The 288,358-nt window shown below is 42.0% G+C and overlaps 1 protein-coding gene and 1 pseudogene across 5 annotated transcripts; one reads left to right on the top strand and one right to left on the bottom strand.

The window, feature by feature from the left end:
* Positions 1 to 50,054: 50,054 nt before the first annotated feature.
* LOC127696802 (40S ribosomal protein S6-like) lies at positions 50,055 to 50,826 on the bottom strand (annotated as a pseudogene).
* Positions 50,827 to 133,761: 82,935 nt separating this feature from the next.
* Positions 133,762 to 274,228, top strand: Meis1 (Meis homeobox 1). Of its 5 annotated transcripts, none has more exons than XM_052198551.1 (13): positions 133,762 to 134,633; positions 136,477 to 136,703; positions 138,522 to 138,663; positions 139,215 to 139,265; positions 140,070 to 140,120; positions 141,502 to 141,648; positions 164,882 to 164,993; positions 212,143 to 212,288; positions 249,293 to 249,369; positions 269,302 to 269,360; positions 270,448 to 270,537; positions 270,838 to 270,932; positions 273,034 to 273,130. In XM_052198551.1, exons 1-12 carry the CDS (start codon positions 134,622 to 134,624, stop codon positions 270,894 to 270,896), a joined length of 1,173 nt encoding a protein of 390 aa, XP_052054511.1. In that variant the 5' UTR covers positions 133,762 to 134,621; the 3' UTR covers positions 270,897 to 270,932; positions 273,034 to 273,130. The 5 variants fall into 5 exon arrangements, with proteins under 5 accessions (XP_052054511.1, XP_052054512.1, XP_052054508.1 ...); XM_052198552.1 differs by having other exon boundaries at positions 269,302 to 269,364; positions 270,452 to 270,537; XM_052198548.1 differs by lacking the exon at positions 270,838 to 270,932 and having other exon boundaries at positions 273,034 to 274,228.
* Positions 274,229 to 288,358: the final 14,130 nt, after the last annotated feature.

Here is a 288,358-nt window from a genome sequence, read left to right as displayed (position 1 = left end):
AATAAAAATACATAATAAAAAAGATGCAAAAAAAACTAAATGGAGAGAAACTTGAAGCAATCCCACTAAAATCAGGGACTAGACATATCTCCATATCTTTTCAATATAGTACTTGAAGTTCTAGCTAGAGCAATTAGACAACATAAGGAGGTCAAGGGGATACAAATTGGAAAGGAAGAAGTCAAATTATCACTATTTGCAGATGACACGATAGTCTACTTAAGTGACCCGAAAACCTCCACCAGAGAACTCCGACAGGTGATAAACAACTTCAGCAAAGTGGCTGGTTATAAAATCGACTCAAGCAAATCAGTGGCCTTCCTATACTCAAAGGATAAGCAGGCTGAGAAAGAAGTTAGGGAAATGACACCCTTCAAAATAGCCACAAACAATATAAATATCTTGGTGTGACTCTAACCAAACAAGTGAAAGATCTATATGACAAGAACTTCAGGTCTCTGAAGAAGGAAATCGAAGAAGACCTCAGAAAATGGAAAAATCTGCCATGCTCGTGGATTGGCAGGATTAATATAGTTAAAATGGCCATCTTGCCAAAAGTGATCTACAGAGTCAACGCAATCCCCATCAAAATCCCAACTCAGTTCTTCACAGAGTTAGAAAAAGCAATTCTCAAATGCATCTGGAATAACAAAAAACCCAGGATAGCTAAAACTATTCTCAACAACAAAAGAAATTCTGGGGGAATCAGTATCCCTGACTTCAAGCAATACTACAGAGCAATAGTTTTAAAAACTGCATGGTATGGGCACAGTGACAGACAAGTGGACCAATGGAATAGAATTGAAGATCCAGAAATGAATCCACACACCTATGGTCACTTGATCTTCGACAAAGGAGCCGAAAACATGCAGTGGAAAAAAGATAGCCTTTTCAACAAATGGTGCTGGTTCAATTGGAGGTCAGCATGCAGAAGAATGCGAATTGATCCATTCTTATCTCCATGTACTAAACTTCACTCCAAGTGGATCAAGGACCTCCATGTAAAACCAGACACACTGAAACTAATAGAAAAGAAACTGGGGAAGACCCTTGAGGAAATGGGCACAGGGGAAAAGTTCCTGAACGGATCACCAATAGTTTATGCTCTAAGATCAAGAATTGACAAATGGGACCTCATAAAATTACAAAGTTTCTGTAAGGCAAAGGACACTGTTAAAAGGACAAAATGGCAACCATCAAATTGGGAAAGGATCTTCACCAACCCTACATCTGATAGAGGGCTCATATCCAACATATACAAAGAACTCAAGAAGTTAGACCCTAGGGAACCAAATAACCCTATTAAAAATGGGGTACAGATCTAAACAAAGAATTTTACCTGAAGAAATTTGGATGGCCGAGAGGCACCTTAAGAAGTGCTCAACATCATTAGTCATTAGAGAAATGCAAATCAAAACAACCCTGAGATTCTACCTTACACCAGTCAGAATGACTAAGGCCAAAAACTCAGGAGACAGTAGGTGTTGGCGAGGATGTGGAGAAAGAGGAACACTCTTCCACTGCTGGTGGGGCTGTAAGATGGTACAACCACTTTGGAAATCAGGCTGGCGGTTCCTCAGAAAACTGGACATGACACTTCCAGAGGACCCTGCTATACCTCTCCTGGGTATATACCCAAAGTATTCCCCAGCATGCAATAAAGACACATGCTCCATTATGTTCATAGCAGCCTTATTTATAATAGCCAGAAGCTGGAAAGAACCCAGATGTCCCTCAAAGGAGGAATGGATAGAGAAAATGTGGTATATTTACACAATGGAATACTACTCAGTAATTAGAAACAATGAATTCACAAGATTTTTAGGCAAATGGTTTGATCTGGAAAATACCATCCTAAGTGAGGTAACCCAATCACAAAAGAATACACATGGAATGCAATCTCTGATAAGTGGATATTAATTAGCCCAGAAGCCCTGAATACCCAAGGCACAAATCGCATAACAAATGACTCCCCTGAAGAAGTATGGAGAGGGTCCTGATCCTGGAAAGGATTGATCTAGCATTGGAGGGAAATATAAGGACAGAGAAAAAGGAGGGAGGAGATTGGAAAATGGGTGGAGAGAAGAAGGTTCATGGGACATATGGGGACGGGGGATCTGGGAAAGGGGAAATCATTTGGAATGTAAACAAATAATATAGAAAATAAAAATATTAAAAAAAAAGAAAAAAATGTTCAGTAAAGTGAAGTAAAAGGGACTCTTCCTTTGAGGCAGGCAGAGTGCACACATCCTTAGCAGGGACGAAGGGTATGAGTGTATGGGTCCCTAGTCGATCTGATGATTCAGAGAACATGTCTCAGGGTCCCAAACCCCATTCTCCATTATGGAACAGAGCTATGCATTTGTTAAAATATGACAGACTGACCTAAGAGAATAACTTTTGTATGCCAATAACTTTTGTAGGGCAAAATAGTAGAGAAATAAAGGCAAAGTTCTAACACCAAACCAACTCTGTTAGATTCTCAAGTCTTCCCCTTTCCGGAAGAATAACCTGCCAGTATGGATTCATGCATACCCTATCTTGGCTCATCTAGAAAACAGAATGGTGTCTGCTTAAAGGGGGCTTTTGGGAGGATTGAGTGATTTTCAATAGCAACTATATTCTTACAATTGTTATCATCTCAAGTCACGTGTATAATAACTTCTTGTTATGGATTTCTGTCTGCTCTTTCTGCTCCCTCAAAAGAGGTGCTTGTACTTGGGTGAAATCTTAATTGGTCAGATAAGGCTAGAGCCTGTTATTGGGCAGTGGAAGGAGGCGATGGAACTGAAAGTCTAGGGGAAAGAGGAGGAAGAGAGTCAGACAAGTTGGAGGATGAGAGAGACAAGATGGAACCAGAAGGAGAAGATGGAGCTGACCCACATCGTCTGGAGAAGCCAGTACCTAAGTAGCCAAGTACCTAGAGATTTCATAGGGCAAAATAGTGTAGTGTGCAATTGTCCAACGTAGGTGTATAGCTTGTGCTTGTATCAATTTAGTTTTGTGTTCTTTTTGTGGGCATTTTGAGGTTGGTGATTTTCCATTATATTACAAGTCTCTAGTGTTATCATTTTATGGGGCTAAGGGGATCTGAGTCAGTGAGAGCTGGCTTTCTGCAGGCTGGCTGCAGGGGGAGGATGGCCTGGGAAGTGTGAGCAGCTTGGCAGCAGCTGGCTGCAGACGCAGGGCAAGACCACCGCCACTGGGGACAGGTGAGACTGCCAATGCCAGTGCACAGTCGGTTTCTAGTGGATCAGTTAAAAAAACAAAAAACAAAAACTACATGCTACAACTTCTTAGGAAAACAGCATAATGACTGGCAATCTACATTTCCAGTGAAGATGCTCAAAGCCTCATCCCACCAGCCCAATCTCAGGGGGAGGATCACAAGAGATGCACCTTGACCTCCATTCTCCTTGTTTGGTTTGGCTTCTGGCTGTCTGCTCTCTACAGACTTGCTTCTCCATCTCTCCGCCCATCTTTATCTCCACCAAGTCTCTCTTGGCAGCTTTAGGCAGCCTTCTACCTCTATCCTTAGTCTGTGTCAGACTAATATGAGGACTCTACCTGGGTCGCGGGACATCATGGCGTCTTTACTCTTCCCAACATCTTTGCAGTGTGTATCTCTTGAGGGTGCCATTCCTCAGCCCAGAGAAGCTTTATATGGCAGAGCACTTTGTCAGTGGTTCTTCAGTTCCAAGGACTGAGGCCAAGGCTCAGGGTGCATTTCCCTGATGCTCCAGTTCCAGACCCTTTGGAATCTATTTCTCATCAGGCTTACCTCTAAGTAGTCCGTGTGATCTATTTATAATTGTTCCCTAATTGTGCCTGTTACTTTTGATGCTCATGTTTCATTCTCTCCTCATTAAATTCTGACTATGTTACATACATAAATTCTTATCATATGAATAGTGTTCCTTTCCTATTTATTCATTCCTAGGACTTCAAATTCTAGTGCTAACTCTGTAAGTGCTACATCAGCTCTCCTCCATGAGATAAGTCTTCCTTTCAGCCTCCCTGTTTCTTAGAAACAGGACACTACCAGCTATTGTCTGTCTGTCTGTCTGTCTTCCTGTCTGTCTGTCTGACAGCAGCTGCAGTGGCTTCCCCATTAATTACATTAACCCTCCCTCCCCTTTATTCTCTCATCTGTCTTCTTACTAAGCTGGGGCCCAGTGCTCAGTGTAGCTTCCTGGCTTCCTCTCCTATTTATCCATCTTTGCTTTTGCCGTGGCACTTAACAAACATTTGTTTAATTGACCTGAATGAAATGAACTTGGAAAAAGAAATCCAATAATAGGTACAGTAAGCGGGATACCAAGTCGCTACATTGCAGTTAGTGGTTCTCTGAGGTATTTCAAGACCTACTTCTTTTGCCCATTATTCAGTTTCATATTTTAAGAGATGCATTGATCCAGTTGGAGTGACTAATTTCATTCTCTTTCTCTCCTTTTTTCTCCCTTTCCCTCCTTTCCTCTTCCTTTCTGTTCATAGAGATTGAAGGTCAGAGATTTGTGAGTGTTGCTTTTTCCTTCGCTTAAGATCGTGTTCCAAACACTTTACTTAAGTTGTTAGATATTCATTTACAATATGATTTTAATAATCTCAGGAAGTTCTAGGACAGATGTTGTATTGGTTTAATTTCTGTTGCTGTGATAAAATGCCTCAATAAAAAGCAACTTAAGAAAAGGTTTATTTGAGTCATAGCCCATCACTGTGGGAAGTTAAAGCAGGAGCTGGAAGTGGCTGATCACATTGCATATACAGTCAGGGGCAGAGAGAGAGAAATGTGTGTGAACATAACACTCAACCGGTTTTCTCAACTTTTATACGGTTCAAGGCACAAGACCAGAAAATGATGCTGTCCCCTTTCAAACTGAGTCCTTCTCATATCAACCAAGGCCATTAACGCAAACAATCACAGAAATGCCTATACAACAACCTGGTCTAGTATATCCCTCACTGAGACTCTCTGTCCAGGTAATTGTAGGTTTTATCTAATTATCAATTAAAACTAGTCATCACACAGCTATACAAAAATATGCTTAACCAATTGACTCTGCAAAAAACATACCAATTATATCTATATTTTAAAAATGAACACACCAATACACAGTTTGCTTAGGAGGGCATTTGCTATGTTAATGTAAAATATAAAGCTAAGTGAAAGACACCAATATTTTCAACACTTGTTTTGTTGTTGCATATGGAAAAATACTCAGTAGAACTCCAAAGAGACATGTAAGAAGGGTGGTCAACAATGGCTATCATTATGTTTGGGCTGGGTTGGTGCTGCTTAGGTGAGTGTTCTGTCACTGAGCCACAGCTCCAACCCCAGTGATAACATTATCTTCCCTGTTTAAAACTGCCAACCTCATTCATGAAAGCAAAGTTTCTCATAGGACCATTTTTAAATACCAACTTTACTGAAACAAAATTCATACAATAAAACTTCAACCCTTTCAAATGTGCTATTGGACACATTTTAGTAACTTTATAGAGAGATGAGAAACTCTTACCACAGATTTCAGAACAGTTTCATAATTACTGGAAAGTACAGCCTGTGACCATTGGAGGTCACTTCCTTGACTTCTTAGGTAATGAGCTGTTCCTATATTGACAGACCTAGACTAATCTTAGGAAATCAAAACTTTGAAGTAACTAGTAAACTATCACATAGATATAGTTCACAATTCCACTTATTATTATTCCTTTATGGCGTAGTCTTGGCAGCTACTCTACCCAAACAGTTACAAGTTACTTTGTAAAATTATCCATATGTAATTGCTAGTCCCATGAATATAATTTTGCTTTATTCTTTCTCAGCATTTTCCATTATAGTTATAACTTCTTTAGGAAATTCAATGCTACTATGAATGCAATATTACTTCATATGTATGTTTTGACTTGCATTTTTGTTTTCAGCAGACACTTCAATGATCCAAAAGTAATGATGCCTTTCAGACTCATTTTCAATAAATAAATTCTCTTTATTATCAGTTTTATCTGTCAGAGTTTCCAGAACAATATTGAACCTCAGCATGACAGAGGGCTTCTTCCCTTGTGACTTTGACAAGAATGGCTTTCCCATTTTACCTCACTAACAGCATTGTCTATTGGTTAGTGTTTAATTTTCTACCTCAAATTAAGGAAATTGACTTCTATTTATAATTTCTAAGAAATTGTTAATGGGTGTTCAATTTTAGCAACTTCATTCAGGATCTATAGGGTTTGTCATTTTTATTAATCTTTGAACAATTATATTCATAGACTTCCTATGGTGAAACAATTTTAAATCTGTCTGGCATATCGTATTTATTCATAGTAAGCCACTCTTCAAAACATTACTAGGTTCAATTTACTTATTTTGTTCTAATGATTACTTCTTATTTCATGAGTGACGTTTATTTGTGGCTTTCTTTTTATGCCATTTTTATGTTAGGTTTTGGTACTGGAAGCTAGGTGCTAGAACTGAAAAAAATCAATGGCAATAGATTTTTTTCTCTGCTTTAGTAAAGTTTATATATAATGAATATTTTCATTAATTTTTTTTGAAAAAATTTACTTGGAATAATAATCTGAAATCTTTGGAAAGCAATGATTTGACAGCATTTTTTAACTTATACCTTGGTACTATTATTTATTATTTTTATCAATTAACTTTTGTATATTCGTAGGTTTTAAAGATCAGAGGAATCATGATATAATCTCGTTCCAGTAATAAAATCAGTTTACCAAATAATATCTCTCCTTCTGATAGACTTGAACACACATGAATCAATTGAACTCTTTCTCCCTCATGTTTTATTTTTTATTTCATGTATAAGGTTATTATGCATTCATGTACATCTGTGCACCATGTACTTGCATGTGCTCTCAGAGGCAATAAAGGATTTCAGATTCCTTGGGACTAGAGTTATGAACAGTCCTAAGATGCCATGTCAGTTCCAGGAATCAAACCTGGATCCTCTAAAAAAGCAGCCAGTACTCTTAACCACCAAGCCATCTTTCCAGCCTGTAGAGTCTTCTTCAATATAGATTTAATCAGCTTAAATTCTGTGTGAAGTATGACAAGTCTTTGGGCAGCTGTGCAATTTCCCACTATCTCTGTGCCACTTTCAACATTCTTCATGGTGACTTGATAAAACAATGAGACTTGGAGCATTTTGTATGTACACTGAACTGAACAAGTGCCACTCATTAACTAATCCATGGCTGACCAGGAGCACAACTATCCTCTGTTCAGAAGAACTTATTGACACGACAAAAGAGTGAATCTACGGGTGAAGGAGAAGGGATGTGTGTCTTACTTAATCAGATTGGCTTTGACACATCCTAGCTCAACTCCCAGTTTCCCACAGAGTCACCAAATGAAATATTACAGTTCTATTGAACTTCTGGAAAATATAAGTGTCTCACAGTTAACATGGCTCCTGGCAAGAGGAAAAAAAAAAGCAACAAACAGTGAAAAACTATGCTTTCCTATATATCGTAGTGTTCATCAGAGCCTCAGTCAGACTTTCCTTCGAGGTCCAGGCACTCAGCCATCTGAGCACTTTGCTTTGCCCAAAAACTTGTTTTGTGTGGTCCAGAAAATAATCAATGATAGCCATGTTTTCTGTTTTAAATGAGTGAGTTTATAATATATAACAAGCCAGAACTAGAAGAATAATGATAGATAGATAGATAGATAGATAGATAGATAGATAGATAGACAGACAGACAGACAGACAGATAGATAGATAGATAGATAGACAGACAGACAGATAGATAGATAGATAGATTATAGATAAATGGATGGATGGATAGGCAGCCAGGCAGCCAGCAGATGGACAGATGGAGAGAAATAGTGCACATCATCAAATTGGCTGCTCACGCATCCAGCAGAAGTTAACTGTGGCTGGACTTCCCAGCTGAGTTTTTCTCTATAGATGAGTTTCCTAAGGCAGAACTTGCCATGTCAGAGTTTCCCAACTTCTCTTTCCTACTGCAGGTACTTCTATCCCATGAGATTAAACCACAGTAACCTGTGTTGGAAATGGTTCCCCTTTTATCTCAGGGATACAGTGGTTGACTCGTGGACTGCTCTGCTGTTCTCTTCTCTCCCTGACGTGGGGGGTGTGGTCAGAGGCCGCCCATCTGCGGACAAGTGGCTTTGGAGGATACTTGATGCCTGAGACAAGAGCAGTATGAGAAGAGGATGGGGAGGGCAGCCCTGCTTTCAGACCAGTTCTCAGTGAACTCAGTGAACCACACAATTTACCAACGTGATGTACATCACACTTGTCCCTTCTCCCTGCTTCACAAACTCAGTGTTTAGAAGGTTACACCTTTAGTGGGTATCGATCAGTTAAGAATGAAACGCCATTCAGCCTCCTGATGTTTCTTAGACATACTGTGAGGTCTGTTAGCAGCTGAAAGAACATGAAGGAAAGGCTGAGATTCCTATCATCTCGGGTCAACAACAACAGCAAGGGCAGTTTGCATATATGGTTTAGACTCTGCCAGACTCAGTTGTCATGTTTTTGAAATGGAGAGTCTGTGTTTCACGGGGGTTTGAAGTGTTCTTTGTGTTGAGTGTTGGTGGATTCAGTGTGATGTTTGAAAGAAAGAATTTGACAAAAGCCTCTTTCTGTGCATGATTACCGGGTCCTGACTTCGCCCTAACCTTCTTTAGGAGTTATATTGACTAGGGGAAAAACTCACCCATTTGAGTTCACCAACAAGTGAAAACTTGCATTTAAGTATTTCTGCAAACTCCTCTGGAAGCCTTTCTTCCTTTCTTGGGAGGTTTGATTGCTGTAAGCAGCCCCAGGGTTCAGGAGAGGATAGTGAACATTTGACATAGCAGACTCCTAGGCGGGCTCCTGAGGGGACAGGTGGAAGATGTAGGTGATGCTAGAGACAGCAGTGCCCCCCTTCTCACCCCTCCTCCCAGTGACCTGCGGTGCAGTTCACATTTTTACTTGTGGGAGACTTTTTTTTTCAAATTTTCTCTGACTTGCAGTCAATCAGAAGAAGAAAATGAGGCATACCAGCCACTAGGCAGTCAACAGGAAAGGTCTCCATGAAGCCAACCCTTTCCCTGGATACCCCTAGGCATATACTGTGTTGTTAGCCTTAGGACCTAGAGTTTTTTGTTTTGTTCTTTTCTTTATCCAGTTTCTATTAATTATCTTTTCTAAAGAAAACTCTGTTGGGGGAGGAGAACATAGTTAACTTTATTATATATTCAATGAAAGCATACAATGTACAATGAATATATGCTAGTTACAAAAGAAAACTAGATAGCTAAAACCTGGACAGGATGGAGACTTTAGGGATAAATCTTTGCAAAGGTCCTAAGATGCCTGTATCCATTATTCAACGCTTTCCTCCAGGCACTGTGAGGTGTTGAGGGCACAGAAGGTATGCACAGGGCAGACAGGAATTCTGTCAGCACAGTGCTACCCTACAGGACATAGTAACAGTGATTTTAGCTCTTCATTCATCTACCTTGGAACTAGGCAGTAGACTCAGAGGGGAGACAAAGTGAGTGGATATTAAAGACTTCTTTTAATATAGTAGCAACCATTCATGAACACATGATATCCTTATCAGGTCACATTTCTTATTTCATTTCACCTTTGCAGCAGCTCTCTGTGGTGCAAAGTATTCTCCCCTCTTACAGATTGAGAAATCTAGATCCAAGATCCACAGCTGATAGGCAATCCGAATCAAGATGTACCTAATGGCAAACCCTGGTGCCCACCTTAACCTTTTTCAGACAGGAGCCCAGTGTTTGCTGTGACAGTGACTTTCTCTGCTTGTTGGTCTAGAACAGCAGTTCTCAACCTGTGGATTGCAACCGTTGGAAAACACATGTTTCTGATGGTCTTAGGAACTGAGACGTCCCTCAGTAGCGAAAGTACAGTTATGAAGTAGCACCAAAAAATACATTTATGGTTGGGGACCATTAGAAATGTGTGATGGTCGAGACCCATAGGCTGAGAACCACTAATGTAGAAGATGGCTGCTGCTGGACCAGACCTTAGCAGCACTCACTTAATTGGTCTGAAAGGAAACCTAGACCTTTTCATAATTAGAGGTGGCCCTGAGGGGCTGAGCTGAGAACTCAGTTCACCCACAAGTGACAGAGTCTCTCTCAGGCTCCATGAATGTGTTGTGTGGCCTGTGTTGTTTCTGCTCCTCCCTCAGGAAAGCCAGTATGACAGAAAGGTGACTGGGATTTAGGTGCAGAGCATCTTTCACAAGAGGCTAAATCCTCTCTGTCAGTTGAATGCTGGTGACCGTCCCTTCGAACAATGAGGAAACTCTAGCACAGACAGATTAAGTAAGAGCCTCAAGGTTGCTCTGATCCCTGGAAAGTGGCTAAACAGAACAAATACAGTTCCATTTTCTTACACTCTTGACAACTCTTCTCCTGGGCTTCTGCTCAGTCCTGTGCTTTAAATTTGGGATAAGAACATACAAAGAAACATCAACTAGAGAATCTACATTGTCTGCACTAGAATTCTACAAAACAGAACTGTGTCTTCACCTTTCCTCAGAGGAGACTCCTAGGCTCCAACTACCACCAGGGCTGCTTAATGTCCTAAATTTTTTCTCTTTGCATCCCAGCCCTCTTTGCTTCCAAACTCACAGTTGCATGTTGAGAATAATCACTCTGTACCTTTAATTTTTGTGACAAGTACTCATTCAGATGACAACTGTCATTTGTGCTGAAGATGAGGTCTCAGTTCCCCTTCACATTTGGCAAATCACAGAACACAGAGTATTTTCCATATATTGTTTCATGTCTAACCCCCCCAGACACTGCGGATGAACATGATATTGTGGTTCTTGTTTTACAGACAAACAAGCTAAAATTCATAAAGGCAAGTAGGTCATTAAGTGAGTCCAGACCCTGTGTTGACTTCTCAAACATAGGATTAGTTCCCATGCCAAAAAAAAAAAAAAATCTGGAAAAAAATGTTTGATTTTCAAGAGACTGTCACATTCTGCTAAATAAAACAAAACCCAAGAGTTTGGCACTTCCATTTTTCTTCTCCAATTATTTGCCTTCATTCTCAGGGAAGGCAGGAGCCAGGCTCTCAGATGCTTTGCACTTTCCAATAAAACTCTGGGACTTGGTGTGGTGAATCCATCTGTCCACAGATTACTCTTTCAATATGTAAGCCACCGTTACAGGGTGTATCTTTCTGTCTCTAGCTCTTATGAGAATAAAGACTAAAGATTCACAATGAAATTGTTTAAAGTAATAAACTGTCACTATGTTCCTCAAAATTATGTAAACAAGCAAGCTCCAACCCCTGGCTTATGCATAAAGTGACTGTTTGGTCTGGTGCCTCCTTCTGTTGGGCAGTAGCTATCCACTCCCTGAAGCCTCCCTCGCCTCAGTGTCCAGCCCTGTAACTTGATTTGACCTTAAGACAGATGGAATTATAAGCACTTAACTTTGGGCATTATCGGAAGTGGCTCAGATCAGAGACATGGGATGGGCTCTGACCACTGAACTTGGTCTTTAGGTCCCTTGGGTAATACTAGACCAAAGTAAATCAAAGAGTGTGGACAATTCTCAGAGCTCCTGGACCTTTATTGGCCTGGGCGCTTTCTGGAAGGCAGAAGATTCTCTTAACACAGGTAAGACCTTAATGGACACAAAATCCAGGCGTGGTTGCTTCTCCAGAGAAACTTCAAATTAAAAATTGAAATTCATCCCAGTTCTAAGGAGCATACTAACAGCCATCTTTTAGGAAAATCAGATGAGATTTACAGACAGGAAAAAAAATGTTTGGGATATACTAATGTAATTCAGAGTCTTGGTCACCTATTTTCCTATGCTGTTCATTTTCAACAATGACTGAGTAATTTTTAGTTACTCCCAAGCAAAATTTCTGACTTGGAAAGAAACATGTAGCATCTACTATTAAGTAGAGAACATTTGACATCGTTGTGGCAGAGAATCCACGGCTTTTGTAGGTGTTTTGACATCTTAGCTGTACAGCTTATCTCAGAAAGTCACCCTGCATGAGGTGCAATTTTCTCAATGATGTAAAGTCTGAGCAGGCGGCCCGTAAGAGTCAGTACGGACCTCTAACCCTCTAACTCCAAGCTCTGGTTTATTTACATCCTTTCCAAGAAGAAAATGGCTTTATATACCTGCCACCCAAGGCTCTGCTAAACTGAGCTGAGCTGACAAACATATTCCTAGTCTAAAAATCCAAGCAACACGACATACATCAGAATCATTGTGTTCTCTAGAGGAGTCAGGAAGGAAGAACAAAAACTTCAGCTACTTGGAACCTCAAGTTTGATGACCTAAAAAGAGGGGAGACCTAGAAGAATTTCAAGGGCTTCCATCCTGCTCTCTAAAACTCTGAAAAAAGTAAAAAGCCAGTTTCTGTCCTGGAAGTCCTGGAATCATAGCATGAGTGCAGTTGACTCTTCCATGGGAAGGAAAAGAAAAGCTCATCCTATTGGAATATTAAACAAAATTATGCAAATATAATTACATTAACTCCTATAATTAATTGCATTAAATTGAATAGTACAGTGAAAACATACCGAAAAGATAGATCTTTAGGTTACTCTTCTGTTAAGTAACAAAAGTCAGATTCCCAAGTATTGCTTCTTTCTAAGAAGAAATGCCAGCCAGAGTGGGGTGAAGGTTCTTGTATACTAATAAGTGCAGAGGGTTGGACGGGAGTGGGCCACCTTTTTGCCTCCCAATTGCTGATGTTTAAACTTTTCATTTGCATATTGTATGTTAGGAGATGCATGTGCAAGCCACAGTGAGCATGTGGTGGTCTAGGGATACCCCGAGGGAGTCAGCCCTCTCCTTCTCCTGTGTGGCTTCTGCAGATCCAGCACAGCTTTCCTTTCCTAATCATGACAGGTAACACATTGTATTTGGGCCATTCGTTACAGAGTGGGGCGTGAAGGAAGCCCATCAGCTCTGGAGTGTGTCAGATGTGGCTAATGGACTGCAGAGCTGTTGGGGTTGCCAGCGATGGGGCAACCCATCTGAGATGTAGCTTCATATCAAGGGCCATGGGGTCTGCATGTGGTGCTGCGTTCTACTACCAGGCCTCGGGAAGCAGCAGCAGAAGGTTCATCACAAGCTCCAGGACATGGTGAATTCTTAGCTAGCTGGTGCTGCATCGTAGACCCTCCCTCAAAATACTAAAAGCATGCAGACAAACACCAAAGTTGATTACAATGGAATACTGAAGGCGCTAGAGAGGAAAGGATGACTTTTGCTTTCCTGTCTCAAATGGGAGGTTGATGTCACTTGTTCAAGAAGTGTTAAAAAAAAACAGGAAGGGTGTACATGATGTTAGAAATACCCCAACCCGAGGTTGTGAGCTAAAGGATGCTTTCAGGGAAAGTGTCACCCACAGCTGAGTCAACTAGACTAGGAGAGGTACATGAATGCACCCGAGACAGGCACGAGAACCATCTTCCAACCTTTCATTTGTTTTTAGTATCCAGAATTTTCATCATGCAATTAGTAAGGGAATATGTGTTACCTAGAACCCCTTACACAGGAATTAGGACACAGATTGACACAACAGTTGTCACAGTGATCTGTGCTAGATGCCTACTTCCTCTGTCCACCATCTTTAAAGGCTTTCCCACAGGTCATGTCAAGCTTCATCTGTCGAATCAACCCACGCAGAAGAAAGAACCTCAACGGAAGAACTGCCTCCTTCAGATTGGCAGGTGGGCGTGTCTGAGGGGCGCTTTCTTGATTAAAGATTGATGGAGGAGGGCGAGCCCACTGTGGGCGGTACTATCCCTAGGCACGTGGGTATGGACAGTACAGAGCCACTGAGCCAGTCAGTAAATGGTGCTCCTCCATTCTCTCTGCTTCAGTTCCTGCCTCTGGTTCCTGTTTCTGCCTCCTGTTGTAACTTCTCTCAATGATGGATTGTGACTGGCGTGTTGGAAAACGAAATAAGCCCTTCTTCCCCAAGTTGCTTTTGATCATGGTGAAACAGAAACACGTGCTCTTATGCAAAGGAGGCTTCATCTCTGAGAAAGAGCCACTAGTGTGTTGGGACAGATTACATGTGGCTTGCACATACCAATAAAAGGTATTCTGAGGGTTAAAAAAAGGACTTTCTGACTCACAAAGGTATATGCATAATTTATCAGCTAAATGGAGAATAACATTTGGGAGTCAGTTCCCCACAAACAAATGTTCTGTGTCTCAGTGAATCAGGCACTGAGAACCTTTTCTTAGATGCTATGGGCATATTTTCACTAACGAAGAGTGTATATACATGTGTACATTCAAGTAAGAGAAAATGAGACACTGTGGGATTCAAGTCCACCAGTGAGTCAATATCTTAGGGTAAGAATTTTGCCCGAGAAATTAAAATGATATTTGAAACATAAATCCTGGGCGCTAACAAGTCTCTTTATAAGTACACGCCAGAGTCAACAGTCAGTTTGTTTGCAAGGAGGCTGTTTCTAAAAGGCCATTTCTAGAGTTCTGAAAAAAAAAATCTGCAAATGCAGGGGAAGCCCACAGCAATAGAAACCATCAGTGCTTAGGTGTGTTACAGATACCGTATTGCTTCATTATAATAGCATACAGGCCCTGGCAAGGCCAAAGCATGATCTCACAGGACAAACCTAACCCAAGAGCTCCTTTCCTAGAACCAGCATTCAGGGTAAACAGTGGTAATCCTGAAAAGGAACCAGGCGAAGGAGCAGGAGCCCTGGCCAAAACCAGACAGACTGGGGGATTCTTCTGTCACACAAGACACCATTCAGGGCAGCCTTGTAGGGCCTTTTTCATGAAACTTTCAAGCCAACAGTCCCTTGGGCTTTCTCATTCTGTCTTCTCCTTCCGAAAGGAGCCTTTGGGGTCCAAAAGAAGCAAGCTGCTTTCCAATTTTTTTCTTTTTTATCCAGTAGTGGAAACTCGGAAATGCAGGCTGTGGCGGGATGGCAGCGGCCGCAAGCAGCTGGGTCCTTGGCACAGGTTGCAGGGTAGAGAGAACCGAGAACTTTAGTCCGGGGTAGGCTTGCCTCTGCAAGCGCATAAAAACGCTTTGAAGATAAGAAGACTGCCCGCAACCAAATGGAAAGTGATGGGTGGCCAAGAAGTGTCAGGAGCTGTGGCAATGAGGAGCACCTGGAGGCGGGCTGTCTTCACTTAGCTCATGTTTCCACAGGGCTCCGCTTGGCCTGCTGGTGGCTGAAGCAATTTAGATGTTGGCTGGAGACAGCTCAGTGTGTGTGTGTGTGTGTGTGTGTGTGTGTGTGTGTGTGTGTGAGAGAGAGAGAGAGAGAGAGAGAGAAAGAGCATGCGCGCAGATGTTTTCACAGGCCTGGGAACCAGGTCTGATATGTGTTGGCAATCCTTCCATAACAGTTTCCCAGAGACATTCCCCCTTCTCTTCAGAGGTTTCTTGTTGGCACCCACAGGGAAGGGAAGATTGGTTTCAAATAAATAAATTAATTAAGGCTCACGGCAAGACTGGTAGGAAGGCTACTAAACAGCACATTTGTTAAATTGTGGGCAATGTGGGACAGGCTGGACTGACTCCTAAGCCAGGCAAATTCAAGAATATTCCATGACAATAGGAGGAGGAGGAAGAGGAGGAGGAGGAGGAGGAGGAAGAGGAGGAGGAGGAGGAGGAGGAGGAGGAGGACAGGAGAGGAACAAGGAAAGAAGGGGGGAGGGAGATATATCTATTTGAGGGAGGGAGAAAAGGAGGGAGGGGAATAGGGAGTGTGGGTGGGAGGCCGGGGGTGAGGGGTGTCAATTAAAGAAGTTTCATGGCTGTGTTCTGTTAACAGCATTTCTAAAAGGTCAGGTGAGAATGGAGGGGAGGGTATCCAAATGGGAGTCTCTCTCTCTCTCTCTCTCTCTCTCTCTCTCTCTCTCTCTCTCATTTTTATTGTCAGAAGTTTCATGATCGTTTGTCTAAAACAAGTCTGGGAGAGGCTCTGTAATCAAAAACCCAGACATTTTATCATAGTCGTAGTCAGTATTCTGAAGCTGAAACCAGACTGCCCAGTGGAAATCTCAGCACATGCAGTTCAAGGTGTGTAGATATGACAGACAGAGAGGCCGATGGAAAGATGACCACGACATCTGGCTTAAGGAAGGTGTCACACTTTTCCAGTACAACCTGTAACAGCCAGTCCTGTGGCCCAGCCTGTTAAAATCCAGGCACAGTGATGCCAAGATAAATCTGTTAGAGTTGTAACCACCTGGAGAAAACAAGCAATTCAGTGACAACTTTGCTCTCAACTCCATGATTTGGGAAATAGAGAGTTAAAAATAATTTCTATTATATATATATATATATATATATATATATATATATATATATATCTATATCCACTCACATAAGAAATATTTCATGCTACATGAAATAATTGAAAACAAAGAAACATTCCTTGGAAGAGTCACACACACACACACACACACACACACGCACACACACACACCACCCTTCTTAAGGCAGGAACCGGCCTACAATTCCACAGTGCCCATCACTTTTGATTTTTGTGCTAGGATATGGAAAAGAGAGGAAGGACAAGACCTCCTCCCCATGTGGAGAAACCCTCCGGTGTTGGCCTCTTTCTCCTCTGCTTCCTTTCATTAGCATCCCGGTTTTGCTGTTATGAGCCACGTTTATGTTGTGTATGTGGCTATAATCTGGAACTGCAGCATCCTCCAGAGATCTCTGTGCTGAGGGCTTGGTGCAGGCGCTGTTGGAAGGGGTAGACTAGCAGCAGTCCTTTCTGCCCTTTTTCCTTCCCAGATTTCATCAGGGCAGCAGGATCTTCTAACCCATGACCTTCACTATGAGGTCCTGTGCTACCAGAGGCAGCAAGCCTACAGGAACATGTCCCAAAGTCTCTGCATGCTGTGGGACAGGATAGGTCTTTTCTGATAACAAACCGCTTCCCTCTGGCATCTTCCCCAGCAAAGGCAGTCTAGAGTATCCGTGCAAACCTCCTCTGGTCAGATACACTTTCTTGCCATGATTTCAGCTCTTCTTCACAAACACCCTGTGAGGACATTCCCATAGATTTCTACTCCCATTTTACAGGAGGTGAAAAGCACCGCAGAGTGGTTAGAGAGTCACACAGCGGTGCAGTTAACACGTGGAGAGGAGCCAGTGAATTCCTGCTCCAGTCCTCTTCCCGTAGAATAACTGTTGTATTTCTCTAGCACTCTTTCAGGGACCTGTTGGTGAGGTCAGGGGGTGAAACCCAGTGCTCAGTCTGAATGACTGGTCAAGTGTGCGGCACTGTGTCAAAGCATTACCCTTAGGCTTGTGAGTCTGAAATGAACGAAGATCACAGGCTTGAGAGTGGCTCACAGATTTGCAGTACTCACTGCTTTTGCAGGGGACCTGGATGGTGTACCGGCACCAACAGGGTGGCTCATAGTCGCCCATAACTCCAGTTACAGGAGATCCAATGGCCTCTCCTGACCTCTGAGAGCACAAGGTACACATGTGGTACACATACGTCCATGCAGGCAAAGCATTGACATGTGAAATATAAATAAATCTTTGTTTTAAAAGAGAAAGTAGTAATAGGTATCCAAAGATTGCCACTTTTATTAGCAGAACTCCTGGCAAGTCTTTAATGGTATGAACTCTTAACTATGAACAAAGGTCTGGGTTCATGAGCTGTGACAGAGGGCTGAGTGGTCGGGACCTGCTGACATTCTATTTGGCTAGTGCATTTGAACATGAAGAGTAAGCAGTTTTCCTGTCTTCCTACATCCATACACAGTGCTGTGCTGGGATGCTTAGTGTCCCATGGGTGGTGTCCGACCATGAAGTCACTTCACCAGCCCAGCACCCGTCAAGCACTGTGCTGCTGTAGCCGGTAATCTTGGCTTTCCAGGCAAGCCTGGAATGCATACTCACTCGCACAGCCACTGCAAGAAAGCTCATAACTTACACAGAATACCCGGTAGAAAGAACCGGAGAATCCAAGTAGTTATTCTGCTTGTGGTTTCAGGGATGATGATGTTTATTGCGGAGTAGGAGGCATGGTCATAGGAGTGGGCCAGCTGCAAATGATCTACCATCTCACAAAAGAGCGCCACCAGCTGGAGACCAAGTGTTCCAACATGTGACCTGTGGGGAACAGTTCACATTCAAACAACAGGAGTGACCATATATATGTTGATGGCTACTGATGCTTTTATGTCCCTTGAAGACCTTCAGAGACAATAAGGGAGACTGCTGTGTTTAAAATCACACCAGATTTTAAAACCTGTCCTGTGACTGGTTGGTTGAGCAGTGCACACAGAACTAAAAAAAAAATTATTGATTATTAGAATTTCAGCTACTTTTAGAGCTTCTTAATCTAAGGTATACTGTCCTTAATCTATGAAGACATTACACCTCCTGTCTATTTTAAACTCAGAAAACTGGATGGAGACAGCATGGCAGACTATCTCATCTCCATGTTGTAGTTGAATTGAGAAAGTTGACTGGAAAGCTGGAGCCTCCATGGCCTCAAACAGGACACTTGACATCTTGTTCCATTAAGACATTCCTCTGTGGCACTGGCTGCAGAGTGCCTAGGCATGCTCAAAGCTCCCCTTGCTCAAAGTCTGGCCAAGAAAAGTCTTCAGGAGCCACACATAGCAGCTAAGCACTTGAAATGTGGCTTGTCCAGAATGGGATGTGTTGGAGTCCAAGTTACACAGGAGCCTTGCAGACTTAGTACAGATTAAAAATAGCAAAACAAAGGGCTGGAGAGATGGCTCAGCGATTAAGAGCACTGACAGCTCTTCCAGAGGTCCTGAGTTCAATTCCCAGCAACCACACGGTGGCTCACAACCATATATAATGAGATCCTATGCGCTCTACTGGTATGTCTGACGACACCTACGGTGTACTCATATAAGTAAAAAAAACAAAGCAAAACAAAAAAACTCGCCAAACCAGGCTATTTCATAATAATTGTGTTGGGTCTGGGAGTGTAGCTCAGTGGTCCAAGGTTTTGAGTTTAGTTTTCAGGGCCATAAAACAAAACAAACCCGACTGTGTGGAGTATATGCTGAAATGATGATACCTTAAACACATAAGATTAAGTAAAGCATATCAAAACTAAGTTCACCTGTCTCTCTCTCTCTCCTTCATTGAGGGTGGATATTAGAAAACAAAGTTGCACGTGTGGTCTGCATTACATGTCTGTGGGGTGGGGCTTTCTTTGGAAGTGTGTTAAGGATATAACCACTCACTTCCTAATGCATTGAAACTTTCCTAACAGACAGCTCTGTGCCTGCCATTCTTTTTATTACAATGGAAAGAGAGAGAACTTCATGTTAGCACACGCTCTTGCGCTTCCCATGACCTTGTCTTCTGGCAGCCATGGAGGGCAGGAGGCTGGGCTTACCCTTTGCTTTAACAAATTGGGTAAAAATTACCAGAGCAATTGCACTTTTTTAAAAAATTCAGTCCATTGCTGGGATTTGCTCCAAAATATGCTCGTATTAAATTGATTTTTTTCTTCCAGCATGAAGGTGAATCCTTGTTTCCTGTCTCTCAGCCATCGGGAGACTCTCAAGGTAGCATCATGGAAGTTGTCTATGTTGGGGCCAAGAGATGATAGATGATGAGGCAGAGCACTGGGTGCCCAGATGTTAACATCTGACTTCAGACAGCAATGGGCGATGGTCTAAGATGGTATTTACAGCTCCAAGAGGAAAAAAACTTTTCTTTCCTTTTATTTACTTATTTTATTATATTTTAAGCATATTGCTTCCAGAAACTGCATCTGTTGCCCAGGAAGCCTGTTGGTATGACACACTCAGCAAAATGCATGAAGAACTCTTGAACGTCACAGTGTTTTGGTTAATTGGGTTAAAGATAAGGGTTTCTGAATAGCAGAGTCATTTTGCCATATTGGCCTGGTACCCAGGGACGTGTGATTGAAAAAAAGCCCGGCTGTCTGGATGCATCTGAATGCTTGGTTATTTCATAAAGCCTGCACTGTGTATTTGGAATGCACATTTGCTCTTATGAATAACAGTAATTGTTTGGCTTGGCCTGCCTTTGTGTGACCGCCAGCTGGCAATGACTAGAACCGTGACACATGACACTCCAGCTGTGTCCACATGTTTCTGCCTCGCAGTATCCACTTATATAATTTGCTTTTTTGATCAACAGTTGAGCCATGGAAGGGAACTCATCATGCTATGCATGCCAGCTCACTTCCCTGCAAATCCCCCTATCACAGTTTCAAAAAGAGATTTTCATTATTCCTTGCTTATTACAGTGGTGCTGAGACTTCGTTAAACATAGTGAAGTAAAAGATATATTCCTAATTGAACTGGAGTATTTTTCCCTTGAATACACATAATTACAAGACAATAGCTTAGCATTTAATCAAATGAACCATTAAAATAGTAACTAATGATGGTCTTACGATGACTGACAGACATGACCCAACTATCTTTAACTTTCTTCCCTATTTTATTAGGCTTGCTATATTAGTCGTTGTAATTAGGTTCTTATCAGGATGTGATAACTACCTGGGTTAGAATAAAGAATCTTATCTGCTTGGGTCTTAAAGATTCTGTCTGTTGTGCGCCAATTTATTTTCTTCATAGAGATTTGTAAGAGGCAAGCAGAAGTTGAACTTGACCCAAAATATACTTGTATTTTTATTACCTTTTCCTGTGAAACTGAAAACATTCACTTAATCCCTCCTTCCTGATACGGAAGAGAGGAGAGCACACACAACCCTTTCAGCTCTTGGGAAAATTCTAAGTTATGCAACCTTGGTACCTTATGGCCATCCAGTTAAATTGGACCATTGTGGTTGCTAAAGTGCCTTGTCCCGTTTCTTCCTGCCCTATGTTTGGGCTGACCTATAGCTGAAGTGGTTAAGAAATACCAGTACAGCTGGCCAAAGAACCACATACTGACAGAGAACAGTCCTCTGCAGAGTCATTCAAGCTAGCTAGGGATAATGGTTTACCTGGGGAGCGAGAATTTCCTTTACTCGTTTCTGTCCTGACTCATGTAAGCAGGCGGAGATATGGCCATGTTAACAGCATTGGGTTCAGTAGTTTCAAAAATGCCGCATGTAATAAGGGAATGGAGACAAACCCAAATCCATGTACTCAGTTCTCAGAAGACATGAGACTTTAGCTCAGGATGCACCACTAATTACCACCCTGGCTCTGGAAGACAAATCCCTTGCTTTTACTTATAACTCATTTTTAAATTGACAAATGATCTGTATGTTGCAAAATTATAGAGTTTCTAAGTGAGTTTCAGATGAAACATCTCTATAGTATAAAGATAACTTCTGGTAAAAAGGTTAAATCGTATTGTAGCAATTTTGAAATGAATAATACTTCATTGTCATTAACTGTGGCTACCATGCAACCCAGTGGTTTTACTGAAACTGTTACTCTAATCTAGAGAAACTTGGTATCTTTCTTTTCCTCCTAGCCCCTTACATATAACCTCTGGAAATAACCAGCATACCTGGTCTCTAGAAAATTTACTTCTTTAGAGTTGATATTAGTTAGACTCTTGTTGATACTAACAATCTATTAACTAGAATCTTATTGATTCTAGTTGAAACTAGTTAGAAGAATACTAGCTGACACTAGTATTGTTCCTTCTGTGGCTGGCTAAGTTCACTGAGCACAATGGAATCCACTTTTAATTATGTGATTGGCAATGAAAGATTTTCCTTTTTTAAGGTAACGTAGTATTCTGTTACATTTATCCATCTTATTTTATTTATCAATTTATTCATTAATACGCTGTCTTGTTTCTGTGGATGGAATTGCTGCCGTGAGAACTGATTGACAGGTGGCGCTTCTGCATACCGATTTTGATCCTTTTGCACATATACACAAGAGTAGTATTGGCTTTCTGCAGTGACTCTGGTGTTAGCGTGTTGAAAAATCTCTATTATTTTCTGCCATGGCTGTGTTAGTTTACATCTCTGTCCTCAGCACATAAGTATTCCCCTTCCTTCATGTCTTCACCAAAGTTGTTTTCCATGTTTTTAAAAGAAGCCATCCCAACAGACATGAAATGGTATCTCCTTGGGCCTTCAGCTTGCACCTCTGTAGTACTTCTCTGCATATCTGATGATTTTTCTGATGGACATTTGAGATAGACAGTCTACTTCAAAATTTGACACCCAGCCAATTTGCCAATAAAGTTGTGAATGCAAAAGTATCATAAATCTTATAGTTGACCCCTTCATCTTGCTGATTAGGAAATGAAACCATGACAAAAGGCATTGATGACAAAGCCACACAAAGCCGTAAGAAGACCCAGGCTTCCCATGTGCGCTGACTTTGCTCTCTGTTGGACCTAGAAGGAAACAGCAAAGGTAACGGCTAAACAAGGAATAAGTACTGTCCTGGGGCATCCTGTTGCTGTGGGAAAATAGGAAGAGGTGAATAGATGAAGTCTCAGACACGGGACCATGAGCTCACAGGACAATAAAAACCAGGATTAATAACCAGAAACAAATGGTTGTCACATTTCTGGAGGGCTTTGATGGTAAGCATGGCGGGACTTAGCAACTGGTTGTTGGGGACCAAGCAGCCGTAGAAAAAGACAGAAAAGAGTTGGGCTGGAATTATTACCCAATCTGAGTCAGCAGTCCCATGGGAACAGTGGCCACCAGCGTAAAGAATATAGGAAGCACAGTCTGTCGTCAGCACTTGCGAATATTTAAAGGGATTTGGAGCTAGAGGACACGGAACTGCAATGGAATCCAGACGGTGGAGATGCCTGGAGTCAGAAAGCTGACATTGTCATGGTTCTAGGTGGTCCATCTGTTTTGGAATAAGACGCCAGCCAGCAGCTGGAGTTACCAAAACCAGGAACCAGCTCTTAGTGGAAGAAGCTTGCAAGAGTTAGACCCGTCACAGCCATACACTGAGCACAGTAATGAAGAACAAGGTTCAGATACCCATCTCTCAGCCAAGTGAGCTGGGATTCAGGGAACACTCTGATCTCAATAGGATGGTTGGCCTGAGGTTTCTGGGAACTAGACCACCCCGTCTTAGAAGGAAGAAGGCACAGAGGACAGATATTTCCCCAGGTCCACTCTAGATTAATGATTATAGATATTTCTGCTTCTAGTAGCTCAGTCTCCGCAACTCTTAGCACTCTTGTCCAGACTGGATGTCTGAAAGACTTCAAGTTGGAAGTCCATAATCATTCCTATTGAGATTAGAAGAAATTGGGGCCTAAAATAACCAAAATCATTAGTTGTAGATACTGAAAGTTCTTACCTATGATCATTCTCTAGGTTTTATGCATTATAGATCAGATACATTCATATATGTCTGTGAGTGTATAAATGTGTGTGTAAGTGTGTGTATTCTGCATGTATGTATACATATGTATATATATGTGTGTGTGTGTATATATGTATGTGTATAGAGAGACATATAGATAGACTGGGTAGAGACCCTGTCTATTTCCCATACATGCCCACATGAGATCATGTACATAATCATTGAGAAAAATGGATGGGGAGAAGGTATCAAATATACAGACCCCCTGTGCTCTATTGAACAGCTATTATAACATGTCTCATGACATCAAGACCTTGCACTGTCTGCTTTATAGAACTGAACAGATCTGACTAGTAACTCTAGAAGATTCATCACTGTGATTATAAAGGAAATACTTAAGTCGAAGACCTAACCTGTAGAAGAGAGTTTGCCTGACCTGTAAAAGAGCCTGAATCCAATGAAGAAGACCAAGGGAGAGGGGCAGTGGAGATAGAGATCAAGATCACAGCCGATTCAATTTTCAATTATATGAAGTTATTCAGAAATAAGTTCAGTAAGAAGTGTAGGTCTTGGTTTTGGTAATTTTGCACGCTGCTAAAAGATTGTTAAGCAACTGAAGATCTGAGAAAGTAGCCGAAAGGGGTCAAAACCAAACCCTAAAAAATTAAACAAAGAGAGGAGTGGATAAATACATTATATTTGTACTGTGCTTAATGTAAGATTAAACAGCAGTGGGAAATAATGAATCTCCACTCTGAGTCATAGTAACAGGCCTGATTTAAAACTAAGAAGATACAAAATAAAGAGTGCATGTGTAAATGCTCATTCAGAATGTTTAAAAGAAGAAAAATGACGCTCCACTGGTAGGCAGCATCCGAATGACTACTCCGGAGCTGCTGACTGGGATGGAGGCCTGCAGGCAGCTTCTGTTGTTGGTAGACGTGTTTGCTTTCACCTCAGAAACGTCCGCATCACTCTGGCTCTCGGTGAAATGCTGCCTAGCTGTGTGCACCTGAAGTACGAATGTCGAATGCCATACTTCCACTAACGCACTTTGCAGGGCGCTCTCTGCACAGTGAGCACTGCAGAGCAAGCTCATGGAGAGGCTGATGGCGACATCCTAACCAACCCGACAGGCTTGTGAAGGAAGGTGTCAACACAGGGCCCCCGGCTCCCGTTCAGAGAACCGGAAGGCCAGCCATGTGGCTGTTCTGTGCCCAAATTCGTTACCCACAGAAACCAGGGGACACAATAAAAAAAAGTTGTTGCAAGGCTATTTGTTTGGCTACAAGACCACCAATTTTCAGTCCTCTGACAATGTGAAAGCCCACATCGTGGCCTTGGTGGAGTGTCGTGGTGTTTAATTATGGAAGAAAACAGTGATCTGGTTCATTCTACTTTTGTCTCTGATCATCGGTGTCTTTGTCTATGATCATCCATCTCTTCTTTCTGAAAAACAAAGAAGGCATTTATCTTGTGAGGAGTTGGGGGCAGCATAAGTATTGGAGATAACATGTATAATAACTCTTGGCCCACGGTAGACTCGTCGTATGTAGAGCTAGTATTATTGCTACATGTGACCCCCACCTGAGCTGGGATTGCTGAGTTACAGCCACAAAGTTCGAATACAGAGAGATATTTGTAGGACAATGGCTGCTGTTACCAGAGTGGAGAAGATTTACATAAATAATGTATTTACCTTTTCTGAAAGTAGATACCCTGTACTTTGAGGATTTGCCATCTGATTGGCCTTTTGGACCCTGAAAAAGGTCTCGTGTGTCACTTATGTCCCCAGAAACGTCTTTCAGTCCTTTTGGAGTGAACAGTGCATGAGAAAATGCTTTCCAAACCACAAAGTAGAGTCTCACAGAGTTTGTTTTCTGCATTTAAACCCATGGGTCCCCAGGATCTTTTCTGTCATGTCTCTGTTTCCTTCTCTAGTCCTCTTTTCTTTGGCAAGAAAGAAAATTGAGAGCCTTTCACACCCAGTTTGTCTCAACAGGATTTCTGCAACTCCACAAATGGAAGGGTTGAAGTAATGCTTCGTGTTCACACAAGGGAGAAAACAGCTCAGATGAGAGGAAGCAGAAGAGATATAAGCTAACAGTTAGGGTGCAGGACAGGCACTGACTCCTCCTGGCCCCCTCACCCGAGCAAACACTGGTTCTTACAGTGTGTGTGATTGGAGTGTCAGCCTATAGCTTTGTGCTGCAAGCACTCTCTGGAGTTGTCCCACCCTGACATGGCCAAGCCACTGTGTGATCATGACTTCATTTCTCCAAGGCTTATGTGCTTTGGGATAATTTAGTGAAAACTAAAGATTAGGAGAGACCAAGTAAAGACATTTCCAAGCTCCAGCATATTTAACCTTTTGATGACACAATATGGCTTTTGCCCAAATCTTGAATCTTAGACAAGCACAGTTTAGTAATGCAACCGCTTTATGACAGTCACGAAACATGAGCGGCCACCTTTGTTTCTGAGCACAAAGTCCCTTTATAAGGCAATGTCTGAAGAAGATTCTTTACAAAAGCAGTGTCATATAGTTGCTCACACATGAGGCTCTTGTCCCGCAACCACTGTTACTCCCTTCTTGTAGCACAGTGGTTCTCAACCTGTCTAACCTGTGACCCTTAAATACAGGTCCTCATGCTGTGGTGATCCCCCCAAGCAAAATATCAATTTTTTTTGCTACTTCATAACTGTCATTTTACTGGTGTTATTTGTAATGATAATGTAAATATCTGATATGGGATACCTGTGAAAGGATCATTCAAACCCCAAATGGGTTGGAAACAACAGGTTGAAAACCATTTCTCTAGTACATGCACCCGTTTCTCCTTTCTTGTCTTCTTTTTCCTCTTTAAAATTTGGGGTTTTTTCCTGCATTTTAATTAAAATATAATTACATCACTTTTCCCTTTCTTGGCTCTAGCCCCTCCCATGACGACCTAACTGATAGCATCTTTTACTTTGATTATAATTGTTTTGCACATGCACGTGCGCACGGACACACACACACACACACACACACACACAGAGAGAGAGAGAGAGAGAGAGAGAGAGAGAGAGAGAGAGAATCTGATGAGTGATGAGTCCGTTTTTATTGTTTATGCATATATGGTTTCAAGGCTGATCACTTTGTATTAAACAACCAACTGCGGAGTTTATCCTTGAGAGGCTAAGTCTTTCTTTTTCAGTAGATTGGTTTTCTGTTGTTCTGTCTGGGGGGTGGAATACCTGAGATTTTCTTCCTTCAGTGTTAGCATGTCTATTAATATTGTCACTGCTCAGGTCTTATTTATGCAGCCATTTCTAAAAAGAGGCTGCACAGAACAGACTTCCTGGCACTCTGGCTCCTGTATTCATCCTACCATCTCTTCCATGAAGTTCTTTGAGCCACAGATGCAGGAGCTGAAAATGTGGTGTGTATGTGGCACATGTGTGTGCATTGTGTAAGTGTGTGTATATATATTCATACGTATGTGCATGTGTGTATGCACATATTTGTGTGTGTATTTGCATGTGTGTGCATATATATGGTATATATATATGTATATATATATGAAATTATTAAATTTGCAGGTAAACAAATGGACCTAGAAAAGATAATGAGTGCAGTAACCCAGACCCAGAAAGACAAACATCCCATTCTCTCTCATCTGCAGTTTCTACTTCCAGTCTTCAGGTATGACTATATATCATGGAGTAACTGCAGAAACCTGGAAAATATAAAGGAACCATAGGAGTGGCTTGGGGGGAATAGCACAAACAGGTGATATGAAGGGGAGTTGGGAAAACTGGGAGGAGCTATAACTGGGAAGAGGGGACAGAAATCAATACAGAAAGGGAAGGGAGGAGGGAGGGGCAAGTGGCCCCAGGGCTGTTTAATAAACCCTGCAGGAACCCTGCCTCATATTACTTTATAATTACTAAAAATTATGAATGTAATATGTATGTGTACAAAAATCAACTTTGTCTTTGATCTTCCTTTTTTTATTGGATATATTATGTATTTCCATTTCAAATGTTATCCACTTTCCCGGTTCCCGCCCCCAACCCTCCATCCCATCCCTCTCGCCCCACTTCTATGAGGGTGCTCCCCCTCTCACCCACCCACTCCCACCTCACCACCTTGACTTTCCCCTACACTGGTGAATCAAGCCTTCATGGAACCAAGGGCCTCTCCTTCTGTTGATGCCAGACCATGCCATCCCCTGCTACAAATGTGACTAAAGCCGTGGGTCCCTCCATGTGTACTCTCTGGTTGGTGGTTTAGTCCAACCTGGGAGCTCTGGGTAGAGGGCATCTAGTTGGTTGATATTGTTATTCTTCCTATGAGTTTGCAAACTCCTTCAGTTCCTTCAGCCCTTTCTCTAACTTCTCCACTAGGGCCATAAAGCCAGGCAGAGGCGGGGAGCCTGGGCCTGAGCCGACTCTTCTCTGCTTCCAACCCTCCATGAAGCCTTCATCTCATTTACTTGGGCATCAAAAGGGAAACAAGATTCATCTTGACATGTTTGTCATTGGTATCTAGACTCAGAATGCCCAATGTCTTCTGCTTCCAACCTTACATGAAGATCTAGGGTCGGATGTTTTCGAGTCTTCTTTCGGGTCATTTATTTTCTATGGAAGCCAGGAGCTGACTGTCACATTGCCCCTGCTGCCCTGAAAATGGAGGTTTTCCAAAACTTCCCAGCCCTCTCCAATTGCCCGGGATCTTTGTAGGCCACTGGAGGACTGAAGGATGACAGAGAAAAGCCTGTGGTATCCCTGTTGATGAAGAAATCTCCCAGATCATAAGGCCAGCTGTTAACAGGAATGACAGTCAACAAGGAAGAATCACAGAAACAGATGCCCGATCTCTCTGCTGTGTGATTTCTGAAAGGGATCAGGTGCCAGGGTACACAATTCACCCTTTGCTTTCCTGAGAAGTCCAACAGACTGAAGACTTAATGGAAACTGACAAGAGTGGGAATCTTCACATCCCTAAAGTGCTAAAGACCCAAAAGATCCCTTGAGAAGAGGAGGATCTCAAACTAAGAGAAGGAGAGAAGAGGGTTGGGGGATAAAAGCCATCTCATTGCTGGGTTCTCACTAGACAAGCTGGTTTTTATTTAAAATATAAAAGAGGAGAAACATGGGTATGACAACAATGTCTGTTGTGACTGTTTTAATTAGAGAAAAATCAATAATACGCGTTATGGATGAAAGATGGCTTGGCCATGTTTACTCCCACCGTCTGTTGCTCGTAAACACGCATGCACGGAGCTGTCAGTTCATCTTGTACAGGCTACGTGTCATTTATCAGTAGGCCAACTAGGGAGGGGGAGGAAGGGTGGGAGGGGATCTGAAGAGCTCGGAGTCTGGGAGAAGCCAAATGTCTTTCCTGCCACCCACTGGGAACCCTCCTTTCATTTCCTTTTGCCCCCACTTTAAAGAGGCAACAGAAAGAGAAGGGTGTCTGAGAGCGAGGGTTGGACGTGCAGACAGAAGAAGAAATGAGAACAGAAAATAACAGGAGTAAAAAGAACAAAACCAATAGAGACACATAGACATGACAGTGATGTCACCACACATGGCAGCTAGCTACCGCCTAGACATTTTGGAGCTCAAAGCAACCAATTTTCAGTCAAAAGAGCCTATTTGTTTATTCATGCAAAGTGATATTGTTGATTTTTATTTCTGGTTTTGTACTTTTTTTGTTTCCTCTCCCCCTTTTTTTTTCTACAGCAAACCCTTGCTGTGTCAGGGAGAAGGGTTCTGAGGTATATAAACTGCTTTCCTGGGTAGTTCTCAGAACTTCTGTACCTTTGTTGTCTAGCCAGTGGAATAGGGCTAACTATGCCAAGAGGCTAAGGCAGGAAGATTACAAGTTCCAGGTAGCCTAGATTACAAAGTGAGTTAATGACTCACCTGAAAACTTCAGTGAGCCCTTGTCTAAAAATAAAAAGTGAAGAGGGGGCTGAGGAAATATTTTAGAGTAGAGAATTTAGCCTCCATTCTTGAAGAACTGGGCAAATCTCCCAGAAAAAGCTCATGGATGAAGGGTTGGGACATAATAGTATTGGTCAGTGGTTTTCAACCTGTAGTTCGTGACACCTTTAAAAATCAAATGACCCTTTTTCAGTGGTCCCCTAAGACCATCAGAAAATGTAGACATTTATATTATAATTCATAACATTAGCAAAATTACAATTATGAAGTAGCAATGAAAATAATGTTATGGTTGGGGGTTACCATAAGATGAGAACTGTATTAAAGCATCTTAACGTTAGGAAGGTTGGGAAACACTGCTATAGATAGCATGCTTGAAGATGTATTCAGGTTTTAGGCCTAAAGACTTAGCAGGGAATAGAACTTAGAATTTTATCAAGAAAACTGGTGGGAAGTTGAGAGACTCATTCTTCCTGACTAAAAAACTTAATACAAAATCTACTATGATTTTAATAACTATGGTAAGGCTGGAGTTTTAAAAGTCTGTGTCTCTATGGTCAATTGATATTCAACAAAGACATCATTCAATAAAGGCAAAGATGGAATGCTTATCAAAGATTGTTGGGACAGCCAGATAACCACATGCACCAGAATGAAGCTGGACTCCACCTGATAGCATGAGAAATTTTCAATTCTAAGTTGATCAAAGATAAATGTCAGAGCAAGACTTATAAAACCTCTTGGATTTGGCAATTTATTCTTAGCTACACTCTAAAACCAGAAGCAAAAATATACACATAAGAGCTGGGTGGTGGTGGCCCAGGCCTTTAATCCCAGCACTTGGGAGGCAGAGTTCAAGGTCAGTCTGGTCTATAAAGGTCAAGGATAGCTAGGGCTACACAGAGGAACCATGTCTTGAAAAACCAAGAGAGAGAGAGAGAGAGAGAGAGAGAGAGAGAGAGAGAGAGAGAAAGCAGCAGACTGCACCAGAACTAAGTTTTTGTGTGTCACAGGACATCCTCAAAAAAGTATAAACACATACTGCAAGGAACTCAAAACTACATGCCTGAGAAGAGTTCCGGCTCCAGGATGCGTGGGAACTGCTACAACTCAACTCAAAATGGCGTAGCAGAGAATCAAATGCAAAACTATGACTTGACAAAATATTTCCCTTCAAAATCATGCACGATATTCAATCAGCTCATGAGAAGATCGCCAGGCATTTGGGAAATGAAACTGAAAGCTGCTGTTTCACACCTACTAATGCCACTAGAGGAACTGCTTTTCATGAAAAGATAACAAAGGCCACTGTCGCTTACAGAGAAATGGAAACTCTCTCAAATGCACTGGTAATGGGAATATCAAATGCTTTAAACATGAAGTTTGGCAGCTCCTCAAAAAGAGACACAGAGAATCATAACATGACCCAGCAACTCCATTCCTAGAACTTTTATCAGGCACTCACACAGACATGTTCTCAGATGTCTCATGAACATCCACAATAGCTAACCCAAATGTCCATGGGTGGGTGTGTGGATAGCAGATGATAGCACAACTATGCAATGGAATTGGTTGAGCTATTCAAAGGAGCAAAACACTCATTAATGCTCTAGTATAGCCTCAGACGCAATAGGACATGACTTTACTTCTATTATCTATGAAGTGGGTAACAAAATAGGAGAGTCCTCAGGAGCTGGGAGTAGGTTAGTCTTGACATGGGATATGGGGAAGGACACGTGAGGTGAACTGCTTCATGGTATATAGTCTTCCTCTAGAGTCATGAAAATGTTTGGGATAAGATACAAGTTGTGGTTGCTATGAGATTTAATTTAATCATTTTTAAATGAATAATTCCAGCAGTTAACGATGGTGGATACCTATAATTCCAGCAATTGATGGTGGTACATATCTATAATTCTAGAGATCAGCAGGCCAATGTAGGAGGATCAGAAAACAGACAAGTCAAATCAACCAAACAACCAAATTAGGTCACCAGGGCTACAGCTAACTCAGCAGAGAGCTCGCCTAACATCCTTGAAGCCCTGGGTTTAATTTCTAGCATTACACAAAATGGTTAATGTCATCCAAGTTTTGTTTCAATAAAAACATAATTTAGAATCAACATGAAAAGCCACTAGAGAGAGAGAAGAGAGAGAGAGAGAGAGAGAGAGAGAGAGAGAGAGAGAGAGAGAGAGAGAAGCAAATGGGGGGGTGGCAGAGAGAGGAAAGCAGCATCCGGGGGCAGGAGGACACAAGGTCTCAGATCTCAGTTCTTACAGGCAAGAGTTCCTCTCTGGTCTTTTCTTGATATCCTGGCACGAGCCAGGGGCAGTGCCCACAGGACTTCCTCTCTAGGTCACCACCTCCTTGACAATGGCAGTCTTGAAAATGAGAGATACAGGGGATCATATACTAACAATCATCTTAACCCACCAGAGCCTGCAGGACTGAGAAAAAGCACCAAAGTTTCAGACTACAGAGCTGAGTGCTGGGTTTTCATCAATGTAATTTCAACATTGCTATATTAAAACAATCTTTTTTGTTACAAGCAAAGACACACCCCTAACACTCCATTTCTGTTATTACAGTGTCCCATCACCCCTCTTCTCAGCTATAGAAAGAGTTCTATATAGAACTTGGGACTGTAGAAATAGTTCTGATTGGTAATGTGTGCCTTAAGCAATACACAGACATAGCTGGCTCCAGACCTCGAAGTTCACAACCATTTCCACAGCTGCGCCAGTACCCAGCATGTTAAGGATGCCGGCTAGGCAGCCTTCCCACTGTTCAGAAAATTTCACTCCTGCGGCTTCTTGGCTGGTTTTGAAGAATCACTGTATGAGGTGAGTGAACTCCTTGGTGTGTTGGTATTTAAACTGTGGTCAGATGGTTAAAAATGAAATGAAAGAGGGTTTAGTTCATAAAGGAAAGTCATGAACAATTGTCTTTTTTCTAGTCTTCCCTGGTAGGACACAAACACAGACCTGCTACTTCCCACAATAAAGATGGAGGGCTGAGGATTGTTATGTTAAGGCTGCTGTCTTGGGGAAAACAAAACACAGTAAATGGGAAAGATGCTTAAGACAATGTGGTGACTTTGTTCCAAAAAACCATTTGGGTCCTTTTTCTGGAAACAAGGGTTAAAGGGTTGTCGGGGCCTTCTCTGGAGCTCTGGCTGACAGGGAACATGTGTTTCCCCCCTCTAACTGACTTGCCAGTAGCCAGAATGCTGCTTGCTTTCTGTAGAGGTTGTCAGAAATGATTTCAGTCTGAAGATGATGAATAAGAAAAGAGATTTTCAAACGGTTTTTCACTGTAGTACCCAAAGTCCCAGACAGGAAAGATTGTGTTACAATCTGGGTGCAAAGGTCTGTGCTACCTCGGAAGAACACAGACTCTTCCTTCAACCTGCCTGGTGCTTCCCGTGTTCCAGGGATCCGGATGACACGGGGCGATAGACTCAATTAAGTGGATGTTCCAGCAAAGTGAGGCGGGGCAGGCACAGCATGTCGAGGGGAACATCCCAAAGCCTCTCCAGAAGCTCTTTTCTCCCCCACTGGCTACATGTCTGGTTTTGTTTTAGGGGCATTTTCGGGGCCAAGGGCAGGACAGGCCTCAGAGCCTTGTGTAGCAGGCACAGCATCAGTCACAGCCAACAATTTCTCACTGACCACTCTGCTGCACGTGGACTATGCCATTCCCAGAGCAGCACAGGATCGTGGAATGTTGGCTCTATGTTCTCGCTCTACATTCATGAGCATCCCAAGACATTCTTGGGGCTTATGGATAGAAAACTCTAAAAGTAGATTAGACACAGTGGCAAACACCTCTAAGACTAGTACTTAGAAGGCTGAAATAGAAAATAAGAAACAGAAGTTCAAGACCATTCTCGGCTACACAGCAAGTTCGAGGCCAGCTACTGAGATCCTGTCAGAAGCACGGCTAGAGGTAGGAGTAACGGAGGAGAGAAGGAGGGAGAGAAGCCGGGTGGAAGTGTTGGAACATGCCTTTAATTGCAAAACTTGGAAGTAGAGGCAGGTGGATCTCTGAGTTCGAGGCCAGCCTGGTCTACAGAGCAAGTTAAGACAGCCAGGGCTCCACAAAAAAAAAAAAAAAAACTGTCTGGGGGTAGGGGATGGGGGTGGGGTGCAGGGGGAAAGGTGGGGAAGGGAAGGAAGAAAAGAAAGTGACAGCTTTAGTATACCTTTCCATGACATCACTTGAGTGTGCAGAGAAAAAAGAGACTCACTGCTCTCTGACAGTCCCATTTTCTCAAGAGAAGGAATGGGAAGGGCCAGGCAGTTCAGCTCTGGGGCTCCCCTCCTTCCTAAAGGGAAAGGCCAGGCATGTCAGCTCTGGGGCTCCCCCCATCCTTCCCCTCCTGCCTCCTTAGTTCATCCATCCACTTCTGGGAAGCCTCCTAAGGAAAACTTCGATAGTATCAGCTCAGTATAAACTAAAGAATTGCTTGCATTTTGGGCACAAAATTATACCCTTCACTGTACACACATACCCGGGAGAATTCCGCGCAGGTATACACATACCCGGAAGAATTCCGCACAGGGTTACCTTGGCCAAAGGAAGAGCCCAGGAGCAATTTAGTTCACAAGACCAAAGTATGATTTATCTTCAGCTTTTTAGGAACACATCATTGACATAAATCAAGATGCTGGGTAGAGCCTCCCATAAGAACTTTGTGTTACAGTTCTAAGCTGAGAAAGAAACGCCCAGACAAATAGTTTCCTAGAACCTAAGGCTGAAAACATGTTTCCACAGAAGGTTTTTATTATTATCTTCTTAATGATATACATGGATGGATTTAAATCTCTTCCCTCTGCCTGCACAGCCAGATTCCATAAAATTTCCCAAGCAGTCACTTGCATTTCTTTCTTTATTATTTCTGACAATACTTAAAATATTTTTAGCTTCGAGTCTTAGCTCTGTGGCAAACACGTCTGCCCCTGAAGGAAGATGAAGCTGACTACTGAGTCCAGTAACCCCAAGACCAAGGTGAGGAGACTTGGGCAAGCTGAACTGGTGTTTGCATCTGATTCTAACTTCTTTCCTACCTATGTAGTGTTATCACCCACAGTTCATTTTCTGACTGTAAGAAGGAAGAAAGTATGGCCAGGGAACGCCAGGCCCTGCCCAGCAGGTGTACAGGATGAGTGGGGCTTGTTTCAAACAACGATCCCAGACCCAGTCCTTAGATATGCTTCTGTTTCTAGTGTTCACTGTCTAAACCAATGACACGTGTCATGGCCTGGTGATTATGACAGCACCAGGGAAGGACAAACTTCCAACCACTAATGTCCTCTTTAATGTCTGAGCTGATGATCCCATGCCAACATATTTGGCCAGTGTCAGAGCATTTTGGCTAAGTGGGCTCAAAGACTGTTTTCCTCCAATTCTAGTTCATAATCCCTATTCAGGATAGAGTGTGCTGCAACCTAATGAATGTGGTAATGGAATCCTTGTGTGTGTTTTTCCACAGCAGGGCGCAGATTAGCATAAGTGTCACATTCTGTAGGCTTGCCCGCTCATTTCCCAGGCATTACTATGCTGGGGATTTCTCAACTGGATAATAATGAGTGGGGTATGGCCTGCACACGCAGAGCGGGCACAGTGTTTGCTGCAGGCAGGGTGGAATAAATCTCACCTGGAGGTACGCTATGATAGATTAGCTTTGCACCTTTGCTTTAAAATGCAATATTTCATCCCGAGGACCCTGTAATCTGAGAAAAGAATTGGATTAAATTTCATGCAGAGTTTTGGGAAACACTGTCAACTCTGACCACAGGGCTGAGGAATTCTGCGCCATTCTCTCAGCTTTTCACACTCATGATGAGTTCAAAGCTCTGGTTGCCAACCAAGAGTAGAAATAATCAAGGTTTTGTTCTCAGAGATGCAAATGGAGAGAGGTAGGAGGCTGAAGAATTTAGGCCTGTTTCCCCTTTGCCTTCAGAATCTGCACATAGATGCAAAATGGAGAAGGGTCCTACAGAGAAAATGCTCCCCCACCACTGTCTTCCTGTGGTCCTTAGGAATGCACACCTTGACTAAATTCTAAGGGTAACATTTAGAAGTTTCCTCAAAATACAGCCACTGAGCATTCACAAGACTTTTTATTTCTAGAAAACTATTATTTACTTTCAGATTCTAGGTTTTACAGTACCCAAGCTATTTGGAATAAATTTGTGTCCATCTAAAGATCCGGTACATAATCAAAATGGAATAACAGTTTTACTTCATGTTTGTTTCCTATTTTCTGCTGTGTTCAATAAATTGTGTCTCTGCCCGAAATAACATTTAGAAATAAAGCTGTTTGCCAGAAGTATGTGACAATCAAACTGGCCATTTAGAGTTGGGGATTAAATATTAATCCTATTTTACCTTTATTAATCATCATAGCTCAATGCTAAAACTTCATTGAAAAATGAATCCTAGCAATGGAATACCATGAGTTTGTTTGAACTGGTTCCAGCCTGGTCTAAGAAGGTTTTAAAAAGCTAGCCCCTCTCCTTTGGTGTTGGGACAGAGGAGACATACACAAGGCTTTGCAAAAGAAACACAAATACACCAGGCCCTGCCTCCTTATTGAGCTGTCTTGATGAGTCAGCTCTTGAGCAGCAGAAGTCACTGAGCTGGTTAACTGACAGCACGCCTGCAGAGCAGGACCATGCCACAAATTCCCCAAGGCTGAAGTGTGGCCCCCACCATCTCCAGACCCCTTCTGTGTCATCATCCGAGCCTTCTTACATGACAGAAGGACACTGGGTGGCAAATGTATGTAAGACTGAAGAAAGGGGCTGTTAAGTTGACCTTGGTAACTGAAACACTATATGTGTAAATCCATCGAAAATCCCTGGCCTTCTACAACCCCTGCCCCAATGGAAATCAGATCATAGGCCTGTTTACAAGAGACCACAATCATTTGGATAAAGACCCATGACAGTGCAGGCCAGGATTATTTGAAATTTTAGTAACCTAAGCTTTAAAGATATTCTAAAAGCAAAATAACAAGGGAGAGGTAATTGCCAAGAGCTAATTACTTATGATATTTCATATATATAATCGGGGAACAATCTCTGTAAATGTCAGCCCATGCCACTTTGGCAATCACTTGTAATTTTTATTGTTTAAAGAAATGTCAACATTTCCATTTCCCCCAACTTCATTTAACCTGGGCCCGGCACATGGTTGCTCGGGCCACCAGATGAGAATACTTTGTGCTGTTGTATCAGAATGCCTCGTTGTTTGGTGGATGAGCAAGTCTTGATCTCAATTCAGCTGCAACCGAGCTGCTTTTAAAAGAAAAAAAAAAGCATTAGGTGTGCACAAAAGAATTTGAAGGTTAAAACGACGTTACCCATGTTCAAGACTTTGTGAACACATAGGTTTCTGTTCACATTTCAGTTAACCCTTCCATAGACTTGGCTGAAGCATTTAAGATATTTAGACATTTGTTTTGTTGGTTTGTTGCCTTTTCTATTTCTCCTAACCACTTATCAGTAGTGCCTGTGAAGAAGCCAGCACCACAGAAGACAGCTTAACTAACTGTGCAGAAGGCGGCCAAGAACTGCGAACACCAGCTACCCTTCACAGGCAGTGACAACCCCAGGAAGGAGCTCCCACCAGGTGAATTATCCTTCCTCTCTGCTCCCTATGAGGGCACACCTAAGCAGGATACTTTCCAATACCCAAGAAGCTTAGACAGATAGACTCCCAGAGGCAAGGCTTTCAGTGCCCTGCTCTGAGCAGAGGCTGAGCAAGGCTGAGGGAGACCAGGGAGACTTGGGAAGCAAGGGCTGGGGAGCAAAGGCGCTCAGAACAACAGCTCTGCACCAAAGCCTCCTTCCTGGCTGTCCTGGGATTCTTCTTGTAGACCAAGGCTGGGCTAGAACTCACAGAGATCTGTCTGCCTCTTCTCCTAAATGCTGGGATTAAAGGCTTGTGCCACCATACCCAGCTGTGATTATTTTGTCTAAAGTGCTTTTTCAGGGTTTATTTTTTAATCTTACAGATGTTTTGTTTATATATTATGGCTTCCAATTTTCTTTTTATAGGTTAAATTCTTTGTGTAAAAATATCTGTCTTGATTATCTCTAAGTGTTTCTTGTGCGTTTTCTTTGGCTTTTTCCCCTGATTTTATTTTATCTTTAATAAAATAAAATATTGGAAGAGTATTCTAATAAGAGAGAGAAAGAAAGAGTGTGGATTTGGGTGGGTGTCAGTGGGGGAAGAGAGGAGAAGCTGGGAGGGGGGAAACCAAAGTCAGAAAAAATGCATAAAAATCTATTTCCAATAAAAAAAAGCTTTTAAAAAATTAGAAGTAAAAGACAAAAATGTAAACAAACTGTAACAAGGCTGATTAGAATACAGGCAAGAAGGAAGCCTTGTACACTACTGGAGGGAATACAAGAGGCTTCAGCCTCAATGAAAACCAGTAGAGAGGCTCTCAAAAAAATGAAAACAATCCATGGTATGGGTCAGCCATAAAACATTTACCCCAAAGACTCCAAATCAATAGGTAGCAGACATAGCTGCACCTACGTCCTTCGATAGCACTATTCACAACAGCTAAAGTGTGGAATCACCCCAAGTCTCCAACAACAGAGACAATAGGTAGCAGACATAGCTGCACCTACATCCTTACGATAGCACTATTCACAATAGCTAAATTGTGGAATCACCCCAAGTCTCCAACAACAGAGAACAGGATAAATGAGATATCACACGCCCGCGCGCGCGTGCGTGTACACACACACACACACACACACACAGCTATTTTCTTTCCACCATTACAAAGAATGAAGTTATGTCATTTTCAGCAAAATGGATGCAGCTGAAGGCAACACCACCAAGCTAAATAAGGCAGTTTCAGAACCACAGATATCGTGTTTTTTCTCATTTGTATTTCTCAGATTTTCTATAGATATAAAATATTACGTATGCTTATACGACATAAAGGCAGAAGTGAAACTGTCTTGGGGGTTGGGCGTTGATGAATGTGCGATGTGTACTTGTACACGTTTTTATGTACCACTATGAGCAATGAATATAAAAAATGAAACGTGTTGTGTTCAATGAATATAAAGGATGAAACGTGTTGTGTTTCTTTTAAGGCTAAAAAGTAGCGTGCCAATGAGGATAGGGAACTCTCTCTCATTTGCTGTTGGTGGGAATGTAAGTTAGCACACCTATTCTAGAAAACAGAATGCGCATTTTTTTCAAACAAAACAAAACAAAACAAAAAACTGCTGAAGATACAAAAGGACCCATTGATACCACTGCTGGGTGTGTTTCTTAAGAAATGGAAGTTAATACATTGAAGACATCTGCATACCAATTTGCAGCAGCAGTCACAAGGCTAAGCTATGGGGTCAATCTAGGTCTCCAGTGACCAACGAGTGAAGAGCAAGGCCACATAGGCAGACTGGAAGATGAAAGCCTGACCTTTCCAGCAACACAGCTGAGTCAGAGCATGCCAAGCTACACTGGTAACTGCAGAAAATCAAATACTGTGTGCACTCACTCATATGGGGTGGGGGACAACTGGTCTTAATGGGGAGAGCTTCAGGGTTGTGGGAACTGAGGAGGAGAGAGAAAGGGATAGTTAATGGGCACAAAACCAGACCTAAATAGAAAGAAGAATGGATTCCAGGGTTCTACAGCAAGGTAGAGTGGCTATTGCTTATTATTTTTATTGTATTTCAAATGGTGACTGACTATAAAGAATTTTCAATTGTTCCTGACACAAGAAAAGATAAATATTTGACATGATGTATATGCTGATGATATAGGAAACCTCATAAACTGTTAGTAGGAATATAAGTTAGTGCATCCACTATAGAAAGAGTGGAGATTCCTATAAATAAATAAATAAATAAATAAATAAATAAATAAATAAATAAAACCTACCAAGTGACTCAACATTTGATTTAGTTATCATACACTATATACAATTATCACAATATTATACTGTGATTATACTATCACAATATTGTACATATTTCTCATAAATATGTACAATTAATATATGCTAACTCTTTGTGGGAAAAAAAAGACATTTTATCCTCTGAGTAATGGAAACTGTAGGTATTTTATGATTTCAGAAGACAAGAACCTTACCCAGCACGGTAGGCAGGTGGGAGAGTCAAGAGTTTTCCTTCAAAGAATGAAGAGGGCAGGAAGGACAGACTGCACAGAGGCAGTGCCTACGCCTCATCCATTGCCATCTCCAGTTAGGCAGAAGCAGACTTGAAAGTCACTTCTTCACCCTACCTTTCCAACGAATCTCACTGGTTAGTGTACGTAGCCGCTTTCTGAGGAAAGGATACCACTGTCAGATTTCTGCTCTTAACCAAACGCCTCACATTTGGGTGCCACGTGTCCTACTTTCTCTGTTCTGGAGTGGGGCCACAAGCAGTCCTTACAACCCTGAGGAAACGTCCTTCAAAGTCTGTAGAGCCTTCGTAAGTGTTCCTCACAGCACACAAAGGAGTTTTTACCTCATCTTATGGTAAAGAAAAAGATAGTTGAGCCACTGAGCTAACTAAAAACTAAACGAAGACAAAGAAAGATCCCTGACTGACTACCGGATAGATGCACCTTAAAGGGGAGGAACGTTATTTTGGGATTTAATGACAGAGGATTCCAGTCCATGCTACAAGGGAAGGCAAGGCAAAGTCACGGTGATCAGAGTTTGCCTAGGCTAACACTAACTCTGACCTTGCATCGGGAAGTTTAGACTCTGCCTAAATCCAGGGGCAGATATAAACTTCAAAGACCTGACCCTGTTGACTTACTATTCTCTGGTAGCTCTCACTGTAATGGTTCTCCTATAGTCTGCAAAGCTATACTACAAGATGGGGAACACGTGTTCCCCACAAACCTTTGTGGACATTTTAGATCCAATACTTTCCAACATGTGAATAGAATCTCCTTCTTCACCAACTCTGGGCCCTGCTCCACAGCGACTCACTGAGCTGTAGTTGTGAAAGATTCATTCTAAAAACGTTCACCTGGAATTGTCCTTAATATAACATCCCCCTTTTACCTACTTTCATGAAAAACTCTTTTTTTTTATTTAATTTGCATGACACTAGCAGGTTATTGACAAAAAAGTCTTGGTTTGTGTTTATTTTTAAAGTAGATACTCAAATTTGGCAACTGGCCCAATCCACCAAATGATTGTTACTTCTTGGCTGTGTCCATGCCAGGGGAGGAAACTGCTGGCAGAGGATGGAAAGGGCGCCATGAGTCACTCTCTGAATGGCTTTCCTTTGAAGACAGCTCTGTCACACGCAGAAGTACCTTCAAGTCTGGGGTGGGGTGGGGGGGGGACAAAAAAACAAAAATCAAAAACTTTGGAGCATATTAAGGGAGAGCCTGGCTCTTCTTAGCACCTCTTGACCATACTTAGTTAACCAGGCTTAATGTCTCGGTTAGCGGGAAATTTGAAGGAAAAAATAAAAAAGACAAGGCATGTTCATTGCTGTCTGTTTAACAGAAGTTCTTTTAGCTTGATGCAATCGATTCCAGCAACTTGGATTGCACTTTTCTTAAATTCCAGGTTAAAGAGCCGTGATCGTAATTGTGAGCCACCTCTGACATTCTGTTTACACAAATACAAGGAAATCTTCTGATGACCAACCTGCCGGGACCAGATAGGGCGCACCATCACAGTATCCCTGCAAAGCCTGTCGGAGCCACAGTGACACAAGCAGCTCAGAGTCCTCCAGAGTCTTCCTCACTTGTCCTTCCCCTCGTCTATCATGAGACTCCTTGAAGGCTGTGGCCTCAGGCCACTCAACTCTCCTGCTGAGCCAATAGGAACCCATGAGGTGTCTTCATATGGACAGTTCAGATTTTAAGGTATATATCACCAACATCAGCATATGCAAGCCAAATAAAATATGTACACCTCAAAAATGCAGTGAAACACTTGCACCTTTCTGTTTGCCATCATGTACCAAAAATACCATGAAGAACCCCAAGAATATTTTCCCCTTAGAGGTTCACTGTCACAACTTCATGTCCTTTCTCTTTACTGTCTTCTTTAAGCCACTAGTTAGTGTGTATCTCTTGGCTTTGGTCATAATTATTCTCTGGTCATTTACTTGCATTAAGTGAGATGACATATTAAAATGCTATATAATCTGTATTTTTAACAGCATATTACTTTTGCCTCTTCAACAACAAGTACAGGCCCTCTGTTTCCTGTTTCTCCATGAACAGTAAACTGTGGTTATAGTAAACACTTCCAGATTAGCAAAGTGATTATGGATTGCAGCACCAAGCCTACTGATGGCCCAAGGACCTGGGAAGCTCACCTGGAGGCAACCACAAGGAGGTTGGAATGTAATCTCTGCGGTTAATCAGCCTGAATAAAAAATTCTGGACCTGCTTCCTCCTACTTGTGAATTCAGGTCAGTTATTTAACATTGCTTTAGCCTCAGGTTTCTGATTTATAAATGAGACTAACATGTCTACATTTAATGAAAAAGTAACTGTAGACATAGGAAGCTTTTTGAGGGACAAATTATCTAACCTGTGGATGTGAGGTCCAACCTCTAACCAAAAAACAATTTGCAATTGATTTGCAATTAGTACCAGCTGAGACAGGGAAAATCAGTATTCACCAATAGAATGTCATTGAGTATATAAACCAGGCTCCAGAGAAGGCCCGTGCCCAGGAGTAGATGCCTAACACTGTTCTGTTTTGTTTGAGCCTTGGGTCTTATTGGGTTTTGTTTGCTTTGTTTTTCATTTCTGTGGTTTTTTACTTTAAAAGAAAGAAAGAGAAGCATAAGTTTGGGTAGGTAAGAAGGTGGAGAATCGGAGAGGAATTGATGGAGGAAAGAAGCTTGATCAAATATATTATGTGAAAATTAATAAAAATAGAAACTACCAACTAATAATTATCTGTGTAATCAATAGAAGACCTGGTAAATGGTAGGCACACAAAATAAACCGTGAAGATTCTTCTTCTTATTAAAGACAAACATCAGTTGTCTGCTGCCTCCTGCCTGTTCTTGGTGTGTTCATTTCACCAGCTGCTGCTCCCAGTAGCCAAAGGCAATTACAATGTGAGTGCGCACCTCTGAGAGAAGTGGGAAGTGAACCTCTCTATAAAAACTCTGGAGGTAACTCTCCCCCACTACACTACTTTCAGTCATGTTTCAAGACTCTGTCCTGACCCTGGTGAATACTCCACTACAAAAGGCTCAGAATGCTGCTGTGTGTTAAAATCTTGAGAGTGGGTGTCTCTAAGGGAGGGCACAGCAGGAGAGCCCATGCGGGTTCCATGGCTCCAGCAACAGAACCCTTCCCAGCCCAATTTCAGCAGAAAAGGGAATGTACTAAGTAGATCTTAGAGAATGCACCTGGAAAACAAAGTAGGAGACAGGTAGTCACAGAGTACACTACTCCACAGGCAAGACCACAACCAAAATCATACCACAGGGTCCAGGGTGAAATCCTGCCTCTGCAGCCTGACACTGCTGGCCCCAGACAGTGTGGCACATAGCCTTACCAGCCCTAAGCCAGACACTGCCTCCCTTCATTATGGGGATTGGAGAAGACAAGTGTCTGCTCCCTTCCTCTCTGCTTCTTGTATTACTCAGTGCGTGTTCAAACACTGGACCAGTGCTGAATGCCTGCTGGCAGCAAGGATGCATGTCACACCCTCTCCTGATTCTTGGAAACTCTAACACTGAAGGGAACACCCCCAAGTGCGGGAGCTTCAAAAACTAAACAGACCAAAGAATGTCAGTGTTCCAAAGTTCAAGTAATTTTTTTAGACTGTGTAGCCTATCTAGAATATGTGTATGTATGTACATACATATATGTATATATGTGTGTGTACATTTATTCACATATATGTATTATTTTATGATCATATTAAATAACAAATGTCTATTGTTTTAAGTTACAATCTGTATTTTAAGGTATTTTTTAAGTCTTCCCGCACATCATTCAAAATGCTTGGAGTCTTCAGAGAGTAAGTACAAGAGAAACAGGCAAGGAAGCCCGTGAGACCACTGAGCATGACACACGTGTATATTTGGATTTTAAGTTGTAGTGAGAAAGAAATGATCAAGAGACAAATTGAAAAGCTATGTTCGACACCTTCTTTCCTTCCCCTGAGCTGAAAGCAGGGGGTATCTAATTGCTCCTGTTTCCTCCAATAGTAATCTCATAAATAACACAAAGGCCTAGTGTGGCTGTCTTCCCTTGGTATCAGATAACTGTCTCCGCCGTGTATGCAGCCCATGCATTAATTTTAGTGCCAGACTGGCTTTTTACGCCTTTGAAAGGAGCCTTGGACAAATCCTCTTTGAGCTTTGCAGTGAGTTTGGCTTTGCAGCCAAAATAAATGAGCAAAAGTCTAGAACTTTGTTTTCAGAGTTTGTCAAGTTCTTTCCAGTGAACTCTTTCCTCCTGTTCCAGATGTTGTGGTTTTCGTGACTTCAGCCTTGTGAAAATGGCAGCGGCTCATTTAGGAGATTTCATGGGGATGCAGAGGGCCGGCCACCGCTCATCTGCCGCAGATGGCCTCGAGGGGTGATTTCGATAAGGGCTGCTTTGGCTCTTTAAGATGAATCATTAAGTAGACGAATTAACTTTTCTTCCTATTCTCCTTTTGGTAATGGCACTTCTGTAAATTCGATTTATTTTATGTTCTGCTCGGACGGAGTGAGGTGAAAAGTGGGATAAATTGGAAATTATCGTTTCAATCAAAATATTCAGATTATTCGGCAAATGTTAATTGAAACTTCAGCAATTCATGGGAATTGTTCTAATTTTCTGTTTCTCTGTGTTAGTCAAACAGTAAAGACAAAGAGCACAGCCATAAGACTGCATCTAAGCCACCCAGAGCCTCCTTACTACTGGGGGTGGGAGCCATAGTTCGGTAATGAGGGTCATGAGTTCACTACACTCAGATATGAGCACTGTATTCTTACATCGCTATGGTCAGATGAGAGAGTTTGCAAAAACATTCAGTTTCCACTGTACCCTCTTAAGGTTTCAGAGGCCCCAGAACACACATATTTAACAGGAGAAGATCTATTTACTGAAAGAGGATTGTTGAGTTGCTTCGACGAGCACACTTCCTTGAAGCCTGACTTTTTGCAGTTTAGTATTTCTTAGCTTTTAAGTGCAATTTACAGTCCACGTATTTTTATAAATGCATATTTACACCCTGGAAAGAACCCAAGAGTGAAGCTCTTGCTACCAAGCCTAATCGGACCTGAGTTCAATCCTAGCAACACACTTAACAGAAGAGAACTGACTCCAGCAAGTTGCCCTCTGACACGATCACACTCACAAAGTAAAACGTTTTCAGTATAGTTTTCTGTATACACATTTGCTTTGACATTCACAGAGTTCATACTGGATGGTCCCTAGGTTTCACTGTGGGTGATTTATTCTCATCGTTGAACTGTGAATAGAGGGATTCTCATCATCGGCTTTGGAAGAACACAGCCTTCAAGTATGGTGTCTTCTCTGCTCATGCTGACTTCTGAATAGACATGGAAATGTGTGCTATCCACCAATGTATGTACTGGGAGCACTTACGTGGTATAAAATGAGGGCATGTCTACAGATCTTAAGTGTCCCACCAACTTCTCTTTCTCAACAGGCTTTAATCTCAAGATTTGCTCACTTCACGTCTGGATGACTCAGTTTCCTCTCTGCTAGTTGAGGAGTGTGGACAGAAACCATGAAATAGATCACTTGAGCCACATCATAGTGGGATTCTCAAGTGCTCAGAGGAGGGTCAGGATGGCCACTGCGTAGAGATGAGCCTTGTAGCAGTGCGGGGCTTTCTGAGTTAAATGGAAAAGGTTGGGGTCTATGAGGAAGAACCAACTAGCCCAGGGTTAGCAGAAGATGCCACTCAGTCATTTACATCTGTCCTCGGCCCTCAACACATTTCTGTAAATGCCAGTCAACACTCAATTATCCACATGAGGATTACCCATGTCAGAATTGTCTCCAACTAATTTTTAATCCCCAAATGAATTTCTCCTGTCGCCTAGGGTGTCCTTTCCTGCCAACCATGAGTATCTGTTTAGAAAGTCAAGCTAATATTGACAATAATATGCATAGGATCTAATTAAAGGAATCTGTTGCCAAAAGAAGAAGAAAGAAAGGAGCACATGGTACCTCCTGAGGCCAAACAGCCGTGATTTGGGGATTATCTGCTGCTGGGGACTCAGCTCAGCCACTCCCTCCCATTGGCACGTACAATTGAGAACTGGCTGCCTAACATGTTTTTCAATGACTGATGTTGATCAGCAAAGGACTGTTGTCCTAGCACATGTCTAACTTGGTAATTATAGTATTTTCTTACAACACACTCTACAGCTGCTATTCTATGGTTCATTTGTCTTCAAAACTCAGGAAATAATTGCTTTCGGTGAGGAATTCATAAAGAGGAGGGGAAGCTAGCTAGTCCAAGCTATTAGACACTGTACATTTCCAGAAAAAAATTAAATCATGACCAAAGGGGGAATTTAGATCTTCGGAAACTGTACCCAGAAACCCTTTTATGAACATACTGCTTAACTCATGGAATCGGAACCTTCAATGCCAAGTTGCCCCAACCGTCAGTAAAGCAACATTCTGGTTAATAATCAGAAATTGTCAGCATCAGCTAGCAGACACACCTTAGCTTCTCAGTACGTGGGATCTTGGATTTTCGTGGTGCTTGAACAAGGAACTTTTCTAGCTATCATAGGGTATCTGGGGTGCTAACATGTGAGAAGCCTGCTAGATCCACAAGAAAAAAACACCTTATGTACCATGCAGAAATGCCAGGCTTCCCCAACTAAACAAGAGAGGCCTGTTCAAATAGCCAAGGGCAACCAGATAGTGCCAGGTTTCATTCGTATCTGCTCTGCAATCTTTAGAACCCATTCAAGGTTCATATTCTATTCTGTGGTGTTTGCGTTAACTTAAAATTGCTTTTCGCCTCTTAGAATCTTGAGTCTAATGGATGCCCCGAGGTGATGAACCACAGTTCCCCATCCCACCTAGTGGCCAAGCTCATCTACCACCTAAGGGTCTGAGGACAAGCAGCCATAAAGCAGAGCTCTTCAAACTTCCCTTTCCAATGATGCAGTTTCAGGTATCAATTGGGGAGGCTAGGGAGACATCAGCAGCCCTCAAGATGCACATAGGCACAATGCCAGTATCATGATTGCCTGGCTTTAGCTGTCGCTCCTGTTCCTGAAGACTGTCTGGGGAATGAGGGAGCCCTGGATGCAGCTGCACCTGGTCTAAAGCTCTTCTTCTTTGTTTCTGAAGATGAATCTGTTCTAAATCTACCCTCTCCTTCCTCTTTTTCTATCTGACAGCTCAACGATCATGAAGCTGAGGTGAAGTTTCAACACAGAATTATGGACAAGTAGATTCCCTCTAATAGCCATAGACTCTCCTCAGTTTCTCTAAGTTCTACCCACAGACGTTGTTTTAAACTTTAAAGGTCACCTCATAAACATTGTTGAGTTTTTACATTTTATTTGGCACATGACTATTGTTACTAAACCCCTTTCTCCTAATCACATTAAAAATAAATAGTGGATGGATAGATAGATAGAGAGATAGATAAACTAAATAAATGGATGAGTAAATAAAAATCACTAGACTAATGGTTCAAATTGGCATCTCCAGACAAATGCCTCTTAGAGACAAGTCCAGCCCAATTCCCACTTTCTTGGAGAATCCCTGTTCCTGTTACCAGCTGGCACCTCCTTCATATTCCAAACACAAGACACCTGTACCTGGTCCCTCTGCCCGATCCATCACATCTGCTAACTGGCTTTATAAACTTTCTCAGCCACCCAGGGGAAAGGACACTAGGATTTGTGACATCACCAGAGCCAGCACAATATCTAATGCATAGTAAGTACCCAGTAAATATTAACTGAATGAATGCATGTATATTTACACGTGCATATATATATATATATATATATATATGTGCAGATATATAATACATATATAATATATACGTATATATACACACATTTATATAACACATATACATATACATCATATACACATACACATACATACATGCATACACACACACATATATATATATCAGGCCAGAAATAATATGTAAAATGTAGGAGTTAAAGCTATTTTAAAAGCTTTAACCAGCAACCAATCTGTCAGCTTAATTGAATCCTTCCTACTCTGTGGAGTGTCGTAGAGGGTCTCCTATGCTTCTTAGACCTGCTGTGGCCCCATTAAACAGAAGTTAGGTAAGATGTAACTTATAGATAGGGATGAAAAACTATGTATTTGAAGCAAATATGATCTGTATAACCCACGATACTGCAAAGGGCTAAATCTAAGGATAACTTATGAACTTGAGAAATGGAGCCGGGAGGCAGAATGCTTCATGGTTCTTGTAAGAATTTGAAAAACAGAAATAAGACAACTACAAAAGGAAGTGGGAAAGGAGTGTATCCAAAGGGAAATGGTGAAGAACTCAACATGCAGACAGGAGCAATGGGTGTGGACATGTTCCATATGAGAGGCTGTCACGACTAAAGGGACCAGTTTAACAAGTCCGTTTTTGCTCTCAGGCATCTTCATTGAATCACAAGATGAACCTCCTCAGAAAAGATGACCAGTCTGTTTGAGGACATTTGCAAAACTCTCCATAACAAGTAGATATTGTTTTTAAAAAGAACCTAGCTAAACCTCATCCTAGTCTCTTTATAATAGCTAAGATGTACCTGTTAAGAGAAAACATTAACTACAGAAATCCAAATTTCTCGGCTAATATCAAGAATTATTTGGATACCTTAAAGTGTATAATATGCCATCCTGCAAATCTTGCAGCAATGGGTCAAAGGATTCCATGATTATCTAAATGTTAAACATCTAGTAGTAGTTTTCCTTTCAAAATTAAGACAATATAATTTCAAAATTAAATAATACAGCAGAAAAGACCGGATACTGATCCACCAAATCAAGTAGAATCATCCAAACCATGGCAGCCTTGATATGTGCACAGCAGGAGTCTGTCTTCCCTTGAAAGCATATAACATGGAGAATAACCAAATGAATGGCTTACATCTATGGGAAGGGTTATGTTGCTGTGTTCAGTTGCATATTCTCCTTGAGCGTATTTTTCCATATCAGATATGCCTGAACTACAATTTGATATTAGAAGCAATTACTCGCCTGGCAGTGGTGGCACACACCTGTAACCCCAGCACTCTGGGAGGCAGAGGCAGGCAGATTTCTGAGTTTGAGGCCAGCCTGGTCTACAGAGTGAGTTCCAGGACAGCCAGGGCTATACAGAGAAACCCTGTCTCAAAAAAACCAAAAAAGAAGGAGGAGGAGGAGGAGGAGGAGGAGGAGGAGGAGGAGCAGGAGAAGAAGAAGAAGAAGAAGAAGAAGAAGAAGAAGAAGAAGAAGAAGAAGAAGAAGAAGAAGAAGAAGAAGAAGAAGAAGAAGAAGAAATTACTCCTCCACTTTTTTGTTTATCGTTTTGAAGTGTTTTCTGTGTTTCCCAGTCACTTCCTCTTTCACTCAGGTATCTTGACTACAACTCAATTATTTAATGTATGAAAGAAGCCCACCACCAGCACCTCTACTGAGTGGTTCCCTGGCAAACAGAAACAGAGCTGAACTAGCCCCAATATTTGACTTCAGAGGTAGACTTCAGTGACTTAGACAAGAGGGAACTGTTGTGTTCCATCACAAGAAACCCAGGGCTGCCTGTTATAAGCACACTGTTGAGGTCTCCAGTACCCTCTGAGGGAGCATTCCCTTCTTCTTCATTAGGACTTGGAGGCCTAGTCGTAGCTATCATGATGGGATGAGGGGAATATGCACATTTGAGTATCATTTTTAAGCATGAACCAAAGACTATTTCCATCTATCTATGCAACTTATAGCTAATGTAGGGGAAGAAGCTAAGCCATACCCTTCTCCAAGATATGATTGAGAAGTGATACATATCAAAGGTGCTCATATCCAATTGGTAAGGGTGTCTCACCTAGCTGCAAGAGACTGGAAAATGTAGGGCTTAGCTAGATAGTCACGCATTCCTTAAACCTCTAGCCATCATAAAAGTAAATATCAGATAAGATAGCTTTCATGGAAGCTATGGAAAAATTTATAAGATATAATCAAATGAAGACAGTAAATAAGCCAAACTTTTAAAAATATTTAAAACATGAGCAATATGTTCAGTATACCATGGCCTTTTTGAAGTAAATATGAGGCTGACATTTAGGGATTTGTAGAGTCTTAAAAGAGGAGGTGATCTGGGTCACATGGCTGAGGATAGAGAGAACACCTAGTGGGGAGAGACTTCCTGTGAAGGGCCTTAGGCAAGTGGCTTTAAGGAGCCTGAGATCTAGACTACTTCTTCTAAGGCTAGGCCTATTCATTAACCTGGTGTCTTAGCTAGGGTTCCCTCTGCTGGGAAGGGACACACAGCCAAGGCAACTCCTCTAATGGCAAACATTGAATTGGGAGGTTGAGTCCATTGTTATCATCACAGTTTCCTGCAGACTTGGTGCAGGAGGAACTGAGAATTCTGTATCTTGATCAGAGGGCAGCCAGGAGGAGGCTGTCTTCCACCCTGGAGAGAGCTTAAGTATCGGACCTCAAAGCCCACCCCCACAGTGATATATATCCAACAATAGTGTTAGGTCACACCTCCTAATAGTGCCACTCCTGTGGTCAAAGCATATTCAGAAGACATCTGGTATCCAAATGGTTGATTCTTTCTTGTGATTCTTTCTTTTTTTTTTCAAGGTCTGATTATTTATTTGTTACTCTTAAAGACTTATTTTTAACTGGACATAGATTTAGAAGTTAGAAGCTCCCAGCAAGGACAGCCTACATCTCTTGACAATCTGTTCCTGGTATTTTTCTTTGGCTTCCTTCATTCTCTTGGCCAAAAGTTTAGCGTATTCTGAGGCCTCCTCCTTGTTTTTCTTAGTGCATTGTTTCTTCAGAGCAATACATCAGCATTTGTGCTGCAGGACACGAGGAGTAACGAGACGACGCTGGATCTTGTGTGCTTTGGTCCTGGGCTTCTCACCATCTTTCTTTGTTTAAGGGCTTTCTGACAATTATTGGCAGACATCATCTTTGGAGAGATTAAAAAGCTTTTGGGTTCTACTAGCTCTTTTAGGTCCCAACTGACGGGGCACAGTAATGTCTGTCAGTTCTAGAGTACCCTTCTCTCCTTTTTTTTGCAATAACCAAGTTGAGAACACTTAGATTGGCATCTACAAATGCAACCACAAACAGACTTGTGCTTCCTCACTACAACTCTCCTTGGTCTACAACAGGAATGCCCTTACTCAACAACAGGCACACTCTGCGATGGGTCAAAATGCTTTGCTTCATGGAAAAGCCTTGTTTGTCATTCCCACAGTTGATCCGGACCACACCCTTCCACCCTTCACCAAGAGCAGCAGCAGCTGCCTCTGTGGCCATGCGCTTCTCATAGAACAGACGCAGCGGTTGGTCGTCATCCACTTCAATGAGTTCTGACAGCCAGTGGCAGGGAAGGAGACACTCAGCTTCACCTTGACAGCTGGCCGCCTAGGAGGCATCACGAAAAAGAGTTCTTTCTTCTTTTTTAATGCCTTAACATCATTTCAACTTGTTCTTTGAACTTAGAAAATGGGTTCTTAGAGGTGGGAAGGGGCATATTTATGAAATGACCAAGGAAAATAATTATTACTAGAGAAGATAAGAACAGGAACAAGTCTAAGGTATTGGCTCTGAAGGAATGACAGTTCAAAGGCCAGGAGAATGGGATGCTCTTTGGAAAAGTCCAGACTATTAGAAGAGACCTTATTTCAAGTTATGTAGGACTGAATGTCAGAATTTTATTGCTTGCTACAAAATGGACAGAGGGGCTTGAGCGATGGCTCAGAGGTTAAAAGCATGTATTACTCTCACATAGGATATAGGTTTAGTTCCCAGCGCTCCAACTGTGTGGCTGGTGACTACTCCAACCCCAAAGGATCAAACAGACTCCTTTTGGCTTCTGAAAGCATCTAAACTCATATGCACACACTCACGTGCAAACACCCATCCGTGTGCATCATTTCAAAGTTACATCTGTTTTTAATTTGATAGAATTTAGGAGTAAGTTGTATTCTGCTATTCTTTATAAGAATAAAGAGAGAAAACACATCTGTATGCTTACTAAAACTGTGCACACTTAACATGCCTGGAAAGCAGAGCTGGGGCCTTTTCCTCTTGGTCAGCATCCTGTATCCCATTTTCTTTGTTTTCAGCTATGGCAGACCTAAAGCCACTGAAGTACCTTCTCTGTGAGTTCCTTGTATAGCGGGGACCACGACATTTTTCCTGGTCCTTCTTCAGAAGGAGGCACTACCTCCAGCAATGAGTGAGTGCTGCCTCCCTGGGACACTGTCCTCCTCTCTCAGCCAGGAACTCCTCTCTTATATGGCTGCCACAGAGTTGTAAAAACATTAGACTCCCGGGTGTAGAGTTGCTCATGGGATCAGGGTGAAGCTAACCCCAGCAGAGCCCCTGCTCTGGCTGATCTTGATTTCTCTAGTTGTCTGGCTTTTCGCTCCTCCTCACTAAACAATATATAACCAGGACACAGCATGGAGAGAATGGATTCCAGGTAGGTTCTGAAGTGTACAAGAGAGGGCCAGGCAACGTGGAAAAGTTAGGGGTCAGAAAGAGATAACTATAGTTGGTGGGCAAGACTGTGAGTGGAGGCAGAGGACCTGTGATGTCAGCAAAGCTGTGTCCCCTGTGACCCAGCATCCATGGGACACGCTCCGCCCCATGCCCGGTAGTGCTGTGCTCTTAGCTTCCAGCAGAACCAGACCTTTTCTTTTGAGGACTATTCCTGCTTCAACTTGTCTCTCCTTTCACAGTAAGAGGAGGTCTTCTGTAGATCCATTTGTTAATCCCTGGATTAGGCTCACATAAAGAGTGAAAGCAGTGCAGGGGGAGAATTCCTACAGCTTCCTGCTTTGCAAACAAGATTTGCCTGCAGCTAATGGGCATGCCTAGCTCTGACCAAGTGCAGTTAGGGAAACAAGAAAAGGGGAGGAGAAAGGAAGACTCTGAGAGGGAGTGAGGGAGGTGGGGGAGGTGGGGGTGGGGTGGGGTGCATCTCCTTGTCTCCTAGCAGTGTCAAGATTTCTTTCTCTGCACTGCTTCAGTCTTTGTCTTTTAGCACCTCTGATGATAAGATAATACTTTCAGCAGAAGGGGTTTAAGAAACAGTGTGCAGGGTTCTTGCCATTTGAAAAAGAAACAACAGGAGTATGAGAGTGATTGTGCATGCATGGAAACAAAGAGTCTCCTCATTTTAATTACAAATAATGTTTCAACTTTTCAAAGAAATGGTAAGAAAAAACAAGAACTCAAGTAAACACTCTATCAAACTTGCTTTTTCTTTAAATGGAGGTATTTGTTCATGAACTTTCCAGAAGGGCCTGGACATGCCCCTCTGGGTTTCTGCGGAACCGCCTTTACTGTTTGTGGGAAGGAGTTTAGTGTGTCACAGCATATCAGAGACGGCTATGACGTTGAGTTTGTTTTGTGTTTGTTTATTTTTTAAACAGAATCAGTGCAGCTGAGATCCTTGTGTGGCTAATGCTGGCTCTGTTGCTTAGCAGGCATTTCTGGAACTCCTCCCCAGGAGCAGGTGTCCAGGTCTCCTCTTCCAAGAATCTGCAACAAAATGCATGGGCAAGAGATTGCACTGTGCCCTGCTGACGCCTCTGCAGTATTGACGAACTGGAATCTGTCCACGTGCTTGCGTGCCTTTCCAGTGTCCTGGGTGGGACAATGGGGAGACCCTGGAGTGCCTCTGCCAGAAGAAGCCAGCCTGTCATGGCCTAGGGGAAATGTGTCTCTAAACTGCTCTGGGAGCAGCATCTGAGTCATCTCAGCCTGAGTTTCTGCCCCCTCCGCAGGGAAGTATTGCCACAGAAGGATTTGACAAAAGAAGGTCAGACTAGAGAACCCAGTTCATCCACCTTTTCCTTGAAGTCCTCAAATATATTCTTAATTCCTTCTATAAAAATCTGTCTTCTAAATCATCACGAGCCCTTCAGTCTTCTCTTCCGGTTGTCTCTCACTCCTTGGATGTGGATCTGATTTTTCCCTTACGTGTCTGTGCATGTGCCATTGCGTGTTAGAGATTGTGAGAGAAACTCTACAGGATATCTGAACGACATCAGCTTCCTTTATCAGGGAATGAGTCTTTCCTGTCAAACATCTATTCATTGGTAGGGTTGGGTTTGCTTGTTTGTTTTTAACTTTCTTATGTTTTGGGTTTATTCTTAACAAAACAGTCTTGTTTTTTTGTTCTACTTACTCTTAAGGCAGGTGTCCAAGTTCACTTTCTAAGGCCAGGGTGAAAACCATAACTATAAGCAACTTGGGAAGGAAAGGGTTTATTTCAGTTCCACAGCTTGCAGTCCATCATGAAGGAGCGCGGAACAGAAGCCATGGCCAAGGAACACTCCTTACCTGGTCACTCTCCAGGCTTGCTCGGTTTTGTAAACCACCCTTGTCACCCGCACAGGGATGCCATCACCCACAATGTACGTTAATCAAAAATTGCTTTTCCAGAGTTATTTATAGACCAATCTAGTGGAGGCATGTCTCAATTGAAGTTCCTTCTTCCCAGATGACCCTGGCTTTTATGAAGTGGACAAGCCCTGCCCAGGACAGCAGCATACTTACTCCAGGACATAGCTCTGGGTCTTCCATAAGGTCTGTGCTTATGGTTTCTATTATTGGGGAAAGAATCATAGAACCATTTAAAAAAGAAACTCCATAGCAGTCTCTCTAGGCCATGTCTTGCAGAGCCTCAACCCTCATCCTTACAGTCCATCCCACAACCAAGAAGGTTTTCAACGTGGTTTTCAAGGTTTTCAGACTTCTGGACCTCACAAGAACAACTTCAACAACTGTGTAACTAGTCCCTTATTCAGGAAATTCTAACTATGATGGAGCCCGAAACTCTGTTCACTGCTTCCTCAGCTCAGCAATACCATTTCCTGCTTGAGATTTACTTCCTTGTTCTGCAGCAAGGAAGTTCCTCTGTGGGGCTAGAGTGGTGTCCCAGAAGGTTAGAGCACATCTTTGTCTTATAGAGGACCAGAGTTTAGTTCCCAGTATCCATGGAGTAGCTCACAGTGGCCTTGAACTCCAGTTCCAAGGTATCTGACCCCCTTTTCTGGCATCATCTGGTACTGCATTCATCTGCACAAAACCATACACAGACACATACATATGATTTAAATAAATACATAAATAATCTTTTAGAGTGCCTCGTTCTGGGAAAAATGCTTAGCTTGTTTCATATGCTTCCCATCCCCCAAGGCCCAGGGCGATCTCATGTCCTTTACCCAATGCTAGAAAATAACTGCCCCAGGTCTCTGTTCAGATCCACGCTGTGTAATTTAAAACAGAGAGCACATTTGGTAGCCATTGATCCGTGTTAGTTAAAGGCAAGAATCCCCAATGTGAGGTAGTTTGAATGGCTTATATACCTGAATGCTTGTTCCTTAACTATGCCATGGAACTGTGTGGCTTTGTTAGAAGATGTGTATCAGTGGGGGTTGGCTTTGAGGTTTCAAAAGATCTCTCTCTCTCTCTCTCTCTCTCTCTCTCTCTCTCTCCCTCTCCCTCTCTCTCTCTCTCTCCCCTCCCTCCCTTCTACTTATGGACTAAGGTGTAAGCTCTCAGATATTACTGCCAATATGCCTTTGCTCTGCAATCATGAACTCTTGGCTTTTGAAACCGTAAGCCCCAAATAAACTCTTTATTCTAAAGTTGCCTTGGGGGAACTTGTGAGATGGCTCAGCGGTTAAGAACACTGAGTATTCTTCCTATGGTTCTGAGTTCAAATCCCAGCAACCACAAGGTGGCTCACAACCATCTGTAATGATGCCCTCTTCTGGTGTGTCTGAAGACAGCAACAGTATACGTACATATAATAAATAAATAAATCTTTAAAAAAAAATAAAATAAAGTTGCCTTGGTTATTGTTTCTTATCACACCAATAGAAATATACCCAAGACACCAAGCTGTCTTTAAAATAGCATTGATGATCTTTCCTGTATAACCTGTCAAGCTCACTGTTGAGTTGTGCACATTTTAGAATGGTGTTAAAACAAGCTAACACTCCAGTCAACCAGAACAAGTGGAGGAGTCCAATTCTGAAGGATTTATCAATCCTGTAACCATTTGCTTCCAACCTTATTCTGGCATAAAATTGTTGACACTGCTTTTAACTAGTTTTCAGCTATTCGCAGCCATTGACCCTTGGGATCATGACTGAGTACTCTTCTTCTCAATTCTGAACAGTTCCAGCTTGTTTAATCATTCCTTATGCTCCATTTTGTGGACTCAAGTCCTCTTGAATTTATCTCAGTGATGATAGTGTGCTATAAGCTAAGGAATAGGGAATGTAATTAAACTTAACACTTACAGTTGTGGGGGAGGGATTGTGGTGACTAATTAAAGCAAATTGACCCCATAATGGAATCGTCCCAAACTTCTTTTTAGAGCCACTAAACTGAAAAATAATATAACTTAGACTTCTAATATTGGAATATAATTGACATCTCTGGATGAGCTTGAGACGGAACTGGGGAAAGCATTTTACAGAGATCCAACGTTCTGAGGGAATGGCCTTTGGGAATGGCTCCATGATTTTATCCAGAATGATGAGAAACTATAGCTTTATCCTTGAAATTTTATTCAGATAAACCTTGAAGGTAGGAACTAAAGTGTGGGATTAGTCTCCAGTCTTACTTGGGGAATTCTTTATTTCTTTTCCTTTTTTTTTTTTTTTTTTTTTTTTTTTTTTTGTATTTTCATTTTCGTTATTAGTTTTGTTTTGGGGGTTTTTTTGTTGTTGTTTTCTTGGTTTTTTTTTTTTTTGCTTGTTTGTTTTTGGTTTTTGGTTTTTGTTGGTTTGTGTTTTTATTTTTATTTTTTTTTTTGTGTTTCAAGACAGAGTTTCTGGATGTTCTGGAACTCATTCTGTAGACCAGGCTAGCCTCAAACTCAGAGGTCCATATACCTCTGCACCCAAGTGCAGGTGGGAATAAATCCTTAACTTCCCTGCTGTATCTGTTTTTTATTAACAACTTAAAGTCTAGCCAGGTACCACTGCTTGGCCAAGTATAGATCATGTTTCCACATTCTAGGAGAAGCAGCTAGATTATCCTGAGTATCAGGGCTTTTTTTTTCACCCAAACTCTCATTGTAATACAATATATTCTCATATATTGGAAACCAATTCAAGGGATAAACAACTCTCCAAAGAACACAGACATAGATCTATGGGTCCACTCCTTAGAGTTTATGTGAGAATTAAATGGTATATACTCTTGTCTAGACAAGAGTAAGAACAAAGTTCTTGTTTTCATTTTTGTCATGATATTATAAGAATCAAGCACAAGTGTTCTCTTCACAGAGCTAGTTCTGACTGTGTAGTTGAGAACAAGTAAATAGTGACTGCAAGTATTCTCCATTCAAAGAATGAGAAAATATACTTGATACGTATGTAGCTGGGTTGCATCATGATTTATGAGGACTTGCAAAGCCATGAGTCTAATCCCCAGCCCTAAACAAGAAGAAGGAAGAGGAGGAAGAAGAGGAAGAAGAAGAGGAGGAAGAAGAGGAGGAGGAGGAATGCATAGAGATGGAAGGGACTGAAAGGGAGTGACAGAAAAGATGGAAGTAAAAAGTTTGAGATGCACACATACACAGAGCAGAGGACAATAAATAACATAAATCGGTAGCTCAGGTGTCAAGTTCTGGCATTTGGGAGTCTGAGGCAGGAGAATAGCCAGTATAAAGTCAAAAAAGGTTATAAGGTAAGAATTTACAAAAGAAAAAGGCCTCAAGCAGAAACTGACCACCTAATTACAGATTCCTGCATGGCACCCGATGGTTTGGACAGAAGAAGGAAGAGAGTCAAACTATTGAGCACTGTACTCCTAAGGTGGCTTTTCTTATCCAGGGTGCCCAGGCCAAAACTGTAATAATTAAAGACACAGAAACTTAGAAATGTCCCTGAGCTTTGAGGAATTAAGTCCTTGGAGCATGTGGCTGTTTGGTGATGAGCTTATGAGTTTATGGACTTATGGGTTTAGTTTTTGTTTTGTTTCAAATTTGCAAAGGAAAATTGAGGTTTGGATTTTAATTTTGATTCTGGCAGATCCTCTTCTGACATTCAGTCTTTTTACACACGCACAGACATAAAAACCACAATTGGGATTGGCTGCAAAAATAGCATCTCTGAGCTCTTTCCAATGAATTTATCTGAGCTCAGATGACTGTGACTATGTGTAAAGAGTCCCAATTAAAACCCAAGAAGTAACACTACTGCTTCCAGAACAGTGTCCCCAAGGCGTCCACGTATGATGTGACAAGAGGAACCCTTCTCTCTGTGAAAAGGCAACTATTCTTCATCCATTTTATGTGGGACTCGTCCTGTCCTTCCTCCATGAGACTGTGGTAATATTGTAATCAGGGCCCTCCACTAACTTTCACCAGACAAGCTTTTATGTGCAGTTTGCACTGATTAACCAGGTAGAGTTCTTTGACATGAGGTTTATGGTTAGTCCAGCAAGAGACGTGTGAAACAGCATAGGCCTTGACGACTCTGCTCTGTAGCTTGATGTGGGTGTTCAAGTCTCTCTTATCCTTCAGAGGCATAAAGCAATGTAGCAAGAACCTCCTGGTTACCCATGGACAAAACCTGCCTTCAAGCGAGGCCAAGCAATACCATACAAACCAGTGGGAGACAATCGTTTACCTCTATTTTCCCCTTAACTAGTTTGAGTTGATTTTTTGACTTCAAAGGTCGTAGAGTTCCACACAAAGTTCTAAACTCCCTCCAAAGAAAAGTTACAGAGCCTAACTGATAAGAGCTGAACTTTTAATACAGCTTGAGAACACAGACAATAACAAAGCAATTACAAACACCGCAGACTCCAGAAAACAATTCAAGTGGTTAGTTGACTTGAAGCTGTAAAATCTTCAGGCTCCTTCATCTAAGACTGGAAGTCAGTGCTTTTTTGTTTTTTGTTTTTTGGGTTGTTTTTTTTTCTAAATTCTTTGTTTACATTCCAAAACGCTTTCCTCTTTCCCAGTTCCCCCCCTCCCCATATGTCCCATAAGCCTTCTCTACACCCATACTCCAATCACCTCCCTCCTTTTTCTCTGTCCTGGTATTCCACTACAATGCTGGATCAAGCCTTTCCAGGATCAGGGCCCTCTCCTTACTTCTTCATGGGAGTCGTTTGATATGCTAGTTGTGTCTTGAGTATTCAGAGCTTCTGAGCTAATTAATATCCACTTATCAGAGATTGCATTCCATGTGTATTCTTTGGTGATTGGGTTACCTCACTTAGGATGATATTTTCCATTTCCAAACATTTGCCTACAAATTTCATGAATTCATTGTTTTTAATTGCTGAGTAGTATTCCATTGTGTAAATATACCACATTTTCTGTATCTATTCCTCCATTGAGGGACATCTGGGTTCTTTCCAGCTTCTGGCTATTATAAATAAAGCTGCTATGAACATAATGGAGCATGTGTCCTTATTATATGCCGGGAAATCCTCTGGGTATATGCCCAGGAGTGGTATAGCAGGGTTCTTTGGTAGTGTCATGTTCAGTTTTCTGAGGAACCTCCAGACTTATTTCCAGAGTGGTTGTACCTTCTTGCAATCCCACCAGCAGTGGAGCAATGTTCTTCTTTCTCCACATCCTCGCCAACACCTGCTGTCTCCTGAGTTTTTAAACTTAACCATTCTGACTAGAGTGAGGTGAACTCTCAGGGTTGTTTTGATTTGCATTTCCCTAATGACTAATGATGATGAGCATTTCTTAAGGTGCTTCTTGGGCATCCAAATTTCTTCAGGTGAAAATTCGTTGTTTAGATCTGCACCCCATTTTTAATAGGGTTATTTGGTTCCCTGGGGTCTAACTTCTTGAGTTCCTTGTATATATTGGATATTAGCCCTCTATCAGATGTAGGGTTGGTGAAGATCTTTGCCCAGTTTGTTGGTTGCCGTTTTGTCCTTTTGACAGAGTCCTTTGCCTTACAGAAACTTTGTAATTTTATGAGGTCCCATTTGTCAATTCTTGATCTTAGCGCATAAGTTATTGGTGTTCTGTTCAGGATCTTTTCCCCTGTGCCAATGTCCTCAAGGGTTTTCCCCAGTTTCTTTTCTATTAGTTTCAGTGTGTCTGGTTTTACATGGAGGTCTTTGATCCACTTGGAGTTGAGCTTAGTACAAGGAGATAATGGATCAATTCGCATTCTTCTGCATGCTGACCTCCAGTTGAACCAGCAAGTCAGTGTTTTCAAGCTCATAGACTGTTCACACTGAATAAAAGAGAAATCCCCCTCCCCAAAACATTTGTGAGTATGGGTATTTTGCATGTATGTATGTATGTATGCATGTATGTATGTATATATGTATTCATGCATGTGTATCATGTGTGTGTTGCTCCTCCCCTTAGGGGCCAGAAAGGGGTCTTGGCTCTGTTGGAACTGAAGTTATAGATGATCCTATAGGTGGTGGGAATTGAATCTAGGTCCTCTGGGAAAGAAACTAGTACTCTTAACCTCTGGGTCATTCTTCAAACCCCTCTAACTGCATTTTAAAGAACTACATACCCTTTGTCTTCCATAGAAAAAGACACCATCAAGTGAGCCTTTGATTAGTGTTCATCTCCAGTGCAGTATAGTTGCAAAGGACCCACCAGGAGCATGGACAATTTGGAACCTGCTGGAGAGCCATGTGCAGACTGAGTCACTGGGAGCCATGCAGCTATTCAGTGCTTTCAAGTCACACGTGCAAGACAAAGGTTCTCCTTCAGTTTTGACTCTGATGCTGAGGATGTTATTGCTATAGTGACAGTGATGTCCTACCTGAAAATGTCACCAGAGCTTCTTTCCTCTAAGAGCAACTCAGAAAGCCAATGGTGGATGTCCCCACGATTAAAGCAACATCTTAGGATAGGAAGATGGCTCAGTCGGTGAGGAGCTTACTACACAGTATAAGGTCCTGCATTTGGATGACTAGAACCATGTAAAAGCCAGGATCCCGTGGCTCGCAGTCTTTCACTCCAACCCTGGAAGGGCAGAGACACACACATCCTAGAGGGCTGCCAGCAAGTCACTCTAGCCATAACTGTGAGGTCCAGGTTCAAGTGAAAGACCCTTTCTGTAGAGTACTGTGGGGAGTGGTTGAGGAAGCAGGAAACATCAACCTCACATCTGCATGTAAGCATGCACCGGTGTACCTACACACACACACACACACACACACACACACACACACACACACAGAGAGAGAGAGAGAGAGAGAGAGAGAGAGACAGACAGACAGACAGACAGACAGACAGACAGAGACAGAGGGAGACACAGAGGGAGACACAAAGAGAGAAAGAGTGGAGAGGGAAGGAGGGAGAGAGGAGAAAGAGAAGAGAGAGGGGAGAGGGAGGGAGGGAAGGAAGGGAGGGAGAGAGACTTGAGACTTGCACGCGGGCGCGCGCGCACACACACACACACACACACACATAATCATTTGTGAGGAAGACTGGTCTAGCACCCCAGAAAGCTGCCTGGATGATATGAAACTCACTAGCTGTTCAATTTCCTTTTGATTCTTTTTAAAAGTTGGGACAATTTTCAAAGCTTTCATGTGCCCGAAAATCTCCATAAAAGTTCTTGCACATAAAGCACAGACTGCTAGACCACATTGGAGTCAGGGGTACTGAGGGAGGCCAGGGACGGGCAGTATGCCTTTCTTTGATTTTGCCACAAGAAAAAAATAAAACAGTTCTGTAGCACTGGAGAGGTGGATCCTGCCATCGAAATGTTAGCAGAAAAGGCAACAGGCAATAAACGCAGGTCCAAAGCCTGAAGCTACTTGTTTAAGAGTGGCTGGGCCTTTGGCATCAGAGTAGTTCAACAGGGCTCGGATAGTTGCAAATGGCTCCTGGCAGGCCACTGTTCTTTCTCTGAATTCTGGGCTCTACCCCTTTAGTCTAGTTCCTGACGCCTCTGGCGTGAGGGCACGCTGCTCTTCCTGTTGCGGTATCAAATCCTAGGATTTTAAAAGCTGCAGTTTGATGTGGATGAACAACTGCCTATAAAAACGCATTACATTCGTTCCCTGTCATGTATTTAATTTCACACTGACTGCTGGATTGCCTGAATGGATTACGGCAGGGGGCTGCCCTTGTCTTACTAAACTACTCCGTTAAACAATACCTTGGTGTCTAGAACTGCACCAGGACCATTTCGTACAGCTAATACATGAAATGAATACTCAGCTTTTCTGCAAGTAATTTAGTTTGGGTGAAAATAAGGACACGCTGAGCTGGTTTAAATCGGGCCCGTTTGCAGCGCCGTTTGTACTGTGGGCTGCGCAGTAACCGCACCTGCGCTTGGGTTGCAGTGGAATCACAGCCTTGGTTCCCAAGCATTCGCTCTTCCGGGGCTATTGACTTAGCAACTCCGGGAATACTACTCCACCTCAGGGTCAGCCACTTACACTTGCCTTGTGTTTAGATAATGATACTGTATTCTTATCCAAGCAGGGGGAGATGCTAGAGATAAACTCCACACTACTCCCAAGTTGACTTGACTCCTTTTCAAGAGCACTTTCAAACGTGAAGCACCTTTGCCTCACACAGTCAGGATAATCGCCTCTTTAGTGAAGCACTCTTGGCTGGAATCTGTGAGCTGGAGCCAGATGGGGCCAGGCAGAGACTTTGATGAAGCCAGCTTTTCTTGGTCCCTCCTGTTGCACCTGTAGCATAAACAGCCCAGAAGAGGAAAGCACTTCCATCGCAGTGTTGGTAAGCTAGCAGAGGCTTCTGCTCCTGTGTCCACATCTGGGTGTGACTTACCCTGGTCCCAGGAAGCAGAGAGGCAGCTGCACATGGGCTAATTATACAACTAGAGAGAGACACTTATTTTTTTTAAGAGATGGCTCAAGGGGTGAGTGGTGGAAGAGAGTTCTTTTATTTCCTCTTTATTTTTGTTGCAAATAAAAGTTAGCAAAGTATTAGCGCTTTGCTCGTCCCCCCCCCCCCTGCCCCTTGGCTTTTGAGTCTGCAGAGTGCTGGGAGTCATCGGAGGCCTGGCTGGAACAGAGAGTGTTAATTCTTCCATATCTAAGCCTCTTTGTAGAAATTCCTTTGTCTCCTGCCCCAAGTCATTAAACACTAATCCCATCACTCTTCCTAATCCGCCCACTGGAGCTGGAGTTCAGTTTCTGAAACAGTCTTTGTGGCACTTCTAATAGACAGGTCCTCTAGATCTCCGACGGTTCAGGCACATTTAGAGTCTCCCATTTCAGCCCCTTAATGAAGTACCCTTAATGAATCTCTTCCTCCTTCATGCGGTGAACACAGACACCAATTGCTTTAGTGTTAAGTAGGGGAAGGTGCCCAGTCATCTCAGGGGCCTTTGCAAAATATGACTGTCAAAGGCAAAACCTAGGAAACAGACCATTGAAGGCTACAGCCACTGAAGTGCTCATTTAATTACTACGGATTTACAAAAGAAAATCTGCTCTTTGTAGCTAACAAAGGACAGGGGACTAAGAAAAGATAGTCAAAGGTTTTGCCAATAAATGAGACACGAGGACGCAAGGCCCAGGGAAGCCAGGGCTCAGGGATCTCTTTCCAGTCTGCTCGCTGTGAGGGTCTTTCTTCACACTAGCTGTGCACAGGGCTATTCAAAGATGGCAGCATGGAAGCTGATAAACTCTTCACTGGCAGAAAGCCACAACAATGACAATTCATTCTGCTAAATTTAAGGCAGTGTATTGCATTGCCATTACTGATGATATGATAGCGATCTGAGGACAGGGAAAGGGGAAAACAATGGAGAAAAGCAGTGTGCAGGGTGATGCTGCTTATCATGCCCTCTTCATATGCTCTGAATACATATTCAGAGTGCTTACAGCCTCAGCAGTTAACCTCAGTGTGGGCTTAATGTCCCTCCAACATTCCAGATGTGACAGATGTAACTGAAAACCCTGGATGCTACTTGTTTGTTTTGATTTCAAAATAGGTCGAGCTGCGTCATAGACAGTTTACCACTAATCTGATTTTGTTGTTCTTTTTGAATTTTTTTTTGCACACAGTATGGCCTTAAATTAAAAAATAAGAAGAAAGTAAGTTAATAGAGCCAATACCATTGTCATGCCCATAATTTATTGGCTACCAAAAACAGAGAAAAATAATTGACCACAATTAATACCAGTGTGGTCAATGAAGATTTTTCTTACTGGTGTTTATGTAGCATTTAAGTCAAAGCACCAACTGAGCCCTAAAAACACCTACAAGTAGCAGACATTCACTTAACCTGCCTCATGAAATTGATGGCTTAACTATTTGGACCGGTGACCCATTACTAAAGAACAGAAGTAGACAAACTTCAAGTCGGTTAGTAAGCAAGTAAGTATCCCCAGACCTTGCCATGATCCAGCCAAAACACTGGGCAAAATCAAGAGCACACAGCAGTACAAAGGACTGGGTATTGCTGATTCAGCAAATGGGGTCAACCTCGTAAAGACACTATTGACAATGACAGCGAAATCCTGGGCTGCTTAAGTTCTATGCTTCCCTCTTAGTGCCAAGACCTTAGTTTTTCTTCATTGTAATGGCAGATAGCATGTTAGCTCTATCTTTATAGAGCCTTTCAATAAAATTTCGTTTTATCACATTCAGACTAGACCTGATGTTTTTTTCTCTTTTAAGAAGATATAGCCCTGCACACATATACACAACAAACAAACAAACAAACAAAAAACTTTTAGCTTCCTAATGGAGACAAATCGGATACATCGACTGAATAAATAGAAACAAAGTGATTCATCTCAGAATGAAGCCACAGTGTTCTGCTCTTCGATAAAAACAACCACAGTTAGCATTTGGGCTGTGTTTTAAATTCCAGTGCAGGTCTACTGTTGGCAATAAAAGTTACACTTGGATATTGTTAAATGCGCTCATGTGTTCCGGCTTTTACTCTGCTCCTAACTGACTTGCCAAGTCTTTCTCTTTGGGGAATCAAACAGCCCTTACATGCATCGAGGAAAAATTTCCTGCTCTACAAGTTAAAAAAAAATCTCAAAAGCCTCAGTTGTGTTTATGAGAGCCACTGAGGCAGCTAGTAAGAGAACCAGCTGAGTGCCAGCTGTGCCTGGGAGCTTCAGCCCCTGAAATCCTGCACGGCCAAGCCTGGCTGCCAGTGGTGCATTAGACCAGGATGGCTACATCCTAGCAGAACTCTGTGTCTAATCCTTCTCTTCCTTTCCAGACGCTACTTTTTTTTATTCTCATTTTCACATGAGCAAGCTGCATGAATGTTGTTACAAATGAAAAGTGCAAATAAAAACGGAACGAGGATGGTGCTTTGGCAAGATTTCCAGAAGGTTCTACACTGGCGATTTTTCACATCCCTCTAAACTTTGTTCCCTAGACTACAAAATGGGAAGGGGTGGATTTGATTACATGGGTTTCTCATTCCCTTGTGAGAATATATAGTGGGAAATGGGAAAACATTTGGGAATTTGCAGGATGCTGCTGCTGCTACTGCCTCCTCCTCCACCACCTCCACTTCCTCCTCTTCTTCCTCCTCCTCCTCCTCCACTTCTTCTTCTTCCTTCTTTTATGTTTGTTTTGTTTATTTGTTCTGTTGCTTTGCTTCTTTGAGACAGCTTTTCTCTGTATAGCCTGGCTATACTGGAACTAGCTGGCCTCAAACTCATAGACATCTGTCTGCCTCTGCCTCCTGGGTGCTAGGACAAAGGTGCGCACCCCTACTGTCTGGCCCAGTTTTCTTATCAAGGAAAGATGCTTTCACTTACCAGAAACACTGCAAATTCAAGAAAAGGGAAGAAAGAAGAATATTTGTGACGTTCACAGTTACTCTACAGAGACAATGTGTCATTATCCTAGAGTAAATGGGATACCTGAAACAATCCAGCGAGGAAGGACATGCTGGATCATAGGAAGCCTGCAGCAATTTCTAGGAAGTTTAAGTAGGATATTATACGAAGCTAAAATGTCTTTTTATTCATCCTAAGAGATTTTTCTGTATGAATTATGAAGAAAGGAAAGCTATGCTTCCATATTTTGCTATTTTTAAAAAATTAGGTATATTCTTTATTTACATTTCACATCTCTCTTTTCCTGGTTCCCCCCTCCCTGGAAAATCCAATGAGCCATCTCTCCTTCCCCAAACAACCCACCCCTGCTTCCCTGTCCTGGTATTCTTCTACAATAAGATATCAAGTCATTCCAGGACCAAAGGCCTCTCCCCCATTTAGTGCCCAACAAGATCATCCTCTGCTGCTGATGTGTCTGGGGCCATGGGTGACTCCATGCATACTCTTTAGTTGATGGTTTTGTCCCTGTGAGCTCTGGGAGTACTGGGTGGCTCATATCATTGTTCCTCCTTTGGCGCTGCAAACCCCTTCAGCTCCTTGGGTCCTTTCTCTAGCTCCCCCACTGGGGACCCTGTGCTCAGTTCAATGGCTGGCTGAGAGTGACCATGCATTTGTCATGCATTAGGAGAACCTCCCAGGTGATAGCTATATCCAACTCTAGTCAGCGAGCTCTTGTGGGCCCCCATAATAGTGCCTGGGTTTTGTAACTGTATATAGGATGCATTCCTTGGTGGGGTAGTCTCTGGATGGTCTTTTCCTGAGACTCTGCTCAACCTTTTGTCTTTGTATCTCCTTCTGTGGGTATTTTTTTCCCTTTTCTACAAAGGATCCAAGGATCCATAGTTTATTCTTCCTCCTTATTGGGCATTATTTGATATGTGAATTGTGTCTTGGGTATTCCAAGCTTCTAGGCTAATATCCACTTATCAGTGAGTGCATACCATGAGTGTTCTTTTGTGATTGGGTTACCTCACTCAGGATGATATTCTCCAGTTCCACCCATTTGTCTAAGAATTTCATGAATTCATTCTTTTTAATGGCTGAATAATACTCCATTGTGTATATATACTACATTTTCTGTATTCATTCCTTCATTGAGGGACATCTGGGTTCTTTCCAGATTCTGGCTACAAGTTTCTCTCCATTTTGTTTGATGTTGGCTACTGGTTTGCTGTATATTGGTTTTATTATGTTTAGGTAAGGGCCTTGAATTCCTGTCCTTTCCAAGACCTTTAACATGAAAGAATGATGAATTTTGTCAAATGCTTTTTTAGCATTTAATGAAATAACCATGTGGGTTTTTCCTTTGAGTTTGTTTATGTAGTGGATTACATTGATGGATTTCCATATATTGAACCATCCCGGTGTCCCTGGGATGAAGCCTACTTGATCATGGTGAATGATCATTTTGGTGTGTTCTTGGATTCAGTTGGCAAGAATGTTATTGAGTATTTTTGCATCGAAATTCATAAGGGAAATTGGTCTAAAGTTCTCTTTTTTTGTTGGATCTTTGTGTGGTTTTGGTATCAGCATAATTGTGGCTTCATAGAACAAGTTGGGCAGTGTTCCTTCTGTTTCTATTTTGTGGAATAGTTTGAAGAGTATTGGTGTTAGGTCTTCTTTCATGGTCTGATAGAATTCTGCACTAAAGCCATCTATCTGGTCCTGTGCTTTTTTTGGTTGGGAGACTGTCAATGACCACTTCTATTTCTTTAGAGGTTATGTGACGGTTTAGATGGTCTATCTGATCCTGATTAAACTTTGGTAGTTTCTATCTGTCTAGGAAATTGTCTATTTCGTCCAGATTTTCCAGTTGTGTTGAGTATAGGCTTTTGTAGTAGGACATGATAATTTTTTGAATTTCCTCATATTCTGTTGTTATTTCTCCCTTTTTATTTCTGATTTTGTTAATTTGGATACTGTCTCTGTGCCCTCTGGTTAATCTGGCTAAAGGTTTATCTATCTTGTGGATTTTCTCAAAGAACCAGCTCCTGGTTTTGTTGATTCTTTGTATAGTTCTTTTTGTTTCAACTTGGTTGATGTCAGCCCTGAGTTTGATGATTTCCTGCCTTCTACTCCTCTTAGGTGTATTAGCTTCTTTCTGTTCTAAATCTTTTAAGTGTGCGGTTAACCTGCCAATGCATGCTCTCTCCAGCTTCTTTTTGGAGACACTCAGAGCTATGAGTTTTCCTCTTAGCACTGCTTTCATTGTGTCCCATAAATTTGGGTATGCTGTGCCTTCATTTTCATTAAATTCTAAAAATGTTTTGATTTCTTTCCTTATTTCTTCCTTCACCAAGGTATCTTTGAGTAAAGCATTGTTCAGTTTCCATGTATATGTGGGCTTTCTGTTGTTTTTGTTGCTATTGAAGACCACCCTTACTCCATAGTGACCTGATAGGAGGCATGGAATTAGTTTGATCTTCTTATATCTGTTGAGGTCTCTTTTGTGACCAATTATATGGTCAGTTTTGGAGAAGGTTCCATGAGGTGCTGAGAAGGAGGTATATTCTTTTAATTTCGGATGAAATGTTCCATAGATATCTATTAAATCCATTTGGTCCAAAATGTCTGTTAGTTTCACTGTGTCTCTGTTTAGTTTGTATTTCCCTGATCTGTCCATTGAGGAGAGTGAGGTGTTTAAGTCACCATTATTGTGTGGGCTGTGATGTGTGCATTAAGCTTTAGTAAAGTCTCATTTACCAATGAGGGTGCCCTTGTATTTGGAGCATAGATGTGCAGAATTGAGAGTTCTTCCTAATAGAGTTTTCCTTTGATGAGTATAAAGTATCCTTCTGTGTCTTTTTTGATGACTTTTGGTTGAAAGCCTAGATTATTAGATATAAGAATGGCTGCTCCAGCTTGTTTCCTGGGACCATATGCTTGGAAAACTGTTTTCCAGCCTTTTACTCTGAGGTAGTGTTTGTTTTTGACACTGAGATTTGTTCCCTGTATGCAGCAAAATGTTGGGTTTTGGTTATGTATCCAGTCTGTTAGTCTATGTCTTTTTATTGGGGAATTGAGTCCATTGATGTTAAGAGACATTAAGGAATATTGATTGTTGCTTCCTGCTATTTTTGATGTAATTTTTATGTTTATGTGGTTATCTTTTTTGGTGTTTGTTGAAAGAAGTTTAATTTCTTGCTTTTTCTAGTGTGTAGTTTCCCTCCTTTTGTTGGTGTTTTACATTCATTATCCTTTGAAGGGCTGGATTTTTGGAAAGATATTGTGTAAATTAGTTTTTGTCATAGAATACCTTGATTTCTTCATTGATGGTAATTGAGAAGTTTGCTGGATATAGCAGTCTGGGTTGGCATTGGTGTTCCCTTAGGGTCTGTATGACATCTGCCCAGGCTCTTCTGGCTTTCATAGTCTCTGGTGAGAAGTTTGGTGCAATTCTGATAGGTGTACCTTTATATATGTTATTGACCTTTTTCCCTTACTTTTTTTTCCATTGTCTGTTCCTCTTCAGTGCCAGCATCCTACAGGCACAGAGGCCAGGCAATGGTTAGGAGCCACATTCTGCTCTAGTATGCCTTACTTCTTTTAATATTCTTTCTTTGTTTAGTACATTTGGTGTTTTAATTATTATCTGACAGGAGGAATTTCCTTTCTGGTCATATATATTTGGAGTTCTGTAGGCTTCTTGTATGTTCACGAGCATCTTTTTCTTTAGGCTAGGGAGGTTTTCTTCTATAATTTTGTTGAAGACATTTTCTGCCCTTTAAGTTGGAAACTTCACTTTCTTCTATACCTATAATCTTTAGGTTTGGTCTTCTCCTTTTGTTCTGGATTTCCTGGATGTTTTGGGTCGGGAGCTTTCTGCATATTGCATTTTCTTTGACTGTTGTACCAATGCTTTCTATGGTATCTTCTGCAGCTGAGATTCTCTTTTCCATCTCTTGTATTCTGTTGTTGATGCTTGGATCCATGACTCCTGACTTCTTTCCTAGGTTTTCTATGTCCTGAGTTGTTTCCCTTTGTGATTTCATTATTGTTTCTAACTCCATCTTTAGATATCCTGCATGGCTTTGTTCAATTCCTTCACCTGTTTTGTTGTGTTTTCCCTTAGATCTTCAAGGGCTTCTCCATGTTTACTTGTGTTCTCTTGTATTTCTTTAAGGGAGTTATTTATGTCATTCTTGAAGCCATCCATGAAACCCTCCATCAGCATCATGACCTATGATTTTTAAATCCAAATCTTGCTTTCCTGGTGTGTTGGGGTATCCAGGACTTGTTGTTGTGGGAGAATTGGATTTGGATGGTGCCATATTGCCTTGATTCCTGTTAGCAACGTTCTTATGTTTGCCTTTTGCCATCTGGTTATCTCTGGTGTTAGTTGGTCCTGCTGTCACTGGCTGGTGCTTGCCCCTCCTGTGTGCCTGCAAGCCTATCTCAGCAACCCTGGGTGACCTGCTTTCCCCTGGCACAGATTGCTGTGATGCTGCTGAGATCCTGGGTGCAGGTGGAGTCATGGCGGGGTGTGTCCCAAGCGATCTTCTACTCTGGTGATCCCTGCCGACCAGTCTGCCCCTCTACACAGACACAGGAACACAGATGGCAGTGCCTTACCTCTAAGTGGGGGACTCCCTCTAACTGTCTCCCTGCAGGGCAGATGACCTCTGGGCAGGGTAGGTTCCTAGATGGATGGCTGTGGAGCTGCTGAGCTCCTGGCTGCAGGTGGAGTCCTGGTGGGGTGTGTCCTAAGTGATCTTCTACTCTAGTAATCCCTGCCTACCCTATAGTTTGCCTTTCAAACACAGGAAATTTATAGAAGGGGTAACTCAAGTGTCTCCATTGTTACTTAAGAGATGGTATTCATTATTTATTAGAAACCTATGAAATACATCAAATTTCATTCACCACCTACCAAAGTGGGAAATGTTTGGAAAAGATGCCAAAGTTGATTAGTAAAGAGTCTGGGGAACCCCTTACACTGAGTGTGCACAGGTCCAAGGACCCCATGACCCACTATCTCAGCATGGTTCTCAGACAGCCTCATAAAAGGGCATGTGCCATCCATCCTACATTGTTTTTTAGAGTAATGATTGATAGGCAATCTGGAAATCAGCTCAAAGGAGGGGAGAGAATATTTTATATTGTAGGTATAGGGTTATATTGTGGGTATAGGGCTAACAAATTATAGCTAAGTATGCCATGTAGGTAGATATTGGATACTTCAGAATGTGTGTCTACTAGATATTGGATACTTCAGAATGTGTGTCTACTAGATAAAAGGCGATAGGTACATTAGAAAAAGATAACAAGTGAAGATTCTTCACACCAGTATTAGTACTGTGCCAGAAACTGAAGAGAATGATAAACTTACCTTTATATCCTTGCCATACCAATAAAGTAATACAATGAATAAACGAATGAGTGAATGAATGAGAGGGGAAAGACTACTAGATTTTCCTTTTACTCTTGCACAAGAAAATGCCATCTCACTGAGTGGCATTGGATTGGCAGTGCTATTTTAAGTGCACATCAGTAAGAGGACATCAGATTTGAATAGTTTTCAAACTGGGTAAAGCAGGAGTCTTCTCAGTGGTTAGGACAATGTCAGCTGCTGAAACAAGTAATACTCACACGTTCAGTGGGTAGGCATTACCCAGTCTTGTTTTTCTTATTCATGTCCCAGTTGCAGGGCTTGTGTAACTGCATTGGCACAGGAAATGCAGAATAAGACAGCAAGCATGTTTAAGTGCTTTTGCATGTCCCTGGAACAAAACTCCAGCTTCTTCAGACTTTCAATGAAGACTCAACACCACAACCCGTTAGCTTCCAGTTCTGGAGTAGCATCCAACTGAGGTTGCATTTTTGGTTCCCTCATGTGGAGACTTCCAGATTCTTGGGCTGAGAAGCTTCTAGATTCTTGACTCTGAGTATATAGATGACTACTGCTGAACTATGTAACCTTCATTAGTGCAAACTAACGGATCACTTCCGATAGCTATGTGAGTATTGTCCTAATGGCTCCATTGTTCAGGGAACCCCAGTGATTTGGTGCTGTGAAATGGGGTCCTTCTTGTGATGACTCCTGACAGTGAGATTTAGAAGCCTCTAGAACTGGGCATTTGTAAAAATTTGGAGGTATAGGCTAGAGAACCCCATGACTGCTGTAAGCAAAGTTTAATGGATGATTTTGGTGGGAGCTCAGAAGACCAAAATGCTGATAGGTACATGGACAGCAAAGCCTGTGCTTATAACATTTCAGGTGACAGTGAAAGTCTGCTGGCCATCTGACTACACACACTAATGACACAGTGAGGGTTAGGCAGAAAGAATAAGAAACAAAAAAGCAGAAAAGAAAGCTTTAAAAGATTTTGCTCAGAAATTGCAAGATAAGTTGAGGCTATGGAATCCATGATATCTGAAGAGATTAGAACCCTTAAATAGCAGCCAAGTATTTAGACTTGAAATATTAGAAAGATTGTTATGATCATTGTTCATTTCCTGATCCTGGAAGACCCCACCTTACTTAGGACAAGATTATAAAAATCTATGTTCATTTGAAATAGTTCCCTTTATGAAAAGCACCTCCCTGCAACTCACTCTCACAGAAATGCCTAGGAAATAGTTTTCTCAAGATTTGTTTTACCATGCTCAGTCACAAAGGCAATGAGTAGACACTGTGGCTATTGTCCTTGTGAGTTCAGTTGGTGCCAGATTGGTGTCTGGCAGTGACCTACCTTAGTGTCATCTATTTGGTTTTATAAGCATCTACAAGAGAAGATTTTGGGAATCTGGAAAACCTACTGTTGTTATTTTGCTAAATACAGGTTGCCAAACTGCGTCAATATTTAGAATCCTGGTGATCTGAATTGTATCCACAGACCCACATGATGGAAAGAAAGAACTGACTTCAGTAACCTGTCCTCTGACCTCCAAAAGCATCCCACAACTCTGTCCTCTGACCTCCAAAAGCACCCCACAACTCTGTCTTTTGTGTGTGTGTCTCTGCCTCTGCCTCTCTGTGCATCTCTCTCTGCCATTAATTAATTAATTAATTAACTTTTAAATTTAAGATGAAAAGTTCCAGATTTCTGGAAGGTTCATGAAACCATCAGTGGAGGGACTTGGTGTCTCAAGAATCTCACACTGTGGACCTTGGGACTTAAGCCTGCATGCTTGCTTCTCAGCTTTCCTGTCAGCTATTAAAAACTCACTGTCCTCATGTGGTAGGAAATTAAATAAAATAATGTATGAAAGTCCTTTCTGGCTTCAATGCCTGTCATGTTATATATGTATATATGCAAGCCTCTGAGGAAATAATAATGTTAGTTCTCAAAGCCTGGATAGTTTGGATGCTAGAGGATTGTCAACAAAGCTTTGACTCTTCAAATTGTTAAGTTCTAACTTAACAGGGAAAAAAGCTGCAGAATCCTCATCTTACAAAAGCTACTAACCCATAAACTGTACAGTCTGTTATGTAATTCATTTATAGAGACAAGTTTTACTTTAGCTTCCTGTATGTGTTTTCAAGGTTAACCGCAAAACAAGTAAAATCAAGTAAAGGTTTTTTAACTCATGTATACTCAATAGATTATGGTCCTTAAACTCTTCAGAGGTCTGGGGAATATGGTTTTTAAAATGTTTAATGGAAAAAACCTTCCTGTGATAGACAGAAGTATCAGGTCCTAGCGGCAGCCCTTAGCTCTCCAAGATGCAAGATGCAGCACAGACCTGAATTGTGGTAACACTGGGCAAAAAAAGGTCCCCATGCCTCACGTGACCCAAGGGTCCTGTCAAAACTATGGATGTTTTTGGGTTGGTTATCATTTTTTGCCTCTTGACAACAGGTTTGTTTCCCTAGGTTCCCCCTCCACAGGAAAACCTTCCAAGTCTAACACATGAAGGCAACTGCTGCCCTGTGCAACATCTAAAGACTTAATGCTGTCCCGTGTGACAGCCCAGGACTGACCACTCCCCCAACAAAGCCATGGAGACCATGGGGGCCTGTGGGAACTGTCCAGGTGTAGGTAAGTCTGTCATTCTGATTGATACATAGGTCATTTAGACTATACTTACTCTTGTGAATCATCTTTCCCATGTCTCTGATGGCACTGGTGGCTAAGCTAGTTGCACCTTTGTCAATTTAACAAGTATACCAGCTCATTCCCCAAAGCCACAGCTGCTTTCCTGCTTGATTTCATATGTAAAATCAAGCCATGTTGCTTCTAGAGCTGCCAGGTCTCCAGCCAGAAAGGCAGACACAGGTTGCCTTACTGACAGGCTTCAGTCTACAAGAGATAAACTCATAGACAGATTTAAAGGTGGTTCAGTTTTCTTCTCCTCTCTATGCTATTGTTATTATCAAGACTTCAAAAGTTCAGTTTTAGCATCAGTCAATGGAGTTCTGATAAGCTGGTAAAGTACTGACTACCATGATCAGTCACAAACTCAAGATTTTAAATATTCTTTGGTTGTCTTCTACATATAAACTTCATAGTGCTTCCCTATCATGCTAAAAAAAAAAAAACTTTGTCCACTGGAAAGTGTATTAATGCTTTCAACCCAGAATCATTTTTGGGTTCACAAACTTCTACTATCACTATCTTGTCTACAAAGTGGATTTCAGTACAGATTATAAAAACTGGTAATGCTAATATAGCTCAAACTTGTATGTGCATCTGTGTGTGTGTCTGTGTGTGTCTATGTGTGTATGTGTCTGTGTATGTGTCTGTTTGCGTGTCTGTGTGTGTGTGTGTGTCTGTGTCTGTGTGTGTATGTCTGTGTGTGTGCCTGTGTGTATATATCTGTATGTGTGTCTGTGTGTGTGTGATTATGTGTCTGTATGTGTGTTTGTGTGTCTATGTGTATGTGTCTGTGTGTGTCTGTGTATGTGTCTGTGTGTGTGTCTGTGTGTGTGTGTCTGTCTGTGTGTCTGTCTGCGTTGTATGTGTCTCTGTGTGTGTGTCTGTGTGGATGTGTCTGTCTGTGTGGATGTGTCTGTGTGTGTGTCTGTGTGTCTGTCTGTGTGTGGGTATGTGTCTGTCTGTGTTGTATGTGTCTCTGTGTGTGTGTAGTATGTACTGTAGATAAGCACTCCTGTCAGCCAGCAGTCTAAGCTTCCCTGCCTGCCTATTCCCAAGTATGGGAACCCTGTTTCCCTGGTCCTGGGACTCCCCAGGGCCATGGGCTTGGAGCTTAAAGTATACACACAGAATAAAACAAATTTCCCCAAAGTTCTTAATATTACATGTTCTCCTGAGCCCATCCTTTCCATTAGATTTTTAATCAACTGCAGACAGCTTCAAAACTGCCCGCAAAGTACCAGTCCTAGGTGTTCCTTGGAACCTACATCCCGAACGCTCCAAAGCAGGCCACACTTTTCTAGCCCCAGATGATTTCACAGAAATTGGACAGCAAGCAAAACAAGGTCCACCAGCCTGCCCTCCTCTGTCTTCCCATCCTTTGAGCATCATCCAGCCTCCCTGGGCCCCTGACAACGACGCTGATGCCCTGAGTTCAGCAGGAAGTAGTTAGGAAAGAGATTACTTAGCCCTTTATCTTCAACAAAAGTCCAGGAATAAAACCTAGGAATAGTCTCCCTGAGGAAGTCTCACCCTGTTCCCTGCCCTAAACCCTCCCTCCCAGGCCTGGGCTGCCTTTCCCCCCTCAGCCTGGTCCTCTATAACTCAGACATTTTCAACTCTTGGCCTCCTGGCCCTGGCTGCCTCTTTTGCTCTCCCTTCCCCTCTCATGGTCCGGTTTAGTCTTCCTACCATGTTCAGCCTGGGCCTTCTCAGCTCTCCCCCTTATCTACAGTCAAGCCTTCTCCACAGGTTAGGAATAGGCAGGCCTTCCTCCTTTTACTTCATTGTTTCATTCAAACAACAGATGGGTGTAGCTTATGCTTGAAGAATCCTCCCAAAGGATTTGTTGCTGATCAATACATGTTGGGGAAAATCTCCCAGGATCTTAAACTGGGAGATTGGATCAACAAATAATGACAGATCAATACTTACCTTTGATAATGTATAAAAATACTTTTACAACATGGCAAACTATCTATTACATGTGAAGTTATAAAAAATGGCCCATAGTGCGTGTTCTACACTTACAACTATATCCATGGATTTATATGATGAACACTGATTAAAAAACAGATACCCAAAACATTGATAATTTTTGTCATGGCAGGAGGGAAGGTGAACAGACTACTTGCTTTCTTTAACAGGCCAGAGCTTCGAGGGGGTTTATTGATGAATATTAGAAGATAAAACTTTTTAAAATTCAGAACATGTTGCCACATTGCTAGACTTTTTTTTGTAAAAGATCTTAATAGAACCGCAGAGACAATGCTATAAGAACTGATATTTTCCCATGCACTATACGTAACAGCTATTTGAATTTTACCAATTTGTTATTATTCTCAAAGTTTTTATCAGCAAGCTGTTTCTTTAGTTGCGTATGGGTGTGCACCGTGCGTTAAAGGAGGCCACCCATCCGAGGAACGGGCTCTCAGGAAATCTGGAACTTGCTGGCAGCCAGAACATCCCAGTAATCTTCCTGTCTCCATTCCTTTCAATGCTAGGGTTGCAGAAATTCACAGACCTGTACCTGGGATCTGAAATCTGGTACACAGGCCTGGACAACAATCCCTCTAAACAAAGATGAGCCCTCTGGGATCGTCCTTCCAGCCCTCTTACAATACTTGGAAATACATTTTTAGCAAGAAATTTCATAAATATAGACATTCACTTGCACTCTATAAATAAAACTATTCTCTCACTTGAATATAGCAAATGACATTTTCCTTTAAGAAAAATTATTTATGCAGATGATTGAGCTCATCTTTGATAAACACAATTTTTTAAATATGATTCTATATTATCTTTGAGACAGGAGACAGCAACCTACCTGAAGACCAGGCTGTAAGCAGACTTACCACATATCTATCTGCAAAGTGAGAGCTCTTCTCATTTATAAAATAAAGAAACTGAGTGAAATTACACTTAAATAAATGAAACAAAACAGGTTTTCTTTGGGCACAAGAGAGAAAGAAGTAGAATTCAAAAAAAATAGATTGGAAACATCAGCCTGTTGTAAGCTTCACTGAGTCACTGAAATAGGGAGAAAAACCTGAAATTGGGTCATGTAAGATGGAGATATTAAATGCTGTTTTCTAATTTGTCCAATAAATAAGCATACACATGACTTGTCATTTTTACTAAAGTAAATCAAACCAACCAACAAACAGAAATCCTCTACATTTCCCTGCAAATGTCTGTGGTAAATTTCTCCAAGACCTTTGACTGTTGCATTGCTGTGATTTGGCCCCCTACACTCTCTCTCTCTCTCCTCTCTCTCTCTCTCTCTCTCTCTCTCTCTCTCTCTCTCTCTCTCTCTCTCTCTCTCTTTCTCTGTCTCTCTCTGTCTCTCTCTCTCTCTCTCCCTCTTTCTTCCCTTTGCCAGACATTCTAGGTAGAACTTGCCAAGAACCTATTCAGAGACCCTCTAAGAACACAAAAGGAGGCCCCCATCTCCTCATCTACATAACAAAGGCCAGCATTCCACTTGTCTTTTTCCCCTTGGAGAAGCTACTTGGGAAAAACGGATTCAGACCCAGCACTGCAAGCAGCAGCGAGTGCCTGGCTTAGTGTACCAACCCCACACAAACTCCCTTCTTGCAGGGAGCAGGGCAAGCATTGTTCACTGTTCGAGTTCTGTTCTTGTCAGAGGCACTGTTTAGACAGAGAAGTCTCAGAAGACCTTTCCCCCTCTGCTCACCCACCTGGACACCCAAAACTGCAGAAAAGAAACTGCCCCCAATCTCACTGTAGAGAAGACCCTCATTTTCAACTCTGCTTTGGACAAGCTTCCGGCTGTGAAGGGGTCTCCAAACTTGCCTGAAGGGTTTGTTTGTAAAATGGAATAGCTGGACCTAGTGGCCCTGGAGATGGCTTTGAAATAGTCCAAGTGTTTTAAACGCCGTACTTTCCTTTTCTTGGGAAGTTGATACCCCATCAGGTTTTTCAAAAAGTCATTTTAAAAGAATGATGAATGGTCACTCACCAACTGCCCTACCCTTCTTCCTCCAGGGTGTTATGATCATTAAAAAGAGAAAGAGGCTTGAGAATATGTTCTACTGCGGTGTGGGGGAAGGGGGTGCCTCAGCGGGCCCATGCGGAGGCATCCCTTCCCCCTGAGGGACCAGACAAATGCCGGAACTGTACAGAATAGAGTTTATTCAGGGCATGGGAGGGGAGTTAAGGGGGTAGTAGAGTCAGAGAGAGGCAGAGACAGGGAGAGAGTCGAGAAGCAGAGGCCGGCCATGACCACATGGAGAGAGGGGGGAGGTGAGGAGAGCCCAAGATGGGGCAAGAGAGAGGCTGACATTGAAAGAATAAGAGATGTAAGAGAGAGAGAGGAGGTGCTGAGCAGCCCTTTTTATATTAGGCCAGACCTACCTGGCTGTTGCCAGGTAACTGTGGGGCGGGGCATACCTGGCTGTTGCCAGGTAACTGTGGGGTGGAGCTTAGGCAGAATCCTAACATAGGAATTCTGCGTGTTTCCAAATATAACCTACCCCAAGTAAAAGCAAAGCAAACAAAACTCTTCACTTTTCCCAAGAACGAATCCCCAGATCTGTGATCTGACTTCTAAAAGCTAAGCCTGCTGCAGTGGCCTTGGAGAGCATTGCGGATGGATACCTGGGCTCCATAAAGGATGGATTCTACCTCTGGCCCTGCGTGAAGGCATGACAATCGGATCTGTCACAAAGAATACGGTAGATCCTTGTGTCTTCGCTTAAGAGTTAATCCAGCTGCTCCTGTCAATCTCCGGATCAAGGGACCACCCCTCAGGCAAGCTGGCTCACTTACAGTGCGGCTAAGGATGGGAGAAATAATTATTCCCTTGACGAGATCGTATTCACTCCGATCAGAACCCTGCCCGCATGCAGCATCCTGCATGACTCTGCCCCTAACCCCATGACACTGCCTCCAACTCAGAAATCCACCTGCCTCTGCCTCCCAAGTGCTGGGATTAAAGGCGTGCGTGCCACCACCGCGCGCCCGGCCCCTTCCCTTCTTCCTGCCTGTTTTCTTTCAGATACTGCCCAAACCTGTGCATGCTTTCTTTACTCATCCGGTCTGTCCCTTCTACTCTGCAACTGCTTGTCTGCCTCGTGGCTCTCTGCTGACTCCTTTACTGAGCTGCTCCCTGGCACCCTTCTACGCTTCAGAGTCACGGACTCCTCATGTAGCTCTGACTGACCTGGAACTCACTATGTAGACCAAGCTAGCCTCTAACTCCCAGAAGATCCTCCTACCTTTACCTCCAAAGTGTTAGGACTAAAAGGCAGGGGTCCCAGCATGAGACCTTGCTTTCTTTCTTAAATTGTCCCTTTCTCTTGTCCTCCATCTCCATTCTCCACACAACTGCCAAGAGTTACAGCTTCCCTGCACTGTTACGTGATCTCTCAAATTCTAATAAAAATGTTCCCTTTTATAGTCTCATAAAAGAGTTTAATTGGAGTTACCACATGAGATTATACTCTTTCCAGACACCCTACTTTGCCAAATAAGAAGCCCAGGTGTGGGGCACCAACCACCCCTCTATTCAGAGGTACCCTGGAGAAGAGCTCCCCAAATGACTGTTGTTAATTACTCTTGGTCACCCACAAGAATTTAATAGTAGCCCCCCAACTGCTGAAGGCACTACACATTTTTGATCACAGGATATTGAGAAATCAAATTAGTAATGACAGGATGATTTCTCCCTGCTGTCTGGTTTCCGTGCTATGTAGGGTGCTGGGATAGAAAAGACCGTCAACAGTCTTACCTATCAGTGACTCCTGGGAGCCGCAATAATGACCGTGTGCCAAGGTGTGTGCCCTCGACTGGTATGAATGGCATAAGGGTAACTAACTGCTTCCTGATTGGATTTAAGGTCCCTTCCACAGTAGGAAATATATGCCTGGTTCTGCAAATATGGCCAAGAACCTAATCCTAGTAATCCTAGGGAGTTTACAAGCCCTGGAGGTGAACATACTATTGCTCAGCTAAATGGACATAGTATCAATCTATCCTCTAAATTTACCCCTTACATAGACAGCTCTCAGACCTCATTGGGGAGGTTTCTTTGTGCAAAGGATGGTAGTTAACACAGAAACTTAAAACCGGCCAAAGTGCAGAGGTTATGTGTCAGTGGAATACTTAAGTCATGAACGGAACATCTGTCACCTGCTCCACCACTCAGGCGCCATCCCAGAAGAGGGACAGAGGGGAAGAACCAGAGGTTTGGGAGGAGTGAAGTAAACAAGCGTCCTCTGGACAAGGCAGGGACCGCTGCAGCTAGGAGCTCACTGCAACTGAGGATGCCTCTGAAGGACCTCTAGAAGGTCAAGCCTGTAAATATTCCGGCATGGGGGAGGGGCAACCCCAACTGAGCAACTGTAGACAGTAAATGGATTCTGGAGAAGGGAGAGTCAGTTCTTCCTAAGGGTGTGGATCAACCACACTCCTGTGGATGACCCCCCATACCCAAGAGTGTAAGGGTGGCACAATTGGACTTGGTAGGTTACAACACACACACACACACACACACACACACACACAGAGAGAGAGAGAGAGAGAGAGAGAGAGAGAGAGAGAGAGAGAGAGAGAGAGAGAGAGAGAAGTTTGGAAGAGAAGGTGGATGAATGTGACAATAGTACATGGTGTGGAATTCTCAGAGGATTAATTTTTAAAACCTTTTCATGTTCAAAGACGCTTGTTGCCAAGCCTGATGACCTGACTTTAATTTCTAGAACTCACAAGTCATCCTCTGACCTCCACTCAGGCACTGTGGCATGTGCACACATAAATTTAAACTTAATTTAAAAAGATGAGGTAGGTTGGGGTGTACCTAGACCATCTAGAAGATTTTATGTCACAAATTTAAAGTGATCTGATACAAACCAAGTTAAATAATAAAGACTTCTTGAGTCACTGGGTAGAAAACCCCCAAAGTCTCGGTTTCCCATGCCTCTCTCTCCTCTGCTTCACGTCTAGACTGAATCTTAGGAATCTAGACATAGTCTTGGGAAACTCACAGGACCCTGTGTTTTTAGTTCCATTCTGAAGAAAGTGCTTATCTGTTGCATCATTTAAATACAGATTACAGATTCCCCTGGATAGTGTGAATGTTTTTAAATGCTGAAAAAAAGTATAAATTAGTTCTATCTAGTCAGCCCAGGGTTGTGTGTATGTCAGAAGCTTTGTAGGGAAGTAAAGACATGCAAACAGAAACCTGAGTATTTTTAAAAGAAAGACAGAACAACTCTGGGTCACCAGCTGTTATATGTCTGTAGTATAGAAGTATAAAATTCCTTCTAAAGTGCTGTTACACTGAAAAGGCAAGGTATGGATGTACAAGTTATAATATGCTATTACTCATATAAAATGCATGCTTCCATAAGTGGCAGGTACTTCTAACAATAATTTTAATCTCATGCACATTCATTCATATGTATACGCATGAAGGCAACCATGAGGGGACAAGACAAAGGAAAGAAAGTTCTGAGCTTCAGTGAGACATGAAATGTTTGCAAAGGAGTGTTGGGACCGAAGGCCCTAAGCAGTGTCAGTGTGGAGGAGCCTCTCTGCTGGCTCTTCCTTATAGCTCTCAATGAGACTGTTTGTCAGGCTCTCGGGGAATGAGAACTATTCAGTAGAAGAAAAATAATTCATTGTGCAAATGACAGGATAATAAATTGTGAGTGTATACATATATATGTTTGCACAAATCACTTACAAACACCACTTATCCTGAAAGTATTTTCAACAATGCCCAAGAGCTAATCACTGGAATTGCACAGGTAATATAAAATCCAAGGATATCTTCTTTCAGTCCAAACTTCAGAAATACCTAGGGCTGCTCAGTCACTTACTCAAAACTGCAAGGAATTTTGGCAGTTTCCGATGGCTTCCTGAATGTCTGCCGCTTGCTGGGTTTTCTATATTTATGAAGTCAGATCACTGGTATAAAACCGAGTCTAGCAAACTGAAGAAGTGGAACGCGGCATCTGTGTTATGGGAATGCCCACCCCGAAGGATGAAAGAAATTTCTACACAGCTTCAGCGCCACTGAGCAAGAAGCCAGTCAAGATGAAAACAAACGTAAACTGCTAGCACTGTTTGGCGGAATAAAATTAAAATATGTGAGTGTATGTCGTGTAGAGAGCTGGATGAGAAAACCGATTTTTGCAATGGACTATAGGGCTTCAAACGTTCTAACATATAGAAGGCAGAGAGATAAGGGGGGGTGGATTTTGAAATATAAAGCAGTCAAAGCACAAGGCTTCTTCTGACATAATGGAAAGGTGGGGGTACTGATTAACCTCGCCCACACACATCACAAAATGTGATGCCTGCTCTGTGCACAACACCGTGCTGAGAGGACCCAGTGACCATGTGGAGAACAGATTTCAAAAAAGTATGTTTCGGGAGTAGGAGAATATGAACTAGGAGACAGAGGCGAAGGAAAGCTTCCTGAGAGCATTCAGAATAGGAGATGTATCGGGGAGCCGGACACCAACCACATCCGTGTTTATTCCTTGGGGATAAACACGGATCCGCTGGTCAGTCACAGCGACTCCAGAGCCAGAGGATCGAGTTCTGCGTGCTGAGCATTGCTCGGGGAGAACCCAGCAGGTAGGACCTTCACTTGTGTGCCTCAGTCCATGATGGAGAGCAGAAATAGCACTCTTCACGTTACATTTGTGCTTCCTGTAAGTCAGACGGCTTTATTATTACCACTAGAGTTTAGACAACTTCCTCTCCCTCTGCCTTATTTTATTATGCACACTATAACAGGCTCACCAATAATTTTTTTTAGGACAGAGAAAGTAGAAGAAAGATTACAGGTGAATTACCTATTTACATTAAGGCTGTGTTTAAACATCTAGCGAGCCAGCAATTTTATCTCTTCAATATTGTCCTGGCCTGTTAATGGTGACTCTGTGGCGTTTTAATGAGCTGTTTATTTGGCAAAGTAGTCACTTATAATTTAGCTACTCATTTGGTTTGTTCCTACTTTAATTTTGCTCCTCTGTGTTGGATGGCTTTAATCTGCTTCTCTGATCTTCATGTACAAACCTAATACCTTTTTAATGGCATTTGTTTTAGAGCAGAGAGAGTTTTTTTGTTTGTTTGTTTGGTTTTATTTTTGGTGGCCTTTTTGGTAGATGCAAGGGAAGGTGTGGAAGAAAGAAACATTTTGAAAGCAACACAATCATCATGATCTGTAACAAAGTTTTCTTCTCTAGAAGGTTGAAAACAAACACCTTATTTTGATAAGCTTGTAATAAGTAATCCCCTTACATCTCTCAAGACAATCTCTGTATTGAGAAACTACTCTCTTTGAAAGCTGAAGGCTACAGGGTCGTTTGGATGCACTCTTATCATTACTAAAGCACTGGTCTGCAAGAGAGAAGCTGTGAATTTCAGGATCAGTCGTAAGTGCAAGCAATCGAAGGGCCGAGGACCACAGAGCCACAGGAAATGGCTTAGTCTAGCCACTCAACAAACGACTGAGGCTAAAACCCTAGAAAACTAGTGAAAAAGAAAACTTTTGTCTGTCAGGCCGAGACAGCACACTGCAAACAATAAGGTGATGCTGGACTGTGGCCGGTGTGTAAGGCTGAACTCAGGACCCACACATAGAAAAGTGTGACATCGGGTGCCCTAGAATGTGTGCCTTGGAGGGCAAACTCTACGTAAAGAGGAGGAGCCAGAATCGACTGGGAAGAAGTCGATTCAACAAATACACATTGGCGGTGTATGTCCATACTGTTCATTGTCGCCTTGCTTTGCCTTTTGGCTCCTGTCTGTGTATTTGGCACGGAGGTGGGGGGGTGGGGTGGGGGGAGCATCTGGATCCATTTAGGGCTGAATTTCCTAAGTGCCAGTGAGATAAACAGACCCAATAATATAGTTGTCACCTGAACAAACCAATGTTTGATCAATGGTCCATTTGCCTGGTGGAGTGTGAACCTTGCCTGAGAGCAGAGATGACAAATATTAGTAAATTATGATCACCAACTATCATCAGGCAGTTGGTTCATTGCCCTGTGTGGAATGAATGACAAATCGGGAATCTATATTTAGTTATAAACGGTACCACAGCATGACCAGATCATTGACTTATCGATTCGGCTGTTCCATGCCTAACGAACGGACGGATCAAATCTCTCTTCTGGACCCCTCTAAGCCCCGTGGCACTTCCCATGCAGAGACTCTCAACACTGGCAGTGTCCTCTGACAGCTTCAAATGGACACACAGCATCTAGGCGTGTGTAAGGAACCACAGATTATAAAGCAGAGTAAACATCACTATTTTAAAAATGTGTTGCAAGCAATCTAAATTACATTTATTACACATTAAAAAAAAGCCTTTCAACCCCCCTTGAAAGTAAAACAGTGTTTTGTTACTATCTTATTAACATTCAAAATCTTGGTTAACATTGAAACTAGCTAGTCTGCCAGATTTAAAGCGTCTGCTCTGCCATGGTGCCCACGCATGAGCAGGAGAGATGCCTCTCACAGGGTCAGGTTGAGGCTCTTCTCTCTGTGCTCATCACAGAGCTTTGACTGACATTCTGCAAGCATCTGTTTCTCTGCTAACAAACGAATCCAAAGCTGGGGATAATCAGAATCTGTATTTTTCTTTTAATGAAAATATTTTTTTTCATACAGTGAATTCTGACTCCCCTTTCCTCCCAGTTCCTCTCCACTTGCCTCCTCTCATCTGGATCCACACCCTTTCTGTCTCTCATTAGAAAAACAGTCAAAATAAAATAAAGTAACAAAATAAAATAATATAGATGGAAAACAATTGGAACGGAGCAAAACAACCAAACGGGGAAAAAAAAAAAAGCAGCCAAGCAACAAAGTAAAAGCATAACAAACACATATAGATTCAGAGACACATGTTAGCACACACAAGAATACCGTAAGACTGGAAACCGGAAGCCATGGTATATATGCAAAGAACTTAAAGGTAGGGAGGGAAAGCCCTCACAACATTATGAGACAGGGAACCTATAAAGCAGCTGCTGACTTTGTTTTCTGCTGGTCGATTACTGCTAGGCATAGGGCCTACCCATAAGAGTAGTTTCTTCCCCCTCCCCCTGCCCCTGCCCTCCCCCCTGGAGACTTCCTTAAAAAAATAATTTTTCACTTATAAGTTGTTATCACTTGTGGATAGCTTCTAGGTTAGGCATGGGGGTATTTGTCCCCTTCCGCGTTAAGCTGTAGGCCCCATCCATCCGGTGCCGGCTCAAGCAGGCCCTGCACATGCTGCACTGTGAGATCCTATGGGCCTCAGCCCTGCTGTGTCTGGAAGGCCTTGCCTCCTTGCTGTCCTCCATCCCCTCAGCTCTCACACTCTGTCTGCCTCGTCTTCCACAGAACTCCTTGAAGCCAGGAGGAGAGCGATTTGATGGAGACATCAGTTTGAGGGCTAAGTGTTCCAAGGTCTCTCCTCTCTGCGAATTGTTTGGCAGTGGGTCTCTTTTTGTGGCCATCTGCTGCAGGAGGAAGCTTCTCTCACAGTGGCTGAGCAAGGCACGGATCTATGGGTAGAGCAGGTTGTCCTGAGGAGTCATTCTAGCTGTGCTCCTTCAACACAACAGTAGAATTTGGTTTTCCGCTATGCCTGTGAGCTCTCTGGTCTCAGGTTCCCAGTCACCTAAACAGCACTGAGCATAGGTTCCATCTCATGGATTGTGCCTTAAGTTAAGTCAGATGCTAATTTACTGCCACAAGATTCGTGTCACTATTGCACCAGTGTACAATCACTCTTGTACACTGAGGAGTTTACATGCAGAGTATGTTCCGGGACCAGTGTGTGTGTGTGTGTATGTGTGTGTGTGAAGGCTCTAGGCAGGCACCAGCTTGACCTCTCTGTGTTCCATGAGTCGTGTAGGTGTTAACTTCTACAAGACGACTTTACTATCAGCTTGTAGAGGGTCAAAAATAAGCCTCGGCAACATCCTGAGCTGTTTGGAGGGGGGCATGGAACCTCTTTGGATAACAATTTAATTAGATGTAACTCATTCAATATACTGGAAGTTTCATTGGTGATAAGAGATGTCCTTTTGAGGCTCTGCCTTCCCTGTTATTTGGAGGCTTCATTTAGATTGCATATATACATATACATACACATATACATACACATACATATACTAAAATACATATACTAATATACATATACTAATATAAATATACATTTACTAATATACATATATATTACTGTCTTGTGCGTGTATATACACATATGTATATAGATTGCTTTCTCATATATGTCACCTTCATGTCCATGCAGATGTACATACATACATATATATATATGCCAACTTCTCATAATATATACACATATATATTATATGATGCTTCTACTACATTAGGTTTCCATACAGTCCCTCAAATGGCCCACAGTTTTAGCTGTTCCCCACTCACCCCTCTCCCCTTCTTCTCCCTGTTTAATCCCCTCATTCCAGTCTCCCCACCTTATCTATCTGTAACCGTCTATTAACCGTCTATTTTATTTCCTTTACCTAGGGAGATCCATCCCTCTCCCCTAGTCCCTTACTGGCTATCTAAGCACTGTGTTTATAGCTTCTGTGGTTATATAGATTGCAGCATGCTTATCTAGACATAATAATCAAAATTCACATATAAGAGAATGTTGTGTTTATCTTTCAGGGTCGGGGTAACTCACTCAGGATGATATTGTTCTATTTCATCTGTTTAACTGCAAATTTCATGATTTTGTTTTTTTAATGGCGGAGTAATGCTCTGTTGCATGAACGTGCCACCCTTTCTTCATTTAGTCATTCATGGACCGACATCTAGATTGTTCCCAGTTTCTGGCTATTTTGACTAGAGCAGCAATGAGCCCGGTTGAGCAAGTGTCTCTGTGGTAAGATGAAGTGCCTTTTAGGTACATACCAAGAGGGTGTGGCCAGATCTCCAGGCAGACTGATACCCTGATGAAGCTCTGCTCTGCTCTCCATCATGGCTGTGGAGTTTGCAGTCCCCAAGCAATGAATGGGCGGTCCCCTTGTTCCACACTCTCACTAGCATGAGTTGGTGTCTTTTTTCTTAACACAACAGTTCAAAGCCCACACAAGCTTTTCATCTGTAGGTCTTTAAATACATCAAAAAATTTTACTTTGCTAGTTTTAAACTATAGAGTAAAAGTTGGTAAATCCCCCCCCAAAAAAAGCCCATAATTTTCACAAACAAAAATCGTATGATACACATATCTGAGCAGCTTTTTATAGTGTTCCTTCTGGTGCAGGATATCTATTTACAAGGCAAAATGACCGAGGCTCAGGGCCTGAAGGGAAGGGTCAAGGTGGAGGAAACACAGGCCTTGAACCGGCTTCCTCGTCACTTTGACTCTGGCTTGCCCAGGTTAACTAAGCTGCTGTTGTTCTTGCCTTAACTCCAAGAATATATAAGTGAGTTTGACGTGCTGTCTTCAGCTCCAGCTTTTCCAAGGATGGAGTCCTTTCAAGCAACTGCTCAGTTCTGTGAGAATTAGTACTCTCTCTGATCATCGGCAGTGTTTCCCAGTGACTGGGACCTGAACGCTGAGTGGGTAAGAGAAGGTGTCATTGGTGAGCCAGAGGGTTTCTGGGTTTCCCCTGGGACACTCACTCAATCGGGGAAATTGTGCTGAGAATAAATTCAGTTACTGGTGTTGTGTTGTATTAAAAATTGTACTGGTTACTGTTTTTTTGTGGTGGTAAGACACTGTGACCAAGGCAATTTATAGAAGAAAGTTGACTTGGGACACATGGTTGGGTTCAGAGGACGAGTCCATGGTGGAGGCACAGAGGTGGCAGGTGTCTGAAATAGCAGCTGAGGACTACATCTCCAGAGCAGAGAGAGATAACTCAAAATGGCCTGAGTCTTTTGAAACCTCAAAACTCACCTCTAATAACATATATCCTTCAGAGAGTACAAGCCTTCTAATTCCCCTAAAACAGTCACCACTGGGGTGCATGCATTCAGATATGTGTGCCTATAGGAACCATTCCCATTGAAACCATTACAAACACCGAGGAAGCTGAATGTCTATCTCTTTCTTCTTCCTTTCTTCCTTCCTTCCTTCCTTCCTTCCTTCCTTCCTTCCTTCCTTCCTTCCTTCCTTCCTTCCTTCCTTCCTTCCTTCTTTCTTTCTTTCTTTCTTTCTTTCTTTCTTTCTTTCTTTCTTTCTTTCTTTCTTTATTTTTTCCTTCCTTCCTTTTTCCTTCCTTTCTTTATTTCTTCCCTCCTTCCTTCCTTCTTTCCATTCTTCCTTCCTCCCTTCCTTTCTTCTTTCTTTCCTTTTTTCCTTCCTTCATTTCTTCCTTCCTTCCTTTCTTTCTTTTGTTCTCTCTTTCTTTTCCTTCCTTCCTTCCATCCTTTCTTTCTTCCTTTTGCTCTCTTTTGTTTTGTTTTGTTTGAGACAAGTTCTTACTTTGTTTTCCTGGCTGGCCTGGAGCTTGCTATTCAGACCAGGAAACCTCACAGAGATCCACCTGCCTTTGCCTTTCCCACATGCTGGATTAACCATCATGCCCAGACTCATTCTTATTTTTATTAGAAATATTCATGGTTTTACCCTTACACCTGCCTCCTTGGACCATCTCACAAAGCCCACTTTGAAGACTACTCTCCTATCCACTTCCTCTGACTCCAGAGCTATCCTTTACTTAGACACACACACACACAAACACACATGCACACACACATATATTCACGGATGTATACACACATGTGCAACTGACATAGACACACACATGTATATACGCATGCGTGCACAGACAGACGTACATGTGCACACACATACATATATGTGCACACACTTGTGCATAGACACATTCACAGTTGTATATACACACAAATGCACATACACATACATGCACACATACTTGTGCACACACACACACACACACACACACATACAAACACCAGTGATTAAGCTGTTTGTCTGTTTTCATCTGTAGTGTTGCTTCTTATAGAATTCCCAGATTGTTCTATCCTCTTAGGTTAAGCCAGGTCTCTTTGCCATAAACCTTCAGAATCTGCTTGCTAATCTACAGAAGAACCCTTCACAGGAAACACTGATAGACATGGACCATTGTGAATGGACTCTCTGCTCTCTAGAAACTGTAAGCTTTTTGGAAGTTTAGCATCTATGGGATATGTGTATAACAAGTGAATGAGCAGCTGCTGGCTCCTAATTTTGTCATATCTGTGGCTTTTCTATGATCACCTTGCTATGTTATTGATAGGAATATCCTAATCAACTGCATGGTTAGTTGAGAAGTGGAATGAGAAGAAAACTTGGAGATTTTAGTAATGTGTGAAAAACAACATCCTCTTTCAGATCATCAGGTTCCCTAAACCCAAAAGCCATCTTAAAAGAGAAAAAAATCAAAATATAGGAAAACTAATGGCATAGCAATTTTTAAACATTTATTTATTTATTTTGTGTATCAGTGTTTTGCCTGCATGTGTGCATGTAGCACGTGTGTGTCTGGTGGCCCTGAAGTTAGAAGAGAGTGTCAGATCCCCTGGAACTAGACTTACTCATAGATTGTGTTACAGATCGGGTGCTATAAATCAGTAGGAGGTCCCAGAACTGTACATCCTGCACAGGGGCACAGCAGTAAGCACCCCACAGGTCCTAAGCAAGAACTCCCATTCCTGATTAACTTCTACCCAGGCCTGAGCCATCCGTACATCTGCTGAGGGCTTCCGATGCAGCTCACCATCATATCCTTTTTCTAAGCACTGTATCAAGAAGATCCCTTCTTCGTTGGTGGGTTTCTGAAATCCCAAATTCACTGATTTCCCAGCAAGACCACTCTTGAAGAACTACTTGATATATCTTCTATTGCAAGAGAAGAGCATGGCCACAGGTCAGTCATCCCGGAATTCTTGGTAATGACATCCACAGTGGAGCACACGCATAACACCAGTGTCTACTGAGAATCGGAGCCTGGACCAGACAATCACTAGAATCAAACTAACTAACAACTCATCCACAGCTGTCACAGGAACTGGAGATGCCGGGGTTGAGAGCCACCATACACGGGTGCTGAGAACTGAACTGGATTGTTGCTTTTTGTTTTTTGTTTTTTTTTTTAAGAGTAGTAAGAACTCTTAACAGCTAAGCCTTCTCTTTAGCCTCCTGTCAGCATATTATACCACAGGAACAAGAAAAGAACATAGACATTCGGGAAGCCCTCTTGGAAATGAGAGGATTAATGTTTACAAGTCGTCATGAATGTTGAGAATGAGCAACGTTATGTGCTCATCTCTAAATAAGCCATCTAGATCACCACTACCCACAATGCTCAGGGCACATACTGGAAGACCGGAAGAGCTGGAGGAGGGGGAGGAGTGCTGTGAAACTCCACCTGCTGAGCATGGCAGCCATTGCACCTGTGGTCTCAAGCAACTGTGACACCTGCATCCGACCTGCAGGAGATGCAGCCTGTCCACTCGTTGGTATGGATGGAGGAGGAGCAAAGGAGTCCCAGCCCTAGCTGAGGAACTGTGGGCAGCTAACTGGGGGCAGGGGCAGGAGTCAGATTTCTTCAGGATGAGCCCAGTGTTAAGTCATTCAAGATCTAGTAAATAACCCCACATCCACACACATGTAAGCAACCCCAATTAATCTCAGTGGATTACAAAAAAAGAAGGAGGAGGAGGAGGAGGAGGAGGAGGAGGAGGAGGAGGAGGAGGAGAAGGAGAAGGAGAAGAAGAAGAAGAAGAAGAAGAAGAAGAAGAAGAAGAAGAAGAAGAAGAAGAAGAAGAAGAACAAGAACAAGAACAAGAACAAGAACAAGAACAAGAAGAAGACATGAGAGTTGGAAGCACAAAGTCAGGAAGACATGTTCTAGAGGGAATAGGAAAGAGATAAAAAACAAGAATGGGGGATCAATATGATCAAAATACATTGTATAAATGGACAAAATTGTCAAAGAAATTAAAAGCTATTTCAACACATACAATCACAGCTATGAGGAGGAATAGGAGGAAAACCTATCCTTCCACACAGCCAACCAACCCTTCATTCAGCTCTATCAACTGTCATGATCAATACTGATTGTTAGAATAGACGCCTCCAGGTACACATCCAAGAGGGATTACCAATATGTGCCTCACTGGTACTTCCTCTTGGATATCCTGTTGTTGCGCTGTGTCATGGAGACTCTATAGTTTTGAATCTATAGGACTTGCCCCTTCACACACTCCAGCAGTTCATCGATGGGGTAAGTGCTGGGGTAGTCCAACCCAAAGCCCTGGATCTGGCTGGGAAAGCATCCAAGCTGGTTAGCCTCTCCCAAACCCACATCGCCATGGTGAGTTCTCCAGCACTGCCCTGGCTAGCTAATCCAATGCCTCAGTCAACCAGAGGCAGGGCCATCTCTCCCACTCTCATGTATCCAGCCGTCTCACCTGTGCCCACACCACCAAGGCCAGCTCTCATGTGCTGCCCAGGAGAGATGCAGGGCTGGCTCTCCTGAATTCTGCTGCAGTAGATGAGGGGCTGGGCTGGCTCTCTGACTCTCCCACCCAGGGAGCTGGCTCACCCAAAAAAACTCTGCAAGGCATGGGCTGGACCTTAGACTGAACGAAAAGGGGGAAGAGAGCTGAGAAGGAACATGCATTCCAATGCAGTGTGACCTGCCACAAGCGACCGCTGCCATGGCCATGGGACTATGGGCTGAAATAAACCCTTCCTTAAAAAGAAAGACGTGGGGCAATGTGACAGCCATGCTTATGCTGGGCCAACCATGAGAAACTGGTTTCTTCCCATTAAATACACCAACATAGCCAACGGCAGGTGGGTAGAAGCTGTGGGCACACAAGCTTCTCATCTTTACCATTGTTATCTGCTATCACACAGGGCATCCAATCATTAGTAGAAGCTCTCCATGACTTCTCCAGAAGCTTCTCCATCAGCCCTTTGATCTGTTCCACCATGGAAAGGACAATGAGAATGGGCGAGCGTTCCCTCACAAGCTGAATCTAGACTTCCCTCACCTGGGCCAGGGCAGAAGGACGAATTTCGCCTGCTCTTTCGCACACAGCACACGAGTGCATTTTTTCCCACTGAAATTTGTGGCGAAGCACACAGAGCGTCCAATGCAGCCTTCTGATTCAGTTCGCAAACAGGAAGACAGCTTGTAACATCAATGGCTCCCTTCTACATCTATGGAAATCATCTTATTATTTAATTTTAGGTTGCCTTACTGCCCAGATCGTGAGAGACCTTGCATAGGATGACTGAGTGGGCAATCTTACAGCCATCTGAATAATACTGGACAATTTTGAAAAGCTACAAACCAGAAAGTCAAAAAAGTCTGCAAGTTCTCTATTTTGTTTGTATGATGCCTGTGCTCTTCTCTTATTCCTACCAGCGCTCAGTGTTTACTGCCCATGAAAAGAAATTCAGCATTCAAAATTAATAGTGAAATTTATAAATGTTTCATGTTAATTTATAAGTCCAAGAAGAGTGAAAAATTCTATGTAGCCAACAAGTACAGGCTAACAAAAAAAAAGAAGAAGAAAAAACAAACCTGTTTTCCACCATATAGTGATATGCCACATCTAATAAAACATCTTAAAGAAATGAGGTGCAAACTCAGACAGATAATTAGACTGTCAAATAGGAATAGGTGGGGTGTGTGCATGTTTTAAATTAAAAAATGAAATTCAAGGCTCCTTTGCTTAATGAAGCCCAATTCTTTCATCTTTTAAAATGATTTAAAGCAAAACTAGAGTTCGAGGGGAAAGGAGATTTAAAACCTCCCTTCAGACATTAATAAACACTATTCCACATTCTAAAACTATTAGACATAATTTGGCATAATTGCAGATCTTTCCTGAGTGAAAGCATGCAACTCGGTTGTGTTAATGTCTGCATTCCTTGCACAAAGGGAACGGCAGCTCCAGTTGGTGACTGAGGTCCGTCCACGCTGCCAGAGAAGCATCGTGACAAAATGTACGCTTGGCACCATGTGTTAACACAGAAGTTTTATTTTTCTCAAATGCACCGTAAGAGTGGAAACATCTTTTCTTGAGACTGAAAGATATTTTCTACAATGCCTTATTGAAGAAATTGATGTAAGGAAAATGAAGACACTTGTTTTTATTTCCTCTCAGCCAAATTCCATTCTGTTTTTCAAATTCTAAAGTTGTATAGACCTCAGAAGTATTTCTCTCAGCAGACATATGCTCTCTTGAAGGGACTTCCTGACCAGCTTGTCTCATGTGTCTAATTCAGATCCTAACCCCTCCAGGCAGATACCAAGCACTTTACAGTGTTTTCTTTAGAGCAAACACTGTGCTGACAAGTTCAGTAAATCTTAAGTAGCGTTAGATTTTTTTCCTTTGCTATTATCTATAAGTCCTGTTTGTATGTGCTGGCCCCCAATTTCAATGCTTGTAGATTGCTGCCTTTTTTGTGCAGATATTGGAGTGGGTAGGGATTTCCTAAGTTAAATATTTTGGTGTGTGTGTGAGTGTGTGTGTGTAAAACATTGCCCATCACACAGAAAAAGGAAAGAAAGAAGACACAGAGGCAGAGAGAAATGTATGGCATTTCACGGAGCAATATTGGCCATATTTGCGTATGACAGTTTATCAAGAGCTACTATTATTTGCAAACTTGTGTAATGCATGCTAGCTCTAAGAACCTTCAAAACTATTTATATCCTTGCTCCTTACCCAACTTGTCAAAATAACAAAAATCAACTTAAAGTACTCCAGTGCTGAATGACTCCAGCATTGAATTCACTCATGGAAATATTTGGTAGGTTTTTTTTTTTAAAGCTGTTTTACCTTTAAGTGTATGGAAAAATATCCAAATTAATAAGAAAAATAGCAGCTAAGTTTTTTTTTTCTGGATTAGTATGAAACTATCCCTAGTCAAACAAACTCATTAGCAGGTATTTCTCCAGGATAACCTGACACTACTACAGGAGAAGACATTAGTCCAGAGCCAACTCTCCTGCTTACAGTGGATCCTTGAATAAATTACTGCCATCGCTCAAGCCTGCCCCTGCATAGGTAGCGATTTCCATGAGAGGAAGGCACTGGAGCTGTACTTAAGCTGGACCTCCATAGACAAAACACTGGGGTAAGTAACTAAATCAGAGTGATTTAAGTACTAGCTGAAATTCTATTTTCAAGTATACACTCTTGTAAATTTCTTTTTAAAGATGTCATTCTATAAGATGAATTAGAAGAATCCTTTTTGAGACAACTGAGATTTCATAACTTAGAATGGGCTCACATTCTACTTGAAAGTTGCCACGTAAAAGACTTCAAAGGTAGAATGCATTATGTGTCCATTAAACCAAATGCAGAGAACTTTGCCTGGCGTTACCCCATAGACCTGTTTGCACTCTTAGAAGAGATGTGAAGCGTTCCCAACAGTAACAAATTTGACTGCATCTGTTATAAACTAAGATGATGGGGGTACTTCACTTAGGCAACTCAGCATTCCGCAGCTGGGATCAGATGCTATGACTTCGATATCAGTCTCTACTTACAGTCTCAAAGGGCCTCCAGAAACTTAACACAAGGCTGAAGATGTCAGAGACTTTCATTCCTGCTCCCTGTGATTAAGATTCTAATGGAGTGTTTACAAGTTCATATTTAAAAAAAATTAAAATAAGCTTACCAGGGAGTTTAGTATGAGTTGTCTCAGTTACTGTTTCACAGTTACAGTAAAGAAAATCTTGGAAAGGGGGTCAGATACATGTATTTGCTCCAGACTTAAAAAGCGAACTGAGGACATTTTTTTTCCCTTATGCTTTCTCAAAAATAGTCATAGATACACTTTAACCAAGTGGTTCTTCCTCTTCCTTGGGCATTCACAAAGTCTTCAGGAAGGTTACCAGCTGTTCTTATAAAAGAAAAAGCATCTTTTAATCAGATGATTATAGCACACAATCTGCTAGATGATTTGCATAAAACCCGTTTCTAAAAGAGGGTATCACAAATGTAAAGCAGAGGCAATCCATAAAACACAGAATAACACTCCTCTGATAACAGAACATCTCAAAGGCTAAAATATGTTTCTTGAAAATTAGCATCTCGCAGCTTTCTTTGTAGATGGGCACATGTCCTGCTTATGATGGCTGAGCTGGGAAAAACAGGTAGCTTTCTTTCTTTCTTTCTTTCTTTCTTTCTTTCTTTCTTTCTTTCTTTCTTTCTTTCTTTCTTTCTTTCTTTCTTTCTTTCTTCCATTCTTTCTTTCTTTCTTCCATTCTTTCTTTCTTTCTCTCTTCCTTTCTTTCCTTCTTTCTTTCTCTCTAAATGTCCTTGTCTTATGCTCTCCAAGATGTATTTTAAAATTAAGAGACCAGAAGACGTTCCTACCGGCAAAGTATTAACAGGAAAAAGACCTCAATAAAATTAGCAAGGAGACACTGAGTCATTTCTCCTGTTAGTGAAAGTCAGAGGCAAGAGTTCGAAAATTATACAATTGCAAAAATAAATTAAGTTAACATGTCATTTCTGCTTTTCTACATTAATAAATTAACCATGTAACATTGTTCAAAATTATGTCAGTTACACATATAATAATCTTTTAAATTAATGAAGTGATGCAGCATTTTGATGACACCCATGATTCACAGGGCTGCTTTTAGCTAATGTTAAAAGCCTCTCATTTAATAAATTACCCCCTTGAGAAATTACCAAAAATGAATATTTTCAATGCTAAATGTTTCAGGGTTTACACTTTTTCAATATATTAACAAATGGCGAGGGAGACATATTTTTCAAAATAGATCTTCTTTTACATATATTTAATTGAAATTAATTAGTATATTACTTTAGGAGAAAATGATCATACAAGATCATTTGTGGGAATTTTTGTGAAGCAATAAAGCCGATTTTAAACAGCGAAATCCATCATTACAAAATCTGCAAGATGGATTAGGAATCATTTCAAGCTCTGTGATTAAATAGGAACAGTTCTGCAGAATTCACATTCCTAAGATGCAGCGAGAGCTACTCACTTAGATTAATTGATGCCTTAATTCTTTGTTTGCGTTATTAATCATGCTTAAAACTATATTGCTAATAAGCTTCATCATTTTTGCAATGATTTGTGTATTGTTCAACTTTATCCTAAGCATTTCTCTGTGGGTTTTGAGATGTTATTTTAACTCCAGTGTAGCTCTCAGTACCATCGTGAATAATAACAATCATTTCCATTGTCTCCTGCCTTCACGTAGCCTTAGAGACATGTCTGAATGTATGAGAATTAGTGTCTTATAGAGAGATGTTATATAAGTGTTTCATTACAAAGGCAAAAATGGATTCTAGTTAACCTAGGATATGCTTGTGCATGAGAATAAGAGAAGTTAAAAATAATAAAATATAAAAGAAATAGAAGTAACAAAATACCCCCTTAATAAAGTAACAAAAATAGCCGAGAAAGGCTGGCGCAATGTCTCCTGCATTTATGGATTTCTTTTCCTAATGGTGAGTCTTACTTTTACCCCACTTCTGAATTAGCAATGTACCTAGGACGCTTGGCCAGTTTCTTTTCAAGGCATTTGCTATTCTAGCCCTGAAAACAATAATTAATTTGTGCTTCTTGAGCCAATAAATGCAATTTTCAGCAGGCAGATGTCTAGGAAGCAATTTTTAAAATTCTTATAACCAATGCAGTGGCAGATAAACTATTGGCCTTTGAAAGGATTTTAGGAAACTTTCAAGTTTCACTGATGAATTTTTAGCTAGTACTAGTGATGGACTAGCAGCTTGGTAGACTGTGCACAGGGATGTGGGACCTTCAGGCACATTTTCTCTTAAACTAGCATGATGAAAGCACCAAAAAGTGTGGAAACATGAAACTTTTAGAGATTTTGTTTTAATAATATGTAGCCACACCAAACTAGTAATTATTTGAGTAAGCCACATTTTCAAGAGTTAATAATGAAAATTAAAGAGAATCGGAGTGTTTCAAATACGCATGCCCAACTGTGGAATGTTTGCAGAAGAGCTCCCATTTGCCACAATAGCTACAGTTTGATTTTTCATTGCGCTCTGTCCAGATAAGGCCATACAATCCACAGGAAGACATTTTTTTCTTTCCTCTGGAAAATCGCACAGAGTTTGCAAGCCAAGTATATCGTTGACTTTTTAACCACAAAAAGAAATGTACCTCGGCCACTGCTTTTCAAAGTCGAGTGCAGCGTGCCTTGCAGACACGGAGCCAATAAAATGCTCTATTTATTGGCGAAGCATTAACGGCATCTCTTATTTTACTCCTGTGACCCTCTTTGGCAGTTAGTCACACATTCCAATTGAGCAGACGCCACAAAAATATCCCTCATGTATAAGGAAGGAGAAAGGTCTAATTGGCCATCGACCTCTCCCTCCCAAGTCTCCTGGAACTACAACCCACTGGCTTCCAATCCATCACCTGGGGGTCAAGCAACCTGGGCTTGAGAAGAGGGCTGACTAGGCTGCTATCAAGCGCGGGCCACATCCCAGCTGCACCCAGACTGCCTTTCTATGAACACCGGAAATCCAACAATGGCCACCCAAGGACTTGAATCAATGCTTGTCAAAATGTGCTACCACCATTCAACACTGGATATTATCAACACATTTATTACTTTCTATTTATTTAATTTACTTTTACTACTTTCTATATAGAACAGGAGTACTGAAATTCCCACTTATGGTGACATAAAATCCCCTTTAAAATAAAGGTATATTTTAAGGATTTTTTTTTAATCATTCAACCAATGGGTACTGCTAGGCAAAGATAATGGCAATCCACGAAAACAGTTTACAGCCAAGGATGAGAATTCCTAAGCCAGAGAATTCTGAAGCTATTGTCGGGAAAGAGTTTCCTTGCTCCCTTGTCAGCAATACATTTTATAAAAAACAAACAGAACAAGAAAACACAAGCTTTAGAGTAAATTGCTATATTTTTTACTCAATTTCTTTCTGGAAGTTCAACATGGGTGACAGGTGTTACTAGTGTTCTATACGTGGAATCACTGGGAACTAGAAAGCTCAAACATTCCGCTAAAAGCCACATTAACTGCCAATGACGAAAGAAAGCTATGAAGCTTCGAACCACAGCTTTCTGTTCCAGGTTAGCAGACTGACTATTCACTGGAAGGGATCACATGGGAACTGGACATGCTTTCGTATGAAATTTGCATTTTGAGTTTAAATGTGTCATGTTAGTATATTTTCCAACTTTGCAACAGTCGTAGTAGGAAAAACCCTTTTGAGTGACATGGTTGTGAACCCAGCTGAACCCATTAGTTCAGGATGGCACCAGGAGGTTAGCTATCTAACGGTGATGAACATTTTATTGATGAAAAGTGCCATATTAATTACCAAAAATTACCATTATTGTATCACTATTCGGTATTTATATCCAGTGAAATTATAGGTTAAAGCTACAACCGCTGTGCTGCTCCTGCTCTTCTGAGAATCACTGACACCTGCAGAGCTGGTGCCTAACCTGCCTGTCATGCCTAAGGCAACACCATCTTCCTGGGGGGGTTGACTGCCTGTGGGGGTACAGAGATACTCAGAGACAAGCATATGGACTTTAAACATGCTGCCAAAATGTATGAAAACAAGGCCTGGCTTGCTGCTGGCTTAAGAGAAAGAGAGAGAGAGAGAGAGACAGAGACAGAGACAGAGACAGAGAGAGACAGAGACAGAGGAAGAAAGAAAGAAAGAAAGAAAGAAAGAAAGAAAGAAAGAAAGAAAGAAAGAAAGAAAGAAAGAAGGAAAGAAAGAAAGAGAAAAAGACGGAGGGAGAGAAAAAGGAAAAAAGGAAGGAAGGAAGACAGCTCTTATAATTGCAATAAGCAGAATTTGTAGTTTCTATCTCATATTTAATCATGAATCTGTACAGTGACACTACAAATTGTTCACATCCTGAAATGAAAAGGAATCTTTAGAAACATAAATATAGTCAACTCTGGACACTGTGGATCAGAAGGCCTTGGAAAAAGAATTGTGTCTCTACTGAGTACAGAGACGGCTTCCAGGCAGGCCTTTCCTAAGCAGTGTAGTGTAAAAACTATTTTGATAACATTGCATCATATTTATAAACAAGCTAGGACTTTTTTCATCATTTGATATCAGGGACTTGGATATCTGGGACTGTGGTGTTCAGCAGTGTTCTAGAACCCAGCCTGTGGACGTGGGGAAGACAGTATTTTCATATGGAACGGTCAAGTTCGGTCAAATCAAAGTCACAAAAGTACACTGAATGAATGCCAAAAGGCCTCCAGTGTCGTGAGCAGTCAGAGTGTAGGGACCTCAGCCCACTTTCTAATCAGCCGAAAATCACCTAGACAAAGAATCACCACATCCCTGTAGCTTTGCAATCAAAGAGCTGATCTGAAGGTTCTCTAATAAGAAGTGTAATTTGTTGTTTTTTTTTTTTAAAAAAGAATACTGTTTTTCAAGAGAATAAAAGCCCTGTAATAAATGTCTTTTACATTTTCCTTCGGATACATAGACAGTGACAACTTTGATCCATGGTGGGCACAGGATCTGAAATACAGCTCTCTAAACTGTAAAGACATGTAACCTAAACTCACCGTGAAGGGCTAGAGCCCATTTATGCAAGCATAATTAGTTGAACCCCTGACCTTTCATTCTGAAATTAGCGAGCATTTTCATTTTCCATATGCAATCACTTACTGTCCTTTTTCTGCTATTAGTGTTTCAAGAAGCAAGGACATTTAAATGAGAAAAGAATTTTTTTAAAGCCCTCTTTTAATTTGACGACAAGCATCTGAGCCTGTGAGCGGGTGCAGGAAAGCCCTTGAGAACTGCCACTTTGCAGTGGGAATCTTCTCAGTGTGAAGGCAGACCAGGAAGGGGCCAGTGTGTACTGTGCCTCTATTCCAGCAGGAATCCTCTCAGAGCAAAGGCAGAACAGGAAGAGCGGGGGTCCCTGACTCTGTCCTGAATCTCACCATAACAGTCATAGCTTTCACTGTCAAGTTGTGAATTTTACCTCCACCTCCTCCTCTTCCTCCTCCCCCTCTTCCTCCTCCCCCTCTTCTATATTGTTTGAACAGAGCCTTCTCATAGATAGCTATGAAAAAAGGTAATTTATAAATGTCCCCGTTGGAAGGCTTTTCAGTCACGTCAGCGCTACAGTGACAACTTAAGAGTCTGAGAACTTGGGAAAGAGTAGAAAATGAGTCGTTGAATGATGTGCAGTTTGAAACCTACTCGCTTTGAGACCCACAGCAAGCGCGTGCCTGTGTCTGTGCTCTTGTTCTAAATAATCAAGGCGAGTTGTAAAGGATTAAAAATTGGCTGTTCTGGGCCAGCAAGATGACCCAGTGGGGAAAGGCATTTGCCATGAAAGACTGAGAAATGGATTTCACAAAGCTGAGTCTGACCTCTGTGTGCATGCCACCCGCCAGGACCCAAATAATACCTTTAAATTATCTAATTGCCTGTGCTTTATTTACTAAGGTTTACTTTGCTCAAGTGAGGAAACTGACCCCATTCGTCAGATTACGACTCACAAAATAATAGGGAGACAGTGGTTAGCTGTCAGGCTGTCATCCACAACTGGAGATAACTACTGACTGGCATAAAACATGACTGCAGCCTCCGCAATCTAGTGAAGCGACAAATAGTCTCCTCACATAGGTGGCCACAGGCAGAGGCAAGGGGCCTCTCACCAAAGGCAAGGAAGGAACCAGACATGCTCTGCAAAACATCACCTAGCTTTCTTGATCGACATTTTGTGAGAGTTGGATCGCAATGGCCTGGGCTGGAGCTCGGTGGCCCTGCACACATGTATGATTTGTGAATCTGAAAGCCCCTACCAGAAGATGTTGGGAAGACTCGGCTATTTCCATAACCTATTCTCTTTCTTTCTTTGCTGCTGGGTAGATAACACTAGTCCTCTGTTGTAGCTCCCTAAGTCTCTTTTAGAGGGCTACAGCTGAAGCTTGGACAAAGATTTCCATTTCAGCCAAAGTATTAGAAATCCAGGGGTTTTGTGCAGTTAGCCCCTCTTCAAACTTTAAGCAGATGATGCTTTGTCTAGCACAGTAGTTCTATGGGTTCAAACCCCTTTAGTGTCAAAGTACCTTTTCACAGGGGTTGCTTTAAACAATCTGCATGTCGGATATTTACATTACAATTCATAATAGTAGCAAAATCATACATATGAAATAACACTGAAAATAGTTGTATAGTTGGGGGTCACCATAACATGCGGAGCTGTATTAAAGGTTGTGGCATTACCAAGGTTGAAAACCACTGGTGCAGCAGCCTGTGTATTCAGGCCCCTGTGGTGACAGGGCAGGCAGCAACATATCAAAAATGGGGAAAGGAAAAGCTTTGAGCCCCCCCCCCAATGCTGCCAGAGTAACTTTAAAGTAGAAGAAACATCGGGAAAATCAATCTCACTGGAAGATTTACACAAGTCCAATCCCAAAGAAGAAAAAAGCCTAAACCCTCAGTTAGTAAGAAAAGCAGCCTCCCAGCTCCAGCCTGTTCTAATTTTTCTTTCTCACAAAAAGGCAGAAACAAACCTCACACACACTTGTGCATGGCACGCCCAGGTTATAGGAAGCTGTTTCCCTCCCAACATATTCACAAAAATGACAAGTCAACTAGGAAAAGAGCTAAAGGATGCACTTGTAATGGAGGGTTCTTAGAAATGTTCAGAGACAGCAATAAGAAAATAGAAACAAAACAAAACAAAATGCAAAGCCTGTGGCATCCAGGTCTCCAAAGAATATTAAATACAGCCCAGCTCCAAGCTGAACACAGATGGTGGTGGCTGATAAAGTTTAACCGCTATCTATGAATTCCTCTTTGTTGCATATATTCGAGCTTTTTCAATTTTTCCCCCCTTGGCGTTTTTCTTTGTTCTCCTATTTCTACCTTTTCTGGTTAGTTAAAGGTTTTATGTTTTGACACCTTTCTTTGGATATCACGTATAATTCTCAGGAGTTTCAGTAGTTTCGGTAGTTGTCCTGGAAATATGTACTTTCTTCAGTTGGTATAAATCAAAAGAAAGATGTAGTCAGACTAATTGTAGACAAAGAAAACTTTAGAGAATGAAAATTATTGGCTTCAAAACGCGTCAGCATCATGACAAAGAATTCATTTCCCAAGAAGCTATAATAACTTTAATTGTGTTTTTACTAACAACAGAGTATGTGAAAGTAAATTTGATAGAACTGCACGGAGACGTAGTTGGACACTTCAACCCCCTCTTTTGCTAGCGGAGAGCTTGGCCGGGCAGGAAACCGATATGAATACAGTTGCCCTGAACCATAACTTACAAAACTGGCAGTTATGGAATACTCTGTAACAACAGCAGGAACACACATTCCTGAAGATGACATTACCAAATAGACCACATTTGGGACCTAAAACACACGTTAACAGTTGAAAGACTAGAAAACATAAAAGGTGTGTCCTCACAGCACATAATAATAAATATTCAAAGGTGTGTGTTTGGAAAATCATTAAATATCGAGGGGGGGAAGCAAGTTTTCTAAGTAACACAACCGTTAAATTGTCTCAAGGGGATTTTTAAGATGCTTTAAAATTAAGTCCAAACACAGCTTTTCTCCAGATAACAAAAGAAATTCTGATCAAAATAGAGCCATACCGAAGGGATCATCGTCCCTGGTTCCATTCTCTGCAGAGTCAGAGGAACAAACACAGCCTGATGCTAGCACAGAAACGGGCAAGAAGACCAACACATAGACTCACACAGGCCATAGCCACATGCTCTTTCACACAGGAGCTAAAAACCATCCACTGGTGAGAAGTCTACCTCCTCAGGAAGTGCTCCTGAAACTGGATATCTGAATGCAGAAAGAGCTAATACCCACCTGTCACCTTGTCCAAAATCAATTCAAAATGCATCAAAGACCTTACAAGACTTGAAGCTCTGAAACTGCTAGTGGAAAACATGGGGAGGACCTTTTGGCTTCGATGCACAGTGGTTATCTATCACATTGCATGGGATTTGCTTCCACCATCAAGAGTCAAGTCATAGCCTTCATGGAAACATAGCTACAAGTGGGTAGTCATGGTAGATGAATTAAGTTGATTTCAGAAAGCCAGATATCAGGATTTCTTTCATTTGTGGTTGTGGATTTTACTTAGTTGTATAAAACTCTTTCCGTAGGTATGAGCATAAGGCAAACTGGAAAGGAGAAACACAGGGAGTGGTGGGCAGGGCGATGAGGTGGGGAGGAGGATACGATCGGTGTCCATTACATACTTACACGAAAGTGTCCTTATATAATCCAGTACCACATATAATGAAGAAAGAGCGAAATAATATAAAAGAGAAAAATTAATAATAAGCACCTTGGCTCATAAGATAATGTACCCACATGACGTTTTTTAAAAAGACTAACCACTCAGAAATCCACACCAAGAGTTCACAACTGGGATTACAGAAAATTAAAAAGCTCCTCTGTAACTCAGGAAATAATGCATTCTTTAGAATTAGTGAGAGTCTTTGCTAACTCTATGTCTCACCGAGGTTTAATATCCAGAATATATGAAACACTCAAAAAGCTAAATGCCATGAAGACTAACAACTGAATCAATAAGTAGAGTAATGAAGAGAAGAGGCAGTTCTCAAAAGATGAACACAAATGGCCAGGAGGCGCAGAAGAGTGTGCAGCACCCTGGGCCATTGTGGGAATGCACAGGTGAACTTCACAGGAGGTTCCCTCTCACGTCAGTCAGAGGGCTAACATCAAGAAAACAAAAATCCTGCTGAGGATGTAGACCAATGGTATCAAGTAGTACAGCCATCCTGAAAATCAGCACGGAGGTCTTCAAGACAAACAAACAAGTGGATAAATAAATAGAAATTAATAAAAAGAACCACATGACTAACTCTGCCACTTCTATGTATCTACCAGAAGACTGTAAGTGAAGGAGCCACAGAGACACTTGCCCATCGGTGTTCACTGCAACATTGCTCATGATAGTCAAGTTGTGGACATATGTCTCATCAACAGATGAACAGTAAAAACAATGTGGGGTAGTGGTGATGTGTGTCTTTCATCCCAGCACCTGGGAGGGAGAGGAAGTGGGATTTCTATGAAATTAAGGGCAGCCTGACCTACCTAGCAAGTTCTATGGCAGACGGGACTACCCTGTATTAAGAAAGAAAGAAAGAAAGAAAGAAAGAAAGAAAGAAAGAAAGAAAGAAAGAAAGAAAGAAAGAAAGAAAGAAAGAAAGAAAGAAAGAAAGAAAGAAAGAAAGGAAGGAAGGAAGGAAGGAAGGAAGGAAGGAAGGAAGGAAGGAAGGAAGGAAGGAAGGAAGGAAAAAGAAAGAAAGGAAGAAAAAAGAAAGGAAGGCAGGAAGGAAGGAGGGAAGAAAGAAAGAAAGAAAGAAAGAAAGAAAGAAAGAAAGAAAGAAAGAAAGAAAGAAAGAAAGAAAGAAAGAAAGGAAGGAAGGAAGGAAGGAAGGAAGGAAGGAAGGAAGAAAGAAAGACAGGAAGGAAGGAAGAGAGAGGAAGGAAGGAAAGAAAGACAGGAAGAAAAGACAGAAAGAAGGAAAATATGATTGCAGTATATAGTCATACAATGGAGCTTTATTTAACCGTAAATAAGAACTAAATTGTCATTTGTTAGAAAACTGTTTCACCTGGAACTCGTCATGAGAAGTGAAATATGTCATACTCAAGAAGACCAGCTTTGCATATTTTCTCTCATTTGTCGATCCTAGACTGTTTTTAAGGTACACACAATATTTTTAGGCATGAAGTGGGAGATACCAATAGAAAAATAAGTGATAGGCTCAAAAAAGTGTATTTATGAAATCCCAAACTGTGTGCAGTAAATAAAAAAAATATATTGGTAATTGGTATAAAAAGAAAATTTCTAAAAACAGCTCATCAAAAATTGAAAGATGCTTGGAGAATTTTTTATGGTATTAAATGCACATATTTAAAAAAAAAAAAAAAAACCAGCCAGGCGGTGGTGGCGCACGCCTGTAATCCCAGCACTCTAGGAGGCAGAGGCAGGCAGATTTCTGAGTTTGAGGCCAGCATGGTCTACAGAGTGAGTTCCAGGACAGCCAGGGCTACACAGAGAAACCCTGTCTCAAAAAATAAAATTAAATAAAATAAAATAAAATAAAATAAAATAAAATAATAAAAAAATTAAAAAAACCAAAGATTTGAAGCTAATCATCTAAGATTCCACCCCAAGAAACTAGAGGGAAAATAAGCATGATTTCAGCCTAAAGATAGCAAGGGGTAAGAAATAATCAAAAGAAAAGACATTTCAATGACCTTGGAGAACAGTAAAATGAAGAAAAACAGTTGACCATTGGAAAGGTAAATGCAACTGATAAATATCTAGGCAAGCTAATAAAAAATGGTAGAGGAGTCAAATATCCAATGTCAGAAGTGTAGGAGAGCCCTTACTAGCAACTCGGGAACATTAAAATGGAGAATAAGGGGAAACCACACTCAAATCTGTGCCCCAAACTGGGGTTCAGTGACACAAATGTAAACTGCTGACTCTTCTTGACACCGTTACAAAGAGTCACACACTGTAAGTTACAGAAGAAAATCAACCTGAACAAGCCCACGTTCATTACATAAATTGAATCAACAATTATGTAAGTCGGATCATTGTACAAGTTGAATCAACCTACAAAAAGAAACCATTGATCCCAAATGACTTCATCCATGAATTCTGTTACCATTTAAGGAGGAGAAGTGTAATTCTCCAGTCTCATCTAAATAAAATTTGGAGGAAACTTTCAGAACTCAGCCTGGGATCCCGGAAGTATACACTGACATGAAAACCATAAGAAATGAGAAAAGGTAGACAGGTTAGGAGCCTGAAACCCTTCATGGAATAATAGATACTTAATAGAATGAATACATCTTGTCTGGTAAGAATTATAAACCTGACCTTGTGAGATTTAGGCCTGCTATGCAAGTCTGTTTCAAAGTTCAAGAATTAATAATAGAACTCAGTGTGTTCGCAGATAAAAGGAGGAAAGTCACACGATCCTATCAACTGAACTCTTCAGTATAACTTTTCCATCTGCCCAAACGGAGGTTGTCAGCCTTGGTTTACTCAAGACCATGTCTCAAAGAAAAGTGAAAGAAAGCTTACTTTACTGTGTGTGTACTTTAAAAATCCTGCCAAGAAAATACCAAAGTTAGCCATAGGACTGCTCGTAGGTGTGCATTTAGCTTTTAGGACTTAAGGAAATGACAATACGCAGCTTTCTGTTGCTATGACAAACTGATTCGCTTGAGACCTTAACCTCGGCTCTGGCCACGGAAGCTTCAATCCCCACTACTTAATTCTGATGCTTTAGGCATACAAATCATGGTGACAGTGGCTAGAGGATACCTGCCCATGACCAGGAGCGGAAGAGGAAGGGGAAGGGGCTGGGTGGGGCAGGATGTTTTGATTGACTTTTTTTTTTTAATAGATGATGGGATTTTTAAGAAGAACTTCATCAATGAAAATCACATTCCTACATTTCTAGTTAATAGCAATAATGATGGTAGAAACTACATTTTAATGTGTTTTCAATTGTCATTAAATCTTGACTTTTCTGATTTTATTATTTCAAAATTGTCTTAGACATTTCCAATGGATGTGTGGAGCTTACATAATCAGGGAGAGGAAGATTTGAAAAGAGGCAGTTAACTCACACACACATTTTTTGACAGCTTAAAGGTGATTTTGTTTCACTTCTTCTTGGAAAATATAAGAAATTTACATCTCACATTACATTTTTCTACTAAAATTTCACATCAAAAATTGTATCATGTGAACTTTAAATGTTTGCTGATGCTTATAAGGGAAAACTTAGTTTTCCCTGAATGCAGGCTCACTGGCACATGAGCCGCACTTGAGGGCAGGGCCCACTCCTGGTAGTTGATGACCAATGCAAAACAAGTGCAATGGTAGTTTTGGAGACTTCTTATCTCTTTGTTTATTGCTTTGTTTAGGCATTTTCACCTTGCTTTTTCTTTGCTTGTGAAACATGGTTTCCAATTTTGTGGGGGTTTTTTGTTTTTTTTGTTTTTTTGTTTCTTTGGTGTTTTTTTTTTTTTTTTTTGATTTGTTTTTTTTTTCAAGACAGGGTTTCTCTGTGTAGCCCTGGCTATCTTGGAACTCACTCTGTAGACCAGGCTGGCCTCAAACTCAGAAATCCACCTGCCTCTGCCTCCCAGAGTGCTAGGATTACAGGTGTGTGCCACGAGCGCCCGGCCCCCAATTTTGTGTTTTTATGGGGGGGGGGAGATGCTTTTTCTTTTTTCTTTGTCATTTTTACATATTTGCTTGGTTGTTTCCTAAAAAGAGAGAAAGAAGTCTTGGAGTTGAAAGGGTGAGTGAGGGGATGTCTGGGAGATGAAGGAAGAGAAACCAGAATCAGAATATATTGTATAAAAAATTATTTTTTATTAAAAACATCTGTTAAATAGATTGATAAATGATATGGAAATTTTAAGATAATTTTTGAATCAGAATGAATAGACAATTATTTAATCATAGATATAATTTGGAGAATATAGCTCCCTATTTTTTCTCTATAAAACAGAGAATGAACCTCCTGGAAAACATTCTTTGCAGTTCTAAGCAATATACACTACAGCAGCAGATGTCGAAGGAGAAGCACATTTGGAGGGACTAAATCACAATGCAATTTAGAGGAGAAAAGTCAAACTTGAACATAAAATCAGAACAAGTGGTATGCTAACCAAAATTATGTAGAAAGCTATTACTATTATCTGCAGTCTGAAAGGTGTAATAGTCTGTAGGTATTAATGACAGTCTGCTTAGGACATTTTCGGGTGATGCTAAAGTTGACTCCTGCTTTTCAGAAGAGAAACTAAAAGATTCCCAGCCCTATGAAGAGCTGTCTACACGTCTCTGGGCGAGTTTGTATGCGACTTTGCTCTAGGAAAGGACACAACTTCTGTGCAGCTTGTTATTTTGTATTTTGCCTGATGTGCTCACGGTTGGCAGCACACTGTTTTATGAGTGTGTTTCATGATTTAATTAACGAAATTCTGATACAACTAAGGCAATTGATCTTGCCTCCTTTATAGAAAAAAAAATCCTTCATAGATAGATCTTAATCTTTTTGAAATGCTAAAGGCAAAGCTGTGGACATGCAAAACTTTGTAGAATGTTGTAGACTCTAATCTCCCAATCACTGTGAGCAAGGGTGAGAGACCTGCTTCTTACCCACAACTGATATCGGTGGTTTTGTTCTTGGTGTTTCTCCCATACATGAAGTGACTCATTTTGTGCTTCTTAAATTTTGGGTGAACACAGTCATTTCTGTTGCAATACTTTACTTGGAACTTTAGAGCACTTCTTTGCTGCAACCACTGTACTAGACTGCAGGTTTGTATCTGTCTGATCTGCAGGGTGCATTGTAGTTTGTATACTGAGTCTTTGTGAGGGAGCACTGAAAATGAGCAGTGTTCACCATCTTCCCCTGACCATGGTGATTTGTACAATAGAGAATACTGGACTCTTGCTCAAATGCATTTCACACATTCATTGAGCACGTATTGATAATGGATTACGCTGTGCTCAGGATACTATGGTGACAAGGATCTTGTGTAAAACTTTAAAATACAGTGGTTATAAAAGATTACGTTATTTCTCCAGGCATCTGGTCACAGGTCTTTAATCTCAGCAACCTGGAGGCAGAAGCTGGAGGATCTCAAGGCCAGCCTGGTCTACTAACTGAGTTCCAGGCCAGCCAAGGTTTCACAGAGAAAGCCTGTCTCAAAACAACCAAAACGAGCCTGGGCATGGTGGTACACACCTTTAATCCCTGCCTTGGGAAGGCAGAGGCAACTCTCGAGTTTGAGATCATCTTCTTCTACACTGTGAGTTCCAGGACAGTCTGAAATACATAGTCTCAAAAATAGATAAACTAGCCAGGCAGTGGAGGCACGCTCTTTTAATCCCAGCACTTGGGAGGCAGGCAGATTTCTGAGTTCGAGGCCAGCCTGGTCTACAGAGTGAGTTCCAGGACAGCCAGGGCTATATAGTGAAACCCTGTTCGAAAAACAAAAACAAAAACAAAAAAACCCAAAAAGTAGATAAACTGACAAAAAAATGAAGAAGCACGGAAAAAACCAAAACGAAACAAAACAATAACAAAAACTGCATATTATTTCAAGTGAGAGGAAAGTATCAGGCTCAATGTTCTTGGCTGTGCTTGCTGGATACTTCTTGTACCGTAATTATTTTTAGGAACCTTCATTTTTTCTCATACATATAAACAAATGTAAATCATACTTTGGTTAGAGAACAACATGGAAGTCCTACTTAGCTTTTTTTAACTATTGAGGGATTGGCATTTATTACTGGTCTGCAAATCCCCTGTGCTCAGGCACATTACTCCCTAATTATTACGCGGTTCTACTTTATTCTTCAATTCATTTGTAGTTCTCACCTGTCCGTTCTGGTGCTTGAACTGTATCATTATACATACAGTGATGTAATTTCAGTTGCTGGCAAGACCAATTCCATTTTAATTTCCTTCTGGATTCTCATTTATTTTCTGTAGCTTATTAACGACCTTATGGATATTTCATTGTTTAGCAACTAACAGGTGATAATGAAATATTTTCAGACTTCCCATCTGTGAAGCAAGTGTGTCCTCCTGTCCTCTGTCTCCTTTCTATTTCTTCTTTAGCTTTGTTCCAGGTGTTTCCCATCTCTTATATAAGCTAGCCAGCTAGGGTTTGGTGTTTCATTTTGGTTTTGGTTTTGCTTTTCCATTTTGATTTTAAGTATATGAAGTTAAATGCTGCAGGTAACAAGAAATCCAAGCGATGGTGGCTTCAGTGTATGTGTGAGATTTTCAGTGTATGTGTTTTTTTTCCCCAAAGAATCAGGGAATCTAATAGTGAGCCTTCCAGTGGCAACAGGCAGGTAGTTCTCAGGTAAAAAGCCAAGCTATTAACCAACATCTAGCTTTGGAAATCATTATGCATGATTTTTCTCGTATAGAGCATCTTCAATAAGAAATAAACGTGACAGATACATTTGAATTCCATGTGCCAGTCCAACCATAAAACTTAAGTATTAATGTCCTGACAGTGATTTTGATATTCCCACATGCTGGGCTTTTTCTTCTTAGAGTGTTATGTTTATAACATTCTAAATACTATTTATAATATTTATATAAAAGCTAGCATGGTATGTATGCTTGTCAACTTGTACATTTTTAACCCAGCATCACTTTTTAAGAAGCATCTTTGTTGAGAAGCATCATTCTAGCTAACTGATAGTAGCAACTCTGGATTCCTGTCTGTAAACAAGCCCAGGAATTTGTTATGACAGCTATTTGCAATGCATGATTTCTACATATATCTTCTAATGTGTGATGAAGGTATTTTCTAAGGAATGTACGAGGGCCATAGTTAATCCCATGAAGAAGTGCATCTTACAGCGCATCACTGCTGTGCTAAGCCGCTTTCTAAAGTTGTTTATTGACTTCACACTCTCCAAGTACTTGAGAGTTTTCTTTGCTCCACATCTTTTGTACCACCTGTTACTGCCATTTTCCCCTTCTATTCCCTTCCTTCCTTTCTTTTGTTTGAAAATAGATTCACACAACATATCACAGCCACAGTTTTCTCTCCCTCCCATCTGCCTTCTCCCACCCCAACCTCTCCAAAACCCCTGGATCCGCCCTCCTTCTGTTTCCTTTCACAAAAGAGCAGACCTTCAAAGAGACAACAAGCAAGCACAACAAAGTACAGTAAGACAAGTCAGACATTCTTATGCCGAGGCTGGACAAGGCAAATCAATAGAAGGAAAAGGGTATCAAGACCAGGCAAAAGAGTCAAAGATGCACCTGCTGTTAGGAGTTCCACAAACCACCAAGCTAACACCAATAGCATATGCAGAGGACTTGGTGCAAACCCCTGCAGACCCCATGCCTGCTTCAGCCTCTGTGAGCTCATATGCACCCTGCTTAGTTGACTCAGGGCGCTGTTTCCTGGTGTCCTCCCTCCCCTCTGACTTGTACAATCTTTTTGCCCCCTCTTCCACAGGGCCCACGGAGCTCTGAGAGGAGGGATGCAGTGGAAACCTCCAGCATAGACTCTCTCCCATATATCTGACTGTGGGTCTCGGCATGCATCCCATCTGCTGCTGGAAGAAGTCTCTTTGATGTCTACCAGCCAAGTAACTGATCTATAAATATAGTACATCATTAGAAATAATTGTATTGTTTTGGGTTTTGTTTGTGTGTATTTGCTTTGTTTTGAGATCAGCCGTTTGGTTCTACCCTGTCTCTGAGCTAGCCCAACTTCTGTTCCTGGCCATCCACGCAATGTTGGGCATGGACTCCCTCAGATGGAGTTGGCCTCATGTTAAATCAGACATCAGTTAGCCACTACCGTGCGTTCTGCGCTACTGTTGCCACAGTACATCTTGTAGGCAGGACAGATTGCAGTTCAAAGGTTTTGAGACTGGGATGGCCTTCACATTTTTCTTTTGGTACCCTGCAGAGTACCTTCCCACATCAAGAGACTAGAACATAGGTCTGAAGGCTCTACGTAGGCATCACCCTCTGTCCTATATCAGCATGGGTTATGTGTGGATCTCCACTCAATCTCATTGGCCAAAAACTCAACTAAATTCAACCCTGTCCCACCACTGGAAGCCTTGCCTGGCTACAAGAGATGAGCAGTTCAGACTCTGTATTCTCATTTACTAGGACTCCACACTAGAATTACCCTGATAGAGTTTAGGAGGTTTCCACTGCCCTAGGTTTCCATACTGCTCTCCCAAATCCACCCCACCCCATTTCGGTCATCTCTCCCCACATTTTCTCCCTCCATCTCATCTCTCTAACCTGATCCTTCCCTCTCCTGTCCCCACCTGCCCACAGTCCATCCACAAAATCTATTCTGCCCCCCCTTCCCAGAGAGATCCATGTGCCCCCCAACAGCCCTCCTCTTTAGCTAAGCTCTTGGGGTCTATGGATTGTGACTTGGTTGTCATTTATTTAATGGCTAATATCCACATATAAGTGAATACATACCATATTTGTCTTTATAGGTTTCCTCACTGAAGATGATTTTTTTCTAGTTCCATCTACTACCTGAAAATGCCATTTTCTAACATTCTGTAAATGTACCATGTTTTCTTTATTCATTCTTCAGTTGAGGGACATCTAGGATAATTCCAGTTTCTGGCTGTTATGAAGAAAGCCACAATGATAATAGTAGAACAAATATCTTTGTGATAGGATGGATTTTCCTTTGGGTATATTCCCAAGAATGGTAAAGCTGTATCTTGATGTACATAAATTCCCAATTTTCTGGGGAATCACCATATTGATTTCCACAGGGGCTGTAAAAATTTGCATTGCAACCAGCAATGGAAGTGTTCCCCTTACGCCACATCCTTACCAGCATGAGCTGTTGTTTCTGTTATTAATCGTAGCTTTTCTGATAGGTGTAAGAATCTCAAAGTTGTTTTTGGTTTATTGTCTTTACTGACTATAGATGTTGAACATTTCTTTAGTCTTCTCAGACATTTGAGATTACTCTATTGAAAAAATTTTGTTTAGATCTGTACCCCAACTTTTAATTGGGTTATTTGGGATTTTTTTTATATCTAGTTTCTTGAGTTGTTTATATATTTTGGATATTAGTCCTCTATAGTGTGTGGAATTGGTTTAAAAAGTGGACCCATTCTGTATGCTTCTGCTTTGTCTGATAGATGGTGTCGTTTTTGGTTTCATGAGGTCACATTTATTAATTGTTGATATCAGTGCCTGCATTTTTTGTGTTCAGAAAGTTGTCTCCCATGTCAATATGTTCAAGGCTATTTCCTTCCTTTTTGCCTGTCATGCTCAGTGTACCTGGTTTCATGTGGAGGTCTTTGATGCACTTGGACTTGAATTCTGTGCAGGCAGCGTGCATTCTTCATGCAGAATCCCATGTGACCAGCACCATTTGTTGAAGATGCTGTCCTTTTCCCAATGTTTATTTGCAGTTTCTTTACCAAAAATCAGGTATCCATCAAAGTCTGGGTTTATGTCTAGGTCTTTAATTTGATTCCATTGATCAACATGTTAAATGCTTATCATAGATATTTTTAGTCATCTCAGACTGTTAAGGTAGACTGAGATACTTAAATAACAGATTATTTTCTCAAAGTTCTCATTGCTCTAAGTCCCTGATCTCATCTACCAGTGATGATCTTCATGTGCTGTCCATACCCAGGGAACTAGGACGGAAGGGCAATGGTGTGTTCTTCTCTTAGTCCTGTCGACTTAGAGCCACACTCTCATGACCTTGCTCTATCTACCTCCCCAAAACCATGTGGCCCTCACTGTCACTCTGTAAAGTAGGTAAGAAAAAATCACAGCGGGATAGGAAGACAACTCAGCTCATAATACGTCCTGGGATTTTGTTTACATGACCTCTGGGTTTCCATGTAAAGATAGATAGATAGATAGATAGATAGATAGATAGATAGATAGATAGAGATAGAGAGATGGAGAGATAGAGATATATAGGGATATAGATAGACAGATACAGATAAAATCTCTTTTTCAGTCTTAAAAACCACACTATTAAGTAAGAGAATCTAAGCTCTTCTTTTTCCAAGTGAGGAAGACTATCTTACCTTCAGGCATAGTTTTTATGTAGTTCTCTTTGTTTAGTTGTTTGAGGGGTTTGTTTTTTGTTTTTTGTTTGTTTTACTAGATAAGCTATACAAGTCTGAGTTTTCTTCCTCTCTTAGTAATATTTTCTTTCTTAATTATAAGTGAGCATTTACCTATATCTATCTAACATATTCTCTATATTGACACTTTCTTAAGTTTCATACATTGTCTGTTCGTGAGTAGAGACGTGTTGGTATGGATTTCCACTCTCCAGACCACAGGATTCTGATGGAGAAACAAAATGGCTTTGAAAACGTGCTGTGATCTTGCAGGATGGAAGGAGATGAAATCACTGAGACAACGTGTGAAGAAACCAGAGGAAGGGTTGAGCACACACAGCCTTAGTTACACTCTCGAAACGCATTCAGCTGTCGTGGAACCCGACTTTTAATAACTCCAACTTGAGTTATTTGGTTTTTGGTGTTTTATTTGATATCTAGTTTCTTGAGTTCTTTATATATTTTGGATACATAAGTCAAAACAGTCAGACAAATGAAAGCAAAATCCACCATCAGAGGCTGTCCAGGTCTGTGCAAACAGGGATGAGCGTGACTTGGGATGGAAAGTCTTCCAAAACAAGTAGGAAACAGTTTGGAGAAAGGATCCGCGGATGTGGGTGGGATGCACGTGAATTAAGAGAACAGAGAATAAAGGTGCTAAAGGTGAAAGTGAAGATCCCTGCTGTGGCTTTGGTCCCATTTCCAAAAGCTTATTTAGCTTTCAGTTGCTCTTCTCCATGTTTTATAATTTTAATTTTATTTAATGATATTCTGAAGAGTTTAAGAACAGAATACTGAATTTCACAGTATTTTTTGTATTAAGGTGAAATGTGTTTAACGTTAAGATTGCTATTTGACTTTTCTTGCGTGTCCGTTCCCTCTCTTCGCATTTCCAGTTTCTTATGAATCTCTGATGTGGATGCAGCTCTCCCTGTCCAACACACAGATACTCATCTCCACTCAAGTTTTAGGTGACATCTTAATAACTGGCATGCATCAGCCATTTAGATAGGCTTTGCCATAATCATAATTAGCTGAGGCCTGTGGGTGCTATTCTTCGTCTTGCTTTTTGTTGTTTTTAAATCTCTTTCTATTCTGTTCTTTTGTGCAGTGTAACTATGTTTCCCCTTCTTTGTTGATTTTCATGGCCCAAAATCTGGAGTGACTCTGTTGGTTACCGTTACAATTTGAGATAGCATATTTGTGTCTCTGATTCCTGATTTATTGACCCCAAATCCTGAGACATCCAACTCATCTGTCACTCTTCCTCCCAGATCTACCCTTGGGAGTTCTTAGGAACCGAAATTCATTCTGTTCTCACTAACTGTTGATTCCCATAGTGAAATGACTTTGGAACATGTCATTTCTAACCTGCCTACAGGCTGCCATGTTTGTTTCTATATTTAAATATTCTTGATCTAAATCCATATTTCATATATAAATTCTTCATTTTTCTTTACTGGTTTGCTTATATTTCTTCACTATATGCTAATTTCTAAATTTTTATTATTACCATATTCTCTGGGCTTCACATACTTTCCTAGCCTATGTGTTAAACATGTCTTCCACGAAAACTCTGTTTCTGTCCTCCCAGGAAGACAGTAAGCTGCTTGAAGTAATCATTGGTGATTTGAACTAGCTCTCCTGTTACCCCGTGACTTTGTTTTCTTAATAATCTACCCTGTTCTCAGGAGGCAAAGATACATACTGTGATTTTTTTTTCATCTCACTTATGAAACAGTAGACATCTATGCTCATCTTAGTAAGACCTTGTCTTAAGATAGTTTTTAGATCATAGCATGGGCTGGAGATCCAGAGCTTGGCTGTAGAAGACTTCTCCAGAACGTGACTATCCACAGCAGAACACATACTTTCTCATGGGAAACACTAAAACAAAGAGAACCAAATACTACTACACCCCTGAGAAATGATAGACGGTGCTTTCTGTGACATTCTTCTGACCTTTCCTTGTCTACTTTGGACTCTTAGAGGGATTCTGAACTGTAATCCTCCTGCAGCACTCTTGGAAATCTGGCTTAACAGAGACTACATTTCAGTTTCCCAAGAGGTTGTTGTCATAACTCTGATATTTCCCTGAAATGAGTTCAGCCCTTCCAGGTAAGGTGTGGTGTGAATGACGGCGGATTGGGATGGGACACGAAGCTTCAGCTGCCATGCTAGCTAGAGAGAACTCAACGTCATTGACCTTATTCTTCTTCTGCCAACTACAGATGTCTAGATTAGGTCATCAAATATGGAAATTCTGAGGTCTCAAGTATACAAAAGAGATTTTTTTTTAAATTAAGGACAAACTTGTTAAAAATCTTTATCTAGGTCGATGATACGTTACCCTCCCCTCCATAATAAGTCACCAATGTGAGCATTCAGGCAGAAGAGCCTACTGTCCCAGAGCTTAGCACGGAGGGTAACAGAGATGCCCTTCAGGGCTGGCCGGCTTCATCCAGCGTCAGGAGATCCTTTGGTTCCTCAGAGCAAGGGTTACTTGTCCTCTTCCCCAAAAATCTTTTCTCTTATTTTCAGCTCTACGGAGAAAAGAGCCCTAGAAAGTAATTTTTCATTACCCTCACCTCCAAATTTGCAAAAACTCTGGCCTTGAAAAAATACAAGTAAAAATTTTGAGTTTAGAAGAGAGAGAGAGAGAGGGGTTTCTCTTACTGCTTTTCCCAATTGGAAACCTTGACAAGGCACAACAGTAGGTAAAGAAGGTAAACACATCACCCACAGTCTCAGAATCAGCTATGATGTTTACTTAGTTTCGTTTTCTCCAGATAGATTCAAACATGTGCTTGGTTATGATAGCTCTGTCTTTAGGTTTTCTTCTCATTTTTATGATCGATTTAAATTCTGTTGTTTCTTTGATAGTATCATAAAATGTCAAGGCTACAGCGTTCCTAATAGAGAATTTCACAAGAAAGTGGACAGCTCAGAAAGGGATGAGAAGGAACTACCGATGAGTTATACGCTAAAACTGGAATGTAATAAGAGGTGACTTTAAATTTAAAGACTTGCTTTCCTCCAAGCATTTGGAGAGAGATATTCAGACCTTTGAGTTCAGTGCTGATGGGTAACTCACCGCAAAAGCTGCAACAATGTTAATTTCTATCATGCCTGGACAGAAGGCAGTTGTCAACTTCAAAGAGTCAGCTCTCTGCTTCCACTGTGTAATCCCAGGAATTGAATTTATATTGCCAAGCTTTGAAGCAGGTGTCTTTACCTTCCGAGGTATTTTTGGTGACTTGGGGTTGGGGCTGTTGTTGTTGCTGTCGTTGTTGTGTCATCTTGGTTTGGTTTGGTTTGTTTTTTCTCACTGTAGCCATGTATCTCTCTCTCTACCACAGTGGCTCCCAACCTTCCTAATGCTATGACCCTTTAACACAGTTCCTCGTGTTGTAGTGACCGCCAACCATAAAATTATTTACACTGCTTCTTCATAGTTATCATTTTGGTACTGTTATGAATCATCATGTAAATATCTGACATGCGGACCCCTTTGGAAAGGTCGTTTGATGGTCCATAGGGTCATGACCCACAGGTTGAGAACCACTGCTCTAGAACAGTGACATTTTGAAAACGTACACTTCAATAGGCCAGATAGCTTACATCTGATTGCTGTCTTCCTTAGCCCTCATCTCAGCAAATGGACAACTAGTGAATAATTTTTGATAAATGCTTTAATTAATTAAATGTCTAAATATACCTATTAATTAAAAGCAATATCTGTACCGGTACATTTTGATCATAACAAGTATTTTCTAGTGATTGCCAGGATAATTGAGTGTCAATTCCATATTTTGGCTTTTGTCTTAAAAGGCTCGCTGCTTTTAAAAATGCTGTTTCTACCAACTGATGACACAAGTCTGGTCTCTAGGTAGGGTAAGTCTCATAAACCAACTTGACCTAAAATTTAAAGTCTACGATGACCTCATTCAAATTAGTGGCATGCTGCATCCAGTTTTTAATTATACCGCTGCTGTTAGAATGGCTAATGGCTCTGCCCAGGATGCATTGTAGGAGAGAACTGGGTCCTTCCACCCTGCCCTTAGCCATCTCTGTAGAGCATGCTGCCCTTTGCTGTAATGTCTCATCAAAGTCAATGTTGTGAACATTCCAGTCCTTCTGATGGGCCTTCAGCTGCTGGTTAGGGAACCTGAGGAAAGCTAAGTACAGTACAAAGTCATTTGCAAAGTAATAACAATGTTTCCTACGCAGGTGATAGCTCAGAGGAGATCTAATTGGACAAAATTACCCCATTCCGAGAATAATACTTTATATTTTATGTCACAATTATCTCTGAAGGATCTTGAAGAGATTTATGAACATTGATTAAACATCAGCATACCACTTTGAAGGCGGGGATATTAATACTGTTACACTGAGCCCAGAGAGGGATGATTACCTATCTCAGAGCAAAACAGTCAAGAAACAATTGCAATATGCCTGCTTTTACGACGGGATTGTCCTTCTATAAGACTGTGGAGCTTTGGGAGATCTTAGTTCCGTGATGTGCCATAACTAAAATGGCAAAAAAGAGGACAAATGTTTATTTCTTAGCATATCTCATAATTGCTACAAAAATGCACGTTTGATCTTTAGAATCAGAAAATATATGAATCATCTCTCTTGTTCCCCCAAGATTTTAGTTGGATAAGTGCTGTTTATAATTAGTCTCCCCTCTATTTTCCAGCTATAAACATTTGGCATCAGCAGAGTCAAATATGAAATTCAAAAAATCACTGGATCTGGGTGGAATATCAGAAAAAAAAAAAGAGTCAGGTCCTTCTGACTTTCAGATGCAAAACCTTGAGAGACCATGAAGGAGTGAAAGACAGGATTCTGCCACTGTTAAAAGGTCTCTGTTAGAGAGCGAGAGCCCTGCCTCGATTCCTTTCTTAGTGTGTAAGGCAGTTGAACATCTTGAGTGGAGGCTGTGTGAAATAATTCTGGGAGAAGTGAAACTGAGGGTAAACAGATAAAACTTTCAGCTCACACACACACACACACACACACACACACACACACACTTCTGAATCTCTCTAACACAGTTAATATAACCATTCTCAATAAACTCAGATTTATTGTCACCAAAATGAAGCGGCGTGTGGGAAGACATCCACCCAGTCACTCAGCCTTTCACGAATGCTTTTCTTTTCTTCCAAGCAGCTCTCAATCCAGTCTCAGAGACCAAAACCTGAAATTCCTTAACCCATGTACCTCTGTGTGCCTCAAGTGCCACAAAGCAGACTCTGACTATATGGGCAGTAGCTACACATATTCTATCAGATGCTTCTTTAAAAGTTAAAAACTATTTTTTCTGGATTTTCTTTAAAAACAAATAAATACTAACATCACTATGTGCTCGTTGAAGATTATAATCAGTAAAGCAGTATGCATGGAATTAGAGAAAGTTGAATATGCACAGTTAGCCAGATCAGCAGCTGCCATGTGAGCTTGTGTTGGGGTGGGGAGGGAGAGGGGGAAGAACTCAAAAGATGCAGCCCTTTGGGTGACCAGAGCACTTCCCAGGCTGCAGCAGCCCTGCTTGGGGGAAGGAGCAGGACATAGGAACTGCTTGCATTATTTGATGCTGTGGTTTTCGTTATTGTTAACCTGACTGCTATGATTCGGGAGACAAAGCTATTCCATGGAACAGTTGTGAGCCTAACTGCATTTTAAAGATAGAAACCATGATCAAGCTGATTAATTTTGCTATTCTTTTCGGGACACATCAAATGTCTACTATTTAAATCTTGGGTGCTCCACTTACTCCTCCTCAGTCTGCTCTCAACTCACAATCAAAGATATCACTACGTTGCAGAAGAAAATATTTTGGAAATGAAGGTGTCTAATATTCTACAGAAGCCATAGTCATAAGTATGTCACATGTAAAAATGATACCATATAATTAGAAGTGGATTTAGACAGAAAGACAGAAAGATGAGGAGTAAAAGCAGATAATTAGTGCACTGTTATAATTGGCAAATACTTCTCAATCCCATGGTAACTGTGCTCAGAAAAGGGCTCCTGCCGGGTGACTAATTTTCCTGAAGGCAGTTCTCAACCCTCTCTTCATATGGGAAGTTTGAATAGCTGTCTTCTTGAAAATCGAGTTATTATAGGTCATAAACCAATTTATAATGTTTTAAAGAATTGCTGTGTTTTTAAAGTATGAAAAGACCCATCAACTCTAAGAACCAAATAATATTATGTTTATGAAGTGAAAGAACTATCTTAAATCTAATAGTTGTGTTTTATATGTAAATTTGAGTGTGTTCTTTCAAAAATAAACATTATTTGCTGAATGAAAAATGACTTTAAAACAAAGGGAAGTAAACAGTTCTCAGTGAATGTGGATAATCAGTTCAAACTGCGTGGACACTGCAAAGGGACGCTTTTGGAGATGTATTCCAGAAGTTCTAAGCCTTCTCATTGTGAAGTAGACAACCAGGAAAGAAGGAGAAAAGAATTTAAAGTTTTAAGCAAAAAGAATGTTTTCTCATGTTCCCTCCCCAAATATTTAGCAGAATGCAGTCATAGTCATACATAGGGATTTTTTCCAGATTAATACCAGAACTCAGAACATTGAGTTCCCAGACAAAGCCTTGAATCCTAGACCATGCATGTCCATAAGCCCCTGCAATTCTGTGTCATGGGAACTGTTAAAAAAAATGCAGTCTACAATATTGCCAGCAAGGCACCAGCGGGCCTTGCTCTAATATAGAGGAGGATGTGCTGTCCCAGAGCTTGGAAATGTAAAGGAACATGGCAGATCGGGTGTGTGCTTTGCATCCCATAATGCTTTATTGAATTAATTGTATAAACAACATCTTCAGCTTTATCCCTGGCTGTTACTATTTGAAACTGATAAATCGCTTCAATAAAGATGTTCAGAATAGAGCAGCATAAAATAGAAAGTTGTAGGAACAACTCTAAGGAACAAAATCCAAAAGTCAGTAAAACAGACTTAAACAGATACTGGATGGGACAAATGTTAATGAGAAAGATAGCCTGACAGTGGGGCAGATTTATTAAATCTACAACAAACTTGTCATTTTGTCCCTATCAAAAACCATCGGCCACACGAGAAAAGCAGGCACACTCAGAGACAGCTCTTTTGGTCACTTGTCTTCTGAAAAGTTTACGAGAAAACAGGTAGAGGGTTGGGAAGGCATGTGGCTTGACCGGAGTGACTAAAGCATGAGGATGGCCCCAAGCACTTCCCTGTGTTCTCTGACAACTGTGACAAGTTTCTGATGGAGACTATAACTATTGTGCAATGGATGGATACTCTAACCACAGGGAAGACACATCATTTGACTCACGAGTTTCACAAGACCCCTTACATCTGTTTCTAGGTCATATATGGCTTGACAGAATTCTTTGAGCGTCTAGATTTGTTCTAACAGTGTAGATACTCTAGAGATTATATTCTCACGCAGTAGGTACCCTACAGACAATATAGTGGGGTGAGTAATATTTAAAAAACAACTGGCCAGGCCGTGATGGTACACATCTTTAATCTTAGCACTTGGGGGGCAGAGGCAGGTGGATCTCTGAGCTCAAGGCCAGCCTGGTCTACAGAGCAAGTTCTAGGACAGCCAGGGCCACACAGAGAAACTTCGTTTCCAAACAAACAGACAAACAAACAAAAAAAAGCAAACTGCTGAAATCCTGAATTACTGATACAGGTTTTGATATAAGCCCAAAGGAAAAAAATGACAAGGAGACATGCTGTTTCATTGTAGCAATGGGACTAGGCAGCTTTAGCAAGTGTTTTCAATCAGCTTCCAGTATGGGGTTCACCAGCTATGTCAGCAGAACTGAATTACAAATGCATAGGACATAAGAAATCAAATGAAAATGAGCAAAATTTTGAAACAAATTTAAGCTCTTGTCTTTGGGGGGGTAAAAAAAAGCTAATGTGCTGAGGAAAAGCACTTCATCATTGGGCAGCTTCAAAAATTCGCAGGTGAAGGCAGCCAATGAGACTATCCAAAATACAGAACTTTCTAGCCAACAAGTCAGAAGGTGGAGAAGAGCAACCTCTCATCATTCAAAGGCACAAAGCAAAAGAGATACTAGGATACTCAGAGGTAAGACCTGGTGGGCTAGAGATACATATTCATGGACCAGGGGGCAGCTCCAAGGTGGAAACCTGGTTCCTCACATGTATGCGGGGTGGTTGGTTGGTCCCACGGAACAAGGAACAATCGCCTTAACAGGAGGGATTTAAAATCGGCAGAGCTTGACCTTTGAAGCAGTTGTTCTCGGAGCTCGTGAGCTCAGACACACTCTGGATGGTGCTTGGGTACCAAATGAGATTCACTGTACAGTCGCATGTATATTAAAAGAGCAGCAGCCTTCCCTGTTCTGCCCTGAAGTTTCCAATCCTCAAACACTGTAGGCTGAACTAAAGGCTTCGCAGGGGTTTCATCTTCTATATTATTTTTTGTTTTCTTAAAAAATGCTCAAGGATATATATTGTATCAATACATTGTTATTAAAATTCAGTTCCATGTTTGAGAATAAACAAAGTGGAACAAAAGCTTCAGGCAGCAGGCCTTTGGTTTGCTAAGCATGGTAACCATTATTAGCCACAAATAAATGCATTATAGGGGCGGTGAGATGTCTCAGCAGCTAAAGGTACTTGATACCAAACCTGACAACCCAAGTTCCATCCTGGGGACCCATATGATGGAGGGAGAAGTGTACAAATTGTCTTCTGGCTTACACACACACACACACACACACACACACACACACACACACGCACGCACACGCACACGCACACGCACACGGGGCGGGGTGGGGGGAGGCATGAGCAAGCTCACAATCACATACAGACACAAAATAGCTAAATAAAATGTGTGTTTAAAACAGTAAGAAATAGAATCAATGTATAAATTACTTCTTTCACAAACTCAGTGTGCACAGTCACAATGAAAAGACTAGTATTAAGTCAGGGATGACAGATATGCCTCCAGAAGTTGTCTGGCCAGTGGAGGAAGGATTGGGTGTTTTAACTTCTGAAATACTAACAGGCGTCCAGACAAATCTAATGGTAAACTGAAGAGGCTCTCGCTTTGACAGCTTTCAGGTTACCTTTCAGCAGAGGCCTCAACTGTCATTTTCAAATGTGAAGGCCAATATCTGGAGGTCACTGTGCCTCGAGGTATTGAGAAAGACTTATGACATTTGATTTTTCTGCCAGAAAAATTTCAGAAAAGGATGTAACTGAGAGTGAATTAATTAAAAAACCAAACAAAAAAGTAGAAACATTTATGCTTTCTTCTTCTGGACTACAAAACATACAGATTTCAGACTGCAATATTTTAAAAGGTTTTTAATGAGAAATTCTTTTTATTTCTGTAGAGTAAGTATGCTTTATTTTTATAAATCATTATTATCACAATCTTGGATCTTACAAATGGCTCAAATTATAGTGGTTATAATACCAAACAATGCCTTATAAACGGACATTTCATAGAACTTACTGATATTAATAACTTTGCAGTTAGTTTTATGAGATTTGGTTTCACTTTATATACCAAAGCTGAGTTGCCAAACATTGGCTTAATTTCTTCCTAACCTCAGAGCTCATTTCATCCTTGATCATGAGTGTTTATTACTTTTTCTCTATGGAATGGTCTACATTCTGTGGTCATTGTGTGATAAGTGTTAATTGATATTTGGTCATGCTGATATAGGAAAAGAACCTACGTAGCGCTTGGAATACTGCACAAACTAAGACCTCTTTAAATGATTACTTCCCAGAGTAAGAACAAACAGATCTGGGGTGTCTCAGAGCAAATTGTTTAAAATGTATTAGTATATTCATTACTCTACATGAGAAAGAATGCAGAAAAATGAAAGGTTTTTTGGTATATGATATGAAGTATCATTTTCAAATACATTTGTATATTTTGTTCATGGTGAGATGCTCTCATGAAGACTAAATTGTAGACTAAAGCATGTTGTACATGCCTTTAATACCAGCTCTGAGGAGGCAGAGGCACAGGCAGAGGCAGAGGCAGGAGGATCTCTGTGAGCTAGAGACCAGCCTTGTCTACATAGCCAGTTCCAGAACAGTCAGGGATAAATAGAGAAACCCTGTTTTTTTTTTTTTTTTTTTTTTTTGTTGTTGTTGTTGTTTTTGTTTTTTTAAAGCAAAATAAAACAGCAAACCAGTCAAAAATAATAAATAGTAATTCTGACTTCAGATATTGTTCAGATAGGGAGGAAAATGTAAAGTGAACAGCTGAAGTCAAAACAGAGTCCATTAGAATACTTTTCCAACCAAATTTTAAAGTATAAAATTTACTCTCTTTAAAATTTACTCTGAAGTAGGCCTCATTATCAGTCCTAGCAACAAACATTTTGTTGAATTTTGAAATGACATACTATCTGTGCGATTTTATAATAGATAATCTTTTAATTTAAAAAAAATCAAACCTCAGAAATCAAAATAAGTTGGGCGCCGTAGTGCGCACCTTTAATCCCATGGAGGCTGAGGCAGGTGGATCTCTATGAGTTTGAGACCAGCCTGGTTTACATATTAAAACTCTGTCTCAATAAAAGTAATAATAAACCAAAATAACTTAACTAAGGCATTGCATGTGGCTAATTTCTTCCAATTCAATCAGCCCACCAGCCACCATGGTAAAACTGGAGCCAACGAGCCTCTCTGCCACTCTTAGCCACTCTTGGCTGGGAATACCTCCCCCAAACAAGAAGCTTTTTCTAATTTCTGCAATTATTCTTCCGTTTCAGTCTACAAACATCATTAAATGATCGCACATAAAGCAGAACAGCATGTGCACTGCCAAGTTCTGGTTTCTGCACGGACTTTCAGGATATATGAATCGACTAATCAACCATCTTTAAAGCTCTGAAGGACACAGACTAGTACTGAAGTTTAATGTCCAAAGAGTGTTAGGCTATTTTCTATTAGTATTCAACAAGTAGAGAAACAAACAAATGAAATAAAACAAAACAGAAAACTGTATAGGTTTTAAAGAAATGGCCAAATACATGATCATTGGCAAACATACCTGCATTTCTTTTTCTCTCAAAGAGCAAAGATAAAAATCCCAGTCAACCACAACTTATACTGAAAGCTTAAAGATAGACAGGAAGTGGAGAGAAAAGAGAAATAAATAACTGATTTGTTTTAGGAATAAAATTTGAAGCTCAACTAAGGATTTTAGCAATACCAGCTCCCTGTGCATCAGGGCCTCCCTCTAGCAGGGTGGGCAGGCCAGTGACACATCATGTCTGTTTGGAACCGAGGATGTTTTGAGTTCCTTTGTGTTTGAGTTCCTAAAGGCAAGCTACTGGAGTCATGAGGTAGAGGAGAAAATACTGTAGCGAGTGTCCCTGCTCTGGGTGACCAGACCCGGGGCCAGCTGACCCTGGAGTCAGTTCAGGCTCCTTTCTTCTGGTCACATGGGAACCGAGTAAGTAGGAGCCCCAGGAAGTCGCTGAGAAGTCTGAAGGCTTTGGTTGGTGCTCTTGCAGTTTGGGGGCTGTCCTAGAAAGGGGCAAGCCCTAGAGGACTACCCCTGCCATCCACAATCTCTCTTTAGTCCCCCCTGTCGTGACTTAGGGGGCTCCTGGTTCACAGAAAGTGTTTGGAGTCGGCTGCCAAGAAAGTACACCCACTCCACACCATTATCCCCGCCATGCTCTGCCAGCAAACGAGCACATAACTTACTTCCAGTCTTCTTCGAAAAAGTAGCAAAAATCTGGTTTGGGCTTGTTTGTTTGTTTGTTTGTTTTTCAAAAGAGCTGGAAGCCAGGTGTGGTGGTGCACGCCTGTAATCCCAGCACTTGGGAGGCAGAGGCAGGCAGATTTCTGAGTTCGAGGCCAGCCTGGTTACAGAGTGAGTTCCAGGACAGCCAGGACTACACAGAGAACCCTGTCTCGGAAAAACAACAACAACAACAACAACAAAACAAAACCAAAAGAGCTGGAGAGATGTTTTAAAAGAACACCCAGGCACATAGAAAAGAGAGCAAACTGGATATGTCATTTAAATTCTCTGGACCTCAGCTTGTACATCTGTGAAATGGGCTAATAAGTGCCCTGACACCCGAGTTCTGAAGTCTCAGAGGTGGGGGCGAGGAGACAGCTGTGAAAGGGGGACAGCAGGCAGATCTCTTCATGCAAATCACTAGGGCTCTGAGGAACTTTTTACTGCCTTAAGGAGGGCAATAATTTCTCCCAGAGTCTTTGCCCAGTCCTCAGTATTAGTTGCCCCTGCCCCTCCTACATATTTTCCTTTGCTTCCTCACCCCAAGGACATATCTGTCTGTAAATGTGAACTTGGAGGCGCAGACAGCTTTGCCCACCAGGTGTACTGCCATCCTGCAAAAGTCTGACCCAGATCTCGCGCCGAAGGGGACAGGCTCATTTCCCCCCCACCCCCTCCCCGCCATGCTGGCATCTAGGGATGAGCCTGTCCTGGGTCTGACTTCAGCTTTCAGTGCGACTCCGAGTCTGAGGCCCTCTGAGTCTCTGGGTCCCAAGGCGCCTGTCCCCGCCCTTGCTCGCCGGGCTCTGCGGCTCCCTGCAGTCCTTTCTCCCTCCGGCTCTCCTGCACGCGGCGCTCCGCGACTCGGGACTCCCCGGGTCCCGCAGGCGCCTCCGCGTCCACCCGCGGCGGCAGGAAGATGGAATGAGGACTCGTGCGGATCTCCACGCGGCTCTTCTGAGAACCCAATCGGCTCGCTCAGGCCCTCCCTCCGAGGGTGCACAAGGCACCTGGGTCCCTCTCGTCCCGAGGCTCGCCGATCACCGAGCACATGACCTACAGGACCTACTGGCCGCCTGAATGCTCCTCGAAGGAAAAACTGGCCATGAACAAAGGCGAGAAGCTTCTAGAATTAGACTCCAGGCTGAGCGCTCGGGAATCCTTCAGTCCCGCTGGGAAGAAAGGCACCCTATGACACTCAGCCTCGAGCAGTGGACGCTATTGCCAGAGTCGCGCGTAGTGTCCCTGTGTCCCCAAGAGCTGTGCACAGGGCGAGCCACCCGGCGCCTCTAGGCGGGATCCGCTCACTCCTGCAGAGGCTGGGACAAGCCCCACAGAATGGCAGCTACCTGCAAAGGGACCTTTTCTGGACACTCGTCCTCTCCCCCCAAAGGACTCAGAACTCCCCTGCGCCCTGTGCTTGCAAGCCCCGTGGCCTCAGTGAGCACGCACTCCGGGGTGCAGGCAGGGCGCCGAGGCTCGGCGACAGGCACCCGCACGGGCGGACGGATCCGGTGACCGCCCCCACCCCACATTCCCGGAAGTGGCCAAGGAAGCGCCTGTGAGAGAAGTTATCCTTTTCGGACCTGGAAGAAGGGGAGCCTGCAAGGTTGTAGACTCTTCCTCCCGTTTTCAAACGTACCCTACTTCGCAGAAGTTGTTCAGACAGTGTGATTTTCAGCAAGCATAACGCTAGTCTGAAGCTATTTTTAAGACAAGGAAAGATGATGTTTATTTTTCATTTTTAAATACACGCACAGAAAAGTACGTCTCCAACCAGTCACAAATGAGACAGCTCAGCAGGCTCCCTTCAGTTTCTTCTTTCCTCCAAGTGTTCTTCAGCTCTGCTAGAATTCTCTCGAGCGGCAGCAAGCCTTCGATGATTTTCTTATTCATTAGACGACTCAATGAAATGTTAAAATATTTATTTTTGAATAATCAGTCCCCCACTACGACCCTTTTGCCTGAAGGTTCGCACCATGCGCGTCCCTTTCTTTATTCGGTGTAACACGGACGCTGAGCATGAGCGGTCAGCCTCATCCAGTTGCTTTCAAAGGTAAATGTTTGCAATCGCTGGCTGCTGCGGCTGCGCCAGCCAGACCTCTTCCAGCGCGCGCGCGCTCGGTAATTCCATTACCAGTGTGGACCAGATCAGGCTTGAGTTCACTTGGGATTACATTTTGGGGGGAAAAAAATCTAAGTTTTCCAGATATTGCAAGTAGGATTTTTGCTTATTTTTAAAATATGAGTTAAGTAGTTCATAAAAGTCATTTAAGGTTGGGGGTTTTGAAAGCACCCACCATCAACACAGAACAACTAAAACTACCCCAGCTTTCAGACTCTCATGCAAACCTTACCCATGCTTATGACGTGGTGAGTGGCAGCCTGGATTCTCTGATATCCCTGATATTTAAAGTCACTTTGACAGGGTGACACTTCAAAACTTACATTTAAAAAGCATCACTAAAACACATTTATGTATCAAATAAATGTCTTATCCTTCCTTTCCTCTCTTACATATTCCTTAAAAGTAAATTTTATTTTTTTTAAGTTATCTCTGGTAATTTGGCATACACTCCTGGCTTGATTTCAGCTAAGCAGATTAACAGTTTGAAGAGTCCTTGCACCAAAGTTTTGTGGCTCTTTGACCAAGACCCACTTGATTTCTTTATTGCTGGAAAGGGTATCGAGCTTTCTAAATCACAAAATTATCTCTATATGGCCCTTCCCATTACTTCAGAAGCTAAATCAGTGTCAGAGGTCAAAGGTAGCTGCATGTGTGTGTCAGAGGTCAAAGGTAGCTGCATGTGTGTGTTCCTGTCCCAAAGCTCCCACAACGCTAGGGCTCTGTGCAAACAAAAACAAAAACAAATATAATAGTTCCGATATTTCAGAGAACAGAAACCGCCTCTCCTGTAAGAGGCTTCTGACTTTTATCAGACTAGTAGCACTAAATACTTGCTTCAGGAATTTTTGGTGTACCCAAAATTTTTCTCATAGCCAGTTTCACCTCTGATCTTCTGAGAGCGACTTTCTTGATGCCTGCATAGCATTCTATTGTGCGTGCCAAGCATGGCTGCGTGCATCCTCCACTGTCCAGGGGGCTGCTACCTTTTAGCTCCACTGTCCAGCCAGTCCACCCTCAGAGCCAAGCGATTGCCCAGAGTTTCTTCTCAGAGAGGTTGAGCCTGTCACATCTTTCATGGCTTCTTCCACGGTGACTAGAAAAAAGGAGTGGGTAGGAAGTAAGAATTCAATATTTTAATTAATTAGTATTGTGCTTTAACCAAGTAACCTGGATGCACCTGTACTGATATCTTTTGGGTTGAAGAGAGTAGTTTGACCATAATACCTTTTTAGTGAGCCCTAAGACCTGTGGTCCTCTCTTGCCTGTTACTAGTATCAACTCTCATCCTACCCACCCCAACACACACACACACACACACACACACACACACACACATCCCTCTCCCCACCCCCACCTTCACTAAAAACTGGACAGTGAAAAGTTTAAAGTAAACAAGGTTGCAGTTTTTCTATTGTCCAGTAGACGGCACAAAAGATCAAGCGTTTAAATACCGAACAATCCAGGGAGGTTTGGTTCTATTTGGATGCCAGTGGCCTGTTCTTTTAGACAGCCAGGCAGACAGCACTGGATCCACCAGTGAAGCAGAGAACAAAACCAAAATTAACTTTGCAATACCTTGAAATGGAGTCACATGAAAACATTTTTGTTATCTGCTAGACAGATACATTTCCTTCAGATTATGCGTTAATGGTTGTAAATGAAGAGAGACATGTTATTGCAGATTTTAGTAACTAAAAGCCACCTGTAAGGAAATTAAAATGAGAGATTTAAGTTTTAAAAAATGAGGCACCTCAATTCTACTTAGTTTCTAATGGGTAAAGTCTTTGCAACTTGGGCCTTCAAAATTTCATGTTAGAATTTGTATTATACTTCGACGCTCTTTAATATATTCAACACGAAATTCACCCTCAGACATTGAGCATTGTGTAGTGTCTTGTAAAGAAGAGAGATTCTTTTGAGGTTTTATGTGCATTTTTGGGGGGGCTTTGGAAGCTAAGACCACCAGAGATAATAGTTAGGGCCTTTTTAGTGCAATGTATAGCTTTGCCTAATATTTATATTTTTTTAAAAAAATCTCTATTTCTTTCCACTCTGCCGACCCTGTCAAGGTTTGGAGGAAGGCAAAGTGTAGGCTAATAACTCATTTCCCAGTTAATTTTATTAAGAATTTATAGCACTGTTTAGAAAGTTTTAAGACAACCATAAATTTTATTAGGAATATTTTATTAAACCCTCTATTTAATTAATAAAAGACCTCTATACGTTCTGAAAATGTCAGAGCTGGTAATTATGTTAACCAGTGTAGTTTTCCCCCTCTCTAGAGACCGAAGCATTTTAATGATTTGAAATAGAAAACTAGTAAGGAAAGCAAGCAGGCTCCCACATTTTTTCTTCCTGGACGTTAGTTAGGCAGCCAGTAGGTAGTGAGTCAGGCATTTTCCCTGTGATGGTCAGAGAGCAGAATCTGACCTCTCATTGACTTGTGAACTGGACCCAGACAGTCTTTGTTTTTTGAAGCAAAATGTGGTAAACAATTCCCCAGCCTTGTGGCCTGGCTTGCCTTGGGATGCTTGATTGTCCTTCCTGAGCTTTAAACCCTCTTTCCTGTCACCTAACCAGGGTTCCCCTGTAATAGCCGTCTAAATAGTTTATTTCAGTTTCCTCACAGCCATCCATTAGTTTTAAGTTCCTGCTAGTGCTCCCCTATCACAGGCAGCCTCTTATCGCCAGCATTCCTCCATTATCTCCACTAGATTTCAAATCCATTTTCTTTAAACTACCCTCATTTCTGTTTTTTTAAATGCAAATGCTAATGTGGGGGGGCTATTTGGAGGGCAGAGAACTGATAATGTTTTTCTTGAAGTACAATTCCCAAGCCCCCACACTCCAGGAGAACCTCAGGAGCAACCACAACATTTTAACAGGCATCTTAACTTAAGGTGACAGATGATAAACACTTATCATTTTGTGAACACAGCTGCCAAACTCCATTGATTAGCAGGACTTTATTTGCGTTGGGCAGGCAAACACACACACACACACACACACACACACACACACACACACACACACACACGGTTTACCTTCAGAGGTGCCTCTTTAATTTTGAGAAATTTAGGTCTGACTCATCAGTGGGAACTTTTGAAACAAAAGCCTAGTTCAGGATATGAACTTTGCAGAGAGTTCCTCACAAGAGAACAAAAAGTTACAGGAATTTCTCTGCGAGACTACCAAGAGCCGAGATGAACACTGCTTGCTTTAGAGGCCTCCCAACAGGGTAGGTGATAAACAATAGGGAGCAGGGGCTCAGATAGCCTCTCTTAGCCCCTCCATTCTGTCTTTAGGAAGATACTGCAAGCCATGAAAGGAAAATAGAAAACAGAAGGGCTGCATCTTGAAGAGCAGAGACATCAACTAGAACCGAACACTAGTGTTCTGCAAAAACCATAATGCTACTGTCTTCTAAAAAGAAACATCTGAAACAAACTTAGGGTTAGGTACATCCAAACAGCACACATCCCGCAGTAATTTATGTCACCGTAACTTTCTGAGATATCTCCAACTGACTCTTCACCTTTCCTTTTAATAGATGATTAATTGCTGCCTTGCTAGAAGAGCCTTTTTTTTTTCTTTTATGGCTCCTATCTTACAATTCCATACATCTGTAATTTCTCTCAGCAAGGCCCAACTGTAATAACTGTTTGCTAATTGTAAAATCCTTATCCAGAATGAGGTTTGGGCAAACAATTCATACTACTGTAATTACACTGTAAAAGTGTTTTAGTTGCTCAATTGTTCAGAAGTCAACTACGAAGGCCTGCAAGCAGTGCTAGGCTCAGGTTCACATTGTTAAGTGAAAAGTTTTCAAAACCAACAGAGCCTTGTGTTAAACTCACAAGTTCAGACTTTCCTTGTCATTAAAGGAAAACTTTTTGGTAGATAATTAAAGTATGTTTTAAAGGTAACCTGACACATCACTTAAAAAAGAAAAAAACAACAGCCTTGTCCTTGCTTTGAAGATTGTGCTTATGTTTCAGAAGTTTCTTACCTGTAAATTCCTTTGCCACCTAGACCGGTAAACAAAATAATTTACTGAAAAGCAAGAACTCCAAATAAATCCTAGCCTCAAAAATATGTAGTTTATCAAAACTGACCTTGTCCAAACTTGAAAACATTCGTGCAGAGTTAAGGAAACTCTAAGCCCATTACTTAAGTCAGCCTGAGACTCCCTTGGTAAAGACCGGGTCATCTATGGGTATTTTACAGTAAATTTCTCCCAGTTAAATTGCACTTAGGCGATTTCCCTTGCGATTCATTTAAGGATTGCAAACATAGACATGCCCACTGTGGTGCCTGGGTTGAGTGTCCTTCCCAACACCAGCACCCCCACCCCACCCCCTGGGAATTTCGCTGGTGCTCCGTAGGCCTCTTGGGGTGATGACACTCACACCCTGCAAGACCCACCAACCAGCCACTCAGGTGTGGGCCACATTGGTCTGGAGCTGGAGAAGGGCTTTCAGGCTCTGGTAGGCTCTATAATCCGCAGAGAGAAGTGTGCTGTTTGGCCCAGCCAGCTTAACTTCCTTAAACTTGGGAAAAATCTCCTTCCGGGGAGCAGGAGGTAATTCAAGGCTCTTCCAATGCCTGTTTTTGACACACAAGTCTGTATTAACCTTCCAAATGATACATCGGGGCGTTTGTGCAAGAAAAGAGCCCAAGAATGTGATGGGCAAAGTAAAAGCTTCAAACTTGAGCACCGAAACAAAAGGGGGACAGAGAGGAGACAGGGGCACATGATGAGGGGTCTTGGGGCCTTTTATTGTTTTAAACAGTCGGATCTCTTTCAAGGCAAAGCCCATTGAAGGTTTGTGGTGAACATATGTCAACCCTTCAGGTGTTCGTTGTTGGGGGCGGAGTGCTGGGCCGGGGGCCCGCACGCCTGGTCTACTAGACTTAAACCACACGCACTGCTGCTGGAGTGAACTAGCCCGGCGCTGACTCTGAAAGCTGTAAATGCTGCCTAAGGAGGCTCCATTGCTCGATGGAACCTGATTCCAACTCTAGGTTCAAATGTTTACTCTGTGTCCCCTGTTCCGCAGAAACCCACTCAATAGAAACTTGAACACTGCCTGAAGAATGGAAACTGGTCTATGACTTTTAGCCTAAGAGTTGGCTTCAGCACATTTCAGAGATGCTAACCTTTTTCAAACAATCTCTGCGTGAAGTGCCCCCCCCCCCCATCTTTCTCAGAACTGTCCTCAAAACCTTCCCCAGCCCCTGGGGTGAGGGTTCGGTCCGCAGCTGGCGGCGGGATGGGGGCGGGGGCGATGGGAGCGCGGGCCGGCTGCTTTGGGAGAGAGAGCCTTTTGGCCACCTTCAGGGCGGGAATCCGGGATGGCAGTTTGCATTCCCAGCAGATCGAAGCTCCCTGCTGATCGATTATTTGATAATTGATTTTCCCCGCAGCCAATGCGCGGCTGCCTGGGCGGGGACGCCTTGCGATTGGCGGAGCCCTCTCCACGGCTGCCTACCGAGATTTGGGTGAGCTCATTTTCCAGTCGACCGCAGGGGGAGTTTTCTGCGAGGTTTCAGCTGGGGGGTGGGGGGGGATCCTCTCCGAGCCCAGCGAGCTGAGAGCCCTGCCTGGGATGTGAGGTTTCCAGCTGCTCTGAGAGCTACTGAGACTGAGCTATCTAAGCCACGAGAGCCCGGGCGCAGACACATAAAGAGTAAAATAACCCCCACTAAATAGAGTAACTGAAGACAAGCGCGGAGTGAGAATAAAAAGACTCAAAAAACAATTTTAAGTCCAGGGTGTGGTATTTCAAGAGAGAAAGTTAAAAACCACTGGCTGGTTGGAGACTTTAAGTTGTGGGCAGGGTCAGCTTTTGTCTGAAATCTCAGCTTCCGAAGTGGATTTCTTTTTCTCTGGAACTGGGAGTTTTCCCGGGGCCGGGTTCGGAGATAGACAAACTGAGGGATGGAGGTCTGGGAAGTCGGCGCCGGGCGTCGCCGCTGAAGGAGCTGGGGGCGCAGCGTCTCCAGGCCCGAGCAAGGCCGAGGCTGGAGCCCCTCGGCGTCGCCCAGACAAAGGCAGCCCCGGCCGCAGCGCAGAGGAGCTCTACAGCCTCGCCGCGCCCCGGGCGCACGGCTAACCTTGCCGACAGAGCAACCAAGAAAGAGCCTCGTGTCCTCGGGCTCCGAGGCCCCGGCCGCCCGCGAGGTCTGGCTGCTCGGTGCCCGCGTGGAGTTTCGCTCTCCGGCGGTCATAAATAGCTCGCTGTTTGTAAACAAGCGCTGGGGGCACATTCCCGGCGCTCGGCCCATTGTTCCCTCCCTTCCTCCCTCACTTCGCGCGGCGCCTGGGGCTGAGGGCAGCCAGGGAGAGGTGGTGGGGAGCGTCCGGACTCAAAGTGACAAAATGCAAGCATTTCCTTTCCTCCGGCCCCACGTCCACTTCTGACAGCGGGGGGTTGGGGGGAAAAAAGGACAGAAAGAAAAAAACCCAAAACCCAAAGAAAAAAAAGAAAGGAAAAGAAAAGAAAACCTCTAAGCTGGGTCTGCAGAACGCCCGGGCGACCGCTACCCCACGTTCTCGGGACTCGTGAGCTGAGCCTTTTCCAATCCAGCTCCAGCTCCTCTTCTTGCTCTGGCTTTGACTTTTCTCCTCCGGGAGTCTAGCAGAGAATCCAGTACTTTTGGCATCACCCCACACACACCCCGAAAAATACTGGCAGACCCCAATAATTTCGAGGAAAGTCTTGAAGTCTTTCATGAGCGGAGCCCTGAGCGAATTAACTCCGGCGTCTGCCTACCCTACGTTTATTCCCGGTTTATTTCAAGAGTCCGCTTTGGGAAGAGAGGCTGGAAGGGGACGTAAAGCCGGCGGCTCGGGAGCTGCAGCCTGCATTTGTGTGCATGTGCCCTGGGTGTGTGGTGTTAGTGCCTGGGCGTGCGAATTCATGGAGCGCCTTTCTGCCTCTCCAGTGCGGCCAGAGCTCGCTTCGCGCACCCACCCCTGCCGAGGAGCCTACTTGCTGCAGCCCAATGCATTGTGTAAGACGCGACCTGTTATGGCCACCACTACTTCCGGGTTCTAGCATTCTGGTCGGAATCCACCTCTCCGCCTGTGCAACACACACTTTACACACGCACGGCGACTGCAAGCGGGCAGCATCGATCGTGGCTCCTTTAAGACAAACTCAGACAGACATTTTTTTAACCCTCCTCTCTAATCTCCCTTCAGTGCTGCAGTTGCAAAGAGGGAGAAAGAGAAAGAGAGCGAGAGAAGAGAGAAACTGATTAGGAATTAGGACTGATTCAAGGAAAGCGGGCGCTAGGGCTTTGTGCATTTGAATATTAACATTTGAGGTGTTCTGACCAGAAGAAGACAGAACGGATGATCATTCATTCACCACGTTGACAACCTCGCCTGTGATTGACAGTTGGAGTGGCAGAAAGCCATGAGATTTGGTAGTTGGGTCTGAGGGGCGCTCTTTTTTTCTTTTTCTTTTCTTTTCTTTCTTTTTTTTAACTGATTTTTTTTGGGGGGGGAGAGAAGATCTGTTTTTTCTTCCCTCCCACTGCTGTCTTGGTGGAACCAGAGCGTTTTTATGCTCAGCGACGCGGGCGCCTCGCTTCAGGTCCGGTAGACCGAAGATCTGGGACCAGTAATTCACACTGCTGGAGACGCGAAGGGATTTTTTTTGTTGTTGTTGTGCTTTATTTTTTTTTCCGAGGGAGTTTGCATATTTGTTTCTTTTCACACTGGCCTTAAAGAGGATATATTAGAAGTTGAAATAGGAAGGGAGCCAGAGCGGCCGATGGCGCAAAGGGTACGTATTAAAAACAATTGTGGAACTCAAATGTGAGATTAAATTGAAACGTGGCTGAAAGACACTGCTGCTAAGTTTCCTCTTTTCTTTCTCTTCTTTTGAATGAGGATCCTAAAGCCACGGCCTAAACTGACAGGTTTACTTAATGCATTTGCAGCCTTATGCATGTTTCTTGTGGTTATTAATTCAAGTGAGCAAGTAGTCTGTAGATTCCTAGCCAACCGCTATATAAATAAAAATACAAGCTCAAGGAATCACCTGTTTTAGAAGAAAAGAAAGAGGAGGGGGGAAATGCTACATATCCAGTGCTGTAATTTAAGCATTTAGGGGCCAAAAGTTTAAAGCTATGTTTAATTAAAATGAGCAGCTGAGAACTTTTGCCTTATTGTCGATTATGCTCATCTTTAATATCAGTAGAAGTAGGGAGCATTTTTAGATAAGTAATGTCCTGGTGCAGTGCATTTTTTTTAAAAGAGAAAAACATTCCTCTTTTAAAAGTAATTTTAATTTGCATGGGCTTTTATGCAAGATAAGTTTGCAGATTTTTTTTCCTAGCTAAGTTCTGTACTAGTTAGATACTAAACACAGAGATACTCACTTTTAAAATGCAATACTAATTTCCCCAATATTCCTATTTGAATGGAAATGCCTTGAAAGTAAACTGAGACAATGCCTCCTGGCTGAGGTAGCTTCTTAAAAGAAAGGGGTCTACAAAAAGGCTGCCGTGCATAATGTGTGTCCTGGCCCTCAAAGCCCCTTTTGCAAAAGAAAGTTACTAGAGGACACAATTTTCTTTATTCTCTTGGTTCAGGCAAATGTCAGCCTTCCTCCGAAGTCTTCACACCTCTGGTTTTAGGAGGCCGAAAATGGCTGTTCCCCTCTCTTTTGGAAATCATTTCCCTCTCAGCATTTTCAAATCTTAGAAAAGTAACTAGCCTGAAATAAAACAACTAGAAAAATCCAAATAGTTGACTTTATCACAGACAGTAATGGCAATCAATTTGAAATCAGCCCCTCCTCATAGATTTGCATGTGTATTTTGCTTTCGAGACTGCTTAAAAACTAACCTGTAACAATTGCTTTCTTGACTTCTACTCGAGAGAAAAAGTTTGTGAGGGAAAAACCCAGAATATTAGCTGCTTCCTTTATAGCTTTTCTTTAAGCTTGGGAATAACATTGCTCAGTTCAGCTGTGAAAGGCAACACAAGCACACACAGTTCAGTGTAGCATACATGGGGGGGGGGCGGTCCGCTTTTTGTATAATTTAGCAGACTTTGGGAAAGCAAGACAAACGCAGTGTCTCACAGGACTGCCCAATCCCATGCTGGCAGGTAAATAAAATAAGCCTTTCAGAATTCACTGCTTGACACAACTATTTCCATTGTAACTTAAAAAAAAAAAATACTCCCCCCCACCCCCCGAAGTGAAGGGGCTGTGTGAAGCTAGGCGGGTCTGCTACACTGTCCCGGCACGTTTTATTGTTGTGATTTTCGGTTTCGTCCTCCAGAAACATGCATGTTTTACCTTCCGCCTCCGGGAGAATGCCTCTCTGCCTTTCCTTCTTCCTTCCTCCCTTCCTTGCCAAAAGATTTTGGATTTCTGAATTGGCCTATATGGACACAAGTTAGGACAGGAACCTTCATCTCAGATGACTCTCACTGAGAATTCTAGAGTTCTTACTGTTCAAATTAGTTTTTACAACAGAAAGCTCAACTTTAGAGATGTAAGGCCACCGAATTCGGGTTGAAAGATGCAGCTGGACTGACCTAAGCTCGGTGCCCTACGGTTCCCGGTTACCCGCCTGGCCTCTGACCCTTTTTTTTCTCTCCTGTTTGTCATGCAGTACGACGACCTACCCCATTATGGGGGCATGGATGGAGTAGGCATCCCCTCCACAATGTATGGGGACCCACATGCAGCCAGGTCCATGCAGCCGGTCCACCACCTGAACCATGGGCCTCCTCTGCACTCGCATCAGTACCCGCACACAGCTCATGCCAACGCCATGGCCCCCAGCATGGGCTCCTCAGTCAATGACGCTTTAAAGAGAGATAAAGATGCCATTTATGGGTAGGTATAAAGGGCACGAGTTAAGGAGTTGAGGCGCGATACTTCCCCCATTTCCCAAGCCCTTGCAACCGGAAAGTCAGAGCACTCTAGAATTAGAAGTACATAGCTGGTGACTTTTCATTCACATTGCGTGGAAACTGGGTTGGGGTGGAGTGGAGTGGGGGGGAGCCTCCTCCGGATTTCCAACTGCACTTGGTACAGGCTCTGCGCCCGGCTTGGCCGCCACGTTGGCCGCAAAGGAGTCCCAGTGCCGGAGTGGCAGTCTAAAGATTCTGCATCCCCTCTCAGACTCGAGTCAGCAAATCTGAGACCTTGCTCGCTAGACGCAGCTCGAGAGAGTTGGGGGGTGTCTAAGGATAGGCGCCTTTGTGTTGGAACGAAACTTTTAGTTTAGGGAAAATCTTTTAAGCCATTGATTGTTCTGACTTGCGGAGTTTACTCAGCCACCGTATGCCGGTTCTGCCGGTGCACAATGAAGTCACAGGGACAGCTGCAGGTCAGACAAGGGGGACAAGTCTTGCTTTAAGAAGTTTGTTCAACTGAAGTCAAGGAGAGGGGCCGCTCTGAATTGAACCAGACATTTAGAAACTTCTGGGTGTTTTGTCACTCTGTATTCAAAGGTAAACCTGCAGGATTTAACAAGAAATGCTTGTGGGATGCTCTTCCGGAGACTCTATGGCCAGGGTTCACTGTGTTCCGTCGGCCATTCTAGCAGAGCTTGCACTAGAAAAGCCTTTTGAAAGATAATTGTACTCTACTGTGTGCTGATGGTTTGAGGGGGCATCCCCCCACTTTTATTTTTAAACTCTGTAATAACTTTTATTTCACTTTCCTCTTATTTTTAAAAAGAAAATATGTAATGCGGAGCCTCCTGGTTAGGGGGGGGGGCGGATCTTTTTGCTTTAGTTTCTAGTCCCTTGTGCGGTGGGCTTGCTTAAAACCTCTGCAAATGGTTTAAACTCCAGGCAGAGCGTTTAGGGAAGCTTTGAAAAGGACCCCAAACTGTTAAATTCCCAGCTGGGCTGTGAGAGCTAATAAAAAGGCTCAAGACTCCTGGAGCATTAAAAGTCTTTTTAAAAAAAATGGGCTGAGACGAGCGACATCTAGGCCTTTTAGATGCCTGTCGCTTTACCACTCCAGGCGAGGTGGAAGGCTTGAATGTAGAATCATTCGAAGGAACTTTCCTTGGGGGATTATGGGGAGCGTCTGCGAAGGGAGGGTAATGCCTGGGAGCCGGGAAGACCTCCTGCTTCTGGAGGGCTGTGCGGCCAGGGTCCGAAGGTGCAGCCCTGTGACAGTCGATTCTGCACCCACAGAGGCCCTTTCCTCAAGTTTGCTGCTCCCCTGCCACCAAGATCCCCTGAGCCTGGGGGTTTGTGCCGCTCCTCCGGGGAAGGCAGAGGCTGGTCCTCTCCCACCCGATGGCCCCTGCGCCTTTCCCGGGAACCCGGTCTTGCCTGTGCGGCGGAGGGACGAGGGTTTGTTGCGGTGCGAAACTTAATTCAAAATGGCTGCTGGAACCGCTTGGGTTTTATTCGTAGCAAATGTTGCCAATTCCTTCGGCCAGATATGCTGAACCATTCCACAGACACGGTCCAGGGCTCAGGGCCTTTGAGTTCAGAGCCCGAGGAGCAAGGGGGAGGTGAGCCATCACCTGGGCGGAGGGTGAGCCAAAGGGCAAAAGCTGATCAGATCACCCAAGGGTCTCTCGGCTACTCGGGTTGTTTCTCTTGGGCGCCTGTTTGTTTGTTTTTTTTTTTTTTTCGGTGACTCTGGACTAATCATTGTGTTGTTTGTGACTGTTGTATTTTCTTGCAGACACCCCCTCTTCCCTCTCTTAGCACTGATTTTTGAGAAATGTGAATTAGCTACTTGTACCCCCCGCGAGCCGGGGGTGGCGGGCGGGGACGTCTGCTCGTCAGAGTCATTCAATGAAGATATAGCGGTGTTCGCCAAACAGGTCAGCAAAACAAATATTAAAAAAAAAAAAAAAGTAAAAAGAAACAAAAAGAATTCTGTCCTGGTCCCCTGAGCGCACACATGCACACACATAGAAACACACACATAGATATAGAGAAGTAGATATTTAGAGAGAGCAATTTCTAAAGGGTAGCCAAAAGTAGTCCCTCTTAACCCACGCGTGTTACTGACTCCCTGAGATTTAGGAATGTGTTTGCCATCTTCCCACCCACTCACCGTCCACAAGCTGAGGCAGAAGGCTCACTAGGAGAAGAAATCAGGAACACCACGCTATGTGGCTGTTTTGGAGTGGCAGGCGGGCAGCGTTCCGCGTAAGCGGAGCTCTAGCTGAAGGGAGAGAGCGCTCTGGGCTGGTCTCAGGCCTACTGGGTTCACACTGAAGTGTTTCCGTGAGGAACGAACTTGAGTGGAGAGTCCCTCCTGGAGGTTCCACCCTATCCCTAACAGTATAAACGAGGCAGACAAGTAGGGAAGCGAACAGATTTCATTTCGTTTCATTTTTTTCTTTCCCCTCTCCTCACTTGTATTTAGATTCGTGCAGAAAAACCTCTATTCTCTTCTAATCCAGAACTGGATAACTTGGTAAGAGCAGACCCCTCACTCCCCTCCCTATCTGTCCACCCCACTTCCATCCCCCCCACCCCCCGCCCCCCAGCCCTGTGCTTTCCAGACTGGTCTGTCCGTAGCTGCAAGTCGACTGCAAACGTTTCTGGCCACAGACTAGTGTTTGGGGACTGGATCCGGGGGTATAAACTCTTCTGAGAGGGCCCGGGAGCAGCGGCTGGGGAACGAAACGCCAGCTTTGGTTTTTTACGATGGTCAGGCTGCACAGCTCTAATCAGCCTGGGGATTTATCTCACTGCCTGTCAGGGTGCGTGCTTAAACCTTGTGGACTTCCAGCCCTGTGAGCCTCCTTCACTAGGGCCAAGACGAGGGCCGAGCCCCGAGACAGCCAATTGGCCTCAAAGGTGGATGGAGAGAAAGCAGGAAGAATTTTACAAAGTGCAAACCCACTGTTTGGGGTTTTTTTTTGGGACAAGTGGAGAAAACTTTGCCGTAACTTCATCACAGGAAAAGTGTAGCCCAGGCAGTGGCCCTTTGGGGTTGGGGTGAGGACTTTAAGACTGGGGAGGCAGGAGCCATGGGGGAGGAGAGTGTTTATGATCCCCACTTAGATGTTTTGTTGTTGGTTTAGCCATTTTTTCTCCTTAAGAAATATAAACCTCTAGATGGTACCCAGTTGCTGCTATTAAGTTTTAGTGTTATTGCCATAAATCAAAATAACTCTATTTATGGGGGAAGGGTTGAGTTGGAGATACTAGAGCTGTGACAGCCAATTTTCTGCAGACCAGAAATGGAGTATTTATTCTTGCTCTATCTTTGCAGATGATTCAAGCCATACAAGTATTAAGGTTTCATCTGTTGGAATTAGAGAAGGTAAATTCCTTATATCTCTTTCCCTTCCCTTTCATCCCAGCACACAGAAGGGAGGGCTCAGAAGAACTGAAGTTCAGGCTTCCAAGAGATTTGCATAAATGTCTTTCTTTCTGGTAATTAGTGTCAAGGCCAATCTTAGCGTCCATTTCTCTTTGCAGTTTAATTACAATTTCAGCCACTAAAACCAGGATCACAGACACCCTAGCCTCATGCACCTTGCTGGCTTTGTGCATCAGCTGCAGTGCTGGGCACCCTGTGCATGCTTAGAATGCCGGAGTGAATTTGTTTTGCAAGCTAATGCCTCTGTGTGTGTGTGTGTGTGTGTGTGTGTGTGTGTGTGTGTGTGTGGTGTGTGTGTGTGTGTGTGTGTTTACTCCTCTTCTTTGCTATCTAGGGGAGCAAAGGTTGTTTTGTTTTAGTGAGTTTCTAGGAGATGATTTGAGATCAGTGGTAGGTTAAATTCAGAAGAGACTAAGGGAAGGGATAGGTAGGCAATGAGCCCTGGGAAGGAGAGCAGGTTAGACCTTGCCCAGAGACAAAGCCCGGTTGATGGTTGGGTCAAGTTCTTGAATCTGTGATCCAGCACACACCTAACCTTCACACTCAGGAGAGGGCGTGGGCTAACAGGATTTTGCTAGCTGTTCTATAAATCTCAGCAATAAAAACTTAATGCATTGTAATTCAAACTAACATTAAACTGTAAGCACACCAGGGTTTCTTTTGAGTTTTTGCATGTAAGGGATGCCTGGAGCCTCTAAGAGTCCGCTGTACTTAGACTGAAGTATTTTGTGTAATTCTTCTGTTTCTTTTTTTCATTTTAAATCAATTTGTTAAGTTTTGTGGCCATATCTTTTTCTTTTTTTTTTCATATACTGTACAAAGGTAACTTGATTTGGGATGTCAAGCATGGATTTTATATTATCACAGTGCAGACTGTGGTGTGTGTGTGTGTGTGTGTGTGTGAGTGAGTGCGCGCGCGCGTGTGCATGTGTGTGGTTCACACACTTTCCTTAGAACTTTGGGGAATGCTTTAAGGTAAACTAACTGGATGAAATTACATAGTTTACCTTAAGTGTCCCCCACACAGGTCACCTGTGTACTGGCCACAGCCCCAGGAGCAGATGAATTTAACATGGGTGTTGAACATGTTGTCGCCTGTGAATCAATCCTGTCACTGTCAATTTTCTGGGATATCTCTATTTTGCAAGAAAAGAAAGTTATTCCTAATTCTCAATGCGTCTGGGGGTCTCCCGAGGACAATTGCCCTGTGCTTCCCCTATTTGGAAGTTTGGTTCTCACGAGGGGGTGGACCACACTTGTCAATGTCGTTTATGCTCTCCTGATTATATTTCCATTTTTTTTTATTTCTGTCATAATGTAGGTACACGAATTATGTGACAATTTCTGCCACCGGTATATTAGCTGTTTGAAAGGGAAAATGCCTATCGATTTGGTGATAGATGATAGGGAAGGAGGATCAAAGTCGGACAGCGAAGATGTAACAAGATCAGCAAATCTCACTGACCAGGTATGCGACTTTCCATTTCAACATCCCTAAGAAAAAAATCTGTATGCATATTGCTTGCTGGGTCACTACCACCTCCTTTATTATTTGCATATGATTAAATCCCTTTTAGATACATTTCCATCAAAATGAAAATTTTTGAATAATGTGGCTATTATTGCTTCATTAAGACTGGCTCTAGGATTCGACCTGGAGAGATGAGCTTGTAAAGGCTTCGCCTGCAAACTTGACCTGTTTCTTGTCGCTTTTAATTTTTGTCTTTATTTTATTTACCCTCCATAATAATGGGAGTGTTAACTGCCACTGGCCACCGCTGATTGTAGGTCTTTGTTCGTGGGCATCCCCTCTTCCTCCCTCCCCCCCATCTTGAAGAAAAGAAAAGTGTAAGGTCTGTTTATTTCTTATTTTATTAGGAATAAATCCAAGATAGGTGGTCTAAGGCAGACAGTGAGGGTTTGAAATCTAGCAAACGCTGCCTATTTTCTCCCTGTCTACACGGTTCATTAGCCTGTCTTGTCAGTTTTCCCCGGCCGAACGCTTCTAGACCTCACTGAACATTGCTTTGTGTGGTGTTCCCTGCAACCTCTCCCATTTGATTGTACTTAATAGAAAAAAATAAAAGCAGGCCGAGGTTAGAAAAACAGATAAATATGGACTTTTCTCCTCCTTTCCTCTCGTCCTCCAGCTGGTACGGGCTCTGGGCCTCTGCCTTGGCAGGTTTTGGCCGGGTGAGCGGCAAGGACGCCCTGGCGACTCCCAGGGTGTGGGGGGCGGGGGCCACGCGGTTGCTCTCCACCGAGGTTTTTTTGCTGTGTCCCCTCCTCTCCGATCGCCTCTCCAGGCCCTTCTTCCGCTGCGCTGCGTTGCGTTGCTAAGTGGGGACGACTTTTATTTGGAGTTGGGGGTGGTGGTGATGCTGTCACCGGGGCACCATGGTTGCTCTCAGTTTCTCTTTCCTGTTGCTGTGTCTCTGGATTGGTCCAAATGAATTGAAAAAAAAAGAAAAGAAAAGCAATGAAAATGAAAACGTGAGGAGTGCATGAGATGAAGTAGGGTCTTGGACAGCTTTGTAGGGAATGGTTGCAAAGAATCTGGAGATTTAAGCAGTGGCCTCCTCTGCCGCCAGCTCTCCCAGCAAACCCCTAGAGCCCATTCTTACCCAGGCTTGGCATGTGAGTGGCTTCTTAGGGGAACACCAGACTGCTTTTTGTTAAGTCAAAGGCCAGCTACTCAACTGTTTTCCTCTGAAAGTTTTACTATGGTCACTGCTGGCCAAGGCTTTCTGGTCCCAACTTCATTTTAGTTGTCCTCTTAAGATATTCCCCAACATCCTCTCCCAGAGAGAATAATTTCACGTAATTCCGAAATTTGTGTTGCATTTCTTCATTGCCCATGTGTGATCGGTCAAAGCAGATCTCTAGAAGTGTCGGCCGGTGGGAGAGGCCTTTCCTACTGCTTGGAGATCTGGAAACTGGTCGGTGTAGATTGGTGCACAGAACTGGACTATGAGCGTATCAAGCTCATACTGGGAATGAACTGCTGCTGGCGAGCCCCTGCCCTAAAGCCCCAGACTGCCCGGCCACTTGAGGGGCTCAGTCACCAGCTCTGTTAAACGCAGATTCCACTAGTAGCTGCTGCTGAGTAAAAATTGTAATCCAACAAGCTGAACTAGAAAATGGGATTCTAAAAGCTCCGGAGTGTTGGGTACATAAAGCTATTTGAGCAAATTACAAGAATCGCTTAGGGGCATGAATGAAATCAACACTTTAATTGCCTCCAAAATGAAGATTTATACCCCATTTTCTCAACGAATCATTATTTTATTAAAGTCAAAGATAAAGGACCAAAGTTTTGGAGTTTGGGGAGCATAGAGGATACAGAATTAATAAAACATTATTGAGTTCTTCCCTACTCCTTTCCAAAATTACCTTACTCAGTTTCATTAGCCATGTGTTGGGTAAACATGAGCCTTGTATTCTCCATTCCTATCTTCAAAAAGAGAATGGTGCAGGCGGTCCTCGCCATTAGGATGTGGGCTTCGTAGGTTTGTCTGGGTTTATGGCGCTGTTGGCTCGGGAGCTTGCCGGTGCACCCAGATCGCTTGGATTGAGGACTGTGATGGATGGATGTTCTTTATATTGTCTAGCTGTAAAAAAGACAAGAGCTAGTGTGGCTGAAAGGGTCTCGGGGAGGTGAAAGCAGGGTGCTCTGTCTGGGAGCAGGGTGGGTTGGTCTTCTCCTTTCCTGAAGAGAAGTGGGGAGTGAAGGTCAAGGGACCAGAGCCGCCCCATGGTATCCAAGTGTTGGTTTAGAAGTCTAGGGCTGGTCCCAGGGAGATGCTCAGGCCTGTTGTGGATCCTCAGGAGCCAGACATGGAAGGGTGGCTTCTCCACCTGTCCAGGAAGGCAGCCCAGCCTGTTAGACACCCGGCCCTGGCGCTGGGCGCCCTAGGGGACTCTACACTTCAGGAAGGCCTAGTTAGCTCATTAACCGCGCTGTCTCTAGAGCCTGCTAGCAGCACGGTTTATTTTATCTTCCATACCCTCTTGGAAGGCACCAAGGCTGCCATCCTCACCCGGTCTGGGATCAAGGACTTTTATGCCAGCCAATTTCCTGCAGGGCTATTATGCTAGTGGGAAATCCACTTGTTCATGTAATGTTGTAGGACCTATATCTATCTATCTATCTATCTATCTATCTATCTATCTATCTATCTATCTGTCTGTCTGTCTGTCTGTCTGTCTGTCTGTCTGTCTGTCTGTCTGTCTCTGTGTGTCTGCCTGCCTGCCTGCTTGTCTGTCTGCCTGTCTATATATCATATAATATATATCATATATCATGTCGTATCGATATCACATATATTAAATATCCTATCAGATTTAAGACACCAGTAGAAGCTGTAATGCTATTCTGCCCCACTTCCTAGGGGTTCTTCTCCACTCTTAGAGGCCATCTGGAGGGCCCCTGGCCCTGCCTAGTGGTCGCCAGCCTCCTGGGCGCCCTCTCCCGACCGCTGCGCTATCGCTAGGCGCAGATGCCCGCGACCCCCAGGGACTGTGGAGAACCTAGCCAGGAATTGCAGATCTAGGAGGGCCGGGCTGAGACCGGGAGAGGACTGAAAGGGAGAGGTCTAGGCAGGGCTCTGGCTAGGAGGACGCAGGGTCGAAGCTAGGCGGGGCTGGAGACTCGGGGTCGTGGGTAGAACTGGGGGTGCCGGGCGGGGCCACCCAGATGCTGGTCTTGAGGCTGCACCACCGGATATCGCCTTTCTTCCGGGGCATATCTGGTCCTCTTTATTCTCGAATCTAAGCAGTTTGGACTCCAAGGACTAAGGGAGAAAGGAGCGGGGAGCCTCCGGGGTGGCCAAGTCTCGGGAGAGAGCAGAGATTAGCCAGGCCTGTGCTCCGCCAAAAGCGGCGACCCAGCTTCTTTTCCATTGGGGAAACTAGACGCCGAGAAACCTTCAGATTACAGTTTTATTCAACAGCAGCTCTCCGGGGGTTCCTCCTCTGAATCTGCATTTAACAGCTCCTGGGCCAGGGCTGGCGGCCTGAGCAGGGCGCCCTGTTGCGTGTTAATCCTGACTGGCCCGTGACGTCTGAGCACAAGTACTGTGGCTTGCTGAGATGAAGCCCAGAAGCCCCGCTGGCACCACAGGTTAAAAGCCAAGTGCTAGCTGGCTCCCTGGGGTGGAGGCAGCCTGAGGGCGAGGGCGGGCACCGCAGCCCCCCGGGCTGGGCTCCTGGTCACCAGGCCCAGGAGATCTGGAGCCGCTCAGAGCGAGCCAGTGTGAAGGGTCCTCCAATGGGCCTGGGAACTTTGATGGCGATGGTTTTGTCTGTTTGCTAAGTTCAGAATGACCCTTTTAAAGCATAGCTTGAGAGAAGCGGTTTTAAAACCGAAATCAGACTTGACTGAAAGCTCTCCCCTATTCCGAAGTAGCATGGAGAGTCATCCTCGGAGATTTCAGCTTCCTGCTAGCTGAGGTTCCTGTAAGGCGGGGACAACCCAATGTCCTTCAAGGATTGTATCAGTTGCTTAAGAAAAAAAAAAAGATGAGGCAGCAGATGTTTACCAATACTAGAAACAATTGCAGTGTGTTTGCATCCACTCAAAAACTGGATACAACCAGCAGTGGATAGGCAAACGGTCCCTTAAACAGGTAGGTTTCTGTATGCTCACATTTAAAGCAATTTAAAAAAAAATGTAAATGTTTCATAGGACCCAATCCTGAGCCTCTTATAAGCTGCACACTCTTTGTAGGATATGGAGTCTTAGCATTATCTAACTTTACTGTGGAGTGTTGTTGTGGGTCACATGATGTATCCTTAATTCATTTTTTGAAATATGTCAGAGGAAAATTATGGCAAGATTCTCTTTAATGATTAAATAATAAGGTGTTGACTGCTTGTCACTACACGGGCTAATTGGGGTGCGCATACCAGATCCTCTGTTACTTTGAATTGAAAGTTACTTATTTAGCAGGTATGTTTTCATTGTTATTTTCTGCTTGGCTTTTATATTTATGCATGCATTTGTGAGTAGAGATAGATTGATTCTTACTTAATAGGGCTGTTTAAAACATTTAAGAAAAACAATAAGAAAAAGTATAGGATCTAGTCTATGCAAATAGCCCGGATTAATTGCAATGTTAAATGTCAGCCAGGTTTAAATGCTAATAGTACACATACTGCTGTTTCTTTTCCTAGGCCCTTTCCAGTTCCCTTCTTTCTCCCCACTTCCTCTTTCCTTAGCTCCCCCATTCCCTCCTCCCAGCAGAAGTCCCAGTGCAAGTTCCATGGTTAATAGAAAGGCAATACTAATGCTACTTTGTACAAAGCAAAGCCCATAACTGTAGCTATTGTTCCTGGTTTAACTAGCACTGAGGCAATAGGTCACTCAAACAGTCATTCTTGCCCCACTGGGAGTGCCTTGCTTACCATTCAGAAGTATATAGAGCAGTTGTGCCTACTATGATTATTGAACTAATACTAAAGGAAGAGAAAGGGGGCAGGAAATAAGGGATGGAGATGTGGGTTCTCCTTTCCAAAAGGCAGCCAATACGCTAAAACTGCCCGACTCTGACAATAAATTTTGGATCACGTTGTTTTCAGACACTTATATATTCATATCTTAAAATGCTTGGCAAAGCCCAAAAGATGTAAAACACAGCTGTTGCTGGGCAATGGGAGGAAAAATCAGCATGGAAACTTCAGACTCAAAACCGAGATGGTTTGTGGATTTGTGGCTGCAAAATGGTTATGAAGGCCAAGCAGTTAGGCTGAAGGATTAACCTGGGGTCTATGATCACACAGTCAGCGTAACCTCCCTCCATGTCCAAAGTACATTTGGAGAAACTGCAAAGAAGAACAGCAGATTTTATTAAGATTCTCACCATCAAGAAAATATTTTCAACACAGATTCAGATGAAACATCTTTTCATATTGGCAACATTACAGTTTCCATTGTAAAAGCAATATTTTCTTATGGAGAGTAAACATGTCAAAAGTGTGACGCTGTAGAGGTGTGTGTGTGTGTGTGTGTGTGTGTGTGTATGTGTGTGTCATTCCGGGGATTGAACCCTACCTAAATAAGTGCTCTACCACTGAGCTACACCACCTACACTAAAGGTTTTAATAAATAATCATTTAATCATCAAACACAACCCAAGGATGTATACAGAAACTTCTAAAGGAAAGTGGGCATGCAGCCAACGTCCTACAGGGCCTAGCAAGGAAAATCAAAAAAATGTACATGAAAGAAGACTCCTGTAAGGAGTCTATAATTCAACATTATTTGACTCCACTGTCAAGGAAATAGTTGAAGGACAGTAAACTGATATGGTTCTCAGTCATTTTTGTTACACAGTCTTAAATGTTTGCAACTGTCACATTTCACATGGCCTCTTTTTTTTTTGGATTATGACATCTGTCATATTTGTATTGAAATAATACTCAAATTTATGTTCTAGTTGAAACAGAACCTTATGCCATTTCTTCTAAGGTAGAAAAAAGTTGATATTTCAGATTAGATACAATTATGAAAACTACTCCTTTATAAATAAAAGATATGAGAGTGTCTGTGTAAGGCACGTTTATGTGGCCGTCGTACAGATGTTGAAGGTTTCCGAAAATCCTGAATAAAACAGAACTATAAATCACAGGAGGCTCGCTTTTCTTGCTCAGCTGAAAATATCCAGATGTGGTACTTGTTTAAAGTTAGGGTCTCTGGCCCTGGAGAGATGGCTTAGTGGTTTAGAGCAATTGTTGTTCTTTGAGAAGACCTGGCTGGATTTGATTCACAGAATCCACAGGATGGCTCAGAACCATCTATAATTCCAGTTCCAGGGGATCCAATGCCCTTCTTTGTGGACCTATGTGGGTATCATGCATGCTCATGGTATACAGAAATACATGTAGCCACAAATACTCATACATATAAAGTTAAATAAATCTTAAAAATAAAAGAAAGTTAGTGTCTAGGAGATGGGGTGGGGCTCAACAGTGCAGTGTTTGCCCAAGCATGTGTGTGAGGCCTTGGTTTAATTCCCAAAAGCACAAAAAGATATTTTTTAACACAAAATAAAAATGTAGAGAAACTCAAAACATATAGCACATACTCCCTCAGTTCAATTTTTAATAATAAGGCTAAAATTTTACTTTTGAAATGCAGTAAAAGTTTGACATTTTTGCTATCTTTAAAAATTGTAGGTGACTCTAACATGTATATATTAAATATGCAGACAGTCTTGGTGGTAGTGGAACATGCCTACAGTTCCAGCACTACAGAGGCAGAGGCAGAGGCAGAGGCAGAGGCAGAGGCAGAGGCAGAGGCAGAGGCAGAGGCAGAGGCAGAGGCAGAGGCAGAGGCAGGCAGATCTCTGAGTTTGAAGCTAGTCTGGTCTACAGAGCAAGTTCCTGGACAGCCAGGGCTACACCGAGAAACCCTATCTCTGAAAAAACAACCAACTAAACAAAAAATAAGTAAACAATCTGCAGAAATGAAAGAAAATGGACCTTTATGTAATACACAAGATAAGTGACCATCTATCCCACACCCTCAGATTAACATGCTGTGATTTCTGAATTATGGAAATGAGGGAAACTTTGTAAATTCTTAAGCAGCCTCTCTAAGAAATACACCTATATGGAGCAATTGTTAGAATTTTCCATACTTACAAATGTGACATTTTAAATAAATGGTATAAAGTATACTTTATAAAATAACTGAGAATACATTTGTTTAAATATTTGTCACTAGAATCTAATTTCAATCAGTTTAATACACTCAAGTGCACAGAATTAATGTAGTTGGTAATACTTTACTGGGATGTCTTAGACAGCTTCTCTTCATCTAGAAAATACACTCTCATTAAAGGAAACTATGATTGTACAAACGTGAAATTATGTTTTTCACATTTCGGAGTTCCTAAAATTGACTAAAGCACACTATAAAGTGTATATTCCCCTGTGAAAAATGACTTATATGTAGATGTATTCAGTTAGATTACTTTTGTTTATTGTTAGCATAAGTAGATATAGTCAAATACAAATTATAGCCAGAATTAGGTCATGGAATTTTCTGAAGCTATGAAATGGTGCCTTTGTATTCTTTGCATGACATATGAAGCCATGTATAGAAATAATCTAATTGGGAATAAATAACTTATAAAATAAATTTTATATTATTTATAATTCCCAGAAACATGTTTCAACTATCAATTTTTTGGTACGTCAGGACTCACGGTTCGTAGATTTATGTTCAAGTGAAGGGCCTGCCTGTGCAGTGTGTCAGCTCTGAAAACCCTAAACGAAAGTCTGTTCTACAGACTTCAGGCACTATCACAGTGTGTATGTGTGCAAAGTATAACTTTAGAAACTGCCCCAATCTTTTTTTAGTTTAATAAGATTAATCAAACTTTGTAACTGTGCTGTTTTCCATTTCACATAGCACACAGGCTTCTGCTTTAAAATGGTTTAGGCAGAGGGTATTCTGAGCCATTTAGAATTTATGACAGTAATTTTTTCAGTGGTCTTGGCATTATCCTAAAATCAATGTATCAGAGCTGGACAGCACAAGGTAACCTTGAGGGCACTGGCTGCTGGGCGTCCAGTCCTGCAGGTGTTCCCTCTGCACACTGCTGCCTGTAACACCTGGCTCTAGGTTGTGGAGGTGAGGAAGAGCTGCAGTGATTTCTTGACCTGAGATCTGAACTTGCACTGCCGTGTGCGTTGTTAGCCACGCACGGGATTGTTTCCAGGGAAGATGTTCACTATGGGCAGAGACTAAAGCCATGGCCTCCTGCTAACATTTGCTTTATAGTTAGGTGAAGAGGCGCACACTGCCAGTCTTGCTTCCCTCCTCCGGGGCTGCCAATACTGAGTGAAGAGATTAGTGCACCTATGTGTCTTCCTTCCACTTGTATCCAGATGGCTAGTTCTGGTGGCTGTATTCTTAACTAAGGGTCCATATTTGGTCCCAGACCTCCATGATTTGCATTGTATTCCGAATTTACATTCCCATTATGTCCCTAAGAAACACTTTAAAGTGAAGTGTGTTTTTTTTTATGGCTATTATGAAACTCTGGAAAATGAAATCTATGGAGAAATTGACACAGCTGTCAAGGGACAAAGGATGGAGCAGTTTGATGTAAACTCCGTTTTCTTATGTCATCTCAACTTACAGAATGCTTCTCTTCTCTTAAAAGACTCAGGAATGAGAGAGTACGCACTTCCTTCACAATAAAATACCTCTTAAAACTCCGCAGCTGTTTGGATGTGTTCCCTAACATTAACTTAATTTGATAGGTAAGCTATAATTAGCTGCGACCTGTAGTGTTTTCTGTTATTCAGAAGTTATTCCTTAGTGGTTTGAAAAGTTAATTCCAAACTGAATGGTGTACAATGTCTGATATTCTAAAGCACACTTGCACTATTTACATGAAACGAGGTGTCTGTCTGCAGGGCCTCCAAGGAGAGACCCATCTGGGAGGTGGGCTAATGATTTCTACAATGTGAAGTCAAAGCGAAGTAGCTCAGGAGATCCCTGGGATGACTGTTCCATGTCGCCTTCCTCTCTGCTTATTGCAGTGCTGAAGTTACTCTCCCTGAAGTTAAAACAAACAAACAAACAAACAAAACCCCTGTGCCCTCCATAGGATAAAACTCAGACATGGTATCTTAAATCTTCATTAATCAGAAATACCAGCTACATAGAGATTACACTAAAAATAGGGTCAAATTCTTTCAACATTAAGAGCTATGCCAAGTATGGAATTGTCTTTAGTCCCTTGTTGAAGAGAATTTTAGGGTAAGATTTGGGGTTACTGGTCATCGAATAGTACCTTTATCTGAGATTTTCACTCCTGAGTCTTCCAAGTAGTCACCTTAACATTTACTTTTGAACATGGCAGTAGATGGGTTACTTATTCATATTCTATCGTCTGCCTGGTTGAAAGGAATTACCCTATGATTCTACCAAATGTATAAAGTTATTCTTCATAAGGCAAGGGTGGCAGTTCTCCTTAACTGGGTAATAGGGGTTTGTCTTAATGAATGTACACTGTCCTCTTTCACAGAGTTGTCCCTTTCCATGAAGCCAGCTTTAGTTTTGTTGCCATTGCTTGGTTGGTTTGGGGATAGGGTCTTACTGTATTGCTCTGGATGAACTTTAACTTAAAATATGGACCAGTGGTTCTCAACCTTCCTAGTGCTTCTGCCCTTTAATACAGTTCCCCATGCTATGAGGACCCCCACCTATAAAACTATTTTCATTGCTTTTTTGTAACTGTAATTTTTGCTGCTATGAATAATAATGTAAATATCTGATAGGCAGGATATCTGATATGTGACTTCCAAAGGGTTGCAACCCACAGGTTAAGAACCCCAGAAATAGACCTGTTTGGCCTCAAACTCTTATTCAAAGAGGTCCACCTGCCTTTGCTTTTTGGATGCTGAGGTTAAAGGTGTGTGCCTTCACACAGGGTGGCCCATCTTCATTTTAGTTATTGTGATTTTCTTGGCCACAGTTTCTATTAAAGACAAGTTAGGAACTTTACGCTTTGAACTACAGTTACCGATAAATTCATTTTTTGAAAGAAAATAATTGAGTAATAGCCCAGCAAGCTTCCTTTCGTTCCGTGTTTTCTCTGTTCCTATCCCATGCTGCAGACTTCAGAGAAATATTGTTCACGAAGTCGGCACATCAGCTGCTTATGTTCTGTGCTCATCAAGTGTTTTGTTGATGATCAAATATTTCTTTTTTTTTTTGGATTTGGTTTTTCTGAGACAGGGTTTCTCTGTGTAGCCCTGGCTGTCCTGGAACTCACTCTGTAGACCAGGCTGGCCTCGAACTCAGAAATCCGCCTGCCTCTGCCTCCCAGAGTGCTGGGATTACAGGCGTGCGCTACCACCGCCTGGCTTTGATCAAATATTTCTATTCTAATAATTATTCCTATCCAGCTACAGTCTGCATCTGAGTGAGTTTATTATAAACATTTATTTCTGGGATTGGGACTTATTTAACAGCTTGGTTTTATTTTCCAAGTTACCCTGTCCTTCCAATTAGCTACATCGTTCCTTATTCCACTATTGGGCCTCTCTGAAGGTTTGCTTGACACCCACACAGTGAGCCGTGTTGAGTGTCAATTATATAGCTTTCCCTCACTTATCCTTTACCTGATACTTACATACTTTAAACAGTAAGAAAAAGTCCAAGGTCTTGTCAGCCTGGGCTACAACTGAAGCCTGGCTTTCTAAGTAACTAAAAGTTTACTTACTTACTTATTTACTTACTTATTTTTGTTTTATGTAAATTGGTAGCTTGGCTGCATATATGTCTGTGTGAGGCTGTCAGATCCCCTGAAACAGGAGTTACAGACAGTTGTGAGCTACCACGTGGGTGCTAGGAATTGAACTCAGGTCCTCTGGAAGAGCAGCCAGTGCTTTTAACCGCTGAGCCATCTCTACAGCCCTCCATGACTGGAAAGTTTTAATAAGGGGGGCCTCCAGGTGTGACCCCCTGCCCTGGGACCCACACTCTTTTACATTGACCTCTAAGCTGAGTGCTTGAGTATAGAGAAGCTGGGCATCCTGGGAAGCATCAAGGTTAACTTCAGGCAGCTTTGAGAAGCTTCGCCCTGAAGACGGTATTTGACATAAATCCTGGGAAAGGGTGAATAAATCGCCTCCTCACCTCCAAATTTAACACTGCCAGGAAGCTTAAAGATTTGGAAATTCTCAGAAACAACAGAATTAATCTTGGTTGAAAATATAAACACTCAGAAATGCTTCAGCAAATCTGTTAAGGAAGTTAGACAAGATTTTATTAGAGCCATCATAAGCATCAATGTTAAATGAAAGTCTCCAGGATGGGAGGAGAAGACAAGATGGGATGTGAAGTAATGAGTTTTTTCTTCGTCAGATCAAGATTGGGGGCTTTCTGGTATGGATTTCTAAAAGTAGACCAGGTAAAACTTTGGGAACACTTGAGAAAAAACAAACAAGTTTGCTAACTTCTACACTCTCTTGGGCAGTTGGCAATCTCCCCCACCCACCCCCTGAACCTCCACCAATGTGGTCTAGGGACAAGGCACACAAATTTGAATGTGCACTTTGGTTGAGAGGTGACATCACTTCATCTTGGTGAGCCTCTCCTGTCGTTCCCCACTCAACCCACGCACCATGAGAACTACTGAGAATCAGGGAGTACCTCAAGAACTGTGTCAAACAGTGCCCCCAAGCACTCCATTAAACAATGTGCTTTCTTTTTAATTACACTCTGCTCATCTTTCAAAAACATCAATTGACTTGACAAAAAAAAGATGGGTACTATTTGACACAGGTATTGTTTTATAGAAAATTTTATAATTATAGCGCTTCAAGAGAAATATAATTGTTACTTTTAAGTAGGTCATTATTATTCTGCTATCAATCACAGAATAAAAGGAGACTGAGCTTGGCACACTCCTGTAATCTCAGCTCTCAGCAACTACATGAGGTGAAAGGACTGAGAGTTTGAGGCCAATAAGACGCTGTCAAAAAACAAAATAAACAAAACACAAAAACCCAACCCAAGCCAAAACACAAGCCAAAACAGAACAGAACAAAATGCATCAAAGCAGCTGGGAGTGGTGATGCACACCAGAAATGGGAGGCAGAGGCAGGCCGAGCTCTGTGAGTTGGAGGCCAGCCTGGTCTACAGAATTATAGGCCAGCTAGAGCTACATAGTGAGACTCTTGAGAGAATAGAGATGGGGGTAGGATATACAGATAGAGAAGATAGAGAAACAGGCAGAGAGAGAAGGAAAGACAGAGAGAGACAGAGACAGAGAGAGACAGAGAGAGAAAGAAAGAGAGATACAGGTACGTATAGAGAGATAGGGAGAGAGAGGAGAGAGAGAGAGAGAGAGAGAGAGAGAGAGAGAGAGAGAGAGAGAGAGAGAGAGAGACAGAGAGAGAGAGAGAGAGAGAGAGAGAGACAGAGAGAGAGAGAGACAGAGACAGAGACAGAGAGAAGGGGGAGGAAGAGGGAGGAGACTTGACCCTCAGACAACTTTCTGAGCTATTGTAGCAAACACTGAAAACTCACTCTTCACGATGTAACCCAGATGGCAGTACTGGATGGATCTTGTGATTGTGAGTATGCTGTGCTCATGCAGCTGTTTATAACGTGTGCTAAGGATGCAAAGTTTTAAGCATCATTGGGTGCTTTTGCTGGTAGAATGCTTGCTTAGGAAGCTTGTGGTTTGTGGTTGTTTCATATAAGACACCTCTGAGTTTATCTTAATTTCTTTGAAGGACTAGCATTGAGTTTCAAATAGATGATAAAACACTGGCACACAAACAGTCTCATATGAGGGACTTTATAACACTGTGCATGCTAGCATTTAGTTACCGAATCTTCCCCACTGCTGAGTAGAAACAATACAAAGATAACACAAATTCAGTAGAAAGCTATCAGATACAGAGTGTGGCTGGAAGTATTTAGAAATAAATATTTGCAAATACGGTGGTACTGGTTGGATCGGTTTGTTTCACTCAAAGGTTAAATGCTGTGAACTAACATTCCAAGGTATGATTTCCAAAGCAGCAAATAAGAGAAAAGGAAGGTTATTTATTTGTTTTTTATTTGTTTGTTGATTTTTGAGGTAGCTTGTCAGTGTGTTGCCCATGTTGGCTTTGAACTACTGGGCTCAGCCTGCCCTGTGGCTGGGACTAAAGACACATTCTGTTGTCCGTGGCGTAGACACACTCACTAGGAGACTCAGGCTTTCCTTGCCCTTCTGCTCACTGCTTGTGGTCCCCCTCCATCAGCCTACTTAGTAGAATTGGAACGCGTGGTGCACTTGAGCCTTCTCTAAATGACTTATCTATTTTCTATGCCAGTTTTGAGATTTGGGTAAAACTGTTCGTCAATACTTGTCAACTGCCCTTTAGCTGTGATTATTCTTTTGCCTTGTAACTTGCTGAATGTACCCCTTTTGGAAACCTGTTATCTACTGTTTGGGGCCACAGGGAGGTCTTGGAAGGATGATGTTAATACTGATTCTCAAGGCAGAAATGCTTGGGAGACTCTGCCAGTGCTGCATGGATTCGTCAGGAAATGCTTTCAAAATATTTGGGGTGTTCTTCTGTGTTTATAGATCTTTGCTTTGCATTGTTCATCTTTAAATTCTTCCACGTATCTTCTCAACTATGTATATTAATAGTCCCGAGAATTTCAGAGTAGAGACCTAAAAGATGCCAGCTGTGGGAAAGAAGGATTTTAAGAGGCACTGGGACAGACTCTGTCTCTGAGCTTCCTTCTCTCTGCACCTCCTACGTGCTGTGGTAGCCAGACTCCAGGTATTGAGAAGAGAATGAAGCATGGACATTTGTGTGAAGGTGGCATGGATAAGGGCTAGTGGATTTAAAATGTCTTATCTGTTGGCCAAGCTGCTTTAAATTTCATTATGATAAAGTTTATAGCATTTAAAATCATTCTCTATGGCTTTTTTACCTTATGCTTATGCACATGGTAAATAGATGCTTCCGTGTGCATAGGCCTGTGCACTGCACACACTTTACTTTGTGAGTTTGGGCTTCAATAATTCTTGGCACTCACACAGTCACCTGATCAAAAGCTTTTTATTTATAGATGAAATAACTTCTTGAAGAATTTTCACCAAACTTATTTTTTTAAAGCACAAAAATTCTTCCTCCTCTACATGCCTCATTACACAAAGATTGGGGATTCAGTGTTTGGAAAAATTAGCATTTCTAGGACTTATTTGGGTATATGTGAACCAGGAAATATAGAATTCAGTTCAACAGACGCTGTCTTTATTTCCACAAATTACCCGCTATGGCTATATATCATCATCTATATACATGATGATACATATATATCATATAACATCATATAACAAATAACATATACACAATGTAAATGTGTGTGCATGCTTATGCATGTGCATGCAATACAGCAAAGTTGCTCAGTGATTAAGGTTTCATACTTGTATTATGTAGGAAGATACCAGCTAGCACCAGGGCAGTGGGTGCTATGCCTAAGGAATGACTAGATAGCCAACCAGATATGTATCTAGATTAAGAGTTCACACAGTGACTGTGAGCAGAGGAAGTGTGATTGTTTGGTGACAGCCGCAGACCCTGAGAGAGGATGCTATACTTCCATTGCCTTACCACAGATTTGCCATCTGCCCTAGTCTTCAAAATTAACCCTTGGGCCTCTAGTAGTGAAGTAAAAGCCCATTTTATTGCCATTTTAAATAGGAACATAATAAGACCTAGCCAAGTGTGGTGAAAAAGATATTTGATCTCAGCACTCAGCAGGCTGAGGAAGGTGTATCTCTATGAGGTCAAGAGTAGACTGATCTACATAGTAAGTTCCTGGACAGCCAAGGACCTTGTCTCAAAAACAAAGAACTGTGCAGGCCTGCAGATTTGGAGAAGGTAAGCAAGTGAGGTAAAGGAAGAGAGGAAACTGAGAAGAGACCGATGAGTTGGTGAAGACAGTAGGATCGAGTGTACCCAGGAGACACCATTTTAAAAAGCCAGCAGTTGATGGGTAAGAACACTTGTCACCCAGATAACCAACACCCCTGCTTACAACTGCCTCTAAAGCCAACTCCAGGTGTTGAAGTGCTCTTTTTTGACCTCTGGGGGCATTGTGGTTGTGTGTTGTATAAGTAGATAAGTAGACATATGCATCCCTCACACACACACACACACACACACACACACACACACACAATGAAATGAAATAAAGTAAGAGAAATCAAACCTTTTGTCACCAGCAATTGCTTCCCACACTTTGTAATCCTTCAGCAGGAGATGTGGGCCTGGAGATGTTTAATCTCAAGTGCCCTGCTTAATGTTTAAATAATTTCTGAAACTGCTCAAATATTTTAAACTTTATTATTATTTTTTAAGTGTATTGGTGTTTTGTGGGTATGCATACAGATCTGCAGCGGTCACATGAGGAGATCGGATGCCCTGGCACTGGACCTACACATGGTCATGACCCTCTGTATGGGTGCTGGGAATCAAGCCAGGTCACCTGGAAAAGATGTCAGTGTTCTTGGCTATAGGGCCATCTCTCCAGACCCTCTCTAAAACATGTTGATGTGGACCTTCACGCCACAGCCTTCGTGTATATCAAAGTATTAATGTTTTGAATGCTTCAGACATTGAAAAAACTGACTAAAAGCATAAAGGGGGGGAAGACACAGATTTACTCCATTAAATCAAGGAAACAAACACAAAACAAAACCAAGCACACTGCCAGCCTGAACTTCCTTTGGTTAGCTGAATTGTCTTTAATGAGTTCCAGGAACCTTTGTAAATGCCTATAATGAATTTTATGTTTTTTTCCTTAGTTTTCTATATTTTAAGTTGAGAAGATGTAGAAGGAGAGATGTCAGAAGAACATCCCTCCTTCATCTCTACAAAGCTCAGGTGTCTAATAAATAGTGGCTCAATGGAGTTTAGTGATGGACAGTGAGTTTTGGCTCTAAAGCAAATGCAAATGGAATCTATAAGGACAGCATTGGGAGTGCAGTCTATCCAGTGCTAAATTCTCACATTTCCCAGTCTTAAGTCCACACTGGCAAATAGGATCCTGTTTCCCCCTGAAGTGACCCACTTGGCTCATCCTTCCTATGAGTTTCTCTGCATTTGTGCCTTTCTGGCCTTTTCCCTTGAATGGTATTTTTGGTTACAGGGTTTGTCAAGAATCACATTGGCTGATACCATGTGCTTGTGAGGATCTGAGAAGGACACCTCGGAGGGCAAAGTAGAGAGCTGGGGTTAATTAGTTGTGGCTCTCCTGGTGTGGTGGGATGGTGCCCTTTGGCAGCTCTATCCTCGGTGATAATGGCTAAGTGTGATATGTGTGTGCAGGTGCGCATGACATATGTAGGTGTGGGGCTGTGAATGAGTGTGCACATGACCATCAAGTATGTGAGCATGTGCGTTACATGGACCAGGACTCTCTGGATCGGGAAATCTCAGTCTCTGTCCTTTGACAAAATTCAAAGGTTTCAGTTCTTCCAAGTCATTAGAGATTCGTTGTTAGAGAGCCTTGGTGGTTTGAGAGCACGCATCTGGTCTGTATCCAGTGAGTACCTGATGACAGGTGTAGATGACCTTTCAACTTTGAACCCAACGTGTTCCATTGACTTTCCATAGCAGCCAGGAGTCCTCTTCTCTATCAAGATCACCAGACTCATTTCTCCACCATTTTTGAGAGAGACCAGGAGGGAAGAGATATCTCTATTATTTTACAGTAAAAAAAAAAAGTTTAATTTTAGTTTAGAAAAAAAAGATTTTAATATCATTCTGATACTAGTGATAAGCTGAGAGGAAACATCAAATTATTTTGAATACTATAAAGTAATTTATAACATTAGATACAAAGTTGAACTTGATGAGGTGGGAACAAGCAGACCACTGTGAAGTAATGCTATTCTGAGGTGGAAGGAAAATCCATTTGCATTCTCTGGATATAGACCAGCTGGGAAATGGCCTAGCTCAGCTTCTTTGTCTGTTGCTTGATAAATATCATGACCAAAAGCAACATGGAGAAGGAAAGGGTTTACAGAGTTTACAGTTGCGTAACAAAGGGCATCATCAGAGGAAGCCAAGCCAGAAACTCAAGGCAGGAAACTCAGGGCAGGAACGGAAGCAGAGACCATGGAAGAACACGGCTTACTCAATGGCTTGCTTCATGTCTGGCTCATCTTGGGTTCATATAAAATGCAGGACCGCCTCCTCAGGTGCATCACTCTCCACGATAGACTGGGCCCTCTCGCACTGGTCAGTAAGAAAATGCCCCATAGACTTGCTTAAAGGCCAATCTGATGGGAGGGAGCCTTTTCCCATCGAGGTTCCCTCTTCCCAGGTGGCCCTCGCTTGTGTCAGGTTGACAGGGGTGGGGGTGGGCTGAGGGATACACCTGTATGTGTAGATGTTTCTAACTTTCCTGTTCGAGCTCTAGTGCTGTCACTGCATGCTTGCAACATGTATACACCATATCTGCACAGGGCACAGGTTTAAAGTTTTCTTTACGTGATATTTTTATTTTCATGCCTGTATGCCATAGTGCTCATATTTACTCTCCATTCCATCTCTTGTCCTTCCTTAACCCTCCTCCTTGTGCCTTTCTTCCAATTGTTCTGGGGAGGGACATTTCTTTAAAATTTAATTTTACATATAAAGTCATTAAGGTGAGAGAAATTGTGACTTGTCTAAAACTGTGTGAGTAGTTCACCAAGGTTTTTTGATTTGCCTAATTCTATATCCTTCCTTCCTTCCTTCCCTCCCTCCCTTCCTGTGCTATGCTACAACTAGATATTAATATATTTTTGCAGTAGATATAAGTATTTGAGACATATTTAGATGCTTCAAGTATCTGTAGTTGTTTTGTAATGTTAGACATAAACACAATATCGGGTATGATCAAGTAGAGATCCCTGTCTATTGATTAATCTATTCATTTGCTCAAAAATATATTTGTGGGGCTGGAGAGATGGCTCAGAAGTTAAGTGTAGTACTTTTGCAGAGGAGTTTGGTTTCCTGAATCCATGTTGTATAGCTCCCAGTTGCCTGTAATTCCAGCTCCAGGGAATCTAATAACTCCAGGGGCACCTGTACTTGAGTGTTCATACTCACCAAGGGAGAGACGTAGATACACAGACAGACACACAGACACAGACACAGACACAGACACACACACACACACACACACACACACACACACACACACACAGAGGCAGAAGATACTTTAAAATCATTTATGTGTGTTGTCATAAAAATACTTCCTAGGATGGGAAACAAAAGATGAATAGGGTGTGTTCTGAAGTATTCATTGCAGAGAACTGTAGACAGGCACAGCAGATTGCCACAAAGCAACAGGGTGGTAAATGTGACAGGTGAGATGAGGCTGTTTGAGTACTCCAGAGAAAAGAGCCTCATGTGAGGACAGCAGAGATGTATCAGAGAAGGCTTAAATACTAAGGAAAAAACCTAGTGTCTGGGTCTTATAGGGCAGGGCAGGCCATCACAGACAGAGGAGGAAGGGATTAGGCTTGGAGTGATCGCATGTGGCAGGGTTTGCTAGAAGACAAGCAACGAGGAGAGGAATGGCCCCCAGAGAGGCTCTGCAGGCTTCGTGAATCAGGCTAATGAACTCAGACTGTACTCCGCAGGCAGTAGGGAGCAGTTCATTCCGCATCATTTCATGAGCACCATCACAGGGCTATGCTTGATACTCAGAACCTAATGGCGAGAAAAGCAGTGCTATCCCTGCCTTCATGGGGCTCAGGCTTTGGTGAAACTCAGTTCTCCCCAAGCTGGGGAGATCTGTGTGACAAGTTATCTAGTGGTAAAAGTGGATAAAGCACGATGACTCTCATAATTATGGAACGAGGGGAGAGGGAGGGCACAGATGGTTACTGAGGCTTTACCATGGAGGATGGTGTGCTATGGATCAGGATGGAGAATCAGACAGAATAAACCAAACTGCTGCATACCTGCAGGAGTTGGAGTTGGAGGAGATGGAGGCAGGAGAATTGTTGTAAGCTTGAAGCCATTATGGTCTACACAATGAGCTGGCCCTCAAGTGAGACTGTCTTTAAACAAAGAAGCAAAACAATGAATAGAAGGCATTGGACAAAGACTTGTCACATAAAGCAGGCATCGTTGCACAGAGGTGGTTGATCACACTGTGGTTCATATAAGTCATGAGAGCAGAGAAGACACCCACAGATACAAGCCTAGTCTATATCTGTGCTAATCCACTTTACACTAGTAAAAGGAATTGTCCAAGGACAATGCACAAGGTAGGGAGAGGCCTCAAAACATCCAAAAGTCTAAGGCGGAGATGCAAAGAGCCTGTGTGTTTTAATGTGCACTCTGTTGAGATAGGGTTGGGAAAGTCAGAACAATAATTCTAACTAGTTCCCTTAGCTTTAGCTGTGGGTTGTTCCAAACTCTTAAAAGAGTAGTTTGGACAGAATGAGCTACTGTCCTTGTCCTGAAATGGCCTACAGTCAGGAGAGGTCACGGCTGCCCACTACCAGATGTCTGCACAACCCTCTTTCAATAGGAAGGACCAGAATTAAGACACTGAAAAGAGAGCAAACCAAATGAGACTTTTCATTTTTAAGAAGTGAAAGAAAAACAAACAAAAAACCCCAACAAACAAACAAAACCCAGAAACTTTTTAGCTGCCACAGCAAGGGAAAAAGGTGAAAACTATTTCTTGCTTCAAATATTTTAAACTGCTGTCTTTTGAGGTATTACAATTAGAAACACAAGTAGTGTTATTTTATATGCAGCATATAATATTTACACACATATAATTATTACACAAGAAGAACTTCTGATAGAGGGCCGGTTTCAGCTGCTTCTTCCCATCTATGACAGTCGAGTCCTGTTTGGAGGATACCACACTGCAGTCCCACAAGTGGAGACTCAGTGACTTCAGAAGTCGCCTCTCTAGCTTTGTGTTTAGGCCTGTAAGTATCCCCTAAACTAATGATTATTATACTTCTAGAGTCACATGCCCCCTTGAGATTTGATGGACAGTTACTGACATCCCCCAGCCTGTAGGAAAATATGCAAATAAGTATGTACATAAATATATGAATTAATAGAACAGATGTCCCCCCTACCCCCGACATATTCCATAGGTGGTAATTGGATTTCAGGTTAGGGACTTTGTCTTAGTGGCTTTCTCGAAGATGACAATATAGCCATCACTGAAATTATATACACTGAAGACAAGAAGCTTCTTTGAGACTTAATTTAGGGCCATGACTAAGAGTCGCTGTGCATCTAACTCAATGCACTGCTGAATTTATTCTGTCAGCCTCACTTTCCAAGTGGCCCCAAGCAACTCACAACTTCACAGATTTATATACTTAATCACATGCACATATTTTAATTTCAAAATGATGATGCTGTTTTGTAAGACCACATATAGTTAGAGACATGTGTTATAACTGAAACACCCTGGTAGATGGCTTTTGGGGGAGTTCTTTCTGATTAGGGCTCTCTTACATATTTATACTGGAAGAGTTCATGAGCTGATTCTGATAGTTGGACTTTAATCTTGCTTAATGAACTGAAGTAAGCACAATTCTTGTTCTGTTTTGGTAACCCTGTGGATTTCTTCTGATGCTCAGTTTCATGTGACTACACCATTCTTGAAATGCTAATACACGATGCTAATTCAAGAAAGGGCCACAAAAAGTTAGACTTCATTGCAGGGAGCTGTGCCCAGTATTCACAGGCCTCCTGGAAGAGGAAGGCTCTCAGAAGAATGATATTGGCTGGAAAATATGGGTGCCTTTTGGCGAACACACAAATTTAAACGTATAGGTTGCACGAAATTTGGATAAACTGAGGTGGAATCCAACACTTCTTGCATGAATGCCTGTATAATGTGGCCATAGCTGTGAGAAAAGAGGAGCCCGCATCTAAGACCCAACACAATGAAAATGCAATGAATCGGAATGCCTCACAGATCATAGCGGAATCAGAATTTCCAGCAAGGAAAATCTTTTCATGGTGAATTAAGTGGTGGATGAAGAAAAACGGTAATGAAAAAGGTGGGCACAGACCACAAACACTGAGCTCAGGGCTCACCGCTGAAGATTTAAGAACCTTAGCTAAAGCTATGCAGAATAGAATGTGGAAAATTGAATTTACTAAACAATTAAGCATTGAATTAATCTACATCCTGCACAGTAGAGAAGTGGGGGAGGGAGCGGAGTCGAACAGAATAAATCAGCAGAGCTCATTAAAAGATAGTGAGTATATCAGGTCTGCTGTGGCAGAAAGGAGGGCAGTTTCCTGCCCGACATGGAATGATTCCCTAGTTCTAAGTCACCTTTTTGGAGTCCTGCTCTTAATCAGATTAACCACCGTGTTTCTGATGAGGTTAGGCTGCCGCTCTGTATTTTAGCTTGTTATTGCTAGCCTTTCTATTAATTACAAGTCAGATCACCAGTCAACAATAGTAGTGAGGGACAACATAAAGGAAATGAGAGTGCCCAGGAGACGTCACTCGCAGGAGCTCATGCATCCTGAGACTCCCACGGGCTCCTGCAGCCTCCCACACGCCTTGCTGGTCTTTTGTTCAATTACAGTTAATGCAATAGTTTGCCATTTTCTCCTTCTAATTATATTTTCAAGTGGGATTTGTAGCACACAGAAAAACATCCTTTTACATGTCGAGGCACCGGGGTTTTGTGCCTGGCATTGTCTGTCCCCTGGGTGCTGTACCATTCTCTCTGCAGAGCTCTGAATAAACAAGTCCCCCTTTTAGAGCTGCAGTTGTACAAACTGAAAATTTATGCATTAACTGTTTGCATTCTGAGCATGTGTTCCAGATTGCATCTTACAGCATTCTTCTGGGATGCTTTAAAATGTGTGTCTGTAAAAAAAAAACCCACGCTTTTCCTTTCATAGTTCACATATCTCTCAATCATTGAATCCATACATCAATTAGCAATATTTTTGAGAATATGTACGATGGGTGCCTTAAACATACAAGTGATGTGCTCTGTGGCTTGGTTCCATTTGGGGGTGTGGTGGCACCAGTCCTGAGGCCTTCAAGGGTGGGGTGAGGTGTCCAGTGGAGGAACACTAGGTCTCTCTTGGGGTTCCAGTGCAGCAGGCCTTGTGGGCAGGATCTTCCTGGATGTCTGAATTCTTGCTCTTCTCAGCGCTTCTCATTGTCTCTGGGATGGGTAAATGCTTTTCAAGGAATAAACAAAGAGCAGTGAATCTGCTAGGCATAGTCCACTTGTGCAAGGGTCAATAAACTTTACTACAACAGAGTCATGAAGCATGACCAGCTATGACTGAAATGCTGTAGACATATTTTACACATAAGATCATCTTGCTTTTCCACTAATAATCTTGAAGACAAACATCACTTCGCAGCCAAGAGCCAGTTTCTATCCTATATCATCACTCCTACTGCAGGGGATGACCAGTGAGTGACTCATGAGGCTGGTTTTGAAAGCAAGTACTAAAAGCTCATTCAAGTCTTTTCTGGTGATAAAGCGAGATTTGGAAGAAGTATCACCATGATTGTTTTCCCTAAGAATTGAATTTATAGCCAATCTGAATGTTACTTTCAAATGCACCCAGTGATAAGAAGCAACATCTGTTTTCTGTTCAATAGTACAAGAAGGCTCGGCATGGGGCTAAGTGTACACAGTCCATGTGAATCTATTGTTAGCTTTTCTTTTGTGTCTCTGTTCCGATCCATTTGTGGTGTACCATCAGGCAAACAGCTGCCACACTAGCTATTATGGACCAGGTCAGATTGTGAGATCTTGAAAGACCTGACAGGTTTGTCTCCTAGAATGAGGAAGAGGCCTCTGGAACACAGTGTTGGAGACCAGCACTCCCATTTGGCATTTTTAGTGTAGTAGAGGGTAAGGTATGGTTAGATTCAAGGGTTAGCAATGCCCCCCTTTGTCTGAAATAGTTTCCTTGTTAATAAAGCATGCGATTACTTACAGACTGACTATTATAATCTGGAAGCTGAAATTGGCAGTTTTTCAACATACCTAGGCAGCCCTGAGCCAGGACCCGTTCTGAAGATTAGGAATGGTGTCATGGTGTCCCTGTAGCCCTCCCCAGTTTGTCCTCATCGTCTGATGGGATCACACCCTGTCTGCAGATGGCTTTGACTCAGTTGTCTCATTTGTGCCCCACAGCCCTCTTGGAATAGAGACCATGATGATACGGCATCCACTCGTTCAGGAGGAACCCCGGGCCCTTCCAGCGGTGGCCACACTTCACACAGTGGGGACAACAGCAGTGAGCAAGGTAGGAGAGGTGTTCTCGTTCTCCCTTGCTTCTTGCTTTGTGCTCAAGGGTTGAAAAAGGCCAGGAAGTCAGTTATTATTCATAGAGCTTCTCTGACAGCATAAATCCCATATATTGGGAGAATCTACTCATCTTGTTCAGTCTCTGCCCGATTCTTCAGGGCCATTCCAGTTGCCTGTCACCTGGTCACCTTCATGAATCAATTGGGGCAAGATTAGAGAAAGAGAGGAGGAATTTAAATGTGCACAGATAGCATGGTGGTACTACTCCCCTGCTGTGACATCCTTGGGACTTCTCGAGGTACCAGGAAGAACCCTCCATTAAGAGTCCAAATAAACACTGTCTAAAGATTTTTTAGAAAGTCCGAATAAGCAACAGCTTAAGATTCTTAGAAAGAGCTGGCCACCTAGCTCAGTGGTAGAGGCTTTGCCTTGCATGCATGTGGCCCTCAGTTTGATCCCAGTATTATCAAAAGTAGAACATGTGTTTGCTAGGTAATTTGTCCACCTATGGTAGGTTTCCCTCTGCACTGGGGCCATTTTTTTCTGGTTTTATTTATTTGATTCTCTTTGAGGTTTAGCTTCTTTGCAAAGCCAGGTTAGACACAGGAGGGAATCACTTCCTTTGTGTCTCTCTTTGGATGCATACTTGTGTTTCCACAGGGGCGGGGGGGGGTGTTCATGGACTTATGCCTTATGATAACTGGTAAGAAATAAGGCTTAAACATCATTGTAGTCTTCAGCAGCAAGGAGACTCAATATCTAGATGTTGGAGGAGGGCCTTGCTCCTAAGGATCTTGTGTGCAATTAATGAAAGTAAAGTTAAAAAGTTTGCATACTGACTGTGAAAGACTGGAGTTGTCCCTGAGTCCACAGTATTGGTTGTGTAAAATTTGATATGGTGATCATTTTTTTACTGGAGTGTTATTCAGCAAGAAAGGAATTTGGTCTTGTAACTTAATTGGGATGCACCAATTAGAACTGCATAGTGTACAACGGATTTAGCATGATCGGTTGGGAAACAGGAGCAGGGATGCTCTTTTTTTTTTAAGGCATATGTGTGGTGTCCCCACAACCCCGCCCCACCCCAGAAATAACTTCTGCAAATTGAGCATTGGAGACATTTTATTGTTCAAAAAAAAATTTTTTTTTCTGACTTCATCAGAGGTAGAAGCCTAGTAAAAATGGAGCCCGGAATAGTGTGCCAGCCCAGAGCTGAGGCAGAAGCAGGTGACCTCTGACCTCTGACTTTTACTGGGAAATGATATGCAGCATAAATCCAAGAGGCCTTTTTTTTTTCTTCCAAGTGTGCCTGTATGTGTTACAGTATTGCCATTCAGAGCTAGGGTACTGTCAGCACTTTCTATCTGAGGCCCGGCTTGAACAATTCCACCTTACACTATGGGTTTCTCAAAAAGGTGTAAATGCAATCTAAATTCTTTTTCCTACAGCCCAGAGCTGCTACAGGGGTCACAGCCTAGTGTTTTGTTTCATTTTTGCTTTCATTTCTTGCTTTTAAAAAACATATATCATCCAAGGATCAGTGGGTCGTTTACCCGACGCATAAAAGCTTAAAGACTGAGGAAGTATGCTAGAATTTAGGACTGGAATGCACAAGTTTTCTCAAACACAATCAGAGGATTTTTGAAGGACAAAGATCTGGCGCTATCCCCTGCCTGCTCTACCCGTAGCTGGGACCAGAAATTAGGAGTTTGCATGTTTCTTACACTGGACCAGTGATGGATGTCCCAAAGCTCAGACAGTGGTGAGCATATCTCCAGGAGCCACACCCCCTGTATGTGACTAGCTTTCCACTCCTGCTGTTTCATTTCAAACATCTCCTTTGAATCATCTTGGCTATCACTTGAAAACAAGCCTGGGCTTGGAGACATGGCTCGAGTCTTTAAGAGCACCGATGCCCTTGCGGAAGGCCTGGGTTCCATTCCTAGCACCCATATTAAACATCTCATAACTGCCTGTATCTTCGGTTCCAGGGAACCTGATACCCCTTTCTGGCTTCCTTGAGTACTGGAACATACACAACCCTGTAAATAAAAATAAATTTTAAAATTTCAAAAAAAAAAAAAAAACAACACTAAATTCAACCTCTGTGCCAGACAAAGCAGAGGAGGTTAATACGAGATAGATAAGGGTCAGGATGGGTCGAGGACCCTATGCAGTGTAGACCCACCTGTCATAAGTTTCCTGCCTGTAAGATTCTTCTCATCCCATCCTTTCCCTTACCTCTCCACCAAAGATCCAAAGCCCGTTACCCCCTCCGAGAGCAAGGAGTTTTCTGTAGCTTGTAGCAGCAGGAAAAGGAAGTAAACCTTTAGTCTTCCTTGCTTTCCTGGTGGCTTTTCTTTGGCACCATGAAGTTTATGCCCGCTGAATGCAGAATGATGCCTGAAAGGGTTGTTAAAACAACTTGTGAGTGGGCATTCCCATGCTAACCAGGACCCTCCTAAACCTGTTTTCTCCTCCCTGAGACCTGCGGAGCTGATCGTCTGTGCAGCGTCCGGATTAACTGCGCAGAGTGGCATCTCTTCCTTTCTGCCTCTTCTGGCAGGCACGGGAGTGGAAGCAATGCCAGCGTCTGGCTCATCGGATGTGTCCTAAATAGTTATTTACACAGTTTGAGCCCATTTTTAGTCAACTGGATAAATAACAGCCCTCTTCAAAAGATTTGTAAATCCATAAATACGCCCTCATACATACCCAATAGAAAGAAAGAACTAAATCTGTCAAGAACATTCCCAAAGAGGTGCTTCTCTCACAGGCAAGAGCAGGACACATTTCAAAACTTTCTTCACTACATTATTTGAATTGTACTTATTGTTAATTTTTTTTTGATCACTTCATTAGGGTAGCTGTGGAACAAAATAAATAAATGGGTAGATAGATAGACAGACATATAAAATGTCCCTTAAGCTTTGGCTGTCTGTTAAATAGCTTGTCTTCTGTACAGTGTAGGTACTAACCACCTATGTACATTTCATATGAGTCCTGTATTTTTTGAACCTTCAAGGAAGTAAGTCATCTAGAAAAATCTTAACTTCCAGATACATTCAGAAAGTGCAATAACTTTCTTAGAGCTCCGGCAATTTTGGCAATTCTCTAACACCTGATCTTTTTCAAATTAATAATGTATAATCAATGAAATAATTTCAAGATGAATTTTGCATAGGGATAAATAAATAAATCAAAGTGTAGGCACTCAAAAGAAAATATGGATAAGGTCTATGATTATGAAGATTCCAAATATGTTATGATTCAAACACTCAATGTTAACTCGTGATTTGCACAATATGTCCATGTTGGGCTTCCATTGCTGTGTCAAAACATCTTGAAACAATGTGTTAAAGAAAGATTTATCTTTATTTTGGCTCACTTCTGCAAGGGTTGCAACCTTGAAGACAGTCTGCTCACTTGCACATCCATGTGTGTGTGTGTGTGTGTGTGTGTGTTTGTGTGTTTGTGTATGATGAGGCTGCACGGTGAGGCATCATGCGGGGTAGCAATGTGTTACTTGATGGTAGACAGGAGACAGAAAGACAAGGGACAAGATAAGATATAGGACATGGCCCTGTGACCTACTTCTTCCAACCAGGCTACCTCTCCAAATAATCCATCCAACTGTGGACCTGTCGACGGATCACTCCATTGATGAGGTTTATGTCTTTAAGTCCATTCACTTTTCAAATGCTGTCAGCTGACAACCAAACCTGTAACACACGAGCCCCTTTTAATGGGACACTTCATATTTAAGCCATAACAATATTGAAATTACTTATCACAACAACTCTTCCTGTGTCTACTGCTTTCATTTCACATTAACACTCATGACCCCTTTCTGGAAATTGGTTCCAACAGTGGAGCCCTTTAAAACTGGCTTTTAGAAGGGAGGGTTTCATGTCTGTTGATCCTGTTGTCATTGCTATCACACTGACTTTTTTTTGTCTGTTCTGTAACTTTCCTGAAAGAATTTCCAAAGATATTAGAGTAAATTCTGTTTTATCCCCTTGGTGCTTTGCTAGCTCCCCATTTTTCAGGAGAAACAGGGAATAGAGGAGATATACAAGAAGATCACAGTCTGCTCTGGGCGAGGGGGGAGGGGGAGTGTCTTCAGCACTCCTGCGTGGTGTGCTTGTGGATGGACACACTGGCAGATGTCTCTTTCCATGTCTCTTGTATCTTTCTGTGCATGGTGTCCAGCTGCACAGAGCACAGCGCTAATTTAGGAAGTGGTTTGGAGCAGAACACCTAGCCAACCTAGTACCTTTCCCTCCTAGATCTAAACTCCTAGCTGCAGCCATTCTGGATTACAAGCTGCTTAATGATTGGCAGAATTATGAGTTTGGACATGTCTCCAAAGTCAAGAGAGCTGCCTAGCTGATGATAAAAATAATAGCACAGGATGCAAGGGGGTTTGGCTAGGTAGGCGTGTCTTTCCATTCCCTCATCATTTGGACTAGGTCATGGGGAAACAGAGAAGCTAAGAGGTTACCTGAAGGTCACATGTTGAGGCTCACTGCTGTTGGTGTGACCTCAGAACCTACGTTCCTGCCACGTACTATGCCATCCAGTATCTTCATGTGCCTTGTAAATAGGAAGTAGGCTGTTTGTCAGACCTCTTTCTGTTGCCAATACAGTCACCCTTTTCCTGTGCCTGAACCGGTCAGGTGCTGAGCTCTGCTGTGGAATGGGTGAAGTCGGTGAGCTGGAGAGTGAGGACCTAGCTTTGTATTCAAAGAGGAGCGACGGCTGTGGAGTTCCAGAGGGAGCACAGGGCTTGATATGACTCATTTATATTCTGTAGTAAGAGCCTGGACTACTTCCCATCTTCAAAGACGACCTGAATCTAGAGTTAGAGCACAGAAGATGAGGCAGAAGATTTCCCCGGCAGAAGATTTCCCATTTAAAGCTTCTCTCTCTCTCTCTCTTTCTCTCTCTCTCTCTCTCTCTCTCTCTCTCTCTCTCTCTCTCTCTCTCTCTCTCTCTCTCTCTCTCCTGTGTGTGTCTAAAGAAAAAGTATTATTTTGAGACTGCAATTTGATGAGAAACATTTCAATCTGAAAGGAGTTCAGTGATCACTGGAGACTCTAAAACCCTCTTGTGAGGGGCTGGAGAGATGGCTCAGTGGTTAAGAACACTGGCTGGTCTTCCTGAGGGCCCAGGTTCAATCCCAGCACCCACGTGGCAGCTTACAACTGTCTATAACTCCTATTCCATGGGATCTGATACTCTCATACAGACATATGGTCAGTCAAATCACCAATGTACATAAAATAAAAATAAATAAAATAAACAACAACAACAACAACAAACCCACTTGTGACCTTCTTCAGGGGCAGGACTCCAGTCACTGAAAACGCAAAAGCCCAAGCAGTGTCTCTTTAAAGGGGACATAATTGACAAGCAGTGCCATTTCTGGATCATACAGTATCAATAGTTGTGACGCCGCCCACTGCCCTCAGCCCCTCCACCCAGCTTCCGCATGCGTTCAGGCAACAGAGGCAGAGGGCAGTTCTCTGTATTGTTGCAGGGAATTTCTAGGCATTTGTTCAGAGCAGTGAGGCCAGCAGGCAGAGTTGTGGGAGAGGGGGTGGGAGACAGAGAGGGAGGAGGGGCAGGGCCACATTGTGTTCCAGATGACTGAGCAAGGATTTATATACCAGCTCGCCTTTTTACATGAAGAAGAAAAGTAATAACAGCCCAAACCCACGCATTTGAAACAGTCAGCTGTCCGGTGAATAAAGGGATAGGTGAGAAGGAGCTCTCTGATTGGATGTCTTAATGAGCACATTTCGCACAGAGTTGGGGGCTGCAGTTCCCCCTGACCTTTGCCCTTTATTGACCAAACTGACACTTCATTTTTCACATACTTCCAATTATGGCTTGGCTTAAGTGTTACCCTCCCTCCTTTATTTCTTTCCTATGGACAACTTGAGAGTGGTTGAGGCCACAGAAGATATTTTAATTTGAAAAAGTGCTGTAGCAACTCAGGTTTAGGTTGTAATCTGAAACTGTTCTCTGTTTGCAATTTTTCAGATAAAAACATTAAGTTAATACTGCTTGTTTAGAAAGAGTTATCTTTTAAAGAAAATCCAACTGGTTTTAAAAACAAGATATTCTTAATGTAGAAAATGAAGAAACACTGAATAATCCTTCCTTTTTCTTTCTCTCTTTCTGTCTCTTTCTTCTTCTATTCTTCCCCCTTCTGTCCTTTCTTCCGCCCTTCCTTCCTTTCCCTCTTTCCTTTCTTTGCCTCCTTAGTCTGTTGGGAGAATGACTGAGTGATCACATTTGTTCTCACTTGCTCCTTAAATATTGCTTCTCTCCTGGGGCTGCTCGTGTGTCAATGGCTCTTTGACTCTCTAAGGTAGTTTGATTAAAACACTTTTTGAGAAAGGGACAACGTAAAACCTAATTGTGCCCACAGACCCTGGCCCTCAGCTTGTGACCACTCTGTCACTTTGTCTATACTTGCTACTCTAGTACAGATACAGGCCAGACCTTTACATGTAGTGATGGACAGGATAGGAAAACAGTTTTCGGGTGGGAAAAGCCAGGTTTAAAAAAGAAAAGAGGAAGTTATTATTCTCCACAAATACCCGTTATCAGAGAGACCGTGTTATTAACTTATCAGACAGGATAGATTAGCTGTGTAAAGAATTGTTTTCCCAAGAAGCCCTTGTGGTGCACTTTCTTTTCCTTTTGCTGTCCCAGCTTTGTGACTAATCCTTCTCTTTTCTCTATGTGCTTGATTTCTACATCACAAAAGTATCTTAAAGAAACATTTCTTCACCATCTTAAGCAGTAACTTTTATGCCATGAACTTGGCTTTAAGCATTTTCACTAAAAGGGCATCTCCTGCCTACTAGAAAATCTCTCTGGTAAACTGGAGGTCATTGTTTTTCATTGTAAACAACCAAAAAGTGCACGTGGAATTATGGATGAACCAACAGAGTTCTCTTTAACAGATCTCTGTCTCAAAAGTAAATGGAATGTTACCTACTTTATTATGTAGCCCTCTGGCATAGCCATGGCATATTTTTTACTATAATATGGTAATAAAAGAATATGTGAGAGACAGACAAAGGTTCTGTCTTTTTCTGTAAGGTGACCTCTGTTACCAAGTAACTGCTTTACTTATGAGCTTATTAAAAACTCAAAAAAATGAGCTTTTCATACTTCACAGGCATTGATGTGAAAATGAGCTGTCCTGTGAGTAGTTTTCTTGATCATTTTTAGAACAATTGATTAGCCAAAGAGCTCCTGTCATTAGTTGACATTGACTGATAGCAATTTGTCCCGAGCTCTGAAGGTCAGTTAGATAGCTGGAGTTTCAGCTTGCCTCTCATTGACCTCTACTGCTTCCATTCTCCTGTGATTGGGCTTGAATGGGTCTGACCCTCGACTGGCCGAGACAGGACATTAGTCAACAGGGCCATTTCTTAGTTTTTTTGTTGATTGTTCATTTTTATTTATGTGTGAACTCAGTCTGTATTTCTTACCAGGTTCTATATCTCAATTTTTTGCAACTTAGAAGAGGTACTATTAATTAAATGTGTCTTTCGAGACACAGTTCTATTTTACTTCTACTTTGGGTTGAATAGGGTGCTTAGTATGTGATGTCACAGGATTTGCTGCTGGTGCTGGCCTGTGTTGTCTGAGTAGGTAGTTACTGATGCAAGTTGCGCATTGATATGTTGCTGTTGCCTTTAAGGGGCAAGGGTCGTAGCATGGCTGACAAACTCTAATATCATACACAAACTCTGCGAAGCCTCTGCTTACTTTGCCTTCTGAGGAGCATACACTATTTTTCAGTAAGGGGAAATGGAATGGTAAAGGATCACTAATATGCTCTTAGATCAACACATCCTCTAGCTTCTAGGCCAGGAGCTGAAGTCTTTTAAAAGAGGAGCCTGCTGCATTGTTACTTATAATTATAATATTCTGGTCTTTCTTTCCCAAGCTTTAAGGAATTTTCCAAAAACACCTAGCATAGATAAAATATTTTTGGCACTTATTCATGAAATGAATTTTACTATTTTCTGCAAATAATTAAAAAAAATGCTTCTCTTAGCTTTAAAAATCAGGTCTAAAGTTCTAATGATTCAATCGAGTCCCTGGGTAAGGTTTTTCTTTTCTCTTGTTCCTTCCCCTGTAACTCTGCTCTGGGTCTTAAACTTGGGGGGGGGGGAAGGAAAGAAAAGAAAGAAAAAGAAACCGGTTCTTTAGGTTGGCTCTCCATACATCCTGGCTCAGTTTAAACCCATGGTGTAGTTTCTACTCAAGAAAAATAATTGAGGGGGAATCCATTGTTCCAGGCATAGATTCTCCACACCATGTCATTCTTGGCAAGTTGGTACAAGTGAGGAAGTTAATATTAGAGACGTGTCCCTTTAACATAGCCCAAGGAGAAAAAGAGAGCTTAGAATCATAGTCTATAATGCAGACACATCAAGACATTATCAGGAGCTGTATTTAGGGACCACGGTATAAAGGTATATATTCTATTCAATTCATCAAAGATGATTAAGTTCTTCCTGGGTGTCAGGTGTGAGTTACAGGGAGTATCAGGCCATTCATTGTGTTTGTCTTTAGGAAGCTTGTGTTTAGCCAGGCAATGGTGGCGCACGCCTTTAATCCCAGCACTTGGGAGGCAGAGGCAGGTGAATTTCTGAGTTCGAGGTCAGCCTGGTCTATAAAGTGAGCTCCAGGACAGCCAGAGCTACACAGAGAAACCCTGTCTCGAAAAAAACCAAAAAAAAAAAAAAAAAAAAGGAAGCTTGTGTTTGCTACCAAGAAAATCAAGCACATGGTCGTGAAATGGTCACTAAGTACTGGGTATTCTTGGAAGCTTTGATTGTGCTGAGTCCTCAATGCCTAGCTCTGGGGAACCAGTCTGGGACCAGGGGTCATCATTTCTTAGTTACTATTAGCTACCTGGCTGCCAATTCATCCTGACCTTCTTCAGGGGATTTTGATATCTTGGTTGAGTTCCTTTGGCAGTCCAATGAAGCCAGTAGATAATTTTGACAGAGTAATATTTTTTACTAACACATTAAAATATTCAGGATTAGATGGGGGCACTAGTTCTATTGAAATCCCAGTATTTGAAATCTTCTAGTATAGCCATGTAAGTGCTGTCTTTAATATGCATTTACTAATAAGGCCTATCAGTAATCCCTTTATCGAATCTACTTTTGAAGCAGCGCTGAAGGCGAAGTATGTGGTAGTGCATTTGTAGCAGGCACATATGTAATATGATTCCCACTGAGAACAAGTCATGGGGTCACTGCTAAAAGTTATGGGGTTTGTAACTTGCTTGCATATAGGCTTGAAGGAAATACAAATTCTAATTAGAGATTAGTGAGACTCAGAGTAAGAGGATGATCTTTCTAGTTCTAGTTAGTTATATCCCTTTAGTTCTAACTGTAGAGGTTCCTGGTCAGAGAGCTGAAGTATTTTCTGTGGGACTTATCCCCCCGGCCTCTAGGGTGGAGCATCTGACCCTCTTCAGCGGAGCTCATGTTCTCGTTCTTTACCACATGTCGAGGTGAGCAGTTTATGGGTCATTCTTCCCAGGCTTCCTTGGAAGGGACTGAGTATTCATCATCTTTTAAGTCTCCGGTGCCCTGCACAGTTGCAGTGATATAGCAATGAATGGATACTTTCTTATTAAAGAGGACTGCTTTTAAACCTCAAATGCACCATATTCCCGTTCCAGACTGATTGCTTCTGGGTGCCAGAGAGCTAATTTCACACAGAAATCTGTCAAAGTGTAAATAGATACCAAAATGCCACTTGTCTCAACGATGCAGTTTGGGGGCTCAATCCAGGAAAGAATTAATGGGAAGTTATTTCAGAAGTCAGAGGTAGTTGGGACTCGCTGTAAACTACTCTATGTGTGATTCTTCATTCTGCCTGCTTGCACTAATGGAACTGTCCCGTGCCGCTTAATGGGTGGAGACAGACAGTCACAGCATTGTAGGGTGAATTCTGAAGCAGGAAGAAGAGTAACAATGGTATTCTAGGAGGATGCCCTTATGCCCTTTGCCCTTCCTAGTAGCAGATACAGTTTCCTCCCCTGGGATGTGATATTTAGCTCTGCCCCCAAGTTCATCTCTCTTCCCTTCTATGAATACTAGCGTTGATTAAGAATGGTAGCAGAGATTTTGGCTGTTGGCCTAGCCAAAAGCAACAACAGCAGCAGCAGCAGCAGCAGCAACAATAACAACAACACCAAAACAACAAATTTATGCCAAGCAATTTCCTTAAGAAGACATAGGCATTGTCTGCCTCTTGTATTGATTGGCCCCTGAAGTGTAGTTGGTGAAGTTGGGTTTTGCTCGAGTCTGGCTTTGTAGATTAGTTCAGTCTTGCAGATAATTTTCCATAATTACTTAACCTGAAAGTGCTCTATCTGATTAGCACAATTAGCTTTGGTTTTCTCCTATTTACCAATATTAACCCATCTGCATTCCCTTCTAGACATTGTGCACAACAAACACTGCCGTTCATCTCCTTTTTACTTATTTATAAATCATGAAAAGAAGATGCTCTATAGCAAGTCTTTAAATTCAGCCACAGTCTTGGGGTTTTTATTGCTATGGCCATGACCATGACCATGCCTGTGACCAAACAGAGGAAAGGGTAGTTTCAGTTTACTATTCTTGGGTCCCATTCCAGCCCTGACAGACAGACATGAAGGCAGGAACTCAAACAGGACATGAACTTGAAGGCAGAAACCAAAGCAGAAGCTATGGAGTAGTGCTGCATACTAGCTTTCTCCGCATGGCTTGCTAAGGCTGCTTTCTTATAATACGCAGGACCATCACCCCAGGGGTTGCACTGACTCCAGTGGGCTGGGTTCTCCCACATCAATCAGTAATTAAGGAAATACACTACTAACTTGCCTACAGGTAATTTCTTAACTGAGGCATTTTCTTGACTGAGAGTCCTCTTCCCAAATGAGTCAAGATTGTGTCAAGTTGACCTAAAATTATCCCAAGCAGTCAGCATAATATATTTTAAAGGAAGGAATAGAAAAGAAAATGCATAAAATATCTAACTTCTCTATATATTTGTTACTGAAGGGTCAGCTTTTGGTCAAGTTTTCCGTATAACTTCATTGTTTCAGCTGACTCTGCCCTTGAGCTCTCCTATTCAAAGGTGTTTGTAATATTTGGACATTCTTTTTAAGCTTTGATGTTTTTATATGTTTTAGGATAAAAACATATATAGATGTTCTTTCCTGTACAATGGGATATGACCTGATTAATTCACTTTACATGAAAAATATTAAAAATAGACCATCTAGTATAGCCGCCCTTCTGCACATCCTACCTTCACAACATAACACATTCTAGGGTATCAGCTGTTCATCTTCATGTTCTTATGACTGACTGGGAAATACAGCTCACTCTACTGACTAGCATTGTGAGACAGTATACTGCCTCACACCACTAGCCCAGGAAAATGTCCACATACAGAATGTGTAATCTATTGACCATGTATTACATTCCCACAACTGAAAAGATGAGAAATCATTAGTTTAACCATAAGTTGGTATCATCTATATTGAACTTTAAGAAAGTATGTAAGTCAAAAAGTCTTGGTACTGGGAATGTAGCTTGGTCAGAAGAATACTTACCTAGCATTTATGAAGCCCTGGCCTCCATCGCCAGCAGAATGAAGCTGGATGTTGTATTGTCATGCATGCCTTTCACCCCAGCATTGGGATGGCCAAGATAGAAGGGACAGAAAATCTAAGTCATTCTTAGCAGCACAGTCAGGTAGAGCTCAGTCTGGTATGGGACCTGTTCTTGAAAGAAAGACACAGAGAAGTTGCTAGTCTTCAAGTGAGACACAAGAATATGTAATATACAGTAATGTATAATAGCTAGAAATTGGCAGTTAATTTACCACTGATCTAACATCCTGGAGCATGTATGAAATATAATATCCTACAAGATTTATAGTATTGTCAAGTTACTCAGAATGACAGGAATTGAGATCAGAAAGAAATCCTCATGTCCTCTCGCAGGGAGCCCTGTGTGAGGGCCAGTGGCACTCTCAACACCTGCCTGACCCCTCCTTATCCCTGCACCTCCTACCTCGGTGACACAAATGTAAGACCACCCCACAACTATGTGATTCCTTGATCTGAGTAGCTGTGTGGCTCATGGTCACATCTTTACAGTTGTCATCCTGTCTTAATGTGCCTATTATCCCCGTCAGCCTTTGTCTTAATGTGACTAAGGTGTTCATTATCTTGTGATTCCAGGAGGGCTTTCCCCACTTGTCTCTCTACTTCTAAGCATTTCTTGGAAAGTCAGTTTCACACTTCAAATTCTTCTCCCTCTACCTGGGGCCAGGCAAGGGGATAAGAGCATTATTGTCACTCTGTTCCCTAGAGACAGGTTAATGGAGCCAGACAGATTGAGATACTGAGGGACATCTTTGGTATCACAGTCTTTAAAAGGGAAAATCCATAGTTAATACTTTATTCAATAAAATTTGGATTATGAGTATTCAGATTACAACATTTTATCACCAAGAACCTCCACTTTCATAAAAGGAATGAATTTTAACACAAATAGTTGGAATTGTTTGATGCTCAGTGTATTTGAAGCTTATGAACGCGTGTCCCCAAATGTTGGAGAGGTGAAAACAGTCTTGTTCACTTTTTTTATTTTTTGATTTTTCAAGACAAAGTTTCTTTGTGTATCCTTGGCCATCTTGGGACTCTCGCTGTAGACCAGGCTAGCCCAGAACTCAGAGATCTGACTGCTTCTGTGTCCCATGTGCTGCATTAACAAACCTCATTTGTTCACTAATTTAGTGAGAATAAGTGAACATGGATCGTACATGTCACCCACGGGGCAAGACGTGAGCTTTGTGAAGGTTTAGTAGGATAGCCAAGAGTTCACCTAGAGCCAGAGAAGGAGTAGGAATGAATGAGCTCAGTGTGACACAGGGGGCTAACAAAGGTGCGGTCCCACTGGTCTGCGCACAGCCTGGCTTTCATCTTTCTGTGGCAGGCATTCTTGTCAAGCCTGAGTGGAACTCACACGTTGACCCTTGGCCAGTGCCTTTGTTTTGGGCAACTACTTCATTTCCCAGAATTGGCCCTAGGGAGAGAAACATCTCCTCTAATGGAGTGAGTTACTGATATGAAGATGGGATAGACACATTGAGTATGAGAGGCAAGTATGCCTTTGTATAAAGGCAGCTACACAACACAACAGCTGGAGCACTGGTCAGGAGAGAAGGAAGGATACATCACATCTGACAGAAGGCCTAAGAGGTGATAGCCCCCAGAAAAAAGTTCCCAAAAGGCTCCTAACACTTCTGGTACTTGTTCAAGAAGCAATCAGGTGCCCCTGAATACAATCCAGTTGTGGCTCAATTCAGGACCTAGGAAAGGAGGAATTGAGGCTGAGGAAGGCTGGCAGTAAGCTGTCAGTTCAAATGTACAAAGCCTGCATTAAAGCAGAAGACGAGTCTGGAGTGGGGAAGGACGGGACTAGACTGGGAGACCATGCGCACATGGTGACAGGTCAGAAATGACACCGAGATCTCAGATTGTGGGACACAAGGATTTCATTGAGCACTCCCCCTCCTTTCACCTCTGTTTCCTCCAGACTTCCTCCTCCTCCTCCTCCTCTTCCTCCTCCTTCTCCTCTTCCTTCTTCCTCTTCCTCCTCTTCCTTCTTCCTCCTCCTCCTCTTCCTTCCTCCTCCTTCCTCCTCCTCCTCCTCTTCTTTTTCTTTCTACTTGTTTTCACTCTTCTAAACTTGTTTTGTCAGGGTAATGGTGTATTGCCTTGGTGTGTGTGCAGAGGGCAGAGAACAACTTGTTTGAGTCCATTTTTTTTTTTGAGACAGTGACTCTCTACATTGCATTGGCTCTCCTAGAACTCACTCAGTAGTCCAGGCTGCCCTTGAATTTTCACAGGAATTGGCCTGCCTCATGCAATAAAGGCTTGCACCACCACACCCAACCTCAGCATGTAGCCCTTGGGTCTCTAGAAAAGGAGCACCCAGAGACCCAGCTGCCTTTTCTCTGTGCCCTAGTGGGCATTACTGACCCTTTTCAACCCTTCCTGGTGGTCCTCTCTTCAGTTCCCTGCTGTCCCTCTCTGTACTGCAGTCTTGAGGAGAAGTCTCTGGCTTTTTGTTTGGGTCCAGGGCCTGGGCAGAAAGGAAGAGACTGGTCAGACTCTCACGGGAATTCAGTGACTCATTTCATCAGTTTATTGCTCAGAAGATTAGGTGACCTCCCCCCAGCTTGACAACTGGCTGCTGAGTGTGTCCTGCATATCCTGGACTCAATGCTTTGCCTCTTGCACTCCCAACAGATGCGTTTCCCAGGGCTGCCCAGCCTCATCCACTTCCTGACTACAGCACTGGTCTTTGTGCTGAATCTTCAAATTACCTCCCCAAGTCTAGTAGAATCCAGGATAGAGATGGTATAGGGTTTGGCCTGCTGATTAAACTGATTACATTTTTGTGCCAAAATTCTTTTTTTTTTTTTTTTTAAAAAAAAGGATCATACTTTTTAAAATATTGAAGTAGTATTTGATTCAAATTTTATCCCTGGGACTTAGTGTGTCTATATGGAAAGTTCTGTTTAAGCATAGTGTATTTTATATGTTTAGAGTCTTTGTTTGGCTTTTCGGGTTGGTTGTATTCCCAGGTAAAGGATTTGCATGCTTTTGGAAGGATTATCCTTTCCTTTGTTCCTAGGTCTCTCCATGCTGTTAGGAGTGAGTGAGCTTGGGGAAGTAGGAATGGCTTGACTAAAAGATGAAACATTACAAGTTATGCACCAAGAGACAGACGGGAGCATTACTTTTATACATCAAGAATATTTTCTACACTCTTTATTAATTTTTTTCTTGGTCTGCTCTTTCACAGTTGAAGTGCAGGCAATAGGAGATCAGGGCCACTGTCTGAGATGCCAATCACAGCCCTTAGGTTCAATTTTCATTCTTCAGAAGGAAGCCTCAGCTTTAATGCATTCTTACTCTGTAGCTAGAACAGGCTCTATTTTTAATCTTTAAGTCGCATATGGAATGGAACCCTGTGCTGCCTTGATCTAGACGCACGGCTCCTGCTGATTCCAGTGAGCCTTGTGACAGATTTGAAAGAACTACAGGGCATTTGTTGTAAATATCAGATGTTCTAGAATTGAATGTACTGAGCAAATTCTAGCACCTCTCAAGTTAAAATGAATTGTTTTTTAAGAAGCGCGGTGGCATGCTGGTTTAAAGGATTACTGCCACACAGTTCTATGTAGATATGCACATAACTATAGAGTTGCTTTTTTAAGCCAAGAGAGGGGTCTAGGTTCAGGAACCTGGATAGCACAGTTAATGCCGTGCTGTGCTGACTTACATAAAACTGTCCTTAACTAGGAAAAAAGAAAAAAAAATGTTTCATTATATGACACCAGGCTCATTAGGGGACGTGTCATTTCTGGTGAGAAAGTCTAGTAAGTGTCCTCACGTACTTCCGCCTTCTTGTGTACTTCCCCCTTCTTGAGGCTCTCAGGGTAGGTGTGGTAGGGCAATAGTCATTCAGGATCCACTGGTGTTTGCTTCTATAAGCAAGTGTCCTCAAATGATAATTTGATGGTTTGATTACCTGGCAATGGCCACATCTCTGACAGTTTGTGGATCACCTGATCCTTCGGAATGTTTGTCAGGCTTCAGGTTTATTGCCCAGCGAATGTCCATAGCAATCACAACTTAAAGATACAGAAAATTCGAGTTCTTGTTGACCTTGACTCTTTTCCAGAAGAGATCTGACTTGATGGGCCTCTTGCTGTTGCACTGATAAGGGTTATAAATAGTAGTTTAAGGAAAATGCTCTGTTGCCGGATGTAAACATCCTATTTGCTATGGTAAGTGATCCTAAAAATGTCTAAGTTTTCCGTTATTTGCCTTTATTTCGGCAATGGGGAAAGGATTTGGGTGGAAAGCTTTTTATAGATTTTTAATGTACATTTGCCAATTGTTTATTTAATGTACATTTGCCAATGGCGTAGGTAGTAGATGGTCTTAGGAGAACCCATCACTGTTTCTATGATTTACGATACTCAGTAATATGAGTTCTTTTGAAACTATCATGTTATTATAAGATTGTGTTTCACAGATGAAGATCTTGTTTAAAAAAACATGCAACAGAATAACGGTGTTCTTTCTGGTTCTAATTAAAACATAAAAGTGTGATTGCTTAGTGTGGTTTCACTAGGAGCAAAGAGATAAAACTGATCCACTGAGTATTTGCAGAAGGCATTCCATCAGTGCATGGTGTGTGTGTGTGTGTGTGTGTGTGTGTGTGTGTGTGTGTGTGTGTATGTGTGTATTGGCACTTTCCCCTGGCATAGTATCTTAGTTCCAAGTTTAAATCCAGAAACGTGGAGCCATTAGGGATTCCCACTTGCTGGGACATCAAGCCTCAGTGGCCTGCTCTATTTGCTCTTTAAATTCCCAGTGCACTTTTCATTTAGTGCAGGAGTACTTTGGCTCAACGCCAGCAGCTTCAACTTTTGCTCTTAAAATGTTGTTTTGATGCGGAGTATAGTGATGGCTGAATTGATTTCCGTGCATAAACAGTGGCCTAGATTCTTGCCCTGTGGAAATCCACGGAATTAAGAACTCTAGGTTCCTGGAGTGATAAGAGGTAAGCAAATGATTAGATATGCATGCAGGGGAAAAAAATTAAGATGTTCAGAGAATGAAAATAAGGGTATGTATAATTTGCAAGTTTAATGTAAATGGAAGCCACTGATACAACTAATAATTTAATGCTAATATTTGATGGTAAGTAAATGTAATTCTAATTGTTTCCTATTTGGTGTGCTTTCAAAGAGTTCTGAGTAAAAATGTATTGGATTGAAATATTTCTTTTGGACATATGGTCTGCTAAATACTATGACTCCTAGGAAGTCTATGGCATACTAGTGACTTGAGTTTCTCTTTACATAAAAGGTTAAGGCAGTTTGAAATAGCAGGATCTCAATCATAGATCAGAGTCTGGAGTATTATGGAATTTACTACTACATTGGCTGCTATAGCTGAGATGTAGACCAGTGCCTTCTTTTTATACAATCTACTATCTAGTATGATTTAAGAATTCAGAGGGGCTGGAGATATGGCTCAACCGTTAAGAGCACTGACTTCTCTTCTAGAGGACCTATGTTCAAATCTCAGCAACCACATGGTAGCTCACAGCCATTTGTAATAGGAATCACCCTCTTCTGGTGTGTGTCAAGGCACAGCACTCATGTGTGTACATACATATATATATATATATATATATATATATATATATATATATATATATATATATATATATATGAGCACTCATATATTCATATATGAATAAATAAATATTTAAAAAAGAATGCAGATATACTTTTTGTAAAACTGTTTTGACCTTGTAGTCTATCTCAAAATACAATTTTTAATGTTTGTCTTCGACACATACCAGACAGAGTTTACTAAGAACAGGTAATCTGAGTGGAAATTAAACATATCAAGAAAGAAAGTTACATCAGATGTAATCAAAGGAGATTTCTTCTTTTCTTCCTGTCTTACAAAAACATCGGAAGAGTCCTGTCCTCCTTCGTCCGGTTTCTTTATTTATAAACTTCGTCGGGAAATAACTGCTTCCTGACTTCCACTTTACTATAGAACGACCACAAAGAGCAATGGAAACATTTGCCGTGGCAGATGCCATCTCACGTTATCGTGATGGCCATTGCTTGGCAGGTGACAGGACCGCAAGGTTATTTATGACCATGGTAGGTATCCTTCCTAGGCACAGGAAGAGTGCAACCTGGAACACTGCAGGACCGACATCCCAAGGATTGCTGGTGATGCTGAGTTGACACTTTAGAAAAAAAAGCAGAACCAGTGTGCTGCTTCAGGGATCCTGGTGCCACTGCAGAAGGGCACCTGGGCCTCATGGCTGGACGAGGGAGAAATGCATGTGTGGTGGGAAGAGGCTGTCCTCTTTCTTGCCACTGGTTGATGAAGGGTTTGGCAAGGGTGTGAATTGTTTGTGGCCGACTCACTATCCCACATTTATCTGCATTTTTCTGAGCATCCGCCACCACATGGCCTCCCAGACCACTTTGTGGGAAGCTTGCTTTATGGTGAGTGGCTGGCATTTCTTGTCACTTCCTCAAATTCCTTCCTGCTGCCTATCACTGCTGCCCTGGACTTATCTGGGCTGAGTTGTAGCCAGCTAGAACTAATCCAGGCTCCTATCTCAGCGGAGCAAGAGGACAGCAATGACACTGCTGTTTCTCAGCCTGACTTCTGGGATGCTGGGAGGAAGAGCAGGGACAAGGCGTGAGGGCAGGCCGTTGGCTTGCTGTTCACGCCTCCTACCCTCAGCCCCTCTCTCTCCATCAGTTCTGCTTCCTCATTGATTGACAATCTTCTTTATTTTGCTATGCGTCAGATATGATAATTACAGTGTTAACCTGAAGAGTAAATGACATTTACCTGCGATTAGCTTCCTTCCCTCCACTGAGTTCAGCCATAATAATGTTGAGCCTTTAAAAAACAAAGGTCTTAGGACCTGGGATTTAGAGACAGAGACACAACACCTTTTTGCTCTGATCCTGTTGCTTAATATATTTTTATACACTACATATTACATGCTGCACACAATACTACATAATGGGAATTAAAAAAAAAATCTACGTTTCAATGTGTCAGTTCTACACCACCATGCTGTAGCAGGATAGATATCCATGTCTTTTTTATGGGGGAGAGAGAATTGCTTATGTGTAAATTGGAGAATAGTTGGGCTGGAATTACTCAGGCATGTCAACCCCACCCCTCATTCTTATTCTAGGTTAAGAAATAGCCTACTAACAAACAGTCCTCCATCTTTGAAATGTGTCTCCTAGCCTTCTGGTTGTTTCTTTCATTGAAAAAGAGGATGGATGCAGAGTGTTCTCTGGGGAGAAGAGTAAGGAGAACTTACTGCTCAGTGGGTTGGGTTGTATTCTTTCGGGTGCTCATTCACTTGTTCAGACACATAGGACATTCTACAGAACAGCTGTAATCCCGTGAGTGCTAATCCCGGGGTAGTCGGGCAGATAAGACCAACCCCCACTTCCAAGGGATTTATGACCCAGTGTCTGCTTCTCCCCCGCATCCCTAAATTATGAAATGTCCCGAGCAAATATATCTTCTGATGCTGTTCCTTCTTAGGTCACCTCTTATGGCTTTCAGTGTGAGTTCTCTCCAAGACCACTGGGGAGTAGTTAGCATATGGTCAGAATGGAAGCAGTCTTCCATTGGTCTCTCCACATGCTAAACAGGCTTGAAATGAATGTGGCTCTAACACAAACTACTTTCACTTATTTGGCCAGAGAATAGCCTAAGCCTACCCATAAAATGGAGGTATTCTTTGTATCTACTGGCATGGGTGCAAAGATTAAAATCTAGATGGCAATGTGATATCTGTCCTGAGGTAAGCATCATATGCATGACCACCAGCAGTCTCTTTTCTACTTTTCTCTGTGGAGAGAGAAGCTCTCATTAGCCTCGGTGTTCATGGGAGTATGAGCGAAAGCATTGAGAGTCTGGTGCTATGCTAGTGGGTCTTCATTTTATGTGGGATCTCTTGAACGTCTTTCTTGTTAGGATGGAGGTCACTCTAGTCTTGGGCTGTTGAGATTTCTGCTCATATAGGACTCCATTTGCTCTCAAGGGACTTTCTAGCCCATTGCTCTGGCCTGAGGAGGCACTGAGAAGGTGACTACCACAGACAAGCTCCAGATCTATGAGTCCTTTAAAGAGACACGCTGCTCATGTTTTCTCTACACTGTATATTAAAGGGTCTGTCAGAAAGTGAACTCTGCAGTGTCAGACAGGGTGATACATCCAATGTTGACCCCCACTTTTGATTGTCAGCTTGGTTTGGGGCTGGGTGACCTCTGTTATCCTGTGGCATTGGGGAAGACAGTTTCTTTGGGGGAGTCAAGTTAAGATTGGGAATGGATTTGCTCAACAGCAAAGTCCTTGTTACAGTCTGGTCTCATCTGTCCTTGAGGAGGTTGTTGGGAAGTATCAGAATTTTGAATTTCAGAATACCAATGGTAAATATTTAGGATACAGCAAGCCAATGCTTAGTGTAACAGAGGAACTTTAGGAAATTATGCATTATGATGTATATACATATATATCACATATATATTTATATATAATATGTGGCATTTGTACATATATATGTATATATACATATATATGTACACACACATACACACACACATGCACATATGTGTGTGTACCTTAAAGATCAGGTTTCATAGCAATTATAGTTAGGGAATAAGGTTCCAAATATCTCTAGTCTATTGAGAGTAAAATGCTTGATTCCAGGAGGATATGGGAAGACGAAGCTAGATTTATAGGGAGGTTTCTATTTGTTTATAGCCAATCAACTTAGGCACTTCTTCCCACTACACGGTTATTGGTGATACAAGCTGCCCACTCCCGTTCTCCTGACCTTGTTGTTTCTGTCTTCTCTTGCTCTTCCATAGATGTACAGTGCTGTGGCCAAGTATGATGCAAGCCTACTCCACTTCTTACTCTGATGATTTAAATTGCCTTTCCTAACCATTTTTATCATGATACAGTTGTGCTTGAATTTTTTTAGTGCTTGCTGCACACCATCCATCCCCCTTCAAAGCAGTATAGATTATAGATATTTCTTAATGATTCTGTCCGTTTTTAAAAGAATGTCCTACACTGAAGTGTGATCTGTATTCCAGGGAGGTATCCCGCAGTAAGAGGGTCTAGAGATCCTTACACAAAGCTGAGGCTGTTAGGCAGAAAGTGGGAAGCGTAGTGTAAGATTCACGGACCGTTGGGTGGACACTTTCACATGTGCTATTTGTTAGCATTTTCCCTATTTCTCACTTTAAGTATTTTTCATGCATGCAGAAAAATAAAGATGAAAAGTTCAATAAAACACCCATAACGTACCACAAGTTTGCTTCTTTGACATGTTTGCTTTCTCTATATACAAAATATATACATGTTTTTATATAGTATTATATATTCCTTTAAGTAAAAAATTGAAAAAGATTCCATGAATTTCTGAGAAGAAAGATATTTTGGTTAGATTTACCCCTACACCACAGCTAAAGCACTATTTTAATGTTTGTCATTCAGTCAAATACTAATAAGTAGATAAATAAAAATTAGAAAGAAAAATATAATTGTTCTTGTCATCTGATCAACCTTTATGGTCAATTTCTATATTTATTTATATTTAGGTTAATAATGAATTGATTAAGGTTCTTTTGAAACATCCTCCTTTCTTTTTTCTTTTATTAAAAATAGATTATTTCATATAATATATCCTGATTTTGGTTTCCCTTCCCTCTTATCATAATTCCTCCCCACAATCCCTTTCTGCCTAATTAGAAAACAAACGGGTTTCTAAGGGACAATAATAAAATACGCTCCAATAAAAAACAAAGAACAAAAACACTAAACATCTCTCCTTCTCCTCGAATTATCTGGCTGTGGCTCTGTCTGTTGACATCTGCTGCAGGAGGCCATTTCTCTGATGATGGCTGAGCAAGGCTCTATCTATGAGTGCAGCAGAACGATGTGAGTTGCTTTATTGCTACATTCTTTTAGTGAAACAGTAGTACTTGGATTTTCCCTAGGTCTACAGACTATCTGGTCTTAAGTTCTTAGTCACTCAAGCAGTGTTGTGTCTGTGTTTTAACTCAAGGAGTGTTCCTTAAGTCAAATTGGTTGGTTACTGCAACAAAGTTTGTACCGTCATTGCACTAGCATATCTTGCAGGCAGGACACTATTGTTCATCAAAGGTTTTGTAGCCGGATTATGTACATAAAATATTATTTTTCTTAAATGGCCTCCACTCAGCCATCAGAGTGCTGGGATTAGGAGCAGGTACCACATACCAGGCCTGACTCTTAGACTGCTATTTTAAATGGCCGTTTATGCGCCTTTTATGTTAGAAACTTTTCCACATATTTCTGGGGTTTTCATGGTACATTCTGAAGTTTAGTGTCATTGGACTTCATGTTTCATTTGCTGTAGATCAGGCAAGTCATCTAGGTTTCATGGGATATAATTCATTCTGTAAATAAAAGATGATGGGCAGTTACTTCAGTTCTGAAATACTGAGACACTAAGAAACAAGCTGGAAGTTCTAACCTAGGTAAAGTGAAGAAAGTTGAGTACAAGTTTTATATAAAGTTGAAACGGACAACAAGGCTAGGGCATTCTACAGAAGTTCACGATCAAGGGGAATTTCTGAATCTAAGTCTTAGCATTGGTAGTGGCAGGCAGGCAAGTACTGAACATCCCAAGCGTTTTCTGAATAGCTGGGAGCAAGGTAGTATTGGGGCTGTTCTTTGACATACAGATATGGATGAGGAGGCTCCTGTGCATCTCAGCCTCTTAATTAGATAGAAAATATGGAAGAGCTTTGTGGTTACTGCTGAAGTCTCTCGGAATTTGTATTCTGTGCCCCCATGTAATATGCTTTGTGTAGGAAGTGTATGTGGGTCTGGAGTGACAGGGACAGATGGATACAATACATCCTATGACAGACTATCTTGGCTCACATGGTAAGTTGCTGTGCTGTCTCTGGGGTCTGCATGCTTTTCCTCCTTTTGCAAAATGACACAACCTGAGAACTGTCAGGCCAGTCACTGGAGATGCACTTCAGAGAAATGGGCTTTTCTCGTTGATCCTTTCAAGAACTGACAGTGGCCAGACATGGTGGCTCACACCTTTAATATTAGAATTAGGGAGGCAGAAGCAAGTGGATTTCTGTGACCTCAAGTTCAGCCTGGCATATGAAGTGAGTTCCTAGCCAGCCAGTGCTACACATTGAGACCCTGTCTTAAAAAAAAATAATAAAATAAAAATGGGCTGTGGCTGCACTTATTTTAATACTTTCCTAACAGCATTCCTTTAGGCTTTGAGACAAGTCCCCAATATGGGGGGGAGGGGACAAAATTTTAAATCTAATTTATAAATGATTATTTGCCTATTGATAAAAGTCAGTTGGCAATGCCATATTGCTTGTAGTTTTGGAATTAATCTACTGGTAGCAACTCAATAAATCTTAGTACTCAGGAGTGAGAGAAAGTTCAGTCTGGTTTTGGTTAGTAAATACTGCTACAAAACCTTGCTGCTGTAACATCTGCCTTAATGAGGGGGGGGAGACATGCAGAGGTTTTGTTTTCCTAAAGTAAACAGACCCCAGTAGCTTACCTGCCAAAGTCATGTTTCCAAAGTTAATTCTTTCTGATTTTTTTTTCTATTTGAGAAGATTACACCACTGCAGCCCGGCTAAAAGGGATGTATTATTTGAAGCCATTTCATTGTTTTAAAGAATCATTGTTTGTGGTGTAATCCTTTTAAAGATCTAGCCAGTGCCCACTTGCCTGCCTAGAGAATGCACTATACTGTGGGCAGCCCTGTCCACTTGGTCCTCAGAAAACAGCTATTTAATTGTTTCAGCAAAGGGCTTAAGAGTGTGCACCCCACTCTGGTGCACAGGTAGCAGAGCTAGCCTTAGCTGTCTAGGAAAGCAAGTGTCTTGCCTTTTGAAGCTTTTGCGTATCCCGCTTGGTACAGCAACCTGTGTAAAGATTTGAACTGTTTTGAAGCTTAGGCACATGAAGGAAGGATTTTTATTCCGATTCCTCGTGCTGGCATCTCTTAGGGGTTGTACCGCATTAAGATGTATCTGAAAATATCTAAACTCTCAGCCAATTTTGCTTAAATGCTGGAAGCTGGAAAGATGTGGAGCACGCAATGGCGTTGCCACGAATTTCACTGTGGTCCCAGTCAAGTGCAGAGCGCTGCTAGAGCACGGTGCTAATTTTAGCCTACAAAGAGGATGAAGATAAACTGCCATATGCTGTCCTGGTGATAATATTCAAGTGCAAAATATTCCATAGAGAGTCTTATTGTCTCAGTTAGGGAGGCTTGGGTTAGAGTTAAGCAAATTTCTGCTCAGTAGGTTTATAAGAAATAATGAAGTAAAACAATTCTCAAATGTAGGTAGATGAAATCTGCTAAATTTATTTTGGTTTTATTGACTTTCATGGGAGTTGACAGAATTAGTTTTGGTTTTATATTTGATCCAATTCTATCTATTTTTTTCACATGTAAATCTTACAAATCAATCTGAATAAATATTGATCTCTTTCAGAGTGGCAAAAATATATAGTTTGGACTGCACAAAACTGCTTAAAAGACAGCATTCCTTGAAGTCCAATAAAGGAATAAAGTGATCTGTTCAACTGGTTTAAAATAATCCTTTAAAAAGCTCCTTTATAGATGAAAAAGTCAAACCCCATCACCTTTCCACATCTGGTAGATCCTGGGTCTACAGTTTCACTGAAGAGAGCTTGGTCTACTTATTTGTTACTGAGACCACTTCACAGTAAAGGAATTCTTAGCTGCAGAAAACCTGAGAAAAATCCAACAAGCACAGCACATTTGCAGATGGGAACAGAGCACACAGAGTTTTGAGGCTCACAGCTTTGTGTTAACAACTGGAGAAAAGCTTGGCCTCCCAGTGACCTAGGCCAAACAAACCCCCCAACTCAAGAGCTCTGCTCTAACATGCAAGAGGACCAAAAGAGGCCACGGCTATAAAATGAGGTTATAGACATGCAAGCTGACGTTCTTAAAGTTTTAGTCCACATGTCTGTGGGGAGACCTGGTGGCCAAGGGGTCGCCCCTCCTCAGCTTTTTCTGTCTGTCTCTGTCTGTCTGTGTTTCCTTCGATGACAGTGGCCATGCACAGGTGTCTCTCCCCTTCCCTAGCAATATGATCTGGGGTATGATTCAGAGTTAAATGAACCGGCTGAGAGCCGCTGATGGAAACATTTGATAGTGTGTAAAATAAAAGCCCCGACAAGGAGGAGCTGACCAGGCTTCCATTGTTTGTCCCCACACTTTGTTTTTATAGAGGTTCTCACAGGAACAAATAAATTGAAGTAAATAAAAGCAAAATAGCACTGTTAGTCATATCGTGGGCTCACACATGGTCGCAAGTCAACTTAGGCAGGAAACTAGCAGAGGTCTGCTCCCTCCCATTTATGTGGCGTCTTTATCTCCCGGGTCATTGTTCGCCTGCCTACTGCTTAAACCTCAACTTCCCAAGTAAAAGCTTCCTGTTGCTTTTAAATATAGTTTCCTTACAACAACAAGAAAAAAATGCATTAAGGAAGCCAACCTGGGGGGTCGGGTGAGATAGAAAAGAAGAAAACAGGACGAGTCCAACGTGGCTGTTAAGGCATTGCCCGGCCACACAGGGCCAGGCACTCTGGGCTCACCAACGGCCTTCCATAGAACACAGCTGTCCGACCCTTTCCAGGCCTTCTCTTGAGGTCAGAGGTGAAACAGGACTGCACACGTCCAGTGTTCCTCATGTCTCCCTAGGGTTGTCTTCATGTCGCTGGGTTTTGGACCTCGTTTCTGGATGAACGTTTTCTGCCCTTTTCAACTACAAGTCAGAAAAGGACTGGTCTTTCATTACGTTTGCTCACTGTGAGGTCCTTTCATGTCACCATGCCTGAAAATAATAGTGTGCATCTCGTAGAAGATACATCTTAGTCCACCTCAACGGGTAGGACTGCCTCTGAGGCTTCCTGCAGTTTGGGAGGAGAGTGGGGAGGTTTTCTCAGGCTTGGATATAAACAATGTTGTTTATGCTGTTTCCACTTTCCTAACCCTCTGTTTGTGCAGGCCCTAAAACAAGTGGATCTGTTTTGAATTTTAAAAAATTAGTGTATGTTTTCAGAACCAATCTATCAAGTTAGGCCAAGCAATGCCATCAGAATGCATGGTTGGGAGTTACCAAATTCTGGCTTTCAAAACGTACTTGACAGCCATTTAAACTGCTGGCTCGATAATCACGGGGTGTTTGGGACTTAGTATATCCCTTTTAATCCCATGAGGAAGTGGTTCATTTGGATCTGATTCTCCTGTGCTTTGCCTGATATGCAAAAAGCCACACCACCAGAGCCACAATTTTCAAAGGAATTTCCATGCTGCTAAGATGTGGATGGCATTGTGAAAGTGGAGTTTACTGTGGATATTTGATTACAAATCTGTCATAAATTGCTGCTTGTACAGTGAATTAAGTATGAAAGGGAAAAAAACTGATTAAAACACAAAAGCAATCAGTGTGTGTGTGAGTGTGTGTGTGTGTTGTATATGTGTGTGTGTGAATGTGTGAGTGTAAGGGAGAAAAGTCACAAAGAGGGTGGCTTCGGGACTCTCTAGTGTACACATGTGAGGAAGGCTTTGAACATTCTTAGTCCCATAAAGCAGAGGAGACCTCCAGCTGGTCACGACTCCCTAACACTTTGAGTCTGTCTAACCGGCTCAGCCTATGCAGACACAATCCCATGTGTTCTGTAGGCGTCAGAGGATAGCACATGCCTGCGAGTGCTTTGAGCACAGGAGCCCAGGAAGCAGGCCTCCTTGGTGGGGTTCTCAGGTGGGACTGTGCTTGGACGCTGAGATCTGAGTCCCCAGTCCAGCTTGGTTTCCTGAGGTCCATGCAGCACCCACGTGGCTGATTCCCTAGGCTGCATTTCACTCTCCTGCGCTGGAAAGCTGTCTCTCGGACAACTAAGCTCCAAGACTGCCCCCACTCCTGCGTGCAAGTCCTCAGCTGGTTCATTTGAGCATCCCAAACTACTCTCCATGTGTTCCTGGAGATGTCTGGAGCCAGGCCACCGAGAGCATCTTGGGAGACTGTGTTGATGTTAAGGTGTCGCGTGCAGGTGCTAGTGAAGTGTGACTAAAAGCTTGCTTCATTGCTTGGATTAGAATTGTATCTTAGTTGTACTGTTGAGTACATTGAGAGTCTGTTGCCTACAACTTGACCCATGCCTACAGACCACACCCTATTTTCATAATGTAGAGTCAGAGGAAGCCAATACGGCACCAGGTGGTCTTTAAACTTCAGGGTACATTGAGGCCCTTGCTGGCAATGGCTTACGTAGCAGAGGTACACATCAGCCTATAAATCATGAAATGCAGACTACCTGCGAGCGCAACTGCTGTCCCTTAGCACTCTGATGTAGCCATAATCGTTGGAAAGACTGATATTTCCTTTTCCATATCTAATCTTGAAGGCATAAATTAGGACAGCATTTGCCGCCAGAGCCTCTGCTCTTCGCCTGTAGAACTCTTCCAGTGGTGGTATTAACATCTGGACAGGATCTATGCAAGGCAGTTCTGTTCCAGTTCCTCACCTTCTAGCTCATCATGGGTCTTGTTAGCTTCCAAGCTGTTATGCTTACATCTTGTTTTCCAGTTATGGGTTAGACCTCAAGTCACCTTAAGGACTGGGCAGTTCCCATCTTATTGTTCTTCCTGTGGTGATTGTCTTAGAAACAATTCCTCTTTCAGCCCTGTCTTGAAAAGATGCTGATTTTCTCTCGCCACAATCTTAATATCAAGGGGTTATAATGACTTCTCATGGATCCTCTGGAGTCATTTAAACAAATACCCTCAGTCGTGTTACTTCTGCCCATTACAAGGAAACAGGAACAAACTATTTATGACTGAATATACCTTTGCTGCTACAGTCTGCTGTCATCATTCTCTCAAATACAGCTGATAATACACAGAGCTACTAAAATTACCTGTGCTCTTCATTAAATGTAAAATGACCATTTTAACTTTGAGTGGCCCATGCCATACTAAATCAGTCTGTGTGTGTGTGTGCGTGCGTGTGTGTGTGTGTGTGTGTGTGTGTGTGTGTGTGTGTGAGAGAGAGAGAGAGAGAGAGAGAGAGAGAGAGAGAGAGAGAGAGAGAACTGTATTTGTGTTCCTTTGGAGGCAACATAAATGGAAGTTTAGAAGTTCCTGGAAAGCACGCTATCGTCAACCTGTGTAGGTGGTGGTGTCCTAAGATGCACGAAATACAGGTTTAGCCAGGTGAGCGGCACGCATTGGCGGTGCAAACAAATGTCAGACTGTAAGATGTGCTCGCCAGCTTGCTTCTGCTCTCAGTCAGCTGAGTCAACCAAGCAATTCTCTGTTTCCCACGTGCCAATGAGGACTTTGCAAAGTCCTAGAATATATGACCAAATTCTTGCTAACTTTTCCGATAATGAGTTCTAATTTTCATATATATACATATGTATATTGCATACGCATATATTTATGTAAATATGCATATGTATATATGTGTATGTATATATGTATGTATACACGTATGTATATATGGCATATGCATACATACATACATATGTGTGTGTGTGTGTATGACAAATGGAACAAATGGGAGGAAAGAAATTATAAGTCTTTACTATAGAGAAAAGTCTTTAAAAGGCAATGTCACTTTCCCATGGCCCCCATCTCCTGCAAACTACTTTAAATAATCTTAGAAATATCTAAGTAGATTTGACTTTGGTTTGCCGTTCTTTCATCCAACACTGACTGCTTGCTAGTGTCAGGCCGTGAGAAATGTAGCCGGCATGGTTGCACATAAATAGGCTATGGCCTACCCTTGTCTTAGAGAACACTAGAGGTGTGTGCACAGAAAGGGACACTTTACAGCATGCCATGCATTCCCTTCCAAGTTTCCATGACCTTCCTGTTGCTGGCACTCACACCAATACTGTGAATGAGTCAGTCCCTCCTCACCAGCAACTTTCTGGCTGACCAAGGACGAGAGTCTCAGCAGAATTGAGGCACTTCAGAAAGATGTTGTAGGGAGTAGTAGCAGACACACAACTTCAATCCCAGCTGTGACCTGGAGTTTAGACACAAACTCATGTATTTGGAGAAATGGGGGCATTGTAAGGATGAGCAGCAGGAGCCCGATGTGGTGGCACCACTGTTTGGCCGCTTGGGAATTTGCCCTCGATTCATTGTCCACTTCCAGAAAGCCTGGCCTGGAACCACCACCCTGCATCCCAGCAGCCTGCTACTACAGAACATCCACAATCCTTCTTTAGGAATAATGTATTATTATTGTAATAATAACAAGCAAGGATAGAGGAGGGGCCATGAGTATGGCCGCTTAGAACAGCTCCATAATTTCATTTGAAGCAGGAAGTTCACAAGAACGGGAAAGGTAGACAGTGGGTGGAGTAGTGACCTGAGCTGGATCCCCAGAGTGCACATAGAAGCAGACAGAGAAAACTGACTCCACAAAGCTATCCTCTGCCCCTCACATGCAAGCTGTGGCATACGTAACTGCGCACTCGCGACATCCTATACACCCACAATAATTTAAATTTTAAAATGAGAACAATCTCATCTTATCCTTTGAAACTGTTTAAGTTTCTCTGGCTTTCCTTTATCTTTCTACTGCACGATTATTAAATATTGGATCTTTTTAAATCAGCTCATACTCGGGCCTCTCAGCTTTAAGAGAATCATAGCCAGGCCTGGGCCATCAGAGATCTACTATCCAACTTGCCAGTGCTTTGCTGGGATCTAGCAGCTCTTTTTGCATTGCCTAGATCACACAAGAGGAGACTTGAGGCAGCTGGTTGCAGAGATGCTGAACTTATAGGGCCTTTCTTCTCCCATGCTTTTGAAAGAAAGAATTCTTTGGATAAGATCGAGGACCAAGAAAGATGGCTGTGTTTTCCACTCCTACCTTTGGTATCCAGTATGGAAATAATTCTCTCACAGACTACCTGGATTGGGACAGACTTGGCACAATCTACCAGTTTTAGGTTTCAGGTGAGAAGAAGGTAGGAGATGGTGAGGATTTGCAGGGACTTACTAGGACCCCACCATCACAGTGCAGAAACACCCCCATGTTAAGAGGAATGCAGCCTTGGAGTGCTTAACCTGGATATAGAACTTGGCCTCTGTACAGACAGCTGGGTGGTCCAAGACAGAGTGTCCAAAGGGTTTAGCAAGTTTGGGCCTGGCACTTGGCATACCCCATCTGTCAGGTGGGGCCAGAAGCAAGGAATTCTAGGCCACAGGCCAGCTCGGAAGCCAGGCAGGCCCGGGGTTGGCATCGTGAAGTCTGTTTGTAAGGCCATTGCTCACTAGGTCCTGGTGAAAGGGGGCAGGGGAGGGGCCAGGAACGGGTCTTCCCCGCTGAGGTAGTGTTAGGGTCACAGTTAGGTCCTGATAGATACTAAGCTTTCCGTACCTTCTTGCTCTAGATAGATTTCAGTTGGTGTCCTTTGACATCACTACCAAAAGCCTCCTGCCACCTTCACATCTTTGGGCTGTGCTGAGCATAGTTTCCATGGAGACCATCACTGTCTCTTGGTGTGGGGCGCACTTGTGTTTCTGCTCTAGGCTGGTGTTTCAAGAGGTAGCTAGCTAACTTGTTTGTGTTTCTGTGTCCCTCTGCCCAGGGGCGGGGAGATGTGTCCTCTTGTGACACAGAAATATTAGGAAAAACCAAAACAAAAGAGAAACCCCCTAAATTCTCTTTGGCCTTCCGTTCTGCCCCTATTTCTTTCTTCTCATGCTCACCAGCCTGCCACATCGGCACATCAGGGTGGTGTGAACTTCTAATATCACAGAGCCAGAGGGTCTCAGATGAGGAAATGCAACTGCTGCTTTTCTGATGAGCAGATATTCACATTTTTCTAGTGTAGAGAAATATTTGAAGATGCTCTAGAATAGGGCTGGAAAATTCAGGCACAGACACACGATTATTTCAATAGTGGCTTCTCCAGGGTCCCCGGAGTAGGAAGGGTGTGTGCTGTAGCCGAGGAGGCTCCCTTCTCTGCTTTCACATCAAATATGGAGGGTTTTGTCTGTTTTGAAAATAGGATGTACTCCTTGCTGCTTGGAGGTGAGTTCAGACAAATTCTTGCAAGGTTTTGCAACACAGCTTTACAAAGAACTAAAGCTGGTAGCTTCCCCATTCTTGTGAACTTCCCGGATCTGTGAACGCTTAGCTGTCATCTTCTTTGTTTCAAGGTTTTTCATACTGAGCCTTGCTCTCTTCACCGACTCAGGTGCACAGTTAAGCACCTCCCTGTGAGTCTTCCTTCTCTGCCTAGAAAATCAGATAAGACAGGGAAGTTTGCGAGGCTGTGTTGGCCTGTAGCGATGAATAGGGAAGGGCTGTTGACACCCTCTAGAGTTTCCAGAGGTCAGAGAAAGGCCAGGTTTGATGCTATCTTATCTAAGGAGGTTAAAAGGGAAGGGTGGTGCTGGAATGATTAGGAGGTTAGCCTGGAGTCAGACCTGAGTTCAAATCTACAAAGGCCGGGATTCCTTATCTGTGGCCTGTTCCCAGAGTAAGATAGGACTGCTCAGAGAAACACACTGAAGGTTTCTGGTCTCTGTGCAGCCAGAGCCTGCAGTTAATGGGCTATGTCTGCCAGCTACTAAGACACTTAGTAAATTATAAAGCCATAATAAATCAATTTTGATTTTGAGTTTGTCTTTTTGGTGTTGGTTTTAGGAGCCAGGGTTTTCCTCTGGAGCACATGCTGGCTTTAGAATATAATGGTTCTCCTGCCCCTGCTTGAGCGCAGGGGCTGTAGCTATACCACATGCCCAGCTTTAAGGATCTCTTTTAAAAAGGAATGTTTTTGTTGTTACTGTTTCTTGTACATTTCATGAACAAATGAATGAAATAACTTCTGAAATTTTCACAAGTATTATTTTTATCTAAGATCAGTGCCATGCCTGGTATCAGATATCAAATAAGTGTTCCGGGGCCGGCCTCTTTTAGCCTTTCTGTAAATTCTGACTACGTAGACCAACTCTTCTTGCACTTTCTCTACAGGATAAACCTTTCTGCTGGAGAATTCTTTACATGACATAGTAATGGAATATTTACTGCTAATAATCACATAAGAAATTTATTCTAAGGCAATTCTTGGGTATACATATACTTTTACCATTTTGTTAAAGATGAAAGCAAATTTGCATAGTCTTAAAATGGACAAGGCTGGTGTTTGGCTCTGTGAAAGGGAGATTGCCCAGAATGTTTTGACTGTAGGGTCAATCTCCAAGTGGATTCACTTGGTTAGTTTTACATTAAGAATTAAGTTATAGCAGGGGTCAGAGTCTTCAACAGTTTTCAGAGCTGATTGATATTTTTTACTTTATGACCATCAATGCTGAGAGCGCTGCTTTATACAGATATATAGCATAAGCAGAAGGCTAGGGCGACTTCAAAAATGTCCCCGACTACTGGAAATTCTGTCCTAATCCCAAATGATGTTTTAGAAACTTTATTTTTATTTTTATAGCTGTGTGTGTGCATGTGCGTAGGCAAGTCTGTGGAGGTCAAAAGACAACGTGGAAGAGTCGGCTCACTCCTGCCACGTGAATTCGCAGATGAGGCTCCCGTCTTGAGGCCGGCCGTCACCTGCACTTAGCGTTGAGCCATCTGGCGGGTCCTCATTTAATAATTTTTTTTCAAATGGAAATCAAGTTAGCAACTCAAACAGCAATTTTTAAAATGAAACACAATGTAATCCAGAGATAGCTAATCTGATGCATGCTGAGCATTGATGGCAGGAAAAATATTACATTTTGTTTTCTATAATTAAAATATTATGTTTCTAAAAGAGCAGAGCCCTTCATGTGTGCATGTGTGTGCATGAGCAGTGCACATGTGAGTATGCATATGTTTATGTGCGTGTCTGTGTGCATGTCTGTGCTTGTGTGAGTGTGTGCATGTGAGTGCATGTGTGTGAATGTGTGTACACATGTATGAGTGTGTGTGTACACACGTGTGCACATGTGTGTGAGTGTGCATGTATGTGTGTGAGTGTGCATGTATGTGTGCACATGTGTGTGTGTGAGTGGTGTGTGTGTGTACACATGTGTGTGGAGGAGGGGGTCAAAACCTTGCTATTTTTAACAACAATCTTGAGTTCCATCTGGAGTGGTTTAGGATTCATTCTTTGTGAGTTTTATTTTTGTGTTTTCTAAATGTGTTTGTTGTGTGCCCAAACCAAGGCTGCAGTGAAGTTTCACAATGCAACATGGGCAAGTGCTCCCTGAAATACCCGAGATTCATTTGACATTGAGTTCGAATAAATTTTTTATTTATTTTATGTTTGGACATTTTTTACTATAACACACACACACACACATACACACACACACACACACACACACACACACGCACACACACACAACAATCCCTACATTCAGTCACGTGATTTTATAGGGTCATGACCCTCAATTTAAGAAACTGTGATCCAGAGGATGAAAAGCCATTTTCCTATGGTGTATCTGATTTTTCTATCTTAAACAGAACTTAGTCCAAACAAAACCCTCTGTTTCACAACGGGACAATTTATAGATTAGCCTGTTTCATGAGGGAGCTAAGAGCTTGTTCTATGTTCTCCTTCAGATGTGTTTTCCCTTTCTGTAGTTTCCGTTATCCATACTCCAAAAAACATTCGGTGGAAAGTTCCAGAAATAAATAGTTGATAATTATTACGCAAATTTTATTGCGATCTAGTGTTTATAGTGGTTTAATTTCATGATTGGTCATTGTTAATCCCTTCTGGTGTCTGCTTTACAAGTTGAGCTTTATTTTAAGGATGTGTGCAGAGGAGAGAACAGGGCACACAGAGGCCTCAGGAGATCCTGGCTTCTGGCAGCTGCTGGCTTGTCAAAGGAGCCTGTGATGATTAGGAAACACTGAAAACTTCTCTTCCCATTATCACTGTGGCCAGCAGCTGCCTGGTTTTGTGATGGGCTGTTTAGGCAGCACAGCTACTTATTTTTCTCTGAAGCACACTTACTTAAAGAGCACACTTCAGGGTTCCTTAAGAAAAGGGGTGGGGACAGGAAAAGAAAAAAAAGGAAGCTTGCAATGATAAGAGAGCTGAGTAGATGTTTCAGAGAGATTTAGCTCCTATGAATGTGAGTGGAGAGAGAGAGAGAGAGAGAGAGAGAGAGAGAGAGAGAGAGAGAGAGAGAGAGAGAGAGAGAGATGGGGGGGAGGGAGAGGGTAAAGGCAGCAAAGCACTCACTCAATGGGCTAAGCTCCGCCTGCCAGGTGAAATAGCAAACTTTTTTTTTTTTGGCATTTCCCCCCATGTGGCCAGCAAGTCTAAGCTGCAAATACAACTCCTAGGTTTACTGCCCCTACACAGATAGAAGAGAGGCTTAAGGCCTTAGGCACGCCCCATCTTCCCTACTTAGCCTCACAATCTGATTTGAAAAGTTAAACTATTTTCTTATGATACCTGCAAAGTAGGAGGAAGATAGGGTGCCAGGCATGAAGACAAGGGGGCCTTAATAGAGATGAGATTGAAGCTGTCTTCTTCCACAAGTCAATCAGTTAACCTCGGTGATGCTCTGACTCAGAACCAGTTGGTGCAGGACTACTCTTCCTTGCCCCAAGTGGCCAGACTAGTTCCCATGTTTCTCTCAAGGGAGGGACGCACATGCACCCCACACGTTTCTGGCTCTCTTTGTCCAGATGGGAAGATTCTTGTTAAGAGATTCACACCCATGGACAGGTGGTGCAGTAGCTATGGGTCGGGGGTGACATAAGGAATGCACCAAGCCATGCCTATAGCTAACAAAATTGAAGATACTTACTTGAATAAGAAAGTTGGAGTGTCTGGTTTTTCTCTAGAAAGCTCCTTTTATCTTTACTATGTCCACTAAAGTTGCCAGTGTGCAGAGTGTGCTTGTACTGAAAGACAAGCACTTGCTCCTAATTAACTGAGTCACCACTGTGAGTGCCACTACGGGTCCACAAAAGAACTAGAGCCTCCCAAAGGAACCAAGCTCAGGTGCTGTATTAGATGCACACTCAGAATTCTTTGCTTTCAAAGCGGTTGAATTGTTTAGGTCGTTTTACAATAAAGAGACTCATAAGGTTTTTATCATCCATTTAACCTTCTTCTTAGTCATTTCTTCTTCCTCAATTATATTTAATGTACTTAGTATTTTCGAATTCTTCTTTAAATACATGCTGCTCCATTTCTCAGAGCTTTGCCCCAATTGACTCTAAAATAATCTAGCTGGACAGAGTGAACTCTCTTCCCTCCCTGTCCATCCTGAGCATTTCCTCTTCCTCAGCTTCTTGCCCTGGGATTTTTTTCCAGACAGCTGTGGTCTTATCTGCCCACTGCTGACATCTTCTTTCATGCACCCTGACCACTAAGAACAGAAAGAAAAGCAGCAGGGCAGGATGAGAACCCAGGAGTGCCTTGAGGGTGGATGTCCAGGAGGCTAAGGAGTCAGAGGATGGAGTTGCAACACATTACCATGCTATGTAGGGAAGAGAGTGCAACTTGGAGAAAGTCTCCAACAGAATACAGGCATGTCTCCATGTCTCTCAAGAATGATGTGGCCCTCATGCACTTTTTAAAATGTTACAACTTCTAGAGATGGTTTTGGTGAAAATGTTTTAAGACTGTAATACATTCTGTCACATATGAATATAACAAGTATTTTAATATGACTTGAAGCCAGTAGACACATGAGTTATAGTCCTGTGGTGTGTGTTTCTTTTTATGAAGCCCTGAAGCACACAGAGGGCTGTTTTTCACTATGCTGGCATTCCCCCGTGTAACTGCTTCTTTAGTTCTTAGTCTTTTGTTATCAGGTTACACTTTCCCAAAGCTTTCAGCCTGCAAACTGCGAGGCAGGGACCTGGAGGAGCAAGCTTGGAGAAGGCCCTCTGCAGAGAGCAGAGCTCCTCTAGTTCTGTTCTAACACAGTCCTGGAGAAGGCCCTCTGCAGGGAGCAGAGCTCCTCTAGTTCTGTTCTAACACAGTAGTCCTTCACAGACTCACTTGTGTGAAAATCACTCTTGCTCAGCCTCTATGATGCTGGCTTGTTTGGTCTACAGCTGTGTAAGGAATGGGGCTTTGAAAACAAAACAAAACAAGACAAGACAAAACAAAACAATCAACAAACAAAACCCACTCTTTTGTCATTTTCTAGACAGACAACTTGTAACATTTTTACTTCCAATCTAAATTTTGGAACCTGATTTTTATCTTACTTTCCAAGTGAATTCTATATACATTAGATAAAGAAGTTCTTTCCTACCTATGAAAGATATGAGCACACACACATACACATACACACACACACACACACACACACACATGCACACACCACTAATGCACACTCTGATAAACACCAAATATGTATGTGTATGTGCATGTACTATGACCATTGCTTGACTGTCTATAAGATTCCATGTATGACATTTCCCCCTTTAAAGATATATTGTTATGATTGCATAGAGCCTTCTAGACATTCATTAATACAGGTTGACTCAGTTCTTGGAAACCATTTCAAAAAATGGTGTGCGTTACTGGGATATGTTTATGCAGCTGCCAAGGCCTTGGCTCTTGGTATACTCCCTAAGTGGCTGGTTCTGAGCGTGTTTTCATGGCTTTTCCTTCACATTGGCAAGTGTGTTTGACTGGAAGTCTTTCCATTTTGTTCTGCTGTTAGAGTCAATATACACATTTCAGTGATAGCTTGCAGCAGGCTCACATCTGCAAGTGTCTAACATTCCATTAAGAAGTTCTACAGTTTTTACAAAAACTTTCTATAGTGTTTAGTTATAAAAAAAAAAGTACTGAACAGATAAGTAAAATCTACGTTTTCTTTATAGTCATCATTGCTATTTGTCCTGTGTGTAGACAACTAATTTGATGCAGTTCCCGTAAGGGAGAATAAAGTTAAAATACCATATGTAGTTTCTTAAAAAGAAAAAAATATTCTTGTCTTAAAAGAACCAAATACAGTGATTCAAGGGGTTGGGGAAGCACTGAAAAGCTAGTTGATTTCTTAGTTTATTTTGCATCTGTCCATAGTACCTTACTTCAATGAACACTGACCCATTTAAGTATATGATACTGTCACTTAATCTTGGGTAAATTTCAGTACAAATGTGAGCTCTTCATTGGACAGTTCTTGCATCTGTCTTATAGGGGCTCTACAAAACTTTGTTTAATTCTACCAGATGCACTTTAAGGATTTGGAATGGTTTTGTGTCTGTGTTTCACCAAAGTTCATAAACATTTTCATCCTGGATCTTAGTTATTTGGTTGTTTCTCTCTACATTTTTCATCCCATTACATCTTATACATTATTTGTGTTGACAGTGGAGAGTCGTGAAGTGATAGATGCTTAATTGAATGTGTTATCTATGCCAAAGAAATAATTCCAAATTTATTTCAACATGCTGGCAATCCCAGACATACAAACACCTAAATTAAGACTGACCTACATATACACATGAATATTTTCTGGCTAATATTTTCACTGTGCTACACCCACAGGATCATTTACAACGATGACAGTGTTCAGAAATACAATTGGCATGTTCAGAAATACAGTTCCATAAAGATGGTGAGGAGTAAAGGGCAGAAAGGGTAGTCGATTTGGAGTATGTGTATGGGTTGGGAATGAGTTCTGACAATCAGCTTTGACATGCACAGTGCTCTTTCATGAGACTAGTATAGATTGACTCTAAAAAGCCATCTTTCCCAACATGAGCTATGCGTTTTAAAACCCTTACTTACTTTAATTCAAATTCTATATTTAATGAGTCAGATTGACTTGCGCTGACACACCTTATTTTTCTTTTGGCCTTTTAGGGCAGTGTTCATGTAGCCTAGGCTACTCTAGAGTTCATGATGTAGCCAAGGATGACCTTGGTCTTCTGAGCCTTTGCCTCTACTTTGCAAATGCTGGGGTCACTGGCCTGTCTCTCCACCCCAGAAACAAAGATAATATTTATGCTTGTTCCTGACTCATCTGAATCATACTTCTGAATGCATTCTACTGACACTCTGCTTGGCTCCACAAGTATGAAAGGAGAACATTTGGGCTGCTCAGAGAGCATGAGGCAAACTCTGAACATGTGTCACTGGAAGAAGAGCCTCAGGGGTTGGGGTACTCGGGGATTCCAGGGAAGGGGTGTCAGGCCGTGGAACTGATGCACAGAGAAAGAGATACTAGGGTGATTGGAATGTTTAGTTTTTGTCAGTTTACAGAAATGCAAAAGGAAATGAACTTCCTCCGAGGGCTGGCATTGTTGGCTTCCTGCAACCTGAACTCATAGGCCACTCGGAGTTGGCTTTAGTTAATGCTGGGCAGACTTTGGATCTTAACAACAGTCTTCACTTGCATCTCTGAGGAAATGAGGACTAGCTGCCAATCAATTCCTGTTAGCGTACCGTGTGTATAGGTTGCACTCCGTCTGAATGGACTTAATTGCTTTCCTATTTCTTATTCCTTCTTTCTTTCTTTTTAATTTATAAGGTTTTACAATTTCATATCCTTTGCGTTTGTGTATAGGCATGCACACATGTCACAGCAGGCATGTGGCGGTCAGAGGACAACTTCTAGGACTCAGTTCTGTGGATAGTAGGACTGTTAGCCTTGGCAGCTAGGGCATTCACTCACTGAACCATTTCCCCAACCCCACCCTGCATTATTTAGCCTTAGTTTGGAATTGTGTGTGTGTGTGTGTGTGTGTGTGTGTGTGTGTGTGGTGGTGGTGGTGGTGGTGGTGGTAGTGGTGGTGGTGGTATGTGAAGTGAACTAGGAAGAGATTCGGTGGAGCAAAGCTTTATCTGATAAAATTTGTGTATTATTCTGGTTCTAATAACTTCTGGCCCTGACAACTTCACAGATGTACCCTGGCAGGTCAGGATTCTCAGGACCATGGGGATCGATCCACAAGAATATAGCTCTTGTTCCCCCAACTGTCTAGAATCTTGGTTCTACTGTTCCAGAGAGTTCTATGACTGTATTGTGGTGCATGAGGCCTGCTCCTCCTATCCTACAGCCTGGAATGCTTCTGTCTGTCCTCTGCCCTTGATTTTGTCTACTCTTCAGCTTTTTCTGTAAGCTCCCTGTAGCCTAGGCCAGATCTTACTTCAGATACTCATGGAGTTGTATTGCTGTGTGATTAAGTACACGAGTTTGCAACTCTACATTTCTCATTATGATTATGTTGTTTAGCTTCTTTGCCCTCTGATTGGAATGCTTAATGGAAACCAAAATTCTTTCTCATGCTGTTCATAGTTTGTATACTATTTGAGTATTAACCATGCTTGATTTTACTTAGTTTCCAAGGTTGGATGAGTTGGGGCTTGTTCAGAGTGGTATGGCTAAGATGCCCTGTTTGCCATTTGTGCTCTGAATGGACTTGGTATTCCGGCCACAGTGTCCCTTTGTTAAATGCAGCGATGGTAGTAAGAGCTATTGGGAATGATGGGTTTATAAACAGTGAGATCACTTTAGGTTGGGAAAATGAAGGCGGCATATCAGAGGAGGAGGTGTTTTCTTCAAGTGCTGAGTCATTGTCTTCTCTTAACTTTCTTTAGCTGTCTTTAGCATTACATGCTAACGGTTGTAATAACATTGAACTCTGTCCACAGTGGTTAACCACTGACACATTCTTGTCACCATTCAAGACACTCCAATTCACCTAGCAAGGCAACATCTCATGGCCAATTTCAGGAGAGCCAAACTTCAGCAACACTCAGCGCTGTTTCTGAGTACCAGAACTATGCATTTTGAGGAGGTCTAATCTTCGTTTACTGCTGCTTAGCTTTGAGTGAGCCTCACCATGTAACCCCAGCCGGCCTTGAGTGCTTTGCTTTCTTGCCTCCATTTTCAGGCGTTGTAATTACAGGCGTGCCGGTGCGCTGGCTGTAGAGCTGACCCTCGTTCTTGGCTCCCCCCATTCTTCTTGGTGTGTTTGTACCACACACCAGTTGTGAAGACCATGCTGGACTTTGGCTCTGGAATAGCAAGTGTCCACAACTAACTCCTTATCTTGATTTTAACAAGAATCATCTCAAACGTTTCAAGAAAGCTGTGGGAGGTAGAGCTTGCTTTGTTTCACTGTTTCTCTTTGGCCAACAGGGCAAGAATACATTAAATAACTGAGTTAAAGCAGAATTATAGAAGGGAAAAGCAGAAATGAACAGAATTCTAATTAAAAATTAAATATACAAGTTAATCATTGGTTTTGATCCTTAACTGTTTTTAATAGTAGCTTCTGATTAGAAGATAACCAAAGTACGGTTATTTCTACTTAAAACATTAGCTGGCATGGTGGTACAAAGTTTTAATTCCAGTTCTCAGAAGATAGAGGCAGGGGAATCTCTGTAAGATTGAGGCTAGAATGGTCAAAATAGCAAGTTCCAGGACAACCAAGACAACATCTCTAAACAAAACAGCAATGACAATAACAAAAATACTAAGATTTAAGGTTTTGGGATATGCATTTATATATCTGCCGAAAATTCTTCCACTAGGTCACCTGAGATCAGACATGCCATTTGTCTCTACCACAATACCAAGAAATGAGTCCTCAGATTACCCATTGCTGAAATAGTGCAGAGGCAGGTATATGGAATGCTGGGGGAAACAATGGTGTAATTTATTGGAAAAGCTAAGAAAATCCAGAATCCCAAGGAGTTTAGATTTATAACAGATGTTTAAAATGTGAGTCTGGAGTCTAAGCCTAGGACCAAGTTGTCTCCTAAAGACAACTGAATTTCTTGCCTACAGAAAAACTAAAAAATGAATAAAGTAGAGACTACACATATTTCACTAGGAAAAGAAAAAGAGTCAAGAGGAAGCAAATAGCCTTTGCTTTATCTGTTAATGCTGAACTCAGGAAAACTATACAGACCGCAAAATTCTTTAGTTAGGTAAGACATTATAAGGGACAATTGCAGGAAGCACTGGCCTGGTTCTGAAGGGCACAGCAAGCATTCTTGAGCATCTGATACTGTGACTGCTAGGCTGTTTGCCCATGGTTAGCTCTTGATTCTGAGAATACTTTCTAATTCTGGAGAATGCATATCTTTTATGCTTTCTGCATTATCAAATTTCACTAGTGAGGATTTTTTTCCAAGAATTTTATTCATGTATGTCTTGAAAAGAAAAATTACAGGTAGAAGTTGAAGTTAGCCTTTCTCTGCAGTGGGAAAACTATATTTCCCATTCACTAAAACACATTATTTTCTTTGCATTGTGATGGCACTGGGTTGGAAACAAACATGGATATGACTTGGGCCCTCCTGTAATGAACTCAAGAGAACATGTCTAGAAGTTGATGGTCTTAGGAGATCTGAAGCATTGTCGGGTAGGAAGTAGATGTGTGTGTGTGTGTGTGTGTGTGTGTGTGTGTGAGAAAGAGAGAGAGAGAGAGAGAGAGAGAGAGAGAGAGAGAGAGAGAGAGAGAGAGAGAGAGAGAGAGAATACTACCCAGGGTTGGGTTGTCATGGGAGTGACAATGGGTGAATAAGGCAGCCAGAGTTCATATAGGAGACAGATTTAACATGGCCTTCAAGATCACCGAGGGGCTTGCCACATTGCTAAGGAAAGGAAAAGTAGCCCACTGTGGGGAAAGAACTAGTCCAAGAAGCCTCAAAGAACTGAGAGCTTCCTATAGCAGAGAACTTCCACAGGCTCAGGACCAGGCATGTGGGAGGTACCATTGCACATTGAGTCGAGTCTTGGCAAAATCTTTGCTCCAATGCCATTCTACAAGTTACCACCTCCATTCTAAGGGCAGAGGGGCACCATGGAAGGCCTGGATGTGCCAGGGTTTCATGATCAGATATGGATCTCAGGAATACAACTCTGATTGCTCTTGTGCACTGGAGAGGAAGACTCTACAGCTCCTGTGTGTCTCTGAAGTGTTTAGCACATTCTTGAGAAAGGGATGCCTATAAATCTTGCTAGCTCTCCTCTTAACATAATACAGAAACATTATTTATTCTACTTGACTTTTGGGAAATAGCTTTTGGGATTTAGAGGAGTGGGCTTGGGCTGTGTTTTTCACATTTTCTAACACTCCCAGGCATTGGGCACACTGAGACCCCTGCAAAGAAACCCAACTTTCCACATCGATAAGGCATTTGCACCAGAGACCAGAGAGGCTGGATTCAGCATGCTGAGTCCATTTTTACCCTTTTAGATTTACTGTGGAAGATTCAGGAGAAGGAAGCCACAGTCCACAGTGTAATGTCCACAGTCACAACATACATAATCCTCTTTGCAGGAAGACTTCAGTTGGCTTTGAAATGGTCATTTGGACTACTTTCAGGGCAAGATAGAATTTTCCAAGGTTGTAAGCTACAGTTACCAATGATCTGGGATCCTGAATCTAGCTATGGGTGAGGACAAGGCACTGTTATTCTGAAACCCTGCAAAAGAAAAAAATAAAGGTCAAAAATAGGATATGACCCTGAACTATGGAGTCTCCACACAAAACCGTAAATGAAAAGGTTCTCGAATCTATGACTGTCTGATAACTTCCAGCAAAACAAGAGTGTCCCAACCGTATGCTTTCATTTGCACTGGCAGTTGAAAGTTCAGTTCACTTCCTTAATTAGTTTTGCCTCTATGACCCAGAAGCCCTGGGACACACATACATTTTATTTTTACCTGATAGCCCACTGACAGGCAGATTTACATCAGTTGTGATGTAAATCTTAGGCTCCTTTTAAGGGTTTTGTTTTTGCCTCCCTACTGATGTATTTTGAGGAATAGCAGCCCTGGGAGAAAGGAAGGGGATAGTTTAAAGGGGGCAGAGCTTGGACCTGCCAATAGAGGAATCCCCACTGACCTGGTCAGTCTGCCCTATTGAATGGTCTGAATACAATAAATGCTGTTTTATCCTGCCTTGAAAGGCGGGAGATAGCAGAGTCTAAATGCCTAGGCATGCTTAAAAAGGCAACATGGGATGTTTGAGTTGAGTGTGTTTGAAATCTGAGCTCTCTGGCAGCCTGGGAGTTGCCACAGGTCACCTGCCTTGTTCCACAGGGACAGGCCCAGGTCTCACTAGAGACTGTCCAGAGCAGAATCGTGGTACAAATTCCTTTCTTTGTTGATTGGCCTCATTCACTAGACCATGGCCTATAAAATTTTGTAAAAACAATTCTCAAATATTATTTGAAAGGGCAAATGGCCTACGCTGAAAGGTTTGGCAGTTTGACATATACTGCATGGTTTTGATAGGTTGGAAACTAGAAAGTGTGGCCAAGAGTCTCCCCCTGCTTGTTAGAAGCCTGGTGTCGGTAGACTAGTATCTTTTTTGTGGTGTGGAGTCCCTTTGCTTCTTGCAATATGGCAATAAGTCTGCTTTAGTGATCTTCAATGCTTTTAGACTAATTTGTGAGAGCACAGGAAAAAAAAATAGCTGGCACCGTAGAATTCAGTGTCCAGAAGCACAGAGCCAGGTACTGCCAATTAATCGCAGCAAGGCAGACTCCTCTCGAGTCCTCTGATAGCATCACAGCCTGTGCCCAGAGAGTCACGTAGGTGAGGCAAAGAAAGGAATGTGACTGGCCTGGTCTTCTCTCTTCAGAACCTGGGATGTTGCAGGGAGTGGATTCTGCATTAGAATATTACATACATGCGGTGATGTGCACACAGGCAGCCATTGCTGCCTCTGCATAGCCAAAGGCCATTTGCAGGAGCCTCTGGCCCCTCAGTCACTGGCCTACTAGTTAATTGCCACACGGACTTCATGACACATGGGCAGATAATATGACATTTTTGGTTTCTGTCACTAGCAAACGCCACAACGTTGCTTGCACTAGTTGCTAAGAAGCTGTCAGAAACCATTAGCAGTTGGCTAAAGTCGCCCTGTGGCATTTCCTCATAGCATCAGCAAAACGAGCATAAATCACGCACTGGAGCCCACTGCCACCCTAATGAGGCCGTGAGCTTGTTTATGGAATAGCATCATTTTTATGATTATTTCCACCTTTTCAGTTTGCCTTCATTTGGCGGCCGGAGAAGTCAGCACCAGGAATGAAGTCACCGCTGACATTTTACAAATGGGCTTCAGAGCCTCTGCCTGCTGTTGTGTGCTCCACCATGGCTCTCCAAGTTTGTGTGGAGTGATCTTAAAAATAAAAAAAAAATAAATAAAATAAAAAATAAAAAAAGGAAATAAATCCTCCCGAGACCAGATCGAGGTGACTGTATCAAATTGCGGAGTGAATTGAAATGCTAAAGGTACAATTGACCATTTAGACTCTCCTCTGAGGTCGAGACGCTGGGAGATCAATTTTCAATTTTAGAGAGTGGAAGAGGTTAAACAATGTATTAAAATCTCTGAAAGTGTTTGCTTTTAGAATACTCTGTTTTATTATGCTCTTCTCGGGCCCCCAGCCTCTCCATTTCCCTAACCGTGTTGGGAAGGAGCGAGGTTTATTGTTTTAGGCTTTCTGAACATGCACCAGTATTTACACTGGATTGAAAGCATTTGCTTCCAATGAAAATCTTGTCTTAGATTACAACCCAGCAGTGTAATTTCCCTCCCAGATGGGAGTAAAGTAGCTGTATTTGCCTAAAAACAGTAGGAAGAACAAACTGTGCATTAAGCCGGGGCTGTTTTTGGCTTGAGCTAATGATGTAACAGAAACCTTTTATTCAAGAGAGGTCACTGCCAGGGACTGAAGGGGTGATCTGGCTCCTGCCTGGAAGGCTTCTCCATTGTATCTCCATAAGTCTTCACTTTAAAAATCTCATTCTAATGCTTCTGCTTTCGTACAGCAGAAATAAACAGCAAAGGTTCTGGGGAGTGTTACACGTGGACTGCAGAAAGCCTCCTCTCCTAATGGAGTATATAATTCAGGTGCCCTCCAGGCCTGCTTTCAGGGATTCTTTTGCCTGAGGTAATGGGAAGCTAAGGCTGCTTTAAGGCCTTGATTATCTATTAATGCACAAAGCTGGAAAAAAGTCATCTCCACTGGATTACGGTAGATATTTCCATAAATTATCAATGAATACTCTTCTAGGCAGGCACTAGACATTGCTTGCTAAATTAATCTGAAGGGGTTTGAGATGGATAAAAAGGCTATTTTTGTGAAGGTGGAGACCTATCACGGAGAGGTGGGGAAAACAGTATTGGTAAGTTAGATGCTTTTCATTTTAAATCGCTGAGTGAGTCGTCTGTTTCTCTTCCTGGGCCATCTTCTGCATATCGGTGGATTAGCTATTGCAAATTTAAACGCTGTGGAGCTGTTTTCTCTTCTCATGTTTCTTTAATGAATTGTTGTTTTATGTAGTGAATGGCTTCTCTGTAGAAGGAGCTTCTTTAAATACTGGACTTTCAGAGAATTTATTAGGCAAACCCAAGGGGATTTCTCATACGACTTGGTTATGCAAATAAAGGGTAGGTAGCATTGACTTAGGTGTATGGGTGTCTGGTCCACCAAGGAGCCCAACATGAGCATATCCAGCCATGTACACTGAAAATCAGGACTTTCTCCTTTAGTTGGATGGGCTGATGGCTTTGGTGTTGGGTTTTTTGGTGATGTTTTCTAGAGAGAGCTCAGTCTATGAGCCGGGGAAACCTTCATGACTTATACAGATGATAAACACACTAAACTTTTTTTTTTTTTTTGGATTTTTGGATTTGGTTTTTTCGAGAAAAAACAGGGTTTCTCTGTATAGCCCTGGCTGTCCTGGAACTCACTCTGTAGACCAGGCCGGCCTCGAACTCAGAAATCTGCCTGCCTCTGCTTCCCAGAGTGCTGGGATTACAGGCATGCACCACCACTAAACTTATAGATGTTTTATAAAAGTTTATATTACAAGAAGCTATGCTAAAGCTCATGGTGTGGTATAGCTCTAGTAATGGGTGAAATGTCGGAATCCATCTGCTCCTGACTAGAGGGAGTTTATCTCAGGGCACATCAAGACAAGTGAAAGCCACCAGGGGTCACTTTTCACATGTCACAGCGATGGACATGAGTTTCCTGATACAACAATTGTGAATAATTGAAGATTTGCAGCATAACTGCTATAGGTGACAAGAAGGAGCAAAATCCAACTAGTGATCCTTGTCATACTGAGGACTTAGAGTAGCAACAAGCAACGGAAGAAGTGAAGCCATGTACGAAAGTCTAGTGCGAGTTTCAATAGGTGGTAGGCATCAGGCGACGTGGACTAGCAAAGTGTCAAGTTCTTTGGACCATAGGTTTCCATTGACTTTAATGGGATGGGTGTGTCCTGGGGTGTGGTTGCTACTGTACTTTGAAGCCTGACTACTGTAGCTCTTCATTCTGGGCCCAGAACTATCAATTTATTTCTAAAACTTACAGACAGGGCAGAGGGCCTCAGGTAGCTCCCTGGTGAGATGTGTCAGAGCACAGCTGCTGATCAGGATAGCTGGCTAACTCCATTGTTATTTGTCCTTTGACTTTGGTACAAAGATCAAAACTAGGTATTTCTAATGCAGATCTTTATATATATATATATATATATATATATATAATTCTGTGATTATATGGGTAACATTTTTTTCATCTTGTCATTTTGTCATTTATGGCATTATTAAAAGAATGCTGTATTATCATTTTACTGAGTCACAGAGCTTAAGTATTTCCTAAAATAAGCAACTCAAGTGTTTATAACAAAAAACAGTAGAAAAATTGGATCCTTTAGGAATATGTTACCAGGTGACCTCTCAGTGAGTGATCCTTGAAGGAAAAAAATTTAGAAACTGCCCAGATTATTAGTGCAATGCAATTCTAGCATTACTTTATTTCCATTGCAATTACTTTGTAATTAAAAAATATGTCAGGAGTTTTCGCTTATTGAATGCGATGCTCTTGTGAGACGAAGCACAATTATATCTCTCCTTTGAAGCATTCCATGACAAATTGCTTATGTGATGGATTGCCTGCATTTTCCCATCCTGCTCCACCCCAGCCAGTCTGAACATGGATCACCTGTGGCAGCAGTTGCTGTATTAAATGCATCTTCTCACTACTTGACGTCAGTGACTTTATGTGGAGTTCAAATGGCCAGGCAGAGACCCCCACTAACCGTGCCACCACGCTGAACTTCCCAGTAGAGGTATTACATACACTGGAATAATTACCATGGCAACAAAGCCACTCAAGAGATGGATATTTCCCTCCAGTCCTTTTGCCTTTATTACTGATCTTTGAAAGATTTTTTTCATAGGCATGATGATTTTTGAGCTGAGACCTTATTCTTTCTCTTTGTCTTAGAATTTAAAAAAAAAAAAAAAGTACCAAAGAAACTACTAATCATTTAACTGCTCTTTTGGTTTTGTTTGTTTCCAAAGGCATTCTATTTGAATAAAGCATGTTAAGGTAGCATCAGTCAAAATTTGATTCACTATATTTGCAGGTGATGGCTTGGACAACAGTGTAGCTTCCCCCAGCACAGGTGACGATGATGACCCTGATAAGGACAAAAAGCGTCACAAAAAGCGTGGCATCTTTCCCAAAGTAGCCACCAATATCATGAGGGCGTGGCTGTTCCAGCATCTAACAGTAAGTGGATTCTAAATGACATATGTAAACTAAATATGGACAATGAACCAGTTTTGATAGAGAAAAAAACAGTCCCTCTGCGCTTCCTACGTCACTGTGTTCCCCGTTTTTAACAAAGGGTTAGCACTTATTGTCTAGACCCATATTCTAAATCAGGAGCTTCATTCGAAGTTCACTATTGTGATTGTATTAATTTTCATAAGTTATGAGGCTTGGGAGGCCATGCGGATTGTGGTTTTATGAATGTATGTTAATGACTTTGCTTTTCAAAGTGACTCTGAAGTGCTTATAGCTAGTTACGAAACTTTCTAAAAGGAAAGTAAAGCCTTTCCTGTAGATGGTAACTGGAGTGAGCACTCTAGTGCGCCCTCCTAGTGAGTGCTCCCCAGAACTGTCTGTAATATTTGGATGGAAGATGGTCACGTAACTTGCTGTACAGTGGCTTGAATAGACCCTTTCATTACAACAGTAATGCGGTGAGTCACCCCAGTGAGAGTTGTCCCTGCAGTTAGAGCTGTAAAGGAAAACGGCAATCCACAGGCCACTCTTCCTGTGCAGCCCCATGGGACTGTTCTAGCAGAGCAGCAGTTTATATTGTCTGTGTGAGTTCTGCTTTTTTCACTGCAGGAATTCTGGAGATGTGAGAAACTAGAGACTCGGGGCTTTACGCCAATGGGGGATTTGTTTAGTTTGCTGATTGTTCTGAATGAATTTCATGCTCAAAATATTTATAATTGCAATCTTTTGGCAGCTATTTTATAAGTGTATGTGGGCTTTTTGACATTTAAGAAAGAAGTCAAACTAAAAATGTATGGATAAAATAATATTCTAAAATTGAGTTAAAATTGTTGACCAGGGAGGGCATTTTTAATATTATGGATGTAGGTTAAAATATGGGTACGTAGATGAATAGAAGTTAAAAAATTGTGACTTTGGCTTCAATAGACTCACTATTTTAAACTTATATTGCCTTATTTAAAGGCTTTTCCCCCTAAACATGAAAGCGCAGAGCCTGGTGACTCTCACACACTCGCCTAGTTTTCCAGCCACATTCTTCAAGAGTTGTTCTGGTCTAAAGGAACATACTCAGTGGTATATGATAGCAACATTAATTCTGCTGCTCTGGATAGGGGCTGAACCTCCGATAACACTCAATGATATAAATTAATCCACCTTCTCCAGCCCTGATGAATGAAATAAAAACTGGGAGCAGTTGCAAAAACTAAAAGCAATAGTTTTTTCTTCTTCCCATCGTGATTCAAAACATGGTCTAAGCCAGTGGTTCTCAACCTTCCTAATGCTATGACCCTTTAATACCGTTCTTCATATCGTAGGTGACCCCCAACCATTGTTTTTGTTGCTACATTATAACTGTCATTTTGCTACTGTTAGGATTTGTACTGTAAATAGGTCAGATGCAGGATCTCTGATCCACAGGTTGAGAACCTTTGGTCTAGACAGTGTTGTGCTTTTTTGAGTAAAGTTCATGAGATGGTTAGCACTGGAAGCTACTGGTTTAAGACACCATGATTTTGACAACATATTTGCTTTTTTGGAAAGGATCCTGATTTCATTACTTGTCTAAAATTTGTTGCATATAGGTGAATGTTTTGTGGTCTTCCTTGTGTGACTTTCCAACGATGATTATCAACCATGGGTAAACTGGAGAAGGAAGGGCTGTGGGACCCAGGGCAGATGATGAAAGCATAATTTAGAGGAGAGGTGACAGTCAGTCAGTCTAGGTACTCATGCTGGATGCTATGAGTTTGTCTGAGAGCCAACTGGCTGCTCTGCTCTTCAGTAAGAATCAGATCAGGATGGCCCTAAACCTACACTGAACTACTGCTATTCCACATCTTAACAGAAAGAAGAAATAAATAGCCCTTCTCAGTCTGAGAAGGAGCTTTGGGGTGACTTGACTCTGAGATGCCCCTGAATAAAATATCATCAAATATTGATTAGGACAAAATCAGAAAGATAAGAGCAAGCTATCTTACTCATTTGCCAGTTTTCCCAGGCTGTACCCCTGTGAAGCACCTTTCAGAGATCTATACTGTCTAAGAGAAGGAAAAATCAAACAGACACCAAATCCTTTCTAGTGGCATGATTTTACCTATAGCACAATAATGCTTACGTGAACTGTGTGTTACTGGCACAATTGTAATGGAAATTACCCACGAGCTGATTTCTGGAGTCCTGGATGGTTGCCCTCAGTCACTAGTGTGGGTCACTGCCCTGGAAGAGAAGTTCTCCCTCTAGGCTTCATGGGCTTTCTATGAATGTCTGTGGAAGTTGCCTTGCTGTTTCTGTTGGGGACTGATACTCCCCGACCCACCCTAGCACCTTCTGATCATAAAGAACTATGGGTGACGAGAACGACTTCCAACAAGTCGTAGCTTTCCTCTGGTAGCATTTTTTAAAGTAGAGCTATGGGGCATGGGACTCTTTTCACCCTCTACTTTCTCCAAGGAGAATCCACCCCACCTCCTGAACTGAAAGAACAAGTGGAATTCTGTTTTCAAGGAATCCCCCCACCCCCTGCTTTTTCCTCGATTCTTACAGAGAGAATGTCTGGGGCAGAATTAGTCAGGAGTTGATTCCAATAAATTCTATGGAAAAAGCAATAGATTTGAAAGAGTATTGTTGAGTGTCCTACCTGCTAATACTGATCCTATGGTAACTTTACTTCAAGTCCTGGTAGCTCTCTAGGGACACATACGTCTTCCTTAGGAAAACTGTCACAGATTGTAAAACAATTGCATTATTTCTATGTGATTAATGTGATTTATCTGGAAACTCCATTCTGATCTATTGCTCCATATAAAAGAGCAGTGAAAACTCTGACTAATTAAAAAATAGCAATAGCCATTTATTGGTAAATTATGAATGAGTTTTTCTTAAATACCAAAAGGAATATTCTAAAAGCTGGAGCACCTTGTAGAAAGTAAGTTGCTAATTCTTTCTTTCTTTCTTTCTTTCTTTCTTTCTTTCTTTCTTTCTTTCTTTCTTTCTTTCTTTCTTTCTTTCTTTTTCTTTCTTTTCTCTCTCTCTCTCTCTCTCTCTCTCTCTCTCTCTCTCTCTCTCTCTCTCTCTCTTCAAAATAAATGAACGGATCCTTCTATTGAGTTTATTCAGTTTAAAAGTTGAAAAGGCTTTCAAGCATTTGTGTGTCAAAGGCGTAGAAAGGGCTTTGCAGCCAGCTGCAGGCCAAGGAAACTGCCTTGGTATTCAGTTAGCCACAGGTAGATTTAATCAGCCCCCCATGCCACTAGTCCAGAGAACTGAAGACTGTTTCTTGGACTCACAGACTGTAGCTGTCTAACCTGCACACTCCTGTATAATAAAAACAACAGGAGCAAAGGAAACAAGTCTGAGACTCTGGTGATTATCGAGTCAATCCCTTCTGCTTAGACATCCCGAACATTTGTCAGTGTTGATATGTAGGGAAAGTCTCTTCAAAGAAACGATTCCCTGCAAGAGAAAAGGCTGGCTGACATGATTTAGATAGTTAATAAGAGAGAAGCGGAAAGGAAATAGAAGCATTTATTCATGGAGATGCTTGTGTTTGCCTGAAGACAAACCATTGCACACAATTACAAGCTACTTAATATCTTCATGAGTCAGAATCAGTTCAGGCATTTTCCCTTCTCCTGGGCATTATCCCCAAAGTAAACGGCATACTGTGTCTTTGGACTTCCGCTGGATGTATTTCACATTCCACATCTTTTACTGCATTGTGTTATATATAGATATTTTCCTGGGCCACTTGGAGTGAAGAAAAGAACTAAATACAATGTTTCAAGTAAAAAGCAAAGGTCCTTGGTTTCCCTACATTATTATATTGCATTTTAAAGCTATAAGCTAGCTAGAAAACTGGTTAATGATGGTCTTCTTTAGAAGTGCAGTGACTGTGTGCTCCTGTTTGGAGCCTCTGTGTATTCCAGGCATCCTGAGAGTTGGGAGGACTGGAAGTCAAGATACAGACTGAGGTGGAGAAAGTATTCAAGGGTCAAAGGTCATTACTTGACTTTAACTAGCTGCCAGTCTTCCTGACTCCCAGTCTTTGCCCAGTTATGGGGATCCTCTCAGGTTAAGCCTTTAAATGTTGTTGTTTCTGAGACAAATACACATATTTTCTATGTGTGCCTGTTTCCTTTATTTCTTTATTTTCTCTGTGTGAATGTCTAGCCTGGAAAATATTTTCATATGTGTGTGGCCAAATTCATGGCTCAATATCTGATTTATAAGACCTTTTCTCATGGATACAGCCAGTGTGAGGGCTTGTAGAATCTTCCAGATTTAGAATGGTGTTTCCATAGAAACACTATTAGATGAAAAGCGCCCTGCGGGTCCGCCGCTCTACTCATAGAGCAAATGGAATTGGACTGGGAATTGATTGCTCTAGACGAGACAGATGTTGTCCTCTGGTTCTGATCTTGGTAACAAGATGCGCTGGAGGAACTCAGTGTCATAGCCATGCTAACAGTTCTGGAAGAATCGCCATCTAGACACCACAATCAGTTATTGCAGTGGGAAGGTTCTAAGTGATATCTCAATGGCTTTTTCTGTTGACCAAGAAAATAGATGGGCCAGAAGGCACATCAGTATCCACACGGGGAGCTATCGGTGACATTTTCTTGTCTCCTTATGTTTTGTTTTTATTTCTTAACAGTGAATATTTTTAGCCTGTCTTACCTGTTCAGAAAAAGTAGGGCAGATTTTAGAAAGAAGAGTGTCAGGGCATCTGTATTTGTGAAAGCTTACTTGAGATGTCAATCAGGGTAATACAAAATTCTGCAGCAAGGTAGTCTGTCTAAACCAACCCCAGACCACTTTGATTGTCATGTGCCTGGCTAAGGGAAGCAGCTTATAATTAGAGCAGTTAAATTGCTTGTTTGTGTGTGTGTGTGTGTGTGTGTGTGTGTGTGTATGTGTGTGTCGCTGAAAACCAAGGCTTTTCTGTATGCTAAGCCAACCCTCTACTTCTAAGACATACCTGTAATCCAGAATTTTGATTTTCGTTTTACAACTTGCAGCAATCCTCCTGCCTCAGCCTTCCAAGTGCTGGGATTGCAGATATGAATCATCATGCATTATCATATGCATATGCATATTAAATAGCTATGCTTAAACAGTAGTATGGAGAAGTGAAAACTTTTCCTTTCAGATATCTGTGGACCACATTTAAAATAAGCTCTTTCCAACCCAGAAGAGTTCCTTTGTGGTCATTTCTCTCCCTGCCCTGGACTTACACTTCCTCTGCCCATAGCTAGGTTCTGCTGGTACTAACTCAGGCTCAGCCAGCCAGAGTCATTTTGAATCTTAAGAGATAGCTGCAGCTCTTAAAGGCAGCGTATTCCAACATTGATTATATAAGAACCCTGACTGCTTCTCATCCAAGTGGGAATCACCTGTCTCAGGAGGAATATGGAATGGATTATTTAATTATTGGAGAGATGGGAATGCCCTAATTATTCTGTGATATGCATCACATAAACTCTGTTCAGTCATGAAGATGGAGTAGGGGGGCTAAAAGATTCTAGGGCAGCTGTCTTCTTTTTTCTTAGGTAGTTATTGAAATCCTAATGGATGGGTGATGAATTTTCTTAGGTCAGGTAAACTGAAAAGGCTACAGCTGGAGTTCTTCACCCAGAAGAATTGGAGTTAATACTAATGATCATTGTGAATCAGAAGATCAAAGGGAAGCATAGTCCTGTCTTCAAGTTCTTGCCCCAGAGGCCATTAGTGACCTGGCAGAGCCCTCTCCCAGCCTATCCCCCACCTCTTCCCATTGCCTGTTTTTTCTTGCCTACTCCTAGCTGTGCACCTTTGACCTGGCATAATTATGCTCTGTTGATGAGGAGACAGAAAAGAGAAAACAATCAAATGTGAAAACAAAAGCCCAGCTTCGAGTAGGTACCCTGGACTCGCCCCCAGGACGGTGTTCCATGCTCATTTCCAGCTGCGAGTGGATGCTTGTCCTCAGATGGCTCGCTGATGTCACCGATGCTCGGTCCCTTCTCCGTGGGACTTTTTGTAGGGTCTAACTAGCAACAGCTAGCAATAGTTCAAAATAGAAGACTCCTTTCATTTCCCAAGCCAAGAAAGAAATGCAGCAGATTGGGGTTCTCGGCATATGCTTTTTCATCCTGGATTCTAGGAATCAAACCTGAGGCTTGCACATGCCAGGAGAGTGCTCCACCACTGGGCCACACCCCCAAGCCTTCTGATGTACTCTTAATTGGGCTAATTAGATAAAGATTGAGTTTAAATCAAAAGTGTCCACGTGAGCTCATGTTATTAGGCTGCTTGTGGCTATCCACATGACTGAACTCTAGCCATTATTCAGACTTCAAAGCCCACATCAGCAGCAGGGCTGTCTTCTATTCCAATTAATGACGATATGTTTTCTAAGATAAAATATCAAACATGGCCAATGAATATGCATACAACCACTCATCCTCAGTTTATCGGTTAGCTTAAAATTGGGGTACCACATGTCCACATGTGAAACTATTTTGTTTGTCAACTAACTAACTCAATCTGGTCTTCAGGAATTCTGTGTATACAAGCCTGACAGGTTACCTTCTCAGGGTCTGAGAGTCCTAAAAGTCAGCAGTGGTATCAGAACCCATAATCCAAGGACTTTGGTGTTCCAGAGGCATGGGCAGAAACTTTGAAAGTTTGAGGGCAGCCGGGCAGTGGTGGCACACACCTGTAATCCCAACACTCTGGGAGGCAGAGGCAGGTGGATTTCTGAGTTCAAGATCAGCCTGGTCTACAGAGTGAGCTCCAGGACAGCCAGGGCTACACAGAGAAACCCTATCTCAAAAAAACCAAATCCAAAAAAAACCAAAAAAAAAAATTTGAGGGCAGCCTGGCTTACTAGAGAGTATGTACTACATAGAGAGGCCCTATCTCAAAAAAATCTGACCAAACAAACAAAAAAGGTAAGATCCCTGGAAGGTATTTGACCTAAAGAATGGAAGTTTGACTAAGGGAAAGATAGGTTGTTTTGTTTTCGAGAGGTAAATTTTCATATGGTTTGCTTTAGATTGGTTTGGTTGATTGGTTGGAGAGAAGTAAAACTCTATGTCATGGATTTAGAATGCTGTGTTTGACATAATTGGAAACATCCTCTTCATACCTGTCATTCTAATGGAAGTATGACTATATATACACATTTATTTTTAATAATATATTTGAGTGTGCATTTTTCTGCAGGATAAAGTTTCAAACCTTTGCCATTTCTGCCAGTCATAATAAGGCAAAGTGACCTATTTTGCTTCGAGTCCCCAAATTAGTTATGTTAAGTTGTCTAGTTTTTCCATTTCTGTTTATGTCAGCTTGTTCACATCTATTGCTGTAAATAAGTACCACAACCCATAAGAAACTTGGGGATGAAAAGGTTTATTCTAACAATAGCTCTGTACAGAGGGAAGTTAGAGCAGGAACTGAAGCAGAGGCCATGGAAGAATATTGCTTCCTAGCTCTTCCGAAGCTTAAACCTGGTTACTTTTATCAAACAGCTCAGGCCTATCTATCTGCATAAGGATGGTACCACCCACAGTGGGCTGGGCCATTCTACAAGAATGAGCAATAAAGAAAAATATCCACAGATGTGTCCATGGGCAATATGGTGGAGGCAGTTCTTCGGTTGAAATTCCTTCTTCTTAAGTATGTGAAGTTGGCATCTAATACTGACTATAATATAGCCTGTGCCGGAAGCCAAGCAAATGGGGGAGACCATATTATAAAGGCTTCTCTATTGGGTCATAAGTTCTCTTGATCATGACCCAAGCTTATTTGAGTTTACCGAATAAGTTGAGGTTGCAAATTTTATTTTATTGATGCTTCAGTTCAGTAATGATAATGATTATTTGGTTTTCCACCAAAATGATTGCTTGTGACACAGGCATCTGATTGCAGAGGCTCAGGCCCGTGCTCACCTAAGAGTGTCAAGGACACAGTAGAATCAGAGATGGTGGCTCATGCTTGTAACTCCAGTAGTTCAAGAGTTGGTCGGAAAGGTACAGAATTTGGAGCTCATCTGAATGGGTTGCACAGCCAGACCAGTTTTCAAAAAATCAGCTTCTGGGGAAGGATCTCCATGCTAAGGAATTTGATGAGAATAGATAAGGGCCTTAGGCTCAAGCCTCGGCTTCTCAAAAACATCAAACCAAAAGTCATTGTAACAACGCTCCCTGATTCCTTAACCCCTATCCAAACCACAAAGCAATACTACGAATGAAACAGGAAATAATTCTAAAGAACTCAGATAGGACACCTTGACTCCTCTTTCTTGTAGGCCAGCAGAGAAACTCTTTGCCTGAAGGGGATAAGTCATGAAGCCTTCTTTCATTGCAAAACCCCTTCAGCCTTGCTTTCTGGAGATAGAACTAAATGCCCTCACTCAACAATTAGCCAGTGACCATGGCTTCCAGTAAAAACATTTATCTAAAGGCAGGCCTTAAATGACTTGATGTATATGAATGTTAACATCCTAAGTTAGTTGATAGCTAGGTGAGAAATAATTGGCCCACTTTTATATTAACTGAAATATTGCTAAATAGAGATCCTTGGTAACTACTTGAATGTGAATGTCTCATTGTTATTATGTCTTTAAAAAGAAAAAGAATGAAGGCAATGTATCCCAGTTTAACCCTTGTTGGAATCTGCTGTTTGGTTCTTAGAATCTTAGTGGTCAGCTGTTATTGTTGCTGTAGTCCTTGAACTACCCAAGAGCTTCCATTGTCCCAGGACAAAAATGACCCTGAGAACATGGTATCTTAGAAAGTTCAGAAGTCTAGAGGCCAGGAAGTTCATCTGTTCATGTAAACATTCACTCTAAGAAAAAAAAATCACAGAAATCATTTTCAGGTCAGCTTACAAAAGTTTAGGAATAATTCTTACATTCCAAATGTTACAGGGGAGGAACACCACAAAAATGATTACACACACACACACACACACACACACACATGGACACAGACACACGGACATGGACACATAAACATCGTCTCTTCCCTTCATGGTGTTGCCTTTTTGATTATTTTGCCATTGGAGCATTTTGCCTTTTAAGCAACTGGGAAAAAAAAAAAACAATTGATCAATGGCCTGAATAAATTCTAATATCTATGTTGGGATTTGTAATGGAACATTCTTCCACTCACAGTGGACTCAGTTAGTGCTGTGAGGTGGGCAGGGTGATTTTTCTCAGGCCAGAGGCTCACCACTCACCAAGCTTGGACCAGGGTCTTCTGACTTGAGTTTCTATTTCCATCCAGTTGCCTCTCAAGCGCAAGCCAAATCAAACTGTGCTGTTGCATCGTGGGAGTTCAAAGGGATAATTATAACCTCATCTTGTAACTAGCTAATTAGTATATTTTTAAGTAAAAAAAATAGTATGTCAGGGAATTTGGCACACGATTCCCTGAGGGAAGCATGAGATGGTGCCTGCTAACCATGGGCCATGGACGGTCCTTTCGTTCCCAGATTATTTCCCACACGTGTTTACCCTGACAAAGAGACAAGACCACAGCCACTCATAGAGTCTGATAATCTTCATAATTTCCAATTGTTAGAATTTCAGATTCTAAACACATTTTAACTGCTCACCTTCCCCATTAGAGATATGCAAATCTCTACCCATGTCTGACTGTGGTTTTAGGGCAAAGAATCTTCCCTCATGCAAATCCCAAGTAGCCCTTGAACACAGAATTTAGCTCCTGGAAGATGTTTTCCTCCTGACACATAGTCAGGATGCTAAAGAGCTATGCCCTTAATTCGCTTTATGGAGATAGAAGGAACGGCTTATGCAGCCTCGATTACTTTTGGACCTACCACGCAACTGTTGTTCCCCAGCAAAGGAGGCTGCTAAACCCGAGAGAATTAAGCGGCTGCTCTGGGGTATGACACAGAGGGCTGATCGTTTTAAAGCTAGTAATAACCAGAATCCTAAAATTCTTATGAATAAAATGTAATTTTAGTAATGTTTCCATAAACAGTGGTAATGGTGGCATTTTAGTCGGCAGTGACATTAGTCACATTGAAATTGCACCGCATCGGCTTTTAAATTACTCCACCTGTCTGTATGAATAGAATGTTCAGTGTAAAAGCAGAGAGACAGCTGCTGTTAATGTCTCCTTCTCCCTGTGCAGAGAATGCTGGCAAATCTACATGCATAAAGGACCGGTTTGTGATGGAAAAACGGTACCTGACCCCGCTGGCTCCTGAGTCACAAAGCAATACCTTTAATTACCAGTGGCTGTGTTTAGTTGTTGATATAAAAATGTCAGCTTCCAGGAGCGTAACCTCAGGTTCACTCCCTCTAGTAATGTCACTGGCTGCACACTCTTCCCTTCTACCCACGTCTGTCCTGGGATGAAGGAACATTTATCTTGATGTGTTTCAGAAACATGTGCGGCATTAACGCTTAAAAGAGAAACACCTAACACTGTGCGAACTTGATTGATGAACTTTGTTTTTGAGGATTTTTAAAGATTAGTGGATTTTGAGTCTGTCTTTCTAGCCAGGATAGAAATGCAGCATGCTGTTTCTGTCTTCAAAGGACTCAGAAGCCATTTATCTGCTGTGAATGCGCTTTCTCCTGTGACGATCTGGGGTAGGCATTTCACATAGCAGAAAAGATAATGAATCAGGGGGCCTGGAGAATATCACGTGTCTTCCCTAGGTGTCTTTCCACGTTTCTGCTGGTAGATGATGGAGTTTACACTCTGGAGAAGCTCATTTGTTCCCAGCCTTGTGGTGTATTGGAGTGGCTCTATTGACATAAGACTGGGCCAGGCAAGTGGATCCTCTTGTCTGTTGCGAACCGTGTATTCAGTGAAATGGCAAATAGGAGTTCTACGTGTCTGGCTCATTTGCAAGCATTCTTTTTGACTTCTTTCATACAACTGGTGTCTCCGTGTTTAATTTAACAGGGAACGTGTCGTAAATGGGAGCTGCTGCCCGAGTTCCCACTGTGAGCGTGTTTTGCACTTGGCTCCCTAGTGACACGGCAATTTGTGAAATTACGTGATGGAGTAATTAGAGGAAGCCAGGGCTCCTGATTGTTGCCATGCGTGTGCGGAGAGGGTTTGTTACGAGGAGGGAGGGGGAGCAAAAAAAAAAATAGATTATTACCCTGGCAAGTTGGCTCAAAGATTCTTCATTTATTTGTAAACAGAATATTTAGTGACCGCATAGGAAGTAGCTGTAATCACCAGCTCATAAAGAAACCACAGCAGAGCCTTTGCAGCTTCTCAGACTGCTCATGTAAAATTTAAGCTGGGAGGCAGAATCCCTGTTAATGTAATTAGGATCTAATTTACCACCCTTTGCACACAGATGTAATAATGTCTAGATATTTATTCTATCTTTAAGCACGTTACATATACCTCAGTGCAGCCGTTACTGAACAGAAACAGGTGTGCGCACTTTCCTAATTCATTTTTACACTGTAAACACATAGCAATTGAAGGGAAATATTTACCAAAAATGAGAGGAAAGAATGTCTGCAAATGAGGCAGTAATGGACAGTTGCCCTTTATGTACTGATGGATTTCTCAATGGTTAAGTAAATTAAAGCAAATGCTAGAAAAATCAATAGGCCAGCATAGCCTTGGTTTTGCCTCATAGACCTCAGGACAGAATGACAGATGTGGTATCTATGACCCATTTAAGTATTAATGCTTGAAAAATTGCTTCTGTATGCAAGGCTGTAAGCTTAGAAACATTCTGTTATATTAAATTATGGACAATAATATTTTTAAGTGTATGTGGAATTTATATGTTTCAGTGAGGCTGTTCTTACGTGTTGTAGTGATACTGGAAGATTGGTTGCTACCTAAGCGTCATAAATCAGATGTGAATATTTCTGCATGGAGATATCTTCCAGGGGCTCAGTTGAAAGGTGTAAATGGTATATTTTGATGTGTAGAATGAAGTGAATGTGCTAACACTATACTCGAAAACCAAATTAAATTTAATTAAGGCATAGATACTCAGAGCCTTTGGAAAGAGCCTGAAAATAACACAAATATGGCATAATTCAATTAATTTCTAGGCTACAGATGTTACCTTTTATATTTGAACTAACACAAGTAACATGTTACATAGATTGGCTGTCAGAAGGTGTAGAATATTAGAATTAATCTAAAGATTGGAATCAGCTTCCACATATATACAGACGCCTGTTGTATATCTGCTGTTTTCAACACACTTTCATAGTTATTGTTCATGTTTAGAAAAATTAATTATGCCAGGTACAGTGGCCATTAATCCCAGCACTCAGGAGGCTGAGGCAGGAAGATCTCTGTTCAAGGCTAGCTTGGTCTACCTAGCAAGGTCCAAGACAGCCAGAGCCACATAATGAGAGACAAAAAAAAAATATCAATTACCACCTTCAAGATAATTCATATCGTGTCATAGTAAGTTTGTTGGCTGCTGGAGGTAGGAGACAAGATAAGAGGCAGACTCATGTGGGCTGGCTCAATAGCAAGTGTGACTGTGTTGACATTATCATGTTGGTAGCTTGCAGTGCCCTGTTTACTTTTCTTGTTCAGGCCCCATCTTGGTGGTCAGTGCTTCCCTTCCTTCTTTACCTAGAATAGGCAGACATGGTCCAGACTGCCTCTGTGTATTAAACATCAAGTATGAAGTTGGTGCTGTGTTAAATACAATCACTGAGGTGATGTAGCTGCCAGCAACTACTGCGAACTGGGTCCCTGGAAGAGAAGCTGGGGATAGATGGGGGGGCGGCAAAAAGAATGGAGGCCAGGACAACCCAATTGCTGATCAAGGCCCAAGTTTAATGGAGGTCTGACAATTTAAGAGTTTGGACGAGTCCCTCTTCCCCCAGACTTCGGGGTGAGTTCTGGGGAAGTGGTCTGGCTGTTTCTTGGGTGTTGGCTCCACCACTCGGGCAGCTGGTCAGGTCACCTGCTTAATTCAGGAATCCATAGACCTGGAGGAACAATGAACTTCACCTTCACTCTGAGCGCTCCACCCTAGGTGGAACAGGAATCCCCGATCAACAAAGGCTGGGCGAAGTTCACCTTGATCAATGCCTACCAAGTGACACCCCAATATGGCTCTGTACAAGGTGACACAGTAGAAAGACAGAGAACAACTGTCTAGAGTCTTAGTAGAAGACACTGTCATGGTTTTTGTTTCCATACAGCATTTATACTTTATAACCACAGCATGCCCTTGTATCTGTATCCTGTGTATTGAGCACATTCAGAAAGTCATGGAAGCATAAAGAATGTCCTTCAAAAGTTAAAGGCTGTCTTCTAAAACATCAGAAAACAGAAATTATGACCAACTTGAAGATTCTTTGCCTAGTTTTATAGAAACGATCCTTGAAATTTTAATAGACACTCAAATTATCTGAGAATTTTTTTTAAACACAAATTCTGATTCAAGGATAGGAATTTCTAGCAAGCTACTGGTGATGTCCATTTTCTAGGCTCACTTGCAATACCTTACCTAGCCAGGATCTCAGGGACGCATGCCGAGAGACAAATTTTAAATAGAAAGGTGATTTCTCTTGAGTTTCATATTCCCTAACCCTGGTTTTAAAACACAATTAGTCATTTTCATTGTAACAGTCAGACCAAGGTGTTTTGCGTTTCCTTTCCAATCCTCAATTCTTTTCAGTGTATAACAACTTCCCTTTGGGCATTAAATAGCTTTCATGAGTATGTCAAACACACCAAAAGTTTCTGCTTGGCCAAAGTCACAAAGAAATGAGAATCATTTTGTCTAGCTTGTTGACAGTGTCCTTGGATGTTCTGGGCAGGAGGAAAGGTTGCAATGGAGGTCTAGTTACAGATGAGGCTGTCCTCTCATCTCTCCTCAGTGTTCTGGGGATGGCGCCCGAGCTAGAAGTTAACTGTGGTGTGAGGGCAGAGTGTCCAGTGGTTGTGGACACCCCCACGGTCCTGTTGTATCCCTGGAGGCAATGGCTTTTGTCAGTCCGTAGTCACTACATCAGTAGGTACTGAGACAATGACATGTTTTGGGGAGAATTGTATGCGTATTTTTCATTCGCTCTGTGGTGAACTTCTGACATACACGATGGCACTCTCAAATTTCCACCAACCTGGAAAAGGAGCTGTTTTAAAATATGAACATCTGAAAAGTCAATTTGCCCTAGTTTGGCTAAGATTTAAGGAATTATGATAAGTAGCAAGTACCTATTAATCACTGTGGAGCAGGTAAATTTTCACTCATTAGGGTCACAGACTGGATGGAGTTTCTTGAAATTGGGTCATTTATTTTGGTCGAAGGCATTGAGGATCAAAGGTCACATGGAATCCAAAAGCCATTAGTCAGGGTTCTTTTCTGGACCCTTTAGATGTCATTGTATGAGTCACCCGTGGTTGCCTGGGCCTGGCCTGCTGTCATGGGCATGGCAGGGTGCCTACTTTATTTCCAGTTTGCATAGATAAAAAGCAGAGCAGCTACCCTTGGAATCACTATAAAAATAAGCTTACATAAAATCTCCATTTGAAATACAGTATGCCTGTGCCCCTGCAAGCTTCCTTTCGGATGAGTGTGGGATCTAGACATTGACACCAGGGAGAGAGAGACTTGCATTTCATGGCGATGCAAATTATCTTTTGTTTAGGTGTAATCATTTATCCTTCCTCATGGAATTAGTGAAGACCTGACCTTCGACCTTCGTAAAGAATTGTAATGACAAGCCACACAGTCATACATTTTAATTTATTAATAGAAAATAAAGATCAAGGAATCAACTTAACCAGTGTGTGCGTATGTGTGTCTATGTGTGTGTGTCTGTGTGTGTGTGTCTGTGTGTGTGTGTGTGTGTGTGTGTGTGTGTGTGTGTGTGTGAGTATAGCTGTTACTTCTTGCTAAGAGTGACACCATTTGGCAGTAATGAGTTATGAGTAGCAGAAGTACTGGGCAAGAGATTTTGTCCCGTCAGTTCATTTGCTTTCCCCATTGAGCCCTAAGAGTATCAGGCCCACACCCAGAAGTGAAAACACCATCAATTACCATGATGACAGGCACCCAGTACTTAGTCTCTGAGAGTTATTCGTATTTGACTAGGAACTGTAAGCACTCAGCAGCATTCATCACTCGAGTGTTCAAAGGAGACTGAGGAAATGTTGGGCTGAATTTCTAAGGAAAGCAAAGGTCACACACACATGCATGAAATGACAGGTATTTGAATTTTTAAAAATTGAACTAGTAGCAAGCAACCCATTTGATCCAAAACAGGTTATTGTTGACTAGTTAATTCGTGTGTGATACTACAGTGAATAATTGTATCCCCATTTTACAGATGAAGCAAAAAGGCCAGGAAGGGTTAGATAGCTAGTCGAGACCTCTATACACATTGAAGCAGGGGCCATAACTTCCAACCTCCTGGAGCTCTCTACTTCCATGCCCTGACATTTAGAGTTATGACTTGTTTTTGTTCTTAGAATTGCCTCGCACACACACTTGATGGATGAACATGGAGATAGGTATCCCTATGACCTCACTGGGGCCCTGGCTTTGCCACAGTCACTAAAACATAAACACCATGGTTAGATGGTCGCCAGGCCTGAGATGAGACCCTTTACATTGAACTTAAAGTATCCCTAGATGTTTCTAGGTTTGATACAGAAACTTCAGGGATGTGTGTGTGTGTGCGCGCGTGTGTGTGTGTGTGTGTGTGTGTGTGTGTGTGTGTGTATTGATGGGTTTGTGTTGGTGGTGGGATTAGTGTTGGGACCTTCTCCAGGAATGCCATATTCTTGTTTGGTTTCATAGGAATTACCCTCATCAGCCTCATCCCATCACACAGGAGCTAAAACTCTTGAAAGCACCATGCCATAAATTATAGTTATACGTAACCATGGAGTCACAAGGTAAATAAGAGCCCTTGAAATTTCTCTATGTGTAAATAAAGAAAATATCCAATAAAAAATATTTCTCTCTTTAAGTTCAAATGCTTGGTGAGGACCTCCTGGAAGCCCAATGCACCAGGAGCTTCCTAAAGTCTCTGGCAAGTCTAATTGTGCAGTTTGGAGAAAGAACCAGAGGGAGGAGCATTTAGGATGAAGGCTTCCGAGAGCTGTGAGAAATGGGTGAGAGGCAGTGGGTCCTCAGAAAGGCGCTTCCCTGCCAGAGCTTTTGTTTTCGGATGCCCACTGAAGGTGGAGATGTGTGTGGAGCCATGTATCTAGAGAATACAGACAGAAGGAGACAGTGGAGCTTACAGGGAATACCTGCTTTTAAAGGCTCAGTGGTTGGTGGTTTAGTCCCTAGGAGCTCTGGGGATGCAGTTGGTTCATATTGTTGTTCCCCCTATGGGTGTGCAAACCCCTTCAGCTCCTTGGGACCTTTCTCTAGCTCCTCCATTGGGGACCCTGTGTTCAGTCCACTGGTTGACTGAGAGCATCTCCCTCTGTATTTGTCAGGTACTGGCAGAGCGTCTTAGGAGACAGCTATAACAGGCTCCTGTCATCAAGCACTTGTTGGCATCTATAATAGTGTCTGGGTTTTCTAATTGTCTATGGGATGGATCCCCAAGTGGGGCAGTCTCTGAAATGGTCTTTTCTTCAGTTTCCGCTCAGTTTCTTTGTCTCTGTATCTCCTCCCATGAGTATTTTCTTCCCCCTTCTAAGAAGGACTGAAGTACCCACACTTTGGTCTTCCTTCTTCTTGAGCTTCATGTGGTGTGTGAATTATATCTTGGGTATTCTGAGCTTCTGAGCTAATATTCACTTATCAGTGAGTGCATTCCAGGTGTGTTCTTTTGTGAGTGAGTTACCTCACTTAGGATGATATTTTCTAGTTCCATCCATTTGCCTAAGAATTTCATGAATTCCTTGTTTTTAATAGCTGATTGGTACTCCATTAAGTGAGGAAAGGGGATAACATTTGAAATGTAAATAAAGAAAATATCTGAAAAAATGTAAAAAGTAAAAATAAAAACAAAAACAAAAAGAGGCTCAGTGGAGTGAAAAATTTAGAGAAAGAGGCAAAGGAGTTATAATGGGCATCGGGCTGTCAAAGGTGGAGATGTGGGTGAACTGGTTTCTGAGGTCCTTTCCAGCACCAATATAGTTCAAGAGAAGAAGAAAGGCACAAGGCCAGAGCCAAAGACTCCATTCCTTACATTTAATCTGTTCTGGTTCCGTTCTCTTCACCCTTCCCCCATGTTGATGGAGTCACCAGATTGGATGGAGTCACCATGGGATTCTGGACTTCTGCTGGTATTTCCCTTTCTTCCTTTCTCCACAGCCTCTGATTCTTCTAAGTACTTCTTCTTGTCACCATTAGGGCTGTGTCAAGCTTCTGAGTTTTCTCTGTCTCTTCAGTTACCCCACTAACCCCTCATTTTTCCATTAAAGATGTGTGTGTGTGTGTGTGTGTGTGTGTGTGAAGCAAAATTTGACCAAGTCTTCTTCCGCTTAAATGTTTTAGTATTTCCCTGTCACCCTTCAGATTTGAGTTGAACCTTCTGCTCTACCTGGTTTAGAGCCCCTCTCTTGCCTTTCCTACAAATGATCCCCACGCCTTGTGAAGCTAGGGCCCAAGTCTTGCATTTTCCCACAGGTGCTCCTGGGCCCTGTACCCTGCACCTGACTTGGCTGCTTCCATGCCCAGTATGTGTCACCTCCATGGTCCCTCCTTCCCTTGACGTGTTTTCCACATCCTTTTCATCTTATCTTGGCTGTCACTGAAAGGGGAAGTCCTTCCTAGTCCTCTGAAGAAAAGGGGAAATAACTCTGGCCACCAGACCCTCAGGGCCTCGCTGAGAATCCTCAGAGTTGTTATCTTTGTGTGTGAGCTGCCTTCCCTATCCAGAAGTTAAGATTTAATCTTTCAGCCTTGGATTTTCAGAGTAGGCGCTTAGTGTTGTTGTTTTTGTTTTTGCCCCTCCCCCAAATAAATGAATAAAATTTCCAAACAGTATCAACCAAACTCTGAGAGTTTTAGGAAGTTTGAAGGGTTAAAAATCATCGTAATATAGGGGTTAAAATGCCATCAGTGATCACTGAAGGAGCTATTTTAGACATCTGGAGGGTGATATCGCCTTGTGGTGCCCAGGATGAGGGGGCTTTGAGGAAGCCAGAAACAGTTTTGGGATTTGGGATGCAGTTTGGGCAGGAATTTCAAACAATGGCAACAAACCAGGTTTTGTGTCTTGGGCTTTAGTTTGTTTTGAGACATGGTCTAGCTTTATAACCCAGATTGCTGGCCTTGCCCAGAGTCACTCATAATCCTCCTGCCTCAGACTACTAAAAGCTAGGATTATAAGCGTGGGTCACCACATCGAGCCCTGGTTTTCCATTTTTTGATATTGAAGAGAAGGGAAATTTGAACACAGATATGCATGGAATGAAATAGGCTGTTTTCATGAAATTGCAACAGAGGAGTCTCTGGAGATCAAAGTCAAGAGGGACAGGTGAATAAGGCGAAGATTGCTGGGAAACTGGCAAGGCCAAGGGCCACAAACTCACCAAGCAATCCATCAATAGACTGGTGTTTCAGACAGAGAACCTAGCAATAGGTAGGAACCAAGAAAGGGCGAGAGAGGCGGGGCTTCCGAGGAATGGAGAAAGGCAGTGTCCCTGTCTACATCTTTCAGCAAATAGAGGAAAGTGTCTGGAACAGGACTGGAGCTGGAGGAGAGGGAAATCACAGGAGATGTTGTAGGCAGAACAAAGAAAAAGGAAATGGAGGAGAAGATAAAAAGGACTTTCTCAGTGCAGTTGACAATAGTGGTGAAATAGCATGAGATGCCCCATCCCCAGTGACCCAGGACGCCTAACAAGCAGGACTCAAAATCATCTTTTTTCACGTTAAAATTCAAGTGAAATGATTTTTTTATTGAATAATTTTCCACCAGAAAATAATCACCTTGTTGGTTTTAATTAATTAATTAATTAACTTTTGTTTTCTGCCTCTTAAAAAATTGCTGTCATGGAGAAAATCCATTGAGCTCCATCCTGAGCAACTCAAGCTTGCATTGTCATGTTTAGGCTGATGAGCTAGAGACTGCATTAAAGGCTGTATCTCACTGTTGTAGGAAGTTACCATGTAACTACTGTATATGATCGCCCTGTGTTGGTTCTATGAGAAGTTTGCTAGCTTGTTATTGATAACCTTTGCGTGTGCATTCAATGAAAACCACAAAGATGTAGTTGTTGCTCAGATATTTCTTTCCTCTGTTCAGATAATGGTTTTTTGGCCTAGCCATAATATCTGAGAGAAAAGGGGGGTTAGTTTTAATGAGAACAGACACAAACCGTGTTTAGATGTTTAAGCTACTGAATGTGGGCTGATGCATAGCACCCCAGGTATGTTTCTGAAATCATTCCTCTTCCAAAAGCTCAATTTGAGCACAGGGAAAGGAGAATTCTGGACTTGGACGGATCCCCTTAACTTTACAAGTTGAGACTGAATTGATCTTGACATTCCTCCAGAGGAGTCTACCATTGTCATTCTGGTCTGATAGTAGGTGACACACACCTGGCTTCGTGAAATAAAAGACACCTTGCACATAATGATCTTTTCACTGTCTTATATAAAGTATACTTGGCTCAACGTGGTCATGATATCGTGGGATGATGCATGTGGCTTCTGTAAACAGATAAGACTACTGATGTGGAAGCTCGCTAATACGAAATGAGTGAATGAGTGAGGTAATGAATTAATGGCTTGGCTGTCCCTCGAGCATCTATCAGAGAAAGAATTAAACATTGGTCTGCTAGTTGGCACTCCACAGCACTTCCATGGCAGTGCTGGGAAGCTGAGTGTTGATAGCTCATTTACTGGGCATTTCTGCCCTTGTCTTTGAGCTTACCACAATGCTATGCACAGACAGAGCATAAAAATGACGGTCATTTCTAGGACACATAATTGAACATTAATACTCGGTGACACTGTCGAAAGAATGATATGTCAACCTGACAGGGCCTGGGTGCTTACATCTGCGGATTGGCTGAGGACACAGACCCTTGTGCCAAGGATCAGACCCCAGGCCCAGCTGCAGAAGGACAGGGATGACACAGTCATTGATCAGGAGCCTCCACTTTCAGTATAGATGGTATCTGCAAAATTCGCTCTGCGTGGCCACACGGGTTGCTTGTGGTAATAATAAAACCCAAAACTGCATCTCGGACTTTGACTATTTCCTCTGCAGGCTTTTCAGTGGGCGACATGTCCTTCCCGTGTGTTCTTATTTTTCTTCCATTAGCTCTATATTCTGAATAAATGGGGGCGTCATGGATGAAAGAGAGGTTCTGAGGTGCTGTGTCCTTTGTTCATATGGAAATTCATTTTGATGAGTTTCTGGCTTCCTGATTCGCCATACAGAGGTGGCGTAGTAAGGGAATCAAGCAAGAATTAAACCGAACTTACTAACTGTGATTTATTTTTTCAATTCTCAACAAAATATTAAACGCTGTAGGCAGAATTCTGAACAAAGGGAAAAGAAATCTATGCAATTATTTCCTTATCCTTGAGATCTTATCTTTAGTGAGCTAAGCCTGCTGCTCCGGCATTTCCACAGCTAACATATCACCATCCATCCATGGTGAGAAAAGACACCTGGAGCCATTGCTGGGGCCCTTGGATACCTATCCCTAGTTGGGTCTTCTTAAAACACGGGTGAATTCTCGGGTGGTAGTCACTCAGGGTGGGCTTAATGTCTAAAACAGGGCCCCTAAGAGCAGCCATCACTACATACTGGGTAACATCACAGATTTTTTTAAAAATCCTAGTTGCACTGGAGCCTTAAAATAAAAAAGCTTTCATCTGTGACATCTAGTTTCTCTTTGTTATTAAAACAAATGAAGCCATTAAACAAAATATATGCATGTGGTAGTTGAACTCACTGTTAGCATCATCAAAATGGTAGGATTTCCTGTTTTAGAATAAGGGCTATTTGAAGAATTTTGGTGTGAGGTACAGAATCAAAATGTGCTAGAGGTTTTGTGAAACTCTGACACAATATGCATTTTACTCCTTAGTTTTCTGCCTGTGTCTGTCTTTTTCTCTCTCCCTGTATCTCTCTCTGTATCTCCCTCTTTGTGTATCTCTCTCTCTCTCTGTCTCTGTCTCTCTCTCTCTGTCTCTGTCTCTATCTTTGTCTCTGTCTCTCTGTTTTCTCCTTTCACCATGTGTGTGGGAGAGCAAATTCAGTTCCCAGGCTTGGCGCATGCACCCTTACCCACTGGGCTCTCACTGACTCAGCTTCCGTTTTCTTCTTTATATATTTATCTGAACCTTTCTAAGGCAACAACTTCATCAGCAATAAAAAGATTTTGCTCGAAAGGACTAAAATGAAAAGGAAAAAAAAAATGACAGTATTTGCTCTCCAACCAGGCATCCAAAAAATGTGTTAATTATAACTAGTGATAGGCTCACGTTGTAAGTTGTAAATGCACTGGGACTGAAATAATTCCAAACCCTTCATTTGCAAAGGTGTGTGTGTTTTTTTAATTGTGATGGAATTTGCTTGGTATTCCAAGATGAGTTGTCACTGGAGCTCAGGCCAAAGAATTTTCTGCTCCCCTTTCTTGAGAGCATATTCTTCTGCCAAATGTGGCATTTATCCTTTGTTGAGGAAGGTGGTTGCATGACCGATTCTGACTTCTAGCCACCAGAACACAAAGGCTCTCCATCTCCAAGTCTCGGGCGCCAGACCAAGCTTCCCACCTTGAAGAGTCCTGAGGCATGGCTCACCTGCCCCAGAGTCCTCATGGTTTGGAAGATTTTCTTGGTACCTTAGTCATCCCAGATTGTGATAGAGGCAGCCCCAAGGGTGTGTGTGTGTGTGTGTGTGTGTGAGAGAGAGAGAGAGAGAGAGAGAGAGAGAGAGAGAGAGAGAGACCCCTGAAGGCCACCAGAGCATCCTGACTCATCGCTCTGAATCCTTGCCACGCCTATTTTATGGCTTTACCTTGGGCACACCTCTGGTTTTCAGTGTTTTCTCATCTACACCTTTTCTTTTTGGTAAGACTGTATTATTTAGTCGCCTCTGTGAGGCTTAATGTATTCAGGAGGACTCAGAGTTGAGTCTAAAGCATGGAGAGGAAAAATAGAACAGGACACCCACGTTCCTTCCCACAGAATCAGTGGTCTGTGGTGCAGAATTTTTTTTATTTATTTATTTATTTATTTATTTATTTATTTATTTATTTATTCATTTATTTTTGAGGCATGGTCTTTCTCTGTCCTTCTGTCTGTCCGCTACCTTCTGAGTGCTGGCACATGCCTTGGTCCCCAGCTGAGATTCTGGTCCACATCACTGCATGACAGTAATGGCAAGTCCTGAAGATGGCCCGGCCCTTCTGTGTGTGATTCTGCATTACCATACTAACAACCTGACAGAGAGCCTCCCCCAGAGTCTGGAAGTGAGTTTGTCCAGATAGAGAGAATTATTTTAAAAAATTAAATATAAGGTTAAGACACCTTTACCACAATCAGTCATATCTTTCCCTAGCACATCGAGACCAGTGTTTTTTCTACAGATTGCCTCATCTGATTGCCACCAGGTTGGTTTTCCTTGGTGTGTGGACAAGGAAGTGAGGCTTGAAGAACTGAGGCACTTTGGTTAAGACCGTACAGCCAGGGACTGGAGGGATGGCTTGGCAGTTAAGGCTCTTGCTGCTCTTGCAGAAGACCAGTGCTCGATTCCCAGCACCCACACCATAGTTCACAACCATCTGTAACTTCAGTTCCTGGGGATCTGATGCTCTCTTTTGAACTCTACAGGCACAGAACATATATGTGGCTGAGACACACACACACACACACACAGGCATGCATGCACAAAACTCTGGCATAGAACAATCACACACACACACACATCTTTAAAAGGTGTTTTCAAAGACCATATGTCCAGCACAAGTCCCAATGCCCTCAGTTGCCTAGTGTGGTACACTTAGCTGAAGCTCTCAAAATTGAAGCTCTTAAGTATTACCCTTTTGACTTGCCATTTGTAAGTGTGTAACCACATCACTGAAGCATCATGAATTTGATGACCATTCTCCTGCCTCTACACCCAGGCCTGAATCCTCTCAAAAAGTGACAGAGGAACAGGGGAAATTAGCCCTTCTGGATACATAATTAGCAGCTCGTGTCACTAATGAGATGGCAGAGAAAGATGCATTAAACAAATCAAGGCTGTGTCTAGCTACTTCAGAGAGGAGCACACTAAGCAGTCATCAGGCAAAGGTACTGATTTCCCTGGTCCTGTTTCAGAAAGGGCAAATGCCGTCTTATCCGACTGCCACGTCGCCTGTGAGTCAGAATGAAGACAGCCCCTTTAAGAGTCATTCTGCTTTCTGGGGGTCTAATTTGCTTAATTCTAAGCATAGAGCAATGCATGTTTACACATTAAATCAGAGGCTAAAGCTGGGCAGTGGTGGCACGTGCCTTTGATCACAGAACTTAGGAGGCAGAGGCAGGGGGATCTCTGAGTTAGAAGCCAGCCTAGGTCTATAGAGCAAGTTCCAGGACACCCAGGACTACATATAGAAATCCTGTCTCAAAACAAACAAACAAACAAACAAACAAAACAAAACAAAAGCAAACAAACAAAGAAATCCCAGAGGCTACACTCCCTACCTCACAACTGGCTCCGACAGATGTGGCTACAGTATTTTTACTTTATAATTACTGAGCTCCAGTAAAGGGTAAAGAAAGCTAGACTGAGCAAAAAGAGGCCAAGGGCCTATAGGAGATGCACTCCAGCCCTGTGCTCGCTCCAGGACATTTTTTTTCCGCCCTACACAGTGAGTGACTGTAACGTGACTTGACTTTATGCACTCACTAGGTAATCATGAAATTCAGATTGATAAAATATAAAAAAAACCACAAGGCTAAGGTATTATGTAAATATAGGTATCACTCAAATGCAAAGCCAAAGTGTCGTAATTGTAAATGGAGGCCGGAAGCGCCCTTTCCCTCGACTTTAATATCATTGCTTTTGCCACCGTTCTTTGATCATCTTGCTGATGGGCAGTCTGACACTGTCTCTTGCGTACCTAACTCATTGTACGAAACTCTGTGCTAAAATAAGGACACATCTGCATTAGCATTTTTCCAGTTAGATCGAGTGACTAAAAAAACGAGGACTGTGAGAGATACATTCTCCACTATTTGCCCGAGTTTAACATACCCTCTCTTTTGGAACCTTTGGAGACCAGCTGTGACTGCTGTGAGTAGGGGCTTTTGAAAGAAAATTCAGAAGGAGAAAGGTGATCTTAGCACTAAACAAAGTTTTTAGAAACGTTTGCTTGCTCGTTTCTCTTAAGCGGAAATTCTCTTTAGTTTGATTGCAAGGTAAGGAGGTTTATGCTGTGAGATGAGGCATGGTGAAAAGCCGACATGTGTGTTACAGAGAGTCAATGTAATTAACTAGCTCAGGCCACACTGGGTAAAAGTGGTTTGGTGAGGCTTGCCTTAGTAAAGGTAAATCGCATTTGAATCTGAACTTCAGATCTGGATATAGGGCTGCCTGGAATATGTTGAATTGATAATGTCCGTGTGTTAAAGAATTCTGATTGTTTCTTTTGCCTTTCTCCCAGCTTATAAAAATGCAAGCAGACCCATCTAATGAATATTAATGGCAGCGATGTCTAGATAACTATGAAGCCCCTGGATCTGTAGAGTTGAGATGTAGCAACCAGGGAGAAATTTCTGTGGCTTTACGTAATACAAATTTACGGAGTTTTAAAGAATAAACATTACTCATTATTTTAGTATCAGTATTCCAAAGTAGAGATTTCGGTGAAATAAAAAGCTTAATTTTCCCCCTTGAACATCTTCTTCACCAAGGTCTTCATTTTAAGAGACAGGAAACTGTTAGCTAAAAAAGAAATTAACTTAATCCCCCCTCATTAAGTTTCGGTCGTTTTTTGTTACTTAGAGACAAGTTATAATTACACCACAGCAGTGCAAAGCATGTGTACACGCTGTTACACAGAAGAACTCCAGTTGTTAAGGGGGCAGCAACAGAAAATGAGAACATTGGTAAATACTGATATTTTTTCTCTGTACATCTTTCTGGCTCTTGAAAGAACAATTCATTTTGCATTTTAACTCATTAACTACAAAAATTCTGCACATGTGATTTTAGAAAAAAGTCAACCCACTGGCTAAATCACAGTTTCCCACCAGAGGTGATAAATGCAACCTCATAGGTGCACAGTGTCTGCGTCTCCATACATTCCAGTTCTAAACTGAAAGAGGGGGAGGGTCTTCCTTCAGGTTGGTACCTTTTAGATGGAACTTTTAGTATGCACATGGCAAATGCAGTTGTGTACTCTCTCTCTCTCTCTCTCTCTCTCTCTCTCTCTCTCTTTCTCTCTCTCTAAGACTCTCATTGTGAAAAGATTTTTTTTTAACTTTACAAAAGGCATGCAATCATTAAAAAGCAGCATTAGAATGCATCTGCAGCATTCCCTTCTCGTATTTTCCATCTTTACGGCTGTCCTTTAGTTTTCATTGCACCTTTAATGGTGGGCCTGGTCAGGAGAGGTGAGAAGAGATGTGTGCACACTCGGCTGTGAGGCCTGCTTCCCAGTGTCTGCTAGCTGGGCTTCAATCCCTGTCCCTGTAGATTTTAATGTCCCCACAGACTGCTGGCAGCTTGCTTCCAGCTGGGGCAGGCATGATGCAGTGAATTGCTTTTGAATGTGCTTTACTCAAATAGGCAGTAATTACAAGCTTAAAGAGGTTTAGTGGTCCAGTAAACTACATAATCACCCCTGAATTAGCCTGGGCTCATCAGTCGCAGTCCAGCAAGCTCAAGTCTGCTGTTTGTATGCTGCCTTGATCACATAGCAACCTGATCAGCAGGTGTGGAACAGCCAGAGTCCCCCATAAACACAACTGTCTACTGGGGACAATGATCTCTAATGAGATGAAGCTACACCATCACTGTAATTTAAGTGGGAAAATTAGCACTAGAGAATGAGCACCAGTTCCAGGGGTCTTGAGTCATATTGGGAACAGCACGGATTCTCCATTGCTTTCTCCTGGTCTCTGCCTTTCTCTGGAAACCTCCTCATCAAATGGACTGTTTTGCCTCTGCATTCTGTTCTTTATACAAGAAGCTGCTGCTAGTGTTTTTGTTGTTGTTGTTGTTGTTGCTGTTGCTGCTGCTGCTGCTGCTGCTGCTGCTGCTGCTGCTGCTGTTCCCTGAATAATTAATGCTGGATAGAAGTGTCTTTAGAGGCAATAGTAAGGACTCATTCCAGAGTGGTCCAGATAGTATTTCACAGTCTTGACTTTTCTCTTCCACTTTCAAACACTTTCTACTTTGATTTTTAAAGTGGAAAAGTGTTCTTTAGGCTGGTGATGGGTCCCCTTTTAGTGGGCATGCTCTCTTAAATAGCAGAGATCAGCGAAGAAAGGGTGAAGAACAGTTCTTAGTTTATTAGACTACATCGTAGAAATCAGTCATGAACTTTCTTTTGGAAAATTGGCTCTGTGAATTATGCTGTTGTCTTGTGAGTTTGCTACAGTGAGGGTCTTAGGAAGAGGCTTAGTGGAGAGCATTACCTCTGACATTTCTCCTGCCCCGTGCTGCTCTGAGTACTGCTCACACAGAGAACTTGAATTTCATCACTTTGGAAACAGCCCATTCTTTCCAGTTTTGCAACAAGCAAACCCACTGACAACCTAGAGTGGATCTGAGAGACCAAGAGGGGAAATGATCTAACTATGTAGCCGACTCTCAAGGTTAAATCCCAACTCCAACTTATTTAGAAACAAGTTAGATTCTGAGCCTGTATGGACTATAGAAACAGAAGCTAAAGTGGCCAAAACTTAAAGTTTGGGAAGAGATAAAGTTGAGTGAGAAAGGTAAATGCCTGTTGAAATGGGACAATGGCGTCTTGACATTTCTCTGCAGGAATCTGCTAACAAAGCCAGACACAACTAGTATAATGACACATTCCTTTTCTCTCACCTAGAAGGCAAGGCAGGTGAATCTCTGTGAGTTTGGGGCCAACCTGGTCTACATAGTGAATTCCAGGACATCCAGAGCTATACAGTCTGAGAAAACACAAAACAACAGGAATAAAAAGCCAGTTAAAGGATTCTGTTGTCTCTTACTTCAGTAACTTTCTTTCATTCATATACCAAATATTTTTTGAGGGCAGAACTTGGCTAATTGCATCATGAATGGAAATAGCACTCGTGTGTTTTTATCAGTGGTTTATTCATTTGAAATTATTTTAAATGTAGTTTAATTCATACTTGATTAAGAATCATGTAAGAAATGAAAGTAGTTAGAAATGCACACATAGCAATTTATGTCAAAGTAGAGATTATAAGACAGAGTGGAATGTGGTTAGATAGATTAGCAGTCATTTGATTCTAGGAACTTAAGAATGTTCTTGCACATAATCTATCATCTTCACTGCATGTGTAAGCCATGCTACAAGCACTAATAAAATGATGGGTGTAGTAATTTCCAGAGGTTGTTTTTTTTTTTTTAATCTTATAAGATTGACTTTTCGTTCCATTAACAGAACTGAGTTAAAGCAATAAAAGATACATATGCACATTAAAATGATAGTTTCTTTATATATAAGTAGGCACCATCATATATATCCGTGGTTAACTCATCAGGAATGAAAAAGACTGCTCCTTCAAACTTACACACTCACGCACACATCAAATCTTTCCAACTAGATGCTGCTACAAAGTTTCAAATTCAAGCCTTGCTATGTACCAGCTATGTTAATTTGAGAATTATTATCCTTTCTATATTTGTTTTCCTATCTATGAAACGAGTATAATCATTGTACCTCCCTGAGCAAATATGTATGTGAAATATTTTCAACAATTCCTGGGACATCATCCTCACCTCCCAGTACATGTTATACTTACTAAGGGTTAATTCAGCAGCGCTGTAATTAATAAAGTCCCTATAGGTGGATGTTCAAGACAGAGTGGAGCAAAGCCCTGGTGATAAGTCTCACTCTTTGCTCGGCCTTGCCCAAAATTCTTGCCTCCAGAGAGGAATGGGGAAAGGATAGAGTGGGCTAGGGAGGACGTGGGAAGAAATGACAACTGTCTTCTCTCTGTACATCGCCGGGGATGTGATGCATGCAGTCCTCACACTCCCTTGTGATATGTATTTTTTTGGTCACACAAGGGAATGGGGCAATGGAATGGCAATATCACCAGGAAAGTAAGCAAGGGGGAGAAACTCAGGACAGATCTCTGCCCTGCTAGTGCACTAGCGACTGGAAGCCCTGAGGTGAGGAGTTCTGCATCTTCACCAAGCTTCAGCATTCTCCTGGGAAGATCAGCTAATCACACAGTCCTTCCTGTGGGGGCCATGGAGACTACACAAGAAACTGCATGGCTGGGGGAGTGAAACCTGCATTCTCTTCTTATTCTACCCCACCCCTGAGCTCCTTCCATCTAGTCTGTTTGGTTTCCTTCTGTTTCCGTAGTTGCCTTCTGAGATAATCAACATTCAGGGGATGATAATTAATCCTAAACATTCAAAATAATTTTATCACTTTTCATTAATGTTAAGACTTTTAGGAAGGTATGTAAGTAATTGCTAATTTAGAGTCCTATATTTTATCTATTCTGCCTACACTTAAAAGTGCTTCTGCAACATAGCTAGTGAAGAATGAATTGAAGCATTGCTATACTAGACTACGGTGACTATAGAAAAGATAACAGGATATGGGCTGGTGTTACCCCAATCTCACTATACATATCTTCTTTCAGGATTTTATTTTATATCTAAATTTATATTTAGAAGAAATTAAAAGATCAGCTGAGCAAAGCAGGAAGAACACTTAATATTAGCCTTATAATTGGCAACAAAACTGTTTTCCTGGTTATGTCTTCAAAATATGGTCGCAGTAATAAGAGAAATAAAGAAAACAGTGAAATATTACCCAGCATTTCACCTTTCTTTCCACCCGTCTGTCATTCTCAAGGGATAAGATCAACGCTGCAGACTCTTACCTGACTTCCCTACCCACACACCTCCACTGGCCATCTCTTACAGTCCTGTTATATGGACAAAAAAATGACAAGCGAGATCATCTAGAGGGTGATTCAGCTAACTTCCGGAAAAAGCCAGTGCCAAACAAGAAACAGGACATTTATTTAGTCTGGACAAGCAGGCAGCCTCGAGATGTTGACAGAACATTGGGAAAACAGATCAAAATTTAACAACTTTGCTGAAGGGGCTCCAAATATTTTTTTGGCTTCTTAGCCAGGACCACAGTTGCTTCCTTTCCTTTTGATTCAAGCCTAGATGAGGATGCAGGACCCGACTGCTATGCATTCAGGCTATGCTCCTCCACGGCAAGGAGCACTGCTTTTGTAATGTAAATGCCAGGCACAAAGTGTCTCTTTGATAATGTGCAGTCAGAAGACAGAAAAAGCATTCACTGAAACAGTAAAACTAATTCATAAAGCTGAAAGACAATAGGGAAGCATTATGGATTATTTTTTTTAAAGAAAAAAGTATCCTAGATCAATGTAATTGTCACAGTGTAAGCTATTCATAGTCAATGCATAAGGCGAAAATGACTGCAATTTTACTTAAAATGAGAGAAATTTTTATAGGCAAAAAATTGGGCTAGCCAGATATAGTTCAGTTTGGTTACCAAATTTCTGCCTACCTTCTTAGAGCTCAAGCACGTAGCTGGGTATTTTGATTTAGAGCCCTCAATTTCTTAGCAGCGAAAGGGGAAAAACTCTGAAGTTTTTCTTTTTCTTTTTTTTTTTTTTTTTAAAAATACAGAGATTTAATGGTTAAAAGCCATATGGTAGCTTTCTCCCTTTTCTTTAAAGGGAGTATCTCTCCATCACATACCAGAGTTTAGCTCAAGGTCAACTTATATTAATGCATTAAACTTAGCTGTGGAGGAGGCACATGGCTAGAGGAAAAAGGGATAAAAGAAGTTCTGAAATTGTTCTCCCAACATATTCAGCCAAGCTACAGAACATTGCCCTGATAAGGCTGATATTGGACAGTTGCCATAATTCCTCCTGTTAGATCGGCCCCTCCAGTACCCATTCCCATACCTTTTAAAGTATAGCGTGTAACATTTTGCTTGAAAATTGCTTCTACCTCTATTGCTTTGTTATAGCTGTTTTGCAGTTTCTGTATAGAGGCACTTCTGTGTCACAAGAAATTACTAATCTGAGGCTTGAGAAGGGGCAGTGTAGCCTTCTATTATCTCACCAGAGAGCTCTGTACAGGATTATTTTCAAATTTTCTGCTGCCATTACAATGTGCTGTTTGAGTGGGCAAGGCGGTGAGGGAGGGGGTGTTATTGAAACTTGGTTACCAGGGCAGATAAGATAAAGTTCATCACTGTCTTGGCATCCACATTTGTGGCCAGGGGTGGACGTTTGATGAAAGGAGCCCATTTGGTCCAGGATAGCGTTACGATATAAGGCTGGACATTTTCCATCTGTGTATACTGTAGAGTTTCTGTCTTTTCCCATTGATGCTCATCTGAAAGGGCTGCTTGATTGTTTAAATAGATAAATTCTCTTCCAAGGTATTGTAAACTCGTAAATACCAGATAACTGCCAGCACTGTGGGAGGGTCTCCCATGCCAACCTCAATAAATAAAAGTAGAATTGCACTAAGAAAAATTTTCTTTAGAGAGGTGCCATTTTCTTTCTGTCATTTGCTGTTCCTTGTGGCTAGTAAAACTGACAGTTCAGACTAAACTTTAATATGAGCTATTTTTAGGGGTTTTCTTTCAGCTAGATATTCTTTATTGTAGTTATTCAGGGCACATACACTGGGGATCATTTGTGCTTTGATAAAGCTATAAGACAACTCTTCTCTACTAAGTCATCATTGCAAGTCCTTTTGTGTACCTAAAAACTCATGAAGAATGGAGGATGGAGTGGAGTCAGGCTGCCGATTAGGGAAATGACGATGGTCAGCTTGTGAGGTTTCTATCATCGCTGTGCTTCCATTCTTCAACGTGACCAGCTTCTCCTCCAAGTCCAGCATCTCCTCTCTTCCCAGGGAAACTAGACTGATGCATATGTGCAGGTTGAATGCGGGAGGGGAGGGTCCGATTTGCCCAGACATAATCACTGCTTTATGGCTTCCACTCATTCCTGAGGTGTTAATGCAGATCAAATGGGAAGCACTGCGGACAGAGCCCTTGTAGTCACCCCGCTGCTGCCTAGCCCTCCCTCTGCAATCGTTAATTCTTATTGTAGGATCTAGAGGTAATTTCATTTGCTCTCTTAATGCCTCACAGGTCTCCCAGTGGCACTTGCATCTCCCGTCTCAAATTCCCATCTTGATCAATTGTTTGCAAATAATTAAGCTTTTAGGAGATAATGTCACAGGGCTAATGTACACAGCAAAAGCTAGGTCTCCCTCACTGTCTGTTGGACGGTGGTCAAATTTGCTTGGATATCCCAAAGTGATTAAACTGATTGGTATAGCAGGCCAGTGCCATACAGGAACTCACTAATCTTTCTTCAAACAGAGTCTTTGTCATTTACCTGCAATAAGGCATAGGTGTGTGGGGGTGGGGGTGGGGAGATGGCCAAAAGAAACGTAAGTCTTTAGTTGCAGTAGTTTGGAATGATTTTCCTGTTTTCTCCTGAAAATGGCGCCTTTCAGGGATCACTCTTGATGCCTTTCCGCATAGCTTCTGCTCTCCTCTCGTTTACGTGTGGGCGAGCACGGCAGGGTGTTATGCCTGATGTTAACACAAGCCTTGACTGCTGAGCACATGGGCGTGGGTGGGTTTTGTTTTGTTTTGCTTTTGCTTTTGTTTTGGTTGGTCAATTTTTCTCTGTCTACCAAACCATAACTCATATTTTCCACAAATAGTCTAGGAGATCGAGACCTATAGGATTTGAGATTTCCAAACCACTGGGTTTATGTTTAGAAGCCAACTTTTCTGTACATTTTTTGGCTGAACAGGGATCATCTACATGGAATCATAGTTTTCATGTAGTTTGTTTGTTTTTTTTTTTTTTGGCGATTATAGTTTTTAAGAAAAGGAATTGAGAGCTTATAGGACACCAAGTCCATTGAAAGAAAGAAAAACATGGCTCTTTTACCATAGACAAAGAATTAGCTTGTATCCATTGGTCCTGGATGCTATTCCCCAGAATATTCCATTTAATATACACATATGTATGTATGTATATATACATATATATGTATATATATACACACACACACATATATATATTCTACTCCTTGCCATACCATATCCCTTATTAATAATGTCCAAATCATTGTGACATTTAATTTTATCCAGGCTCATTCATATCTACATAAAAATATATCCCAAAGAGCTGAAAATTGCTTAATGGAGACAGAGTGCTGAGTCTCTATAGCTTGGGGCTGCCTAGCAATTATACTGCATGAAATTAGACACAGTTTGTTCCAATTACTTAAAATCAGATCACATGAAAAGTGACAGAGGAGGAGAAAAAAAACCTAGCCCTTTCTCAGTTTTGTGATATTTAAATTATGAAATCAGAAACTACATGATGTGAAGAAACCAGTGGAATTTGCTGTGGAATTCTGGGGGCCGCACTGCATCTCTTTGGAGCTGTAGGGATTCAGGTAATTTTAATGATCCAAGGAGAATTTTTCTGACACCATTTGCATAAATAAAATGCGAATTGCATTTGTCTTATAAGAATGTATGTAAAGCTTGCTCTCAAACAAGCATGCAAAGATACTCTTGAAAAACACAGGACTAGGAAATTGCTGTGACAACTCTCAATTTTCAAAGTAGCTAAATAGGAACGGCACAAATACTAATTTTTCCATCTGGTTCTGGTCATAGCATTAGGACAACCAATAAAACAAGAAATGGTGTAACTCAGTTCTAAGGAAGAGTGAGAATAGACATATTTATTATTTCGCCTGAAAAGTAATTGACAGAAACTTTTGTAGGGACTGGAAAACTAAGTAAATAGTATTGCAGAAAATGTTCTAGGCCAGAACATACCTGGGAGCATGTTTATAACTTCATATTCAAATAGGTGGTAAGAACTGAGGACTTAGGGCCAATTAGGTGGTAAAGGCTCCTGCTAACATGAGTTCAATCTCTGGGCCTCACGTGATAGAAGAAGAGAACTAATTCTGCAAGTTGTTCTCTAACCTCTACAAGTGTCTCATGATGTGTGTCTACATATCACACCTCCTACACCACACACCCCCACATACACACACACATGTACACATACACACACATGCACGCATACACATGCACACATACACACATGCACACATACACACATGCACACATACACACATATGCACACATACACACACATGCACACATACACACATGCATATACATACATACACATGCACATACACAATCATATATACACACATGCACATATACACACACATACACACACACACAAACACACACACATACACACACACACACACACACATGAAGGCAAGAATGTTTTCCAACATAGTAATTTTATTTGGGAAATTTTATATTCTATACCTCCATCACACTCACTTTCCAGTCCTTTCTATGTCCCCGCAAACTTATGACCTCCCCCCCCCCCAAAAAAGGAAGAAAAAATTCAGTTTGCATTGTTGTCTATATATTCACTGGAACATGGTCCAACTCCCAGTGGCCGGCCCCCTAAAGAAAGCTGAGTCCTTTCCCACCTGTACCCCAGCCAGAAGCCATCAATTGTAGAGAACTATACTTGAGAATCCTTATCACAGTTTAAAAGAGTTCTCTTATATGGTTTCCTTTACTGTCTTTTACTTTGAGGGGAGGATCTTGGGGAGGGTAGTAGTTGCCACAGAAGCCTTCTATGTTCCTCCTTGGCAAGATTTTTTTTAAAAGAAAATTGCACATTTTAAATTGTAGTTTGTAATTCTTATTGGGCACTACTGTTTGGAGTTACTAGTTGAGAGGCCTTTAACTTCAATGTTTGTTAGGACTCAGAGTGACAAAATTGAGGGTTATAAAAGTTGCCCATGTTCAAAGTCTTATAATTAGTGAGTACAGTATCATTTATAAGCTCTAATAGAGTCATTTGTATTACATACAGTTTTTCAACTAGTATAGACATAGGACTACTATATATATCATTATAATACGGTGTTCTGTTTGTAAGAAAAGACATCTATTTGATGAAAGCTGTGTGGAATGCTCTCATACAATGGGAATTATATTTTAAGCTCAGGATATTGGGCGGTATTTAGTTTTGTACTTGTCCCAATGCCTGTTCTTTTCTCAATGCCTGTTTTTTTTTTTTCCTTAAGTGTGGTCCTAGCTCATTATAGTATAATACATGAGTCAATGCTACTTTTAGGATTGAGGCAAAGGAAATATTAATGTGGATGCCTACACTTTGTATGAGCTCTGAATGACGTTTTGGTGTTGAATCTGATAGTTAAGCTCGGTGTAAGGTACCTTTCACATTTAGTCTCTTTGTTCAAACTAGTTGCTAATTTCCCATTACATACTCATCTAGATTTTAAGTGTGGTGGGTAACGAAGCAAGGAATTTTGAACTGGTACCTGAGTAAGAAGATACTCTTAACAAGAAAATACAGAATAGGAAAATTTCTTGCTATCACGGAATAAGTAAAAGATTGATGTGATAAGATGTGTATGCATTGTGTGGTGTGGTATGGTGTGTTTGTGTGTGTGTGTGTGTGTGCATGTGTCTCTGCATGCATGTGTCTATGTATGTGTCTGTCTCTATATGCATTTGTTAGCATGGTTGTATCTGTGTGTGTCCCTGTATGCATGTGCGTGTCTGTATCTGTTTATGTATGCATGTGTGTGTATGTTTGCGTCTCTGTAAATCTCTGTATGCATGTGTGTATGTGTGTCTGTATGCATGTGTGTCTCTGTATGCATGTGTTTGTATGTGTGTGTGTGTTTCTATATGCATGTGTGTGTGTCTATATGAATGTGTGTGTACCTGGCCTTGAGCTGACCCTGACAGTGACACTGAGAAATGTAATGGGTAGATTCTTGGTGTGTGAGAAGATAAGAAAAGGGAACAGTGTGGCTGGGTGAGAGCACAGAGCCAGGCGAGATGTCAGTGGCACTGAGAGGGTGGGGCCTGGTGGCTGGCTCTGTGGGTTATGTGAGTCCTGTGGAGGTTTGTGAAGACTTAGACTCTGGGAGAAGACTGTAGCTGTTGGCTTTCCCTTTGCCTTGCTGGTCTCCTCACCTGCAAAACAAGAGGAATTGTTGTTTCATTCATGTCACTCGGAGGGATTTAATGGGGATGAATTACCATCCTGTCTGAAATATGCATTGAGTTCTTTCGCAAAAGGCACTCTATTCCAGAAAAGCACGGCCTCAGTCTAATTGTGTATTTATTGATTAAGTGGCAGTCAAAGACAATGCTTATGGGAAAAATTGCTATATTCCTGCTCTCCACAAGTATACCTGATGTGTGTAGGACATACTTAAAGTTACATGTAAAAGCACTGATGTGATCATTAACAATTTCTTAAGCATCTGACTAGACCTTATTAATGAGATTAAAAGCTATGTTAATTATCATCCAATAGACCAGAGTTTAGTTTCCATGGCACACAGAGTTAGGTTGAGTGTTGTGGATGCCCTTTCTCATTCACAATGGAACTAAGAATAGAGGACTGTCTGGCAGAACAACTTTTTCTGGGAAGAATTTATAGGGAAGCAACTTTTCAAGGCAGCCATTGTCTCCACAGGTGGAAACCAGGAGCAGCCCCAGCTGCTCTTCACAAATGTGTGTTGCAACTTAGCAGAAAATGTTTCCAGAAACAAAGATTTCTATAAAATTCCAAATTCATTTCATTATTTAATTATGCAATCAATACTTTTTTTTTGTATTCTCTTCCACATGAGGAACAGAGCTGGGCTTGTTTTTAGTATGTGAAATATGATGTTCTTTGGATTTTTATTGGACTATATGCAGAATTCTAGCATAGGTTGACCTCTAAGTGTGAAAACAAGCTTTTCCACCACTGTGAGCAAACAAAAAGAAAAGAAAAGGAAAGGAAAGGAAAGGAAAGGAAAGGAAAGGAAAGAAAAAAGAAAAGAAAAGAAAAGAAAAGAAAAGAAAAGAAAAGAAAAGAAAAGAAAAGAAAAGAAAAGAAAAGCAGCAACAAAGCCCAGCAAAAGCAGCTTGGGGGGGAGGGTTTGCTTTGGCTCACACTTTGAAGGGATACCGTCCATCACAGATGGAGAGGATGGTGCAGAGAGGAAGGCACAGCTGTGGAAGCCTGGGACTAAATACCCACACTCTCACATCTCCAGAGACAAGAAGCAGTGCCAAATGCTGACACGACACAACTTTCTCTTTTCCCTGTTTCTTCAGTGTAGGTTCCTAGCTCACAGGGTGGTGCTGCCCACACTCAGGATGGGATTTTCCCTAGGGTGATCCTCTCTGGAGAAGCCACACCCATGCAGGGTTGTGTCCTTTAAATGACCCACAAGCTTGTCAAATGGCAGTGAAGGTGACACCAATTTTACTTGAGTGACTTTGTTTGAAACAAGAGTGACCTAAATAAAGTATGTCCAGCTTAGTTTTAATAGTTTAATCTAGCAGTACAGAGTTAGGGAGGGAGAGTGTAACACCTGAATTCTGGAGACCTCAGCTGAGAGTAGATTAAATCGCAGGGATATTTTTTCTAGATAGCAACACACACACACACACACACACACACACACACACACACACACACTCCAATCTGATAAAATATAGTGAAGATCACAATAAACTTTCTAGCTTTGCAACAAATGAACTTGTTAAAGAGTAAACTCAGTATCACAGCTCTGCAAGTATCCTAAATAGACATTTCTTCACTTCACTAATCTTTGTAATTGGCTTGTCTTTTACTGCCATTAATTAGATGATGTAGTATTCCATTAATAAGAGTGACACACCTCAGCATTTTTACCTTTAATTATAGACTTCATTAGACGCTTAGGTTATTGACAAAATGGTATAAACATTACCTGCTGTATACATACCTTTTTTGATCTCTTTCAGCACCCTTACCCTTCTGAAGAACAGAAAAAGCAGTTGGCACAAGATACGGGACTCACCATCCTTCAAGTGAACAATTGGTGAGTAATTTGGCTTGAGTTGACACACAATCTGTTTCCCCCTCTGGCAACATGCAGTTAATGTCTGGCATGAAGAAGCCACACCCAGTTGCTGCTGCTTTCCCTAGTGGCTTGCTGATACAAAGGAGGAACTAAACTGGACTGCTGTGGAGAAATGTTTTCTAACATGGAAAATAGAATGTATTGCCTTCCACCTTCTTTATGACTCAACAGGTTCCATGCCCAGGATGAGTGCGTATTGGGTAAATACTCTCTCTGACTCACTTTCTTTGGCTTTTCTCTTCAGGATGATTGATAGAGTTGGTATCATACTATTTTCCCCGAAAGAAAAAAATATACCATTACCAGATAGCAGTTGTAAATTTAATGAAAAACTAATTCAATTAGATTTTGTTAGCATTGTGCATTCAAAGATGGCCTCCTGTGTTCTCTCAACATTTAAATATGGAAAGGAAAAAAAGAGTATTTGTGGTTTTAATTTTTTTTCCTCGGAAGGTCTTCAAAATCTGATGTTGCTAAAGGCGTTCAATGCTATCTCTAAGTAAAGTAGAGATCTCTGCTCTGGGGCAAAGCTGAGGTCACACACCGAGTCCTAAGCTACAAAATTCTGACTACATGTCCAGCAACATTGCACTGAGGCGCTGAGAAAGTGGGATTCATTTCTCTCTGTGACTCTGCTAAAGTCATGTTAACGATAATCACCCAGGCCTGCTGGTATTTGAAGAATATTGAAATTCAATCTCCCCAAAAACTGAGGATATGTTATTAATCATCCTAATAGTTTCAGATTAGTGTTTTTGATGGAGAAGTCTCATATTCTTTGACGTAAAATCCAGAAAAGCCTCAAAATCTGGTTGGAGAAAGGAGAAAACTGAGAATTGCCGTTTGTAGACACAAGCTCTTCTTTCTGTTCAATAGGTGTCAAAGATTAATATTACAGAATCTCTGATTACATAGCCTAATCCATTTTGGTGAATACACTTGTACTTGATGTCCATTGTGTTTATATTAACAGACCCTTCACTGTTAGAGAGCCGTGAGCCTTTGGGAGATATTTCAGATATATTAAACCCCATTACAGAAAATGTAATTTCTGTCAATATAATCCCATGTGTTCTTCAACTTAGTATTTTAGAGATAACAAGCTACTTATGGTATATTTGCCTTTGGAGGATTAATTTACAAGTACACTATCTGCAAGACACAGACAGACTCACATGAGCTTTGCTTGTAAGGGTTATCAATTTCTGTGACCTTACCACTGCCTTCAGAGATCAATGTCTGCAGCCCTCTTGGTGGATAGGGAACCACCAAAGTCATACTGTATCTAAATGTGTTGAGTTCTGTTGCCTCTGAGGTTTTGCTGTTTGCCTATTTTTATCTGCTACTGTTTTTGAAATCTTCAAGACTGTTAACACTGCATATTTGATGTTGGTCTTTCAGAGAAATCTGAATGATTCCATAGGAAAGACATAGTTTTATATATGCATGTACAGTTGTGTTTTTAGGCTTAAAGTGAAGGTGAAGTCCTTAAAGTCCTAATGCAGTGAGAGTTGTTGAAATGTGTCGTCTCCTTGGGAAACGATCTTTGGTGAAGGTAAAGGAGTGGCAGGCCGAGCTCTCATTACGAGCACTAAGGAGCTGGCTGTCTATTGTACACACCATCCCCCTTCATCCTCAAGGTGGCTCGCAGACTTTATCCATAAACAGAGTTACGAGAATAAACTCAGCACACTCCGCTGTGTACAGACCACTGATGGGGCATTGCTTGTGAATGCAGGGACAAAGAGGCCTTTCTGTGATGCCAGCCAATCTATACACACTATCATTTCTCTGGACTCTTCACACAAGGTCTACCTGAGACCTGCAGGCCTTCATCAGCCATTGGCCACGGTTTAAGTTGTTCACTCCTGTATTAGAGGGGAGAGAAAGAAGACTTGGAATTAGGAAACTAGGAAACAATCTTCAGAGTGTGTGTTGACCTCAGGCTGAAGCTCCAATCGGCAGCTAGGTAATTTCAAAATCACATTTACTCTTTCAAAGGGGACCGGAGTGTGTGATTTTCTCCTTTCTCCTTGTCCCTTCTGTTGGCAGAAATGCTTCTTCCCTGCACATCATCACTTTGAATTTATTGTTTCCTCTGGCCCCCGTTAACAACTTTTCTGGAGAGAATGTCTCTAAAGCAACTTAAAATATTTAGGATGGGTTTCTTTATTTGAAGTGTGATGAATATGGTATTTATGTGTTTGATTCAAGTATAAAACGGTTTTGCAAACCTTCTGGCTGAGTATGGCAGCCAGCGAGCACTTAGGAAGATATTAGAGTTCAGAGGCCAGCCTGGTCTCTAGAATGAGTTTCAGGAAAGCCAGGGTTATCTTGAGAAACTCTCTAGAAAAAACAAACTAAAGCAAACCAAACCAAATAAAAGACCTCACTAAACAATATTTCTTTAGGCTTTAGGTAGGAAAGAACACACAAATAATGAAGGGGCTTTTTAAAACCTGAAGATGTCCTAGAATCTTAAACAATGGCCTTTTTGAAGACTAAAAGGCAGAGAAAGTAGAATCAATTTTCCTTTTACTCTACCATAAAACTACACCAAGCGTTTTGTTGTTGTTGTTTTGGTTTTTTTTTTTTTTTTTTTTTGAGAGCCTGCAAATAAATGCTTTCATTGCATAGAATGGCAGCCTATGAGGCTATTTTCTTCTAGAAATCCTAACTTTAAAATGATCATTAATGTCTTAAGACTTCCTTTTCACTTCATTTAGTTACAACTTAAAAAAATCTTCTTGGATTTCTTAAAACTTGTTAACACACATGTAAATTTTTGTATATGCTATGAGTCACTGTTGAAATGTTTCATAAAATGCTGAAGGGCAGGTTGGGTGTAGATCAGTCATAATTATTGGCAAGAACATAATGTATTGACATGCACAATATGTTAAGTGAGAACTATAAACTCATGTCTAGTTGCTAGCTTGTCACAGGAACTTTAACTGACGCAGCTCCGCTGGGGCACCAACTAGAAATGGAGACAAGAACTTTGCGCACTGTTCCTTCACATCAACACTAAACCCATTTTGTATCTTTGTGGTGACATAAAGGATATACTGTGCATGTTAGGTGACTAGGACAGAAATAGATGGGGAAATGGGGAAATGAAAGAGCTTTGCTGCAAAACAATAAGACAGCCTTGATGAGGACAAAACAGATACAAATGTAATTGCAGATACCCATATTTATTCTACTAGTCAGGATAAAAACAGAAAGGCGGGGTCTTACCAAGGCTGGCACTGAGCCTGGGACGGAATGGGGTATTTATCGCATGAGAGGTTGTAGACCAGATCTGCATGGCCTTTCCAAGCGCAGTTCTAGGACTGATTGCTTCAGTGTCGGGAGAGGTTTAGACCCAGTGTGGTCAGCTGTGAGGTAGGGCCTGAGCCACAGCTTACGGTCCCCTTCTCTCTGCTCATTCAGTCAGTATCATCTCACAGAGAAATGGGAAAAGTGACACCGGAACTTTCTGACTTTGGTTTTCTTTTCTTTTCATTGTTGTGACAAATACTTCTGAGAACAATATCAGTTTGTTGAGCAGTTTTTCATTTGAAATAGAAATATTGCAAGTTTTGACAGTAGATGGTTTTTCAGGTTTTTCAATATTTCAGTATGCAATCAAAGCTTTAAAAAATAATTTCAGCCTTCAACCTTTTTATCAGATGTGTTTTTATTTATTGTTTGAGAATTTCATAAGTGTGCACAATGTGTTTTTATCTATCCCCTGTCTCCTTCTCCTAGGCAGATATCTAGAGGAAGCATACACATACATGAACAAACACATACATGAACATGCACATGTATAAGCAAACTGAAAACCAATATTTGGTTCTTTTTTCTTTTTAGTATACCAATTTTTGTATGTTGAAAGTGTGAGTATAGAATGTTCAAATAATAACTCATTATTTTAGGCCAGTGTTGCAGACCAGGGGTTTCCCTGTAATGGAAACTGGTGTCTCACACTGTACAGTACTAGTAGTTGGCAATCTCAGACACACCCTGCCTCAGCAGAGTATTAGCCTACAGTTCATGGAGTAAACTTCCAGCTTCTTAGCTGACTGCTTTTCATTCTTATACTTTCCTAGAAAGGCCTGATATTAAAAACTTACTCCTTTGTGCTCTGAGGAGGTAACATTGTCTTTACACGTAAACTACATAGTAAATATGAAATATGTATATAGAAAGAAACATATATAGAAAAAACCCTTTTCTATCAATTGATAGTATAAAATTTTAGTCAGCACCCTAATATTTGATAAGCCATCCGAACTAGTGTCCTTGATAGGTTTTTAGATTGAGAATCCATACTGGATCTTCCCAGGTCCTTTATCTATTGACCTTAAAATTGCTACGCGCTCAACCTTCACTTCCTGTATCTTACCCATGGGGGGGGGGAAGCTAAACTCTTACACTACAGGCAGGTAAAATTGGAAGTTTATTTTTAGAGAATATGATCTTTACTATAATAGCTGCAACAGTTAAAGGTCAAGTTTATTTCTGAATTGTAGTAGGAACGCAGCAAATACTTTTAGAAGTAATCAAAGATTCTATAAATATAGGGACCTCTTTAAATGTAAATGTTAAAACATTCACAAATTATCCTTTCAGCTTCTGTGATCTAAAAATCAATAGAGGTCAGTGGGTTCCATAGAACTATTCTGCTTTTCTTCTGATGTAATTTAATAACACATTTTACAGATGTTGTTTAAACATTAAGCACAGATTGTTTTGTCAATAAAGCTAAGCAGAGGCAGGACACAAAGACAAGGGAAAAACAGATGTAAAAATAAAAAAATAAATAAAAAGTAGAAGAGAAAGAAAACAAAACCAAAAAGCCACAGCAGCGTTCAGTGCAAGAGGCCCTGGGTTATTTGTTTGCTACTCAAGTGCAGAATAAAAGTACAACTGTGAAGTGATTGTTCCCTGGCTGGGAGTCACCTAGGATGAAGCAACTCCTCACACACAAAGTCACTTTATTACACAGCTGTTTCCGCATTCCCATGGAGAACTGCAGAGTAACCTACATTTAAAGTAGACTTTCTAATTGATCAGTGAAGTAACAGGTGCAGTGGGGGGGAGGGAGAGGGAAAGGAAGAGGGAGAGAGAGGGAGGGAAAAGGAGGGAAAGAGAGGGAGGGAGAGGGAGAGAGAGGAACAGAGAGAGGGGGGGGGGAGAGAGAAACTCAGGACTGTCTCAGAATGTGTTGTTCTTCAAGCTTCAGTTAATTGTGAGCCTTTTACCCTGAGTGTCAAATCTCATAACATTACCTTACGGACACTTACTCTAAATTTAGATTATAGCAATCACTAATACTCACTAGATAAAATACTGTCGTTTGCTTTTAAGAAAATATTGAAGTCAAAAAATGTTTAGCTTGCACATTGCCGGAGACATAGCTGGTGAGATGCCAGACAGTCCAGGTATTATTAGGAAGGGAAGCTTAGCAAATAGCTCTGAAGGTAAAGAGCTGTGAATTTAGAAGCCTCCAGGTATTGTCATGTTGGAGAGTTTTAGGATTTCGTTGGAGACACTGCTTTTCTCTGCAGATTGGAGAAACAAACAAAGCAAGCAAACAAAAATCAAAACAAAACAAAACTCCCTGCAAACAATTATCTTAGAAAAGGACTTTTGCTCTGACAATATGGTAGAGTTTCGCATCATTGGCATTGTCGGAATTCCTCCCATAAAATCATATCCTTAATACTGTTGAACATGGACCCTTTAAGAAGGGCTAGGCATGGCTTCATTATGGTAGATGAAAGCTTCAACTCCTCCTCTCTGAGACGTCCAAGCACCACTTCTTGAAACTGCTACTTCTCCTAGGCAACATGGGAATTTTTAGGCTAAGACTTTATAACCCCACCTGAAGCTCAGACTTCCAGGTGAGGAAACATTTTGACAATGATAGGGTGATGGAGTTAGACTCGGAGCTGGGGGGGCCCACTCACTGGGAAGCTGGTGTATCTGGATGTGTGTGATTGCTTTAACCTAGGGAAGGAACGGCCCGGGTGGGCTTTGAGCATCATGCACAGGGTATATTCATCCAGACCTCATCAAGCCAGGTTTGCTGTCTTCATTCTGTGTTAATACAAAGTCTCTAGTCAGAGGAATAGGTCTCCAGAGCAAGGGCCACACACTGACTTTAGTCATCGAGAACATGCTGTGAGAAGTGGGGTTGATGAAGGAGGACGGCTAAGGTAGAGGAACTTGTCTCTGCAGACAGCAAAAGAGCCGTGTGGGAATATAGCACACAGTGCAAGACGTGGAGAAAAAGGAGGGATACCAAAGAAGTAATAGTGAATCAAATGTTTAATCATGTCCCTCGTTGCTGACCAATGAGAAGTGTCCTTACTTAGGTCATTTTCCCACAGATATCAGCTTCCTGTTCTTTATAGTAGACACGTAGGACTGGTTAATCAGAACTCTAGCCCCCAGCAGCTCTGTATTCTAGGCTGCGTAAAGTGCATCAGGAAGCAAAAGGAGGCTGATCGAATCACAGACTCACTGTAGGATGGAAGGGAAGGCACTATGAAAGAGACACACAGAGAAATTAATTAAAAAGTCACCACTTTCTCTCATCTTAAAGAAACAAGTCAAATACTGTAAAATAAAAACTAGATGAAATTAAACATTATTGCAAGACATGAAAAACATGTGTGCTGTCATTCCGAGGAGCCGTAATAAAGATAAATCAGTTGTTTTTAGCAGTGTGCTATGTGTCTGTGAAGGGCACAGCAGATAATGGGTTTGGAATTTCTAAAGTTATTGTACAGCAAAATTTGTTTTTTTCCTCAGGCATTCAATCTTTTTTCTCTAGCAATTTTGTACGTGACAAACTTTTTAGTGGGCGCATTAATAATCTATAAGTAATGGGTTGTCAGGTGTCAGTTAGAGATTAAAAGATTGTTTAAGCATTACCCATTTGGTTCTTCGAGTGAGTTTTGTAGGTCAGGAGAAATAACTTTCTGAATCGTTGTGTGCATGCACTGCCCCTCCCCCTTCCGTCTGGCTCCACTCCAGGTATATGTGAAAGAACCCTATTACATTACATAAATCCTGCATGTAGCAGCAGATTTGAAACTCTAGTGCATGAGGCAGGGGGACGAATGTCTAGGCTGTCTTCTGCAAATGCACTTGAATTTGTAAATGTTATTCCTGATCTTCTCAAAGGAACTTTGCAAGGGGAAACAGACGCAGCTCTCAGGGACTCTGAAAGCTTTGCAAGTCAGTCATTCCCCAGCAAGTCAGGCTGAGGTCTATTCTTGTCCAATCTGCCTTGAGTGTGTTTACATATAGTTTGCCTTCCTGGTATTTTCGGCTTGCACCGACCTGATCTCCACCTATTTTGTGTCAACAGTTGCTGAGCCTGGTGTTGGGTGATTAAGCACTAAGCATGAAGCTCTGAGCTGGCTGAGACCCTCCCTCCCTCACTTACATCACTGTCTTGCTTCAGGGCTGTGCCTACAGGAAACGAATGGTGTATTCGAATGGTTAAAAAGTCAGCCTCGAATATTGAAAAATGGGAGCCAATGTGGCCTCTTTGTTGAATAATGCCATTTTCTCAAGAGTGGAAGGGGAGCAAGGGGTTCAGGGGGGGAGGATTTTTAATAATTTTTTAGAATAGCACAGGATCTGGTCTGAGCTATTCCTAGGGTGTGGAGGCCATGGCTCTTTGTGTAGGTGCTGAGGGTTACATTGGCTACAATAAAAATACATTTTTAAGAAAGAAAGCACAACATTCAAGCAATAAAAGCATATGGAATGAATGTCTGTAATTTTAACAAGTATAGTGTTCACCATCCAATGGCATCATGTTCATTAAAGATGTTTCTCTCCCTTTATTTGCATTCTTTCAAAGTTTTTAAGTTGGCACACTGGCATGGGAAGTAATTATGCTAGTAACACCTCAACACTAACAAATAAACAACAAAACGCTCAATATGTTTGATATCCTGAAAGGTACTCCTTGTTCTTTACCCTCTTAAATAACCAGTGCCTTGCGAGATTAGCCCCTATCTTTGAAGAAGGGAAAAACCATTTCTTTCCTCAAACGCATTAAGTCTCCCAGACTCATAGAGATTATCCATCTTGGGTCCTAAATGTAACTTAGCTCAAAAAAATGAATTTCCTGTCATTGGAGAGATCTGGCTAAATGCTGATAAAGACACTTTAAAAAAATCAAAAGAACAATATATTGCCTATGGATGAAGTTAAACCACACTGATTAAATAACATATATTGAAAGTTTTTAGTACTTTTTCTCTAAGGTACTGAATTTTTTTTTAAAGCAGTATTTTTGTGGACTGCTGTCTGACTGGGAATTTTGCTGATCTATATTACAAAAACATCTGCTGTGGTTGACTTTGTTTGATCCCTTGTTTGGGTTCCTATATACTTGGAAATGGTTGGGCTTATAAGATGTTGAAAAAGCTAGTGGAAAGTACTGTATTGTACAAAAACCATGAGATCTCAGCCTCCTTGGTTGGTCACCTGGCAGGATCGTTCACAGAGAGGGGAAGCGAACGTGTTTGTGACTAGAATTGCCATCCTTGGAGCTTGGAGGACTGAGGACCAAAAGAGACATGGGAGAATTGTTTTGAGTGAATGTAGTGTTGTTACTAGTGTTGTTGTTATTGTTGTTGTTTTTAAAGCACATTGAGAATTAAGCTTGTTTTCAGTCATGCTGTTTCTTTTGAAAGTACAAACACGACTTTTGAAGTATTACACAAGGGATGAGGGATTAGAATTCTAGGGACCCCGAGGTTCAGGGTCCAGCTTCTGGGTGGCAATTTCTGCATCTTTTGCCAAATGGGGCTCTGCGTGTTATGTTGTGTTGCTAGCTGCCAATTAAGAGGCAGGGACAAGAAGGCTCCTCATCCAGCGCTTCTTTGGTGCTCCTGTTAAGAACTTGTTCTTAGTAGCTTTACCAGCTTTGATGTGCAGATCCTGACATTCAGCCATTTAACCGGCGTGCCCCAGTGCTCTGTCCACGGAGCTCTGTAACAGTTCCCACTACTGGTTTTAAAATGTTTTGCCACTTTAAGAGAAACCAGGTGCTATTTAGCTACAACCTCTCCTCTCATCTCCTGTTCTCTGCTCAATGTCTCCAGGAAGCCACTACTCTATTTTCTGTCTCTGCCTTTGCCTGTTCTGGGCATTCCACACACACATGCACATACAAACTGCTGTTATGTGGTCATATGTAACTGGTTTCTTCTACGTAATGTATTTTTTGGGGAGTGGGGAGGTCATCTACATTGTAGCACATATTGTCAATGCCTCGTTCCTTGTCCTGGCTGAGCAGCGACTCACTGTGGGAATAGAAACACATTCAGTATCCCTGGGTCAGCTGATGAACATTTGGGTTGCTTCCAGCTTATGCTGCTAGGAATTTTTGTACTATTATGTATTTTTGAGACTTATAATGGCGTTAAAACAAGGAACTCCTGTACTAGGTTTGACAGCTTGCAAAGCGTGTTTCTTCACATTTAGCCACTAAATCACTAGGGCAATACAGCTAAACGCTGCTCTTACCTCAGAACCAGTCAACTCCCAGGCTCTTCTCACTAGGAATGCTATTGAGTCTCCCTGCCAGTGGCCCAGCATTTTAAATGAGATACTGGATGGAAAGAAAATTTTGTAAGGATAGCAGTTGGGGATATAACTATGTTGGTAGAGTGTTTACCTGGCATGCAGGAAGTCCTGGGTTCAGTCTCTAGTACCATATAATACCCTACCTTGTAGGAAACACGTGCCATCCCAGAAGCACCTGGAAGGCGGAGGCAAGAGGTAATAGGTCAGCCTCAGCTACATGAACAATTTGAAGACTGCCAGCCTAGGATTCATGGGACTCTTCAGAAGAAGGAAACAGGGAAGGATGGGGAAGGGAAAGGAGGACGGGAGGGATGGAGAGATGGAGGGGAGGAAGGTATAATACCTGCATTTAATGCTGCCACTCACTACACAGAGACAAGCAGATAGATCTCTGTGAGGTCAAGCCTGGTCTACGTAAGTCTGGACACCATAGTGGGACCCTGTCTCACAAATAGACAAACAAGCACAAAAGACAAAAGGAAAGCAGAGTGGCCCTGGCATCCAGCAACCCTAGAGTAAACACGCATTCTCGAAGGCTCACTGACAGGGCTGTGCCAGCCAAGATCGAAGAGGAGGCCATCTTGTCTCCTTCACTTGTCTCATCTGTCTCGTGGTGGGAGTGCCCTTTGGTGTTTATGGCTTCATGTCCATCTCTAGGGTTTACACAGTATATAACGGGATATTACATTGAGTTTGGATCTTGTTTTACCGATTAAAACAGAGCCTCCACTATTAGAAATGTCAACAGAACGCCCCCCCCCCCCATTCACAGGTTCTGTAGCATATTTATTTATTTATTTATTTATTTATTTATTTATTTATTTATTTAGGTTTTTAGAAACAGGGTTTCTCTCTGTGGCCCTGGCTGTTCTGGAACTCCCTCTGTAGACCAGTCTTGACTCACACTCAGAGAGATCTGCCTGCCTCTGCCTCCCGAGTGCTGGGATTAAAGGCCTGTGCTGCTACCTGGCTCTGCAGCTAAATTTTGTGACCGGGCAGAACTGAGTGACATGGTAAATTTTGAGACATTTTCCCCTTGGTGTGAGTGAAGATTCCAAGGCCAGAAGTGTATGGTTATTGAAGGTGTGGGAAGCTGGGACACCTGACGGAAGGGATCTGGGGAGAGCAAAGAGTTCAGAGGCACTCCAAGAGGAGACTAAGGTTTAGTAATGTCTTAAGTAGATGTAGGAAGTCATAATGCTAACACAGTAAGTAGGTTTTCAATGTGTTCATGTAAGGCAGTGGTCCTCAACCTTCCTAGAGCTACGACCCTTTAATACAGTTCCTCATATTGTGGTGACCTCCCAACCATAAAATAATTTTCATTGCTACTTCATTACTGTAATTTGATATGAATTGTAATGTAAATATGTGATATGCAGGATATCACATGCAACCCTAGTGAAAGGGCTGTTCAACCCCCAAAGGGGTCATGACTCCAAGTTGAGACTCATTAATTTAAGGCAATGTGCTTTGAAAAAATAATGTTTATCTAATCGCTAAAATGGTCACCTATCTGAATTGCCTGGGTGGGCCCAGGGTTTGTGCCTATGGCCCAGTGTCCTTTCATTCTCCAGTGTCCTTCTCTATTGGATAAACTGATTTCTCCTCTTTATAATGGAGATTGGCAGGAAAACAGAATTTAAGCCTTGAATACATATATTTATTTAATAATATGTTAGAAATATTCAGTTATATACAATTCTATTGACTTTTTGTGAATAAAAAATTAGTATTTAAATAAAAAAATAGTTTAAGCTCTGAAATAAAGAGTGCCCTCCATTCAGGCAATATTTTTATGGCTTCCAAAGCTTTTTCCTTAGCAGGGAAAGTTTAACTACATGTAAGGGTCTGATTGTATCTATGTTGTGATAATAACCACGTAAAATGACTATACCTTAAGGAATTACTAATTTACCTTTATATTCATGGTTATACAAACACAAATGCTCACATTTAGGTAGATATTTCATATGTGTCATTGTGTTACCATAGTCATGAGGACTGTGCTATTACAAACACGAATGCTCACATTTAGGTAGATATTTCATATGTGTCATTATGTTACCATAGTCATGAGGACTGTGCTATTGTGTACCTTGTTTGTTTAATTTTTTTTGAGACAGGGTTTCTCTGAGTACCCCTGGCTGTCCTGGAACTCACTCTTGTAGACCAGGCTGGCCTCAAACTCATAGAGATCCGCCTACATCTTCTTCCCAAGTGCTGGGATTAAAGGCATCTGCCACCACCTGGCTCCTGTAGCTAAATTTTGGAAATTCAATTTAATTCAATTTTTAAAAATCAGCTTTAAAAAAAAAGACAATGGATTCTTAAATCTGTGTGCGTGTGCACGCACACACACACACACTTGTGGCGGGGAACTGGAGATTAAGAGCAGGTGTCTTTCTCTCCTGCTCTTCATTTTATATTTTCTCTCACTGGAACTGGAGCCGTCTGGTTCGCCTCAGACTGACTGGCCAGTGAGCCCCGCAGGTCTTTCAGCTTCTTCCTTGCCAGTCACAGGTTTACAGATGCAAACTTCTGTGCCAGGCTGTTTTATTTTGTTTTCCATGGGTTTTAGAGTTCATATCCAGGTGCTCATGCTTGTGTAGTGTGCACCGTGCTGATGGAACCACCTCTCCACCCCTCTCAGTTATTTCCAACCTTTCAGTCTTCCTTCCCTAATCCTAGGAGAAGTACTCATCATTTATTCTACCAAATTTAGTACCCTGGTTTCAGTGTTCTAGAAGGCAGCAGGGAGCAACCAAGGGTAAATGTTCAAGTTAGAACGAGAGACTTAGGGAAGCCACAAAGGCGTTTGCAACCCAAATGTTAATGTGAGCTTTGTTTACAAGGGGAGTTTTCTGTGATGTGTTCCCAACCAGCAATGAGTTGTCTCACCATTGTTTCAGTTATAAGTCCAAAACAGTGTCCAGACTCTGTTATTACTTTGCTCTGTCGTTGTCAATTTAAGGATGACCCCCCCCCCCCACCAGATGCTCTCAAAAACCCTGCCTATAATTAACTTATATGCTCGGGGTCAGACAGTATCAGTTCTTCCTGTATTTACTGCCTCTGGCTTCTTAGGCTCTGACTGATGGAATTCCTGTGATTTGAGCAATCTGACATTATGATTCTGGAGTGGGAGTGGAGGAAAGCTACCTCCTCCTTTCCATGTCTGTCCAACTCTTCTCCAAAGCCATTCTCCACTCCCAGACAGGAGTGATGGATTGCGGCTCAGCCCGGGAGCTGCTGGGTCCTGGAGGAGGTGAAGAAACTAGAAAAGGGTGCCAAAGATATGATTTCATAAGGTTTTGACTTGAGGTTGAGTCAACTTTCTTCAGCATCTTAAAATCATGTTTTAGAAAATTTTATTTCCCAATGAAATCATTTGTAGAAATAATGAATCCTGAAAACTTCCAGTTTTGGGTCATGGGGTCACCAAGCCCAAAAGTAAATGTAAATCTACAATAATGCGTGTTTAGTAGAAGATTTTCCAGCTAAACTTTTTGCTTAAAAGAACAAGGAGTTACTTGGGAGGTGCTTACAATTTCCTGTAGTCTTTGTCTATAAAGCATGCCTTAAAAATTATAAGGAAATACTGACTTCTTAAAAAGTGTACGATTTTGTTTGACTAACCCTGACATGGTTGAAAAAATGTTGTGTTAAGGAAGCTTATGGTATGAAAAAATAACAACATTCTGAAATTCTACAATTATCTTCCAGTGTCAGATTTTTATTTTATTTAAACATTTCATTATGCTTACTCCAAAAATTAAGCAAAATCTTTAGAAAATTTCCCAAATAAATTCTATGTTAATTAAATATTATATGTACATAGTGATTATTTTATAGGATAAAGAATACTGTATACAGAAATTGCCAGTAATTAAATTATACTTAGGAATACATGCTATTTATTTTTATTTGAATATGTATGGAACTATTTATAAATATAGCTAATACTAATCAATTCATTTTCACTAATATGCCTGTCTGGTTAGTATGATCATTTCTATGTATGTGTGTGCTGTGTGTTTGTATGGATGTGTGCATGTCCAAATGTATATGCAAGCTCTCATGCATGTATGTGCAAAAGTGTGCATAGGCCAGAAATCATACTCAAGTGTCATTGCTTCTCCTTTTTGAAACAGGGCCTTTCTCTGGGGATTAGAGCTTAATCACTAGGCCTGGTTGGTTGTCCTAAGCCATACTCGACATCACCAAAATCATTTCCTAATTATTGATTATTGTATCTTCCTGAGCATTTGAAGGTGTTGGAAAATGACATTTTTCCATACTTAGAAGGATGCACATGCTATAGTAAACCCATGCCCACCCTCTATTCTATTTACTTATTTTCGGTTGGTAAACAAGACTGTAGGCCTAAGAGAGAAGTGGGTCATTGTTTGGAAACGAAACCACTTTGATTTTATGTGTATTACTGGCTTGGCTGTAACATGCCAAAGTAACTAAATGTGGGCTCCCTTTAACCATAAGCTGCAAGCTGAACACTGCACACGGAGGAACAGAACTGAGTGAGGGAATCTGGCAAGGTGGGTCAACCCCCCTCCCCTTGGTCTTTATCATTATTACAGAGATTTAGAGAAGGGAGCTCAAGCTGTGGCCAGGGTTGGATTTGGAAGTGAACAACTCTACCTGGAGTTTGTTCCTACCACGTGCCCACTAAGCTCTGCTGACCCTCCTGCTTTGTGAAAATTCAGTTTATGAACAAAGTTTGGGACCAGGGCAAGATGCAGATAATAAACAAAGGATCAAAGCTTGTTTCAGAAGGCAGTTCCACCAGCTCTTGCTCAGAAAACCATCCTGATTCCACAACTGAAAAAGAAAGGAGACAATGCATTAGCGGAGTGGGAAAAAAAAAACAAACACACACAGACACATAACAAACATACACATCCACCACACACATACACACACACACATAAACACACACACACACCACACACACATGAAATTACACACATCAAACACTCAAATACACACACATGGGCAAATACACATATACACAAAACACACACATGCAAACACACATACACACACATAAATACGCACACATAAATACACACACATACCACACAAACACACACACACACACAATTACATGTACATACAAACACACACAAACACCATACAAGCTTACATACACCACACACAGGCAAACATACAAACACCAAACACAAACATAAACATATATACCACACATATACACATAGACACACATTAAAACACCTAACAGGTAATAACTGGGGTGCAAAGAGAAGAAATAAAACCAGATATTGTTTGTTCAAAATAAAATTCAGGGGACTGGAGAAATGGCTCAGCGGTTAAGAGCCTGGCTGTTTTTCCAGAGGTCCTGAGTTCAGTTCCACATGGTGGCTTACAACCATCTGTAATGAGATCTGATGCCCTCTTCTGGTGTGTGTCAGAAGACAGCTGCAGTGTACTCATATAAATAAAAATAAATAAATCTTAAAAAAAGAAGTGAAAGAAAAAAATTAAAAAAAATTCATTTACAGCTTGCAATCTCCTTGCCTTATTCTTATAAATCACAAAAAGTAAAATTCAGTTTACAGAGAGTCCCAAGTCTCTGATGCTGGGAGACTTTCTTCCCTGTCTTAGCTCCACGCCTCCTTATAAGGACACTGAGTCCTAAACAAGCAAGCAGGGAAGAAAGAAATACATCTGTTTATTTGGACATGGAGGGAAGCTGTCAGGTCAAACCACTATATTCCTTTCCTTGGTAAGACTTGGCCTCAGAAAGGAGAACTGGTTCTCCCTCCAACCGAAATTCTGCTCTATGCTGCACACAAAGGAGGTGCGGCCTTCTTTCCTATACCCAGGTGTTTATCACTTACAGAAAGGGAGTCGAGTTCTTCAAAGCACCTTATAATCAAGGTGTGTGTGTGTGTATGTATGTGCATATATGTATGTATGTGTTTGCGTGCCTGTGTGTGTGTTGGCATGCATGTGTACATGTGTGTGTGTGTGTGTGTGTGCATGTGTACAGTAATACACAAAGGCAAAAATAACATTTACCAACTTTAAAGATCACTTTACTGTCTTTAAAGGCCTAAATTATAGTATATTTTGCTTATATTCTATTAAGAAAAAGTGTAAAACTGCCCATCTCTGTAAGTCAAGCTCACAGTCACATTCAGATATCTACATCTGAATTATATCTAATTAGCAGTTATTTAAAAGAAAAAGACTCTGTAGCTATTGCAAAATATATTCACAGTCTACATTCTAATGTGTCTTTAATCCATCTCCCTCTCACTTCTTCTCAGAGATGCTACTTTTAACTGCTTGATCTAATTTCACAATCTATACATATATATGCACTTGAAGTAATTATTTAGATTTCTCCCTAATTAACTGTTTTAAGGAGAAAAATAAGTTCATTTCTGTCTGCATCCATTCTAACAGCATTTTGTTATTTTCCAGTTTTAGAACCTTCTTGATAATTTTGCTTCTCTCACAAGGAAAAGCAAAGCATTCTGTCACCAAAGCAGGGAGGATGAGTCCCAGGTCAAAGGGCACTTGAGAAACAAACACCAGGGCCAGTTTATTTAAACAGATAGTGGGACAAGGGAGCTGACCTCAGTTTGACTTATAGTGGGAGGAGCAAGAGTGCCATTTTATTGCTTTGCCCAGAAGGAAAATGTTTTTGTATCTGAATTCACCCCTGAAGCCTTCTAAATGCCCACTCTGCTGCATGCAGCTAATTCTAAAAAGCGGGTTTCAGTGGAAAAGTCCAGGGTCCCGGGTCCCGGTGACGCTGAGTTGTAAAATCATGCACACAGAAATGAATTTACCATTTTAGAAAATGAAATACTTTGCTGTTTAACTAGTTGCTTTTAGGTAAAGATGGTCACCCTGACCTTAACCCATGATGCAAAATGTACATAATAGTATAGAGATTATAATGCAATAATGTTCCAAGAACTTACTGTGTCCCAAATATATCAATATTTTATATATTTTATTATATTGAAATGTTTTTAAATGATGGCTTTCTGAGAGAGGAAGCTGGGTTGAAGGCGTAGGCAGCGCCTGCCCAACATGTACTAGGCCCTGAGTTAAGTCTCATAAACCTCATAGACTGGGAACCATTAAAAATGCCCACAACCTCAGCATTCAGAGTTTCAGGGTCATCCTCCTGAGCTATGTAGCAAGTTTGAGGCCAGTGTGGGCACCATGAAACCTTTGCCTTAAGGCAAGTGAGAAAGTTGTTTGCAAACCTAGTAACATATACGTGCAGTTCAATGTGGCTGGAGTTTTTTTTAATTCCCAGTGTTTGTTTGATATTGTTTTAATGACAGAGATTCTTATCCTGGTGGCCACATAAACTGTGAGTCTCTTAAACCTGGAAATCAATTTAAAAAAAAAAAACAGTTGTCATCAATACAAAAAGAAGTAAATAATACCTAGTACCTATGGGTGATGAGTTAAGGGGGTGTGGTAATGAGTTTGTCCTTTATGTGCGGACCAGTACAGGTACCAAATAAATGTGACCAGTATATCTCTGCAAACCTCTAGAGAGATACAGTCTCAGCAAACTGAATGTAGAGGCCCAAGTGATAATAGGCTCAAAATACATCAGGGTCTCACCTCTAGAAAGAAAACCTCTGAAGAACCATGGATGTTTAAGCTAGGGAGAAAAAAAAGAAGCCTAGAAAATATAATTGCTGTGTTTGAATGCTGAATGAACTTGCTCAAATTGTTCAGGAAAGCTGTACAAAGAAATTATTTTAGATGGAGAATGGGACCTTCCGGCATCTCACATTGCTCAAAGATGGACTCTTGGGGAAGATGGTTAGTGCTGTGCTGGCTTCCAGTAGAGGCTGTGCATTGATTTGATAGGAGATTATAGACATCCATGCTAATGGCCAAGATAAGTGACGAAGCACTGCCTAAACTTGATTTACAGTTCTTGGTGCCCCAGTCTGAGCAGTCATGAGTTGGTGGCCTGAGCTGGTTCCTTGGTGTTGGTCTTTGGAGCCAACATGATTGAGTGCAGAGGATGCCCAAGTTGGAAAATGGAAAAACTGAGTCACAGAATTCTTTTTGAGCAGCATCCTATTTAAGCACACACGCCGGGCAGCCATAGGCATCGTCCATCTTCAGGGGTGTTCATTGTCATGCTGATTCCTTGTCTGAGGCTAAGTGAGGCACACCAACGCCTGCTGTGGTCCCAGCATCAGAGAGGAAGGTAGTCATGACCATTCCCTAGTTTTGTGTCATCAACAAAGTCCTAACAACTTTCTGGTAGCACATGCCTGGAAATAAATCATTCAATTTCTTGGGCATTGTTAAAACTTGCCCTCATTGTGCACACCTTTAATCTCAACACTCAGGAGGCAGAGGCAGGTAGATCTCTTCTGAGTTCTAACCCAGCCTGGTCTACACTGTCAGTTCCAAGACATCCAAGGTTACACAGAGGAACCCTGTCTCCATGAACTAAATCAAACAACAACAACAACAACAACAAATCTCTTTCCCTACCCATAAAATTTCTTTACAAAGACTTGAAACAGACCGTGAATAGGCAAGTTTCTCCTCTGTCAGTCCAGATTCTGAGCAGTAACACACATAAAGAACTATGCAGATGGAAAATTCTATGGCTGCCCAGTTTGTGTGTAATGATGAAGTTGCTTTTTTACCTATAAGTTACTATGAAAATTACTTTTGGTATATGCAGAATATTAATATCAAATAATTTTCTAATTGGTCATGCAGTGCAGGCAGCTAATGAAAAGGCAGATTTTTTTCCCATTTTAATTGGTTATTTCACATGGTGTTTGTGCTACACCTGTGCTTATAATGAGAACGGAGAATTAATCTAACCTTCTGCTCACATGATTCCAATTTTCATGGCTTATATAAGATAATGATAACCTGATTTGCAACACAATTTGTTGTAGATCCTGTGTTTTAAATATTTTTATTAGCAGTTCAGGGACTTCATAGGTAAAAACTGAAACAGTTTACGTAGCCTCTACAGGTCTGCACCTTTTAGTCAGAGTCCACTTCCGTCATTTACTTTAATTGCTTCTTAGAAGAGACACAAGCAGGTACAGGATATTGAGAATCTTAAAATGTTATGAAGCATGTATTTTTATTTTAAAGACACGTCCTTGACTGTTTAATGGTTTGGAGTTCCAGAACTGCTTTCTTTGCTCAAATAGACAGATGTTCAAACTAAAATTTATATCAGACTATGAACCCTTCAATTATTAATAGGGTAGTATTGAACTTTTTTATCGTATTTTTGAGTTGGGTTGTGAACTAAAGGTAACCCAACACATACTCTGTATTTTCTGGATTTGGCAAACAATTCTATAACCCAGGACAAAGAGCTTAAGGGTTACAATCTTGTAGAGATGGTTTCAGAGTTAACAGGATTCTGTTGTTGTTGTTGTCATTGTTGCTTCGGTTTGGTTTTGTTTGTTTGGTTTTGTTTTATTTCAGTGACTTAACATTTTTGGTGGAGCTATAAAAAGACTTATACCAAACAATCTTTTAAATCACCATGGAATGACTTAAATATCTTAATAAGATGTTTATAAATTTTCAGTAGTAGCTGAAGAAAGCAAAATTATAAATTCAATGGCTGCATAGATGTGACCTTGTCTTGACTTCGGATTTTGCATAAAGAGAAAAAAAGTCACCCTAAGAGATCTCTCCAAGGAATGCATTTCTTTAAAGTCCCCAGAAGTGTGAGTTAAGAGTGATAGACTCCAGACATTCGTTCCATTGATGGCGTGCTGCCCACTCAGCTCCTTATCGTAGGGGTGGACATAAGGGTGAAACTAGGTTTGCAAAAGGTAGGGGAGGTTTGCATAAAACACACTGTGAAAAAAGAAGTCAGAAAGTGTAAGGTTGAAATGCCAGTAATTGGGAGGGAGCAGATGTCCTCAGAGCTTCTCCTCCGTGTCTCCTTGACTCCCACCCTGCCCTTTGAAAAGAGTGGTGGTTAGCATTGTTTCCCGAAAACTCTGCTAATTCCCCCATGAAAAGATGAAATGGAAGTGTCCAACTGTGGTAAAACAGGCAAACATAAATCAACTCAGAAACCCAAGCCTTGTACTCAAAGGTCACGGGGTTATAGGTTTTGCCGCATGCGAAGCTGTCCGCGAGGAAGAGAAAGGGGGCTGACAGAGCTTGCCAAGGCCCTGCTCCTACAGTGATTCATCTCTTCCTCTACCTTTTGTTTATGTTTTTATGCAATAATGATATGCTTTGCTTTCTTGGTTACAGGTTTATTAATGCCCGGAGAAGAATAGTGCAGCCCATGATAGACCAGTCCAACCGAGCAGGCAAGTCCCCTCTAGTGACTGTATTCAAGTCAGGCAAGCGAAAAACATCCTCAAGCCATTCACCAGGAGGGCTGCTGCCTGGTAAATGGACTGGGCGTGAGTACTATGAGTGTCTGGCTTTAGAAATGAAACCAGTTTGGTTTTGTAACAACACTAATCAATTTAACATCATTATAAAACATTTGAAGAAAGCAGAGAATGAAAAGCCAGTGGAGAAAAGTAACTCTTAAACCACGTGTTCAGCTACAATCTTCTTTGCAAACATTCAATATATTAATGTTATTTTTCCCCCCCGAGTTTGCCTACCCAGCTTTCTGCCACTATGACCACTCCCTGGTGCATGGCTTGGTGTGGAATTGCTGTAAACTTTATTACCTGTCAAAAGGGCAAAGGGGTCAGGATCACTTGTGGGACTCAGTAAAGTTCAAAGACATTCAGTGAGGTAGAGCTTTTGTGTGCTTTAATAACCCAAGGCAGCTCACTTCTGAAACAGCTTTTCATGTAGAGTTAAAACACAGGATTCCGTTAGCGACATAAATGCACGGCTCTTATTCTCGTGACCCCCTCATTAGTATATCTGTCTTCTGGTGCTCGAAGTTTTTTTTTAAAAAATAAAATAACACCTTTTTTTGTTTGTTTGTTTTTCAGTCATGAGCCCTAGGATTTGTTTTGTAGTATAACACGGTAGCAATGGCAGTGAGCTAATATCCTCGGGGTGATGCGGTGTTGGACTGTGCCTCTGAAATACCTGCAGACTCTCAGCTCCACCGAGAGCTCTGCTGGCATCAAACTTGGCCCATACACAGCACCTTCTTTTCTTAAAATGCCCATTCTGGAACCACCAGACAAAACCCCCACCATAAATTTTGTGTCTAGCCTGTTCCTTGAACATAACATTTGAAACTCTAGTCACTGAGGTATATAGAACTGGCCTGAGAGAAAGAATTAACTTTGGTTTAAAAAACAAAACAAAACAAGACAACACCAAAAATCCATGTAATCTGCTTGGTATGTTCTCTGTGTCCCCTCCCCTCTCCTCCCCCTCCCCTCTCTCATTATTAAGAAGCTGTGCTGTGTACTTTTGTAGTCAGCCAAGGGACACCTTATAACCCAGACGGACAGCCAATGGGAGGCTTTGTAATGGACGGTCAGCAGCACATGGGCATCAGAGCACCAGGTAAGATTCTTCTCTGTATGGTACTTTTAAACTCCAGAAGTGTCCCTAAGTCCCTGTCAGTGCAGGTAAAGGAGCCCGCCCTCTGCTTTCTCAAGCTGCCTGCCTGCCTGCCTGCCTGCCTCCCTCGCCTACCATCTGTGCATCTAAGATCCCTCAAAGGGGAAGCCAGGACCTTCTTGTGCACAATGTCTCTCTGCCTTTCAGCCACCTAGAACCTGTGTTTTTTAAAGGGTCTTTTGGCACTATCTGTTGACTTTGCTCATCTTCTGGCCTCTTCTTGGATTTTTATCTCCCTTCTAGGACCTATGAGTGGAATGGGCATGAATATGGGCATGGAGGGGCAGTGGCACTACATGTAACCTTCATCTAGTTAACCAATCGAAAGCCAGGGGGAAGTAAGTACAAACTGGGCCTTTGTCTTTACTTTGTCCGAGGCACATTCTCCTGCGTTCTCTCACGGTCTCCTTGCCCATAGCTTCCCGCTTCTCTCTTCTTTCCCATGAAAGCCTTGTTTCTTGCTTCTTTCCTTTTTATTTCTCTCGTTGGTTCTGATCAAGGTTTTAGGCTGATAGATTCTGTGTATGATATACATTTATCCCGTGTGTTGCTATTGTACAGTACTGACCACATGACAAAAACAAGAAACAGTCAGGAGGTGGGGGAGTGGGTTGTCATAGCAACAGACTGATTTGCAAAATGTAAGCAGTCTGCAGCAGTGCAAGGAGAGGAAAGAGCATGTCCCCAAAGTGCCATAAATCTGTCTAACCGCAGTTGATGCATGAGTTACATTTCTACACTAACCTGCAAGACACCAAAAAGCCAAACAGAGAACTTCTTTTAGGTAAAATAAACACAGCTTTACTTAGGGTAAGTAAAGGCATATTTTGAGCTTCAGTCAACTAAACTTTGATTTTTTTTTCCCTTAGTTTGTTCCTTTGTCTGTCCATCATAATGGGATTACGTGTGGCAATGGAAAAAGGGAGAATACAAAATAGAGGTGTGCACAGCAGGCTTCAGGGCTTAGCCCAGGCTAATTGACTATATCCAAATTAAGTATGCCATCACTTGCAGTGTGACAAATGGATTTGACTTATTCAGTATACAAAAATAGAGATCATTAATGCAATCTTCAGTGGCAGGCCTAGCGAAGTGAGCCTAGGAAAACTGTCCCAGATTCTCACTCTGTCATTTTCTCTCCTAAAAAAGACACCCCAGAAATTTGAGTTCAAACAAGCAGAACTGTTTTGAACTCCAAAGGCCTGGTTCATTTCCTAGATTACCCCTAACAGCATCTCTCTAGCGTTCCTTTTTGAAATTAAAAGCCATGATTTCAGAGTCTTGGATGTGCCCCTGATTATATTAACACACTATTTAAAATTCTTGCTGAGGCCAAGGGTAACACATGCTGGTCTTCTTCTGTGGGTGGGAGCCCAATATAAGTTTAACAATTCACTCTGAAAGCATTCCATTGAGCTTGGAAAGCAACAGTCTTATTACCTCATCACGGAATTCTCTAGCTTAGTTAATTTAAATATTGTTTCTTAGTTTCTGGGTCAATTAAATTTAAATGATGTATTTTATGCTTCGTGACCAATTAAATTAATAGGTTATTACAAAAAAATATTATCATCTTTTTTGATTAAAGAGCTGTGGGTACAGTATATTTTATAAGCAATTTTCATTAGTTTAAAAATGTTCCTTTAGGCTAGATTAAGCAGCCATTCATTGCCAGAGCCTGGAGACCTTATTCGAAGGTGTTCATCGCATTCACAGTGCGCTATTACTTAGAACTAAAGCCAATTGAACATACTTAGCAGTGGCGTTATGCCTTTCACCCTTGATGATGACGGAGCTCATGGCTCTCAGAAACAATACGCCCGTCACTTTCCATCAACTAGAGCACTCCATGCAGAAGACAAGAGGCCCCCTCAAAGCAAGAGGAGCATTGTTTTAGGTCCGATTTTTCTTATTGTTCTCAACATCATTGTAAGGTAGACAGAGTTCTGGGAAGCTTTTCTTTTCTTCCAGCTCTAAGAGGCCATGTGGAAGGAATTTATTGATAACTGTTTTGATTTCCTCCCCACCCCCAAAAGGTACAGGATTTGCTAAGTAATCACTGTGAGTGAGCTCGCCTAGTTCTGCTTCGTGTGAAATGTTTAGTGACCAGAGCAGTGTACACACTCTCGATAGAGCACATTTCAGGGACCAAAAATGCTTCTTTAAGTCAGAACCCAACGATTTTTTTTGTTTGAAACTAGACTTGGTAGGAGGACTGATCTGATGGCCCTGCAAGGGAAACAGCGGCCAGTTCTGATTCCAGCTTGCCAGCTTTCTTTTTATTTTCTTCCACATGAATCAAAATAATGTCTCACAAGGCCCCACTCCCGTCCTTCATCACAATGCTCCCTGGCTTTCATAGGATGACCACAGTCAGAACCACACTGTTGCCTTTCGGTAATTTTTTGTTTTTTGTTTCTTTCTTTTGAATTTCTACAGGGCTGCAAAGTATGCCAGGGGAGTATGTAGCCCGGGGTGGTCCAATGGGTGTGAGTATGGGACAGCCGAGTTATACCCAAGCCCAGATGCCCCCCCATCCTGCTCAGCTGCGTCACGGGCCCCCCATGCATACGTACATTCCTGGACACCCTCACCACCCCGCAGTGATGATGCATGGAGGACAGCCCCACCCTGGAATGCCAATGTCAGCGTCAAGCCCCTCGGCCCTTAACACAACAGACCCGACAATGAGTGGACAAGTCATGGACATTCATGCTCAGTAGCTTAAGGGAATATGCATTGTCTGCAATGGTGACTGATCTCGAATCATGTCTTTTCCTGCAATGACTATGGAGTTCCATTCTTGACATCTACTTTGGACCAAGGAGCATCCCTAATTCTTCATAGGGACTCTTAAAATGCAGGAAAACCAACCGAAGTCAATTTGGGGGACATGCAAAAATAACTATATAAGACATTAAAAGAACAAAGAGTGAAATATTGTAAATGCTATTATACTGTTATCCATATTACGTTGTTTCTTATAGATTTTTTAAAAAAAATGTGAAATTTTTCCACACTATGTGTGTTGTTTCCATAGCTGCTCACTTCCTCCAGAAGCCTCCTTACATTAAAAAGCCTTACAGTTATCCTGCAAGGGACAGGAAGGTCTGATTTGCAGGATTTTTAGAGCATTAAAATAACTATCAGGCAGAAGACCCTTTCTTCTCGCCTAGGATTTCAGCCATGTGTGCTCTCTCTCTCTTCTCCTCTCTCTCCCTCTCTCTAGCCTGGGGCTTGAATTTGCATGTCTAATTCATTTACTCACCATATTTGAATTGGCCTGAACAGATGTAAATCGGGAAGGATGGGAAAAACTGCAGTCACCAACAATGATTAATCAGCTGTTACAGGCAGTGTCTTAAGGAGACTGGTAGGAGGAGGCATGGAAACCCAAAGGCCGCGTGATTAGAAGCCTAAGTGTCACGTCAAACATCATCGTCCCCATGCGACAACAACCATCACCTTATACATCACTTCCTGTTTTATGCAGCTCAAAAAACATAGACTGAAGATTTATTTTTAATATGTTGACTTTGTTTCTCAGCAAAGCATTGGTCATGTGTGTATTTTTCCATAGTCCCACATTGGAGCATTCATGTAGACATTGTAAATAAATTTTGTGCAAAAAGGACTGGAAAGATGAACTGTATTATTGCAATTTTATTATTTTTTTTTGTAAAAGTAGCAGATTAGTGTGAGGTGACATGCATGCAAGGTTTACTAAGTGGGGTACTCTAATTATACTTTTTGTTGTGGATAAAGAAATGCTTGTCAATAGCCTTTTTCTATCAAGACAACAAGGAGCTAATTATTAATAACAGTCATGACACACTGTGTGTTAGCGTTCTGATGGAGTTTGAATGTATGAAAACTCCAAGTCCAGTTTTAGTCACTGAGTGCAGTAATGAAGTCAGACTCCAGAATAAAAAGATTATTTTTTGTCATTCTGACTTTACTGCTAACAAAATGTGTTCCTCAAATTTTTAATGATTAGTACAGTATTTTTAATGATAAACAATTAGCTCCCCGGACCATATGTATTTGAAAATTGTAACCACTGAGTAAATTATTTAACAATAACTACTGGTTTAAGATGAGTTAATGAACTGGTAATGCCAACAAAATGAAGGGTTAAAGTCACTAAACTAACTAGCTGTAGTCTCAGCCTTCCCTCAGTGTCAGTCACCTATGCTACTATCAGTGAAATTATGCTGTGCAAAGCTAAAGTCCACAGTCAGCCTTTCACCAAGGATATTATCTAGGACAAGAAGTACATGTTTATTAAGAAATTAACTATATAAAACTGAAGCGACCAGACTTCAGAATCTAATTTTTATAAATATGCTCTATGCTCTCATTGGATAAAACTGGTTATTAACCAATTTTCCAGAACAGCTGTACAGAATTTCTGCATGGCAGCCAGCTAAATGGTTCAAAATAACATGTTTAAGCTGCAATAGCTTATAATTTCACTTAAATAAAATCGCTGCTCAAAAAAGTGCTTCGCAGAGCTAAGGGAAATATACAAATATTTTAATGACGGCAAATTGATTTTTTAAGAAAACAGCCTTTGGTTGCTTTGGGAACAAAGGATGGGTCACTTAAACTCCGGCCTGACATTCAGGCCGTTGTCACCTTATGAACTGCCCACAGCAATCCTGTTTTCTATTTGGAAAGAGAAACCAGCTGTGGGTTGGCTGTGCTCCTTATGGTAATGGTGAGTTACTGCCTCACCTGCTGGAATAGTGCTGTGCACTCTCACCTAGAGAGAGAGAGAGAGAGAGAGAGAGAGAGAGAGAGAGAGAGGGGGGGGGTTGCTGCCTCAGAGCTGCCACTCAACTCGCCCCACCCCACCCCCAAAGATGGGACCTTTTAACTTTCCTATTTTGGCCCCGAGACAGTTCTATGACTGTATAAATGTCCATATTAGTGAAATCATTTTCTTTGATGGGTGGTTAGTAGCAGTTAACAACCATTTATTTACTTTTAAAAACAATAATAAACTTTATAAACTAACCGTCCTTTTATTTCTCCCTCCCCAGTACTCGCCCCGGTGAGTCAGCCTTTATTCTCCTGGAGCCTCTAGCCTAGTTGGGGTAGGGGGCGGGGTGGGGAGAAAGCCGGGGAGTGGGGAGGAGGGGGGAAAGGAGAGGGCGGTGAGGAGAAAAGGGGGGGTGAGAAGCTGGGAGTGGGGGGAAGAGTGAGCGCAAGCAAAGGGGGGGGGGCTGGGGAATGTGGAGATTAAAAAGAATCATGATCGTTAATGTCTAGGAATTAGAAAAAAATAAGGCAAGCTTTTGTGCCAAGGTTTCCCCCCTCGGAGTGAGGATTGTGTGAGCCTTGCTCCCAGGTCTCTCTGTCCCTGCCCCCGACACCCTCCCGCTTAATTCTGTTTTTAGCTTTTCCTCTTGTAAATTTCAGAGCCAGCTTTGAGGTTATTGACGACACTTTTCGGAAGGAGGAAAATAATAGAGGTGTGGAGAGTGGTTTTGATGTTTCTTAAAGGACAAAAACAAAACGCCCTCCCCTAAACAGGGCACACAATTATACAGGCTTTTTTTTTTCCAGGGGGAGGGGGGGAGTCCGTTGGCTGAATGAGACTAGTACGACTAAGATTTTTTTTCAAAAAATTAAAAATGTTACCCGATCATATTTAATCAAATGTAATTATAACACATTCAAAATGAATAATATGCCTTGGAAGTATTTTTATTGTTATTGTTCATTGCATGATGTTCGACTGCTTTAGAAGCACAGGAAAGAAGCAAACGCGCTACAAATGGGGAATTACCCTCGTTTAGCATTAAAATTCATTTAGATAAAATTGCCACAAACATTTAAATGGGAAGATTAGTTCCCCCTCACGCCTTATTGCACTCGCTCAATGGTTCCGTTAAGAACATTTTACACGTTGGAAATTCCGTCTTCTCAGACGGCTTGCTGTTTCCTAGTTACACACATTCAAAGCAAAGGCTGCAGCCACGGCAGCCGCAGCAGCGGCAGCAGGGGGAAAAAGTTTGGCAACTGGTCTGCAATTCATCCGCTGCGCCCCCAGTCTTCCCTCCGCCCTCCCCAGTCTGTCTCCCCACCCCACTAACCCCCCCCCCCCAACACACACACTAATGTGTTCGAAGAGCCCGGCCGCGAAGAACCAAGGTTGGTTGTACAGTATTGACAGTATTAAACTACAAAGAAATGGAAAGAAGCCGGTGGGTCCCTCTCAGCGTCTCCCGCTTTTGTACGAGGCGGAGGGTTGAGTGCAAATGTGCCGAGCCGCCCTCACCCCGACCCCAGGGCCGCCGGGCGCGCCGCTCTGGCCCGAGACGTCTCCAGGAAATTCGCCACTGCTCTTGCTTGCGCGGTGGTGGAAACGTGTTAAAGGCTCAGCTTGCAGAGTCCTGGCACCGTCCAGTCCCTCCCGGCCCTCTTCTCGCCCCACCCCTCCCCCGCCGCTGCCCCTCCCCACCTCCCCAGCCCCCCAGCCCTGTCCTTTCTTTTGAGCCGCAGGAAAAGAGGAAAGTCGGCTTCGACTGCCACCTTTTGGGGATTTGGAAAAACGACGCGGTAGGAGACCGGAGGGAGGCGGAGCGCCGCTGTGTGTTTGGGGGGGGAGGGAAGAAACCCCCTTATGATCTTGCGTCGGAACTGGCGCCCTTAATCTGATGCTTAAATATTTGATGTGGAAAAATTACCCATAAAATTAGTTACTAACAATTTCAAATTGAAATCACTTATCGAATTATAAGCGCATTAAAGCTGTATGGATGGTATTAGGAGTTCCTTTGGAGGTTGTCTCCTCTCGGGCAACCGGGCCCGCGAGTTTTGCCACCGGGAGAGGCGTGGTCGGTGGAGCCCTGCGGTCGACAGTTGGGGTGCCGGGGTCCTAGCGGGCCTAGAAAAGATGGATCTGAGTGCGGGGATCGCATTTCGGGCAGAAGCACATACTGAGTAACCCCAGGGACACAGTGCAAACGTTGGAAAAAGGGAAAACTGCTCCCTGACGCTGGGATTCTGAGCCTTCAGAGGTGCTGCCAGCTCCTCCCCGACCCCCGTGTAGTCGGGGGACCCGAGAGGAGTCGTGAGAGGTCTCTGATGAGACAGCCGCGGCCGGCTCACCCAGCTCCAGGCACGACTCAAACTCCCTTTAGTTTCCCCACGCAAGTCGGGGCTGGGGCTGGTATGTGGGCGGGTGGGTCTCAGTTACGATCCCACACTACTCCGGGGTCTTCAGGGTCCTCAGATGAATCCTATGCTCACCCACTCCACCCCAGCCATCTGAAAGTCTAAGTTAAGAAGTATTAACAGTCTCAGGAGCCCGAGTGTCCATGGGTTAGTGCAAAAGCACGTGCAGAGACTTCGTCTCACTCTGGCCCCTTCCCTTGGAATCTCTCAGAGTGGTTTCCCGGATGCTTCCTTAGGACTTTTCCAGACTTCGAATCCCAGGGCGCTCATGGGCGACGCTGAGAGCTTGGGGACCCGAGGCTGCCTTGGACAGTGAGGCTGGGCAGGAGGGTGGGCTTCCAGAGCACAGAGCACCCCAGTAGTATAGAGTCGAATAGGATCGTGCTGTGTTGGGCAGAAGCTCCTTCAGGTTTCTTTAAAAGACCTAGAAACTTCCCCACTTTGGATCCCTCAGGCCTTCGGTTCCTGGGAAGGAAGTTAAAACTGGAATTGATGATGCAAACTCCCAATGGGTGTTTGGACTGTAAGCGGGGAGTGTAGGGTCTGGCTGTGGGGCGCTCAGTCCGGTTCAACATCTTTCCTGGTCTCTTCTCTGCTACCCGCCACCCACTGCCCCTTTGGCGAACAGTATCACCAAGGGTAAGCACAATGGAAAGGTAGAGGCTAAGTCCTCTGGTAGGGGATAAGATCTGGGTGGGAGAGTTGGGGATCTTTCGGAGAGGCCGAAACCAGTGAATAATGGGGAGGAGAGGGTTCTCTTTCACATCGAAACAGCCCCCCCCCAAAAAAAAACAAACGTTTAAAAACATTCTCTTCCAAGGCGGAACTGAAAGGAAAACACAAACAATATATTGGAGCAATCCGCTAGACCTTTACGTTGTAGAGTCTTTGCCCTAAAAATGGCACCCCAGGGTTTTAATAGGGAGATGGGGGTCACATTTAGGGGCTTGGGTTAGCTGGTGGAGAAGTGACTCCTGTGCGCCCAAACGCTCAGTCCACCTTAGGGAATTCCGACTCTGAAACTCTGGATTTAGTTTTAAGCCGACCTTAGATCAGATGTATAATTCCCACCCCTGACCACCCGCAGTCACACTCACCTCCACCCCAAAGCACTGTGTTCATTAGGACCAGTGACTTTAATCTCTGGGCGGGAAAACTAGTCCCAGGACCCTACCCATTAGGAGAGTAAAAAGCAGAGAGTAAAATGTCACCTGCTTCATACTCCCACGGGTCCCGATCCTCTCCCCGGCGTCATTTTTTGTGGCAAGGCACGCTAGTTTCAGGCCGAGTGTATCGGACAGAGTTCAGGATCCCACTGTCTGCTTTCTCAGGGTTGGAGACCTGACTGAAAGACGGGTTGGCGGACTCTCGGGCTCCCCTCCTCTCTTCCCTCTCTTGCCCTTCTACCTAGGCCTCCCTCAAACCCCAGCGCTGTCCTCTTCTACCAACCCAAAAGTGACAAGTCCTCCGAATTCACCTGAAGACCCGAGACTCTAATCCCCCCCCAGTCCCCGCAGGCGTTGGGGGATGGGCGAGGGTTTGGAAGGCGAGCACGGAAATCCCTGCAACACCCTTCGGTTCACGCCTGCCGACCTCACCCACTTTTCTGGATTTGAGTAGGTGATTGCGCATAGAGATCCCGCTTTGAAGATGTTACTGAGCATATTAGGGTTTCAAAGAGCCGGATTCCTCCCTTTAGGGAGATCGAGGGCCACTGATAACATCACCTCTAAGAAACCTAGGAAGGCAGCAAAGACCATAAGTAACCGCCTGCCCCTACCACTGCCGCCTCCCCACACAGAGCTGTCTCTAGTACCGAGGGGAGTTGGAGGCCAGACACTAGCAAAGTCCCTTTTCTGGCAGAACCGAGAGGCGCCACTGTGCCCTGGAGACTTAGTTTCTTCTGGGGGGTGGAGGGGAAAGGTGGGTGGGTAGTAAACAACTGTGTGCAAATCCAGGCTCCCTAGTCCCTAAGCCCTCGCAAATCCGATTTTGAGACGTGCATTTTCAGGTGTTGTAAAATGCGAACAGCGAGGTTTGTGTGTCCATCCTCGCTGGGGTTGGACGAAGGGAGGAGTCTCCCACTGCTTGCTCCAGTCTTTAATGTCTGAAAGAACGAAAGGTCTGTGTGGCAGCTGCTGTTTCAGAGCCAAAACTAACTCTTTGGAAGACGGAAAAGACTGAAAGGCAAAGAAAGAGTGTTCATTTTATTTTTTTTCCTTTGGTGCCGTTTGGGATGTCATCTGTTTCCTTGGCGACTGTGTTCAGCCCCCTGAGCCTCTGGGCTCCAGGATTGTTGGGGGGGGGGGGCGGGCGGCGGGAAGCATGCTATTTCTGCACCGTCATTTATCACTGTCACAGCATAATGATTCCCCTTGCAACCCCTTATTGATGTTTGTAATTGCATTATCTCATAAAGGAAGATGATCAATGAAACCAAGCCGTGCATTCTGGGGTCAGAGGAAGCCAAAGTACTGTTTGTCCCCTTTAATACAACAAGTACTCATTATCTTTAGGTCTGCATTCGAAAAATGATCTGATCTGGGGCTGACCCTGTCGGACATCCCAACACTTTCTAAAACGCGGTTTGTGTAACCTTTTGCTTAAATGCTAAATCAAGTACCTGTCTTGCATTTCAACGAAAGAAATGCTGAAAGAGAATGGGAAAAGCGCCTCTTCCTTTTCTCCCCTCCCCGCCCGGTATTTTGTGTTGTTTTTCCCGGGGGCGGGAGAAGCGCGATCTTCCACAAGACCAGTGAGATTTTCCACTGTAACTCCTAAGAGCCACAGTGTAGGAAAGGCAGCCCTATCAAAAAGGGTGAATGAGAGGAATTGGGAGTGAAAGGAAGAAAAGCCGCCAAGAGCTTCTAACGAGGTCGGTATTAAAAGTGCAGAATAAAACCACATCCTGTTTAATTAATAAGAGCAATAAACTGAAATAATTCCTCATGATTCTGTCCTTGCTTCTGCCTTTTACCGAGCTACAACTCCTCCCTTTAGATAAATGATGTGTGTGCCTGTTCGATTCTCAACAGTAACCAAATCAGTTGCATACTCTGTTTCCAAACCTACCTACAAACTCTAGCAAATAAAAAAAAAGTTCTTTTGTCTATGAAGGCAGCATTTAGTTGGGTAGCAATGTCCTACTAATACTGAATGGCGTTCATGTAATCCCATGAAAATCAAGCCATCTTGTTGTACTGGAGTAAATAAAAAAAAAATACAAAGGAGAAAAGATCCAAGTGTAATTTCTAAGTAAATGCATTATTGGGCTGTCAGAGTGAAAACCTGATTGTTTAGCTGGAGTGGGAGGAAGAACATCAAGTCAGCTCACATTTAACTTAAGGGTTCTAGGAAGGAAGTGTATGCTTTAGATTTGGTTATTCTTGTCATTTGTAGGAAGAGGAGAAACTAAGGCAACTCTAATTCATTTAAGGACAGAATTAAGAGAAAGGCTTTTTCTTAAGCACATCTATGCTGAAATGGAGCGCCCTCTCTTATGTCAATAAGATCACCAAAATAACTAAATAACTAGGAAGGAAGGGAGGGAGAAAGGGGGGAAAGAACAGACAGAATAAATCCCTGTTTTCTTCCTTTAGTGGTAAAACTCTAAATTAAGAAGTTAATGTTCTAAATGAAAAACCAAAAACGGAAAACTTTCAGCATAGTCAACAAAAAGAATACTTAGATAAAGTTTGCTTGAATAACCTGACACCTTGACACACAAGCTTAAATTGAATAATCATAAAACAAAGAGAGAAGATATCCCTTTGTAGTAAAAAATAAAAATATTATCAAGCTAAAAAAAAGTTTTAATGTATTGCCCATCAGTTATTTCTTCCCAATAAGGCAGACCCTTTTATAAAACATTACCCAGAAATTGTCAGGGAACTTCGAAATGGGATTCTGTGTTATTTACATATTCTGGCACTTTCCTGCCTTGAAAATGCTCAGGATGAAATGAATATGGGGAGCCACACTTATCTTTAGAATGAATTGCTCATTGTTAACATAAAATATTAAAGGAAAATAAACTTTGGGCTGTTGAGAATTTTTAGCACAATACTTGATTTTCAAAACACACAAGTGAAACCTCTTGGTTTTTAAACAATTGTTTCAAGTGTTTCTCTTTCTGGATTGGAGATGTGGTATTATGCACGTTTTCTATTTTTAATATTTAGTGTTATAGCTCACGGTTAAAATAATGAAAAATTAGTCTCGTTTCAGAAATTATTTATTTATGGACTGAGCATGATTAAAACATAAACACACAAACTGCAGCTGCAACAGAAAAACCTTGATTTACGGTTATTAAATCTTTGGTGGCCGTGTTAATGTTTCTTTTTCTACCTTTCATTTGCATTTTAATCTATCGAATCTTTACAATTTTGCTGCTTCCTATTTCAATGATTGATTACAGATCTGATATAAGGGAGAGAGACGCACACACAAGGATAGCTTTTCTTTTTCCTTTCTGCTCTTTCTTTTTCTCCACCCCTCCCCCTTTCCCCGGCTGGATTTCGGAAACTTTCTCTCAATGCTAATGTAGACAGAACAAATTAATTCTGCTCTTTTAAATGTCATGGGTATAAATAAAAAATGTTTTCTGTCCCAAACGTGAATATTTTCCCAGACGAGTTCTAAAAGATCACCCCAGCAAAACGCAATTAACAAGGATGGACACACACACACACACACACACACACACACACACACACACACACACACACAGGGATAGAACCTGGATTAAAGAAAGGTGAGAAGTTCACCATCTTTTCAGTTCTCTCTCTCTCTCTCTCTCTCTCTCTCTCTCTCTCTCTCTCTCTCTCTCTCTCCCCTCCCCCCCCCAAGAGTTCTGGTTTTATCAGTGATCTGTCTCACAAATAGAAACCTTGTGAGGTGGGGGTTAGCTGTATGAACCTGCTGCTGTCCAGGGACCTACAGTGTTGAGACAAAAGGGAGAGCCACGCAAGCCCATCTCCTTCTTTTCCTCCCCACGCGGTAACTGCCCATTTGTCTCTAATCTCCCGCACCCTCCTCACAGGCCACCCCAGCCAGCTCCGAGGGGCGCTCGCAGTCCTTTCCTCCCGGTGCGAGTCACTTTGGAGCTGCAGGGAGAACACGTAAGACCGTGCTTTGAAAAAGCGCCGGGAGGGTGGTGGCTCAGCTCCTTGGCCCAAGGGCGGAGGGCTCGTCGGGGCTCCGGCGAGATCTGGATGTCGCCTCGCGCCGGCTGCGAGTGGCCGCTGGCTGTGCGGCAGGGCAGGGAAGCTGCAGGGGTTCCCAGGGAGCTCAGGTGTGACCGCTGCCAGCCGTCCGGGGAACGCCCCTCCTCTGCCCTGTGCTGCCCCCGGCCCGGCCCAAGCCTGGGTGCAGGACTAGGGGCGTCGCGGATGCCCGGGAAGCGTCGGGTGGCGAGGTCCTATTTCCCAGGACTGTCCAGGCTGCCGGCGCTTGTGTCCACGCGTGGCGCACTGTGCCCGCGTGGAGCGCCGGCCAGAAAGTGGAAAAGAGTGGGATTCCCAAGAACAGCCACCCCGCCACACAGAGAATTACTCTGGGCAAATTCCCCTTTTGCCTGGTACCGAATTTGCTCCAGAGGATCTGAGAAAGCCCAGCTCAGACCTTCTCTCTGGGACCCATCACCTCACTCGGAACTTGAGTGCATCCTTCCTCCCAGAGCCCCACGGGTGGCTGTGGCTGCGACCCGAAGAGGGCGGGGATGTCTCATTAATGGGACGCACAACGTAGTTAAAATAAGAGGGGAAAAGAATAGGATATTTGATCCGGGCCGTCCGACCCTTTTGTGTTGAAGCAGATTAAGCAGCCGGGAATAGGAAAAAAACACTAAGTCTTAGACAGGAAAAAATATTGTGTTCACGAAATATAAAAATGATCCGAGAGAGCTGGTACCTCAAGGGGTGAAGATAGATCCTTGTAAAAGAGTGAAAAGACAAGACTGGAAGATTTAAAGGGAAAGAAGCGACAGATTATTAAGAAAGTAATAGTAAGGTGTCCCACACACTACAGTTTTATTGTTGGGTAGTAACTACCCGACTTATTTATTGCTGGGGCCATATAATAGAGGTAATGACCGCAAACTCAAGATAAATTCTTAGGCGCCCCGCCGGTCAATTCTTTTTTATTTAGGGGAGAGAGCCTGAAAGGTGAGCGCCGTCGCCTCCCCTCCTAGAAGATCCGTCTTGCTTTCTACGGCATTATAAGCATGACATGCAAATAAATAAACGCCGCCGGCTTTGCGTGGGGAGGCCTGCAGGATTTATTCTAGCCGAAGGAGGAACATACACGGAATATGAATTTCCGCAGGAGCTTCGGAGTGATTCCTTCTTGCTTGCTTTCCGACGCCCTCTGCTCTTGGATTGCCTCCCTTCTCGTGGGAGCAGAGAGTCCCCAGATAAAAACATTAATATGTCATGTCTCAACTCCTTATTCCTTGACATATATGTCTGGGGAGGAATAGGGGGTATTGCAGAATGCAACGTGGGTCCCCAAAGCAGAATGCTTAGAGGGATTGAGTTTGACAAAAGAGAAGGTGGCTCATAATTACGATGTACAGTGGAAGGAAGGAAGCGGTATCAGGAGTACGCTGATATCATTTTGAAATATTGAAAATGATCCGGAAGTTTGCAACCCAGAATCTGGGGTAGGCCTTCAATGGCTGCATCTCTCTGAGGGAGTCTCCTGGCTTTTTGGACTCTTTGGTTCCTCTCCTTGGTTTCTTTTCCCTGAAACCCTGAGGTTAGGGAAGGCCTTAGTGTCTAATCTCAGGTACCTCCTGCCTCAAGACTCTCTCTCTGTCTATCTCTCTGTCTCTGTCTCTGTCTCTGTCTCTGTCTCTGTCTCTCTCTCTCTCTCTGTTGTCCTTTAAAGCAGGCACCTTCCGGGAAGGGTTTGGCTCCCACCCGTGCCTGTCACGAACCAGGAAGATCATCATCTTGCTTAGATGAAGTTAGCAATCCGCTGCTTATCTCATATTCTTTTTTTCCTTCCTTATTTTGGGGAGGGGGTAATATTCAGACATATAGCGTTTCAACCTCACAATAACCACCCACATTCAGGACTTGCTTTGATCTATGTTGGCCTGTGGGGAAGAAAAATACACCTGACAATGAATTGGGAGAAAAAAAGAAAATACGCAGAGAAAATGTGTGGGGAGCACTCTCTGGAGGCCCCAAGGAAGGTGAGCCTGGAGCAAACCCAGCCCTTAGCTGGAGCAGGAAGGGAGGGAAAGAGAAAGCAATGCAGGCAGCAGGCTGCTCCAGGAGCTTTGTGTCTGAGGGGCAGTGTTTAGAGGAAAGCTAGGGTGTCTGAGGGATGGTGTTTAGAGGAAAGCTAGGACAGTCCTCTTACAGTATTACAGCCATGCAAACACAACTTTACCTTTGAGTTCCCCTGATTTCTAAAAGCTCATAAGTCATTATCTTCAGAGATTTCAATATTTCTTTGGGTATTTTGTAAGTGAATTTGAGGAGGCCATTTATGAAGCAAAATGACACAACTTTTCATCTTTTGAACATGAAAGTATATCCCACCAAGTTTCCTTCTCAAAATAACGAAAAATAACAAAAAAGAAATTAAACTCATTACATGAAAAAGTAACAAGTGTTTTGCTCTCAGTCTGGACAGTTGCCTGTTCACTTCAAAGGATGATAAACTAATGGTTTCCAGAGTTTACAAGTAATTAAGCTATTACTTGGGGGAATTGATGTAACAGCTCTATTCACAGAACTTTCTACTGAGGCTAGCCTGAGAAAAATCTTCAGAGACACAGATTTTAATAATTAAAAATGAAAATTATTTTCATTTAAATAGCACTGAAGACGCAGTGCTGGAAGACACAGGTTTTCCATGTAATACAAGTAAGTCACTGGGGAAAATAAGAGGAACATGGAGATATATGTCTCTTTAAAATATCAGAGAGAGAGAGGAAGAGAGAGAGAGAGAGAGAGAGAGAGAGAGAGAGAGAGAGAGAGAAGCTTTTCACAATTTGGTTTTTAAACCTTAATTTACTTTAATTTATCTAAATGTCAGAGACATAATGTATATATCTAAGATATATACCTATACTTTTAGAATTCTAGAAAAGAAAACTAAAATCCTAAAGAATTTTATCCTTTATAGGCCAACATTTGGTATCTTGGTAACAAGAAAATGAGTGCCAAAAAGTGTTAAGAGTTTGAGTTTTACAAAATAAAGCGAATTATTTAATCATATATAGATAAAGAGAATGTTTAAAAACTGTTTGAAAAAAATCACCTCAGGTGATTTGTTATTTTGAAAGTAATTAGATTTATGTTAATTAAGAATGAAATAATATTCACTTCAAAATTAGCACTTTAAAAACAAATGGTAGATTATTTTGTAAAGTTGAATACAATGTATGACACTTTAACAGGTACTTGTAATATATCTAATAACTTATGATTTTACCTTTAATTTTGGGTGTTTGCCTTGCTGTGTAGACCAGGCTGGTCTCGAACTGGCAATCCTGTCTTTGCTTCCTGAAGGCAGGAATCCTCGGTGCGGGCTATTGTAGCTGGCATTATTTACTACTCTAAGGTAATTTTCTATAACATTGTCCCAGCTGTGCTCGATGACGCAGAAAAGGACTGATTCACATGAAAAAAAAATTAAAAAAAATAGAATTTTCATGCTGGGAGAAAATGATTTCAAAGAATGACAGCAAGATGTAAATCTGAAAATCTAAGTGAGTACATATAAGGTCTTATTTGTAGTTAAAAAATTTTGGAAAAATTAAAATGTGCGTTGATTCCATATCCATACTGCTGACCACAAAAGTCTTGAGTGGTTTCTACCAAACACAAGGGATTTGCACTTGTCTTAGCATAGTGACAAATGAAAATGAAGAAAAAGAACCACAGAAAGCAAAGGACAAACACATGAAACAAAACGAAACCGAGCTTTGCAGGTAAATTTCCTCTCAACTAACAATCTGGATTTTTGTGGATTATACATGTAAAATGTTCTGCATGACTCAGGGTCTCCATTGCTTTGTGGACTTTCCATAAATCATGACCATTTCGATCTCTCACATGTCAGAATGTCTGATTCAATGCATGCCGTAATCATTTCCTTTTATTCTAATAGACTAACAGTACATTATTGGAAAGAAGTGCAGAGGCATGTCAGTTAGTGGTTATGGGATCCCAATTGTCTACCACCTTGCAGTCATTGACCTTCTGGACACAAGGCACCCTGGGATTCACTTGTGGACACTTAGCTATTTCTACTAGCTTCATTAAAGGAAGACAATGGTGACTTTGTTACAATTGGCACCTGCAATATTTCACAGGACACAAGAGCCTTACCTTGCCAAGTCAGCAGCTACTGTGATTCACACCAGACCAGGAAGTCAACTCCAGGCAAATTTGTAAGACGAATATGCTGTTATGATTAAGAAAAAGGAATTATTCTTGCACATCCTGCCAGAATCTTCAGAGGACAATTAGTAGTCTGTTTTCTGATTTCCTTGTGGTCAAAACAATGCTGTAGTAAAGTGTGCAATGATTATTTGATGTTGTAATTTAATGGTTAAGAGTTTCATAATATGCTAATATAAAATGTCCGCACTAGCACAATACACTTAGAAAAATATTTGTGTGCCATGCCTTTGGATTAGTTAAAATGTCAAGTGGCCAGCTAACTGACCAGGCTTTCTGGCACTCCTGTCAGCGATTGTGACTTATTAGAACACGGGCAACATACCTTCTCTGGATCTGCTCCCAATCTTTAAATTTTATTCATATATATTTATTTTGAAAATTACTTTGCATTGCAGAAAATGACAAGTTGCTTTAAATTATACTGAGTTACAACTTTCAAGTCCATAGAGAGGGTTAGACTTTTTTTCCAGATGAACCTGGACTCAGAAGGGATTGCTAATTGCTCTCAAAATTCTAGGGGTCTCTTAGAATTTAAAAACACTTAAAAAATTGTTTTTCACTTGCTTAGTTATCAGAAGCAAATGAAAATACCTTAATGTTTCAAAGCCTTCTCTCAGAGTCATGATGAAGTTATTGTTTAATTCCTGTGCTATAGTAAAATAGAAGGTGCCTTTACCTATGGCTGAGTGGTGATCCGATAGACCCAGTAACAACATGAGATACCATAAAGAGAAAAAGAGCATTGAGCTCCTGCCTTATTATCACCTCTTACCCCTCTGGAGTTGGAAAAGAAATGCTAATGCTTAATTTACGTTTAAATTTTGTGTTATTCTACATGGGGTCCTGTCTTAGATCCTTTCAAACTTTTGGCATACCACGTAAATTAAACAACAACAAAAAAAGAGTTTTGTGTTTTGAAGCCTTGAGAATCCAGTGTGTTTCCTGAGCATTGGATATTCTGAAATTACCTGCCTATTGTTCCTATTCTGAGAGCTCCTTGTGGGGTAGAGCTGATAAGAAACCACAGCACCAACCTATAAGCATTATGTGCTGTGGGCACACAGACTAACTCAACAAGAGGGAGGAAGGGGGCCGCCAAATGCCTTTGTGGTGGGCTGAGATGTCAGTTTTACGTTAGAGTTCTGTTGAGCAGA

Source organism: Apodemus sylvaticus, chromosome 11 (genome assembly GCF_947179515.1).
Source record: "Apodemus sylvaticus chromosome 11, mApoSyl1.1, whole genome shotgun sequence".
Taxonomy (NCBI): Eukaryota; Metazoa; Chordata; class Mammalia; order Rodentia; family Muridae; genus Apodemus; species Apodemus sylvaticus.
The sequence above is the reverse complement of the archived record's forward strand: the minus strand, read 5'-3'. Positions and strand labels throughout refer to the sequence as shown.

Bases quoted from the DNA above. Each gene is read 5' to 3' on its own strand.
- Meis1 (XM_052198548.1), top strand. The intron at 140,121-141,501 runs GTAAATTCCTTA...GTCATAATGTAG, and splicing joins ATCTGTTGGAATTAGAGAAG to GTACACGAATTATGTGACAA. The intron at 164,994-212,142 runs GTAGGAGAGGTG...CTATATTTGCAG, and splicing joins GGACAACAGCAGTGAGCAAG to GTGATGGCTTGGACAACAGT.